Source organism: Pelodiscus sinensis, chromosome 20, assembly GCF_049634645.1.
Source record: "Pelodiscus sinensis isolate JC-2024 chromosome 20, ASM4963464v1, whole genome shotgun sequence".
In the NCBI taxonomy this organism is placed as follows: Eukaryota; Metazoa; Chordata; order Testudines; family Trionychidae; genus Pelodiscus; species Pelodiscus sinensis.
Window position 1 is genome coordinate 6,520,455 of NC_134730.1, and position 249,330 is coordinate 6,769,784.

The 249,330-nt window shown below is 48.5% G+C and overlaps 3 protein-coding genes and 3 long non-coding RNA genes across 6 annotated transcripts; 3 read left to right on the forward strand and 3 right to left on the reverse strand.

Moving 5' to 3' along the window:
• Positions 1 to 50,222: 50,222 nt before the first annotated feature.
• LOC142819167 (uncharacterized) lies at positions 50,223 to 60,506 on the reverse strand. Its single transcript, XR_012896962.1, has 4 exons — positions 60,329 to 60,506; positions 58,783 to 58,925; positions 53,164 to 53,599; positions 50,223 to 51,144 (listed from the first exon to the last, which is right to left on the reverse strand). It is a non-coding gene; the product is annotated as an uncharacterized LOC142819167 (long non-coding RNA).
• A 9,752-nt stretch (positions 60,507 to 70,258) lies between these two features.
• Positions 70,259 to 243,038, forward strand: LOC102444405 (uncharacterized). The gene is made up of 8 exons (XM_075903552.1): positions 70,259 to 70,554; positions 80,765 to 80,904; positions 82,910 to 83,233; positions 85,339 to 85,650; positions 212,769 to 213,080; positions 231,517 to 231,855; positions 241,637 to 241,746; positions 242,812 to 243,038. The coding sequence occupies exons 1-8, from the start codon at positions 70,274 to 70,276 to the stop codon at positions 242,884 to 242,886; spliced, it is 1,893 nt and encodes a 630-aa protein (XP_075759667.1). The 5' UTR covers positions 70,259 to 70,273; the 3' UTR covers positions 242,887 to 243,038.
• LOC112547362 (uncharacterized) lies at positions 95,764 to 100,434 on the reverse strand. The gene is made up of 3 exons (XR_003091107.2): positions 100,325 to 100,434; positions 97,355 to 97,426; positions 95,764 to 95,886 (listed from the first exon to the last, which is right to left on the reverse strand). It is a non-coding gene; the product is annotated as an uncharacterized LOC112547362 (long non-coding RNA).
• On the reverse strand, positions 107,195 to 113,820 carry LOC142819086 (uncharacterized). The gene is made up of 2 exons (XR_012896784.1): positions 113,270 to 113,820; positions 107,195 to 110,617 (listed from the first exon to the last, which is right to left on the reverse strand). It is a non-coding gene; the product is annotated as an uncharacterized LOC142819086 (long non-coding RNA).
• On the forward strand, positions 126,276 to 148,123 carry CD7 (CD7 molecule). The gene is made up of 4 exons (XM_075903551.1): positions 126,276 to 126,397; positions 132,897 to 133,235; positions 143,066 to 143,175; positions 144,707 to 148,123. The coding sequence occupies exons 1-4, from the start codon at positions 126,325 to 126,327 to the stop codon at positions 144,821 to 144,823; spliced, it is 639 nt and encodes a 212-aa protein (XP_075759666.1). The 5' UTR covers positions 126,276 to 126,324; the 3' UTR covers positions 144,824 to 148,123.
• On the forward strand, positions 188,673 to 193,836 carry LOC142819163 (uncharacterized). Its single transcript, XM_075904256.1, has 4 exons — positions 188,673 to 188,753; positions 190,602 to 190,833; positions 191,029 to 191,291; positions 193,768 to 193,836. Exons 1-4 carry the CDS (start codon positions 188,673 to 188,675, stop codon positions 193,834 to 193,836), a joined length of 645 nt encoding a protein of 214 aa, XP_075760371.1.
• Positions 243,039 to 249,330: the final 6,292 nt, after the last annotated feature.

Consider the following 249,330-nt stretch of genomic DNA (forward strand, 5'->3'; position numbering starts at 1 on the left):
AAGAGCTGGCACATTGGTGAAGAATGCATGGTCTGTGGCTTCCAGACCCAAGTCACTTTTAAACATCCCTCATGAAGGGGAGGGAAATGTTTTTATCTTTTACTTCTTTCAGATGGATGCAGGCCTGAAAGGTTTCTCTCTTTATATACATTAGAAATGTAGGTTTTCCCTAATCTGTGTTTCCTGGGTGACTAGGGAGCTTGTGGGATTCAGACACCCACAAGTCAAGCAGCAGTTGGAAAAGGAGGGGCTTTCTCCTCAGAATATTTCAAATTCTTTTGTTTTGTTTTCTTTTGCCTTCAAGACACTTCAATGAAAAGGGGGGAAGCAATTGAATGAAAAGGGGGGAAAAGGGGGGTCTCTAGTCCTTCCTGGAGACCTTCAGCGTGAACAGGGAAAATGAGATTTTGTTCTTCCTGATATTAAAGAAATAGAAAATAACACTTTAAAAATCACCATTCTCCCTACCTACGCCTAGAAGAAGCCCAAAGTGGCGCAACCCCATGATTTCCCTTTGCAAGCCACCTGAGTTAACTTGCATTGTAAACTTGTTGAGGCAAGGACCTTCGCTGCGTTCCAGGTCTGTGCAGCATCTAGCACAATGAGGTCTGGTTCCAAGGCATTGCTACTATGTAAGTAACAAATAATCAGAGCCTTTAACTGGCTGGCAGGAAACAGCTCTGTTATATTGTAAGATTCTATGTGTACCTAATTAGTCTGGCCTGAATAACTGAGAACTGCAGACACTTAAAAGCCACAGCCGGCATAGTATTTTGACGCAATTAAGGGAATTATCAGGATTGTGCTTAACTGGTAACCTGCAAGGAAATGAGGAAGGGCTGGGATTTTGAAAAACTAAATGAGTCGAGCTGTTGATTGTCGACTGTTGAGTCTCAGAGGGCTCGCCCCGTTAGTCTGTATCTGCAAAAACAGCCTGGAGTCTGGTGGCACCTTAGGGTATGTCTACACTACAAAGTTAGTTCGAACTAACGGACGTTAGTTCGAACTAACTTTAATAGGTGCTACACTAGCGCTCCGCTAGTTCGAATTTGAATCGAACTAGCGGAGCGCTTAGTTCGAACTAGGTAAACCTCATTTTACGAGGACTAACGCCTAGTTCGAACTAGCTAGTTCGAACTAAGGGCTGTGTAGCCCTTTAGTTCGAACTAGTGGGAGGCTAGCCCTCCCCAGGTTTCCCTGGTGGCCACTCTGGCCAACACCAGGGAAACTCTATGCCCCCCTCCCGGCCCCGGACCCCTTAAAGGGGCACGGGCTGGCTACGGTGCCCGTGCCAGGTGCAAGCCTGCCAGCACCCAGCTAGCAGACCCTGCACCTGGCACGGCACAGAGCCACCCACCCGATGCCCCCCAGCCCACCCCCTCTTGCCGGGACCAGGCTGGCGGCTCCCGGGAGTTTGCCCTGGACCGCAAGAGGCGGGCACCTTCCTGGGCTAGTGCGGACATCGTGGACCTCGTCCACGATCTCCGCACTAGGCACAGGAAAGTGGCCGTCTAGGGCAGGAGAGCTGCCAGCCTGGCCACCCAGGACCAGGTGTGCATGAAAATCAAGGGGGTCCACTGAGACCCCCGACACTGAGCCCTGAGCTTACAATGGCCGTCCTGGGTCAGACCAAAGGTCCATCTAGCCCAGTAGCCTGTCTGCCAACAGCGGCCAACCCTAGGGACCCTGGAGGGGATGGACCGAAGACAATGACCAAGCCATTTGTCTCGTGCCATCCCTCTCCAGCCTTCCACAAACTTTGGGCAGGGACACCACTCCTACCCTCTGGCTAATAGGACTCCATGGACCCAACCTCCATGACTTGATCTCACTTCCCTTTAAACTCTGTTCTAGTTCTAGCCTTCACAGCCTCCTGCAGCAAGGAGTTCCACAGGTTAACTATTTGCTTTGTCAAGAAGAACAACTTTCTCTTACTAGTTTCAAGCCTGCTACCCATTCCTTTCCTTTGGTGTCCTCTAGTCCTTCTTTATGGGAACTCAGGAAGAACTTTTCTGAATGCACCCTCTCCACCCAACCCCTGCTTTTAGAGACCTCTATCCTGTCCCCCCTCCGTCTCCTCTTTTCTAAGCTGAACAGTCCCAGTCTCTGTAGCCTCTCTTCATCTGGGACCTGTTCCCAACCCCTGATCATGTTAGTTGCCCTCCCCTCTCCCAGCCTTTCTCTTCCCCTCTCCCACCTCCTTTTCCCAGTCTCCCCCAGTTTTTTTTCAATAAAGACAGAGTCAATGTTGGAAGAAACGTTATCTTTATTTTGTACATCAATAAGAAGGGGGGCTAAGGAAGGGTAAGTGGAAGGAGGTGAGGGAGGAATGGGGTACGAGCCCCCGATGGGGAGGACTGGGCTGGCTCTGCGGGCTTCTGGGGGTGGAAGTTCTCCTGCAGCCCCCCAATTACTCCCTCTCCCCAGATGGCAGCCTGCGGCAAGTGCAGCTGGGCTGATGGCCGAGTGGTGTGATGTGCCCAGTGTGGGCACTCAGGGCACTCCAAGCCAGAACTTCTTTGCAAGCGGGGCACCCCTTAGAACTGTGTGTCCGGGATGGGGGTCGGGACCCTTTAAGCGCAGCCCTCGGCTAGCCTGAGACAGCATCTCCATGCTCTAAGTCCTCCTTTTATGCCCTGCCGGCACTGCTTCCGGCCATCCTTAAGCCCTGTACAGAGTCCACTCAATGTGGACTTGCTAGTTCGAACTAGCAAAACGCTAGTTCGAACTAGTTTTTAGTTCTAGACGCGTTAGTTCGAACTAGCTTAGTTCGAATTAACTAATTCGAACTAAGTTAGTTCGAACTAGCGCTGTAGTGTAGACGTACCCTTAGAGAGTAACAGATTCAGACTAATCCATTAGTCTCTACGGTACCACAGGACTCCTCGTTTCTGAGGTGAAAGTAAGTTGCAGCCTGCCCCCTGGTACCTGACAGCTCAGCTACTCTCCAGTGGCACAGCAGGGCTGCTCCACTCTGGAGCCAAGGGATTGAGCTGATTATGGTTAAGGATGGCTAGAGACTGGCTGGCATTGGAAACAGGCCCTGCTCCGTTGCGTCCAGGCTCCCACTACGGCAGCTGCGAGAATGGAGAAAACACGTAATATGTAATCCTGCCTCAGTGTGGCGGGATGGACCAGAACAGCATTTCTCAACCTGTTTGATACCCTGGACTGGCTTGTGGCCTCCCTGAACTGTACGAGGGAGAGCCCAGGGCCTCAGAAATGGCCGGAACATTCCCTGGCTCTGTGCCAGCACCTGGCTGCAGGGTTGCCAGGTGTCCGGTTTTGAACCGGACAGTCCAGTATTTGAGCTTTCTGTTCGGGAAACAAATTGAGAAAATCGAAATGAGAAAATAGAAATGTCCGGTATTTTCTAACTAAGATGTAATGTAGATTGTGATGTAATGTCAAGTGTGTCCGGTATTTTTTTTAAATCATCTGGCAACCCTACTTGGCTGAAGCATCTATTTTGGTTTCCAGGTTCCTGCAAAGGGGAGGGGGGGGGGAGAAGCTTCTTTTTTAAAGCATGTCTCCCAGGTGTTAGGGACGCAGAGAAAACCTCAAAAATGTGACCAGAGTATAACTGAGGGCCTGGCTACACTACAAAATTACCCCGGCATAACCCACGTCGGCACAGCTGCTGGTGTCATTCCGTGGTTAGTGTGTGTGCACACTGCTCCTTGTGCCAGTGGGCACTTCCCCACCAGGAGTGGTTGTATCAATTATCTTGTCGCCATGGGGCACTGAATGAAAGCCAGTTTCAGCTGATGTAAGCAAAGCCAGGTCTGCACTGACACTGCATCCACCTAGACTCTGTGCTGGTCCAGGCAGTGGAGCTATGAAGTCGGGTATCGGGACAGTTAGGACAGAGGGAGTGAAATTGCGGTGTAGGCCCTTTCATTGTCCCCCCTAAGGTGCGCACCTGCACAGCTGCGCACAAAATCGTCTCCTCCCGCCCACTGCCTTTGCAGAGCCACACAGCAGCACTGGCTTCCCTGCTGGGAGGTGAGAGGTGTGGTGAGCTCCTGCTCAGGCAGTATCCACGTAGCTGCTCCAGCGTGCCGTGGCTGGAGCGGGGCCGAGATAATGTACCACGCCTGCTGCTGCGCAGGGAAGACGTAAGGATTAGCTGTGCACAGATGGCTGGACAGTGGCTTCCTGGAGGAGGCTGCAGGGAAAGTGATTGCTGCTCCAACCACTAGGCAGCCCAGCCCCCACACACCTCCAGCACGCCCCAGAGCTCCCCAAGGGGCACTGTGCCCTCACTGCCAGGCCAACGAGGTGAAGAGGGAAGCCCGTCTGGGCACGTGCCCTGCAGCTGGCTGAGATGGAGACAGGCAGAGAAGCGACAAGCCTGGGGCGTCCCAGCCGAGTGGAACCTACTGAACAGGGAGGCGGTGGCGGCCTGCCCCAAGCAGCCACCAGACAAAGCCACCTGCTTCTGGCTGGAGGAGCTCCGGCTCAGTAGCAGCACCTTCATGCTGCCAGGGAATCGTCTCACAACCAAGCCATGGTGCATTGGTCCAGCCACAACAGCAGTGTGAGTAGACATGGTGGGCACAGAGCTTGCCTCTGCCATGTAAACCAGACCCAGTGGGGCGCATTGGGGTTCACGTTGCAGGTGGCAGAGGGGCTCCCCGGTGCTTCTGCAGCAGCAAAATTTTTCTCCCCCCCCCCAAACACTGGGTTGCACTCCTGGGCTATGTCTACACTGGCATGATTTTCCGGAAATGCTTTTAACGGAAAAGTTTTCCATTAAAAGCATTTTCGGAAAAATCGCGTCTAGATTGGCAGGATGCTTTTCCGCAAAAGCACTTTTGTGGAAAAGCGTCCATGGCCAATCTAGACGCCGTCTTCCGCAAAAAAGCCCCGATCGCCATTTTCGCCATCGGGGCTCTTTTGCGGAAAACAGTACTATGCTGTCTACACTGGCCCTTTTGCTCAAAAGTCTTTTGGAAAAATGGGAGCAGCATAGTATTTCCGGAAAAGCACTGATAATTTTACATGAGATCGTCAGTGCTTTTCTGGAAATTCAAGCGGCCAGTGTAGACAGCTGGCAAGTTTTTCCACAAAATCAGATGATTTTGCGGAAAAACTTGCCAGTCTAGACACAGTCCTAGTGTGCTTAACTCGGGAGGTGTTTGGAGTGGGCCAGGGCAGAGAAGGGATGTGATTATAGGGAATGCAGGGAGTAATCAGTGGTGGTCATAAAACCTCTGCCCCCGCTGTTCCAAGCAATGGAGTTGGTTGAAAAGGGTGCAAATTACACTGCCTGGTCCTTCCCACACCTTTGTCTACCCCACTCCGATCTCTGCACGGGGAAGGGGGCCCAGGCCAGGCCAGCGGCAGACAGAATCTGCTTTCAATTGATCAGACCCCAACTTGGAAGATGCGTGTGTGCAGCAGAGCAAGGGTTCCTGCCGAGGAACAAAGCGAGGGTGGTTTAGCTTGTCCCTGGGGCTGTTCCCTATCTCCACTAGCCCAGATCTCTGATGTGTGAATGGCAACCACACAGAGCGGGTGACTCCGTTTTCAAGACTGAAAGAGAATTCACAACCCAGGGAGCGGAAGTTTTCTCAGGTTAACATGCTCTGCTTCGTCTGCACCGTGGTGAAATGCGAACAAGTCCTCCCTGCACAAAACAGTCATTTTGCTTCTTGTGCTTTGAAGCTAGTTCTGGGAAGGCAGAAGCTTGGAAATGTGGCTGATTAGATAGTCAAAGCTTGGTGTCTTGTGGCTTAAAAGGAGCAAATAGAATATGAGCAGGAGATCCGGTGGGATGCAGCGCTGGCAGGGACCTGTTTTCTTCTTATGTATCAGTGACTCAAGTAGGCTAATGTTTTGCAAGGTTTTTTCAGCTCCTTTGCTAGGCTGGGAGACGATTTCTGGATACCAGCACTTCAGCTTTTAATAGGAAAATCTGGTGCCATTTGAAACTGTTGGCTTGATCATGATTAATTCCCTTTGGTATTTATTGTATTAAGGGAAATCATCGGGAACCCATTTAGTATTAATGTACATGTCATAAGCACTTTTAGCCTTCACTAACCAGACCAATATTTTATAATCTTACCAGGAGCATTTAAATCAAATCATTGAAGCAGAATTTCTCACCCTCTAGGTTTTCAGGACTTTTCCCACTTACCTTACCTGTCAGATCTCTCACGGGCACTGCTAACATTAATCCTCCCCTGAGCTCGCCAGTTGTCTAATGGATTGTGCACCTTTTGACAGGGATTCATTTGTTAAGCAAGTGTGATGGGTGCAGTCACAGAAGACCCCTTGTGGCTGCTTCCTAGGGTTCTGACAAAGCCACTGACACTGCCCTCGGGGGCTCCTCACCACCCTGTCCTGTGGGCCAGCTCCTCTGGTTTGCTTCCAGCCAAGGCACAGAGCTGAGATCACTAGTCCCCCGAGGAGCAGTACAGACACTGAAACACTTGAGGTTCTAGGAAAATGCAATTTTGCTCCCAGCTTCCTGGGCTCCCACTCCCCAAATGGGATCGGAACCCCAAATGAATTATTTAGATGAGCCCCCTTTAACAATGAAAGGAAGGTGTACACCCTGATTGCCCCCCCAAGTAACAGTTATTTACACTGGGCTTGATAGTAAACAAATGTGATTTTATTAAGTACAAGCAGTAGGATTTAAGTGGTTATAAGTAAGAACAGGCAGAGCAAAGTAGATTACGAATTTAAAATAACAGAAAACGCCAAGCTAATTCTGAAACTAAAACCTCAGTACAAACTTATTTTAAACTCACCCTCAAACTGTTCTTATTCCAGCCAAGCCTCCAAACAAGGGAAGTTCCTCTTCTTGAGGTCTCTGGTTCACGTTCCTTGGAGTGTCATGCCAGCCAAAGACAAAGAAACTGCTGGTTCCCCATTGTTTTATAGATTCCACCTTTGGGAGGGAATTCTGTGTCTACATTTCACCCTTACATGGAAAATTACCTAATCAGATCCTACCAGTTGGACGGAGGGGGTCCCATGACTTCCTAAGACCAACCACTGCTAAGACTCAAAGGACAAAAGCAGCTGTTTACAGTCGACCAGACCTTGAGGGAGACATTCTTGATGGCTTGCCTTTGCATTTCTAAAACCATAAACCATCCCATACTCTACATATCTAACTTTGCACATAAGAATGATACATACACCAAAATAAGATCTACAGACCCAGTGGATTATGGCATTAAGACTGATAGGTTACATGAGGCGATTTGTCCCAAGCATCTTGGAGTTATGTATATTTGTGTCCATAAGTCCATTTCATAAAGCATGGGGGAGGATGGGTCCATCATAGCAAGGACTTATTGGGTTCCAGCTCCAGTCCGGGTTCCAGCTCTGGCGGAATGCTAGAGGCTCAAGATACAGTAGTAGAGATGATCTTATTTTTGTCTACAAAAGAATGTGTCATTTTCTTTGAAAGCCCGTATAGAAAACAGTGTCTCTCTTTTTATGGGTGGCTGCTTCTGATTAAGTTTGAAAGTACCCATTGTCTTATGCTCACTGGAAGATTTACCCCGTGTTGCCTGGGTCCTTACCCCAAGGTTTTGTTTTTCTCCATTTAAATCATTGCTCAGCAGCTTATGTGAATGGAGTCTGCAAACATAGTTCACAAGACAATTCTGAAGAGACAGAATTTAAATGTGCGTGTTAATGAAGGGAAGTTTATATACCCTGTATCTTGTAAATAATTTGTCACCTCAGCACAGGGTCCAGGCAGATTTTACCATAAGGGACCCTGAGAGATCATCTAGTCCAGCTGGGGAAGATCTGGGAGAGGGCTATAAACAGAGGAAGTTGGCTACTGAAAATTTTGCAATATTAATTTTAATTTTATTTGATTTCATATAAAAAAACATTTAAAGTTGTGCACCTTCTTCATTGTTGGTATTTTTTCTTCCATAACATTTAAAAAAATATATACAAGATATTTGTTACTTTGGGTGCCCTGGGGGCACACATCCGAACAAGCGCACATGGCCTCAATATGGGTGCACAAGACAAAACTCACTCCACTGATGGATGGAAAATCTTTGAGGGAACACTGGAGCCTTCCATAGTTCGGTCCATATCATCTTCCTTGAGTTGACCTGGCTCTCTAAACAAGACCTCATCGGTAAAGGAGTCTGTCAAGTCTGGAACAATAGCTCAGGGTATGTCTACACTACCCTCCTAGTTCGAACTAGGAGGGTAATGTAGGCATACCGCACTTGCAAATGAAGCCCGAACTACCAGTACACCTCGTTCCAATATTCTATTAGTTCTAATATTCTATTAGTGCTAATATTCTATTAGTTTTTTTCATTTTTAGACTTCCACTACACATTGAGCAGGTGTTTACAGGGAATTATCTACAATGATTCCAAGATCTCTTTCTTGAGTGGTAACAGCTAAGGGATGCTAACTAACAAGTAATTTACTAGTTGAGTAGCTAATAACTAGTCAATAGGCACTTCCGCATTCCTCCATGCCCCTCAGCTGGTATCTCATCTGTAAAATGCATGTGATGATATTTCCCACCAGGGCAACCTGAAAATATCCAGGGTATTAATCTACTCAGAGGGGGCGATGCAAACACTCACTCAATTTTCTTACAAGGAAACTGAGTCAGAAATGATAAATGACTTGTTGGGAGAACCCTGCTCTCTAGTGTGTTATCTTGGAGGCAGGAGGGCAGGGGAAGGGCTGGTAAGGCAGGAGAGACACTGAGCAGGCAAGGGAGAGCATGTAAAAGGTTGCCAGAAAGGAGGCATGGGAGTAGGAAGAGAAATATTGGCTTGAGGGGCTTTATTTTGGGGCTTGGAGTCTGGAGGGTATTTTGACCTCAAAAGTTGACGAGAAATTCTTCATAGGTAGAGCCCCACATGGATAAAAAATTTGTATCCTCATGCATCTATATTTGCAAAAAAGAGCTGTAGATATCTGCATCCATATCCACAGATGCAGATACCTTCAGCTATAAAGTGGATATTTGCAAATTTTCAGGGTTCTAGATGCAAAATTTGTATACACATCTGCATCCATATCCTCAAAAATGATCCACAGGTATCTGCATCCATATCTGCAGCTGCAGATACTCATGGATATCAAGCAGATATCTGCGGATTTGCAGGGCTCTGTTGATAGGGCACCAAAGAGGCCTCTGTGACCACAAGGGGGCATACGATTGCATGAATATTATATCTTTATGCGAAATCTCAAACTTACAAAATACCTGAAACTTTCACAGAAGCCTGTTCTATTTGATTAACCACAGTCTATACTTGTTTTTATTTCAACAAAACAAGTTATGTATTATATAAAAAATTAAAAAGTACCTTACATTTATGTTTAAATTAAAAAATATTTTAGATGGGCAAATAACAAATTATTGTATAATGTTAAAACAAGACCTGAAAAATTATAATATACCTAAAACATAATCTATAATAATAAATAATTATGACTTTCCTATCAAAGTACATTTTCTTTGGTGGCCCTGAAAGCTATCAGTTTTTGTTTGTGCAGCCCTCAGTAGGCTTTGAGTTTGACATGCCTGCTTTGCCACATGCTGGGATTTTCCCTGGTAGAAAACATTTGCCAAACATTGTTTCTCTCGGTTTTAAAAGAAAGCCCATTCTGACGTGTAATCTGCACTGGATAAGAAAAGAACCATCAGCAAGTGCTTCAAAGTGATCCCCTTCTGTTTATTTTATCCTTCCCCCCACCACCCTTGTTCCCATGCAGACAGGAAGCAGCACATCAGATAAAACTCAGTGTTAATGATGTTTGCAGGACAGCCATCAAGCTATGTTCAACAAGCAAAGCACAGCGACTGAGTAAAGAACAAAAAACAGGACTATGTAGCACTATAAAGACTAACAAGATGGTTTATTAGGTGATGAGCTTTCGTGGGACAGACCCACTTCCTCAGATCAAATAGTGGAAGAAAATTGTCACAACCATATATACCAAAGGATACAATTAAAAAAAAATGAACACATATGAAAAGGACAAATCAAATTTCAGAACAGAAGGGGGTTGGGGGGGGAGGTAAATGTCTGTGAGGTGACAATTGGGGAAGCTATCTTTGTAATGGGTAACACAGCTACATTTCTATCACTATTCTGAGTAAAGAAAGACTCTCCAGTTGGTGATCCCGAAAATTCTTCCCCCTTTTCCTTTAACCAGCACAAATACATGAGACTTCATTCTTTCTTCCCAGCAAAGAGCCTTAGGAAAAGCAAAAGCTGCATTTGTGCCTAATTCACAGCAAACGGTGATGTCTAGTCTGTGTCTACACAGGGAAGGTTTGGTGGCAAAAGTGCTGTCGACATGCAAAAATCCCCCAAAATGAAAAATGGTCAAACCAGGTTTTCTGTCTCCCGATGTCAAGATTGCTTGGCCACACTGCTAGCATCCTGTCAACAGACAAAGCAAAGCATCCCACAGTGCAGTGTTATGGGAAGGCAGAGCTGCTCTGTGAGCACTCCTTGCAAAGGAATGTCAAAGCCACACAGTCGTCTCTCCAGCTCTCCCCCTGCAGCAATAATCTGCCTGCTACTGTGTTACAGGGCAGAACAGAAATAAGTCTTCCAATAATTTTCTCTTTGTTTGTTCTCCAAATTGAGCAGTTCACTCAGCTGCCAGATACCTTTGAAAGGGGAGGAGACACCTGCCTGCAGGGCGGCAGAGATCACAAAACACTGAGCAGAGCCATCGGGGATACTGGCAGAAGCCAGTTCTCTCAACATAACACACAGCAAGTTCTACACTGGCTCTTTGTCCATAATTAAAGGAGGAGAAAAGAGAAAAGTCTCAAACTGGGTGTTTTGCTTGACAACAGTCATCTTATAGTGTAAATGGTCGCACAGTTTTGTCTCCAAAAGGCAGGTTTTATGGACCCAAAATGAACCTCTCCAGAGTTCCTCTCAGGAGTAACAGCTCCCCCACCCTGAAGTATCTGAATAACTTCTCTGTTACTTTATCAGTGAAAGAAGAGAGGATGGTTCTTTTGGCTGCTATCCTGTACCCCGGGAGGGGGGGGGGGGAGGAAGGGGGAAGGGGAAGGAGAAGGGAAAAGAAGGGGAGAAGGAGGGGAAGGAAAGGAAGGAGGCTAAAGGTGGCTTGAATCCACCTTTGCATTTCTTGCATTCCATGGTTATCTGGGAGAGCAGCATGGCGGTATGAAAAGAGACAGTGTCAGTAGGGCCAACAGACTCTCTGGGCCCATGGGCATGGTGGGGGTGGGTCCCTGCTGCAAGCCCAGAAGGGGTGTGACTTCAGGTGGAGGTGGCAGAGTTGGGCTAGCCCCTCCCAGAGCGTGCCGTGCCTTCTCCCAGTCAGCCCTCAGCACCGCCCAGAGCGAGCCGTGCCTTCTCCCAGTCAGCGCTCAGCACCGCCCAGAGCGTGCCGTGCCTTCTCCCAGTCAGCGCTCAGCACCACCCAGAGCGTGCCGTGCCTTCCCCCAGTCAGCGCTCAGCACCGCCCAGAGCGTGCCGTGCCTTCCCCCAGTCAGACCTCAGCACCGCCCAGAGCGTGCCGTGCCTTCCCCCAGTCAGCGCTCAGCACCGCCCAGAGCGTGCCGTGCCTTCCCCCAGTCAGCCCTCAGCACCGCCCAGAGCGTGCCGTGCCTTCTCCCAGTCAGCCCTCAGCACCGCCCAGAGCGTGCCGTGCCTTCTCCCAGTCAGCCCTCAGCACCGCCCACAGCGTGCCGTGCCTTCTCCCAGTCAGCCCTCAGCACCGCCCAGAGCGAGCCGTGCCTTCTCCCAGTCAGCGCTCAGCACCGCCCAGAGCGTGCCGTGCCTTCTCCCAGTCAGCGCTCAGCACCGCCCAGAGCGTGCCGTGCCTTCTCCCAGTCAGCCCTCAGCACCGCCCAGAGCGTGCCGTGCCTTCTCCCAGTCAGCGCTCAGCACCGCCCAGAGCGTGCCGTGCCTTCTCCCAGTCAGCCCTCAGCACCGCCCAGAGCGTGCCGTGCCTTCTCCCAGTCAGCCCTCAGCACCGCCCAGAGTGTGCCGTGCCTTCTCCCAGTCAGCCCTCAGCACCGCCCAGAGCGTGCCGTGCCTTCCCCCAGTCAGCGCTCAGCACCGCCCAGAGCGTGCCGTGCCTTCTCCCAGTCAGCCCTCAGCACCGCCCAGAGCGTGCCGTGCCTTCTCCCAGTCAGCCCTCAGCACCGCCCAGAGCGTGCCGTGCCTTCTCCCAGTCAGCGCTCAGCACCGCCCAGAGCGTGCCGTGCCTTCTCCCAGTCAGCCCTCAGCACCGCCCAGAGCGAACCGTGCCTTCTCCCAGTCAGCCCTCAGCACCGCCCAGAGCGTGCCGTGCCTTCTCCCAGTCAGCGCTCAGCACCGCCCAGAGCGTGCCGTGCCTTCTACCAGTCAGCCCTCGGCACCGCCCAGAGCGTGCCGTGCCTTCTCCCAGTCAGCCCTCGGCACCGCCCAGAGCGTGCCGTGCCTTCTCCCAGTCAGCCCTCAGCACCGCCCAGAGCGTGCCGTGCCTTCTCCCAGTCAGCCCTCAGCACCGCCCAGAGCGTGCCGTGCCTTCCCCCAGTCAGCCCTCAGCACCGCCCAGAGCGTGCCGTGCCTTTTCCCAGTCAGCCCTCAGCACCGCCCAGAGCGTGCCGTGCCTTCTCCCAGTCAGCCCTCAGCACCGCCCAGAGCGTGCCGTGCCTTCCCCCAGTCAGCCCTCAGCACCGCCCAGAGCGAGCCGTGCCTTCTCCCAGTCAGCCCTCAGCACCGCCCAGAGCGTGCCGTGCCTTCTCCCAGTCAACCCTCAGCACCGCCCAGAGCGTGCCGTGCCTTCTCCCAGTCAGCGCTCAGCACCGCCCAGAGCGTGCCGTGCCTTCTCACAGTCAGCCCTCAGCACCGCCCAGAGCGTGCCGTGCCTTCTCCCAGTCAGCCCTCAGCACCGCCCAGAGCGTGCCGTGCCTTCCCCCAGTCAGCGCTCAGCCCCGCCCAGAGCGTGCCGTGCCTTCTCCCAGTCAGCCCTCAGCACCGCCCAGAGCGTGCCGTGCCTTCTCCCAGTCAGCCCTCAGCACCGCCCAGAGCGAGCCGTGCCTTCTCCCAGTCAGCGCTCAGCACCGCCCATAGCGTGCCGTGCCTTCTCCCAGTCAGCGCTCAGCACCGCCCAGAGCGTGCCGTGCCTTCTCCCAGTCAGCCCTCAGCACCGCCCAAAGCGTGCCGTGCCTTCTCCCAGTCAGCCCTCAGCACCGCCCAGAGCGTGCCGTGCCTTCTCCCAGTCAGCGCTCAGCACCGCCCAGAGCGTGCCGTGCCTTCTCCCAGTCAGCCCTCAGCACCGCCCAGAGCGTGCCGTGCCTTCTCCCAGTCAGCCCTCAGCACCGCCCAGAGCGTGCCGTGCCTTCTCCCAGTCAGCCCTCAGCACCGCCCAGAGCGTGCCGTGCCTTCTCCCAGTCAGCCCTCAGCACCGCCCAGAGCGTGCCGTGCCTTCCCCCAGTCAGCGCTCAGCACCGCCCAGAGCGTGCCGTGCCTTCTCCCAGTCAGCCCTCAGCACCGCCCAGAGCGTGCCGTGCCTTCTCCCAGTCAGCCCTCAGCACCGCCCAGAGCGTGCCGTGCCTTCTCCCAGTCAGCGCTCAGCACCGCCCAGAGCGTGCCGTGCCTTCTCCCAGTCAGCCCTCAGCACCGCCCAGAGCGTGCCGTGCCTTCCCCCAGTCAGGGCTCGGCCCCGCCCAGAGCGTGCCGTGCCTTCTCCCAGTCAGCCCTCAGCACCGCCCAGAGCGTGCCGTGCCTTCTCCCAGTCAGCCCTCAGCACCGCCCAGAGCGTGCCGTGCCTTCTCCCAGTCAGCCCTCAGCACCGCCCAGAGCGTGCCGTGCCTTCCCCCAGTCAGCGCTCAGCCCCGCCCAGAGCGTGTCGTGCCTTCTCCCAGTCAGCCCTCAGCACCGCCCAGAGCGTGCCGTGCCTTCTCCCAGTCAGCCCTCAGCACCGCCCAGAGCGTGCCGTGCCTTCTCCCAGTCAGCCCTCAGCACCGCCCAGAGCGTGCCGTGCCTTCCCCCAGTCAGCCCTCAGCACCGCCCAGAGCGTGCCGTGCCTTCTCCCAGTCAGCCCTCAGCACCGCCCAGAGCGTGCCGTGCCTTCTCACAGTCAGCCCTCAGCACCGCCCAGAGCGTGCCGTGCCTTCCCCCAGTCAGCGCTCAGCACCGCCCAGAGCGTGCCGTGCCTTCTCCCAGTCAGCCCTCAGCACCGCCCAGAGCGTGCCGTGCCTTCTCCCAGTCAGCCCTCAGCACCGCCCAGAGCGTGCCGTGCCTTCTCCCAGTCAGCGCTCAGCACCGCCCAGAGCGTGCCGTGCCTTCTCCCAGTCAGCCCTCAGCACCGCCCAGAGCGTGCCGTGCCTTCTCCCAGTCAGCCCTCAGCACCGCCCAGAGCGAGCCGTGCCTTCTCCCAGTCAGCCCTCAGCACCGCCCAGAGCGTGCCGTGCCTTCTCCCAGTCAGCGCTCAGCACCACCCAGAGCGTGCCGTGCCTTCTCCCAGTCAGCCCTCAGCACCGCCCAGAGCGTACCGTGCCTTCTCCCAGTCAGCCCTCAGCACCGCCCAGAGCATGCCGTGCCTTCTCCCAGTCAGCCCTCAGCACCGCCCAGAGCGTGCCGTGCCTTCCCCCAGTCAGCGCTCAGCCCCGCCCAGAGCGTGCCGTGCCTTCTCCCAGTCAGCCCTCAGCACCGCCCAGAGCGTGCCGTGCCTTCTCCCAGTCAGACCTCAGCACCGCCCAGAGCGAGCCGTGCCTTCTCCCAGTCAGCGCTCAGCACCGCCCATAGCGTGCCGTGCCTTCTCCCAGTCAGCGCTCAGCACCGCCCAGAGCGTGCCGTGCCTTCTCCCAGTCAGCCCTCAGCACCGCCCAGAGCGTGCCGTGCTTTCTCCCAGTCAGCCCTCAGCACCGCCCAGAGCGTGCCGTGCCTTCTCCCAGTCAGCCCTCAGCACAGCCCAGAGCGTGCCGTGCCTTCTCCCAGTCAGCCCTCAGCACCGCCCAGAGCGTGCCGTGCCTTCTCCCAGTCAGCCCTCAGCACCGCCCAGAGCGTGCCGTGCCTTCTCCCAGTCAGCCCTCAGCACCGCCCAGAGCGTGCCGTGCCTTCTCCCAGTCAGCCCTCAGCACCGCCCAGAGCGTGCCGTGCCTTCTCCCAGTCAGCCCTCAGCACCGCCCAGAGCGTGCCGTGCCTTCCCCCAGTCAGCGCTCAGCACCGCCCAGAGCGTGCCGTGCCTTCTCCCAGTCAGCCCTCAGCACCGCCCAGAGCGTGCCGTGCTTTCTCCCAGTCAGCCCTAAGCACCGCCCAGAGCGTGCCGTGCCTTCTCCCAGTCAGCCCTCAGCACCGCCCAGAGCGTGCCGTGCCTTCTCCCAGTCAGCCCTCAGCACCGCCCAGAGCGTGCCGTGCCTTCTCCCAGTCAGCCCTCAGCATCGCCCAGAGCGAGCCGTGCCTTCTCCCAGTCAGCCCTAAGCACCGCCCAGAGCGTGCCGTGCCTTCTCCCAGTCAGCGCTCAGCACCGCCCAGAGCGTGCCGTGCCTTCTCCCAGTCAGCCCTCAGCACCGCCCAGAGCGTGCCGTGCCTTCTCCCAGTCAGCCCTCAGCATCGCCCAGAGCGAGCCGTGCCTTCTCCCAGTCAGCCCTCAGCACCGCCCAGAGCGTGCCGTGCCTTCTCCCAGTCAGCCCTCAGCACCGCCCAGAGCGTGCCGTGCCTTCTCCCAGTCAGCCCTCAGCACCGCCCAGAGCGTACCGTGCCTTCTCCCAGTCAGCCCTCAGCACCGCCCAGAGCGTGCCGTGCCTTCTCCCAGTCAGCCCTCAGCACCGCCCAGAGCGTGCCGTGCCTTCTCCCAGTCAGCCCTCAGCACCGCCCAGAGCGTGCCGTGCCTTCTCCCAGTCAGCCCTCAGCACCGCCCAGAGCGTGCCGTGCCTTCTCCCAGTCAGCCCTCAGCACCGCCCAGAGCGTGCCGTGCCTTCTCCCAGTCAGCCCTCAGCACCGCCCAGAGCGTGCCGTGCCTTCTCCCAGTCAGCCCTCAGCACCGCCCAGAGCGTGCCGTGCCTTCTCCCAGTCAGCCCTCAGCACCGCCCAGAGCGTGCCGTGCCTTCTCCCAGTCAGCCCTCAGCACCGCCCAGAGCGTGCCGTGCCTTCTCCCAGTCAGCCCTCAGCACCGCCCAGAGCGTGCCGTGCCTTCTCCCAGTCAGCCCTCAGCACCGCCCAGAGCGTGCCGTGCCTTCCCCCAGTCAGCCCTCAGCACCGCCCAGAGCGAGCTGTGCCTTCTCCCAGTCAGCCCTCAGCACCGCCCAGAGCGTGCCGTGCCTTCTCCCAGTCAACCCTCAGCACCGCCCAGAGCGTGCCGTGCCTTCTCCCAGTCAGCCCTCAGCACCGCCCAGAGCGTGCCGTGCCTTCTCCCAGTCAACCCTCAGCACCGCCCAGAGCGTGCCGTGCCTTCTCCCAGTCAGCGCTCAGCACCGCCCAGAGCGTGCCGTGCCTTCTCCCAGTCAGCCCTCAGCACCGCCCAGAGCGTGCCGTGCCTTCTAATAGTCAGCCCTCAGCACCGCCCAGAGCGTACCGTGCCTTCCCGCAGTCAGCCCTCAGCACCGCCCAGAGCGTGCCGTGCCTTCTCCCAGTCAGCCCTCAGCACCGCCCAGAGCGTGCCGTGCCTTCCCCCAGTCAGCCCTCAGCACCGCCCAGAGCGTGCCGTGCCTTCTCCCAGTCAGCCCTCAGCACCGCCCAGAGCGTGCCGTGCCTTCTCCCAGTCAGCCCTCAGCACCGCCCAGAGCGAGCCGTGCCTTCTCCCAGTCAGCCCTCAGCACCGCCCAGAGCGTGCCGTGCCTTCCCCCAGTCAGCCCTCAGCACCGCCCAGAGCGTGCCGTGCCTTCTCCCAGTCAGCCCTCAGCACCGCCCAGAGCGTGCCGTGCCTTCTCCCAGTCAGCCCTCAGCACCGCCCAGAGCGTGCCGTGCCTTCCCCCAGTCAGCCCTCAGCACCGCCCAGAGCGAGCCGTGCCTTCTCCCAGTCAGCCCTCAGCACCGCCCAGAGCGTGCCGTGCCTTCTCCCAGTCAGCCCTCAGCACCGCCCAGAGCGTGCCGTGCCTTCTCCCAGTCAGCCCTCAGCACCGCCCAGAGCGAGCCGTGCCTTCTCCCAGTCAGCGCTCAGCACCGCCCATAGCGTGCCGTGCCTTCCCCCAGTCAGCGCTCAGCCCCGCCCAGAGCGTGCCGTGCCTTCTCCCAGTCAGCCCTCAGCACCGCCCAGAGCGTGCCGTGCCTTCTCCCAGTCAGCCCTCAGCGCTGCCTGGAGCTCGCCGCATGGAGCTCTGGCAGCAATTTAAAGGGCCAGAGCTCCAGTCTCTTTTGAATCACCAGGCTTGGGGCCAGCTATTCCCTTTGTCCCCTCCACCCATCAGCAAGGCAAGGTGTGTGGGCAGGGGCTTCCCAAAGAGGCCCATCAGTATGCCTTGCCCTGTCATATGTCACTGTCCAGGTCTCCATAGCAGCTGTCCCTTCAGGCAGGTAAATCCCTTGGAAATAAAAAGGGGAGGTGTCAAAGGGGGCTGCCCCCTGGGCTTCCTGAATACCCTAGCTCCTGGGGAGGGGGTTACCTGGCAAAAGTCAGTTGGAAGAAAACCAATCACCGTCCTCTCCTGTACCTGTTAGCAGGGGATGGTTTGATGGGATAACAGGATCTTGGCAATTAATTGACCTTTCACTATGGCTGTCTAGATTACATCCCTTTTCCGTAAAAGAGATGCAAATTAGACACATTGCAATTGCAAATGAAGCGGGGATTTAAATCTTCCCCACTTCATTTGCATAAACATGGCTGCCGCTTTTTTCCGGCTCGGGGCTTTGCCGGCAAAAAGCGCCAGTCTAGACGGGGGATCTTTCGGAAAATAAAGCCTTTTCCGAAAGATCCCTTATTCCTGATTTTAAGAGGAATAAGGGATCTTTCGGAAAAGGCTTTATTTTCTGAAAGATCCCCATCCAGACTGGCGCTTTTTGCTGTCAAAGCCCCGAGCCAGAAAAAAGCGGCAGCCATGTTTATGCAAATGAAGCGGGAAGGATTTAAATCCCCGCTTCATTTGCAATTGCAATGTGTCTAATTTGCATCTCTTTTACGGAAAAGGGATGCAATCTAGACACAGCCTATCAGTGGTAAATAGGCCAATGGTGGGAAGATAGGAGTTGATATAGAGAACTTTTTTCTGGGTGTCTGGCTCATGAGTCTTGCCCACATGCTCAGGGTTTAGCTGATTACCATATTTGGGGTCGGGAAGGAATTTTCCTCCAGGGTAGATTGGCAGAGGCCCTGGAGGTTTTTCGCCTTCCTCTGTAGCAAAGTCACGGGTCACTAGCGGGAGGATTCTCTGCATCTTGGGGTCTTTGAACCATTGTTTCAAGGACTTCAATATCTAAGATACAGGTGAGAGGATTATTCCAGGAGTGGGTGGGTGAGATTCTGTGGCCTGCACTGTGCAGGGGGTCAGACTAGATGATCAAAATGGTCCCTTCTGACCTTAAAGTCTATGAGTCTATGATTCAGAGACCAGGGATGAAAGGGTTAACCAGCTGCCAATTCAAGGCAACTGGAATTAGCTGGGGAAGCTGCCCAGCTACTTTATATAGCAGGCAGGAAAAGGAAACTGGGCTGGAGGTGGAGGAGGCTGCTGCATTGACTGGCTCAGGAGCACGGCGTGAGAGAACGTTAGCAGGAGCATATGAGAACGCAGACAGCACTGCCCATCCACAGGCTTCCTCAGGTGGCCACTCCAGGCCTCGTGCTTTAATAGGGGCCTGCAGTAGCCACCTCAACTGTCCCGGGGACCCAGGGAATTAAGGGAGCCTGGCTCTGGGCAGCCACAGCAGTGGTCCCCCACTCACTGTGGCGGTGGGGTCTGGAGTAGCCTGGTGGCCTGCTCCACTTTGCTGCGCTGGCCTTTCCCCGCTGGCTGTGCTCTGCTTCCACCACCGCGGAGAAGGGGGGTGCAGCAGGCGGCAGCAGGGTGGTGGAGGAGAGGGGGGAGGAGCAGGCAGAGTGCGAGGAGGAACCCCTGCTACCACCCAGGGCACTGTGGGGGTAGGGTTTTCCCCAGTCCCCGTGCCCCCCAGAGATGGCCCTGAGAGCAGTGGTAACTAGGATCAACTGTAGCTCCATTCTCAGAAGCAATGACGTAGCTGCACACCCCACTCCACTGTCCCCTTCTTGTAGTTCTTTATAGGGGACCAGGGAATATCTCAGAAGGGGACTGGAACCCTCCTCCCCCAACATATGAGCTTTGCCTCTGTAAAAGGTTCTTGCAAACTCAGCCAGAACCCCAGCAAAGCTTGAGAGCTCCCCAGAGACTCCTCGCTGAACTAGATGTTTTGGGGCTGGGGGAGGGAGACCTCAGAAGATTCCCAGGTTAAATAAACAAACAAACAAAACCTCCAAGTTCAAGGGACGGTTGTGTGTATCCATTGCTGGGAGTTTGAGGCCACATGCCTTAATGTGCAAGGCTCCTTATATTTTCACATAAACTTTATTGGCACACTCCCAAGTCTACTCAAAGGTAATCTGGCCCGCAGAATGAAACTCAATTTGTGAGTTATGTTTATGGAAGCAAAGGGATTATGTGGGAACAGAGGAAGGAAGCCAGAATGGAAACGGAGTTAACCTCCTCCTGGTTTGGAACCCTTTCTCTAGAAACAGCATGTCTAATACGCCTCCAGATTGCTAGGGAGCTCGGAGCCTGAGGTAATTTTCTGCATGTACCTTTCAAGGGGCTAGCTTTAGCCGTGTTGCAGCTAGTTGGTGAGGAATAAAAAATGAAACCAATACTAGAAAACCAGTTTCAATGTCAACAGCAGAGATTGCTGTTAGCCCAGAGGAAGATCAAAGCACAGGACTTGTGGTGCCTAAAATTCTCCTTTTCTCTTGAAGCACCTCAGGGACCCACAGACTCAAAGGGCTGCTTCCTCCCACCTGCAGTGACCAGCACTTTGATCAGCGGTCACCGAGTACTCATTCGTGATCAGCTGATCAACGCTGGGGACTTTCCCAGTCAATTGAAATCCACGTTTGGCTGTCTCCTGCCCACCCTGGCCCCGCACTGCCGGCCTGTTCCTGTGTGTGTGGCAGGGGGCGGGGCAGGAGTCTCGGTGCTCTGCTCCTGCCTGAGAGCGCTGTCCCCTATAGCTCCCTTTGGCAGGGAATGGGGAACTCGACGGGATCTGACAAGAGTGGTGCCAGCAAACGGGCAGTGCACAGGCCCCCTGCCCCAGGTCCATAGGGCCCTGTTGACACCTTCCAGGAGTGGTGTGTAGCTCAGCAGCACAGCAAGGCTGAGGCAGGCTCCGTACCAACCCTTGCACTATACTAGAGCCCTGCCTAGATACAAGTGGAGACCCACGGGGAGACATCGGTGTCCCCTGCTCTCCAGGGAAGGAATGTAGCACCACCACAGCCAGGAGCCAGTGCCCCCGGCCGGCAGCTCCACCTGGCCATGTGGCTGACACCAGACAGGAGCCGGGGGCGACGAGTGGGAAACTTACAGCAACTTAGTGACGTGCTGCTGAGCTTGTGGTGGGAAACCAAAATCTTCTTTGGCCACCTCTGCCATGCGGATTCATGCAATGGTGAGATAAGCTGCTACGCTGTAACACCGCCCTTCTTGGTTGACATGATGTTTGGCTAGACGGCTCGCCTTGCCAACAGGCTGATAAACTGTATAGTCCACAGCTTGACAACACTAAATAGCCAGTGTCAGTAGATTTGTGGCTCTGAGTCTCAGCCAGTGACATTCGAGATTAGACTCTCCACCAGGCTCTAGGAAGCTCCCTAGAGTGGTGATTTCACGTTGACCTTACTCAGAATTGGAAATTTCCACTACATGCATCTGACGAAGTGGGTCTTTGCCCATGAAAGCTTATGCTCCAACACTTCGGTTAGTCTACAAGGTGCCAAAGGACTCCTCGCTGCTTCTGCAGATTCAGACTAACACGGGGACCCCTCTCATACTTACTCAGAATGTGCTCCCAGGAGTGTGCACACGCTTCGTCTGGCTTTAGCTATATGATGATTTTACAAGTTACACGTCTCTTGACACATTACTCAAATCCAACCTATCAGCAGGGGCGACTGGTGCCTGCGTGGGGAGGAGATGCTGGGACGCAGGGGGACATGTGGGGACCCCCCATTTAGCAATTAAAACATCGGGGGACACAGCAGACGGTGCACCTCCTGAGTGCTATCATGAGTAGTGCCCATCAGTTTGTCTCAGTTCCTACCCCCGTCATTCTATCCTGCCCTTATCATCTGCCGAGATGCAAGCATTCCAAGTGCTGGTCTAGGCAGGCACTTCCCTATTGAGACATGGAGCAAATGTACCTTGATTTTGACAGTTTTTCTATCTGCTGCCAAAGGCCTTCTTCAGCACATGCCAGGTGTTTGGGGAGACTGAACCTAAATGAACAAGATTAAGGTATTAGCCACTTTAAACGATATCCCCATTACAATCTTTGTGCTTAGTGTTATTGATCTTCAATGCTAGAGAGAGCTAGAATATACACAACACTGCAGACACTCATTTCAGGAGGTTTACCTGGGTGGTCGACAAATACCTTTGATGTCGACACCCGCGTGTCCAGACTATCGCGCTGATCAGCTGTTTGTCGGCTCAGCACGGCAGCCATGTAAATTTAAATGAAGCGGCGATTATATAATCACCGCTTCATTTTACTATGCCGGGTAGCCTAATCTACATGCCTCTGGTGACAGAGGCATGTAGTCTAGACGTACCCTAAGTGATGTTATGTAGCAGGACAAATACATAGATTGGCCTGGGAGCAGGGAAGCATGTGAAGTCTTTACCCCCCACCCTGCCAAGGGTGCACGGTGCCTAGAGAGAACTGCCAGATGTTCAAACCAGCTGTGCACCTCTGGTAGAGGGGAGGAGACTTCGCGTGCTCCCCCTGCCCCCAGGTTAGTCAGAGTCTGGCAGCAGGGAAGCGCATGACATCTTTGCCCCCCATCCTCACCCTGCCAGGGGTGTGCAGCACCTGGGGTATATCTAGACTACAGGCTTTTGTCGACAGAAGTTTTGTGGACAGATACTGGCAACATCCAGTTCTGTCGACAAAGCAAGCTGCTTTGTCGACATGACGGTGTAGACGCAAAGGACAGTGTCAATGCAATAACGCCTTCTGTCGACAGAACTCTGTCAACAAAAGCCTGTAGTCTAGACATACCCCAGGTGCTACACACCCCTGGCAGGGTGAGGATGGGGCCAAAGACGTCATGCGCTCCCCTCATTCCTCGTAGAATGAGGTTTACAGCCATCGACAAAACTGCTGAACTCTGTCGACGTTATGTGTAAGGATCTGGGGATAATGTGTGATCGTTGTGACTTGCACTTTCAATCAGGCCCTTAAACTCAGAAGGAACTCAATGGGAATATAGGCTCTGCCTCATCCCACCCCTCTGCAATGCTTCACCCCTGCTGCTCTGGCTTATAAATAGGCTTGGTCGAATGCACTTATTAATTTGTATAATTGTATGTAATATGTTTTAAGCTTTTTGTCTTTTTATAATTTTCACAGGCATGGGAAATTATGAGAGGAGGCCAGATAATTTTTAATGGCAGTAGAAGTTGAGATTCAAGCTTTAAAGCTGTTAAAATGCAAACAGAGAGACAAGGCTGGGGATGTGATATCTTTTTTGATTTTGGACCAGCTTTGGTTGTTGAGAGATTAGCCCTTTTGAGCTCCACAGACCTGGAGAAGAGCTCTCGGGAGTTCCAAAGACTGTCTCTTTCACCAACCATATTTAGTCCAATAGAAGATATTACTTCACGCACCTTGTGGCTCTCATCCTGGTACCAACATCACTACAACAAAACAGCAAAAACCACTAAATGTCAAAATCACATGTCAAGATACACAAAATAATTATCCTAAAACCAGACGTGATGTGTTGACTTCACTATTCATTCTCTCGTCCATTTGTAACAAGCTCAGTTCTGAAGTTTAAATCACAGAATTTTGACTCTAACAAGTTCTCAAGCAGCATTTTTCTTGCTTTCCCTAGCTGTGAATCATTTAAATATTGCTGATGGCAATATTTCAGGATGTGTGTGTACTGTGCAACCAACAGCTAATTTCTAAGGGTATGTCTACAAAAAATGAGGAGTAACGTTAGTTCGAGCCAAGGGGTTTGGTTCGAACTAACGCGTCCCGGTGCGCACTTCCTGGTTCGAAACAGCTGTTGATCAGAGTAACATGACGGCGAGATCATGCTAATGAAGTGCAGGATATTTAAATATTTAACTATTTTGAATGCCTACATTTGCATCCCTAGTTCGAATTAGGGTGCAAGTGTAGACATACCCTAAGCTATTTGAAAAAAACCAAAAAGGCTGGAGATTTCAGGTGCCTTAGTATCCTCTGGAATCCCCATTTAAGTTGCCTCCCCCGTCCCCACCACAATCTGAAATGGCCCCCTGGTGGCAGGAGCAGCCAGAGGGCTGCAGGGGAACCATGGGAGCAGGCAAGATGCAGCCCCCATCTGACAGTATGGAGCTCGCCTTGAGCTGCAGGCCAAGCACCAGGCATAAAGGGCAAGTGCAGCTCTGCCAGGGCTTCTGCAGAGCAGCTGTACCAGTGGAGAAAGAACCCAGCAAAGGGCGAGTGTTCCCTCAGGCTTTTCAGCGGCTGTTTCATTTCTCAATCTGATGCCATTCACACACAGCAGCTGCCTTCTGTGCCTCGTGTCTAAGGGTCAATATTCCATTTAACATAATCCATTCCCCATGGAGCTCTGAAAGGAAGGGCTTGGCCAAGCAGCATTGATAATAACAATTCCTTTTGTGAGGAGCAGAGACAATAGCAGGCCCTGTGCCCAGAGGAGCAAAGGACTGAGCAGCTTCATAGAATCATAGAATCCTCAGGCTGGAAGAGACCTCAGGAGTCATCGAGTCCAACCCCCTGCCCAAAGCAGGACCAGCCCCAAATCAATCATCCCAGCCAGGGCTTTGTCAAGCCGGGACTTAAACACCTCTAGGGACGGAGATTCCACCCCCTCCCTAGGGAACCCATCCCAGCGCTTCCCCACCCTCCTAGTGAAATAGTTTTTCCTAATATCCCACCTAGACCTCCCCCATGTTCCCCAAGGACATGCCTTGTTCCTTATTCTCCTGAGACTCCAGTTCCACCCCGTCTGTGGAGGACGCTGTGGCTCACAAACTCTCCTGACACAAGCAATGCCACAGTTCACAGCAGCACAGGCTCACAGCACTGCCTGCTGAATCGTAGTATGTTGGAGAAGCACCTTTTGTAGCTGTCGTTTTTCATTAGATCAGTGTTTGGCGGAATGTTTAGTTTATTTGACACTTGGCGACAATGCTTTTATGACTTAATTTAGTACTTTAATAAACATTGAAACAAATTTGGTGTCAATTTTTTGAGTAAATTTAGGAAAACTTTTGAGATTCCTGCTTTATTTCTTAAGTTTTCACTGCTACATACTTAAACTCAAGGGGTGCCAAAATACAAGTTCGTGCAGGGTGCCATTTTCTCTATGGCCCACCCTGCCAAAAGGAATGGCAATCCAACAGAGAGTTGGTGTTGCAGCGATTTTGATTTTTCAAGGACAGGCTATGTTGACGTGTAAGACTGCCATCTAGCATGCAACACAAAAAGAATTAGCATTTAGCATTTCCTTATATCGAGTGTAGCATGGTTTCTTGTAGTGAATGATGCAAGAATCAGGAAGATAAAGTGACTCTTACTAATAATGAGAGATTTCTTATGTTAATGAAAATGTCTTTCGTGTTCATTATATCTATCCAGTGCTTAAGCAAAATGAGATATCTAGCGGCAAGAGAACAAAATTTGGAGCCAGGACTCTCAGGTCCTATTTTTAACTTGGCCATTGACATGATGTAGACCTTTTTATGCCTCAGTTTAACCATTTGTGAAATAGGAGTAACACCGAAAAATGTGATGGCCTTTGCAATTCCTGGCAATGTCTTTGGGGACCTTATTGAATTAAGTGTCTGAATCACGGTGCTCCAGGGAGTGTATGCTGCTCGCAGGGGAGGGTATCACAACTCTGCCAGGACCCCAAAAGAGGGGCGGCAGGGAGGTGGACTGAAGTATCAGACCCCAGGGAGGTTTTCATAGACTGGTTCAGACTGGGGGTGTGTCTAGACTACCTAGTTTTGTCGACAAAAGTGGACTTTTGTCGACAAAACAATACCAGCGTCTACACTACCGTGGAGTTCTGTCGACATAACGTCGACAGAACTCCGCGGTTTTGTCGACGCTGGTATACCTCATTTTACGAGGCATAACACTTTCTGTCGACAGAACTCTGTCGACAGAAGGTGTTATTGCCTGTAACGTTGCGTCCAGACTACGGAGTTCTGTCGACAAAGCGGCTTGCTTTGTCGACAGAACACCATGTGTCTGGACGCAAATTGTCGACGGAAGTTTTGTCGACAGTATCTGTCGACAAAACTTCCGTTGACAAAACGCGGTAGTCTAGACGTACCCTGGGTTTTCCAGAGACCAACGGACAAAGAAAGGAGGGTTGCCAGATAGTTTCACAAAAAATACCGAACATGGCAGGGAAAAAAATGGTTGAACAAAAAAAAAAAAAAGACCCACCAGGCTGGGGAAAAATGTTCCTGCAGAAAATACCAGGATTTTCTGTTTCTGTTTTGTTTTTTTACCAGACAGAAGAAGCAATTGCCGGACTATCCAGGTGAAAACCGCACATCTGGCAACCCTAACCCCATGCAGGAAAGAGGTGTGGGGGTGGGGGAGGCTTCCCTTCCCTCCCCCTCTTGCAAGGGATTCCTTCCTCCCCCACCCACCCCAGCCGTTCCCTCAGGTCCCACATGCCTCCTTTTCTGTTAAGGAGGCATTGCGGCCAGTGTAGGGCTAGCATTGCGGCCAGGACAAGACACTGCTCCTTGCTGCAGCCAGCCTATTGCAGGGAAGGAGTTCCGGGGCTTGCCCAGATGTGGCCACCCCATGTGGGGGGGCGGGGGCTGGGGATGAGCCTCTTCCTTCCCACTCCCACAAGGTATTCCCTCCCCTCCCCCACCACCAACTTCCCTCCAGTGCTGCATGCCTCCTTACTGTTAAGGCTCCAGACTTCCAGAGGCTAGCCAGCCTATTCAGGGAAGGTGGGGAGTGCGGGGAGGGGAGAAGCTGGCCCTGCTGTGGCTTCCCCTCCCTGCCACTCTGGGAATGAATCCCCTCCCTCCCTCTCCTCTCCTCTCATCCCACACACCTGCTCACAGTAAAAGGAGTTTTGCTGGAAGCCTCTGCAGCCGCCTGAGCCTGGGAAGGGGCTGCAGCCTTTTTCACTGCTGCCTCGCTGAAATGCCGCAGGGCTCCAGCACGTGGAACTTCTCCCTCCTGCCAGATGTCCTGTGCACGCCTCTCCCACCTGCAGGAGAGGAACCGGAAGTATCTGGCCGTGCTGCAGGAGAGGCTGGGGGAAGGTTTTTAAGAGGCCCCAGGGACACCCCCTGCTCCTCACCAGATGCGGCAGGGGAAGAATGTTCCCACCAGCCTTCCGTCCGAGAAAAAAAGAAAATACCGGACATTTTGCATCAAGGACAAGTGTAGAGTCCTGCACTTGGGAGGGAAGAATCCCAAGCATTGTTACAGGCTGGGGACCAACCGGATAAGTAGTAGTTCTTCAGAAAAGGACCTGGGGATTACAGTGGATGAGAAGCTGGATATGAGTCAACAGTGTGCCCTTGTAGCCAAGAAGGCTAAAGGCATATTAGGTTGCATTAAGAGGATCATTGCCAGCAGATCCAGAGAAGTTATTATTCCTCTTTACTCGGCTCTGGTGAGGCCACATCTGGAGTATTGTGTCCAGTTCTGGGCCCCCAATTACAGGAAGGATGTGTATGCATTGGAGAGGATCCAGCGGAGGGCGACCAAAATGATTCAGGGGCTGGAGCATATGACCTACAAGGAGAGGCTGAGGGAGTTGGGTCTATTTAGTCTGCAGAAGCGAAGAGTGAGGGGGGATTTGATAGCAGCCTTCAACTTCCTGAAGGGGGAGTTCCAAAGAGGCTGGAGAGAGGCTGTTCTCAGTAGTGGCGGATGGCAGAACAAGGAGCAATGGTCTCTAGTTGTGGTGGGAGAGGTCCAGGTTGGATATTAGGAAAAACTATTTCCCTAGGAGGGTGGTGAAGCACTGGAATGGGTTACCTGGGGAAGTAGTGGAGTCTCCATCCCTAGAGGTGTTTAAGTCTCGGCTTGACAAAGCCCTGGCCGGGTTGATTTAATTGGGATTGGTCCTGCCTTGGGCAGGGGGCTGGACTTGATGGCCTTCTTGAGGTCTCTTCCATCTCTATGGTTCTATGATTCTATGAGATGGTAAGGCAGAAGCACAGGCCTGTAGGCACACGCACTTGCTGAGAATATCACAGTGTAAAGTGGAGAGCAGAGCAGACTAAAACCAGTCACAAGAGAATAGGCAACAGACCCCTGTCCAGACACAGGTGGGGTCTGGAGACTTGAAATTTGACTAGTCACTGCTGGAGTAGACCATGGAGGGTGAGATACAGATTCAATTGCCCTGAAACTGTAACAGTGGGACTGTGGGGTTCAATTAATGTTTGTGGGGTGGAGGGACTGACTGAAGAAAATGGAAAAAGTAGAAGCAAAGTAAACCCCTAGGTTGCATCTAGACTGGCATTAATTTTGCGGAAATACTTTTAATGGAAAAGCTTTTCCATTAAAAGTATTTCCGCAAAAGTGCGTCTAGATTGGCATGAATGTTTTTGCGCAAAAAGTGCTTTTGCGCAAAAGCATCCATGGCCAGTTTAGATGCGATTTTGCGCAAGAAAGCCCCATCACCATTTTAGCCAGTGGGGCTTTTTTGTGCAAAACAATTCTTCCCTGTCTACACTGGCCCTCTTGTGCAAGTATTCTTGTGCATGCGGGCTTTTTCCTGAGTGTGAGCGTGAAAGTATTTGCGCAAGAAGCACCAATTATGTACATTACAAAGTCAGTGTTCTTGCGCAAATTCAAGCGGCCAGTGTAGACAGCTGGCAAGTTTTTGCGCAAAATCTTGCCAGTCTAGACACACCCCTACAGATGCCCTGAATAAAGAAGAAATGGGGCAGAGTTCTTTAACGATGGGAGAGACTGTACTAAGTAATGAAATAGCACTGCACTCACAATGCTCTAGAGGGTGACCCCAAACCCATCATTCGCATGGTCAATGGACAAAAGGTTCAGCGTGTGACTTAAGGGCAAATTATGGATTCTCACTGAGCAAAACTGCACATGGTACATATCACCTCATCCATGTCCAACCTGTAAATATAACGTAGAGCAACTTTTCTTCACCCACCCGCTAAAACCGAGCCAGATTCTAACATGCCAGCAGGCTTAGGGCCCATAATCTAAAGAAGAGCCATTGGCCAGCCATTGTATGATTTCACAGTTATAGAGATAAACAGGAATTTGTATCAGCTGTGAAAAATAAGGAACATAAGGAAGAGATTTTCAAATTGTTCTGTGTTGGCTTTACCCTGCTCCCAAAGTTAGTCAATAACTTCAGTGGAAGCAGAGCTAGCCAGAGCTGATTGCTTTTGAAACTCTACCCCTAATGATGTGCTGGACAATGGCAGGAAGATGTTTTCCTTTCAAGATATCTCTACTTTGCTACCCTGCAAGAGAGCCGCCTACAAAAGACCAGAGTATTTCCTGTGAAACAAAGGAGCGCAGCCTTCTGTAATAAATCCACTACATCCTACAGAGAAAAAGAACCCACTTCCCAGAGGAAGATTTCTTTTATTCTTAAGGTCCCTGTCTTAGCCCTTAGGAGACCTAGCTTAAAATTCCAGCCCTGCCACTGACTTCCCATCTAACCTTGTACTAGTCATCTAATCTCGTATGCCTCAGCTCCCCATCTGTAAAATGGAGGTAATCATTCTTCCTTTCTCACAGGGTGTGTCATGTTTCTTAGACTGAAAGACATCTTAGGGCAGTCTTAGGGCAATGCCAAACACAATGGAGCCCCAGTCTTGGTCGAGATTAACAGGTAGTTGCTCTAATACTAATCACAAAACTGTCACATATTCAGATAAAGTTTCAGACTTTGTAAACAAGAAGGTGAGGATGAGACAGCTGGCTCCTTGCCTGCTGAGACCAAAGTCCCGGTGGTGATGAAGTGGGGCGGGGAAAGGGGGTTAACTGAAGAAAATGGGATGCAAAAGATAGGAGCAAAGTCAACTTCTACAGATGCCCTGGACAAAGAAGAAATAGTGGGGCTGAGTTCTATAATGATGAGAGAGACTGTACTAAGTAATAAAATAGCACTGCACTCCCAACGCTCTGGAGGGTGAACCCCAAAAGCCTTCACTCATATTATCAATGAGTGTAGGCTGAGGTAGGGTAGCTCTGTCCACTGCTACTTGCCACAGGAAGACAGAAAGGGTATGTCCACACTAGCTCGGTATTTCAAGCTAGGTAGGCAAATGAGGACAACCAGAGTTGCAAATGAAGCCTGGGATTTAAATATCCCGGGCTTCATTTGCATCTTCCTGGGCGCTGCCATTTTTAAATCCCCCTTAGTCCGAACTCCGTGCCTGTGGGTACAAGCGGCACAGAGTAGGTAGTTCGAATTAGGATCTCTAATTTGAACTACCGTAACTCCTCATGGAACGAGGTGTAGCTGCGGGCACGGAGTTCAGACTAAGGGGGATTTAAAAATGGCGGCGCCCGGGAACATGCAAATGAAGCCCGGGATATCTAAATTCTGGGCTTCATTTGCAACCCTGGTTGCCCTCATTTGCTCACCTATGTCGAACTACCGAGCTAGTGTGAACATACCCAAAGGGACGGACAGAAAGGGTGTATCTAAACTGGTGCTGCTAGTTATCGCTGGGACAGATGCTTTGTGAGGTACGATGGAATGAAGTGCGGGGCCTATACAAGTTGTTCCAAGTGATCACCAGTGAATCTGGCAATGGCGGAGGGGAGTAGGAAACCAGGGATAAGATGAATAGCGTGGAAGAGAGTAAACCAACCGCAAAGCAGTGTAAATCCGGGAAGCCCTTTGGAAAATGGAGCAGGGCACCTCCGGCTGTAGTTAGGGTGAAGTAAATAAACGAAGGGTTATGCACTAACCCGGTGGTTTTCAAACTTTTTTCTCGCAACCCAGTTGAAGAAAAATGTTGATGCCCATGACCCAGCATAATTATAACTTTCGATTACAGGGCAGGCTCCAGGGGGGGCTGCAGGGATGAGAGGTTGAGAGTGTGGGGGGATGAAGACTTTGTCTGGGGGTGTGGGCTCTGGGTTGAGGCTAGAGATGAGGGGTTTGGGGTATGTGGGGGAAATCTCGTTCCCCTGGGGTACAGAGCCCCCAGAAGGGTCCGAGGCCGGAGCTCAAATCAGTGAGGCAGGAGAGAAATCTAGAAAGGAAAACTTTATTATGCATGCATGCAGGCTGACAGCAGAGCCATCGCAGTCAGCCCTGAGTTACAGGTTTTTGGATCCTTTATACAGAATGCTTAGACAGTTCAGTTGTGGATTGTTTTTCTTTAACATATCAAAGTCTCAGCAGAAGTACTCTGAGACTTCTGTTCACCCCAGGAGTGCTAGAAGTAAGTTTTACAAAACAAAGGCACATGAGAATGTGGAGTGAGTGGTCTTACAAGGCAAACTGTGACAAAGATAAGAGTATACATGATAATTTGTGACAGACTAGGAGTATCCATGAATTTGAGATAGGCTTTTGTAAGGGTCTTTGATTAGAGTTAATTTGATTTCACTCTGATACAGGGAGAGAGGTCTGGAAAAATTAACCCTTACAGCAGTTTTCTTTTAGAGAGTTTTGATTTCTGCACAGTCACCCCTTAGACACAATTGGAGTTATTTGATTTTCCCCACAGGTACAGGCTGGTGGGTGGGGCAGAGGGGCTCAGTATGGGGGCAGGGACTTTGGGCTGGGGTATGAGGATGAGGTACAGGGTTTACAGGCTCTGTCTAGGGGTGCAAGCTATGCGCCGGGGCTGGAGATGAGGTGTTTGTGGTACCGGTGTAGTTTCTGGGCTTGGGGAGGCTCAAGATTGGCACAGGCTTACCTCCAGCAGCTCCCGGTCAGTGGTACAGGGGGATGGTAAGGCAGGTCTCCTGCCTGTCATGGCACCGTGCACCACACTGCACACTGGAAGTGGCCAGCAGCAGGTCCAGCTCCACAGGCTGCCCCCCTTCCCGCCCCAAGCTCTAGCTCCATACACCCATTGGCTAGTTCCCGATTCGTCGACAGGCATTGCCGAACACAAATGGACAGAGCTCGTTTTGGGCCTGGTTTGAAATGGGATCGGCTTCATATTTTGGGTTGTTCTGCTTTTTCATCTTGTGAGAGTTGGCGACTCGCCTCCACCTAGGAGCCTGCAGTGCTGGGACAGGCAGGAAGCTGCCTTAGCACCCTCGCTGGCTTTCCACAACCCAGTAGTGGGTCGCGACCCGTACTTGGAAATTCACTGCACTAATCAACACTTCTAATCTGCAAACAAATCTGGGAAGGTCTCAAAATCACTGTAAGGAACATGAGGAGAAAGCCAGGTCTTAGCAACACAGGCGTGAGCAGGGGTGGTTAAGAACAGACAATCTGGCAGCGCTTTCTGTCAGATGATGCATAGTGCAGGAAGGGAGCAAGATGCCTTTGTGCACACAGCTGCATGTACCAGTGCAGCTAGAGAAAGCTACGGGCTCAGTCCAGTGGTGGCAGGTCAAAGCCTGGATGACCCTTTCTTGTAAAGCTGCAGCTGACTAAATTGAGTGAATGCTTTGCCAGCGTTTCAGAGGGGACAGGAAAGCAAGGCTCCTCGCTAACATGGGGACCTGCTCCTACAAGGAAATGGTTATTTTGACCTAGCCTGAGAGATGGCTAAAGGAGCCAATAGCAGAAGGAGTGTGGAGCGGCCCGGGCAGCAAGGATCTTTGCATTCTACATCCCCCTCTCTCACAAACTTGCTTTGGGCAAGTAACTATCTCTGCAACTCTGACTCTTGCAGATTGCATGTATGTGAGCCAATGGGATTACCCAGAGGGCTAGTTACGCCAGTCTGTAACTTTAAAAACCAGTGGTCCTGTGGCACTTGAGGGTATGTCTACACTACAGCACTAATTCAAAGTAACTTAATTAGAATTAATTTGAACTAAGCTAATTCGAATTAGTGCATCTAGACCTAAAAACTAGTTCGAATTAGCATTTTGCTAATTCGAACTAGCATGTCCACATTGAGTGGACCCTGAACCGAGGTTAAGGCTGGCCGGAAGCAGTGCCTGCAGGGCATCAGGGTAGGACTTAGAGCATGGAGCTGCTGCCTCAGGCTAGCCGAGGGCTGTGCTGAAAGGGTTCCAACCCCCACCCTGCACAGACAGTTCTCAGGGGTGCCCGGCTCGCTTGTCTAACTTGATGAGGGACAGCAAAGCAGTCCTGGCTTGGAGTGCCCTGAGTACCCACACTCGGCACATCAACAAAGCCAGAGACCTGTGAGGACCCCTTGGCAGTAAATCCCGACTGCCCTCCTGAATAACTCCAGGAGCAAGGCCAATCTCCCCAGAAACCCTGTGAGAAGGATGAGAAGTCTCTGTTCTGAGAGCTCTATGGAGATGTGCAGGGAAGGGTCCCGCTCTGTCTCCAGACACAAGAACAAACTCTCCTGGGAGCCCCTCTGAGCGTGCAGAGTGGCCACCGCAGAGCACACCCTAGTGCCTGACAGCATGGGTTAAAATGGGACTCGCCAGGCGTGCCCCCTGCTTCAGCAGGGCCCCGCAGCGAGACGTCCTGAGGGGAGCAGATTGTCCCCAAGTTATAGAAAGGTCCTGGCTGGGCCTATTAGTGAGAGCAGATGCTCCGTTCACCTGCTGACCATCCTCCTCCTCCTCTCCTTCCTCCCCTGCTGCCTGAGGCTGCCACAAGAGTCCCCAGACTGGGGGGAGACACTGGTCGAGGCCCCCCTAGAATCATGCAGCTGCTCCTAGAAGCCACATTTGTGGTGTTGACCCAAACTGTCCATCTGCCTCCGAGTCGTCTGGCCCTCTTGCCTGAGCCCCTTTATTTTCACACGGCACTCCTGGGCGTCCCTGCTGTACCCTGTTTGCACCGGGCCTGTGTGAGTTTGGCATTAATCGCAGCATTTCTTCTGCGGTTTCATAGTTCTGCCTGAACTGGTTTCTCTGCCCACACAGCAACGAGGTCCAGGATCTCATGCGTTCTGCATGCTGGAGCTCAGTTGTCGCCATGGTATTCATGGTCAGCTGTGCTGCTGAGCTCGCCATACTTGCCAAACAAGAAATGAAATTCAGACTTTCCCAGGCTTGTGCATCCCAGCAGAATTGAAAATGCTCCCAGAGGCCAAGAATGTCAACGTTCACAACGCTGAGCCTGCACTACCCTACAGTCGACCATGCAAGATCGAATTTATTGTTACTCTTCCCGACAAGCAGGAGTACCAAAATCGACTTTAACAGCCCTTAAAACCAGTGGATCAGCCTTGCTGGTGTGGACTGATTGTTTAGAAAATCAATCTAATGCAGCTAAGTTCAACCCAGGACAAGGCTTGTGGCAGGAAGCCAGCCCTGGGAGCTGCACCTCACCACGTGGCCTGCCACTGCCATATTACTGTGCACCCGTGGACCAGACTCAAGCCTCCCCAAAGCCCTTTGCCCATCCCAGGCAGCATGCAGAGGGCTCCCAGGAGCCTGCCAGGGGCAGGAAAAGTCATGCACCATCCTGGTCTGGGGTTGAGATCTTGGCCTTCCTGGAAGTATGAAGTGAGGACCCTCCAGTATCTCTGCTCCAGATGCAGGAATGCAGACATATATGGCCAGATGGCTGAAACCCTGGCCATGAGGGGCCACCACCCTGCACTCTGGAGCAAGTGAGGAGGAATGTTAAGGGGCTCTGGCAGGGCTATGCCAGGGCCAGGGAGCGCAGCTCTCATTCTGGGGCAGAACGCCACTTCTGCCCCTATTGTAATGAACTCTACCATACCCTGGGAGGTGGGGAAGCACCTTCCCCACCCCTGGTCATGGACTCGGGGCTAGAGATGCCTGTCGTCACCCACCTGGGGGGGGGGGGCAAGCCCAGGAGGAGGAGGAGAAAGAGGATGACGAGCTGGAGGAGGAGGAAGAAATGGCCAGCACAGAGACCATCACCCTGGAGCTGGTACCCCAGGGCCTGGAGGTCTCCCAGACAAACTCTAAGGCTGGGGAGGGATCATCAGTTGAGTGTTATTCGTTTTTCACACACACAGGGTGGGGGTGGTGGGCACTGAGGAGCTGGGGTGTGATCGTCGCTCGGCCTGGCCCTTGCGCTGCACTCTGTGCACATGGATGCACAAGCAACACCAGTCTGCGCCATGCAGCCCTGGGAGGCAGCCCTGGAGCATCCTGTGGACTCCTGCTCACAGGCTCTGGGGAGGCCAGAGCCACTGCTGGAAGAAGGCGGTGGACAAGGGCACACTCAGGCACGCACACATACTCTGGAGTGCTGCACACGGCACACGGGCATGCCTGCACACTTGAGGCACCACCCACTCCTGGGGACAGAGCTGCCAGGCCCAGGTGTGTGTGTGGCTCTGATGGAAGCCCCGGCTGCTCCAGGTGCCTCTCCTGGCCATGGGATCCCAGTGTGACCCGACACTTCCCTTTCTTGCTTGTCTGTGGGCTGGGGAAGAAAAGGGGGTGGGAAGCGTGGTCCTCTGGGCACTTCTAGGCCCCTGTGAGGCAGGGCTCGCTGCCCAGGTCACACATGGCCTTGCTTCCTGGACATCACCATCCTCTGGCTTGAGGACTGTTGTTCTCAGCTTGCTGATGAGGGCAAGGCCTCAGGGACAGTGTCTCCAGGGATGAGTGACCACCTCTTTCTCTCTGTTTTCTCCAGCCAGATCAGCCATGACTGTGGGGTGATCACCACCAGAGGAGCCAGCTGCCCAATCTCAGGGGAGCTGCAGGTGTCAGAGGTCCACGAGGACCTCATGAGGGAGCATGTGGCTGTCCTCCAGGACATGCATCAGTCACTGGCCCAGAAGCTCCATGACGACGCTCAATGACGGGCCCAAATGTTAACTGAGCTGGTGCAGCTGGGCCGCAACCTCTGTGCTACCATCTGGAAGATGATGGTGTACTGGCACCAGTCCCAGTCCCTGCTCCAGTCCCTGTTTCCAGCCACTGCTCCCCCTGCCATGCCTGACCCCGCTCCAGCCCCCCCTCCTGCCTATCCCCCTGTTCTTCCTGGACCCCCCCACCCACTCTTGAGGTTGCTGAGATCCCCAGATCCAAGGTGGCACTTCTAGCCATATCATGCACCATCCTCAGCTCCAGCTCTGAGCCTCTCCTCCCCCCACATATCCAGGTTCTCAGTCCCCCTCCTCCCCAGTTACTTTTATTGAAAAAAATACAGAAACTTGTTTTTATTGAGTGTACAGGGAAGGGGGGAAGAAAGGGGATGTTTTGGGAAAGGCAGAGAGGGGCAATGCACAGACTCCTAGTGGGAAGGCCCTGGAAAGAATTCCTGGGATCCCTCAAAGAAACTCTCCCTCAGGGCCTCCCAGATACGCATCGCCACCTGATGGGCCTGCTGGATAGCAGCTGTGTGTGGCTGCTGGAAGGCCCGTACCTCCTGGCCGGCCTCTGCGCCCCACCCCGGAAGGAAGGCTTCCCCCTTGCTCTCCATAGTGTTGTGGAGAACACAACAGGCCGAGAATACCTGGGGGATGTTTTGCTCCCCCACATCCAGGTGGGTAAGGAGGCACCTGAACCTCGCCTTCAAGCAGCCAAAGGCACATTCAGCCTGGATGCAGGCACTGCCCAGGCAGGCATTGAAATTGTCCCTGTTCGGGTCCATGTGGCCAGTGTATGGCTTCATCAGCCATGGCATGAAGGGGTAGGCCACATCCCCCATAATGCACAGTGGCATCTCCATGTCCCTGACCCTGAAGTCACACTGGGGGAACTTTCCCAAGGGTCCCCCTTTCCAGTACTCCCTGCCTCCAGGGATGGCAGCCCGAGAGTGCCTTACCTCCATGAGAAGGGCCCGAGTAGTAGATTTTCCCATGCTGAACTGGTTGCTCACAGACCGGTAACCCTTTGGGGTGGTGAGCTTCCAGATGGCGATGGCGACTGGCTTCTCCAGGGTGACGATGGGTCACATCTGGGTGTCCCATCAATGGAGGGCAGGGACGAGCCAGGCACACATCTCCATGAAGGTGGCCTTCCTCATATGGAAGTTATGGAGCCACTGCTGGTTGTCCCACCGCTCCATTAGCAGCCAGTCCCACCAGTCAGAACTGGTGTCCAGCCTCCAAAACCATCTCTCCACTGTGGGATGAGGTTGCAAGGGCCTTGCTCCCACACACAGGTGGAGGGTCTTGATGATGAGCTCTGAGTTGAGCTCCTGCAGGACCATGAAGGCAGCCTGCACAGACTCCTGCAGAAACTGAAGCATATGGGGCCATTGCATGCCCAGAGGCAGCTCTGTCTCCATGGCAAGGAGTGTGCCTAATGGATGGAGAATTGCATGTTTGCACCCTGATGGTGTAATGACAGGATGCCTGAGGCTTGAGAGGGGATGCACTCAGAACCCATAGAGGTCACAGCTGTCACTTGCCCTGGATGTGTGGATACAGCACAAAGAGAATAAAAATATTTGCATGAGAAACTGGCTGGTGTACTCCACAGAAAAAAGAACATTTCAGAGGTAGCTGTGGGGTCCACATTTCCTGCAACTCCTCCTGAAGTGCCTGGAAACTTGAGCTTTAGAAGAAATCATTAAAAGAAAAGAGAAGCCAGGAAAAGCGAAACCAATGTATTTTGCAATAACTTGGTGTGGCACTAGAAATAGCTCATTGCCGATGTGACAGTGTTGAGAGAAGGAAATGGTTATACAGTCTCACGCTGAATTGAAAAGTAAAACTACTGGATTTAGTTAGAGGGGATTCCACTTGATCTGTAAATAACTTTAGTGCCTTTCAACTAAGGTGTGAACTGGTTCAGTCACAGATGACCCTGGGGGACTGTTCCCTGGTGTGCTGATTAAGCCACGGACACTCACCTGCTTGCTCTCTGGGGCTCCCCATCACTCTGTCCTGCTGGGTCAAATTCTCTGGTCTCCCCCAGACAAGGCACAGAATTGGGGTAACTCCCTCTCCTCCCAAGAGCAAAGCAGACACCAAACCACTTCAGCTCTGGGAGAATGCAGTTTTCAGGCACAGAACCCAGGAAACCAAGACCCAGAAGGAATCAGATAAATCTATTTTGCTCTGAGTAAAAGTCTTACACAACGAAAGCTCATGAGAATGTTGACCCTCTTATCAATGAAAGAGAGCTATGCACACTGGTTGTTCCCTCCAGGTAACAATGATTTACACTGGGCTTGATAGCAAACAAAAGTGACTTTGCTGAGTACTGCCAGTAGGTACAAAGTGATAGCAAGTGAAAACGGACAGATCAAAGTAAGCTACAGAATTAAAATGAAAAGAAAACAAGTAGCTGGTTCTAATTCACTAACAAACTTATTACAAGCAGTTCCTTAATCTGAAAAGCTTGTTCTTATTTCAGATCAGTCTTCAAGTCAAAGATGACTGTTTACTCCGATTTAGGTCTCTGTTTCCCTTTTGTTTCTTTTGAATCTTAGGCTATGTGTACACTTGCAAGTTTTGGCAATGAAAGTGTTGTCAACAGGCAAAAGTCACCAAAACTGGAAATTTCCCAAATCAGGTTGACAACTCATGACCCCATCTGCAGCTCTCTTGTTGACACAAAGAGCAAAGCATTGTGGGTAGGCATCCCATAGTTCCTTGCGCCACCTTCACCTGCTAAGCACTGTGGGAACACACAACTTAGCACTCGGCATGTTGAGAATGTGAAAAACGTCCTGTCTCTTCTTCTCAGATGTCTCCGGGTTTCTGGCTTTTGTGTCAACTTGAGCAATCACAACATACAAATATGTATCCCAGCTTTCTGGCCCTTATCATGAGCACTATGCAGAAGACATGACACATGGCAGCATACCTAATTCTGAACCTACTAGCAGAGGATGCGGAGGACTCATCAGATTCAGATTCAGATTTGGATTACTCAGAATCCAATTTGGATTCATCAGAATTCGAGGGCGATGAATTGGTATATCATTTGGCTGTGGGAGACCTGATATACTCATTGGATCGTCGCTTTTGAGCTAGAGAAACCAACTCTGAGTGGAGGGATTGCATTGTCCTGTAGGTGTGTGAAGAAGAGTGGTGCTATAGAAAAGCATAAAGACAAAAGTCCCTCACAGAGCTGGACATTTTCAGTCATGAAAAACAGACGCACGTCACAACATTTGTCACGCAGTAATGTGGACAGTCAGATGTTTTTGTTGTCTAAAGACAGTTTTTCATGACAAAATGTGCCAGTGTAAACAAGGCCTGTGTGTGCCAGGCTACTACCCAGGCCAGCCAAAGACAAAGGGACAGATAGCTTCCCATGGTTTGTATAGATTCTCCCTGGGTGGGAATCTTTTGTTCTCTAACCCCACCTTCCATGGAAAATTACCTGGTCAAACTAGTATCCCCCAATTAGGTAGGGACCCCCTACCAGTCATATGTCTTCCTAGACCAACCACTACTTAATCTTAAAGGAGCAACAAGGCTGTTCTCGAGTCATTACGTTAATCACCCAGTCATTATGGGTATGTCTAAACTACATGGCTTCGTCGACGGAGCCATGTAGATTAGTTTACTCAAAAAAGGGAAATGAAGCGGAGATTTAAATAATCGCCGCTTCATTTAAATCAAAATGGCCGCAGTGCTGTGCCGATCAGCTGTTTGTTCGCACAGCGCGGCAGTCTAGACAGTGATCTGCCAACCCCAGAACCCTTTGTCGGCAGATCCTTTATGCCTAGTGATGTAAATGAAGCGGTGATTATTTAAATCGCCGCTTCATTTCCCTTTGTCGTCCTGCCTATTTACATGGCTCCGTTGACGGAGCCATGTAGTCTAGACACACCGTAAAGCTCCTGCGTGCACCATTTAAAAGTATAGCAAATCTCATGCCTCATATATCTAACTGTACATACAAGAACGACGCATGCACCCAAATAAGATATACAGATCCAGCAGTTTGTGACATTAAAATGGATAGGTCCAAAGCATCTTTGACTGATGCATATTTATATTCATAAGCCAATTTCATAAAATACAGCTGGGGGAACTGTCACAAGGATCTAAGATGCTTAATGGATCCCAGAGAAGTAGGAGAGTATCATTAGTCCCATTTTTCAGATAGGGAAAGAGAGGTACAGCTATTAAATCACTTGCCAAGCTGTTTTCAGCAAAGCAGGAGCAGAACTGGGGAAGGCGCTCAGGAAGAGCAATACCGCAGTGCACAGACAATTCAAGATGTTTTTGGAGAGTGTTGAGAACAATTTCCTGGTGCAAGGGCTGCAGGAACCAACTGGTGTGTGTGTGTGTGTGTGTGTGTGTGTGTGTGTGTGTGTGTGTGTGTGTGTGTGTGTGTGTGTGTGTGTGTGTGTGAGAGAGAGAGAGAGAGAGAGAGAGAGATGCTCGTCTTGACCTGCTCACGAACAGAGAAGAATTGGTAGGGAAAGTAGATGGCAACCTGGGCAGCAGTGATTCTGGCAAAAGGAAGAAAGGAGAGCAGCAGGATAAGCAGACTTTGACTGTTTCAGGGAACAGATGGGCAGGATCCCCTGGGAGCTAATATGAGGGGGAAAGGAGCCCAGGAGAGCTGGCCATATTTTAAAGAAGCCTTATTGAGGGCAGAGGAACAAACTATCCCAGTGTGCAGAAAGAATAGCATATATGACCAGCTTGGCTTACCAGAGGAATCTTCAGTGAGCTTAACCACAAAAGGGAAGATCACAAGAAGTGGAAACTTGGACAGATAACTAGGGAGGAGTATAAATATATTGCTCAAGCATGCAGGGGAGGTATTAGGAAGTCCAAAGCATAATTGGATTTGCCGCTAGCAGGAGATGTGAAGGGTAATAAGAAGGGTATGTTTACAATTAGAAGAAGTTTAGGGAAAGCGTCTTTAAAAAGGGGCCAGAGGGTCTGGGATACTGACTGCCAACCAGACATTGAGCCATTGATCACAGCTCACTGAGCCCAACAATCTAGCCAGCTTTCTATCCACCTGGGACAGGGCGCCTGCCCTGCACTGGCCCTTTGAGACCAGGACTCAGGCCCTGAGCCAGGGCTGGGAACAGAGGGACCAGCTGAAGCTGTTGGGCTAATGAGAGCCCGGCTGTCAGCTATACAGAGAAGCCCGGTTGGCTTGGAAAGCCCAGCTGAAGCCATTAGGGCAAGTGAGAGCCCAGCTGACAGCTATAAATAGAGAAGCACAGTTTGCTTAGGGAGAGAGCCAGTGGAGGAAGTAGGAGCTCCTAGGAGGGAGACAAGCAGCAAAGGCTGGAAGAGGGCCAGCCAAGACTCCCCCGGCTAGGGGCTGGAGAAAAAAGCCTGGTTTGCAGGCGGATCATGAGGCCGACTAGGTAAGCAGGGCAGTTGAGACAACAATGCCAATGATGAGCAACCCATACAGACTGTAACTTGCCCTGAGACGGGCTAGATGAGGACAGTCAGGGGGCACTGAGGCACGGTGGGGGCTTGCACCCTGACACCACCTTACAATCCATTTATCCAAGACAGACTTCCTTAACTTGCTGGCAAGAATACTGTGGGAGACCGTATCAAAAGCTTCACTAAAATCAAGGTATATCACATCCACTGACTTCCCCATGTTCACAGAGCCAGTTACCTGTTATAGAAGGCAACCAGGCTGGTCAGGCATGACTTGACCTTGGTGGATCCATATTGACTATTCCTGATCACTTTCCTCTCTTCCAAATACTTCCAAATGGATTCCTTGAGGATCCTCTCCATGATTTTTCCAGGGACCGAGATGAGCCAGGCCAGTCTGTAGTTCCCTGGATTCTCCTTCCCTTGTTTAAAGATGGACACTACAATCGCCTTTTTCCAATCATCTGGGACATTCCCTGATTGCCATTAGTTTTCACAAATAATGGCTAATGGCTCTGCAATTACATCAGCCCTCAGTAGCCTTGATGTATTAGATGTAGCCCCGTGGATTTGTGTATGTCCAACTTTTCAAAATAGCTCTTAACCTGTTCTTTCTCCATCGAGGACAGCCCACGTCCTTCCCATACCGTGTTGCCTAGTGCAGTAATCTGGGAGTTGATCTTGTCTGTGAAGATGGAGGCAAAAAAAAGTATTGAGTACTTCAGCTTTTCCCTCATCATGTCACTAGGTTACCCCCCTCATCCAATAAGGGCCCCACACTTCCCTGACCACCCTCCTATTGTTAAAATGCCTGTAGAAACCTTTCTTATTACCCTTCCCATCCCTTGCTAAGTGCAATTCCAATAGTGCCTTAGCCTTCCTGTGATACTGTGGTGACTCTTATGCTCCTGTGACCAGGAATGTGATTTGCTTAATATTTTCAACATGCATGATTCCCGTAAACCTTGTTGATACTGAAAAAGGTTGGGATTCCTTTCTTCTATTATCCCACACCTTTATTTTCCTGCAGGGCAAAAGTTTATGTGCTTGTGAATAGTGTCATATTGAAACTGAAAGTCTGAATGAAAGATAATAACAACATGCAGCCTTGTGACCACAATGATTGCAGGACTCGAGAGCCAACACTAATTCCCTCTGTGTGAGAGCTTGTAAAGACGTGTGATCCGGCGCCTCAGGTGATTTAGTAAAAACATAAAATGGACCCAAGTTTTCATACAAAGAGCACAGGCTTCTCAAATAGCTTTGGAAGCTTTTTCTACACTGGGCTTTCTTGGGAACTCTCCCCTGATTACACGATCACTTGTGCAGTGTTAGCAAGGGGGGAAGTGCTAGCATAAGGTATTTTTGCTTCCATGCTGCCTAGATACATTTTAGAACTAGTGCAAGGGTAGAAGATTTCCTGGGCCTAGTTTATGTTTCAGTGCTCGCAGGCTGCTTGTGGAACTAAGAGCCAAACAAATACAACAAGTTAAAATAGTACCTGTGTCTCTGAAGATGAGTCATCTTTTGGGAATGTTGGTTTGCATCAGGTGGGTTTGGCAGCATGTGGCAAAGGCAGACAGCATCAAATGGACGTCAGATTGAAAGCCCTGCCTTTGCATCATCTGCAGGAAGCGCCACCGTTTCTTATAAATGAAACAATAAACAAACACTGAACGCTACTACAGGTGTAAGTGCAACAACAGGATCTTATCAGAAAAGGGAGGTTCCTTATGTACCAAAGGAGAAACTAAAATTAGCCAGAGCAGCATTGCACTTGTCATACAGTGTGACCCTTGGATGGAGTCACACAGCTGTTATACATCCTGATTCCTACCTCACTGACATTCCCCAAGGGAGGCCCTGGTTGGAAATGCTAGGCAGTGTTGTGGCCCTCTAGGAGTTCACCCTGCGAGGTCCCTCTGAGCGAAGAATCAAGAAAGGAAAAGTTTGCTGTTTGGAAGCCAGAACACAGTATGCTGGGGAGAGGGGAGGAAGCCAGACAGGCACATTTCACTGGCTATGAAAACGCTCTTGGTCTCTAGCACTCCTGGCTTCAATCATCATCCTGCCTGTCATCAAGGCTACATCTACACTGCAAAGCAGGGGCAGATGAGCGTTTTGTGGGGCCCCGGGCAGAATAATTCCACGGGGCCCCCCCTTTGCCACGGCGCATGCGCGGGGCTTTCTGAAGCGCAGGGCCTGGGGCGGTCGCCCCGTTCACCCTGCCCTATATCCGCCCCTGCTGCAATGATATGTCGGGATCCTGGAGTATCCCGAAATAGCTATCCCACGTCATCACTGCAAGCCTGTTATTTCAGACTCACTATTCCGACGTCCCTGTAAATCTCATTCTACGAGAAGTAAGGGACGTTTCAGAATAGCACTTTATTTTGAAATTATGGCAAAATAATCTATTTTGAAATAGCAACTTACAAAATTAGCAGACAAAGGGAAAGTAGGACGTGTGAACAAATGTCTACACCATAAGCTCCAACATATGTCTACACCATAAGCTCTATGCAAGGAGCGAGCAAGGAGGACCCCAGTTTCGAATGGAGAAGATAGTGCAATCAACTGGTTACCTGAAGTGTTTGTACACTAATGCGAGAAGCCTGGGCAACAAGCAGGAAGAGCTGGAGGCCCTGGCCCAGGCCAAGAAATATGATTTAATTGGGATAACAGAGACTTGGTGGGATGACTCGCATGACTGGAGCGCTGTCATGGAAGGGTATAGATTGTTCAGGAAGAATAGGCAGGGGAGAAAAGGAGGAGGAGTTGCACTATATGTAAGAGAGCACTATGATTGCTCTGAACTCCAGTATAAAGAGGGAGAAAAACTTGTTGAAAGTCTATGGGTCAGGTTTAAAGGAGCAAACAGCAGTGATGTTGTGGTTGGTGTCTGCTACAGGCCACCGAACCAGGTGGATGAGGTAGATGAGGCTTTCTTCGAACAACTGAGCGAAGCTTCCAGATCGCAGGCCCTGGTTCTCATGGGGGACTTTAATCACCCTGACATCTGTTGGGAAACCAATACAGCAGTACACAGGCAATCCAGGAAGTTTTTGGAGAATGTTGGGGATAACTTCTTGGTACAAGTGCTGAAGGATCCGACCAGGGGCCGTGCGCAGCTTGACCTTCTCCTCACAAACAGGGAGGAACTAATAGGGGACGTAGAGGTGGGTGACAACCTGGGAAGCAGTGATCATGAGTTGGTAGATTTCAGGATCCTGACCAAAGGAAGGAAAGAGAGTAGTAAAATAAACACCTTGGACTTCAAAAAAGCAGATTTTGACTCCCTCAGAGATCTGATGGAAAGAATCCCCTGGGATGTTAACATGAAGGGGAAAGGAGTCCAGGACAGCTGGCAGTATTTTAAAGAAGCCTTATTGAAGGCACAGAAAGAAACCATCCCGACACGTAGCAAGAGAGGCAAACATGGTAGGAGACCGGATTGGCTTACAGGGGAAATCCTTGGTGTACTTAAGCACAAAAAGGAAGCTTACAGAAAGTGGAAACTTGGACAAATGACTAGGGAGGAGCTTAAATGTATAGTTCGAGAATGCCGGGGGGTTATCAGGAAGGCGAAAGCGCAAATGGAGTTGCGACTGGCTAAGGATGTGAAGGATAACAAGAAAGGTTTCTACAGGCATGTCAACAAAAAGAAGGTGATCAGAGAGGGTGTGCAGTCCCTAATGGATGAAGGAGGTAACCTAGTGACAGAGGATGTAGGGAAAGCTGAAGTACTCAATGCTTTCTTTGCCTCTGTATTCACGGACAAGGTCAGCTCCTGGACTTCTGTGCTAAGCGACGCAAGATGGGAAGAAGATGGACAGCCCTTGGTGGGTAAAGAACAGGTTAGGAACTATTTAGAAAAACTAAACGTACACAAATCCATGGGTCCAGACTTAATGCACCCAAGGGTACTGAAGGAGTTGGCAAATGTCATTGAGGAGCCTTTGGCCATTATCTTTGAAAAGTCGTGGAGATCGGGCGAAATCCCGGATGATTGGAAAAGGGCAAATGTAGTGCCCATCTTTAAAAAAGGGAAGAAGGACGATCCAGGGAACTATAGGCCGGTCAGTCTTACCTCGGTTCCTGGAAAAATCATGGAAGGGATCCTAAAGGAATCCATTTTGAGACACTTGAATGAGAGGAAAGTGATCAGGAATAGTCAGCATGGATTCACAAAGGGCAAGTCGTGCTTGACCAATCTGATTGGCTTCTATGATGAGGTAACTGGCTCAGTGGACATGGGAAAGTCAGTGGATGTTGTGTACCTTGACTTTAGCAAGGCTTTTGATACGGTCTCCCACGATATTCTTGCCAGCAAGTTAAGGGAATGCGGATTGGATAAATGGACGGTAAGATGGATAGACAGATGGCTAGAAGGCCGGGCCCAGCGGGTAGTGATCAACGGTTCGATGTCAGGATGGCGGTCGGTTTCTAGTGGAGTGCCCCAAGGTTCTGTTCTAGGACCGGTTTTGTTCAATATCTTTATTAATGACCTGGATGAGGGGATAGATTGCACCCTCAGCAAGTTTGCAGATGACACTAAGCTAGGGGGAGAGGTAGATACGCTTAAGGGCAGAGATAGGGTCCAGAGTGACTTAGACAAATTGGAGGATTGGGCCACTAGAAATCTCATGAGATTCAACAAAGACAAGTGTAGAGTCCTGCACTTGGGACGGAAGAATCCCAAGCATAGTTACAGGCTGGGGACCAACCAGTTAAGTAGTAGTTCTGCAGAAAAGGACCTGGGGGTTACAGTGGATGAGAAGCTAGATATGAGTCAACAGTGTGCCCTTGTAGCCAAGAAGGCTAATGGCATATTAGGATGCATTAAGAGGAGCATTGCCAGCAGATCCAGAGATGTCATTATCCCCCTTTATTCGGCTTTGGTGAGGCCACATCTGGAGTACTGTGTCCAGTTCTGGGCCCCCCACTACAAAAAGGATGCGGACGCATTGGAGAGGGTCCAGCGGAGGGCAACCAAAATGATTAGGGGTCTGGAGCATATGACCTACGAGGAGAGGCTGAGGGACTTGGGTCTGTTTAGTCTGCAGAAGCGAAGAGTGAGGGGGGACTTGATAGCAGCCTTCAACTTCCTGAAGGGAGGTTCCAAAGAGGATGGAGAGAGGCTGTTCTCAGTAGTGACAGATGGCAGAACAAGGAGCAATGGTCTCAAGTTGTGGTGGGAGAGGTCCAGATTGGATATTAGGAAAAACTATTTTACTAGGAGGGTAGTGAAGCATTGGAATGGGTTACCTAGGGAAGTAGTGGAGTCTCCATCCCTAGAGGTGTTTAAGTCTCGGCTTGACAAAGCCCTGGCCGGGTTGATTTAGATGGGATTGGTCCTGCCTAGAGCGGAGGGCTGGACTTGACGACCTTCTGAGGTCTCTTCCAGTTCTGATTCTATAAGGGGATGGTTGGATGAAATAACATGATCTTGGTAACTAATTGACCATTCATTTCCAGTTGGAAATAGGTCAATGGAGGGATGATAGGAGTTGCTATAGGGAACTTTCTGGGTGTCTGGCTGGTGAGTCTTGCCCACATGCTCAGGGTTTAGCTGATCGCCATATTTGGGGTCAGGAAGGAATTTTCCTCCAGGGTAGATTGGCAGAGGCCCTGGAGGTTTTTCGCCTTCCTCTGTAGCATTGGGCACAGATCACAGCTGAAGGACTCTCTGCATGTTGGGGCCTTCAAAGTATTGGAAGGCTTCAATATCTGAGACATAGGTGAGAGGATTATTCTAAGAGGGGTGGGCGAGATTCTGTGGCCTGCACTGTGCAGGGGGTCAGACTAGATGATCATAATGGTCCCTTCTGACCTTAAAGTCTATGAGTCTATATGCACAAAACTCACCTCCATTTTGGTTCTTGCTTTCTGCGACTTCCGATGCTCCCGCAAAACCCAGATTCACCCATTTTTTAAAGTGTTTGACTAGCGGCATAAAAGCATAACATTGGATAAACTCACTCACATCATCCAACCTGAAATTTTCATTACAGCAACTTTGGAGAGGAGTGCTCCTAAACACTTTTGGAGTGGACTGCAAGTTGGAATCAGGGTTAAGTGTGTTCTCGCACAGACTCTATATTAACAACTTTGGAGAGAGGCATGCGAATGGAATTCACAGGCAGTGATAAACTGGGAGGAAATGTGAACACTAAGGTGGAGAAGGTGGAGAGCAGAGTTGAGAGGAACAGAAAAAGAAAGGGAGTTAGTGAGATTAGAAAAAGTGAAAGAATAGCTGAGTCAAAACTCATCTGAAACAGATGAGTTCAAGGAAGAGCTGTTCAGGGAAGAGCAGTGAGCAATGCCAGCTGCAGCATGTCTCTGACCTCTGTGCTTTGAGACACGCACACGATATGATATCTAGGGATCGGGCAGGAGATTACAGTGTAATGTGGCAGAACACTTTTAGCTAACCTCCAGGTTACATACAGACTATATTGTTTTATGGTCGCTTGATTACAAGAAAGAGACTGACTGAGTGAAATAGTGTAGGGAAGAGACGACTGTTGGCAGCGGTGGGGGAGGGGATACATTTACTTGAAATCTCAGGATTTATGTTAAGAAAGAGAAACATTAGGCTGAATGTGGAGAGTGTTTGATGATAATCTTGTGGACCAAGAATCACCACCAAACTCCTTCTGCTGTAGCCTAAATGGCCATGCCTCTTCCAAGGGCAGGTCATGTTTGTCTCTGGGAAAGCTACAATCACTAGTGTTCGGATCTAGCAATTCCGGCCTTCCTCTTATGGCCTTTACTTTAATAATTTAGATGTATTCTTACAGGGGTATGAAAACAAAGAATCAAAATCGCAGTCTGTGTGTGATGCTCCTAGGCCTTGTCTTTAAGCTAAGTCTTTTGGTTGAGCAGCCATAAGCTGGGAAACGCTTCACACATTCCAAACACTGAAATAAGGCAATTTGGGGCTGTTCGAAAGGCCATCCAATCGACCGCCTCTAGAGAAAGGGAAGAGCCTAGAAGTTCAAAGGAAACTTAGGCTCCTAGCTTTCTGTCTGGCAAGGACCCACTTAGTAATAGTTGGGGCTGTGAAATCCACATTTCTTTATTACTTTGTCCTTATATTCCTCATTGCTTTATTGCTTATCTGTATGACTCTGTCTGACTCTTTGATTGTTTCTTTCTCTTGTCTAATTAATTTTGTACATATATATATTTGTAAGCCTCTAAGGGCATGTCTATACTAGGAAATTATTTCAAAATAACTAAATTCAAAATAATAACTCCCAAAATAACAAAATCAAAATAGCATGTCCCCACTACAGGGGAGCCTCGAAATTAGTCTGAATAAGCGTTATTCCCCGAGGAAGCAGGAGTACAGATTTCAAAATAACCAGATTGTTATTTCAAAATAACAGGCTTGGTAGTGTGGATGCTCAGTGTATTATTTTGAAATAACTCCCTAGTGCAGACCAGAGCTCTGGTGCTAAAGGACCACTCGTTGTTTTATTAATTTTTTAAAATTAATTTTGCTGTGTGTAAACCAAATGAAGGTGGTGGCATATAATTGGTTAGATAATCATGTTCCAGTATTTTAGGACTGGTTAGTTACATTTCAGTGAAATGATCAGTAAAGATATACCTGACAATATTGCTATATATATTAGGCACAAACAGGAAGGGGGTGGGAAAAAAACAATGGGAAAAGAAAAGGAAACCGGATTCATGCTTGTTGGAAGCTAGCCCCAGTAAAGATAAAATTATTTGCATTTCTAGACTTCAGATATCACTGTTCTCTGTTCCCATGAGAGAGACCAGAGACCAGTGAAGGGATAAGCCCTCTACCAGCTAGGCTGTATAGGCTGGGGCACACACCAGGGGAAGAATGTTTCTAGCATAACTGTTTCAAAAGAGCCCAACAGTTTTCTACTTTGTTTTTTCATGCTCTGTAAGAGTCTCAAACCTGTGCCCATCCTCTATCTGATATTCTTTTATTGAAATATATGGGTCTGTTTTCTTTCTGAGCACTTAACACTTCAATGAGATGTTTGCTTTCAGCAAGCAGTGGTCACTCCCTAAATCTGCTCCTCTGAATATTCTTGTGTCTAATACTGATGTTTTCTACTTCCAATTAACAGAGATAGAGTCAATCATGTTTTGAGTATAACCATCTGGTGAAATCCATGTCTTTTTATGTGTATTTTTTTATTTTGGAAGAAAGAATTGTAGATGGTAAGATTGTTTTTGGCCAACATTCAAGAAGTCTTGTAGAAGAATTCCAGTTATATGTTGGCTGATGACTGTTTCTCTCTTCTTCCATTTCTAATCTGGGCATTAAAAAATCCCCACACCTCCGTCATGTTTGGTTCCACCTGAACAGAACATTGTTTTCCCCCAGAAGTTATCATACCTCGCTCTTTCCATCTAACTTCACAGAGTCCTAGGGTGTCAATTTTATATCTGTCCATTGCTTTGATTATCCGTGTTAATTTTCCTGCATTATTTAGCGTTTGTACACTCCAGGTAGCTATGAACACACTATTTTGGCTGTCAGAATTTTGATCATCGCGTGGGTGACTTCCTGGTGGATCTGATCATCCATTGTCAAGTGCACATCTGAACACTTTCTATCCTCGTGCTGTGATATTTGGTTTATGCAAATAGTTTCTGTAGCTAGGAAATATTGACAGCGATGGGAGGCTGTCCCATCAGCCAACACTCTTCCCTTTTGATCTGAGTTTGGGGCTTGCCCTGGTGCAGCTGTGTCTATTTTGTATGTCGTTAAGAGCAAATAGGATTGGACATGTCCAATTAAAGGTTATGGTAATGGGTTAGAGCTTTGATAGAATTTGTGTATGAGAGATAACAAATCCCAGGTTTCCTTACCCTGGAAAGGAGGTGTATTGGAGAGAATTGGAAGCACTTCGGACTGTGTATGTATTTCAGATTATGAATATGAAATGATCAATCTCTCAGTAGCGACAGATGACAGACCACGGAGCAATAGTCTCAAGTTGCAGTGGGAGAGGTCTAGGTTGGATATTAGGAAAAACTATCTCCTTAGAAGGGTGGTGAGGCACTGGGATGGGTTCCCTAGGGAGGGGGTGGAATCTCCATCCGTAGAGGTTTTTAAGCCCTTGCTGGATGATTTAGTTGGGACTTGTCCTGCTTTGGGCAGGGGGTTGGACTTGATGGTCTCCTGAGGTCTCTTCCAATCATAAGATTCTATGTGGGCTTTTCACAGTCATCAATGTGTGATGATCTGGAAAGGTGCATGATGGACACATCTTCAGGAACATTGGCCTATACAGAAAGCTGCAAGTGGGGACCTTCTTTCCAGGCCAGTTGTGATCAGACATAGCCTACCCCTTGTAGCCCTGGCTCAGGAAACTAAACCTGCTGTACCTGGACAGCGGAAAGGAATGTTTTAACAACAGACTAAGAAAGTGCTGCATGGTGGTAAATGAACCTTTGGGAGATTGAAGGCAAGATGGAGGTGTCTCTGTGGCTGGTTGGATTTCACTGAGGGCGATATTCACATGGTTATCGTGGTGTGTTTTGTTTTGCATAATCTGTGTGAAAATAAGCGGAATTATTTGCTTAGGGTTGGAGCACTGAGGCATAATACGTGGCTGCAGAATTTGAGCAGCCAGACACTAAAACTACCAGAGGAGCGCAAAGGGATGCTGTCAACATCAGGAGGTTTTGGGGGTGCACTCCAAAAATGAGGGTCATGGAAACAATCTCCGTAAATGTTGCTTACATGTCCCCCTTCTAAGCAACATGTAATCAGGAACTTGACTGGTCTGCACTAAATCAAGGGTGGGGAACCCTTTTTGGATTAGGGGCTACTAACCCACAGAAAAATCAGTTGAGAGCCTCACACAAGTGAGTAGTAAAGAGAAAAAAATCAGAACCCCTCCAGACCAAGACAGAGAAAGATACTAAGACACTCCCCACATTCCCCTCACGCCCTAGAGCCTAGGGGGGCTGAGGCTAGTAGATTTTTTGTGCTCCAGCCCCACAGGAAGATAGCAGAGGAGGGTCTGGAGCACGAGCATGCACTCCCCAATGCTCGAGGGAAGTCCCAAGCCTCGAGGGCCAGATCCAGGCAAGCTGGGGGCCTCATCCAGCCCTCAGGTCTTAGCCTCCCCTCCCCTGCACTAAAAGGAAGCATTGAAACATTCTGAAAGTGTGTCTTTATCCATTAGCTAGCAGAGGCAATGACACCTCTGCCACTCACTTGGTAAAGGAGGTGCTGTCAAAGGGTCACAACTCACTGTTGTGTGTTATCACAGTTGGGACAGGGGGGTGGAAAATGTGGACTCCCAGAGAAGGAAAAGGAATGTGATGGCTTGGGGGGAGGGGTTGGTGCACACAGAATTTTGAAGGTGCTGTGGGAGGGGTGACCCGTGTCAGCTCATGGTGTTGCTTCACCAACCGCTGTAAGATCTCAGTCTGTTCCTCATGACCCGGATTACGCGTCCTGAGGCCTGTCTAGCAAAAGCCTACTTGTCCTTGTGGGCCCTGGGTTCCCTTTCCAAGCGTTGTTCCCAGCAGCTGCTCTTACTCCCGGACTGATTTAGCACCTCGCAAACCAAATCCTCCCTGTTTCTGCGAGGGTGTCGCCGTATCTGTAGGAAGTGCTCCGAAGCACCGTGCATCGCCAAGCTCTGTGAAATTAGGCACAAAGCACAAAAGGAATCTGTTCCCATCGAGTCCTGCATTGTAACATTTCACTTGTGCAGGCTGAACCTCTCTAATCTAGAACGCTCTGGTCTGAAAACATCCGTCGTCCAGATTGATTTCATTATCCAGATGTCCACTTCTCCTGAGCGTGGCCAAGTTTCCCATAAACCCAGCAGTCCCATAAAGTTGGTTTATAGCCAACAGTCTCCACTCTGAGTTCTGTGCTGTTATTTAGCTCTAATTTACCACTAACTGTTCTCTCTAACAGCCTAGTAAGCAGTAGAACTATTGATAATTCTGCTAGACAATATTGACCTCTCACAGTCTGGAAAATTCTCTGGTTCGGAACCGGTCAGGTCCCGAGGGTGCTGGGCTAGAGAGGTTCAGCCTGTATAAACCCCTTTCCCACCACTTTCACTCTCTCTCCCACTGCCCCTTGAAAGGAACGCATCTCCCAAGCACCGTACTGATAAACTGCAGGCAGGTCTAGACAATTCCCTTTGCAGTAACTGTCATGTTATTGGAATTTAAGGGGCACAGCCAGATCACTGCCATGTGAGGTGTCAAATGAAAACTTATGTTTTACTGATTCTATGTATGCTATTCATGTACTTGTGTAATATCTGTATGTGGGGTTATGAATATGGAGTCTGTGCTTATACTGTGAATGCTTTCTGTCTGAGATAGAGCAATGGGCTCTGGACTGCCTGTTGTAAGAAGCAATTGTTCAGTCAATGACTATGCTAATTAGCGAGGCTCCAGGAACAATGGCTCTCAAGGTGCCCAATACACACCTGAGGAATGCATCTGGAAACCTGCAAAGCAACCAATGTTATGGCTGCTGACATGGGACACAGAGACAGGTCACTTGGCCATGTGATCCACTCCAGCTTGAATGGTACCAGGAATGGATATAAAGTGCCATGAGGTGGACTCCATCTTGTCTTCAATTCTGCTACTGATCCCAGATACAGCCTTGCGAGGGACACCATGTATAAAGTTCTACCAGTGCCAAGAGATATGACACATTACTCATTATCCATCTTGACATAGGATGGACACCAGAGACTTTTAAGATATCAGTTTATATCATCTCTGCTGAGAGCCTGCATCGAGCACTTAGTGACTGGTGCATGTAACGTATTCTCCTTAACATCCTTACTCTCAACCTTTTCTTTCTTTTATTAATAAACCTTTAGATTTTAGATTCTAAAGGATTGGCTCAGCATGCTCCTGTGGGTAAGATTCAAAGTGTAAACTGACTGGGAATCTGTTCTTTGGGAGCGGGAGAATCCATTCGGAGTAGGTGAGATTGGGTCTTATAACCCCTCACCCGTGTGTTAGGCCCGGGGCTGATTGTGGCACAGGGAGAGCTGGGATGTCTGAGGGGTTCTGCTCATGAGGCTTCCTGCTGGCCAGACTGGCAGCTGAAGCGCTCGCTGTGACTGATTTGTGGCCTATTTGGGAAAGGTCTCCAGTCAGGGGCTGTGAGCAGCCCTGGTTTTGAGCAATTCGCCCTGAGCGGATGCCCTCAGCGGTGCCCAGACCTGGCCCGGTCCATCACAGGAACATAGTCCTAATTAAGGCTCCACAGGTGGGTAGCACCATGGCAGACATCTATCTCCCTGCTCTGAGTACACAAGGAAACAAGGGCCTGACTTTGCCAGGTTTGTGGCTTTTGCCCTGCTCCGTATGCAGCCCACTTATATCCTCCTTGGGTTCCTGTGCAAGTGATTGGTGAATGGTATGGGTTCGTGTCCTACAGTGGGGGAGGGGACATAGTAACACTACCATGAAATCTGAAGCAGACAATTTACAAACAGCTCTCCAAGAGTTTCGATAGCCGCTCTCTGCGGGATTCCATTGTGATCATGGCGAGAATCAACATGTTCCTCGGCCACATCGATTAGCTACACAGGGATATGTGCAGCTCACAGAAACCCAGCCAGCCTCCCACTTCCCCATGCCCTTGGCCTGGCGCTCCACAAGCCTCATCCACTCACCCTGTGTTTCATCCCCTGCCTCTGGGCCCCTGGCAAGCAGTTGCTCAGACTATGTTCGTCAGCAGTGCAGAACAGTTCCTGGTTGCCAGACACATTTGGCAACAATGAAGAGAGCCCTGGGTCTTCATCTACCTCAACCCCACCTACAATTTCATCCTCTTCCATGCATCGGTTCTGTGCACCCCCAGTATCCACGGGCTCTCAGCAGTAGACGGGGGTCTCCTCCAAGCTCCTTATAGAAATGGCAGGTCTTTGGTGAAACACCAGAGCCTCAATTCACCTTACGAGCCTTATGATAGGTTTTAATCTTCACTCTGCTCTGCAGTGTTTCCCGCTCATACCCCTTTTCACACAAGGCTTGAGAAATGTGCCAGTATGTGTCCCAGGTCCTATGGGTCACTTGCAGCGGGGCCGGAACCGATTCCTCTCATCATACCTGTGGAAGAAAACAAGCCTTCACTCTGCGTTTGTAGCCAGAGGCAGTATTATTTTGTGCAATTGCAAGGGAAGCTGTGACCAGACGGGGGGGAACTCCCCCCTCCCCCACCCCGCCCGCTTCCCTGGGCAGATCTTCGAATACAAGCAGTTATAAAGCAGTATATATACTTTCCCTTTATGTCAACGGCTAACAGTCAACTTGTAGTTCCTCCCAAATGCTACCTTATCTCAAGGTCCTTGCTGGAGTCAACGTTCCATCCTTATCTCCATATGGAGGCAAGAGGCAACGGCAGCGCTTTTTACAGTTCTCGCACTGTTAGGCTACAGACTTAAGCCTAACTCTTGCTCTGCTACTGACAAACCAAAGACGGCTGCACACAAATCTCCTTTTCCCCTTTTCTCTGCCTCCACATACCCTGATCTGATCCAACAGCTCTGCAGCAGTCCAAGTGGGGGAGCGTTCGGTGCAATGGCCAGGCAGGGGCACTTGGGAAGATGCCATGAGACCACTGCATGCTGAACTAGAACACCTAGGGTGGATGTGGGTTCCAGGTGCTATGGTAGCAGGAAAAGGGATTTACATTTTGCCAGGCTTGCAAGGGGGTGGGGCAGATAGCTGGTCACCAGGGCAGCGGCTTTCAAAATGCTGATTAGAAGGACTGACTGGGAATTGTGGACCTCTTCCTGGAGGACAGAATCAGCAATAAAACCCCTCCAGGAGTCTATGCTACATGTTTGTCAACAATACAGCTTTTGTGGGCAAGAGAAGTACAGCATGTTAGTCAAAGAGAGGAAGAAGCTTTGAAATGTTTTGTAGACTAAAGATGATTATCATTAAGTAAATCTTTGATTAAAGTGGCATAAGACTCTCCAGACCTTCTGACTTCCCAGAGGGCAGACAATTGTTTCACCATTGTTTCCTGCATATTGTAATTTGGGGATAGGTTTGTGAATTTGCAAGTGCCAAACCTGGGCAATGGGTAAGCAAAGTAATTTGGAAATGAATTGACATTTGGAATTTGGAAATGAATTTGGTCTTGCCTAGAGCAGGGGGCTGGACTTGATGACCTTCTGAGGTCTCTTCCAGTTCTATGATTCTATGACATTCTTTGGTAATTAAGTAACTTGTCAAAACATCTAATTTTTACATCTAAATGTTTATCTTTCTAAAAAGACTTGTGATAAGACCTTGAATTAATTAAATCCACTTTTATTACAAATAAAGTGCAACATTCCGCGCTGGTTTATTTTGACATTTTAAACTCCTCTAGCCATCTTTATCTGGTTTCCTGATACTTCTTACTACTCTCTGAAATGCTATTTTGACTAAATAAAGCTCAGACATTTAAAATAATTCTTTAGTCTATACAGTCTCTAAAGAATAGGGATCATAGAGCAGTGAGAAACTAGTTGAGGTAATTGGTTAATCAAAACTATTTAACTACAATATGTAACTTTATATCAGCTCTTTCTCAGAATTGCCAGGAACTGATGTTTCAAAGAAGATGAAAGAAAGAGCAGATTGTACAATAACCGACAGATACATGAAGTTTCCTCCTCACCCACTCTTGGACTGCATTGGTGACAACTTTTTATTTCAGAAGGTTGAAAAAGCTACCGGGGGAAGCTGTTCTAGATTTGATTTTAACAAATAAGGAGGAACTGGTTGAGAATTTGAAAGTGGAAGGCAGCTTGGGTGAAAGTGATCATGAAATCATAGAGTTCACAATTCTAAGGAAGGGTAGAAGGGAGAACTGCAAAATAGAGACAATGGATTTCAGGAAGGTGGATTTTGGTAAGCTCAGAGAACTGATAGGTAAGGTCCCATGGGAATCAAGACTGAGGGGGAAAAACAACTGAGGAAAGTTGGAAGTTTTTTAAAGGGATGTTGTTAAGAGCCCAAAAGCAAGCTATTCCGCTGCTTCGGAAAGATAGAAAATATGGCAAAAGACCACCTTGGCTTAACCACGAGATCTTGAATGATCTAAAAAATAAAGAGTCGTATGAAAAATGGAAAGTAGGACAAATTACAAAGGATGAATAAAGGCAAACAACACAGGAATGCAGGGGCAAGATTAGAAAGGCAAAGGCACAAAATGACCTCAAACTAGCTACAGGAATAAAGGGAAACAAGAAGACTTTTTATAAATACATTAGAAGCAAGAGGAAGACAAAGGACAGGGTAGGCCCACTGGTCAGTGAGGAGGGAGAAACAATAACAGGAAACTTGGAAATGGCAGAGATGCTTAATGACGACTTTGTTTCAGTCTTCACTGAGAAGTCTGATCAAGGAATGCCTAACAGTGAATGCTAGTGGGAAGGGGGTAGGTTTAGAAGATAAAATAAAAAAAGAACAAGTTAAAAATCACTTAGAAAAGTTAGATGCCTGCAAGTCACCAGGGCCTGATGAAATGCATCCTAGAATACTCAAGGAGCTGATAGAGGAGGTATCTGAGCCTCTAGCTATCATCTTTGGAAAATCATAGGAGACAGGAGAGATTCCAGAAGACTGGAAAAGGGCAAATATAGTGCCCATCTATAAAAAGGGAAATAAGAACAACCCAAGAAACTACAGATCAGTTAGTTTAACTTCTGTGCCAGGGAAGATAATGGAGCAAGTAATTAAGGAAATCATCTGGAAACACTTGAAAGTTGGTAAGGTGATAGGGAACAGCCAGCATGGATTTGTAAAGAACAAATCATGTCAAACCAATCTGATAGCTTTCTTTAAGAGGATAACGAATCTTATGGATAAGGGTGAAATGGTGGATGTGGTATACCTAGACTTTAGTAAGGCATTTGATATGGTCTCACATGATATTCTTATCAATAAACTAGGCAAATACAACTTAGATGGGGCTACTATAAGTTGGGTGCATAACTGACTGGATAACCGTACACAGAGAGTAGTTATTAATGGTTCACAATCCTGCTGGAAAGATATAACAAGTGGGGTTCCGCAGGGGTCTGTTTTGGGTCCGGCTCCCTTCAATATCTTCATCAACCATTTAGATATTGACATAGAAAGTAGGCTTATTAAGTTTGCAAATGATACCAAGCTGGGAGGGGTTGCGACTGCTCTGGAGGATACGGTCATAATTCAAAATGATCTGGACAAATTGGAGAAATGGTCTGAGGTAAACAGGATGAAGTTTAATAAAGACAAATGCAAAGTGCTCCACTTAGAAAGGAACAATCAGTTTCACACATACAGAATGGGAAGCGACTGTCTAGGAAGGAGTACGGCAGAAAGGGATCTAGGGGTTATAGTGGACCACAAAATAAATATGAGTCAACTGTGTGATGCTGTTGTAAAAAAAGCAAACATGATTCTGAGATGCATTTACAGGTATGTTGTGAGCAAGACACAATAAGTCATTCTTCCACTCTAGTCTGTGCTGGTTAGGCCTCAGTTGGAGTATTGTGTCCAGTTCTGGGCACCGCATTTCAAGAAAGATGTGGAGAAATTGGAGAGGGTCCAGAGAAGAGCAACAAGAATGATTAAAGGTCTAGAGAACATGACCTATGAAGGAAGGCTAAAAGAATTGGGTTTGTTTAGTTTAGAAAAGAGAAGACTGAGGGGGGACATGATAGCCGTTTTCAGATATCTAAAAGGGTGTCATAAGGAGGAGGGAGAAAACTTGTTCATCTTGGCCTCTGGGGATAGGACAAAAAGCAATGGGCTTAAACTGCAGCAAAGGAGGTTTAGGTTGGACATTAGGAAAAAGTTCCTAACTGTCAGGGTGGTCAAACACTGGAATAAATTGCCCAGGGAGGTTGTGCAATCCCCATCTCTGGAGATATTTAAGAGTAGGTTAGATAAATGTCTATCAGGGATGATCTAGACAATGCTTGGTCTTGCCATGAGGGCAGGGGACTGGACTTGATGACCTCTCGAGGTCCCTTCCAGACCTATTATTCTGTGATTCTATGATTCTATGAATTTCCCATAAAATGGAAATTCCAATTGCTGCACAGCTCTAGATTATATAGCTGAACATTGTCTTAGCTAATTTCCTAGCTAATTTATTGTTATTCATATAAATGTCTGTTTGAATCCTACTAAGATCTTGGCCTCAATTATGTCCTTGAGCCAACGAGTTCCACAGGTTAGTAATTTTTTTGTGTGTTAAAAAGTCACACTCTCGATGAGGTGACTATCAAGTACATTCAATGTTATCTTTTTCTTGTAATATGAGAAAGTAAATGGAAGTGTAGGAGAAAGTGTCTAAAGCATGGACAATGCAGGATACCTGTCAAAATACCACAATAAAAAATCCAGAATTTACTGTATCACTGTCCTGAACTACTACATATGCTTCACTTAGTAACTCTGTTTCCCATGTGAATGAGCAATCCACATTTTTCCATCCATGGAAGCCAGTGTACTGATGAATTTTGCTATGAATTTTGCCCCATTTTTTAAAATTATAACTGTGAAAGAAGATTTGAAACTTTCAGTATGCAAAATGGCAACTGAAATTCGTAGCTTCCTAGAGTGCTGCCCAATACAAGTTTAAATCTTAGATTAGTTAGTTCATTTTTTCTAATTTGTTCCTGCGTGCATTACCCCTAGACTCCACTGTTGACTGAAACTTGAAAACACAGAGAGAGTGACTTTGGCCTTTGGAAGCTTTGTATGCATTACTGCCACTTTATGGGTGTTAAAAAAAAATCACGTGTACTGACTTACCAGAAAAGCTTTATCTCCTTTTGTTTATAAATCATAATTCGTTATAAATAGCCAGGCTAATGTGAATGATATATTCAAGAGAGACATACTACCGAGTTTAAAAGGGCAAGAGGATCTTCATATTTTGCAGTTTTAAGGTGTCTTTCTCTCAAAAAGATACCAGGGGGCTTCATGAATTATGTGTACACGTAATATCAATGAAGTGCAGCCACCTTTGAGCTAGAGGGTTGCAGCTAGGTAGCTAATTGACATACAGCACATTGAGCAGTATCAGAAGAAGAGCCAAAGGCACCGGGGCAAACAGCGTGATGGGGCATGTTTAGGACAAAGGACATTGTTATCTGTTTGCAAGTTCTAATTGATGAAAAGCTGAATTGTTATCTGCTTAGGGTCTGTAAATTCCCCTTATGGTTCCCCCTCCCTGAATGAATGCATGATGTGTGTGGGAAACTATTTGAACACGCAGTGGATGATGAACTTTTACTCACCCGAATTTGAGTGCACACGGCCTTCTGCCTAGAGAGCACTTGGCCCCCTGCAGTGCACAGGGAGAGCTGCTGCATGGCTTTTGTGGCAAGCTGCCCATCAGTGGCAGGTCACAGAAAGTCAGTTGGTACAAGATATGGATATGCTGAAAGAAAAACAACGTGAGCTTGTGAAAGAGTGGAATAGACCAGGCGCTGACAGAGAGGACGTTGAGGAAGGCCTATGGACCCAGAAGCTGCACATGGCCTGTGACATCGTCGATCCAACGAAGAGAGAGAGAACCCGAAAGGGGATCACCAAGCAGGACCTCCCAGGATTGCCCTCTGCTCGGATTGCCTGGCCAGCAAACTGGTTCCGGGGTCATCACGGGAAGGTACGGACAGCATGAACTCCTGGTGCTGGTGCTCAGCCTGTATTTTGTCGGCCTGTAAGGGTACGTCTAGACTACATGCCTCTAGCGACAGAGGCATGTAGATGAGGTTACCAGGCATAGGAAAATGAAGCGGCGATTTAAATAATCGCCACTTCATTTAAATTTACATGGCTGCCGCGCTGAGCCGATCAGCTGTTTGTCGGCTCAGCGCGGTAGTCTGGATGCATGGGGGTCGACATCAAAGGCATTTGTCGACCTCCCAGGTATGCCTCATCCCAGGAGGCATCGCTGCTATTTAAATCACCGCTTCATTTTCCTATGCTGGGTAGTCTAATCTACATGCCTCTGCCTCTTAGACGTACCCTAAGTGTGATTGTGGATAGTGAGAGTGAGCCTCCCTTTTCTCCTCCTTCCAGAGGAGGTTAAGGCAGTTAAAGCCATTTGCACTCGTTACCTCGTGGTCCCAATCCTTGTTAGGCCAAGGTTAGTTGCAAATAAACTCAAATCCCCTAGGGTTCCTTATTCCCTCCCCCGCTCACAACAGAGCAGGGAATGTCTGTTCGGATGGGATGGTTATTTGGGTCTCGTCTACTTCCAGGGTCTAAACACACACTCACCCATCACCACCTCCCCAGGCACGTGAAATCTAGTTTACTTCTTTCAAAAGGATGAAGGGCTGAGAGCCCAGAACACAAGCGAGGCAAACGGCATTGAAGTGTGTGCAAAAGGAAGGGCTCTCCTCTTCCTGTACAGCAAGGATGCCCCACCAAAGCACTGGCCCAGAATTTTCCTGGTGGCTCCCTTTCTGCTCTGGAGCACTTTTCTGATGAGTCCTGCTCCCCATAAGCTATCCCACTAATTCTGATGCCTCCTTTGAAGCAAAAGGGATCCTGTGGGCATATGAAGCGGACCAGTGTCTGAATGAAGGCCTGATACAACAAGTTGAGTCGAACGGCCTACTAGATGGTTTAACTATTATGGAAAGTAACTTTTTGTAATGGGCTCCGCCCTTCTTGTGAGCGCCCCTCGGTGGCCAAAGTTGTAGTTGCTCTACCTGGCTGTCTGCGGGAGAGGAAGTATCCGGTATGTGGCCTGTGGCTTCTTCTTACCCCCCGTTGTAGCTGCTGGGGTTTGTGTGTGTGTGTGCCGGGGAGGGGGGGGGGGCGTTGACTTACGGGCTAATCTTCAGCCGCTGGACCTGGTTCTGACCAGGTCTGAAGTCCAGCTCCCACTTGGAGCTGTCTGGAGTGTTGCTGTTCCCCCAGTCAGCCCATGTGAAGGAGGTGTACCTGATGGGAGCCAGGCAGGCTGTTTAAAGCTGATTGGAATCCGGCCACTGCAAGCCTGGAGACCTAATCAAAGATGAGGGGCTCCTAGAAACGACAGCAATCAGGACTGGATTCAGCTTTTATGGGCCCAGCGCCAAACATGGGCCTTGGTGGGGGCAATGGAGCAGGGGGCTTGATCCCCAGAGTGAGGGGCTACCTAGGTGCATAGCATGGCAGCTTGGCAGGGCAGCCAAGCTCCACCCAGCCCAGTGTGAGGGCTCTATTTACAGATCAGCAGTGCCAGACACACACTGTCCCATCTGGCCTTAGGCTGCCAGCCTGCCCCATGCTTTGCCACACATCCCTCTGCCTTACACCGGACTACCCCCCCACGATTCCCTATGGACAGAGCACCCACCCTTGGACTTGCTATGCCCAGAACCCTGCCACAAATGCACAGCACCCTACACACCACCACCCCTGCTCAGTACTCTCCTGCCCACAGCCCCAGCGCAACTGCCCTGTCTCCCACACAGAACCCCCACTCCTCACTGCCCCAAAACACAGCATGCTGCCCACTCACAGCCCAGTACCTATACTAGGCCCTCAAGAGACCCGCTCCCCCACACCCTGCACTCACCAGCCCTCTGGGAAGTGACCATATCTGTCAGGCTGAGCCCCCAGAGCAGCCAGGGTTGGTCCCTGGGTGGAGAATCATGCAGGCCTCTTGAGACAAGGTCAGTTCCCAGACTACTGCAGTAGGCAATGAAGTATGGGAAGGAGGTGGCAGCCCTCAGTGGAAAAAGAACATGTTAAGAACTATTTAGAAAAGCTAGACATACACCAATGCATGGGTCTGGATTTAATGCAGCCGAGGGTACTGAGGGAGTTGGCAGATGTCATTGCAGAGCCTTTGCCCATTATCTTTGAAAACTCGGAGATCAGGGGAGGGCCCGGATGATTGGAAAAAGGCAAATGTAGTGTCCATCTTCAAAAAAGGGAAGAAGGACAATCCAGGGAACTACAGACCAGTCAGTCTTACCTCAGTCCCTGGAATAATCATGGAGGGGATCCTCCAGGAATCCATTTTGAGGCACTTAGAAGCGGGGAAAGTGATCAGGAAGAGTCAACATGGATTCACCAAGGGCAAGTCGTGCCTGACCAATCTGATTAGCTTCTATGATGAGGTAACTGGCTCTGTGGATATGGGAGAGTCAAGCTTCTGCATCTGTCCCAGGCAGCTCAGCTCCATGGATACAGGTGGGGACCCACAGGTGGTGGGACACAGAGAGTGCTCAGAGACTGAGGTGCACTGGGGTCCATCCAGGAAGCAGAGAGAAGCTGGAGGGTGAGGTCAGGAGAGGGAAAGGAGTTCTTAGCTGAGTGCCTGGCAGGCTCAGAGGAGTAAGTGGTGGGCAGAGGGGAGAGCCAATGGGCTAGAGAGGTCTCAGGGTACAGTGCAAGCAAAGCAGGATGGTGCCCCTTGTGAGCATGGGCCCAGCTGTGTGGTGCAAGTAGTGCCATTGTAAACTCAGCACTGACTACAGAATAAGCAAATAATAATTCAACCTCCAACACTGCTGACCCTGTGGCTGCTGAGCCTAAACAAGGCCCTGGTTTTGTCAATGCCACACATAGAACTGTCTTGCCAAGTGCCAAAGCTGGGAGAGAAGATTGGCTCACTAACATGAAGCCTTTACCCTTGGGTTTCTCAAGAAGTTAACACACCGTGTTTAAGGTACAATTGATAATGGGATGTTGTAAACACTGAACCTGATAGCTCTAAAAGTCCCCTGCCAGGATGGTTAAAGAAAACACAGCTGTATTCCGAGAACTAGAAACGACTTTCGGGAATCATTCCAAGCATTAACTTCAGGATTGCTGTCTTGGAAGTGCGTGAGACAGGGAATGGGACATGGACCTTTAAGATAGCTCCTAGAAATCAAATCTGAGTCCCTTTTGGACTGCATAAACTTCCAGTATTCCCAGCCATGCCTTATATGGGGAAAACATATATAGGCAAAACATATATAGGCTTGATTTATAAATAACACAGAAGAAAGGAAAATGAACGGCTTACATACACAATTAAAGGTCATAGTAGAAGCATTGGCTGACAGCAGTGAAGAATAACACTTATTTAATTCTATTCTGCATACTGAAATCTGTTCTCATCCCTCTAGAATCTAAGCACCTTTCAGTCATGCATTACGCAAAGTGGTGTGTCTCAGCCATTCTCCGGAGGAGCGCAGTGTGCTATGGAGTGTCTGCTTTTGGAAGAGTTTTTTAATGGTTTGGTTTTAACGTGGCTTGTCACCAACAAGGAGACAGCATGATGTTCTCACCTGAGTGCACTGCAAGATCATGGACTGATTCAACCACCTGTCAAATAAGACTGTGGCTATGAACTCTTCTGAGAGCTTTCCTCTGCTACCAGCATTGCTCCCTGGAGGACGGGCAGAGTTCAAACTGACAAATCACCACGGTACCAAAGATGACAAGCCATAATCCTCACTAACGCTCTCCATGTATTCACAAGGTCAGTGTGGCATAGAATCATACAATCAAAGAGCTGGAAGAGACCTCAGGAGGTCATCAAGTCCAGCCCCCTGCCCAAGCGGGTCTTTTCCCTGCAGTGAAACTCTGGGGTGGATGGACCACATCTTGGGGTTAGAGTACAGCTCAGCCAACATCCCGTCAGTCCCTGGCCCCTCTGCTAGGTCTGCCAACAATGGGGCCAGTTCCATGACTGTGAGGGCAGGGATCTGGCCTGACACCTCTAAACTGATTCCTGATGGGCAACAGAACTGTTGTCAAAAGTGAGCAGTTTCCAGTTAACACTCTTCTGGCTGGATCTGAACTCAAGATCTAGGATCTGTGTGTCACCAGCTCCCGGCCCATTTCAGAGCTGTATAGATGTTTGTTGCTTTCTCTCTCTCCTCCATACAAGGGAGAGAAACAGAGCCTGGGGGAGTGTCAGGGTGCAAGCCCCCACCGTGCCTCAGTGCTCCCTGACTGTCCTCATCTAGCCCCTCTCAGGGCAAGTTACAGGCTATACAGGTTGCTCATCATTGGCCTTGGGGTTATCTCTACTGCCCCGCTTACCTAGGCTGCATTATAATCCGCATCCGAACCTGGGGCTTTGCCTCCAGCCCCTAGCCAGGGGGAGTCTTGGCTGGCCCTCTCCCAGCCCTAGCTGGCTATCCCCAGCTGGTCTCCCTCCTGGGAGCTCCTGCTTCCTCTGCAGTCAGCCCTTCACTGGCCCCCTTCTAAGGGAACTGTGCTTCTCTATATAGCTGCCAGCTGGGCCCTTACTCGCCCTAACGGCTTCAGCTGGCCTCTTCAAGCAAACTGTGCTTCACTAGATAGCTGCCAGCTGGGCTCTCACTAGCCCTAACAGCTTCAGCTGGCCTCTCTGTTCCCAGCCCCTGCTCAGGGCCTGAATCCTGGTCTTAAAGGTCCAGTGCAGGGCAGGCACCCTGTCACAGGGAGGATGAGAGCTAAAATGCTCAGGGCCAGTTCTTCTGGTGCAGCATGGCTCCATTTTTGCAGACCAGCAGCAGGACTCAATCTGCAGAGCTAGTTTATCCATCTGTAAGGACAGATCTATACAGCCGTGTTATTTTGGAATAACATAGTGCACATCTATATGACAAGCCTTTATTTTGAAATAATGTCGAGCTGGAGGACTCCTTACTCTGCCCCTTATTTCACGAGGAGGAAGGGAAGTCGAAGGAAGAGAGTTCTTCCTTCGACTCCTCGCTGTGCAGACAGAACCAAAAGCCAAATTGAGCTATTTCGACTTCAGCTACACAACTGACGTTGCTGAACTTGCGTCTCTTAATTTGAGTTTTGCCCTGCTGTGTAGACGTGCCCTAAGAGATTCAAGCTGCAGAGAGCGGCAGAGAGATTCTTACCTCCCCCCTCCTGCCAGTGGCACAAGGAACTCAGCCAGCAGAAAGGGGTGTGGCAGGGACGTCTTACACATGGCTATTTGCACTGGCACACATTGGAATAGGCCTGGCATTTCTCTAGCCTAGTGCACAGGTCCGGCTGTGCACTGAGCGGCTTAGGTGCAAGAGTATAAAGATTGTCCTTATGAGCTCTTTGTCTGTGCAGGAGAAGGAATTTTCTTGGAGGCCAGCCCCAGTCTGTGAAAAGAACGTCCCCATTGTGAACCTTACCGCCTTCCACTCCAGGTGCATTTCTTTGATCTTGCTGCTCTAACAGAAACAGATAGCAGCCAGGATAATAAAAGCACACTACCAAAACGAGACACCCTATTGCACATGCTTCTTCCAGTGGGAAGAGCAAGCACGTGGCAGATGTGTGGTCAAGTTACTCAATGCACCCTTGGTAGGTTGCCTAATAGTAAGACATAGAATAGCATGTACCTTCCCTTCCCACGCTGCTTTAATTACCAAAAGCTTTCATTTCTTGCTACATTACCGAAAAAGGAACGAGGGTCACTTAGAATAGAAATGTTTATAAAATGCAGTGTACATGATGCGTGGATGGGTCACGTACCCATCCAGATTGCTCAGTCAGGGCAACGTGCAGAGAATGGAGCACGTGATCCCCCAAGCTGGTGGTTCATTCTAATAATTAGATTTACCAAGTCAGCAACCAAGCAGCTTCTACAATACCTTGGTGGTTACTAAGAAACCCAAAAATACAGTTTACCTTCAGCAATCCAGCCCCATCCAGGCAGTCAAGTCAAATATGAGGATTACTTGAAATCTTGTTCACCATGTGTAAAGTTCTACCAATGCCAAGAGATATGACACCATTACTCACCAGGATATTTCAGACTTTACCCAAATAAACACTTATAGCCAATTCTTATGAACTAATCTAAGATTTAATAAAAAGGTCAACTACAGTCCTCTTGATTTTCAACCACCAATTTCTGCATCCATATGGGATCAATTGCATCCACATGGGATAAGATGCTCACTGAGGATAAGTCTACACTTACTGTGGATCGTACAACAATTGAGCCACCAAGGGTCAATTTAGTGCGTCTGCACAAATGACCCTCCTGTAGATGCCAATATTCTACTGAAATGAGAATCATAAAATAAATAAATAAGGGAAACTCTTTTATTGCACTGTCACTGCCAGACTCAGCATGGTAATAAATCAATTTAAACAATGTTGACTCCTATGGTTATTTACACAGCTGGAGTAGCATAACTCAGGTGTAGAGCTGCTGTAAGAGATCACAAGACATATACAAAGTGTCTGGCCATGAGAGATTGTCTCCCATCCCTTGGGTTCGTCAGGGATAAACTACACAGTTTTTCTCTTCTGCAGATTCAACTACTCAATTTTCCCTCTGAACCCAAGACACAGACTGTTCATTTTCAGAGTGTGTCTAGACTACACCTCTCTATCGACAGAGAGATGTAGATTAGGCACATCCAAATTGCTAATGAAGCTGGGATTTAAATATCCTGTGCTTCATTATCATAAAGATGGATGCTGCTTTTTTTTGACACGGAGCTTTTTTGAACCCCCCCCCCCCCCAGCAGTCTAGACACGGATCTCTCGAAAATAAACCCTTTATCAACAGATCCTGTCAACCTCATTTTTTTAGGAATATGGGATCTGTAGAAAAAAGGTTTAATTGCAACAGATCCGCATCTAGACTTCCATGTTTTTCGAAAAAACTCCATTTAAAAAAAAAGCGGTGGCCATGTTTATGCTAATGAAGCATGGGATATTTAAATCCCTGCTTCATTAGCAATTTTGACGTGGTTGATTTGCATCCCTCTGTTGACAGAGAGATGCAGTCTAGATGTAGCCCCAAAGTCAGTACAGAGACATTTGTGTTTTGACAACATCCAAACTGATAGCCAAGCACAGCCACTTGACTGTAGAGCTGTTCAAACTCCCTAACAATTTTCAGTTGATCTGAAATCTCCTTTGAGCTCTTTCTGAAGCAAGCTCAGTATGTCCATATCCATCTTTGGTCACTAGGTACCAACACACTTCTCTCATCCAAAGATGTTGTCCTAATCCCATTAGAATTGGCATTTCGAGGCGTTTCTCATTTCCTAAGAGATTTCTATGCAGAAGAGCTAGTCAGTGAACAGATTAATCATCTGAGAATTAGAGATGGACAAACAAATCTGGGCTCCTGCTAGATACCAAGCTGGCAGGAATTTCAAGTATTTAGGATTATAACTCAAAATGTTCTGGATAAATTGGAGAAATGCTCTGAAGTAAATAGGATGAAATTCTGTAAGGACAAATGCAAAGTTCTCTACTTAGGAAGGAACAATCATAGAAATGGGGAAATGACTATCTAGGAAAAGGGATTTCTGGGTCATAGTGGACCACAAGCTAAATATGAGTGATACTGTGGCAAAAAAAGCAAACATCATTCTGGGATGAATTAACAGGAGTGTTGTAAAGCAAGACACAAGACATAATTCTTCTGCTCTACTGCACACTGATTAAACCTCAGCTGGAGAACTCTGTGCAGTTCTGGGGTCTTTTCAGGAAAGATGTGGACAAATTGGAAAAAAGTCCAAGTTACATAAATAACTAATGGTCTAGAAAACTGACTTATAAGGGAAGATGGTAAGAATTGGGTTTATTTAGTCTGGAAAAGAGAATACTGAGATCGGACATAAAGCAGCTTTCAAGTATCTAAAAGATTGTTACAAGGAGGAAGGAGGAAAATTATTACCTTAACTTCTGATGATAGGACTAGAAGTAATGGGCTTAAATTGCATCCTGGGTGGTTTAGGTTGGACATTAGGAAATTTCTCTAACTACTGTATAAGGGTGATTAATCACTGGTATAAATTGCTTAGAGAGGTTGTGGAATCTCCATTGCTGGAGATTTTTAAGAGCATGTTAGAGAAAACACCTGTCAGAGATGGTCTAGATGGTGTTTGATCCTGCAATAAGTGCAGGGGACTGGACCTGATGACCTCTCAAGGATCTTTCCTGTTAGATTCTAGGATTCTATAACTAAGGTGTAAGATTGAATCATCAGAAGGATCTAGGCCATTCTGGAAGCCAATTCCTTCTCCTGGCTCTGCAATAGGATGAAGGCTTATGTATTTAAAGCTATAGAAATGCTAACAAAGACACCAATCTATATGCTGTAAGCTCCCTTCACATACCCTGGAAATATATTCTACATGCAGCAGTGTAATTTTAAAACAACCAGCAAGCACCTGTGAGCACTGTAAATAGTGAAATCCCCCGCCTGTGTGATTTGCCATCTTCATGCTCGGGCGGGGGAGGAGGGAAGAGTTTTGTAACATCCACTGACCCTGATCAGATGCAAAGGAAGTGATTAAGGAAGCAGGATTAAATATGGTGTGGGGGGCAAGCCTGGGTCCTGCTCCTGAAACTGGCCCAAGGAACACGGCAGCAGGCAGACTGCTACTGCAAGGGATGGGGAACAGACGCGTGTGGCTTTGACATTCCTCAGCACGGAGAGTGCACAGAGCTACTCGTGGTGCCACTCCTGGCAGCTGAAGAGGCTGTGGGAGAACTATGGGGGAATCCCAAGATATGCAGGGATCAGCTCTGCCTTCTGACAACACTGTGGGATGCATACCCACAATGCACTGCTCACACTGTCAAGGATGGTGCTCCCCAGTGTTGAAAGAGGGAGCAAGTGTGAACACCCTCCAGCAATTTCTGTTTTGTCGACCTATGGGAGTCGACATGAGTTTTGTTGACAAAACTTGGTAGTTTAGACGTACCTTGAAACAGATTAAAGCCTAGAAATGGCTTGCCGGGATTAAGTCTCTTGCTGTGTCCAAGCGTGGCAGTGCAAACAGCTGGAGCATGAGCAGGGCGACGTGTTTTGAGTTTATGCTCTGCAAGAATCCTTCATTGCATTTCCAATCCCTGCATGCAGCTTTGGACAGCTTAGTTGGTTTGGGGCGCAGCAGAGGCCCATAGGAAACTTTTTGCTTCAAACCACATGCTGGCACTTCCTAAAGCACTGCCAGAAACACTGTTGGCTGTACCTGAGCCTACGCTGGTTTGTTGTCAGACCATTATTCCTTGTTCTGCCATCCATCACTACTGAGAACAACCTCTCTTCATCCTCTTTGGAACCCCCCTTCAGGAAGTTGAAGGCTGCTCTCAAATTGCCCCTCACTCTCCTCTTCTGTAGACGAAACAAGCCCAAATCGCAGGTCATTAATAAAGATCTTGAACAAAACTAGCTCCAGAACCAACCCTTGAGGCACTCCTCTTGATACAGATGGCCAACCAGACATCAAGATATTGATCTGTACGTATTGAGCCCGACAATCTAGCCAGCTTTCTATATCCACTGAGACAGATCCATGACTGCTGCACAGTGATGTTCGCAAGACACACTGGGGCTTAGGTGAACCGCTATCTCTTACCTGATGAAAAAAAAAATGGCCCAAAGCTAATTGCAGGGTAATCAGGCAATTAAGGCCTGTGGTGCCAATTTAAAAGAGCTCCCCCAGGCTAGGGAGGGAGGAGGCAGAGTGCAAAGGGCTGGAAGAAGGAAGTGCTGTGTGCAGGAGCTGTGTGGGGGTGCGTGGGGGATGACGAGCAGGTACCAAAGGGAAAGTGCTGGGAGGGACAATGTGGGGAAGTGGCTCAGGGAAAAGCTGTCCGGTTGAGGATGGCAGTAACCCTGCCTGTTGCTGCTGCCATAGGGTCCCTGGGCCAGAACCTGGAGTAATGGGCAGTTCCCCCCAACCTCTCTGCGAGATCTCAACCTCTGCCAGAAGGGCGATCAGGACTCCAGAGGGGATTTTACCCCAAACGTATGAACTCATCTGTGATGAGCACGGCTCAGCCGGCTGTGGCTAGTAAAGAGAACGAGGCCCCAGCGAGTCTCTGAGACTTATTCTATCTGCCAGGAGCATGAGCCCCATGGGAAAAGCCAGAGCTTTGCTACACCACCTTACAGTTCCTTTCTCCAGGTCGTGCTTCTTTACCCAGCTGGCAAGAATACTGTGGGAGACCATATCAAAACCTTTGCTAAAATCAAAGCACCTCCTGTCTACTGCGTTCCCCACACCCACAGAGCCTGTCACCTTGTCATAGAAGGCAATCAGGTTGGTCAGTCATGACTTGCCCTTGATGACTCCATGTTGACTCTTCCTGATCACTTTCCTCTCTTCCAAGGGCTTCGAATTGGATTCCTTGAGGATCCCCTCCATGATATTTCCAGGGACTGAGATGATGCTGACTGGTGTGTAGGTCTCCGAATTCTCATTCTCCCTTTTTTTAAGGATGGGCTCTGTATTTGCCTTTTTCCAATCATCCAGGACCTCCCCCAATTGCCACAAGTTTTCAAAGATAATGGTGAATGGCTCTGCAATGACATTAGCCAACTCCCTCAGCACCGTCAGATGCATTAGATCCAGACTTTTCTAAATAGTTCTTAACCTGTTCTTTCTCCACTGAGGGCTGCCACCTCCTTCCCAAAATAGACAGATGCAAAAAAAGCATTGAGTACTTCATCTTTTCCCACGTCATCTGTCACTAGGTTACAGCCCTTATCCAGTAAGGGACCCACGACATCCCTGATCACCCTCTTATTGCTAACATGCCTGTAGAAACCTTCTTTGTTCCTCTTCACATCCCTTGCTAGCAGCAATTCCAATTGTGCTTATGGCATCATCAGCCAAGTACCCATTTAAGAACCAGCTCTACAAACACAGATAAATGTGTTTAATTAAGAAACTGAATAGTTTCCCTTTTTCTCCTTTTGTGTCCTTCCCACAACTTGACAGCCACTGGAATAGCCTTGCCTTTTCTTGACCTGTACAATGATTCCTCCATCTGTATCCAGCACCAAAGTATAGTAAGAGTTCCTATTTAATTAGATGAATGCTAGCTCAGAATGAAAGTGAAAGCTCTTGGAGTGATTATGGGAAATCCAGCGTTTTCTTTTCATATACTGAGCTTCAAGGATCAAGAATTCATTCCACTCACTTGCCAGTCTTTGAAAACTACCCATGGACCATATCCCCTGCTGAACAAACTGGAGTAGGAAAGCTTATAGCTTACAGGTTAAGTCCTGCAAGATACCCAGCAGCTGGAAGTGACTTTTCTAGGGAAGGACGCAGTCAGAGACCAAAGACGTATTTTGGGTGCTTGTCAACTTTCAGGTACTGTACTAGGCTGTTCTTTTTCACATTCTGAATTAGTGAGAGGCAGCTTGCTTTTTCCATTACAAAACTTGTTGGTTTCCAGTTTAAACATCAGATAGGAATTTGCATTGAAAATACAAGGCATTGTAACAGTTCAGGCTGTTAGAACATATGCTGTATAACGAAGCTGCTTGTTACTTGTGCTCTATGCATGTTGGCTAGGATGTGCAAACAATCCTACATGATTTAAACAGTTCTCAGCAATCTTGAATACTTTCCAAATGTTTTAATCCCACAGAGATTGTTTTTGCCTGCTACTATATGAGACTAAGTCTATGTATTTATTGTAAAATATATTATGTTGTTTTGTACCTTGTCTTAGCTGATTCCACAGTACTTTTACCTCTCTTAGTTAGTTGAGGTTAAACACCTCTTACCTGTGATTTACCTCAACTAACTAGAGGGAGGTAACAATTACAGTCTGCAGTAGGAGCTTACATTACATTGTTCTGCAGCGAAGATGCAACCTATGAGATGTGTGTGCTGTTTTTTTGCACTTGAGTGAGCTTAGGAAAACTTTTGCCTGATTTTCCAATTCTCCCTCTTTTATTCCTGTGCAAAGAGTGTAAAATATGTTACCCTATCAGCATGAACCTGTCTCAAAGACCCTTTACACAGGCCATATTTTGAACCACACAAGGGGCAAAGCAGTGGGCAGTCAGGTTGTGAAAGGCGGGTGCTATTTGGTACTATTTGTTAAATCCTGTTAGCATTTGGGGTGGTGTAACGTCCATTTTCCCAAAGTGAGTATTTTGTAGATATTTTCCAACTGAATGGTTTTATATAACTGTCAGAACTTTACTGCTAAAATGCTTGCAACTCCATTTTAATAAGCAGCAGGCACTGAAAGTTACATTAATAAAATTATTGCTAACCTCCAAGGAGATCTGGTGTGACTACAGCAGGGCTGGAAGCAAACCAATTACAACCTAATTTTGACTTGAACTTTCCTTACAGCTTCATCTCTGTTTGGTTAAAAGCACCCCAAAACTGTGAGCAGTTAACAGTTTCCATGTGGTTTGAGAAAATATACTTTAAAATATTCTGGTGATTTTGCATGTTTTTCCACAGAGTTTAAAATGAGTTCTCCACATAATCCCAGCTCCAGTCCCCACTGAATTGCAGCTATTACGGTTTTGTTTATCTCAGAGCCAGGCTGTTACTGTGGGCGCATGCCTGTAGATGGTAAAGTGTTTCTTTTCAGGCTGTACTATTTACTTGGTAATGTGATTGACAGTGAAAACCGGGGGAGCTAAGTAATGTGTCCTAGTTCAGCTGTAACTCAGCAGGAATGATCTGTAAAGTGAAAACGAATCCAGCTAGGATTGCAAGAATGAACAGAGTAGCAATTCAAAGAAGGCTTTTCTGAGGCTGGCTTTTTGTTGGCTTGATGTCGTTGTTGTCTTCAATAGCTTACATTTTGTTCACTGTTTTCTATTTATTTGTATGCTAATTATTGACTGAGTCCTCCAGCTAACACGGAGCAGACAAAATATGGCCTATGGCCTGGATCCAGATTTCCAAACAGCTGGATCCATTCCACGGATATAGCAGGAGCCTCAGTCAGACCCCTGCCTGCCCTGCCCTCACACGGTGCTCAGAGCAGCCAGCTTCAGTGGCCATGTGTGTCTCTGAAGGCTGTGAGCCTGGAGGAGTGGGGAAGAGGCACTGCCCTACTCCCATCACAATCACACAGCTCCCATTGGCTGGTTTCTAACCAATGGGAGCTGACTGTGTTTGCAGGACAAGCAGTATGCAAAGTACCCTTCCCCCACCCCCAGCACAATCTTGCATCTCCCATTGACCAGTTTCCAGCCAGGAAGCCTACCTGCTGAGGAAACTGTTGGGTTGCTGGCTGGGAGCTGACCAGGTAAGGACCTTCTGGCCAAAGCCTGCCTCTAGTACCCCAGACCCTCCCTCCTACTTCATTCCTGCCCCACATAACCCAAACCCTTTGCACACTTGCTCCCAGATCTTTCACCTCAATTATCTATCCCCAGTGACAATCCAAATCCCTGCATCCCTCCTGCCCCTTGTCACAGCCCCCTACCAGACCCTGCACTCCCTCCTTCATGCCTCCTCCAGGTCAGAATCCTCTCCTGCGGCCATATCCTGCACCCGAATCCCCTGTCCCACGTCACAACCCAAACCCCTGCACTCTCTCCTGTACCCCTGCCTGAGGTCACAACCCCCTTTCAGACTCTGATCCCCCTTCTACATCCCTCCTGCAGATCAGAATCCTCTCCTACACTCAAACCCCCTCCTGGTCACTGCACCTCCTCTGACACCCCGGTCACTTCCTGCAGGTCACAATCCCCTCCTACATCCAAATCCTGTACCCCAAGGTCCCTTCCTCACCCAACCTCCATGCCAGACCCTGCACCTTCCTCCATAATATCATGGAAGAATGGGTATCCTTTGTCGTACCTCGCTGTTTTCGTACCTGGGTACCTTCGGTGGTCTGGACTGTCAGTGTCTGCGTCATCTGGTCAGGGTTGTCCTGGCGCGCTCCTGGCAGGACCTCTACTCCGTCAGTAATGATAAACTTTTGGCTGCATGCGTAACAATCGGTACTCCCTTTATCTACAGTGTTAGACCCCGTGCACTTAGGTCAACACAGGAGATCCCTGAGATGCCCCGGAAACAACAGATGCAGGCAAGGTTTGAAATCAATCGAGCAGGTGTATTGTCAAATGCGAAGCTCTACCAGTTGGTAACAGAGATCGGTACAATGTTACACCATTGGGCACTATGGCCCGCGTTGACAAGGTACCAACACAGGGCAGGCCTATTGCCATATATCAGATATTACCAGCAGTTAGTCAAAGTTAAGCTACTGTGCATTCTGTTAGTTTAGGCAATGACACCTGCCGTTCAGGCGCCTAGTGCGCCCCCCCAAGGTCGGCCGGAGAGCACCCTCTGCGGTGTCCTTTTATAGCCAGGTACAAACAACTTACATCATTGCTTTACGTACCAGGTTACCACCCTCTGTTGCCTAGTTACCACTCCTCACCTTATGGAAGGGGGGCTTACTTACTATCCTTCATGCTGTCAATCTCGACCCGGTCCTGAACCTAGGTCGGTATGTGCATTAGTTTTTAGGGAGTTTTTGTACCAAGACGTTTCTTATTAAGATGTTCCATTACTCCCCTTTGGCTTACAGTCTGTACCCAGTGCCTCCCTGAGTCCTTCCATGCTCAACCTAACTTACACAATCACACAGTTATCAATAGGGTTCTTTCTTGGCTCCTGTGTTACTGAACCAAAGTCTTGCTCACTAGATTGCAGGCCTGCTGCTGTTTCCATGTTGCAGGCCTTAGGCCTACTGACTCCATGTTACTGACCCTCAACTTACTACACCCCTCACCACTTACCAAATTCAACTATCCAGATATATGTTGGGAAAATAACACAGCGGGGCACAGACTATCCAATAAGTTCTTGGACTGCATTGTTCTTGGAAACAACTTTTTATTTCAGAAGGTTGAAAAAGCTACTGGGGGGAAGCTGTTCTAGATTTGATCCTAACGAATAGGGAGGAACTGGTTGAGAATTTGAAAGTGGAAGGCAGCTTGGGTGAAAGTGATAATGAAATCACAGAGTTCACAATTCTAACGAAGGGTAGAAGGGAGAACAGCAAAATAGAGACAATGGATTTCGGAAATACGGATTTTGGTAAGATCAGAGAGCTAATAGGTAAGGTCCCATGGGAATCAAGACTGAGGGGAAAAACAACTGAGAAGAGTTGGCATTTTTTCAAAGGGACATTGTTAAGGGCCCAAAAGCAAGCTGTTCCGCTGCGTCGGAAAGATAGAAAATATGGCAAAAGACCGCCTTGGCTTAACCACGAGATCTTGCATGATCTAAAAATAAAAAAGGAGTCATATAAAAAATGGAAAGTAGGACAAATTACAAAGGATGAATATAGGTAAACAACATGGAAATGCAGGGGAAAGATTAGAAAGGCAAAGGCATAAAATGAGCTCAAACTAGCTTTGGGAATAAAGGGAAACAAGAAGACTTTTTAAAAGCAAGAGGAAGATGAAGGGAGAGGTTGTGACTGCTCTGGAGGATAGGATCATAATTCAAAATTATCTGGACAAATTGGAGAAATGGTCTGAGGTAAGCAGGATGAAGTTTAATAAAGACAAATGTAAAGTGCTCTACTTAGGAAGGAACAATCAGTTTCAGACGTACAGATTGGGAAGCGACTATCTAGGAAGGAGTACGGAAGAAAGAGATCTAGGAATTATAGTGGACCACAAGTTGAATATGAGTCAGCAGTGTGATGCTGTTGCAAAAAAAGCAAATATGATTCTGGGATGCATTAACAGGTGTGTTGTGAGCAAGACATGAGAAGTCATTCTTCCTCTCTACTCTGCGCTGGTTAGGCCTCAGTTGGAGTATTGTATCTTGAAATTTCTTGCATTTCAAGAAAGATGTGGAGAAATTGGAGAGGGTCCAGAGAAGAGTAACAAGAATGATTAAAGGTCTAGAGAACATGACCTATGAAGGAAGGCTGAAAGAATTGGGTTTGTTTAGTTTAGAAAAGAGAAGACTGAGGGGGGACATGATAGCCATTTTCAGGTATCTAAAAGGGTGTCATGAGGAGGAGGGAGAAAACTTGTTCATCTTGGCCTCTGAGGATAGAACAAGAAGCAATGGGCTTAAACTGCAGCAAAGGAGGTTTAGGTTGGACATTAGGAAAAAGTTCCTAACTGTCAGGGTAGTCAAACACTGGAATAAATTGCCAAGGGAGGTTGTGGAATCTCCATCTCTGGAGATATTTAAGAGTAGGTTAGATAAATGTCTATCAGGGATGGTCTAAACAGTATTTGGTCCTGCCATGGGGGTAGGGGACTGGATTCGATGACCTTTCGAGGTACCTTCCAGTCCTAGTATTCTGTGATTCTCTGATTGTATGAAATTCTTGTAGTGGACCCCATCAGAAATTGTTGCCCATCCCTGGGCTAGTAGGTACTTAGGCTGGAGTTTATGGACCTGAATTCTTCAGCGAGTCTGATTTTGCCACTTTCTGATGGGGTTCTGAGATTGGGAACAAATTACTTTTTAAAAGGCTGATAGAAGCCTTCATATTTAACTGGTGTTCTACTAGGTTCTCTTTCAACCCCCAGGAAAGCAGAGCTCTCCAGATCCCATCACTTTTCCATTTGTTGTAGCTGAGACCAGAAGAACATGGGATGAGTACTTGGTGTGCATGTACAATTAGGTTTGGGAAATGCAGGTGCATTAACCTTATGTAGAGGGAGCTGGCTATTACTTTCTAACACACCATCTCCTCTTGCTCAGAAGAACGACCATAGTAGGTCAGACCAATGGTCCATCTAGCCTAGTATCCTGTCTTCAGACAGCGGTCAATGCCAGGTTCTTCAGAGGGAATGAACAAAATATGTAGTCAACAAGTAATCCGTCCCCTGTCACCCATTCTTAGGTTCTGCCAAAAAGAGGGTACAGACACCATCCCTGCCCATCCTGGCTAATAGCCATTGATAGACCTATCTTTCATGAACTTTTCTGTTGTTTGTTTTTTTTTAAATTCTGTTAGTGCCTTGTCCTTCACAATGTCCTCTGGCAGAGTTTCACAAGTTGACTCTGTGTTGTGCGAAGAATACTTTGTTTTGTTTTTTAAACCCGCTGACTATTGATTTCATTGAATGACCTCTAGTTCTTATGTTAAAGGAGTAACTAACTTCCTTATTTACTTTTTCTGCACTAGTTTGATTTCATAGAATTCAGTTCTCCCTTAGACTTCTCTTTTCCAACCTTAAAAGCCCTAATTTTATTAATCACTCCTCAGACAGAAGCTGTTCCATACCCTAATCATTTTGGTTCCCTTTTCTGAACCTTCTCCAATCCTATTAGTTCTTTTCATGCAACCAGATTTGCATGCAGTAACCGAGATGTGAGCATAACCTGGATTTGTAAAGAGGCAATTTGATATTTTCTGTCTGATTACCTCTCCCTTTTGTAGTGATTCCCAACATACGATTAGCTTGTTTGACTTCTGCTTCTTGTTGATTGAACGTCTTGTTCTTCATGCCCCTTTGCACAGATGGACATCAGGGAGTTACTTCAGTGATTAATTTAGTCCTCTTCTTGCCACTCACAATACTGTACTTAGAACTGGTTCTTCTTCCCTTGTTTGTTCAGGCTCCACAATTTAAGATGGGAGGAGGAAGTGTGGTGTAGTCATCAGAGCAGCAATGTAAGATTTGGGACTCCTGAGCTGAAATCCTGGTTCCACTGATGCCAGTGGGAATTTTGCTGTTAACTTCAATAGGGACCAGTATTTCACCTCTGCTTTGTATTTTTGCCGTTGCCACAGAGTCACCTTGAGATCCTGAGCAATACCCATGGCTGCCTTGTACTTCAGTTTATCAGTCTGTAATCAGGGTATTTCATACCCTAGCTCACAACTGGATGTGAGATTTATACGTATAATATTTGGCAAGTCCTTTGGCATCCTTAGTTTTATTATCACTGAGTTAACCCCTGCTTTCCTAAGTGTTCACTCAAGAGAAATCCCCCAGGGTACACTGGGTTCTTTGCTAGTGTAAGGACCTTTTATTGACATTGTATCAATAACCTGTTTTAGTATCTTCTCAGTATTAAAATACTGATCTCTAGATTATTCCCATTGATAGCTACACTGACACAGAGCTGGTCCACTTAATTCTGTCTAAATAAACATAGAGCGTGCGTATACCAAATAAAATGCAAGAAACAAAGCCAAATCAGATGAAAATGAGAGACACAAAAAGGATGCAACTGATCAAAATTCATGAATTCATAACCCTTTCCTGTCTGAGCTCTGAGCTTTCCAATTAGCGCCAGAGCATCTCATTCATGATCTCCCAAATTCCCTTCCTCCTTTGGTTAATTCTGCCCTTTCCCACCCATCATTTCTGATATTTCCTCTAATACTTCTGCAAAAGGCAAGTCACAAGGGGCCAAACTCACCACATTAATTTCAGCAGAGCTTCTCCTGTCTTGAATTTAGCACAGGGACTAAGTAATCTCACCAGAAAATACCTTGTCAGAAAAAACCTGCCCATTTGGCAACATGATAGAAAGGAATTTGAAAGTGATCCCAGTGAGCCATGCAGGAAAGACTGCACAAGGTATAGACCTATCCAGAATTAAAAATAGGAGCAAGAAGTAGCCAAAGGTAAGAACTAGGCAGATCCAAGGCACAGTGCTGAGGAGTAGCAGACAAAGCTCAGCCAAATGAGGGTAGTTACACAGTGACAGAATGAAAACAAAGATAAAGATTACGGAAGAACTGAAGACAAACAACAATAGGCTTGTACATAGGTCACTGAGGAAGACAACTAATCTCAAGGGTCAGAATCTTACCAAATCCTTAGTACATAAAGAACTGCTTGTGTGTGAGTATTTCTGTGGAAGCCAGTAGGTGAAGTTACAATTCCTATGCGTTTGCAGGGGCCCTAGGCTCCCACCTCTTTTCTCCTCTCTTCTAGCCCTAGGGTGGGTTGTCTGACCAATTATTAGTTGATCTTTTCACTGTAAGTCTCCCTATTCGGGGGGTTCTATCAGAGCGGTCATAATGTTCTTGTAACAAAACTTGACATAGAGGTTCAGCATTTTTTTTTCTTTCTTTTAAATCTGGCACATATTCCACTTGGACACCTTTGAACAGCTCATAAATGATGCCTTTTCTTTAGGCCAAACTAAGGGGCCCCTCCATTCATGCAGGCTAATCATTCCAGCAAACCTGTGGATAACAAAAAGACAGCAGGGTAGTGTAGACTTGAAACAAAATGGTGACTACACCCAAATGGTAAGATTTCACACACACAATTGTTGATTTCCTTTGTTTTAATGGCACTGTAAAGTGCGGTTTAAAAATCAGCCATCTTGATTTTTTAAAAATTTGACTCAGTGTAAACCCACATTTGACACAGTAGGTCTATAAATGTTTGTTTACATTCTTTTAAAATGGTATAAGGACATTTCTGTTCCCTGGCTGATGCTTATAAGGACTGTATGAGTAATTCTTTAAGTTCAATGGAGTTAAGCGTTAGGGGAAATGATGAAATGTACTATGTACAAAATACACTGGAAACATATAGTTTTTTTATTTTTTATTTTCAGTGAAGTAAGATTTTTTTTCCAAGTTAACAGCTTCCCTTTAAATAGTTAAATGTATTTATATACAGCATCCTGCATATACTCAAGCACTGTAAAACAGAAAAGAATTTACCTTCAGAGTTGCTTATAGCCTGCAATAGGAGGCCAGCACTCCAAAAACTGGCAAAGATTAGAAGTGTCACACAACATACATTTTGTGCGTTGTCACTTGTTAAGTGATGGTTGTGAGCCCTCTGGTGGTTTAAAGGAAAAGTACAGGAATTTCATCATTTAGCACTGGGGTGGGGAATCTAAGGCCTGGGGGCAAAATGCAGCCCCCAGCTTACCTGTGTCTGGCCCCTGAGGCTCAGGGCTCCCCCACCCCACCATTGGGGAATCCATGCTGGCGCTTCAGACTTCCTCCACCCTAGCCTGTGACCAGCTTCCAGATGGACGGAGCCGGCATCCTTGGGATATAATACGGATTGGGAGGGGCGGGAAATGTAGGGAGGTTGAGGGGCTCCTGCAGTGGCACAGTGGATAAGGTACCTGCCTGTGGAGCCAGAGGTCAAGGGCCCAAGACCCTCCCCCCAGGGAGAGCCATCTCCAGCTTCCCAAGGTACAGAGCTCACATCCTGGTAACAAAGAAAGGATTGGGGGGGGGCCTCCTCCAGTGGCATAGTGGCCAAGGTATCTGCTTCCTAAAAAATAGGTTAAGGTCTGAGACCCTCCTCCCGCCCCCCCCCCCCCCCCCCCAGACAGCCAAGTCTCTGCTGTGCAAGGGGAATGTGAAGAGTGTCTTTCTCCTTCTCAGTGTGTGTGTGTGTGGGGGGGGGGATCAGCAAGAGTTTGGGGGTATTTTTTCTTCTCACTTGCATGTGGCCCCCAACTGATTTTTCTGTGAGTCAGCAGCCCCCAACCCCAAAAAGGTTCCCCACCCCTGATTTAGCATCACCAAATTCAGATGAGGAATAAATGTGTCTTGTCTTTCTTATTTTCTCAGAGCTGGATGGCTCTCAGAATAGCGATGGGGGTCCAGCAGCTTGGTGCATGAATCAGTGGTTCAGATCCCAGCCGTGGGAGCAGTGCAGGGAAATTTAAGAGTCTGAAAATTCCTCAGTGGTTTAATACAGGAATTAAATCCAGACCAGATTCCTACTGGATAGATGTCCACAGAGCAGACACCTGCGCCATGACCCCATCCTTGCGTCCTCTCCAACACAGACACCAAAGTATACCTGGGCCAGGGAGACAGTTACACACTCATCCTTAGAAGGGGTTCATCCATAGCCAGTTGGAAGCTACACTCCTCTTGTTTTAGCAGGAAAGCATGCCGGTTAGGAAACACTTTCTGTTTTAAAAGATTCTTCTCACTGTCTTTTGAGACACTCCCACACCTCCCCTGTTTGCAGCAGCAGGTCTTTGAACTGTGGGCAGGAGAAACTCTCCCAGGCTGGGAAGGGCCTTTCTTCCCCTCCCCAAACCTCCGTCAAATTCCACTTGGGTTTTGCTGAGGCCTAACCTAACTCATTTCCACACTCTGGTTTGCACTTCTTTGTGCCCAAGACCTGAAGCCAGAGTGGGCTGTGGGAAGGGTCACAAGGGCCAGGCTCCCAGAGAGCTGACTCAGGAACAGAACCAAAATGGCCCCCCTGCCAAGGGCCGACTTTCTTCCTTGACAAGATTGAGCTGCCCGGTCACCACCCAAATGCAGGGGCGGATATAGGGCAGGGCGAGCGGGGCGGCTGTCCCGGGCTCCACGCTTCAAGAAGCCCCGCGCATGTGCGGTGGCTCCACGGCACATGCGTGGTGGCAAAGGGGGGCCCTGCAAAATTGGGCTGCCCTGTGCCCCGCAAAATGGTCATCTGCCCCTGCCCAAATGCATTCGCTGCATTGTACTGTGGGTTCTCCGTTCGGCAAAAGGCCTGTGTCCCGAGGGGCTGTTTTGTTACTGGCGAAAAGGAGATAAAACAACAAGAGACAAGGATGGGAATTCTAAATGTTTTGAATTCAGTTTATGCCCAGGAAACTGATGTCACCTCTTCTGCTCTGATAGTGTAACACCAAACGCTGAAAGTCTACGGCACCTTTCATCCCAGGCTCTCGGAACAGATATAAGGGACTTGATGGACTCCCTTCAGAAGACAGCTCTATGCCTCCTGTTCCTGTCCATTTCTTCGGGTGCTTCCGACAGCGGTAAGTCACCTCATTTTACGTGTTTGCTGCAATACTGTGTGTTTTATGCTGCAAGGAGAAAGCTGAACTGTTAAACATTAAAAGCAGCAACTCAATCAGCTGGAGCTAGAGCAGTAGCTCTCAACCCACAGCCCAATCAGCACAATTGTGGCTCATGCAAGACCCTCAGGGCCATATGGGTAGTGGCGGACGAGAAATAGGTTGAGAACAACCACTGAGCTAGACTAGGGAGGAAACTGAAGTAGGCTACGTAGAAAGAGCTGAAGCTAGAGTGGAAAGGAACCAGAAGCTTGGCAAAGAGGCACCACAGTACTGATTGTCTAAAGGAATTCTGCAAAGCACACCTCTCCTGCTCCACTCCTGCGCCAGAAGTATGCTTGGGAATAAGCCAGCGGGAGAGATTTAGAGCAGCCGTTATCAAATGGTCAGGTGACACATTGTCATTTCTCTCCCGTATGCTCTGCTGAGTGAGACACGGCTCAGACTGGCTGCTCACTGCTCCCACTGGCTCAGCTCCACTTTGGCTATATTGGTCGAACCCCTGTCTACAGAGCCACAAGGTTGCAGACCAAGGTTGAGACTAAGCTACTACCAGTGCTGTTCCATCCTCCGAAAATACTCTTTCAATGAAGTAGAGTTAAATGCTGGCCTTCCGTCATCAGTCAGTAATCTAGGGGCACATTCACCCCAGCTGTCATTCCAGCTGACATCAGTGGAATGACACTAGAAATTAGTTTAGCCCAATTTAAAAGTCTTTGTTCGGTTACACATATTTGCTTTTGTAGGGTTGCATGGGTGTCAGGTGGGACTGAATATGACCAAACTAGCCAATTAGCCTGTCATAAGATGGGATTTTCAGGTCTCTCCTCCACCTTAGTCTTCTCTACTGAGCCTCTGGTCGCTTGCTCGCTCCCTCTCTCCTCCTATTGCCTCCCCCTCTCTGTCTCAGCTCTCCTCCGCCTCCTGCCTCTCTCTCCATCTCTTCCTTTCTCTTCTCCTCCTCCTCCTGCCTCTCTCTCCCCTCCGTCTCTCCCCGTCTCCCTTCCTCTTCCCCTTCCTCTCCTGCCATGGAGCTCAGCTGAGTGCTGCCTGCTCAGCCGGGCTGCCCAGAGGAAGGGGGGGGGCGGGGCGGTGATGTACACAACCAGGGGGCGGGACCGTGTACATCACCGCCCCCCCTTTCCCCTCCCGCCGCGGGGGAGCCCAAATGGCCCCTTGCACTGCTGGCTTCCCCGGCAGCCACAGAGTGCCACAGCGGGAGGTTAAGGGGGGCGGTGACGTACATGGCCCAGCCCCCTGGCTGTGTATGTCACCGCCCCGCCCCCTTCCCCTCCCTCCATGGTGGCTCGTCTGAGTGTTGCGCACTCAGCTGGGCCGCCACGGGGGAGGAGAGGTGGGGCAGTGACGTACACGGCCAGGGGGCGGGGCTGTCTATATCACCACCACCCCCCTTCCCCTCTCCTGCGGCAGCCCGGCTGAGGGGCGCAGCACTCAGTGCCACGGCGGGATGGAGAAGGGGAGGCAGCGACGTACATGGCCCCGCCCCTTGGCCATGTACGTCAGAGCCCCGCCCCCCTTCCTACCAGGGCTCAGCTGAGAGGTGCAGCACCAGTGCCGCTCAGCTGGACCCCGGTGGGGGAGCAAGCAGCAGCAAGCGGCCGTTTGGGGTCCGCGCTCCCCATGCATGGGGAACATGGACCACAAACGACCGCTTGCCGCCACTTGCTGCCCTGCCACGGCCCAGCTGAGTAGTGCAGCGCTCGGCTGAGCCACCACAGAGGGAGAGGTAGGGGTGCAAGGCGCTGACATACATGGTCAAGGGGCATGGATGTGTATGTCAGCGTTACAGACTCCCAGACACTGGGCTACTATATATATGATGGTGTCTAACAGATACAAGTTTTCTCCACTTAAATCTACTCTGTATCTTAGCAATCAAACACTTACGGATTGCTGCTTGAGTAATCATTTATTTGTGGGTTTTTTCCCCCTCTGCCTCCCTCAGAATTTGCAAGCTTCAACTGCAGCAGCATCAAGACAGAATATAACAAAACTGCTGTAATTTCATGCAACAGCAGCAAGAAGATTACAAATGTGATAGTTACGCACTGTAAAAGTTGTGCTGAAGAGAACTCATGCTTCAAAACAGTTATTAACACATGGGAAAAAATATATTTGAGTGAAGATGGAAGAATTCAGTTGAAGCTACACAATTATAGTGCAGAAGTGCACATACAGAAAGTAAAAGCCACTGATCAAAGAGATTATAAATGGTATCTTTATGTCAACGGAGGGGAAGATTATAGATGTACAACCCTGGAGATTACAGGTAAATTCAAAGCATAGAAACAATCATGGACACTACATTAAACTACTCCAGAGTTCAGTTACTTTTTTGACCATTTTAATAAATAAGTTCAGTTAGACCCTGAATTAGTTTCCAACGGGCAATTCCCAGCACTAGAGGGTTTTGTGAGGAAATAAAGAGGTTTTCTGAAGAAATAAACCATTTCAGACAAATTCTACATTGGGTTTGGTCCTGCCCCACCCCACTGATTGGAAAGGTTGAAGTACAATAAAAAAAGACGGGTGACTGGTGAGCCGCTGATGAGCAGATGCAAGGTCGGCGTTTATTGTCCGTGCAATCAGCACTTCTTAAGGAGTGGGCTCACCAAGTTTCATGGGTCTAGCTCAAGGGGGCAGATGGAATTTTACCGTGTTCTTCTCCCTGTTCCAGTCATGTGTATTATTTTAGCTTGTTTAGGGCCAGACTGTGGCCCTCAGAGTGTGCCCATCCAGGGTGGGAGAGGTGGCCAAGAACCCAACTTCCCCTCCCATGCATGTGGCCAGGCAGAGGGTGAGCATTGCAGGGAAGCTTGGCTCGGCCCTTCCCCCCACTTATCACCCAATGCAGCCATCTCCTGCATGAAAGGGGAAGTAACCTTTGCCAGGCCTGGCATGAATTCTCTCTTCCTTCCCTGACTCCTTAGGACATGGGGGACCAGACTGTGAGTCACTGAGTAGATCTGCTCCAGCCTCAGTGCAGCTAGTTCTGCTTCCTGCCCGGGGCAAAGCCACTATGTAGCCCCTCTCTAGCAGCACGGGAAGAGCGAGATGCTGCCAGAGGGGGTTGGGATGCTGTGGATTGGCCATTACGGATACTGTTAAATAATGTGTTGGGTTAATACTATTTACCCTGGGTTGTGGGGAGTAACAGCTGGACAGGAGACGATACAATATCTAGAGACTCTCGAAAGTCACCGCTGGTTGGTAGGAGCCGCCACGGCATGTTGGTACAAATGGCAGCAGTTAGAAGGCAGAGTGGAGACTTTTGCTGGGATCTCAAGGATGATGCCAGGAAGAGATTCCTGAAACTAGTTTATTGGGTCCTATAGGAAGCCAGGCTGCTGGAAATGTGGCAGGCCAGTGAGCTTAGGGCCTGAGAGGAAGTCTGGTGTGGGGTTTGTAGTAAGACTTTCTAGGAAGCAAGAAAGAAAGAGTTAAATAATTAATTCTTGGTTTACCTGCAGTTAATACAGTAAGATACATTTAAAAAACAACAAATAGTCTGTTCAGACCATTTGTTGGTTTTCAGGTTTATCCTGTACAGACTAACTCGGCTACCCCCTGAAGCTAATAAAGTAAGAGTTTGTTAAGCAAGACTGGCATGGAGCTAGGGCTGACTGAGCTTTCATACAATGGCCTTCAGAGGGCACCAACTGTATTTATCGGCAAGCCCGTTGCTCCTAAGGGGCAACAGGCCATAACATTTCCCGAGGGCATTGGGAAACCTGGGGCTGTGACAGCCATGGGAGTCAGGCCTGGATCACACACAGGGTGCTGAGATAAGGACTGGGGTCCATTGAATTGCTGGGTGAGAAGAGCCCATAGAGCACACGGCTGCACTGTGTGTGACTCAAGTGATGGTTGCCAGACCATGTGCGTTGCATGTTCGCTCACAACACAGAACATTCAGAGACACTGACGCCCAAACACCTTGCAGAAAGCAGAACTTCCTGCCATCCCCAGAGCCTGTAGTGACTCTTTTCTGGCCACTTTTCCTTTATTCCCAAGCGGTACTTACACATATGGTATAGGGGGCAGTTGTCACCAACCCTCACACCAGATCCTATAGGTCCATCCCCACAGACAATGCAGTCAGCAGGGCTGTGACACAGTTTTAGGGTCAATTCAACCTCGACTGAACTTCCGGGGAGTTCCCCTCATACTCCAAGACCCTCTAGTCACCCGTTGAAATCACTTTTAAAGCAATCTTCAGAGAGTCTGCAATTGACAGAAATCATTCAGCTGTCATGGACCCAACGCTGTAGCTATGATTTCAGTGGTATGAGATCAGGCCTCAAAAAAGCAATGGATTTTGCTAGCACCACAAAACAGATTTACAAGCCACAGTCAACACTGTGTTTCTTTCAGCTCCTGAAACTGAGCCTAACTTCATTTGGAACGGAACCGAGCTTTCCTGCCAGTCGCCTATAGGGCATCAGCAAAGGCAGATCCACTGGTTCAACGGCCACGGGACCAACCTGACGGGCAGAGCAAGCCTAGTAGCCGAGGAAGTAGAAGGTGGCTTAACCAGCCTTACCAGCACACTCCATGAGAGCCCCAACTTAACTGCATCCGGGTATTGCTGCGTGGTGGTGTATGACATGCACACCAAGAGAAACAAAACCAAGTGCCTCAGTGCAGACACAGTCGAGAACTATCTTCGATTTACTTCAAACTCAGGTATAAAGTGCAGAAAAACTGCAGTTCAGCCCCAAATCTTTCATCTATTATTTGGCTCTGGTGAGGCCACATCTGGAGTATTGTGTCCAGTTGTGGGCTGCCCACTACAGAGAGGATGTGGACGCATTGGAGAGGGTCCAGCGGAGGGCAACCAAAATGATTAGGGGGCTCAAGCACATGACCTATGAGGAGAGACTGAGAGATTTGGGTCTGCAGAAGAGAAGAGTGAGGGGGGATTTGAGAGCAGCCTTCAACTTCCTGAAGGGAGGTTCCAAAGAGGATGGAGAGAGGCTGTTCTCAGTAGTGACGGATGGCAGAACAAGGAGCAATGGTCTCAAGTTACAGTGGCGGAGGTCTAGGTTGGATATTAGGAAAAACTATTTCACTAGGAGGGTGGTGAAACACTGGGATTGGTCCCTAGGGAGGAGGTGGAATATCCATCCCTAGAGGTGTTTAAGTCTTGGCTTGACAAAGCTCTGGCTGGGTTGATTTAGTTGGGATTGGTCCTGCCTTGGGCAAGGGGCTGGACTTGATGACCTCCTGAGATCTCTTCCAGCCCTATGATTCTATGATCTCCTGATAATGGATCATTATCAGGTGTCCTGTGCAGAATTCGTGCTCCTCAGCTGGAAAGGAGGTGACAGGAAGTTCTTAGATTACTAGTGCTAATGTTAGTATGAGCACCACCTTCCTGTTCCAGGAAAAGCTGTGGGCATAGATCATCATATGCATCTGGTCATTATTTTATTATAGATATTTTTCATAATGCAAAACAGTGTGGACAGTGCATTTTGTGCAAGAAAGGGCTCAGGTGCCTGACTTCAGGAGAGGGTTCATGGCTGTGAATCCCAAATGGACATTGGTGGCAAAATCACATAAGCCCCGCCCCTCTCTTCAACATTTCCCATTGACAAGCTTAAGCAGCTCCTCACTCAAAATGCTGGCTTTTGCTGATCCCTTTCTTAGGCTCCCAAGTCCCCCGAGTATTACATACAGAGTTGGGTGCCTAACTCAGGGCTGTGGATTGCATGGGATAGCAAGGTGCCTGTATCTCTTTTGGGATCTTTGCCATAGTTGGTTGGTTCTATTGAAAGTCAGCTGAGGCTCCTAAGTCATTTGGACAGTTTTGAACATTTACTCCAAATGAGCTGAAAACATGATGTTCCATATCTGCCAAATGTACCATATGAACCACAAATTATCCCCCTGCGAATTTCCGCTTTCATAGCCATTTTTGAAACTTTAGTAACACGCCCATTTTTTTTTCCAGGTTTGGAAATTCCGAAGACCGGAAAAAGCCATGTTGCCACCATTCTAGTGCTCCTCTTTCTGGTGCTCTGCTGTTTTGCAGTCATGCTGTACTACAAGTACCGCCGGCGAGGTACAGTCCGATAACTCACATTCAGGGCAAGGCCTGTCCCATCTGCACCTGCTGAATTGCCAAAAGTCACTTGCTGTGAGCTAGAACCCCCCCACACAGCTAATCCACACTGCATGGTTGTCAGCTGGAACAAACGTGGGGGCACTGTCCATGGGACCTTTGCAAATGTGTTAACTACCACAAGCTAGTTGGTAACCAATTACATGAAGATTGGTTCAGTGCAGCCCAATTCCTGTGAGTTTTGAGGAGGGAAGAACACTGCTGCAGAAGGGAATGGCTTCCCTGCAGAAGAAAGGCTCTTCAGTCAGGTCAAGTTCACTGCAAGAACATGGCGATTTGTCAGCTTTTCAGCCTGAATAAACAGATTCAAACTCACTGGGCTCAGTCTAGCCCACTGCAACGAGTCATGCGCAGTTGTCTGCCAGCGAGGGATCGGGCTAGCCACCCGAGCTCAGACCTCGGGGCTAAGCGAGCTGGAGAGCTCAAACCACAGTGTCCACACTGAGCAAGTCTGCCTCCCCAGCTTGGGAGGCTCGTGCCCAGCTGCCATGTAGACATATCCCATTTAGGCCGGCACTCTTGCTGCTAGCCCAAATTAAAAGCAGAGCTGCTGCAATTTCACCACTCTTAACATGGGTTAACTCACCCCCGTAGGAGCACAGCTCAATTTGCAGTCATCTGCAGGTGGAATGGAACCTCTGGCTCAGATACTGAATTCCAAAGGCCAACTGGCTATTAGCTAAGGCTGTAGCATGGACTCATTATTCTCTCTGTAAGAGGTCTCGTTCCCACTAGATGGGACAGAACACCACAGCCAGAAGGTGGGTGGGTTACATCTCCTCTTGAGCTTACTGTGTGATTTAGCCTGTTGTGTGCACTTAAGCCCCTCCCAGTTACAAACCAGGTAAAGTTTGTTTCAGCCCATACCCCTTCGGGAGAGCAACCTCGCACATAACTGCGCCCAAGAACGTAAGGTGCGTCCCTGCTCATCCTCCAGTGAAGAAGTTGCAGGCAGTCGAGGGCACCTTTCTTCTGCACTAAAGAATCTTGTGCTTTTCAGCCATTGCCCTTGTAAAGGTCGGGACCAGCTCAGACACCTAGGCTGTGTCTAGACTACATGCCTCTGTCGGCAGAGGCATGTAGATTAGACACATAGGCAAAGGCAAATGAAGCCGCGATTTAAATGATCGCAGCTTCGTTTACATTTACATGGCTGCCGCGCTGAGCCGACAAACAGCTGATCAGCTGTTTGTCCACTCAGCGCGCTAGTCTGAACGCTCTCCTGCCGACATCAAAGCCCTTTGTCGGCAGCCCCGGTAAACCTCATCCCACGAGGAATAACGGGGCTGCCGACAAAGGGCTTTGATGTCGGCAGGGGAGCGTCCAGACTAGCGCGATGAGCGGACAAACAGCTGATCAGCTGTTTGTCGGCTCAGCGCGGCAGCCATGTAAATGTAAATGAAGCCGCGATCATTTAAATTGCGGCTTCATTTGACTTTGCCAAACAAACAAATCTACATGGCTCCGTCGACAGAGCCATGTAGTTTAGACGTACCCCTAGAGTGTCCCACCATGCAAAACAATGAGTCTGGAGAGGTGTAACCCCCAGTCCTGACAGTCCCATCCTGCCCCCAGTGAAGTCCAGACCCACAATTCACAGAAATATTGTTTAAAAGTATCCCCACTGCATGTTTTTGAATCCCACTGAACTCAATGGGACCAGGGCCCCAGAGTAACATGGGCATTTTTGAAAATGCTTCCTTTGGCCACTCGTATCAAGCCAGGCAAAGGGCTAGTCCCTGGCTACATTTCAGATGACATTTAAAGCAAAGGGTGGCAGAGCCAAATGCAGCCCAGGGGAAGAACTTGAAACGCATGTGAGACAGCATTGCACGTGGTACACAACTGATCAGGGAACCATGCACAGGGCTGTGCCACATCACGTGACTGACCACAGTCAACATCAAAACAAAGCCCTTTTCTGTGTCTGCACTCACATGGGATGGTGCCTTTCATTTATTGTTGCCCATGGTCTTGATCAGCACAACTGATATCTGTATTCAACGATGCTGTATAACTCCCCAAATTACGTCATTTGCTGGTTTCATACACTTTCTAATGCCAATCTCTCTCTCCCTTCATTTTCCTAGCAGCCGTCAAAAGGAATCTTGTAGACTTGTTCCGGAGCCTGCCGCTGATTCTGAGACAACGTAAGCCTTTAACTTTTCCCTAGTTTATCTAATGATGGGGCAAGTTCACCCCTTGTCTAATTCAGCTGAAATTAGTGGTGTGGTGCCGGAGTTGGGTTTAGCCCAATATATATGGGGTGTGATTGCTTTGTTACACTTTAGTGCTCTTCAAGATGAAAAGCTGATAAGAGCCCAATGTAGTGCATTGCATGGGCTGGTCACATGAACTTCTCCCAGACAGCTCTTCCAAAACACACCTCAGTTCTGACCTTCAGTGAATATGCTCTGGGAACACACACAGCTGCGAAAATGCATCTCTCTCCTGATCTGAAGCACCCCTTGGCTATGTCTTCACTGGCGAGTTCTTGCACAAGAACGTGTGTTTTTGCGCAAGAACATCCATGGTAGTGTGGACACTCTCTTGTGCAAGAAAGCTCTGATGACCATTTTAACCATAGGCCTTTCTTGTGCAAGAAACTCCTGCCATGTGTCCACAAGAACCCGCCAGTGTACACACAGCCCTGGGGTTCCCTTCAGCTCTGCTGATGAACCGCTGGCCTCCTGTTTTAGTGCTGCCAGTCCTCCCCTAACCGCCACCCAGCTCTACCCAGGCATGTTACTCCTTCTGAAATTCGGCTTCTGTCCCTCCACGCTCATCTGCAACGTCTTCTGCTCTCCCATTGTGCCCTCTCACTGGCCGTTTGAAGTGACAGGCTACAGACAGAGGCCAGGCCTGCGCTGTACAGTGCAACCGGCATAGCTATGTCAGTTGGGAGTGTCAAAAACACCAACACTGCTATTCCAGCAAAACAGCAGCAAAGCTGCAGCTTATTCTGGCAATGGAACACTTTTGCCTCGGAAGATTTTGTTTTTTGGAGAGAGGAGTGAACTGTCCATGGGAATAGGCTGTGGGTTTTTAACCACCACGGTAATTAACCTTTGGAACAATTTAACCAGGGCCATGGTGGATTCTCCATCACTGGCAATTTCTTATTCCCTGTTGGATTGTTTTAAAAGATATGCTCCACTTCAAAAGGCCTGATTCTGGGGAAGTCTAGTGACCTGTGTTAGGCAGCGCGCAGACTAGACGGTCACACTGGTCTCTTTGGGCTTGGAATGTAGGAATCTATGACCCAGAATGGCAAAGAACACTGCTTGCCAAAACACGCTCCAGCTCCACTGAGGAGTTGCCAGGACAGTATATTTGTGTACACTAGCCCCCTGTGGAACCATGGCAACAGACTCCCCCTCGGCCCTACAGGCAGTTCCACTTGGTCAATGTTGTGGTATCTTGGCAGGGCCAAGCAGGGGAAGCTGACACCACCATAGTCTGTGCTTTGCCCACACTCTACCCAGACAGATACACACTAGGCCTAGTTCTGATCTCATTGACCCCCTGCCGGTGGAATGCCACTGATTGTCATGAATTCCTATTTACTCTGGTGGGCGAGCGCTCAGGAGCGGGCTCAGAGGCAGCCAGGTGGCCACTAGCTCGGCTTCAGACATTCATTTTGCTAAGAGGTAATTGTGTCTATTGTGGTCTCACAAGAGTCTCCCCCCACTCCCGATTTTACAGATGACAGAGAAGATGAAAACGGTTTTACAGATGACAAAGCAGTTGAAAATGAACCTAACCTGTCAAAACAACCGGGCGTGTGAAAACAAGACGACTCCTAACAGGAAACAATGATGGTCCAGCTTGCCCAATGCAACTGAATTAAAGCAAAGCAGAAGACACAGAATCAGACAATCAGCTAATAAATGCTACGCAAACAAGCAATATGAAGCAACTGACACTTTAAAGATCTTTATTTGACACGTCTGTTTTGCAGATTAGGGGCTAACTGCTCCTCTCAGTTTCACTGGAGTAATTCAATGGAAAATGTGGCCTGATCATTTGAGCAAAGTCCATTCCTTCCTTGATGCTTTAAGGCCATATTTCCCCCACTTCTGATGGCATCAAATCTTTGTTTCCTATCTTTCGGAATGACTAAGATGGCAGCTAGATGTCTATAACACTGTATCCCTTGATTAACCTGCAGCTATCAGGAGAGCGGTGCAGAGCATGATCACACGTCTGTAGTGAGAATGCTGATCTAATTCACCAACCCCCAGAACAACACGAGGATTGTTAGGGGGCTGAAGACCGGGGAGCCTGGGGACTTGCAGAGTTGTCTGACGAATGGACACACTAAAGAGAAAATGAGTGTGAATGGGGCCCTAACTTCACAAGTAGATTGCAGAAGTTAATTGCACTGATTTTCTTCTACACATGATACCAAATATGTCAAGAAAGTGGGGAATCTTGTTCTGTGGACTGACAGTTACAAGAATCCTGGATTATTTCATCTAAAAAAAGAAGATTTACTGCTTGTTATGGTTTGTTTCAAGGTCAGGTGTTTTAAAAATTTTGCTCCTTGCCTCCCCTAGATAGTGCTTGAAATCGCCCAACATGACTCTCGAGCTGGTGCAGCTCCAATAGGGAAGTAAGGGTGGAATGCTAGGTAAGCCAGGTCCCTGACATCTGTATATATTGCTATTACTCTAGAGACTAGCACTCTCAGGCATGGGCCGGGATCCCAGTGTAAGGTGCAGTACAAAACCAGAAACAAATGCTCTCCCTGTCCTATGCACACCTGGTCTGGCACCTCAGAAAGTACGGTGATTAAATGACAAGCAGCTAATACTGTTGGTATGGCAATGATGTGACATTTTTACAGACTCACTAGTGTGGCCTCAGCCATGCTGATGTCAGTAATGCTGCTGCAGTCGAAATCAGGGCTCTTAATCGGGTGTTTAAAATATGGATTTAGACATCCATTCAGAAAAAACAACTCTGGGTCGTGGATATCCAAATGGCTTGCTACACTGAAAGATGCAGAGATCCCTGCCTTCCTGTCTGGCTGAAAAGCTTTGGGAGATTCCCTGGGGCCTGATCCCCGTCATTTCTCCACATTCTCTGGGGAAAGGACAGGCCTTTTGAAATCCTTGTTTAAATAAACTTAATTGGAAGTTGCATCAGTGGTTGGTGGGAACTGTAGGAGCCACCAGGATTAAACAACTCCTCCCCAAGCAGACATGCAGCTGCGAGGATACTGGGGAATCTTGTCCTAATTAACTGTTGCGTGCTTGGGAGATGCTGGTTTGCCTTCCTCTGAAACAGTCACTAGCCTTGAGGGGCCACTGCAGTGAGCCTATATTCATGTGCCACTCCAGTTTCTCACCAGCAACATGAGAGGGTAGGTTAGAATGTGGAGATGTGAGGATTTGTGAGACGATTCGTCCTTCTATCCCTACGCACCCCTGTTGCTGCCCAATGTATTGTGCGCCAGGCCAGTTGTGTCATTTCCCAGATACAGACTTAGTCCAGCCATTACTCTTTCACCAGGGGCATGTTTATTCTACAAGGGCACATCTACACAACAGGGCTAAAGCCGAAATAAGCTACACAACTTGAGCTATGTCAGTTTAAGTCAAAATAACTTATTTCAGCTTTTGGCGTTGTCTAGCACTTGTCCTCCAACTTCCCTTCCTCCTCGTACAATGAGGGTTACAGGAGTCAGAGTAAGAAGTCCTCCAGGTCGAATTATTTTGACAATATGTTGAATAACAACTTGCAGTGTAGACGCGGACTATGTTATTTCGGAATAACGTCTATTATTCCAAATAACACCTTCCCCTTGTGTGCTGCGAGGATTTCAATGCAGGGTTATAGGAAGAGATTTCCAAACCACTGTCACTCCTTAGCCCAGGCTCATCCTCTGTGCTCCCCTTACTTCCTGCTCCTCCTACTTACAGCCTCCCAATTGCATCCTTCACCCAGTGATTAGCACCTAGACACAGAAAGTATCTGATTGGCGCCAATTAATCCTGCACTCTTCCCAGTGCTCCAGCAAACACAGGGACCTGGGTGCTAATGATAATTCCTTGTCATCCTCCTCTCACTGAGTTTTCACCCATTATTAGGCCCAGAACAGGAAGCAGCAGGTACAAAGTTCCATCCAAGCCTTTGTAAAGAGCTGGCAATTCCATGACCAGGCATCCGCTGGGTCTCAGGAATTTGTTAGCCTGCAGTCTAGACATAGCCTCTGTGTGTAGAGCTGGGCCAGAAACCAGGAGCCCAATAATGAAACAATTGCTGTGTCAAATCAAGGATTGTTTTCTACCAAAACTTTTTTTTGCCAGCAGAATCAGTAGAAACCGGATGAAAATTTGCAAGTGGAATTTCCACTAGTGACAGAAATGTGAACCAAAATTAGCTTTTTTCCACTCAAGTTACCCAGAGAGAGCCTGTGTTCCAGACTTAGTTCTTGCACTGTCTCTGTCTGTGGAGAAGAGCATTTTCTTTCTTCAGAAGCTTCCGAGGGGTAGCCAAATTAGTCTGTAACAGAAAAAACTTAAAAAACACTTTAAGAACTAACAAAATATGTAGATGGTTGACATTTTTATTTCATTACAACACTAATTACTTGTGTTTTAGTTCTGTAAATCATCATTTTGAATGGATTTTGCAGGATCAGTGATAAGAATATTATATATTTTTCCATGAATAGGGTTGCCAGATGTTCAGTTTTGAACCAGACACTCCAGTATTTGAGCTTTCTGTTTGGGAAACAAATTGAGACAATAAATAAAAAAAAAGATTGTGATGTAATGTCAAGTGTGTCCGGTATTTTTGTTGAAACCATCTGGTAACCCTGTCCAGGAAGCTTGGAACACTCATGTGGTTGAAAAGGACACATTGAGTTCGGTTTCAAATATACTCCCCCAACAGTTGTGTATTTACTAAAACCATGACAGTTGCTTTCTGTATTTCCAGTACAGCGGGCAGGGCTCAGATTTCTGCAGGGGTGTTGGCATGTTGCTTTCCAGGGGGGCTCAAGCATCTGCACAACTCTATTTGTTTTTCCTGATGTGTGAGGCTGCTGCACTAAATGAAGCCCTTCTCCTGCACTGTGATCCTTGTAGGCACAAAGCCCAGCGAGTGTCCATGAGCTCCATGTGGACACAAGGCATTTCCCACAGAGCTCACAGGGCGGGATGGCATCTGAGAAATGACCATGTTGCATTTGATGCCCTCTTGGCCAGAGATGACCCACACTCTTGATGGGGGTAGAGTCAGGGCATGCAACTGCTTCATGTGTGGCTTCTGGCCCCTTTCCTGCTCCCTCTGCCCCTTCCACACCTGCTCCAAGCCAGCACTCTCTTGACCCCTCCCCCTGCCCCTTCTCCACTTTTCCTCATTGCTTCCCTGCTGCAGGCCCAGCACGAGCTGGAGAGGGCTCCAGACATCCACAGCTGAGCAGAGAACTGCAGTTGTGTGTGAGGAAAGGACAAGCCTCAGAAGGCTTCCCCACTCCCGCTCTGATGGAGCTTCACTGCTGTCAGTGATGGGCACCTTCCAGCAGGGTTGAATGGGGGCACGCTTCCCCCATATCCCACCCTGGCAGAAATGAGGGGAGCTACATGACCACCCACATGTCTCCTGAGCTCCTTACTATATGGGATACAGGTGAAGGGAAATTAAAACGCCTACATGAACATCAGAGCACCACACATAGGCTAGCAGTATAGTCCACCATATCCATCTATTGCTATGGAAGACACCTAGAACAGGAGACAATGGAATATTTTTAGTTCCTCGGAGCTTGCTATTCAAATCAGAAACGAGCAATAATCAAAGGACATCTGCTATCATGTCTCCCCTTTATGCTGTCCAGCAGCTTCACATTCTCCTGGTGATGATCAAAAGCTTGTAGGACCAAAGCCACAATGTGCAACTTCTGAAGTATTGAAACTTCAGCTAAATTGTGCCCTTTTCACCAGCCCCTTAGGGTACGTCGACACTGCAAGCTTATTTTGAAATAAGCTATTCCGGAAGAAATACTCCAAAAATAGCACGAAATAGCATGTCTACACTCCAGGGAAGCCTCAAAATTAATCCAAGGTGGGCTTCCCTAATGGGGATGTGCTACATTGATATGTAGCCCCAGGAGGCACAGGGGCATAATTACTCTGAATGGCCCCGGGGAAGAGCAATTTTGAAATAGCAGCAGTGGAACATCCACACTCCCGCTATTCTGAAATAGCTATTGAGGTTTTGGAATAAGGTTTACAGAAGCTGGCATAAGCTGTCTGTTATTTTGAACTGATTTCAGAATAATGGAATTGCTGTGTAGATGTCCGTTATTCCAAAATAACGCTGCTGTGTAGACGCCCCCTAAATTACTGTAATCAAAACACAAGCTGCTTTGTTTTGTATGAAATGAATTGGTGTCTTCTGTTAAAATGAGAATTCTTGGCTATAGTGTAATTTTAGAAAGCAATCTACTCAATAATATTAAAGCTTTTAATTAAAAATCAAAGTGCCATTAAATCTAGCCAGTGTGATGTATCTGTGGTTTTAGACTTTGGAGTCTTTCCATCTGTTGACTGAACAGAAGGCTTTAAGCAGACAGAATTTTGAAGTCACCATTTTAATTTCCAGTTGCAAGGAAGACTAAACATGGTTTTAAATGGTTTAACATTACATATAAACAAGATTTCAGAAGTCTTTTGTGGCCGGTACATGGAAAGCTGCCAAACCATCTTCTCACTACAGCCTATAGCTGTGAGTCACTTCACAACGCTACTAGGCTTCAAAGGCAGCTGTGGTCCAAAAAGCATCTGTAAAGTGCAAAGAGCACAAGTCTCTATCTGCAAAATGATCACAAGTACCACCCTATCTAAAAAGTTTGCTCCTCTAAACTATTCTGGATTACTCTCCAAGCTCTATAGAAAGAATGCTGGACTCGCAGGGGCGGCCCTAGTCTAGCTGCCAGCAATGGGTGCCCTAGACGAACCATGCAATCGGCGCCCCCACCTCCAAACCCCTCAATGATATTGCACCACCATTTGGCGCCCCATTTAACTTGGCGCCCTAGGCAACCACCTAGTTCGCCTATATGGACGGGCCGCCCCTGCTGGAGAGGTTTGATGTTGGAATAGAATGTGTCTGAGAGCAGAAATTGTGTTTTGCAATAAAAGACACGTATGTTCAAAAATAGAAACTGGGTTTATTGAACAAAACTGGGCGGTGGGAGGGTTGAACCTCTGAGGAGACTGGGAAAAGGAGGTGGGAGAGAGGAAGAGAGAGGCTGGGAGAGGGGAGGGGGGAACCTGGGAGGAGGGAGCTGGAAGTGAGAAGCAAAGGGAAGAAGGGGGAGGGGAAGCTCAGAGCTCAGGTTTGGGGGTCTTGCTGGACCAACATGACTTTCATGCTAACCTGCTCCTGGGTTCACATGTGGCCTTTGGTGGCCAGGCTGACAGCTATCCTGCCATAGACAGCTGCATTCCTCCATCTAATGCAGAGATCATGGACGTGGGGGCATCCCCCCCAAACCTGAATAAGGTCCATGATCTCCATCCTGGACCAGGAAGGTGCCCGCCTTCTCCAGCCCCTGTCAGGCTCCTGGGAGCTGGCAGACTGCTCCTGGGGAGCGGCGGAGGGCTGGCTGCCAGTGGCTTTCTGGCTCATGTTTTGGGGCCCCTGGGTTTAATGGCTCTGGGGCTTGGGGCGAGGAGAGTAAGTTTTCCTGGCTGTGCCCAGATTGGCCACCAGGGCTCCCTGGGAAGGGCTGGAGGCCTCCTATTTTGAATTAAGTGTCTACACAGCACTTAATTCGAAATAGTTATTTGGAATTTGGCGTTACTCCTCGTAGAATGAGGTTTACCAAATTCGAATTAAGGGCTCCTCTATTTCAAATTAAATTCGAAATAGTGGTTTGCATGTATAGACGCTATTAAAGCTAATTCGAAATAACAGCCATTTAAATTTAAATGAAGCGGTGATTATTTAAATCGCCACATCATTTTCCTATGCCGGGTAGCCTCATCTACATACCTCGGTCACCAGAGGCATGTAGTCTAGATGTACCCTATAAGAACATCAGAATGGCCATACTGGGTCAGATCAATGATCCTCCTAGCCCAGTGTCCTGCCTTCCAACAGTGGCCAATGCCAGGTGCTTCAGAAGGAATAAATAAAAGAGGCAATCATCATGATCCATTTCCTGTCACCAAACAGACGCTAAGGACACCATCCCTGCCCATTCTGACTAGTAGCAATTGATGGACCGATCCTCCTTGAACTTACTTTGTTCTTATTGGAACCCTATTACGGTTTGGGCCTTTCCACCATCTCCTGGCAAAGAGATCCACAAGTTCACTATGAAAAAATAATGTATTTTGTTTGTTTAAAATCAGCTGCCTATATATTTAATTGGTCAACTTCTTGTGTCATAATTTTCTAGACCTCTAACAAATTCCCCCACTCTAGTCATTTCTTTTCCAAATTGAGCCCTGTCTGTACCTTTTCCAATTCCAATATATCTTTTATTAGATGGAGTGACTGAATCTGCATATAGTATTCAAGTTGTTGGCATCCCATGATTTTATATAGAGGCAATATGGTATTTTGTCTTATCTATTCCTTTCCTAATGATTCCCAATATTCTGTTACCGTTTTAGTTTTTAGACTGCAGATGTTTTCAGGGAACTATCCACAATGATTCCAAGAGCTCTTCCTTGAGTGGTAACTGCTATTTTAGACCCCATTATTTTTGTATGTGTAACCCTTCTGCCAAGTAGTGCCAGCAACAGCCAGGGCTGGGTTCAATATCTAGGGGTTCCTTTTCATCAATCTCCCACAGAACTGGCTCAGGTCTCCACCCGGTAGCCTGGGAAATTCACACACCCTGAGTGCCTCTGAGAGGCAATGCTTCCCCACTCACAAGCACAGAGTCTGAGGATAGAAAAGGAACTTTTAATGAAAGAGAGAGAGAAATCACATGGCATTAGCTTGGGAAAATACCACTACCAGAGTTCATAACCAACCCACGAGTAACTGTCCCAGCTCAAATGGATTGAGCAATGTCCTGTGCCTCTCAGGATCACCAGTCCAACAATGTAAGGGTCCCACTCACATGCCTAAACTTTCTCCATATCCCAATTCTAACGCCCGACTTATAGCTCTGTCCAGTCAGTGCAGACCCAGACACATCACCCTGATAACTTCACTCATTGAGCCTGAGGCAATGCCACCTTTGTGCTGCTCCTGTGGTACGCTTGCTCCTGCCAGCCACCCTGCTAGCTACCTGCTGCTGCTCCTACCAGCTGCCCACTGGTTGCTCCCACCAGCCACCCTGCTGGCTGCCTGCTGCTTTTCCTACCGGCTACCCGCCAGTCACAATGGGTCTGGCCCCAGGCCAAACTAGTGACTTCAACTGTTAGGGTATGTCTAGACTACATGGCTCTGTCGACGGAGCCATGTAGCTGAGTTTACTAGACATAGGAAAATGAAGCGGCAATTTACATCAAAATGTCCACCATGCTGTGTCGGATGATCAGCTGATCCAGCACAGTGGGCAGTCTGGATGCTCCACGATTGACAGGGGAAGCCTTTGTCGATCACTCCAGTATGCCTCGTGAAACGAGGTTTACCGGAGCGGTTGACAAAGGCTTCCCTTGTTGACTGCGGAGCGTCCAGACTGCCCGCTATGCTGGATCAGCTGATCATCGGCACAGTGTGGCAGACATTTTGATGTAAATAAAGCAGCAATTATTTAAATCGCCGCTTCATTTTCCTATGTCTAGTAAACTCATTTTCCTATGTCTAGCAAACTCATCTACATGACTCTGTCAGCGGAGCCATGTAATCTAGACATATCCTTAGTGATTGCAGCTCTTAGCCACCACTTAGGCAGGCCAAAAGATTCCAGCTTCCATTGGAATAACAAAGAGACTCCTTATGGAGTCTGTTTCAGATCTATCCTTAGAACGGGGGTTGGGGAAAGGAGACAGGTTGAATCAGTCTTACAGCTTACGCCTGGATGGCATGTAGCTGGTTGATTCAAGCCCTTTCCCCCCAACTCAGTCTACTCAAATCTGGAAGGGGGGGGCTTGTTCATCTGAAACCCTTTACAATGACAGTATCTCTCCTGCAAGCACTGGTGTCATATTTTACAGTTCCTACATTTAGGGGTAGCATGGTTTGTGACCCACAACAGCCAAATTAGTTACAATACACTACATTACATTCTAACAATTGACCATCCATCAGGCCTATAGCACTGGCTAAACTGGATTTACATCATAACACCCTAGATTCCTTCCCCATTCCAGCATGAGCTGTATTTACATATCAACAGTTAATTATCTTGCAGAGCTAAACAACTGAGTGAGCATAATCACACCCAGGGCTGCTTTCTCATTTCAGCTGGCTGCGTTGCAAGCAATGGTTCAGGCCCTGCTTACATTTGTATAGTTGGTATTATATTTTTTCATGTGCATTACTTTGCACTTATCAACACTGAATTTAATCTGCCATTGTGTTGCCCAGTCACCCAGTTTTGTGAGATCCCTTTGTAACTCTTAGAAGTCAGCTTTGGATTAGTCACTGTCCACCTCATTTCAAGAACATTTAGAAGATTACGGGCAGGGGGAAGAGTTTCGGGGTTTTTTTAGTCTCTAAGCTGCTATGGGATCACTTGTTTTTTAAGATTTTTTTAAAGTTTAACAGCAGTCATTCAAATACAAATCCCAGCATCACAACACTCATTCCTATTCTCCTATATTTTAAGTGGAGTACCATGTCATGGCTCCTTCCCCACTCTGGCAAGATAAATGCAGAAGTGGGGGCCAGCAAGTGTACCCCAAAGCCTTATCTACCAGGCTTTGGTATAAAACTTCCCCCAAAATCTTAAAAAACCTAGATCTTGGGAACAAAACCTCCGCTGCCACCACCCAAATGCTGATAAAGAAATCAGGGGGAAGATCATTTGGGAAATCTCACCCCTAAGATAAAAATCAAGGCACACTATTAACCACTGCCAGGTTAATAAAAGAAAAGAAAGAACTTTTATTATTACAACAATATTCCTGTTGCAACCATAATGACTAGATAGGGAGGTAACAAAATATACTCATGGAGAAACTCCATGGGCCTAGAACTTAGTTACAAAGAACAAGCCAAAACATCTTTTAAGCAGTGCCAGATCTCAGATCCCGTACCCAATCCTTAAAACAATAAGACCTAACGAAACTACCTAAACTTTACCCTACTTACAGAAAATGAAGAATGGTGTCTTGGAGAGAGAGAGACATGCTTGTCCCTCTCTGTAGCTGCAGAGCACTCTCCGAGAGACAAAAAAGGAGCAAGAAAAAAAACCAAATTCCTTTGTCCCAGTTGGAAAAGTCCCACCTACATTCCTACTGGTCACTCCACCTGGCTAGGTGTAGTTAACCCCTTAATTCCCAGGCTGCTGGCTAACCCTCATAATCATGACATACCAGACAATATTTTCATGATAATCTAACAATCCTTCAATGACTTGAGTGTCCGGCCTTTTGTTATTCTTAGTCATCCTGCCTCCCTCTTTTTATAACAAACTCCCAGCCCCAAAGAGAAACTGCAAGCAGCTCAAACTCTGTTGCGGTTAAGACCCGCCTCTGGAGTCAGGGCATGGAGCTTTAAGCAGACTTCGAGTATGAAATCCAAAGTATGCCCCTCCCTTCTCCCCATAAATGGCACCCTTGGGCTGCGCACTCCTCTCCCAGCCTTCTCAGCCTGGGGATCGCACAGCTGCTTGTGCATGTGGGTGCACGTGGAACCCCAGCCCAGAGCACACAGCCGCAGTGAGGCTCCAACACACAGAACTGGCACTCTACTCACAGGGTTTCTGGAGAGCTGGGCCTGCCTTACTCCAAACCCTGTGGTGAGACACCTTCCCACCACAAGCCCCCACTAGGGATGGGGTCACGGACACATACACAGCAGTGCCTCATACAGGCATGCCTGCACTCTCAGGGCAGCATGTGCTCCCGGGCAAGCATGGTGAGGCAGAGGACACCAGTCCCCTGCCTGGGGATTCTGCCAGGAGGGCAGCAGAGAGGAAGTAGAGGGGAACCCAACAAGCGCCGTCTCACACTCACACGGATCTCCCCAGATGCCCTCGCCCACTCTCTTCCAGAGCTCAGGAGTACAAGTCCTCTCCCTGTGGGATGCTGCCACTGCCATAACAGGAGGGAAGCTGAGCCACCCCATTACCCCCCTCCCACCTGCAGGCTCCCTGCCTGGCCAGCTCCTTCCCATGCCTGCTTGTCCCCAGCGCGAAGGGACAGTGAGGCTCAGTGAACCAGCCTCGGTGGTCCATTAGGGTCTGCAGCACGAGTGAAAAGTATCCCTTCCAGTTGATATATTTGGAGGGCAGTGGTTGGGGGCCCAAACTGGAATGTATGTGTCATCAATAGTCCCCCACAGCTGGGGAAGCCCAGAATGGTAAAGCCAGCAATGATCCTGTGTTGTCCAGGATGAAGACTCTCTGCAGCAGGGTGGTGTTGATGGCCCACACATCCTGTAGAAGGAGACAAACAGAGAATCACAGGGTTGCCAGGGCCCTCAGGAGGTCCCCGCGCCCAACTCCCTGCCCCACTCACATATCTGGCCCAACCCTAATTAACTCCATCCCTCGGCATGGCTCTGTAAAGGCAAGACTGAAAACCTTCTAGGGAGGGAGCTTCCACCACTCCCCCCCTTCGCCAAGGAACCCCATTCCAGCAGTTCACCACCCTCCTGGGACAATAGCAAGAGAGTCAAACCTGTATGAGCACAGCCCCAACAGTTGATCTCCCCACGCCAATCTGATTCCTGATGTAGCTGTCTGGCACGGTGACTTTCCACAGAATGATAGCGACTCGCTTCTGGAGGGGGATGGTGGATCGCATGTGTGTATCCTGTCACTGGCAGGCAGGAGCGAGCTAGGCACACAGCTCCAGGAAGGTGTCCTTCCATATGCGGAAGATCAGGAGCCACTGCTGGTCGTCCCACTGCTCCATGATGATCTGGCACCATCGGTTGGAGCTGGTGTCCAGTCACCAGAAGAGATGGTGCACGGTGTGCAGGGGATGTTGGGAGGGGTTGTGCTGCATAAGCAGTGTGTGGAGAGAGGAGAGGAGGCGCCCCGCAATGAGCTGCAGGTCCTGTTCCTGCACGGCCGTGAGAACAGCCTGCAGTAACTGCAGCAGGAGGTGTGACATGAGGTCTAGGTGCTGACTGCTTGCAGGCAGGTCCGGCTCCTTGGCTGGAGTGCTGTTGTGTCCACAAGGGCAACCAGAGCACACAGAGAAAATGCTGTCCTTTGAGGAGGTAGCCAAAGGCGAGGAACCTGAGACACGGCTGTCCAGGGGGGTCCCTTTAAGCACGAGCCTCAGATAGCCTCAGGTAGCAGCTCCAGGAAGTGAGTGCTCTCCTGATGCCCTGTCTGAAGTGCTTCCAGGAGGCCTTCAATGCACTTCAGGCGCCAATAAGTGTAGACGCTCTATTTCAAAATAGCTCAGTGCTATTTCAATGGGCGTTTGCAGCGTAGACGCTCTATTTCAAAATAAGCTATTTCAGAATTTTTATTCCGCAGTAGCTTATTCCAAAATAACATTGCAGCATAGACGAACTCTTAGATTTTCTTCTTAAATGAGTTGAGGAGAGCTGTCGGTCTCTCAAGGAGATTATGCTAAAGCCACAACTGCAATTTAGAGAACAATATGGGTTCATATGGAATTTAATAATGACCCCCAAATCAAAAAAGAATGCTTCAAAAAGAAGAAATGTGCACAAACTGCTAAAGAGGAGTACAAAAGAGCAGCACAAGCATGGGGGCGGGGGGAAGGGAGCGAGCAGGGAGAGAAGAAAGCTAAGGCACAAAATGAGTTACATATAGCCAGGGACGTACATAGCAAAGAACCTCTTTTTATTAAATGAAAGAGAAAGACAAAGGAACATGTAAGTCCTGTTCCTGGTGAAGAAGGAGCGTTACTAACTGACGATATCTGGAAGGCTGAGGTAATTTGCTACCTATTCTGTTCAAGTCTTCACTAAAAAAAGTTAAGCGTAACCAGGTACCCAACACAATTCATATTAACAGCAAGGGGGAAGGAACACAAGCCAAACAAGGAAATAGTTAAATATTTTTTAATCTGTGACCTTTGATGCAATCTAATCAGCAGGGCTTGATGAAATTAATCCTAGGAAACTAGCTGAAGAAATCTCAGAACTGTTAGCACTTATTTTGGAGAAATATGGGTAAAGTCCCAGATCACTGGAGAATGGTAAACACAGTACCTATCTTTTCAAAGGGGAACAAAGAGGACCCCAGGAATTCTAAACCATTTACCTAATTTCAATACCTGGAAAGATACTGAATCAAATTATTAAACTGTCAATTTGCAAGACCTAGTCTAGAGGATAGTATGGTATAAAAATAGCCAGCCTGGATTTGTCAGGAACAAAATAGGTCAGGTTTACCCCAATTTCCTTCTTTGATTACTAGCCTTGTGGATAAAGGTGAAGGGGTGGGGAATATGTCTTCATTTTAGTAAGGCTTTTAGCACAGTCCTACATGGCAGTCTTATAAACTAACTAGAGGAATATAGTCTAGATGAAATTACTGTAAAGAGTGGGGAAAACTGGCTATGCTCAGACTGGTTATCAATAGTGTGCTATCAAACTGGTTGAACATATCTAGTGGGGTTTTGCAAGGGCCAAACCTAAGTTATGACTAATGAACTAATTTTAATTACTAACTAATACATATTTTAATTAATGGATAGTGGAGTAGAGAGTGGGTTTGTAAAATATATGGATGACACTAAACGGGGAGTGGTTGCAAGCATTTTGGTGGGCAGGATTAGATTTCAAAATGTCCTTGACAAATTATTGAATTTCATCTTGTTGATTTCAGTCTAATTCTCTAAAGAGAAAAGAAAATTACTGCACTTTGGAAGAAAAAAATTAAATCCACAATTACAAATGAGGGAATAATTGGCTAGGCAGTAGTGATGCTGAAAAGGATCTGGGAATTTCTTATTTCATTTGTGATCCACTGTGTCAACAACATGATTCAGTGTAAAAAAGGCTAATGTCATTTTGGGGGTATTCACAGCAGTGTTGCAAGTGTTCTGCTCTATTGGGTGCTGGTGAGGCCTCAGCTACACAACATACTTTAGGGAATTGTCATTGTTGCTGTTCTCTCTTGACTTTCTCCAGACAGTTTAGAAACCTGAGCTCCAAGGAAAGATTAAAAAATAGGTCTCTTTAGTCTTGAGAAATGAAGACTGAGAGGAGACCTAGTGCTAAGTCTTCCCATATGCTAAAGACTGCTACAGAGAGGGAGTGATCAATTTTGTTTCATGCTCACTGAAGGTGAATTAAGAAGTAATTGTCTCAATCTTCAGCAAAGAAGGGTTAGGTTTGATATTGGGAGAAAATCTTTCTAAGGACAAGCACTGTTAATTCTGGAGCAGGCTTCAAGGGAGGCTATGCAATCCCTGTCACTGGAGACTTGTAACTCCTGTGGGGCTGGAAGTGTTACACCAAGGCGAGACCAAGTAAACCTAGAGATGACCATTCCTAACTTTGCTACGTTTCTAGGCCTTCCACAAAGGGCACCTGGTGAGTTGGTTTTCCACGTGGCTTTTTCTTGTTCTTTGGAGCTGGCTTGCAGAGGCGGTGAATCCATTGGAAATGACACTGAATCCATTTCCCAGACCCATGGAGCATGGCTATGCTCATCTTTGAGGGTGGGGTTATTGAACTACCAGCAGCACATCGCTGTCCAGGTCTAATATTTTCATTCTTCTAAGCACTTTCTTTGGCTCCTGATCGCTGACCCTTGGCCAACATTTAGTGAAAAGAAGGAGCCGGAGAACAGTAGTGTCGAATTCAAGAACTTTGCTTGACACTGAAGGCGGCAGTCTGCAGCCCTTTCTCATACTGCTCTGGGCCTACTCCCCAACTCGAGAGAGGTTTGCACCAGCCTGCTAGCGAGCCGCCTTCATGGGCTGAGCACCCTTAGCTTTGCTTTTCTGAGCTGCCTCCCTCCGCTTACCTTGCCTTGCAGCTCTAGCCGCCACCCGAGTACCTTGACAAACCACAGCGACCAATTCGCTGCCTAGGCTCCCCTGTTTGGGGCACATTGTTTTTCAACAGTGAGAAATGAGGCATTGGCCAGGTCACTTGCCTTGCTGGCGAGTGACATTTAAAGATGTGCGGGGGTTGGGTTTTCATGTGGTTTCTCATTGTACCAAGAGATATGGGTACGCGCTTCACTGCTTCTCAGAGAAGGCCTGGGCTGACTAATCATTTCAGTAACATCTCTGGAGGATTTGCTGCTCTTCGGATTGCTCTTCTTCACTGACAAGCACAGTGCAGGGGCTCCCACTGTGTGTTGGGATTGGGGAGGGTCAGGGACTACATTCCTCATGGACCCTTATATGCTGTGGGAGATGAGTCTGCACCTCCAATTCCCATCTGAGTTTGAGGTGGAAGGAATGAAAGATCAGCAAAAAGGCTGTCCTGAGCAGCCATATTGGCCCTCCAGCTGCATACCTCTCAGACGCTGACAGCAGCTATGTGCTGTAATACCTGGCTATACATGCACTGGCCTAGCTGTCTGGTTGGGGTTATAATTATTGCTGGCCTCCTCTTTGCTCCTTCCAAGGAAGGTGGTGCCCTCAGATCCTAGGGCTGTCTTTGTCCCCCTGTAATAGGGCCAGAGGGGCAAAATAATAAAGTGTGTGTGGGGTGGTTTATCCTTCCCAGCAGCTCTGATTCAATGGGACTCGGGGTTAGCAAGCCCATGGAATCTCGCTGGAATGATGTTTCCCAAGGGATATTCAGCCTTAATCCCAAAGGTTCATATAAACATCCTAACAGAACCGCTGAAGCTTCCAACACAGGACAAAGCACCAGGGTCTTGCTCTGGGTAGCCTGGTGCCCAGAACAGGGGAAGGGAGTTGCTGTCTGAACCCTTGTTAGCGCTCTTGTTATCACAGCTGTGTCTCAGGCTCCTCTCCATTGCCTGCCTCCTCGAGGGACAGCAAAGCCTTTTCACTGCCTGCTCTGGTTCCCTTGCAGACACCCAAGTACTCCTAGCCATGGCGCCGGACCTGCCTCCAAGCAGTCAATGACTCTTAGGCCCCAGGCTGCACCTCCTGCTGCAGTGACTCCAGGCTGCCCTCGTGGTCCTGCAGGAACAGGACCTGCCGCTCATTGCGGGGCACTTAAAACATAAGAACGGCCGTACTGGGTCAGACCAAAGGTCCATCTAGCCCAGTATACTGTCTGCCGACAGTGGCCAGCACCAGGTGCCCCACAGAGGGTGGACCGAAGACAATGATCAAGCGATTTGTCTCCTGCCATCCCTCTCCAGCCTCTGACAAACAGAGGCCAAGGACACCATTTTATCCCCTGGCTAATAGCCTTTTATGGACCTGACCTCCATGAAATTATCTAGTTTCTCTTTAAACTCTATTATAGTCCTAGCCTTCACAGCCTCCTCTGGCAAGGAGTTCCACAGGTTGACTGCACGCTGTGTGAAGAAGAACTTTCTTTTATTAGTTTTAAACCTGCTCCCCATTAATTTCATTTGGTGTCCTCTAGTTCTTCTATTTAGGGAACTAATAAATAACTTTTCTTTATCGGCCCTCTCCACACCACTCATGATTTTATAGACCTCTATCATATCCCCCCCTCAGTCTCCTCTTTTCTAAACTGAAAAGTCCCAGTCGCTTTAACCTCTCCTCATATGGGACCCGTTCCAAACCCCTAATCATTTTAGTTGCCCTTTAGAACACCACTTCCTCTCCTCTCTCCATGCGTTGCTCATGCAGTATGACCCCTCCCAACCTTTCCTGCACACTGTGCACTGTCACTTCTGGTGATGGGATACCAGCTCTGACTGATGGGATCGGATCATCATGGAGCAGTGGGACGACCAGCAGTGGCTCCCGAACTTCCTCATGTGTAAGGCCACCTTCCTGGAGTGGTGTGCCTGGCTCGCCCCTACCCTCAGGTGATGGACACACACGTGTGTTGCATAAATTGCTAGTTTCGTCCCCTGGAGGCTAAGTCAATTTGCCCCAAGAAGAGAGTCACACATTCAGGCTGGGTCCAACTCCATTTTATTGTTTGCAAGCAAGGTCGACTAGGGAGCTATTGCTCAAAGCAGAGTCGACCCTGGGCGTTGGCTAAGCATCCTTTTTTATAACTTTCTTTGACTTCCTTATCTAACTTGGTATGTCTTAGCTTCGTGTTGCAGCGTTTTTGGTTAGCATACTTCAACTTTATTCCACTCAGTAACGACCACCAGTATAGCTTACTTAAGCAATTAACAAAATTCCCTGACTCATGTAGTATGTGCAATCTAGTCTTTAAGAAATGGATCTGAACAGCTAGTTCCTCTTTTTACTACAAATCCCCCCTCAAGATGCTTTCTTTCTCTTATTTCATTTCTATTTCTTCTCATACTAATCTCTGGTAGTGTACAAACATCTCGCGATTTATAGCGGACACCACAATACGTCGTATAAGAGCTGTTATACAAGGTATTAAACAAGGCAATAAGCACAATATTATCATAACAAAACAGAACTAAACAGGAATGTGTACTAACATAGCACAATAAGGTTCGTGTTCATGTTCTCTTTTTACTAATTTTCAGTTTTAGTCCTTTTGTAGTCAGAAATCTTTGGGCTTTGGCGGTGTCCTAGAAGCGGAGTTTTTCCTCTTTTTCTTTGAAACAGTCGTGGTTCAGCATCATGCAGGGGAGAGGTTACTAGCACATCACCCTGTAATATTTTGGTTCTTCTGGTGTCCAACAGGTGGGAAAGCAGGACCAGAAGAGAGAGGCTTATCAGCAGTCGGGGTAGGATCATTTTGAGATGGAAGGATCTTTTTGCAGTGAGAAGCATTGGCCAACAGTCAGTTCTTGGCACTTCACAGCGGTGTTGGTGGTTAGCAAAACTTGGTAAAGGTCTTTCTAGAATGGTCTTTCGCTGATGGACATAAGAGTCTTTATTCTCTAAGCAAAAAGCCAGCTAGCTCTTTTGGAACCAAGGTTATTTCCTAGGAATAAAGCAAACCGTAAAAACAATCCCGCGCGGTTGTTTGATACCGGCCTTATCAAAGTGAGGCCTTTTTGGAATGTGGTTGCCAGGGGAACCAGGGTCACAGTAACTGCTGTAGCATATGCTTCTCAGGCTGACTTAATGATTTGAGTTTGTCAGTCCTCAGCAAGATACCATGGACTGCCTCAGTTTACTCCTATAGTTCTTTTCTCTTGACTTTGGGGTTCTTCTTAATCTACTAGGTTAAATACAACAATTTAAGGGGTTTTAATTTACTCTGGAAGTGCCGGTACAGCACCAGCATTATTATAAATGTTAAAATCAAAACTCCCCACATAATTTGGCAAACACTATTCAAATCCATCCCCAAGATATTTCGTCGCCTTACTGGCGCTGCCCATGATTATAGGTTTGACCTCTACTGCCTGGCTGAGTGCTGCAGAGATAGGTGTTTGGCATGATCCACGGTGTTTCCCTATCTGTGTGTACCTCAGATGGCCAGCCCCGATATATCTTTGGGCATTGGCCTCCAACTCCTTGATCTTTGCCTGCAGGGCCAGTAAACCCTCCTCTTGGTACTTACTTCCGCCGTGCCACTCAGCATCTCATGTGAGGTTACCTCTACTTCCGAAGTGCGATAGAGCTACATTCCATCAACGGTCAGGCCGCCTGGTGAGGGGCTGTTATGCACCCAGACGGATATGTAAAGGGGCAGGATGGAGTGATGTGTCTGGGTAGTCAAACACCAGTAGGTACCGTTCATTTGGACCAGCTCGATGTTTTTGTTTCTCTGAGACAATCACATCAAACCTAGGCAGATTCATCATGATGTTAAATGGGCAGGTACATAACATTTCCTTATCAAAGTGGGTGCAACAATCCTTGGGTATAGGGAGGCTCCCACACCTTCAGAATAAGCAATGCCCTTTATTTTATCTATATGCCCCTGTCCAGGTGGGCCTTTGGCTCCTCATGGATTCTCTACTTCCCTACTTCCATGGGTAGGCACGGGGGAGATGGGGACTCATCACCAGAAGGGCTGAGTGGTAGTGGCTAAGGCTTACCGTATTCTTCAATACTGGCCTTCTAATTTCTTTAATTTAGTTCCATTAATTAACAATCCAATTAGTCTCTGGTCCAAATATCTGGTTATGTCTAGTGAAGTGGACACAGAGCTGGACAGATCTTTCAAACTATTTAGGATCACTTGATTAGCTTGGCTGGTGTCTAGGCCTTTACGGGCACTGGATATTACTGCATCTATCAGCCTGGATTCTCATACAATGTATGGGCTATGACATAAGTGTTGCTGACAGAGTTTCCAGGCTCAAACCAATCTGCGATGGTATCTGCTAAGCCTTGTCATTGCCTAATCAGGCATTTGCCAATTTGATTAGCCAGTCTAGCACACAGCTGGTCTGTACCAGTGTGGAACATCATCAAGGTAAGGATCAGTGACAGTTGTCCTGGTTCTGGGACAGGGGCCTGTTCAGGGCATGATGCACAATTGGGAGACTCTATTTTGTCCTTAAAGTCCTGGTTGATGATATCCAAATGAGGGCAAGTTAGCAATGGCCATTAAAGCAAAAGCTGTCTGGTGGGAAGGGGCTAGTACCTGTCTCCCATTCTTCTGTTCACGTGATGCACTCCTTGCTTCCTTCCAGTTCTTTTTGTTCACCTGTGGAGACATTGTTAACATTCTCCTAGTCTAAACAATTACTACACTATTATCCTTTCACTAAGTTTAGCGTTGCCAATTGATTGGGCCCAATTATTAATTTTGTTTGTTTAAATTCATGCTTCTGCTTTACTCAAATTATTCTTCATTAAAAAAACAATTTTCTATACACAACATTTGCAATACGTATTACAATTAAGACACACAAGACAAACTTGGACAGAACACAAACTTATTATGTCATGACACAGAACCATGTTTTTGTTGTTGTTGTTGTTTGTTGCTTTTCTTCAGCTGGCACCAGCGCTTTCTGATGATCTGAAAGACAAGAAAACATTTCTCCCCCCATCAGGGTGGCCTATTATAACTTAAAATACTGCCTAAGATCTGTTAGGGGAACCGGTTACAGCTAGTTCCTTACTACTTTCAGTGTGAGTGAGCTGCAACTTTCTGAGAACAAGAGCGCTTCATCGGTACTCGTGACCTTCCACTCCCTTGAATTACCTTAGAGTTGCTAGCCCTCCCCAACAGTGGCATGCCTCAGTTTCCATCTTGTACTGCAGACCAGACCTTTTTTTAAAAAAAATGTGAAGCTTCAAATGATTTACTGCTACAGAAACTCTTTCTTAGAACAAGGTGCTTGCTAGTTACTATTCCAGCAAGCAAAAAGGTTTTCTTTTCTGAAAAGAATCACATGCAATGTTACAGGCTTACTTATGGGGGACAGTGCCCCTCCTCCTTCCACAACAGACGGGCAGTTTGCAGACACACACAACCTTGGATCTGAAAGCAAGCCAAAAGTGTTATCAACTCAGCCTTGAACAGAGACACAGTGCAGTTTCAGGGCGTGGATTCTTAAAGCGATGATTTGTTTTCTTAAAGAATAAATTTAACTTTAAGGATTGAATGTATAGATTTCATTCTTTTATACAGTTAACTAGTTAAGTGTCAATCGAATTCCTTATTTTCCTTTTGCAGATTTAACAAAGTGTCTGTAGCCAAATAGCTAAATTTGATTGTTTCTTTGCCTGGATTATCGAAAGAGGCTGCAAGAAACACGGAGTCATTTTTAAAGCAGGTTTCCCTTCACATATTACAACAATCGCTTAATCTTTTCCACTCTCCCACAGAGTTACCTCTCACCTTCGCATACCTTCAAATCACTTGCTTTGTTCTTCCAAAGAAAACGTTTCTCATTCCTAGTAACTTTCCAATGTCTTTCTTACTTTCCTTATTCTTTCTAAATGACTTTTCTCAATGACACAAGTTTATCCAGTATTAATTTGGTAAGGAGTGTGGGCTTTCTAATTAGCCTCCACACCTCCTAATTCTTTTCAGTATGTAAATCCGAATGTGTATTATTGCAGTCAGCTATTACTAATTTAAAACTTCTCAGTATAGGGTTTTCATAACATCCATGCTGCAGCAGTTGATCTATGCTGCTGATTCTGGGGTGGATCACTTGCTCATGCTCTGTAAGGAGATTTATGTTGCAGAATGTGTCTCCTTGTTAGGGCAGATTTAGCTTTTAGTGATTACATCTTCACATTCAATTTCTACCGGTTGAACTTAGGGTGGCTTTTAAGTTACCTTCCCCCACGTCCTCAAGCCAATTATAACGGCGTGTGAGGGAAAGGTTTTAACTGTTTGTTATGTTTGTTTTTTTAATCTGGACGGCCGCCACTCATGTGTTGTGAAACATCCTTGGGTTGCCTGCGATTCCAGCCGGAGAGGCTGTCGTTATCTATTTGCTAAGAAGGGCTTGAGAATTTCCTGAAGTTGCTTGGATTCGATCCTTGCTCAAAGCCCGCACTCCCTTTTCAATCTCATAGCCTAAGACCTTTGGCTGGCATATTTGGGCTTTTTCTTGTGAAACTTTATATCTCTGGGTATGTCTACACTACCCTCCTAATTCGAACTAGGAGGGTAATGTAGGCATACCGCACTTGCAAATGAAGCCCGGGATTTGAATTTCCCGGGCTTCATTTGCATGAAGCCGGCTGGCGCCATTTTTAAATGCCGGCAGTTCGAACCCCGTGCCGCACAGCTACACGCGACACGGAGTAGCTAGTTCGGATTAGGCTTCCTAATCCGAACTAGCTGTACTCCTTGTGGAATGAGGAGTACAGCTAGTTCGGATTAGGAAGCCTAATCCGAACTAGCTACTCCATGCCGCGTGTAGCCACGCGGCAGGGGGTTCGAACTGCCGGCATTTAAAAATGGCGCCGGCCGGCTTCATGCAAATGAAGCCCGGGAAATTCAAATCCCGGGCTTCATTTGCAAGTGCGGTATGCCTACATTACCCTCCTAGTTCGAATTAGGAGGGTAGTGTAGACATACCCTCTTTTTCCCTAGGGCATTTAACAGGGACTCTGTTGCCCTTTTCCAGTTTTCTAAGTCTTTCTGCAATGCGATCCCAAAGATATGGGGGAGCTGATACAAAACCCTGGGGCAACACAGTCCACAACAACTGAGTTTTGTCATGGGTATGTGGGTCAGAGAAGAAAGCATCTTTTAAATCCAACACTGAGAACACCTTTGCATCTGCCGGAACTTGTGTTAAAATTGTGTGTGGATTTGGGACCATAGGGTGATCCACAAGTACCTTCTTATTTACAGCCTTCAGTTCCCGTACTAATCTATACGAGGTGCCATCTGCTTTGCGTACCCCTAAAACCGGGGTGTTAAAGGGGGAAGAGCCCTGTTTCACCGGCAGCTGCACTACAGTCTGATCACTACTGAAGAAAATTTCAGCCTGCAGCTTAGTTAGCATATCTCGCCCCAGCAGGGCAACTGGGCATGCAGATGAAACAACAAAGGCATGCTCCAGCATATTATTTCTAATCTTCGTAAGGAGGGGTTTACATACAGGTAGTTTGCTTCGCTTTCTTCCTTCCCCTCCTCATGTTGCTCCACCACAGGAGTTTTTCTACGCCTGCCTTGAGTCAGATCAACTTCACTACCAGAATCATCCTTAGTTTTTTTGCTATCATAACTCTACAAGCTCCTATACTACACTTCAGCAGCCAGCAGGTCGCCTCTGCGTGTGATTCAACTAACAATCAATACATGGGAACTGATCTCAGTGCCTATCTCGAGTAACAACACTATGCACAGAGGCAACTAGATTTACATTAAAAAACTGTATCTAGCCAGCCTATCCTAAAGGTCGGCCACTCTAGCTGACAGAACTTAATTAAATCATCCTTAAATTTACTGAAATTGCACAACATGCATCCCAATGGGGTTACGGAGTTTTCTACCCGGGAGCCACCCGAATCCATTGTGTCAGCATCTCAGCCCCAAATGCTGAGTGCTAAGTTCAGATCTCTGTGCTGAACGCCCAATGTTCAGACCTCTGCTGAACGTGTTCAGACCTCTGCTGAATGCCCGAGTCCCCTAAGGACAAAAGACACGGGAAATTTGTATACTTACTCCATCCACACACCCCTGGCGCCGTCTCTTCGGACCTCACAGCCTGGTTGACTTGTTTGGTGGAGATTCCTTCATCTTTCCGGATGTCCCAACTCACGCTTTCGGTACCGCGATGGACTCAAACAGTCCGGTGTGCACTTCACGGTCACCTACGACGATCTTGTCGTTCAACTCCGGAGTGATCCAAGGGAAACTCCTGGCTGGCTCGCCAAATTTGTTGCATAAATTGCTAGTTTCGTCCCCTGGAGGCTAAGTCAATTTGCCCCAAGAAGAGAGTCACACATTCAGGCTGGGTCCAACTCCATTTTATTGTTTGCAAGCAAGATTGACTAGGGAGCTATTGCTCAAAGCAGAGTCGACCCTGGGCGTTGGCTAAGCATCCTTTTTTATAACTTTCTTTGACTTCCTTATCTAACTTGGTATGTCTTGATTTGTTAGCTTAGCTTCGTGTTGCAGCGTTATTGGTTAGCATACTTCAACTTTATTCCACTCAGTAACGACCACCAGTATAGCTTACTTAAGCAATTAACAAAATTCCCTGACTCATGTAGTATGTGCAATCTAGTCTTTAAGAAATGGATCTGAACAGCTAGTTCCTCTTTTTACTACACATGTGACCTGCCATCCCCCTGCAGAAGCATGTCACCATCACTCTGTGGAAGCTCACCAAGCTGATCAGCTACCACTCCATTGGGAACCAGTTAGGTGTGGGGAGAATGATTTCAGGGCAGTGCTCATGCAGGTATGACTCATGCTACTGTCTTAAGTGGGTGGTGAACTGCTGGAATGAGCTTCCCTTCAAAAGGGGGTGGAATGGAAGCTCCCTCCTTGGAAGGTTTTTCAGTCTGGCCTTCACAAAGCCGGGCTGGAGGATGGGCAAGTAGGGGTTGGTCCTGGTGTGTGGGAAGTGGGAGCTGGGCTTGGGGACCTCCCGAGGGGCCTGGCAACCCTGTGATTCTCTGTTTGTCTCCTTCTACAAGTGGTGAGAGCCACCCACACCATCCTGCTGCTCAGGGTCATCATCCTCGGTGATGTTGACCCCATCGTTGCCGGCTTTGCCACAATGGGCTTCCCCAACTAAAGTGAGGGAGGGCATTGACGGCACACACATCCCCATCCGGGCCCCCGAACACCAGGCCTCCAAATATATCAACCAGAAGGGGTAATTTTCAATCGTGCTGCAGGCCCTTGTGGACCAGTGAGGCCAGTTCACTGACATCAATGTCAGGTAGTCAGGGAAGGCGTACAATGCCTGCGTCTTCTGCAACTCCAGCCTCTACCAAAAGATGCATGCATGTTTTCCCTGACTGCACCACCAAAGCCAAGGACATGGACCTGCTGATTTGCATCGTGGGGGACACAGCCTACCCTCTGCGCCCCTGGCTTATGAAGTCCAACACAGGATCCATTGACCAAAGCAAGGAATGTTTCAACAGCAAGTTCAGCAGGGCCCGCATTGTGGTGGAGGGCACCTTTAGCCATCTCAGAGAGAGGTTCCACAGTCTCCTCACCTGCCTTGACCTCAGCAAGTGGAATGTCCCCCAAGTGGTGGTGGTCTGCTGTGTCTTCCACAATATTTGTGAAAATAAGGCGAAGACATTTGTGTAAGGGTGGAGCTCACAAAGGCCTTTTAGCAGATGCATGCAGCCGCCATCTGGCAGGCCTAGTAGGACCCTGTGCGCATCCAAGAGTCCCTGACTGAGAGTTTCAGACAAGGACACCTGTGAGGCTCTCCCCCGGGCTGCCTCATAAGGGGCCTCTGCAGGGCCCCAGAGTGCTTTTCTCCCTCACCCCTCCCTTCCCTCCTTCCTCCCCTCCCCCTCCTCTACTGATAAAATAAACAAGACTTTTTGTTTTAGAGTAATTTTTAATTGGGAATGAATATAACTGGGGAAAGAACCTGGGAGAGGGGAGGAGTTTGGAGGTGGAAGGGGAGGTGAGGCTCAGGGATGGAGCTGGGATTGGCGCATGCCTTGGATGTTCCCACCACCTCTTGTGTGGGGCCCTTGGTGGCCATAGAGGGGACTAAGGGGAGAAGCCAGAGGGGCAGGAACAGGAGCAGAAACAGGAGCAGGAGTGGGTGTGTGTGCAGGTGCAGGGTGGGGATGGCGGGGCAGCTGCTGGCCTGCTCAGTCACAGTGACCAGGTAGTTGGCTGTAGCACTGTATGCCGTTCACATGCTCCAGGCCTCCCGGGACAGCTCCTGCCTGGTGGATCCATGCAGCTCCTGTTAGCATGGTACTCCTCCAGGCCCATGTCCAACCTCTGGTCTTGCCACTCCACAGACCACGGTAGGGAACGGAGGCAGGCTATGTGTTCCCGCTCAAGGTCCTCGCGGGGTTGTTGGCGCCAGTGGGTCTTGCTTAGTTAGGAGGTTGGTGCAGGAGATGTGGCTCATACCCCTCTTGCAGATGGTCCAGCTGTGAAGAGAAGAGACAGTCATGCCAGGAGAGACTGTGCACGAAGCCTAGCCCTTGTCTCTGAGCGGATGCCGAAAGGTCTCAGGTCAAATGAAGGCAATTTGCTCTGAGCAAGGCCATCTGAGGCCTAGACAGCGGGCCCTTTCCTGCAGGGGCACAGATGTCCCAGGGGGAGCCTCCCTAACCTTTGCTCTGAGGACAAGCAGGCATGGGAAGGTGACAGCCAGGCTGGGAGCCTGCAAGCAGGGGGGACAATGGAGTGGTTCAACTTCCCTCCACACAGTGCACATGCTGGGTCCAGCAGTGGCAGCATGACACAGGGAGAAGACTTGTATCCCTGTCCCACGGAGGAGCGGGGGAGAAGGTGCTGGGGGAGGTGTGTGTGACCGGCAGATACACTTGCTGAGGAGGGTGCTACTGGGGTCCCCTCCACTTCTTCCCTCTCAGCAGACTCCCCCGGCAGGGAACCGGTGTCCTCCACCTTGCCACACTGGCCTGAGAGCGCATGCTGCCCCAAGAGGGCAGGCATGCCTGTTTGCTATGTGCAGCCCTGCTGTGTGCGTGTCCATGACCCCCTCCTCCTTAGTGGTGAGAAGGTGTCCCACTCTGGGCTGGGAGCAAGGCAGGCCTGTGCAGGAATGCTGTGAGCAGGAGCACAAGGTTCCTGTGTGGCAGCCTCACTGCAGCTGTGTTCTCCGGACTGGCGCTCCATGTGCACCCACGTGCACAGGCTTCTGTGCGATCACCAGGCCAAGAAGGCCAAGTGAGGAGCACGCAGTCCCTGGCCACCCTGCCCCCATGTGTGTCTAGGGAAAGGAATTCAACTCACCTGATGGGTCTTCCCTGGCTTCGCCCAGTCCCTGGGTGATATCGTGGGAGGGGACCCCTGGCTTGCGGGCATGCTGCCTCCTCATCTCCTTCTCCTGCACCTTCTCCTTCTCCTCCTCACCACCCACAGCCACACCCTCTGGGAGGCTAGCGATGGGCATCTCCAGCCCAGAGTTCACAACAAGGTGGGGGTGGAAGGGACTGAACCTCCTCCCAGGATGCGGTGGAGCTGGTCGAAATAGGGGCAGGTCTGGGGTGCTGCCCCTGTACGGGAGCTGTGTTCCCTGGCCTTGGTGTAGGATTGCCTCAGCTCCTTGACCTTTCTGCGCACCTGCTTCTGGCTGCGGCTGCGGCCTTTCTGGCCTAGGCTGTCAGCCATCTAGCCATAAATGTCCACAGTCATAGAATCCCAGGGCTGGCAGAGACCTCAGGAGTCATTGAGTCCAGCCCCCGGCCCAAGGCAGGACCAACCCAACTAAATCAACCCAGCCAGGGCTCTGTCAACCTGAGACTTCAAAACCTCTAGGGATGGAGATTCCACCCCCTCCCTAGAAAACCCATCCCAGTGCTTCACCACCCTCCTAGCGAAATAATTTTTCCTAATATCCAACCTAGACCTCCTGCACCTGCATCAGATGTGGAGATCCTGGAGGTTTGCCTCCTCTCCATGAGATCCAGGATCTCCGTACCCGATCAAGAAGGAATCATCCTCTTTCACCCCAGGGCAGAGGATTGGGAGCTGGCTGCCTGCTCCCTTGCAGCTGTGGAGGGCTTGGTGGGAGCATGGGGGTTGCTCATGGTAGCAGAAAAAGCTGTGAAGGCTGCTGGGTGTGGCGCAGGGCTAGCAGGGCTTTCTTTATACCACAAGTCCTTTCCCTGTGGCTCCAGCTTTAAAGGGTGCAGGGGAACTATGAAATTCTGATGAGTGTGAACAGAGTGGCCACCAGAGCAGCTGTGAAAAGCCCTGGAGGCCACTTATTTTAAAATAAGCACAGCTGAGCTGTCTGCACCCACCCTATTTTGAAATAGGTGCTATTCCTCAGGAAAGGAGGGTTACAGATTTCAGCATAAGAAGCCCCTTACTTCAAAATTATGTTGAAATAATGGGTTTGCTATGCAAATGCTCACCTTGTTAATTCGAAACAGCGCTGCTGTGTAGATGTGCCAGAAGAGTCCCATTGAACTGGAGCTGCTGGGAGGGATAAATCCCCTCCCCCCCACTTCATTACTTTCTCCCTCTGGCCCTGTAACAGAGACAAAAACAGCCATGGAACTCAGGGCACCCCCTTGGCTGGAAGGACAGCAATATTAATAACCCAACCCAGGCGGCTGCTTGTGATCTACTCTGAGTGTGCACAACATGCCTCAGGTGGCACATGACCAGGATCCCTCACCCACCTTGGTGAACTCTTGTGGGCTAGCACCTTTCTCTGCTGCTGTGCTGAAGAGCCAGTGGTGAGCAAGTGGGGGCTGGTCCCTGCCCTAGCTTTGAAGTGTTATCTTTCTACTTGATGCTCTTCACAGCTGCAGCTTATCTGCAGAGCACGTTACTCTTCTGAGGTGGGGTTTGCTAGTTTGCCCCTTTCTGAAATGACTCCGGGTTAACACACAGACAGGCTGTGGTCAGGTTGTTTACTGAGCTGACGGGCCTCGTGTTTGCTGCGCTGCATCATTTCTGCAGCCGCCTCTTCTGAATCGATCATCTTCGTTCACGCCCCGAACACAGTCAGCAGATGTGCTGAACTGCGGCTCCCTTATGGATGCCTCAGCAATGCAGAGCCTGCCAGTGCGGGATTGGCACTGCAATGGCAGATGGATTGTCCTGCCTACAGTCTCCCAGAACTAACAGCGGGGGCCGACCTCTCCCACTTGGAAGCCAAATAATTCTAGGGCAGCCGATGGCCATGGCTCTCCATTGCGGGTTAGACACAGGAATGGCTGGATCAAGACATGTTAAAGACAGCATCTTCCATTTACACACTGCTGGGATGAAGGGCTCTGTGCTCTATGGCTGTGTCTAGACTGGCCAGTTTTTCCGGAAAATCAGCCGCTTTTCCGGAAAAACTTGCCAGCTGTCTACACTGGCTGCTTGAATTTCCGCAAAAGCACTGACTTCCTACTGTAAGAAATCAGTGCTTCTTGTGGAAATACTGTGCTGCTCCCGTTCAGGCAAAAGTCCCTTTTGCGCAAAGCTTTTGTGCAAAAGAGCCAGTGAAGACAGCTCAGATTTGTTTTCCACAAAAAAAGCCCCGATCACAAAAATGGCGATCAAGGCTTTTTTATGGAAAAGCGCGTCTAGATTAGCACAGACGCTTTTCTGCAAAAAGTGCTTTTGCGGAAAAGCGTCCATGCCAATCTAGACGCTCTGTTCCAAAAATGCTTTTAATGGAAAACTTTTCTGTTAAAAGCATTTGCGGAAAATCATGCCAGTCTAGACGTAGCCGCTGTGTGTGTGACCAAACTCTGTGGGGCCATGATGGATGAAGGGCCCTGCTGTGTGTGTGTGTGCACGCACGTGCCCAAGCCCTAATTCCAACTGGGCATCGTTGCTGTACAAGCAGCTATAGCGACATTTATACCACATGCTGCCTGCCCACAGCACTGTGCAATCAAGAGCTAATTAGCTCTCCCCACAGCCCTGGGAGGCAGCTGTCTTGTTATCCCCATTTCACAGAGGCACAGGTAGGGGAAGGGAGAGCAGGACGGGGCAGAGCCAGGATTAGAGCTCACACCCTTTGTGTCTCAGCTTTGTTCCCATTGCTCCAGCCCTTGCTGCTTCACCAGTGGCAAAAATGAAGGTCAGTGCCAGCCCCACAAGAGGGCCAGTCAAGTGCGGGCACGTGGAATGTGGAAAAGGGTGGGAGGAGAGCTGACCTTGTTGGGCTTAAGAGGCCTGTTTTGTTACAGATCAAGAAACACTGCCAGGAAGGAAAGAAAAATCAAACAAATATAATGTGTAAAGACATGTCCTACAGCCGTAGGTGCAGCACCTTGCTGCAATACCTGCCCTTGCTCCACACAGTAGTGATGCTCACACCCCAGCGGAGCAAGTGAGAGGCGCTGTGTTGGGAGGTGGCTTTTGGTGTACTTCTGCAGGGCCAGACTATTGCTAAAGTTTAGGTAGGGGTTGGGTTTTTCCTTGTTGCTTGTGTTGTAAGTTGCCAGTAAAATATTCATAAAAGCAAAGTGGTTGTGTGTGCTCTGTGCCCACATACTGCTGAGGACCCCAATTCACTAGCTTGGAGACTTCCCCAATTTTACAATCATAGAATCATAGAAACAGAGAGCTGGATGAGACCTCAGAAGGTCATCAAGTCCAGCCCCCTGCCCTAAGCATGACCAATCCCAACTAATCAACCCACCCAGGGCTTTGTGAAGCCGTGACTAAAAAATTTCTAGAGATGGAGACTCCACTTATTCTCTAGGTAACCCATTCCAGTACTTCACTACCCTCCTAGTGACATAGTTTTTCCTAATATCCAACCTGGACCTCTCCCACCACAGCTTGAGACCATTGCTCCTTGTACTGCCATCTGTCACTACTGGGAACAGCCTTTCTCCATCTTCTTTGGATCCTCCCTTCAGGAAGTTGAAGGCTGCTATCAAATCCTGACTCACTCTTCGCTTCTGCAGACTAAACAGACCCAACTCCCTCAGCCTCTCCTTGTAGGTCATATGCTCCAGCCCCCTAATCATTTTGGCTGCCCTCCGCTGTACCCTCTCCAATGTGTCCACATCCTTTTAGTAGTGGGGACGCCAGAATTGGACACAATATTCCAGATGTGGCCTCACAAGAGCCGAATAAAGGGGAATGATGACATCTCTGGATCTGCTGGCAATGCTCCTCCTAATGCAACCTAACATGCCATTAGCCTTCTTGGCTACAAGGGCACACTGATGACTCATATCCAGCTTCTCATCCACTGTAACCCCCAGGTCCTTTTCTGCAGAACTACCACTTAGCTGGTTGGTCCCCAGCCTGTAACATTGCTTGGGATTCTTCCGTCCCAAGTACAGGACTCTGCACTTGTCCTTGTTGAACTTCATCAGATTTCTTGTAGCCCAATCCTTCAATTTGTCTAAGTCACTCTGGACCCTATCTCTGCCCTGGAGTGTATCTACCTCTCCCCCTAGCTTAGGGTCATCTGCAAACTTGCTGAGGGTGCAATCCATCCCCTCATCCAGGTAATTAATAAAGATAGAAATGTAGCCGTGTTAGTCTGGTGTAGCTGAAACAAAATACAGGACTATGTAGCACTTTGAAGACTAACAAGATGGTTTATTAGATGATGAGCTTTCGTGGGCCAGACCCACTTCCTCAGAACAAATAGGAGAAGAAAGTAGTCACAACCATATATACCAAAGGATACAATTTAAAAAAATGAACACATATGAAAAGGACAAATCACATTTCAGAACAGAAGGGGGCCGGGGGGTGGGGAGGAAGGTAAATGTCTGTGAACTAATGATATTAGAGGTGGGGAAAGTTAAATGTCTGTGAGGTAATGGTATTAGAGGTGATAATTGGGGAAGCTATCTTTGTAAGGGGTAAGATAGTTAGTGTCTTTGTTGAGACCGACACGTAGAGTGTCGAATTTTAGCATGAATGACATTTCAGAGGATTCCTTCAAGTGCAGATTTAAAAGGCTTTTGAAGTGGGATGCAGGTAATTAAGTCATTGAGACAGTGTCCTTTCTGGTTGAAATGGCAAGAAACTGTTTTTTCTTTGTGATCCTGTCTAATATCTGCTTTGAACATTGGACAAACGTCTCAGACACTTCGCCAAAGGACCAATGCCCACCAATACCATCAACCATGATATCCTTCTGGAGTGCCTGACAGACCTGGGTATCGGAGGCACTGCTTTGCAGTGGTTCCGGTCCTACCTGTCGGGACACTTCAAGAAGGTGGCGCTAGGGGGCTGCTGCTCGACCATGTGGCAACTGTGCTCTAGGGTCCCGCAAGGTTCCCTCTTGTCCTCTATGTTGTTTAACATCTACATGAAACTTATGGGAGAGGCCATAAGGAGATTTGGAAGACGGTGCCTTCAATACGCAGATGACAACCACTGCAACCCTTCCTTTAATGAGAATGACCTGGCTAGGGTGATTCATGCTCTAGTCACATCCCAACTGGACTACTGCAAAGCACTCTATGTGGAGCTGCCTTAGAAGAATCTTTGAAAACTTCAACTGGTTCAGAGTTGTGTTTTTACTAACACTCATTATACAGAGCACATCGTGCCAATGCTCCAGGTGCTCCTTCCACGGGGAATAACAGTTAATCTGAACTAAGGATTTAATTCGGATTAATTTTAAACTGCCGTGTAGAGTCGTGGGCAGTTTGTTCGAACTAAGGGGGATTTAAAAATGGTGGCTGGACGGGAACGTGCAAATAAAGCCAGGGATATTTAAATCCTGGGCTTCATTTGCAACTCCGGTAGCCTGATTTGCCTACCTAGCTTGAATTAATGAGCTAGTGTAGACATACCCCTTGACAGTTAGGAAGTTTTTCCTATGTCTAACCTAAACCTCCCTTGCTGCAGTTTAAGCTCATTGCTTATTGTGCTATCCTCAGAGGCCAAGGAGAACAATTGTGACACCCTATTGGATACCTGAAACCATTATCATATACCCTCTTGGTCTTCTCCTTTCCAAACTAAACAAGTCCAATTCTTTCAGTCTTCCTTCATAGGTTGTGTTCTCTAGACCTTTAATCATTCTTGTTGCTCTTCTCTGGACCTTCTCCAATTTCTCCACATCTTTCTTGAAATGACGTGCCCAGAACTCGACACAATGCATCCGAGGGTACTGAGGGAGTTGGCAAATATCATTGAGTAGCCTTTGGCCATTATCTTTGAAAAGTCGTGGAGATCGGGAGAGATTCCGGATGATTGGAAAAAAGCAAATATAGTGCCCATCTTTAAAAAAAGAAAGAAGGACAATCCAGTCTTACCTCAGTCCCCAGAAAAATCATGGAGGAGATTCTCAAGGAATCCATTTTGAAGCACTTGGAAGAGGGGAAAGTGATCAGGAATAGTTAGCATGGCTCATGAAGGGCAAGTCATGCCTGACCAATCTTACTAGCATCTATGATGAGATAACTGGCTCTGCGGATATGGGAAAGTCAGTGGATGTAATATACCCTGACTTTAGCAAAGCTTTTGATATGGACTCCCACAATATTCTTGCCAGCAAGTTAAGGGATTGGATAAATGGATTGTAAGATGGATAGAAAGCTGTCTAGAAGGTCAGGCCCAGCAGGTAGTGATCAACGGCTGGAGGTCAGGTTGGTGGTCGGTTTCTAGCACAGTGCCCCAAGGATCGGTTCTAGGACCAGTTTTGTTCAACAACTTTATTAATGACATGCATGAGGGGATGGATTGCACCCTCAGCAAGTTTGAAGATGACACTAAGCTGGGGGAGAGGTAGATACACTGGAGGGAAGGGATAGGGTCCAGAGTGACCAAGACAAATTGGAGGATTGGGCCAAAAGAAATCTGATGAGGTTCAACAAGGACAAGTGTAGAGTCCTGCACTTGGGAGGGAAGAATCCCAAGCATAGTTACAGGCTGGGGACCAAATGGCTAAGTAGCAGTTCTGCAGAAAAGGACCTGGGGGTTACAGTGGAAGAGAAACTATGATATGAGTCAACAGTGTGCCCCTGTAGCCAAGAAGGCTAATGGCATATTAGGTTGCATTAGGAAGAGCATTAAGAGGAGCATTGCCAGCAGATCCAGAAAAGTGATTATTTCCCTTTATTCGGCTCTTCTGGGCCCCCAACTACAGGAAAGATGTGGACACATTTGAGAAGGTCCAGCGGAGGGCGACCAAAAGGATTAGGGGGCTGGAGCACATGACCTACGAGGAGAGGTTGAGGGATTTGGGTTTGCTTAGTCTACAGAAGCGAAGAGTGAGGGGGGATTTGAGAGCAGCCTTTAACTTCCTGAAGGGAGGTTCCAAAGAGGCTGGAGAGAGGCTGTTCACAGTAGTGACGGATGTCAGAACAAGGAGCAATGGTCTCAAGTTGTGGTGGGAGAGGTCTAGGTTGGATATTAGGAAAAACTATTTCACTAGGAGGGTAGTAAAGCACTGGAATGGGTTACCTAGGGAAGTGGTGGAATCTCCATCCCTAGTGGTTTTTAAGCCCTGGGTAGGTTGATTTAGTTGGGATTGGTCCTGCCTTGGGCAGGAGTGTGGACTTGACCTTCTGTGGTTTCTTCCAGCCCTATGATTCTGTGATAATACTCCAATTGAGGCCTAAACAGCGCAGAGTAGGGCGGAAGAATGACTTCTTGTGTCTTGCTCAGAACACTCCTGTTAATGCATCCCAGAGTTGTGTTTGCTTTTTTTGCAACAGTGTCACACTGTTGACTCATATTTAGCTTGGGGTCTACTATGACCCCTACATGCCTTTCTGCAGCACTCCTTCCTAGACTGCCGCTTCCCATCCTGTATGTGTGAAACTCATTTTTTCTTCCTAAGTGGAGTACTTTGCATTTATCCTTATTAAACTTCATCTTATTTACCTTAGACCATTTTTTGATTTTGTCCAGATATTTTTGAATTATGACTCTATCTTCCAATGCAGTTGCAACCCCTCCCAGCTTGGTATCATCTGCAGACTTAATAAGCGTACTCTCTATGCCAATATCTAAACTGTTGATGAAGATATTGAACAGAACTGGTCTGAAAACAAGCCCCCGTGGAACCCCACTTGTTATGCCCTTCCAGCAGGATTGTGAACCATTAATAACTACTCTCTGAGAACAGTTATCCAGCCAGTTATGCACCCACCTTATAGCGACCCCATCTAAGTTGTATTTGCCTAATTTATTGAGATCATCCAAGACCATATCAAATGCCTTACTAAAGTCTAATTATACCACATCTACCGCTTCTCTCTTATCCGCAAGACTTGTTATCCTATCAAATAAAGCCATCAGATTGGCTTGATATGATTTGTTCTTTACAGATCCATGCTGGCTGTTACCTATCACTTTATTATCTTCCAGGTGTTTGCAGATTAATTTCTTAATTACTTGCTCCATTATCTTTCCTGGCACAGAAGTTAAACTGACTAGCTGTAGTTTCCTGGGTTGTTCCTATTTCCCTTTTTATAGATGGGCACTATATTTGCCCTTTTCCAGTCTTCTGGAATCTCTCCTGTCTTCCATGATTTTTCAAAGATGATTGCTAAACTTTCAGATACCTCCTCTATCAGCTCCTTGAGTATTCTAGGATGCATTTCATCAGGCCCTGGTGACTTGCAGACATCTAACTTTTCAGTATTTAGTTGCTTGCCTTCATCTGGTATATTTAAGTAGTAATTTTTTTATGCGTGACAGTTTCTCAGTAGCTAGCTCTTACCTGTAATTTATTTAAGTGTTTCTTATTCTTGACATGAGGATATAGAGTCTGCCCTTTTATAAATTCAACCCTAAGACAAGTCTCCATCCACACTCTACATTCTGTTTGGAACTTGTTGACTTTCTCCCAATTCCTTAGTTAAAAAAAAAATCCTCAACAACCTTTTACATTTTATATGCCAGCAATCTGGTTCCATTTTAGTTTGGTGGAGCCCATTGGCTACTTCTTACCTAAAATGTTTCCCGGTCTCTAATAAAGTAAAAATCTTCCTCCTTAATCCATTATCTCGACCATGGACTGAGACCATGGAGTTAAGTCTGTCTATCTGGTTCTGCACATGGAACTGGAAGCACTGCAGAGAATGCTACTATGGAAATCCTGGAATTGAATCTCTCTCCTAGCAGCCTAAATTTGGCACCCAGAATTGCTGTCCACCTTTGCCCTGTGTCACTTTTCTCTCCATCTGCCATGACCGATTCTCCCCAGCACGACCTATTAGCCTAGCCAGATGTCCACTCTTCTCTCCGAGCTGGCAGTTCACTATGTGGTTCACCTGGTAATTACAAAACTAAGTATATATATTTCTAATAATCAAATACTCCATGACTCTTGTGTGTTTCTTGCTAATTACTGGTGTGTCCCAGCCTACCCACTAGAGAGGCAGCCTCAATCCAAGAGGATACCAAGGTCATCTGGAAGCTGCTCTCAACAGTGGAGTTGTTTCTTTTGGCTCCAGCTGAATGCTTTCTTGACCCAAAACTTTCAAACTCCGTAATAGCGCAGGGGCCGTGAGACAGGAGCAGGCTTTGGGCATTGCCTAGCAGCAGCTCTGCCTCAGATGAGTGCAGGTTTTGCTAATGAAAGGCTGATTCAATAGAAATTGGATTTTGTTTCCCTTTTCGTGGTCAGACACTTCCCTTGCCAGACCCCAGCATTCCTGCATGTACAGCAATAGACTCTCACAAATGGGCAGAAGTGAGAATGAACCGTCTGGCCTTGCACATTAGGCAATGGGGGAATAACTTCAACCAGATTCAGCCCTGGCTGATGTCAGTGAAGTCAATGGAGCCTCACCTATTACAGCAAGGTGGAAGATGGCCCTGAAATGGCACAAAGCAGACTCCAAGCACTCCTGCACAGGAGACCCTCTGCTCTGTGTAACTTCAGTGAAAATCAAGAGAGCTCAGTGCTTGGTCAGACTGAACCCTGCAATCACCTATGGCTTGGGGTGTCTTCGCTCATGCAGCATTTTTTCAATACTACTTCATGCAGTGGTGGGTTTCTGATGTTAGTGATGTGGTTAACAGCCACCTCTCACTGGTTCAGCGTCACAGCAGACACACCTCACCAAATTCTGCGTCTACGTTGTCCTTTTTCACTTTACAGTAGGGGGGATTTTACACAGTGGCATAGAAATCTAGCTCCAAAGAGTGCAAAAATGCCCTGGACATCTGGAGTTTCTGCTGCATTTCTGCTTTCCCTGCTTTTCTGGGCTGTCCTAGGCCAGAATGGTATGTAGAGAAGATTCATGCTTTAACTTTGTTTTGTAACATTGCAGCCCCAATGGTTCAGTCTGATAAATCTAAATTTGGTTTGAGGTGTCCTTCTAATCTGGGCAAATGTGCTTGGAGTAGGACATTACAATGTTGCTATTACCTGCAATTGTACTCGCCAGGTATTGATAGATGGTATTATCTGCCTTGATGGGGAGAGGTAGGTTGGTTTAAAAGCAAAGGAAAGTTTTAGAAGGTTTCTGAAAATTTTCTAAGACTGAATTTGTTGTTTCCTAGCCTGTTTCAGCTAAGTGTGCTGACTCTGACTGCTGTGGGTGTCACAGTATTTTCCATTTGAAAGAAAATACACTTTGGATGATACGTTTCAGTCAGCAACTGTAAGGAGAAAAACAAAGATTTCTCGGACTGTCTTTCACTCTTCAGACTATTTGTTACAGTAGGATTTGTACCACTGGAAATGGTTTTTAATACAGATGAGGGAATACAGAGGAATTCAGTTGCTTTTCTTCACCTTCAGTACCTCTGTCTATGCATAAAGAGGAAATACATGATAGGATGGGTGCTGCAAGATGAAGTCTGACTCCAAAGAATGAATTTTCAGATCAATCCAAGCAAGTGGCTATTGTATAAGAAGGTTATAGCACCTCTCACACTGACAATCATTTTGTCTGTCCCAGTTACTTTGCTTGTGTTTGCTTTCCCCCCTTTGAAAAACTTGTGTGTTATGGAAAAAATGAGACCATTGGTCTGCGCTGAGTAAAGTCATCCACAAATGCAGAATATAGATTTCCACTGGTGATGGTCTGATTAGAATTTGGCTCACATTGCATAATGATTTGAGAAATATTCCATGGTTAGTGACATGGACTATGGGTATGTCTACACTACCCCGCTAGTTCGAACTAGCGGGGTAATGTATGCATACCGCACTTGCTAATGAAGCCCGGGATTTGAATTTCCCGGGCTTCATTAGCATAAGCGGGGAGCCGCCATTTTTAAATCCCCGCTGCTTCGAACCCCGTGTAGCGCGGCTACACGGGGCTCGAACTAGGTAGTTCGGACTAGGGTCCTATTCCGAACTACCGGTACTCCTCGTGAAACGAGGTGTACCGGTAGTTCGGAATAGGCACCCTAGTCCGAACTACCTAGTTCGAGCCCCGTGTAGCCGCGCTACACGGGGTTCGAAGCAGCGGGGATTTAAAAATGGCGGCTCCCCGCTTATGCTAATGAAGCCCGGGAAATTCAAATCCCGGGCTTCATTAGCAAGTGCGGTATGCATACATTACCCCGCTAGTTCGAACTAGCGGGGTAGTGTAGACATACCCTATGCTATTGTAACCACACAGCACACTGGAAATATGCTTGAAATAAGAAGTTTGGGCAACTTCAGAGGATTAAAACCCAAACTTGATATTATTTATTTTAAAAACTAATGAGAGACAATTCCTTAATTATAATTAGGATCATTAAGTCTCAGAAGTTCCTGCTTTTGGTAGATATTTACCTCATGCCAATGCATCACTAGATCTGATTTGTTCGTGCTTATATTCCCAAGGCAATTCTGCATGAAAATATTTAAAATTCTATGCAATATATTTTAAAACTCTGCAAAATTCTGCATATTTGTCAAAGTAACACAAAATAATCTGCATGTTTGTCAAAATAATACAATATAATCACACCAGTTTCAATTATTTTGGTAATATATTTAAAAATAGTTGTCATCAAGTAGGTTTGTAACAATACAGACAACAATAATGATCAAGGAAACGTTTTGACAAACAGATTGCTTATGAGGCATATTACGACAGAACCGTGAGTGATCATTCATTTAAAGTACAATACAGAAATGTATTTGCTGCACCCCTCAGAAGCAGTGCGGAGGCTTGGGGGTTTCGGGGGTAATTCTGGGAAGGAACCTGGATGTGAACTGGGAGAGTAGTGGGTATGGGGGGAAAAGTATTGACAGGTTTTTTTTGGGGGGGGGGGTGAGGACCATTTGTTAGGGAGCTTCCCATGCAGACTCTGGCTCTCCCATTCAGTCAGGCATATCTCCCTCTGTCCCTGCGTATCCCTGCACCACCAGGGGTGTACTCGCACCCCTGGTCCACATTTGTCCCTCGACTCCCTCTGCTGTCCCCATGTGCCTCTGTGTCTGTTGTGACATGCAAACACGGCAGTAACAAACTTCAACAGGCCTTTATTTAACAAAGGTGAAACCTCTTTACAAAGCTGCTGCTGCTCCCCTCTGTAGCTCTCACTCAGGCCTGGCCCATCTCCTCCCCCCTCCTTCCTGTTTCCTGTGCTTCCAGATTCCCAACAGCCAGTGCTCCCAATTCTAATAATTACAAGCAGCATCCAAAACACCACAGTGTCCTACCCAGCCATCCTCTTCTCTCCCCTCTGTGGCCCTGCATCCCCTACCTCTGGGTCCTAATTCTCCACTCCCATTCAGCTCCTGCCCCAGTTTGTCCTCCCTCCACTAACTCTTTATGAGCCCAGACTGTGACATCTCCCCAACAGCCCCAGGTCCCCACGCTGCCTGTCTCCCCCTAGGCCCTCCTTCCTGACCTGTCCTGACAGGAGCTGTGAAGAAGGCACTGCAGGCTCTTTCTCTTTCCTAGCTGGTAGGGAGCAACTGCTCTGTTCTATCACCATAATGTCCGCTGGTCGGCATCAGCTTTTGGCAGAAGCTAATTTCTGTGGAAATATTAAAAATATGAGTGGCTCCTTAATTATGCACACACAGAGTGACTTACAATTCCCCCAGTAGCAATGCCTGCAGCATATCTGAAAAGAACCCACAAAAGTGCAGCTCCTTTGAGACCGTAAACTCATATGTAGTCTCACTTTTACCCAACATAGCCTGCGGGGAGCCTGGATAACAGGAGATCACAATTTTGCTGGCTTGTTTGTTAATTTGATTTTCTTTCTTTAATCTTTTTTCTTTTTGGACGAGAAGGGGGTGGGGAATGATGTGCTACAGCTTATTGGTATCTTTATAAAAAATACGCTTTAGCTCAGTCACAAGATATGGTCTTGAAGCAGATACCTTTGAGTGAAAATCTAAGCTGGTGTTATGCAGGATATCCAAATTAGAATATTATAATTTTCCTTCCTGGATTTAAACATCTAGGAATCAATAATAAATGTAGTTTACCAAATAATATCCATGTACTTAGCACTGTCCAGACATAGTGAATCACATAGTGTTTGTTTATAGTCTACACATGATCGATCTGATGCCCCCTTTTAGTACACAGTTCCTGTGATTTTCTTTTGTATCTTTTCTTATTATGGTGTGAAAGTCAATGCCATATGTGATGGTTAGAAGGGGTGCTGGCCAGCACTCAGTGGGTTGTTCCCCACTGTGGCACTCTGAGGCTACGTCTAGACTTCAAGTCTCTTTCGAAAGAGGCTTTTTCAAAAGATGCTTTTGAAAAAGCCTCTTTTGATAAAGCGCATCTAGACTGCAACCAGTACTTTTGAAAAAGCAAGCCGCTTTTTCAAAAGAGAGCACCCAGGCACTCTGGATGCTCTCTTTCAAAAAAGCACATTTTACATTACATAGCGTCTTTTTTCAAAAGAGCACTTTTGAAAAAAGGCGTTATTCTTCTTAAAACGAGGTTTTCCATGGTCGAAAAAACTGCCGTATTCTTTCAATTTACTTTCACAAGAATGCAGCAGCAATCTAGACAAAAGGGACATTTTTTCAAAAAAAGGCCATTTTTTTTCAAAAAAAACCCTGTAGTCTAGACACACCCCGAGTGAAGGACGTGGGGGCCAACAAAAAACCTTAAATGAATTGCCTCTTTAAGGCCCTGCTTACAAAAACTCCCCAAAGTAACAGATTCACTGCCCCTGGAAGATAGGCTGCTACCATCAAGTGAATTAACTAAAATCCTGAAAACCAGGAAGAAACACTTGAACTTCTTCCTAAGGGGTACTCCAAGTTCTTTTGCCATAAGAGAGCTTGAAAAAAGAAGCAAACAAACAAAACACCCACCCAGAAAATAAACTGTCCCTGATAACTGACCTCTCAGCCTAGGCAGGCACACACACAGAGACCTCCTGTAACTTTTCAGGACACAAGAATCAAATCATTACCTTAAAAATGGTGATTTTATTGATAGAAGAAAAAGAGATACTTTTAAAAGCATACTTGGATGCTAGGTGTTATAGAGCAACTAAGAAAAGAATAGATTAAAACACAGAGAAAAAAATGGTATCTCTGGCACATCTTAGGTATAGTGAGTGGAGGGAAGGGAGCAAATGGATTTCAAACAGAGAAGTTTAACCAAACCCAAAAAAAGAAAAATACCCTGATCGCAACTAAACATACATTCCTCTTTCTACTCACGATCGATACTGATCTGTACTTCAAGGCCTATTCCATTTGCATGCCCAATATTTCTTGAAACAAAATACAGGACTATGTAGCACTTTAAAGACTAACAAGATGGTTTATTAGGTGATGAGCTTTCGTGGGCCAGACCCACTTCCTCAGATCAAATAGTGGAAGAAAATAGTCACAACCATATATACCAAAGGATACAATTAAGGTTTTTTTTAATTGTATCCTTTGGTATACATGGTTGTGACTATTTTCTTCCACTATTTGATCTGAGGAAGTGGGTCTGGCCCACGAAAGCTCATCACCTAATAAACCATCTTGTTAGTCTTTAAAGTTCTACATAGTCCTGTATTTTGTTTCAGCTACACCAGACTAACACGGCTACATTTCTATCAATATTTCTTGTTAATTCCATTTGATTTCTCCATCTTGCTTCCCCCAGATCCTAACTTAGAACTTGCACAAAGGAACAGCAGCCAGGTATCTATATTCAGATTAAATTTCAACAGTCTTTCCCATTGGAATTCCTGGCTTTTTGCCCATACCACCTGGCTACCTGAGTTTAACGCTTGAGTCACCGAGTGCTGGCCAGCACTCCTCCTATCCATCACAATGCATATCTAAGCATATAGCCTGAATGCTTGATATTGAAATCTACATGCCAAACAGGGCCAACGCAGCTATCATAGCGCCTCCACTGTAGCTGCTGTAACTTCAGTCCATTGCATGGAGTAGTGGGACCTCTGCACCAAAGAGATTTTAAATCCATGCCCCCTCACCTTGCTCAGTGACAGATCCCAGCAACACAGGAGGGGAAGCAGGTCAGTGAGCAAGTGCCAAAGATGCTGGATGGGAGACAGAAGGAAAATGTAAGGATGGAAACTTGGGAACCTGAGCATGCTGAATGTGTGTGTGTAGGAGAGGGGGAGTATTGTGAGTGGATTGAGCAGCATTTTCGGGGAAAACTCAGGCAACTTGGGGGAAGGAAGGCTCCAAGGTAAGGCTACACATTCATGCATTTGGATTCAGATTCCAAATGACCCAGAGTGAGAAATCCCAGCTAAGGAATGCTTCAAATTCCAAACTAAAGCTTCCCCTCTCAGTCCTTGGCTTATCACTATACAAAATATATCCCAACAGCAGACCCCATCCACCCACACCTCCTCAGGCTACCACAGCCCTCCTCTGGGACCTGTAGATAATCCTTTGCCCTTTTCAGACTACAGCTTCCTCCCTGGGAAGCCCCTCAGCCCAATCAATGCGGTGTGCAGACAACCCTCTTCCTCTCATGTTGTCTCATCCCTAGGCTCTACAGGTTCCAGAGAGCTATTGCTCCTCCTCAGGACTTGCTTGGAGACGCCAAACTATTTCTGCTGTTCCCTATCGCATCTCCCAGTGGCCAGACTACCAAACACTCTCTGTCCCCACCAGGTCTCTTTATAAACTAAGAAAGTGGCTTGGCCTTTTATATCCTGCTTCACTTCCCATCAAGCCTTGCCCTCAGCCTACATATCTAACTGTGCTTGAACTACAGGTCCCAGAATTCCTTTGGCACTGGGTTGGAACCGTGTTCAGGGCGCTGCCTTCCCTTGAATGGCCAGCACACTCTGTTATACAAGGGCTATGTCTACACTCTTGGATGATAAATATGCAAATGAGGCTAAGAATGGAATATCGCTGAGCCTCAGTTGCATACCTAATGAGCTGCCATTTTCCAGAGGAGGCTCTTGCGCCAGAAGGAGCTGTCTACACTGCCCCTTCTTGCGCTAGAAAAACCCTTTTTCTCAATGCCGCTAAGCCGATTATTTTCAGGAATAACGGCATTGTGCAAGAGGGATTTTCTTGTGCAAGATCGGGCAGTGTAGGCAGCTCCTTTTGGCACAACAGCCTCTTCTGCAAAAATGACGGTTCATTAGGTATGCAAATGAGGCTTGGCAATAGTCCATGCTTACCCTCATTTGCATATTTCTCACGCAAGAAGCTGCAAGTGTAGACATAGCCGAAGTGTATGGCTCTGGATTAGAAGAGGTGTCATGTAAGGGGAAGAGCTTGCTAGTGTGAGGCCACCCTCTCTCTGCCTCAAACCATTTCCAGTCAGCCACCCGGTAATGAATGTTTTCCTTTCCTCCTCTCTTCATGCAGATGTTACACAGGAACCAGCTATTCTCATGGTTCATGAAGGAGAATCCGTCAACATCACTTGCTCCATTACCAATAATGGGAAGCTAGCAGGGATGTATTTGAGAAGAGTACTTGTGAAGGCCATGCACGTGGTATACATCAGAAATAACAGTGAAAACCATACCGCAAACTTACGCTACAAAACTCGCATCGAGAGCGCTGTACTTTCAACAGGAGTGAGGATAACGCTGCATGGGCTACAGAAAAATGACACGGATTTGTACGTCTGTCAGGGAAGTGTGCTAGTAAACGGTGATCCCCGCACTGTGTCGGGCCAAGGCACCATGCTGGTGGTGAAAGGTACCTAAAATTCTTCTATTTTAGGGGGGGTTTAGTGCAAAACCAATGAGTATTGTTTTCAGATGAAAGGGCTTGAGGAAGTGGAAGAACATTAACTGAACAGTTATGTTTTTCAGTATATTGGCAGATGGGTTTATGAAGAGAAGTGATGTTGTAAGTTATATGTTTGATTCCAATATGAAAACCATAATTTTCCAATTTGAAGGCAACAAGAAAGAACAAACATCAGAATCCAGAGGGTGTGTCATCTGTAACAGCTGCAGCAAGTCTGAAAGTGAAATGGTTGTTCTTTCTGCATTGGGAAGTTTCCTTAGATAGAATCATAGAACTGGAAGAGACCTCAGAAGGTCATCAAGTCCAGCCCCCTGCTCTAGGCAGGACCAATTCCAACTAAATCAACCCGGCCAGGGCTTTGTCAAGCCGAGACTTAAACACCTCTAGGGATGGAGACTCCACTACTTCCCTAGGTAACCCATTCCAGTGTTTCATTACCCTCCTAGTGAAATAGTTTTTCCTAATATCCAACCTGGACCTCTCCCACCACAACTTGAGACCATTGCTCCTTGTTCTACCATCTGTCACTACTGAGAACAGCCTTTCTCCAGCCTCTTTGGAACCTCCCTTCAGGAAGTTGAAGGCTGCTATCAAATCCCCCCTCACTCTTCGCTTCTGCAAACTAAACAGACCCAAGTCCCTCAGCCTCTCCTCATAAGTCATATGCTCCAGCCCCCTAATCATTTTGGTTGCCCTCCGCTGGACCCTCTCCAATGCGTCCACATCCTTTTTGTAGTGGGGGGCCCAGAACTGAACACAATACTCCAGATGCGGCCTCACCAAAGCCGAATAAAGGGGAATGATGACATCTCTGGATCTGCTGACAATGCTCTTCTTAATGCAACCTAATATGCCATTAGCCTTCTTGGCTACAAGGGCACACTGTTGACTCATATCCAGCTTCTAATCCACTGTAACCCCCAGGTCCTTTTCTATAGAACTACTACTTAACCGGTTGGTCCCCAACTTGTAACTATGCTTGGGATTCTTCCGTCCCAAGTGCAGGACTCTACACTTGTCCTTGTTGAACCTCATCAGATTTCTTGTGGCCCAATCCTCCAATTTGTCTAAGTCATTCTGTACCCTATCTCTGCCCTTAAGCATATCTACCTCTCCCCCCAGCTTAGTGTCATCCGCAAACTTGCTGAGGGTGCAATCCATCCCCTCATCCAGATCATTAATAAAGATATTGAACAAAACCGGTCCTAGAACCGAACCTTGGGGCACTCTGCTAGAAACCGACCGCCATCCTGACATCGAGCCATTGATCACTACCCACTGGGCCCGGCCTTCTAGCCATCTTTCTATCCATCTTACCGTCCATTTATACACGCCACAATCCCTTAACTTGCTGGCAAGAATATTGTGGGAGACCATATCAAAAGCCTTGCTAAAGTCAAGGTATATAACATCCACTGACTTCCCCATGTCCACTGAGCCAGTTACCTCATCATAGAAGCTAATCAGATTGGTCAGGCACGACTTGCCCTTTGTGAATCCATGCTGACTATTCCTGATCAATTTCCTTTTTTTCCAAGTGACTGAAAATGGATTCCTTAAGGATCCCTTCCATGATTTTTCCAGGAAACGAGGTAAGACTGACCGGCCTATAGTTCCCTGGATCATCCTTCTTCCCTTTTTTGAAGATGGGCACTACATTTGCCTTTTTCCAGTCATCCAGGATTTCTCCTGATCTCCACGACTTTTCAAAGATAATAGCCAAAGGCTCCACAATGACATTTGCCAACTCCCTCAGTACCCTCGGTTGCATTAAGTCCGGACCCATGGATTTATGTACGTTTCGCTTTTCTAAATAGTTCCTAACCTGTTCTTTACCCACCACGGGCTGTCCATCTTCATCCCATCTTGCGTCACTTGGCGCAGAAGTCCAGGAGCCGACCTTGTCCGTGAATACAGAGGCAAAGAAAGCATTGAGTACTTCAGCTTTCCCCACATCATCTGTCACTAGGTTACCTCCTTCATCCATTAGGGGCCACACACCCTCTCTGATCACCTTCTTCTTGTTAACATGCCTGTAGAAACCTTTCTTGTTATCCTTCACATCCTAAGCCAGTCGCAATTCCATTTGCACTTTCGCCTTCCTGATAACCCCCTGGCATTCTCGAGCTATACCTTTAAACTCCTCCCTGGTCATTTGTCCAAGTTTCCACTCTTTGTAAGCTTCCTTTTTGTGCTTAAGTTCACCAAGGATTTCCCCTGTAAGCCAGTCCGGACTCCTATCATGTTTGCCTCTCTTGCTACGTGTCGGGATACATTAACAGCAACATACAAAAAACAAAGACTTCATAGTTTTATAGCTCCACAGTGTTATACCTTCATGAAGAGGGGAGGAGAGGAAAACATAATCCACCCCAGCCCCCAGGCTACATCTGTGCTGCATGCTTATTTTGAAATGAGCTATTCCTGAAGAGTTATTCCAAAATAGCTTATTTCAAAATAGCATGTCTACACTGCAGGGAAGCCTCCAAATTAGTCCAAGGCAGGCTTCCCTAATGTGGATGCGCTACCTCAATTTAGAGCCCCAGGAGGTCCTGGGGAGCAATAACTTAGAATGGCCCTGGGGAGGGGCTATTTTGAAATAGCAGCAGTGGAGCTATAACAGGTGTTATTCCTCACAGAATGAGGTTTATTACAGATTTTGGAATAAGCCATCTGTTATTTTAAAATTATTTTGAAATAATGGAATGGCTGTTTAAACGTTCGCATTGTAATTTCGCAATAACACCAGTTACCTCGGAATAACGGTGCAGTGTAGACGAACCCACAGTGAGCACTCTGCCTGAAGCTTGTAGTCCTGGGCTCGCTCTTGAACAGGCACTGAGGGAGCATTAGTTCAGGCCAGCACATTGTATGTGCAGCAAAAGCAGTCGAGGAGAATCACGGCATTTGGCACATTTGTGTTGTGACTGGCTCAGGCTGCACAGTCCTAGCTGGCAGACCCGTCTATTACACGAGAGAGCAATAGCCCAGGGGTAAGTGGCTCTTTCCTCAATTGTCTGCAAGCCAACTTCAGACCTGCTGCACAACTGACCATCTCCTGCTTCCACTCCCCGTGTCTAGCTGTGGGGAAGGGGCCCATAAGGGAGAACTTGGCACAAACGAGCTGTCAGCTGCAGAGTAATCTTAACCATGCTCACATGTCTTCAACCTCAGCAAGAACAAAAGGGCTCCGATACAGTGTCTCCTCAGCCCAGACCCGGCCCTCATAGTGGAGGCCAAAACCCTCTACACAGTCTGGTCCCAGAGGTTGCCACAGACCCTGTAGACCCTGCAACCACACACTCGGTAACATGGAGCTCTGTCTACTCAGGATACCTCAGTCTGTGTCTACACGTCAGGCTTCCTGCCCAAGAACCTTTTTTCAGAAGAGATCTTCCACAAAAACTTCTTGCACAAGAGCATGTCCACAGTGCAAAAGCTCGTCGAAAAAGTGATGTGTTTTCGTGCAAGAGGGCATCCAGACTGCATGGACGCTCTCTCGAAAGGAAACTCTGATTGCTATTTACAGAATGGCCACACATTTTCGATGGCCTCTTTTTGCGCAAAACACCCTGTTCCCCGTCCACATACAGGTTTCTGTGCAATAGCTCGTAGAAAGAATACCTACACCAGAAAAACCCATCTGCTCCTTTGATTTTTTTGCACAGAATGTGTTTGAGGTGTTGATGCTCCATGAGTTTTTGCAAAAAATGGCCATTTTTCCACAAAAACGCTGTAGTGTAGACATAGCCTCAGAAGAGCTTCAGAGGCTCCTCCATTAGGTGAGGTTATATAACACAGCATATCTAAAGCATTAATAAGGAATCTGTCCCTTTTAGGTTTTGTATCAAGGACTCAGATTCCAATACTGTGACTTTGCCTCTTGCACAAAACTCCAATATCACTCATTTGTCAGGTATAATGGTACCGTGTGTCAGTAATGATGCCGCTACTAGAGCCGGACAAATCACAGCAGCAGGTAATTGTGTCACGAGTAAGTATCAGGTCTCAATAACCACCTCCTCCATGTAAGGAGCAGGGGAGTTTGAGCCTATAGAATCATAGAATACTAGGACTGGAAGGGACCTTGAGAGGTCATCGAGTCCAATCCCTTGCCCCCATGGCAGGACCAAATACTGTCTGGACCATCTCTGATAGACATTTATCTAACCTGCTCTTAAATATCTCCAGAGATGGGGATTCCACAACCTCCCTGGGCAATTTATTCCACTGTTTAACTACTCTGACAGTTAGGAACTTTTTCCTAATGTCCAACCTAAACCTCCCTTGCTGCAGTTTAAGCCCATTGCTTCTTGTTCTATTTTCAGAGGCCAAGATTAACAAGTTTTCTCCCTCCTCATGACACCTTTCAGATACCTGAAAATTGCTATCCTGTCCCCCCTCAATCTTCTCTTTTTCAAACTAAACAAACCCAATTCTTTTAGCCTTCCTTCATAGGTTCTCTAGACCTTTAATCATTCTTGTTGGTCTTCTCTGGACCCTCTCCAATTTCTCCACATCTTTCTTGAAATGCGGTGCCCAGAACTGGACACAATACTCCAACTGAGGCCTAACCAGCACAGAGTAGAGCGGAAGAATGACTTCTCGTGTCTTGCTCAAAACACACCTGTTAATGCATCCCAGAATCATGTTTGCTTTTTTTGCAACAGCATCTCACTGCTGACATATTCAGCTTGTGGTCCACTATAACCCCTAGATCCCCTTCTGCCGTACTCCTTCCTAGACAGCCGCTTCCCATTCTGCATGTGTGAAATTGATTGTTCCTTCCTAAGTGGAGCACTTTGCATTTGTCTTTATTAAACTTTGTCCTGTTTACCTCAGACTATTTCTCCAATTTGTCCAGATCATTTTGAATTATGAGTCTATCGTCCAGAGCAGTCGCCACCCCTCCCAGTTGGTATCATCCGCAAAATTAGTAAGCATATTTTCTATGTCAATATCTAAATCGTTGATGAAGATATTGAACAGAGCCGGTCCCAAAACAGACCCCTACGGAACCCCACTTGTTCTGCCCTTCCAGCAGGATTGTGAACCATTAATAGCTACTCTCTGAGTACGGTTATCCAGCCAGTTATGCACCCACCTTATAGTAGCCCCATGTTAGTTGTATTTGCCTAGTTTATTGATAAGAATATCATGCAAGACCGTATCAAATGCCTTACTAAAGTCTAGGTATACCACATCCACCGCTTCTCCTATCGTTATCCTCTCAAAGAAAGCTATCAGATTGGTTTGACATGATTTGTTCTTTACAAATCCATGCTGGCTGGTCCCTATCACCTTGCCACCTTCCAAGTGTTTCCAGATGATTTCCTTAATTACTTGCTCCATTATCTTCCCTGGCACAGAAGTTAAACTAATTCGTCTGTAGTTTCTTAGATTGTTCTTATTTCCCTTTTTATAGATGGGCACTATATTTGCCCTTTTCCAGTCTTCTGGAATCTCTCCTATCTTCCATGATTTTCTAAAGATGATAGCTAAACTCTCATATACCTCCTCTATGAGTTCCTTGAGTATTCTAGGACGCATTTAATCAGGCCCTGGTGACTTGCAGGCATCTAACTTTTCTCGGTGATTTTTAACTTGTTCTTTTTTTATTTTATCTTCTAAACCTCCCCCCTTCCCACTAGCATTCACGATGTTAGACATTCCTTCAGACTTCTCAGGGAAGACCGAAACAAAGAACTCATTAAGCATCTCTGCCATTTCCAAGTTTCCTGTTACTGTTTCTCCCTCCTCACTGACCTTGGTCTTCCTCTTGCTTCTAATGTATTTATAAAAAGTCTTCTTGTTTCCCTTTATTCCCGTAGCTAGTTTGAGCTCATTTTGCGCCCTTGCCTTTCTAATCTTGCCCCTGCATTCCTGTGTTGTTTGCCTATATTCATCCTTTGTAATTTGTCCTACTTTCCATTTTTCATACGACTCTTTTTAGATCATTCAAGATCTCGTGGTTAAGCCAAGGCGGTCTTTTGCCATATTTTCTATCTTTCCAATGCAGCGGAATAGCTTGCTTTTAGGCCCTTAACAATGTCCCTTTGAAAACTGCCAACTCTCCTCAGTTGTTTTTCCCCTCAGTGTTGATTCCCATGGGACCTTACCTATCAGTTCTCTGAGCTTACCAAAATCCACCTTCTCGAAATCCATTGTCTCTATTTTGCTGTTCTCCTTTCTACCCTTCCTTAGAATTGTGAACTCTATGATTTCATGATCACTTTCACCCAAGCTGCCTTCCACTTTCAAATTCTCAACCAGTTCCTCCCTATTGATAGGATAACGAGCCTCGTGGATAAGGGAGAAGCGGTGGATGTCATCTACCTAGACTTTAGTAAGGAATTTGATACGGTCTCGCATGATATTCTTATTGATAAACTAGGCAAATATAACTTAGATAGGGCCACGATAAGGTGGGTGCATAATTGGCTGGATAACCATAGTCAGAGAGTTGTTTTTAACGGTGCTAAATCCTGCTGGAAAGGGATAACAAGTGGAGTTCCGCAAGGGTCTGTTTTGGGACCCGTACTGTTCAATATCATCATCAATGATGTAGATATTGGGATAGAGAGTACGCTTATTAAGTTTGCAGATGATACCAAACTGGGTGGGGTTGCGACTTCTTTGGAGGATAGGGACATAATTCAAAATGACCTTAGCAAGTTAGAGAAATGGTCAGAGGTAAACAGGATGAGGTTTAATAAAGAGAAATGCAAAGTGCTCCACTTAGGAAGGAACAATCAGTTCCATACATACAAGATGGGAAGTGACTGTCTAGGAAGGAGCATGGCGGAAAGGGATCTAGGGGTCATAGTGGACCACAAGTTGAATATGAGTCAACAGTGTGATGCTGTTGCAAAAAAAGCAAATATGATTCTAGGTTGTATCAACAGGTGTGTTGTAAGCAAAACTTGTGAAGTCATTCTGCCGCTCTACTCTGCACTAGTTAGGCCTCAGCTGGAGTACTGTGTCCAGTTCTGGGTGCCACATTTCAAGAAAGATGTGGAGAAATTGGAAAGGGTACAGAGAAGAGCGACAAGAATGATTAAAGGTTTAGAGAACATGACCTATGAATCCAGGCTTCATGAACTGGGCTTGTTTAGTTTGGAAAAAAGAAGATTAAGGGGGGACATGATAGTGGTTTTCAAATATCTAAAAGGGTGTCACAAGGAGGAAGGAGAAAATTTGTTCCTCTTGGTTACTGAGGACAGGACAAGGAGTAATGGGCTTAAAGTGCAGCAGGGGAGGTTTAGATTGGACATTAGGAAAAAATTCCTAACTGTCAGGGTGGTCAAATATTGGAATAAATTGCCAAGGGAGGTGGTGGAATCTCCCTCTCTGGAGATATTTAAGAACAGGTTAGATAGACATCTGTCAGGGATGGTGTAGACGGAGCTTGGTCCTGCCTTGAGGGCGGGGGGCTGGACTCAATGACCTCTCGAGGTCCCTTCCAGTCCTATGATTCTATGATTCTATTTGTTAGGATCAAATCTAGAACAGCTTCCCCTCTAGTAGCTTTTTCAACCTTCTGAAATAAAAAGTTGTCTCCAATGCAGTCCAAGAACTTATTGGATAGTCTGTGCCCCGCTGTGTTAGTTTCCCAACATATATCTGAATAGTTAAAGTTCCCCAACACCACCAAATCTTGGGCTTTGGATGATATTGTTAGTTGTTTTAAAAAAAGCCTCATCTACTTCTTCTACCTGCGTAGGTGGCCTGTAGTAGACTCCTAACATGAAATCACCCTTGTTTTTAACCCCTTTTAGCTTAGCCCAGAAAGTCTCAACACTTCCGTCTCCTATGTCCATCTCTACCTCACTCCAAGTGTGTTCATTTTAAATATATAAGTCAACACCTCCTCCCTTTTTTCCCTGTTTATCCTTCCTGAGCAAACTGTACTGTTCTATACAAACATTCCAATCCTGTGTATTATCCCACCAAGTTTCTGTGATGCCAACAATGTCATAATTGTACTTATTTATTAGCACTTCCAGTTCTTCCTGCTTATTACCCACACTTCTCGCATTTGTGTATAGGCATCTAAGATACTAATTTGACCTTGCCTCCCAGTTTTGCCCTGACCCTTCTTTCTTTCTGCCATTGTAGCCCAAGCTCCCTCCCATCTCCCAGGTCTCCATGTTCTCCACTTACCTGTGGGCTTTGCTCACCTGTCCCCATTGAACCTAGTTTACAGCCCTCCTCACTAGGTTAGCCAGTCTGTGTCCAAATAGGGTCTTCCCCCTCCTTGAGAGTTGAACACCATCCCTGCTTAGCAGTCCTTCCTGGAATAGCATCCCATGGTCGAGGAAGCAAAAGCCCTCCTGGCGACACCATCCTCGCAGCCAGACATTCACTTCAATTGTAGTTTTAAGGGAAAGTGAAGCGCTGTTCTATCAGGTGGGAGAGTCGCCCTCACATGGCTTTATACCAGGGCTCAGCAACCGTTCAGAAGTGGGGTGCCAAGATCTAACGTCTGCACTTCTATTTGCAGATCTGCGTGCCATTGGTACCTTTGAAATAAGAGTCCTACCTACATTTTAGCAGATCCATTAATCCCTCTTGGTAGCCTCAAGTGTACAGGGCATCCCCCTTCATCCCCTCCTCCCCCACAACCCTGTGCCCCCAGCGCACACACTGGCAGGGCGGCAGTGCTGGGACTTGCAGGCCTCTGGGAGCAGTACTGGGGTGAGGAGGGGCGAGGGGGCAAAGTCATTTCCCTGCCCAGCCCAGTCCTTTGCCCAGGGCTTGCCCCTCACCTGCAGGCTGCGGCTCTGGGGCTGGGGCATGCAGAGCCCAGGGCTGCCTAGAGCTGGTTCCAGCCCCTGGCTGGCACAGCAAAACACTAGGTAAGGGGCTCCCCACTTATGGGGAGCAGCTGCAGCTTAGCCCAGGCCCTGGCGCCCCATTAAGGTAGGAGCAGCATGTGACTAGCTGCAGTACCCCGATCTGCACAGCAGCCCCAGCCGAGCCCCTTCCTGGAGCAGGAGGCAGAGCCTGTAGGATTGGAAGGGGGCTTTAACCCCTTCGCTCCCAGGAGCTGCATACCCAAGCCGGGCGGCGGCAGCCCGAGGGACATGGAGCCCAATGTACAGTAATGTCGCTATGTTTTTTTCCTAATATCCCACTTAGATCTCCAGCGCTGCAGCCTGAGACCATTGCCCCTTGTTCTGCCTCTGTCACCACTGAGAACAGCCTCTCTCCATCTTCTTTGGAACCTCCCTTCAGCTAGTTGAAGGCTGCTATTAAATCCCCCCTTAGTCTTCTCTTCTGTAGACTAAATAAGCTCAAATCCCTCAGCCTCTCCTCGTCAGTCATGTGCTGCAGCCCCCTCATCATTTTTGTTGCCCTCTGCTGGACCCTCTCCCTTCCGCCAACATATCTGCCATGCCCCCTAGCTTAGTGTTATCTGTGAACTTGCTGGGGGTGCAATCCATCCCCTCATCCAGGTCTTTAATAAAGACGTTGAACAAAACCAGCCCTAGAACTGATCCTTGGGGCACTGCACTTGAAACCGACCGCCAACCACACATTGAGCCACTGATCACTACCTGTTGGGCCCGACAATCTAGCCAGTTTTCAATCCATCTTACACTTCCCATGATGCAGTGCGGTGTGACACTGGGGATGCACCAATGGAAATGAGGCATGGTGGCTGGTGACACTGATGGGATTCCTGTTTGCTGGCCTGTGGACCCTCTGCTGAGCAACGTAATGTTCTTACATGAGATTGTAATTCTGCCTCTTCTCTGGTTAATTACCCACAGACATGGAGCAGGCAGAGTGCCACGTGGCTTCCTGGGTGCCGTATGCCCTTTCCTTCCTGACTTTGCTCTTGGTTTCTGTGCTGGGATTCCTCATTCTGTCTCACGTCGATGTAAGTATTTCACTCAGCCACAGCCCTGTGTTTTCTGAACTGCAGGCAAAGTTAAAACGTTGCGGATCTTAAATCATGCATGGGACAAACCTCTGTGACCAAGTGAATCTTCGATTTTCCCTTTTTCCCCCTTCCCACTGCTCCAATCCTATTGAGTGCAGATGTCCCTTCATATCATGACTACACTTCAAAGCTGCAGTGATTCCTTCAGCGACGTACAGTCTGTCATGTTTATATTGCTCCAGGTTCCTTTTCAGGCTCCATTACAATATAGCAATACTGATGTCTTAGCGAGATGGAAGCCATGCCCCCAGCTTTGCCAATGAACCTTGATATGGTACCTGCATTCCAGTCCCACCATCCCGCACTTGCCCTTATCGCTGAAGAATGGAATCTCCCCCCGTGCGCTGCTGGGGTGGACAAGAGGGAAGACCCCTTCTTGTGGGGGACATCAGGGCCACCACAAGGTGACAAAAAGCCCAGGGTCAGAGGGTGCCACAGGCATCCGTCCCTGCCCTACCCTCACAGGAAAGCCGCCTGAGATGGCTGGTGCAGAAAAGCCTCCTAGGACAGGGGCTATGCGTGACACACACACTCATCTCCCAGATCCCCCTTGGTTATTTACGAAAGTCCTTGCCGGTCATAGGACAGGACCGAAGGAAAGCCTCGGGCGGGGTCCCCTTTAGTGTGTTTAACCAGCACTGCAGCAGAATGATGCTGGAGAGGGTAGAATCAAGTCTCTTCTAAGGGAGCCGTGTCTCCTCTCACCATAATTACAAGAGCGATGACACAGTTTGTCTGGAACTGTTGGAGCCTTTGATACTTTCAGCCCTCTGTTCTAAAGAGCTGCTGGTGGAACAGCCTGTAAGGATGTGAGGGTATGTCTACACTACCCCGCTAGTTCGAACTAGCGGGGTAATGTATGCATACCGCACTTGCTAATGAAGCCCGGGATTTGAATTTCCCGGGCTTCATTAGCATAAGCGGGGAGCCGCCATTTTTAAATCCCCGCTGCTTCGAACCCCGTGTAGCGCGGCTACACGGGGCTCGAACTAGGTAGTTCGGACTAGGGTCCTATTCCGAACTACCGGTACTCCTCGTGAAACGAGGTGTACCGGTAGTTCGGAATAGGCACCCTAGTCCGAACTACCTAGTTCGAGCCCCGTGTAGCCGCGCTACACGGGGTTCGAAGCAGCGGGGATTTAAAAATGGCGGCTCCCCGCTTATGCTAATGAAGCCCGGGAAATTCAAATCCCGGGCTTCATTAGCAAGTGCGGTATGCATACATTACCCTCCTAGTTCGAACTAGGAGGGTAGTGTAGACATATCCTGAGGGATTAACCCGGCCCTTTCTGCCTGTCATGCTATGTAGCCCCTCTGGGCTCTGAGATGGGCCATTTTTTTTATTTCTGCTTGTAACTCCCTGAACATTGAGCTAAACAGAGCTCCTTGTCAGGGGGTCTAGTCCAGCCTTAGACCTGAATGGCTCCTGCTGGCTCGGAGGGGTTGATTGTTCTTTGTTTTGTTGCAGATCAAGAAACACTGCCAGAAAGGAAAGAAAAATCAAGCAAATATGGTGTATGAAGACATGTCCTTCAGCCGTAGCTTCAGCACCATGGGCACACACTGTACTACTTATAAGTATTAGCAAGCACTTTTCAGCTGAGGCAGTGTGGACATCAGCAGCTCCTTTTCCATGTGCTAACCTTTGTTCCCTGTAGTGAAAAGTAAAACCCTGCCTTCTGCAATATTTCTGCTTAATGTACTCAATTGTGAAGACCACTTTTGGTGTTGGAGGCAGCGATAGAGAGATCCCTGTATGTGCAAGCAAGTGCTAGGTATGACGGTGTTAGCTGCTGAGGTGTAAAGTCCTCTTGCTGCAATACCTGCCCTTGCTCCACACCGTAGTGATTCTCACACTCCAGCGGAGCAAGTAAGAAGTTGTGTTGGGAGCGCAGAGAGGCAATCAGGCTCAGATTCTCAATGGGACTTAGGCACCTCACCGCTGCATCTTTAAGTGACAGTTTAGCTGCCATATTGAGATCCAGTAAACCTCCCCTCAGCTTCCACCTAATCCGGTTTTTTTGCAGTAAAAGGTCCCTGGGCTCCTAAGTTTCTGTGTCTGAGCGAGGGCACGCTTGCCTCCTTCTTGATGTCTAAGCCCCTGAGCAGTCCATGAACTGGGGGAAGATGGGTGCCTCTTCACCTCTGTTGTTTACAAGGCCTGGTCCAATCGGCATGCTCAGCCTGAGTCCACTGAAGTGTGTCCAATTGAAAATGTGGCTGGAGGAACGAGGCGATGGTGGTGCCTACATTCTAAGAACAGTGCTTAGTGGACTCAGCTGGAATGTTAGACCCAAGGTTAAGCCCCCCGCCTTACTCTAGAGGAAAAAAGGAGATGAATGAGAAATCTCTGGTGTGAGTGCTCAACAATGATCCCTTGAAGCTGTGCACTTAGGTGGCTACTCAGGAGAGATTCAAAGGCTGCCCTGATGATTAGCAGAGCACCAGCAGCATCTGTTTCTATTGGTGGTGCACATCAGCACACACCTCTGTGCATATAACAAAATTTATTTCACACATGGATAGAAAAAAATGAGAGGGAATATTGGTGCTCACCCTCCTGGCTTTTGGGATACGCTGAAGTGGGGCTCCCTCCATTTCTCCTGTAAAACCTGTTACACTCTGAACAAATCGTTAGGCCTTGGCAGAGTAAATGACTGTTGTAGACTGCGGCTTAGAACGCTGAGCACCAATGATTCCAAGCCGATGATTCTATCCACAATAGAACAGCTTCAACAGGAGAGAGTGTGCAAGTCCCACACCAGATTATCCCATGGCCCAGTGGCTGGAGCACTCATAGGATCCCAGGGCTGGAAGAGACCTCGGGGGTCATCAAGTCCCATCCCCTGCCCAAAGCAGGACCGACCCAACTAACTCATCCCAGGCATGTGGGCACTCAGGGCACTCCAAGCCAGGACTGCTTTGCAAGCGGGGCACCCCTGAGAACTGTCTGTCCGGGGTGGGGGTCGGGTCCCTTTAAGCACAGCCCTCGGCTAGCCTGAGACAGCAGCTCCACGCTCTAAGTCCTAATCTGATGCCCTGCCGGCACTGCTTCCGGCCATCCTTAACCTCTGTTCAGGGTCCACTCTATGTGGACATGCTAGTTCGAATTAGCAAAACGCTAATTCGAACTAGTTTTTAAGTCTAGCTGCGCTAATTCGAATTAGCTTATTTCTAATTAACTAATTCGAACTAAGTTAGTTCGAGTTAGCGCTGTAGTGTAGACATATCCAGAGATAGTGAAGACAGAAACTGGGTCTCTGCAGGGGTTCTGAGTCTTCCTGTGGAGGACAGAGGCCAGGGCCTGGTTTGTCTCCACAGCCAGGTCCACACCTTCCTCCTCTAGGCCCTACAGAGGCTCCTGTACAGTGCAGGTAGTCCAGCGTGGAGCATGTTGGCACATACCTTCCTCCACCATCTTGTGGGCTCCAATACAACTGACAGCTCCATCCAAGGCATCTTCCATGAGACCTCTCTGAGCTGCCAGAGTTCTGCCAGGACCTCCTCCAGACCTGGAAACTCTTCAGCAACCAGGTCCTTTGTGGCCACCAAGGGAGAGGACCTCCTTGCAACGCGCCTGCTACACAACCTGCCCTTATGTGTGCAGGTGGCAGAGTCACCCTCAGTGTGCCAGAGGTTGGTTCTGGCAGAAACCACGAGTGTTGGAGACCTCCTGGAGTATGACAGAAGGGATCCCTGAGTACTTAGTCAACGAATGGGGTTCTCCACCCTTCACATCCTCCTGTGCATACTCCAGGAGGTGAGGATGCTTTGTCACAGCACCTCTCTCATTTTCTTGCAGCAAGTCCTGCAAGTGGGTATGCCTTGCCCTCCCTCACTGCAAGCCCTTTTTATTGGGCCCCTGTTCCATGAGCTCTCCCCGCCTCCTCCCCTTTGCAGTCCCAACTGGTGGTGTGATGTGCAGCCATTCTGTTTCTGAACCGCGCCCAGAAACCAGCTGTAGACACCCGCGCTCCATTACTTCAGTCCCACCCTGATATCAAATGGCGAGACTGTTGGCCACCTGTGTAGGTGAGGAACCCCAGTGGGCTAGTCCACTCTGATCCCACGGCCTGCTGGGAACACTGTGCCAGGTACACGCCCAGGCTCACAGCTCACGTGAGTCACCCCCATTCCTGACTCCTGCCCCTTTTCCAGTGAGAGGGAGAACCTGGCACACGCTTATCTCAAATGCACCAGGTTGCAGCCCCTATTTTGGCTCCTCTAAGAGCCTTCTTCTAAAGTTCTGGCTGAACTTTTTGCTGCACCTCTTCATGCACACCTCAGCCAGGGCCCCACAAAGACACAGGACCTCCACATCCGCCTCCTCCTGGCTTGGGCTAAGACCACCATTTACAACAGCAGGAGGAGGAGGCCAAGGGGGTGCTCTGTGACTGTGGGTCCCATTTGCCCGGATACGTGAGATCAGGCTGGAGGGCAGGGTTCCTCTGGGTGGTGCCCACTGGCTCCCTAGGCAGCTTTGAGGAGCAGTGGCCGCTGTATGGGATTCTCTGCCCAGTTTCCTCTCTGGCTCCCTCTTTCTGAACCTGTGACCTGCACCCCGAGCCTGTTTTTCATTAGCTGTCCCAAGTAACCATTTGGAACCGGGTTCAGTGGTCTCTCCGCAAGGTCGGGGGAGTGGCTTTTAGATGCTAGGAGGCTTCTGCCCGTCCACCTCCCAGGATTTTCTAATAAGGCCTCACCACACTGCTCCCTCTCAAGTCCTGGCCACAATCTCTGGGGCTGGTTTCTGCTTCCTTCCCCAGGCAGGAGAAAAAGTCCACATTCACATGTGCTCTTCCGGCCCAGTGACAGACTGAGAAGGCATGTACCTGGAGGGTTAAGAACTAGCAGGTGAGATGAGTGTTGGTATCCTTAGCTCTGTGCAAGCATTACGGGGCGGGGGGGGAGGGGAGAGAGGGGGAGGCACAGTCTGTGACCAGGACCAAGGGGGTTTCCAACAAATAGTAACAAAGGGCCTCAATAACTCACTTAGCAGAGAGGGCCTCCTTCTCTGTTACTGAATACTTCTGGGCTACGTCTAGATTGCATCCCTTTTTCGGAAAAGGGATGCAAATTAGACGTATCGCAATTGCTAATGAAGCGGGGATTTAAATCTTCCCCGCTTCATTCGCATAAAAATGGCTGCCGCATTTTTTTGGCACGGAGTTTTGCCGGAAAAAAGTGCCAGTCTAGACGCGGATCTTTTGGGAAAGGCTTTATTTTCCGAAAGATCCGCGTCTAGACTGGCGCTTTTTTCCGGCAAAGCTCCGTGCCGAAAAAAGCGGCAGCCATTTTTATGCTAATGAAGCAGGGGAGATTTAAATCCCCGCTTCATTAGCAATTGCGATACGTCTAATTTGCATCCCTTTTACGAAAAAAGGATGCAATCTAGACGTAGCCTTGGGGAAATAGCTTCTGACTAAGATGTTCCCCCTTCCCCCTCACCCTCCACTGTCAACCTCTTGTGAAAGTATCGCTCCAAGACTGGCCTCTAATGCATCCATCTGTAGTAGGAAGCCCTGGTGGAAGTTGGGGCTAATGAGCACCGGTTCCTGAGACAGGACCCCTTGAAAGTGCTCAACAGGCTTCCTCATACTCGACTGACCGCAGACCTGTCAGGGAGTATCCTTCTTGAGGACCGTTGTGAGGGGGCTGCGATGGTTGCAAACTGGGGCACAAAGTGATGATAATATCCCAGTGGCCCAAGAAATTGTTGTACTTGATGCTTGGTTGTCAGTGCAGGCCCCTCTTGTAGCACCTGGACCTTTCCAAACAGGTGACGGATCTGCCCTGGGCCAAGGATATACCCTAAGTAGGTCATCTCTTGCCATCCAACCCGGCATTTCCTTGTGCTGGCCGTGAGCCCAGCCTACAGGGAGTCCGGAGGATGGCCGCTACCTGGAGTGGGTGCATGTCCATTCTTTGCCGTACACAACGACTTTGTCCAAATAGGCAGAGCCATACTCCACGGGAGTACTCGGGAGGTGGTCCTGAAAGGTCACCGGTGCCCCAAGTAAGCCGAAAGTATCTGCACGTGAGAACAAAATCTCACCTGCAGCCTCAGCTATGTCTACACTGCGGGTTTTGTGTGGAAGAGGGAAAACCCCTTTTTCACAAGATCCTGTAAACCTCGATTTTGGAGGAATAAGGGATCTTGCAAAAAAGGGTTTGTTTTTTTTCTGACAAATGGCCCCGTCTACACGGGGCTTTTTAGCAGCAAAACCTCTTCCACAAAAAACAATTGGAAGAAGATATGCAAATGAGAGCACAATTTGCATATCCTCTTCTGCCAAAAAACAACAACACAGTGTAGACATCGCCTGATCAGGGTACAGGCAAGAGGCATAGATGGTGACAAGCAGCATGAACATGGGCTGTTGCCAGGCCCATTCCCCATTCCCCCTGAGCTGGTCTGTGTGCCAGCTCCTTGTGGCCAGCTCCATGCCACAGCACAACATGCCTCAGGTGGCACATGACCAGGATTCCTCACCCACCTTGGTGAACTCTTGTGGGCTAGCACCTTTCTCTGCTGCTGTGCTGAAGAGCCAGTGGTGAGCAAGTGGGGGCTGGTCCCTGCCCTAGCTTTGAAGTGTTATCTTTCTACTTTGACGCTCTTCACAGCTGCAGCTTATCTGCAGAGCACGTTACTCTTCTGAGGTGGGGTTTGCTAGTTTGCCCCTTTCTGAAATGACTCCGGGCTAACACACAGACAGGCTGTGGTCAGGTTGTTTACTGAGCTGACGGGCCTCGTGTTTGCTGTGCTGCATCATTTCTGCAGCCGCCTCTTCTGAATCGATCATCTTCGTTCACGCCCCGAACACAGTCAGCAGATGTGCTGAACTGCGGCTCCCTTATGGATGCCTCAGCAATGCAGAGCCTGCCAGTGCGGGATTGGCACTGCAATGGCAGATGGATAGTCCTGCCTACAGTCTCCCAGGACTAACAGCGGGGGCCGACCTCTCCCACTTGGAAGCCAAATAATTCTAGGGCAGCCGATGGCCATGGCTCTCCATTGCCGGTTAGACACAGGAAGGGCTGGATCAAAGGGCTCAGGTTTTAAAGACAGCATCTTCCATTTACACACTGCTGGGATGAAGGGCCCTGCTCTGTGTGTATGTGTGTGTGTGTGTGTGTGTGTTCACACATGTGCCCAAGCCCTAATTCCAACTGGGCATGGTTGCTGTACAAGCAGCTACACCGACATTCAGCATTTATCCCACATGCTGCCTGTCCACAGTACTGTACAATCAAGAGCTAATTAGCTCTCCCCACAGCCCTAGGAGGAAGCTATCTCATTATTCCCATTGCACAGAGGCACAGGTAGGGGAAGGGAGAGCAGGATGGGTCAGAACTGGGATTAGAACTCATGCCCTTTGAGTCTCAGTTTTGCTCCCATTGCATCAGTCTTTGCTGCTTCACCACTGGAGAAAACAAAAGTCAGTGCCAGCCCCATAAAAGGGCCAGTCACGTGCGAGGACATGAGATGTGGAAAAGGATGGGAGGAGAGCTGACCTTATTGGGCTTAAGTGGCCTGCAACTTAATGGCTCCTGCTCCTTTTGTGGTATCTTTCCGGCCTGAGTTGTACAGAAAGGGCACTCCAGTAGGTAGGCAGCTCACTGCGGACTTGGCAGCCTTGGGTCCAATTCCCTGCTCTGCCACAGACTTCTTGGATGTCCATGGGCATGTCAGCCCCTTGGCTCCACTGCTCCTGTTTTGATCTGTAAAATGGGGCAGATGGCAGGGGGAAGTTATACCTTAGAAGAGCATGAAGTGTTGGACAGTGCTTTGCGTAAGTAGAGCACCAAAGAGCTGAGGCAGCACAATAAGCCCCAGGTAAACCTACGAGACACAGCAAGGCACCCCCCATACTCCACACACAAGCCGGGCTCTACCCTATTTCGCGGGAACAGGCTCTGCTGCTGCTTCGCAGGCTGGTGAGCCCGGTACTGGATTCCCTGTTAAACAAGTGCAGGCACGTTTGAGTGCAGCACAAGCAACAAAATAACAAGCAGTTGTAGTGAGAGGCCCTGCTCTCGCTTGCTCTTGGAGCCTCCTGGTGGTGTCTCTGTTTCCTTTGCATCTCTGCCACAGACTGCTCAGCAGAGCTCCCTGCTACAGATCAAGTGGAGAAGGCAGCGGATGTTTTAAACAGAGCATGTAGCAGACCACAGGCCACTCCCCAGCTAACCGCGCTTATGGCATTCAGCTCTGTGTTTCCTCTTGCTTGGGCGACGCTGGGGGAGGGGAGGCAGCATGTACACAATGTGTGGCTTCCGTCAGAAAATCTCTCTGTCTCTGGGGAAACTTGACCTTGCCTAGGCCTTTGTCTCGCAAGCGCCAGAGCGCTGGGGGCAGTACCAGGCATGCCTGGGTGCGTGCACGAGGAAGCTGAGCAAGCAAATTGCTGCAGAAGCAGAGGAGTTGCTGGCTTCTGGCCTGGCTCTGGTATCTGGCACAGCAAAACCCAGATTTATTTCTTGAATGATCACAGTGAGTGGGATGGGATTAATGCCCAGCCTTCATGCTGTGAGAGACAGGCCCTGTCCCAAAGCCCTTACAGGCTAAACAGACAAGGCTGGCAAATAGTAAGAGGCTTTTAAGCCAGATCCCCTGCAGCACCTTGCTAAGTCAGGGGGAAGTGTGGGTAGTTTAGGCTTATCAGGTAATCATCTAATCAACTACTCATTGACATCCCTAGTTGTAATCTAGGGCAGCAATGCAGGAGGGGGTGCAGGGATTTGGGTTGTGACCAGAGATAGCAGATTGGGGTGGAAGGTCTGGGGGGGGGGGGGTGACCTCAGGAGGGGTTTGGGAGGGGATGGAGTGTCTGGGAAGATGTATGGGGGCTGGAGCAGGGGTGCAGAAGGTGTAACCCCATGGGTTACATGGGGTACAGGAGTAGGAGGGAGGCAGAGGGCTGAGGTAGGGAAGGCCTGGGGTGCCAGAAGCAGGCTATGGCTGGGAGACCTTACCTGGGTGGTTCTCCAGATCCCAAGTGACCAGCCACAGTGTCAGGTCAATTCATACCTTAGATCTTTACCCAAAAGAGCACACTGTGCCAGTCCTTTAGGATCTAGGATCTGAAGGGTTTTTATTAAAAAGAAAGAACTGGTCAAGAGTGGAATTGTTAAAGAAATTACATTACATAAGCCAATCACAAAATCCTTGGTGCAGGCTTGTAAGAGATGGAACAAACATCTCTGGAGTACATCCTTTGTTAGGAGGGATACAATCCTTCTGGGCCCTTTGGTCATAGAACAGATGCTTCTGAAGTAATGAGCTGGAATGAACACAAAGCTGGAGGAAGCCATAGGGCCCTTTTTATACTCTTGCCCCTGTCTTGCAGCAGAATTCCTCAGATGTGTATTGGCAACACTTAGGCTGTTCTTGGAGGAGGGGCTTGGGAGGGGATGGAGTGTTTTTGCGCAAAATCTTGCCACCTGTCTACACTGGCCGTGGGTATTTGTGCAAGAACACTGACGTTCTACTGTATGAAATCAGTGCTTCTTGCGCGAGTACTCTGATGCTCCCGCTCAGGGATAAGTCCTCTTGAGCAAGTGTTCTTGCGCAAGAGGCCAGTGTAGACAGGTAACATCAATTTCTTGCGCAAGAAAGCCCGGTGGCTAAAATGGCTATCAGAGCTTTCTTGCGCAAGAGAGCATCTACACTGGCATGGATGCTTTTGTGCAAAAGCACATCTTTTGCGCAAAGGCACGTTCCAGTATAGACACTCTCTTACTCAAATACTCGAACGCCAAAACTCTTGTGTTTTGAGTATTTGCGCTAAATCTTGCCAGTCTAGACGCAGCTTTAAGGTCCATTGTTAGAGGAGGACTGCTAATCCCTCAGTAGCCACCCCTCACAATGGGTGGGAGAGGCCTGCTGCTGTCTCTCAGAAGCAAACATTTAAAACACCAGTTCATAGCCAATACAGGCAGTCCCCGGGTTACGTACAAGATAGGGACTGTAGGTTTGTTCTTAAGTTGAATTTGTATGTAAGTCGGAACCGGTACATATTTTGGGGGGAGACGGGGAACTAGAGTTAGTTTAAAAAGACCCTGATTCTCATACAACTTCCTTATTCTAAGAAAAACACATAGGCTGTTTCTACATTGGCCCCTATTCCGTAATAGGGATGCAAATGTAGCACTTTGGAATAGGCAAATCCACGGGGGATTTAAATATCCCCCGCGGCATTTGCATTAACATGGCTGCCGCTTTTTTCCGGCTTGTAGATAAGCCGGAGAAAAGCGCCAGTCCGGACGCGATCCTCCGGAAAATAAGCTCTTTTCCGGAGGATCTCTTATGGCTGCCGCTTTTTTCCGGCTTGTAGATAAGCCGGAGAAAAGCGCCAGTCTGGACGCGATCCTCCGGAAAATAAGCTCTTATAAGAGATCCTCCGGAAAAGAGCTTATTTTCTGGAGGATCGCGTCCGGACTGGCGCTTTTCTCTGGCTTATCTACAAGCCGGAAAAAAGCGGCAGCCATGTTAATGCAAATGCCGCGGGGGATATTTAAATCCCCCGTGGATTTGCCTATTCCAAAGTGCTACATTTGCATCCCTATTACGGAATAGGGGCCAATGTAGACACAGCCATACTGTTTTGATATGAAGGATTTTTTGGTTGATATTTTAATTAAAAATTGATCATAAGTTGCAGTGTTTCATGCAATATCCAAATCTTCCTTTTGGGGTACCTGAAAGATCCCAGATATTCATTTAATAGTCAGAATCTTTGTTTTTTATAACTAAAAAAAGTGTATTCAATGCATGTTACTGTTCCAAATAGAATTTGCTACAGATGGTTCAGTGAAATGTATTAAGTGTAATCAATAGTCATTGGAGAGCACAGTGAAATATTGATACAATCAAAGCTGTTGTTGTATTCTGCTGAGCAGAAAATGGAAATCCCTTTCTGTGAGGTGTGTGTGTGAATTTATCCACAGGATTAATTTTAAAGAAAAATTCTGTGTTGGGAACAGGAGTTTAGCCACAGGTGGGTCCTCATTGTCCACTCACCCACTTTGCAACCAGACCCATCCCCTCGAGGCTTACCCTGCTCCGCTCCAGCCAGGGTGTGGGGTTGGGGCTTATCCCCTCTACTCTTCTGTCCTGCTCCTCCCCATTCTTGCCCACCCACACCACTGGGTAATTTTTCAGCTTCACCTCTGCCAGGCTGGAAGGGACTTGTTAATTTCACGTGATGCTAACAAGATACTTGCAGCTCTAGTGCTGAAGAGGGAAAGAGCTGTTGCTCCCAAGGTGGGGACTGTAACACAATGGATCTCACTGCCTGCTGCTCCTGCTGTTCCCCAGGAAATTAATTTTTCCGCTCTGGAGTGCCCCCTTTTGGCTGGTGTCTTGTTCCCTCCAGCAGACCAGCGTCATCCACGGCGAGAAAAGCCGCTCCGCGTCTCCCTAGTCTGCTGGGGGGGGGGGGGGGGGGCGCTAGCTTCGCGTCTCCCTGATCTGCTGGGGGGAAGCGCCCCCCGTGCTGCTGGAGGCGGCGACAGTGGGGGAGGCACCCCACACTAGCTGTGCCCCCCCTCCCCCGTTTGTAACTAGGGATCCGACGTAAGTCAGATTGATGTAACCCGGGGACTGCCTGTACTCATAACATCGCACACAAAAATCATACAGACACATAAGCAATATGAACAGATGCAGCAAAGCATAAGCTTTCAATGGACACCTCACCTAGCCCACTTTGCCCAGAATTTGGGGCAAACGCACAATAGCAGGTGCATCCATGATCTGCATGTTCATAGTAAAATCCAATAACGTTACACTCCCACCGCAAAACCGATGCAGGAAGGGATGACAGTGACATCACCGAGTGCATTACAGGGCCTTCCCAGGCTTGGCTTTGTGTTAATACAGATTTGAATCCAATCTTAGAAATACCAGTGTGTAAGTGGAAGGGTTTATGGAAACTGTTTGTCAAAAACTGGTTTATCGTGAAAACAACAATATCCATAAACTCTCTTGCAAACTTGGTTGGAACAATAGGGGATTGGATCTGCTTTTGCAGCATGATTTCTATAGGTCTCAGGTGAGCTTGCCAAGAATTACAGAAAATAGTTTATTTATCTATACAAGATCTGGCAGGTGTTTGGAATCTCTAAGGGTATGTCTACACTACCCCGCTAGTTCGAACTAGGAGGGTAATGTAGGCATACCGCACTTGCAAATGAAGCCCGGGATTTGAATTTCCCGGGCTTCATTTGCATAAGCGGGGAGCCGCCATTTTTAAAAACCCGCTGGTTCGAACCCCGTGCAGCGCGGCTACACGGGGCTCGAGCTAGGTAGTTCGGAATAGGAAGCCTAGTCCGAACTACCTAGTTCGAGCCCTGTGTAGCCGCGCTGCACAGGGTTCGAACCAGTGAGGTTTTAAAAATGGCGGCTCCCCGCTTATGCAAATGAAGCCCGGGAAATTCAAATCCCGGGCTTCATTTGCAAGTGCGGTATGCCTACATTACCCTCCTAGTTCGAACTAGCGGGGTAGTGTAGACATACCCTAAGAGAGACAGAGTCCATTTTCACTGGCATATTAGACTTATAGTTCTTTGGCTCTTCCATCACCAACCTCTGCATCCACATGAAATCAGATGTTAAGTCCACTAAGGCCACATCTACACAGCAGGGCTAAAGTCAAATTAAGCTACACAACTTCACCTACATCAATTGTGTAGCTTAATTTGAAATAACTTACTTCGGCTTTTGTTGCTGTCTACATGGCAGGAAGGAAGAACACTCTTCCTTCGACTTCCCTTACTCCTCGTGAAATGAGGGTTACCATGTGTTTTGGATTCAAGAAGCCTTTCACATTATTTGAAAACAAACGCTTATAGTGTAGACGCGCACGATGTTATTTTGGAATAATGCTGTTGTGTAGATGTAACCCAAAAGAATACATAAACAAAAGCCATGAGTGAAGACCCACTCCAAAGGCTTGTCCAGACTGCATTCCTCTCTTGAAAGAGGAACGCAATTGAAGCAGATCAATAATTTAAATGAAGTGCAGATTTACAAACTTCGCACTTCATTTGCATAATTGCATCCAAGCACTTTTTCAAAAAAGGGCTTTTTCAAAACTGCCCACTCACTATCTAGATGGGGTTCTTTTGAGAAAAAAAAATCCTTTTTCGAAAGAACCCATACTGCTGAAAAAATGGGGTGTACAGATTCTTTCGAAAAAGGGGTTTTTCTCCGAAAGAACCCCATCTAGATTGCGGGGGGAGGGGAGAGGGGAGATTCAAAAAACCCTTTTTCAAAAATGCGCTTCGACATGATTATGCAAATGAAGCACGAGTTTTGTAAATCCGCGCTTCATTTGAATTTTCAATCTGCTTCATTTTCATTTCCCTTTTGAGAGAGGAATGCAGTCTAGACATAGCCCAAGTGGGCAATGCCATTTTCCTCTAGGTTCTTAAGCCCAGCAATGTAAATGTCCCCTTCACAGGCCCAGCCCTCCTCTGCACCCCACTCACAGTTGCTGTTCTTGGTTAGAGAAGGAGAATAGGTCAAACCAGCCCATGTAGGGGAAGCTATATAGCCTCCTGACCAGAACATCCTTCCTTTGCCCTCAGGACTCCGAAAGTTTAGCTCCGGCATCAGCAAGATTCTTTCTGCTAATTATGAGCCCTTTTTTTGGAACAATTTAGTGCAGTCCTTCTTTTCTGTGCTCCCACAAAATTACAAACATTGTGACTCAACACCAGCTATGTGTTTATTAAAAACAGGGACAGCTAAAATGTGGTTATCCAATTAAGCTGATTACAAGGAGCAAAATGCCACTCCATCTGCTGAATCTAACAAATCTAAGTAAAACTCCATTCATCTGAAGAAGTGGGTTCTGCACACAAAAGCTCTTGATACCATCTATATGTTTTGTTAGTTTCTAAGGGTATGTCTACACTACCACCCTAGTTCGAACTAGTGTGGTTAATGTAGGCAACCGAAGTTGCAAATGAAGCCCGGGATTTAAATATCCCGGGCTTCATTTGCATCTTGCCGGGCGCCGCCATTTTTAAAGCCCCGGTAATTCGGACTCCGTGCCCGCGACTACACACGGCATGGTGTAGGTAGTTCGGATTAGGCTCTCTAATCCAAACTACCGGTACACCTCGTTCCCATACTGTGTTGCCTAGTGCAGTAATCTGGGAGTTGATCTTGTCTGTGAAGATGGAGGCATTGAGTACTTCAGCTTTTCCCACATCATGTCACTAGGTTACCCCCCTCATCCAGAAAGGGCCCCACACCTCCCTGACCACCCTCCTATTGTTAAAATGCCTGTAGAAACTTTTCTTATTGCCCTTCTCATCCCTTGCTAAGTGCAATTCCAATAGTGCCTTAGCCTTCCTGTGATACTGTGGTGACTCTTATGCTCCTGTGACCAGGAATGTGATTTGCTTAATATTTTCAACATACATCATTCCCGTAAACCTTGGTGATACTGAAAAAGGTTGGGATTCCTTTCTTCTATTATCCCACACCTTTATTTTCCTGCAGAGCAAAAGTTCAATGTGCTATTGAAACTGAAAGTCTGAATGAAAGATAATAAGGACATGCAGCCTTGTGACCACAATGATTGCAGGACTCGAGAGCCAACACTAATTCCCTCTGGGTAAGAGCTTGTAAAGACGTGTGATCCAGCGCCTCAGGTGATTTAGTAAAAACATAAAATGGACCCAAGTTTTCATACAAAGAGCACAGGCTTCTCAAATAGCTTTGGAAGCTTTTTCTACACTGGGCTTTCTTGGGAACTGTCCCCTGACTACACGATCACTTGTGCAGTGTTAGCAAGGGGGGAAGTGCTAGCATAAGGTATTTTTGCTTCCGTGCTGCCTAGATACATTTTAGAACTAGTGCAAGGGTAGAAGATTTCCTGGGCCTAGTTTATGTTTCAGTGCTCGTGGGCTGCTTGTGGAACTAAGAGCCAAACAAATACAACAAGTTAAAATAGTACCTGTGTCTCTGAAGATGAGTCATCTTTTGGGAATTTTGGTTTGCATCAGGTACCCCTTAGAACTCTGTGGGTTTGGCTGCATGTGGCAAAGGCAGACAGCATCAAATAGACGTCAGATCGAAAGTCCTGCTTTCATTTTAACCGTCTCCCCTCTCGTCTGCAGGAAGCGCCACCGTTTCTTATAAATGAAACAATAAACAAACACTGAACGCTACTACAGGTGTAAGTGCAACAACAGGAGCTTATCAGAAAAGGGAGGTTCCTTATGTACCAAAGGAGAAACTAAAATTAGCCAGAGCAGCATTGCACTTGTCATACAGTGTGACCCTTGGATGGAGTCACACAGCTGTTATACATCCTGATTCCTACCTCACTGACATTCCCCAAGGGAGGCCCTGGTTGGAAATGCTAGGCAGTGTTGTGGCCCTCTAGGAGTTCATCCCCAGCAAAGGCTACATAGTCCCAGCTGCGAGGTCCCTCTGAGCGAAGAACCAAGAAAGGAAAAGTTTGCTGTTTGGAAGCCAGAACACAGTATGCTGGGGAGAGGGGAGGAAGCCAGACAGGCACATTTCACTGGCTATGAAAATGCTGCTTGGTGTCTAGCACTCCTGGCTTCAATCCTCATCCTGACTGTCATTAAGGCTACATCTACACTACAATGATATGTCGGGAGCCTGGAGTATCCCGAAATAGCTATCCCACGTCATCACATCAAGCCTATTATTTCAGACTCACTATTCCGACGTCCCTGTAAATCTCATTCTACGAGAAGTAAGGGACGTTTCAGAATAGCACTTTATTTTGAAATTATGGCAAAATAATCTATTTTGAAATAGCAACTTACAAAATTAGCAGACAAAAAGAAAGTAGGACGTGTGAACAGATGTCTACACCTTAAGCTCCTACATATGCACAAAACTCACCTCCATTTCGGTTCTTGCTTTCTGCGGCTTCCGATGCTCCAGATTCACCCATTTTCGAAAGTGTTTGACTTGTGGCATAAAAGCATAACATTGTATAAACTCACTCACATCATCTAACCTGAAATTTTCATTCCAGCACCTTTAGAGAGGAGTGCTCCTAAGCACTTTTGGAGTGGACTGCAAGTTGGAATCGGGGTTAAAAGCGTGTTCTTGCTCAGACTCTATATTAACAATCTAGAGAGGCCCTTAAATAGGATGCAAATGGAATTCATAGGCAGTGATAAACTGGGAGGAATTGTGAACACTAAAGCTGTGTCTAGACTACACATCTCTGTCGACAGAGAGATGTAGATTAGGCACATCGGAATTGTTAATGAAACCGGGATTTAAATATCCCATGCCTCATTAACATGAACATGACCATCGCTTTTTTTCGATATGGAGCTTTTTCGAAAAAAAATCCGGCAGTCTAGGCGCAGATCTGTTGAAAATAAACCCTTTTTTGACAGATCCATTAAACCTCATTTTTTGAGGAATACAGGATCTGTCGAAAAAGGGTTTATTTTCGACAGATCCATGTCTAGACTGACAGTTTTTTTCGAAAAATCTCTGTGTAGAAAAAAAAGTGGCAGCCATGTTTATGCTAATGAGGCACAGGATATTTAAATCCCTGCTTCATTAGCAATTTTGATGTGCTTGATTTGCATCCCTCTGTCGACAGACAGATGCAATCTAGACATAATCTGAGGTGGAGAAGGTGGAGAGCAGAGGTGAGAGGAACATAAAAACTAAGGGTATGTCTACACTGCATCCCTAGTTCGAACTAGGGATGCAAATGGAGACAATCGAACTAGTTAATGAAGCGGGGATTTAAATATCCCGCGCTCCATTAACATGATCTCGCCGGCGCGCTAGTTCGAATCACAGCTGATTCGAACCAGGAAGTGCGCGCCGGGACGCGTTAGTTTGGAAAAAAATGAGGAGTAACATTAGATTCGAACTAGCGCGCCGGCGAGATCATGTTAATGGAGCGCGGGATATTTAAATCCCCGCTTCATTAACTAGTTCAATTGTCTCCATTTGCATCCCTAGTTCGAACTAGGGATGCAGTGTAGACATACCCAAAGGGAGTTAGTAAAATTAGAAAAAGCGAAACACAGTAGCTGAGTCAAAACTCAGCTGAAACAGATGAGTTCAGGGAAGAGCTGTTCTGGGAAGAGCAGTGAGCAATGCCAGCTGCAGCATGTGTCTCACTTCTGTGCTTTGAGACACACATTCGAGATCTAGGGATGGTAGCGTGTCTCAGACAGGAGATTACAGTGTAACATGACAGAACACTTTTGGCTAGCCTCCAGGTTACACCCAGACTATATTGTTTTATGGTTGCTTGATTACAAGAAAGAGACTGACTGAGGGCAGGGGTGGGGGAGGGAACATATTTACTTGAAATCTCAGGATTTAAGGAAGAGAAGCATTAGTCTGAATGTGGGGAATGTGTGATGATAATCCTGTGGACCAAGCGTCACCACCAAACTCCTCCTGCTGTGGCCTAAATGGTCATCCCTCTTCCAAGGGCAGATCATGTTTGTCTATGGGACAGCTGCAGTCGCTAGTGTTAGGATCTAGGAATACTGGCCTTCCTCTTATGGCCTTTATTTTAAGAATTTAGGTGTATTCTTACAGGGGTATGAAAACAAAGAATCAAAATCGCAGTCTGTGTGTGATGCTCGTAGGCCTTGTTCTTAAGCTAAGTCTTTTTGCTGAGCAGACATAAGCTGGGAAACACTTAACACATTCTAAACCAGCTACACTGAAATAAGGGAATCGCGGCTGTTCGAAAGGCCATCCAATCGACCGCCTCTAGAGAAAGGGGAGAGCCTAGAAGTTTAAAGGAAACCTAGGCTCCTAGCTTTCTGTCTGGCAACGACCCACTTAGCAATAGTTGGGGCTGTGAAATCCACATTTCTTTATTACTTTGACCTTATGTTCCCCATTGCTTTATTGCTTATCTGCACGACTCTTTGATCCTTATCTGCTTACTTTTAGCTATCCAATCTTCAGGTGCTTATAGGCACCAGCTCTGCCTATTTGATTTCCCTTTGATATTTTCATTCCCTCTGCTCCTTGTTTCCTGCCCCTCCCCTTTTACCCTATTTATTTTGGATCTGCACATTCTAACTCATAACTCTGGTCATCTGAAGAAATGGGCTGTGCCCACAAAAGCTAAATCTACAAGTTTTATTCGTCTATAAAGTGCTACCAGAGCTTTTGTTGTTGTTTAAGTTTATTCTGTATGACTCTGTCTGGTTCTTTGATTGTTTCTGTCTCTTCTCTAATTAATTTTGTACATATATATATTTGTTAGTCTCTAAGGGTATGTCTACACTGCCACTCTAGTTCAAATTAGGGTGGCTAATGTAGGCAGTCAAACTTGCAAATGAAGCCTGGGATTTAAATATCCTGGCCTTTATTTGCATGTTCCCAGGCACCGCCATTTTTAAATGCCCTGTAGTTCGAACTCCCTGCCTGCGGCTACACACAGCACAGACTAGGTAGTTCGAATTAAAGCTCCTAATTTGAACAACTGTCATTCCTCCTGCAAGGAGCTAGGCTGTATAGGCTGGGGCACACACCAGAGCTGTGTCTAGACTGGCAAGTTTTTCCGCAAAATCATTTGATTTTCCGGAAAAACTTGTCAGCTGTCCACACTGGCCGCTTGAATTTCCGCAAGAACACTGACGATCTCATGTAAGTTTGTCAGTGTTCTTGAGGAAATACTATGCTGCTCCCGTTCGGGCAAAAGCCCTCTTGCGCAAATCATTTGTGCAAGAGGGCCAGTGTAAACAGTACAGAACTGTTTTGCGCAAAAAAGCCCCGATGGCTAAAATGGCGATCGGGGCTTTTTTGTGGAAAAGCACGTCTAGATTGGCCACGGATGCTTTTCCGCAAAAAGTGTTTTTGCGGAGAAGCGTCCTGCCAATCTAGACGCGGTTTTCCGAAAATGCTTTTAACGGAAAACTTTTCCGTTAAAAGCATTTCCAGAAAATCATGGCAGTGTAGACGGAGCCCTGGGGAAGAATGTTTCTAGCATAACTGTTTGAAAAGATCCCAGCAGTTTTCCACTTTGTTTTCTTCACGTTCTGCAAGAGTCTCAAACCTGTTCCCATCCTCTATCTGATATTCTTTTATTGAAAGATATGGGTCTGTTTTCTTTCTTTCTGAGCACTTAACACTTCAATGAGACATTTGCTTTCAGCAAGCAGTGGTCACTCCCTAAATCTGCTCCTCTGAATATTCTTGTGTCTAATCCTGATGTTTTCTACTTCTGATTAACAGAGATAGAGTAAATCATGTTTTGAGTATAACCATCTGGTGAAATCCATGTCTTTTTATACTTATTTTTATGTTGGAAGAAAGAATTGTAGATGGTAAGATTGTTTTTGGCCAACATTCAAGAAGTCTTGTAGAAGAATTCCAGTTATATGTTGGCTGATGACTGTTTCTCTCTTCTTTCATTTCTAATGTGGGCATTAAAATCTCCCATAATCAGGCCAAGATCATGATTTGGTACTTCTTTCAATATCATTCAACTCTATATAGACTCTCTTTTTGTCCTCTTCATCTGGGTCATTTCTGGAGAATATGCCTGGACTTCAGTGGACTTTATGTGCCGAGAGCGGAATCTAGCTGCCAGTACTTTATTTGATACTCACTGATTCATACGTGACTTTTTGCAGCACTATTCATGATGATCCCTACACCTCCGTCATGTTTGGTTCCACCTTGTCAAAATCAGACAGGACTCACAGATTTGTCAGACTGCTCTGTTTATTAGCAAGGCTCTGCTAATTTCATCCAGAAAATGTGAGCCCCATACAAGGTTCAAACCCCTTGATTTATACAGTCAAAAGAAAGCCAAGTTAACAGGATTAAAAAGAGGGGCAAAACTTCACATAATTAGTGTGAGACTAGTCAAGTATCTTCATTTCCACATCAAGCACGCAGCAATCTCCTGTCCATATCTCCTTTGCTTTCTCCCTAACACCTAATGTTCCTTTTCCCATTAACTCTGGCTAGCACTCTGGAATCTGCATACCTATAAACAACATTAACATACTTTTCTTCTTCCTGTTCAGAGACAAACAGTATTCCTTCAACTTATTCAATTATTACAGCATAATTCATCTTTCTCTTAGGCTGTGTCCAGACTCAGGGGTTTTTTCGGGAAAAGTAGCCTTTTCCCGAAAAAACTTCCCCTGCATCCAGACTCAAGCCGCGTTCTTTCGAAATTAATTCGAAAGAACGCGGCTTTTCTTTCAATGGCGGTAAACCTCAATTTACGAGGAAGAACGCCTTCTTTCGAAAGTTCCTCTTTCGAAAGAAGGCGTTCTTCAATGTAAATAGGGCTTCTTCAAAAGAGAGCATCCAGACTCACTAGATGCTTTCTTTCGAAAAAGCAAGCCGCTTTTTCGAAATTTCTCCGTGCAGTCTAGACGCTCTCTTTCGAAAGAGGCTCTTTCGAAAGATGCTTTCGAAAGAGCCTCTTTCGAAAGAAGCCTGCAGTCTAGACATAGCCTTACAGTATAATTCTTTCTACTTTCACAACGTGAACAGAACATTGTTTTCCCCCAGAAGTTATCATACCTCGTTCTTTCCATCTAACTTCACAGAGTCCTAGGGTGTCAATTTTATATCTGTCCATTGCTTTGATTACCCGTGTTAATTTTCCTGCATTATTTAGCATTTGTACACTCCAGGTAGCTATGAACACACTATTTTGGCTGTCAGAATTTTGATCATCGAGTGGGTGACTTCCTGGTAGATCTGATCATCCATTGTCAAGTGCACATCTGAACACTTTCTATTCTCGTGCTGTGATATTTGGTTTATGTGAATAGTTTCTGTAGCTAGGAAATATTGACAGTGATGGGAAACTGTCCCATCAGCCAACACTCTTCCCTTTTAATCTGGACTTGGGATTTCCGCTGGTTCAGTTGTGTCTACTCTGTGTCCTTCAAGAGCAAATAGGATTGGAAATGTCCAATTAAAGCTTATGGTAATGGGTTAGAGCTTTGACAAAATTTCTTTACCCTGGAGAAGAGATGTATTGGAGAGAGTTGGAAGCACTTCAGATTGTGTATGTATTTCAGATTATGAATATGAAATTCCAGGTAAAGTAAAATGATCAATCTCTCAGTAGTGACAGATGACAGAACATGGAGCAATGGTCTCAAGTTGCAGTGGGGGAGGTCTAGGCCGGATATTAGAAAAAACTATTTCAGTAGAAGGGTGGTGAAGCACTGGGATGGGTTTCCTAGGGAGGTGGTGGAATCTCCATCCCTAAAGGTTTAAATCCTGGCTTGACAAAGCTCTGGCTGGGATGATTTAGTTGGGATTGGTCCTGCTTTTGCAGAGGATTGGAGTTGATGGCCTCCTGAGGTCTCTTCCAACCCTAAGATTCTATGTGGGCTTTTCACTGTCATCAGTGTGTGATGATCTGGAAAGGTGCATGATGAACACATCTTCAGGAACGTTGGCCTGTACAGAAAGCTGCAAGTGGGGACCTTCTTTCCAGGCCCAATTTGATCCTAGGGCTGTGTCCAGACTCAGGGGTTTTTTCGAAAAAAGTAGCCTTTTTTCGAAAAAACTTCACCTGCGTCTAGACTGCAGCCGTGTTCTTTCGAAATTAAATCGAAAGAATGCGGCTTTTCTTTCGACGGCGGTAAACCTCATTCCACGAGGAAGAACGCCTTTTTCGACGGAGATCCATCGAAAATAAGTGAGTGTGGACGGGGGGAGGCCTTTTTTTCGAAAATATTGGCCTCCAGGAAGAAGCCCTGGTGGACAATCTGGGGCATGGGTTGCATGTCTGTGGTTCCTGTCTGCAGCCATTTCTTAAAGGGACAGGCACCCTCACAGCCACTTGTTGCAGAGAAGGAGCCAGAGCACACGGCTACTTTGGTGCAGCATGTCCCAGCCCCAAGACCGTCCTGGCCCTTCCACAGAGCCTTCTGGGGACCCAGCCAAGGGCTCCAAACGCCGGGCACCATCCTGGTCTGGGCCAGAGCTCAAGACCCTTCTGGAGCTCTGGGGAGAGGAGGAGGTCTTACAAGCCCTCAAAAGCCGGCGGCGAAATGCCAACATTTATGGCCGCATGGCAGAAGCCCTGGCCCAGAAGGGCCACTACCCCCGCACCCAGGACCAGGTGCGCTCCAAAGTAAAAGAGCTGCGCCAGGGGTACGTCAAGGCCAGGGAAGAGAGCTCCCGTTCTGGGGCAGCCCCCTACTACTGCCCTTATTACACCGAGCTAGACCAGATCCTGGGTGGCAGTGGTGAAGCACGCACACCACGGCGTTTCATCCAGTCAGGATTGGCAGACCCTGTGGTGGACGCTCCCGAGCAGGACCCAGAGCAGTCTGGAGACGGGGACATGGTGCCAGAGGAGGAGGACAGTGAGGAGACGGCGACCCTCACCCTGGAGCCAGTCACCCAGACCCCAGAGGCCTCCCAGGTGTCATCTGGCGCAGGAGAGGAAGCAGCAGGTGAGTGCTGTGAGGTTGTGTAACACCCGGGGAGGGGGGGGGAGGTAGGTGGGTGCACAGTGGGTGATGCACAAGGGAAACCTGTCATGCTCAGGCTGATGCCCAGGTCACACACAGTGTTACCTTCAGAATGTCTGATTCCCCTGTCTCAAGGAGAGGGCATGCCCTTTTGGACAGCTGTTGCACACATGACTGATTGTGATAGAAATGTAGCCGTGTTACTCTGATCTGAGGAAGTGGGTCTGGCCCAGGAAAGCTCATCCCCTAATAAACCATCCTGTTAGTATTTTAAGTGCTACAGAGTCCAGTTTTTTAGGACTGATTGTGTCTTCTTCTTTTCCTCCACAGCCGGACCAGCCGTGCAAGAGGGCCGCAGCACCCCAGCCCCACCTCCATCTCCATCTCGGGGACATGGGAGCCGCAGACACAGGCGTGTCTATGCGGACATCCTCAGGCAGAACGTGGAGGCCGTGCAGGAGCTCAACTCCATCCTGAGAGAGAGGGCGGAGGCAGAGGATCGCTGGCGTGACCAGTTCATGGACGAGCTGGTCCTGCAGCGCACGTCCCTGACTGCCACTCTCAGGGAGGTCTGCGGCTTGCCTGCTCCTGTGCCTGGTCCTCAGGGATGTTGCTCTCCCCCATGTCTAGGCATGTGAGCAAGCACCGGAATCTGCCTTTTAAACGTCCGAATGCACATTCCACCTGGTTGCGAGCCCAGTTAAGGTGAGCATTAAACTGCTCCTTGCTCGCATCCAGGTGGCCGGTGTAGGGCTTCATCAGCCACGGCATCAGGGGATAGGCGGCATCAGCCACTATGCACACCGGCATGTGCACATCCCCAACCGCAAACTCGTGATGCGGGAAAAATGTTCCTGCCTGATGCCTCCGGTAGAGGTACGAGTTCCTGAAGATGCGGGCATCATGTGCCCGCCCTGACCACCCAACACAAATGTCCGAAAACTGGCCACGATGGTCGACCAGGGCCTGGAGGACCATAGAAAAGTAGCCCTTTCTGTTGATGAATTGGGCTGCTCGATGGGGCGGTGCACGGATTGGAATGTGTGTCCCATCGAGCGCTCCTCCACAATTCGGGAAGCCAAGGGCAGCAAAGCCGGCCATGACACTGTCCAGATCTTGTAGACAGATGAGCCTGTTGAGCAGCTCCGAATTGATGGCCCTCACCACCTGCAGAACGAGACAGACAACAAAATGTTAGAAGGGGTGCCTTATCTCTTAGGAGGAGAACCCACCGCCCACCTTCCCTCTCAAACACCCCGGGAATCCCCTCCTCAGAACCCCCCCCCCAACAATTCAGGGTGAGTGGAGGAGCTCCCTCCCACTCCCACTCCACTTGGCCCTTCCTGACAGTCTCCCTTCCCCCCACCCCAAACTGTGACTGTCCCCAGACAATGACTTACCTCCATCAGGATGGATCCAACGGTAGACCTGCCCACTCCAAATTGGTGTCCCACGGAGCGGTAGCTGTCGGGGGTTGCCAGCTTCCAGAGGGCAATGGCGACCCTCTTTTCCAGGGGGATAGCGGGCCGCAGGTGGGTGTCTTGCTGTTGCAGAGCAGGGGCGAGCCAGGTACACAGCTCCTGGAAAGTGGTCTTTCGCATCCGGAAGTTGCGTAGCCACTCTTGGTCATCCCAGATCTCCATCACGAGCCGGTCCCACCAGTCAGAGCTGGTGTCAAGCCTCCAAACACGCCTGTCCACAAAGAAGTTTGGAGGCAAGGGCAGTGGGGCTGCATGACGGACGATCCCTTCGTACCTCTGGTCTGGGTCCAGCTGGGGAAGTAGCCTCATGACTGTGTCATGCAGATGCAGCAACAGTTGCAGTATGATGGTGTGGGGCCATCGCCTGCCCAGGGGCAGCTCTGGCTCCATGCCAAAAAAATGGGTCTCAAACAGAAAAACCTCCACAGAAAAAAGCTGCTGGGGTGTCCCAGGAAGCTGAGCACTCCAAACCAGCACTGCAATGCCTTGCTTACCTCCTAGAGGGACAGCAAAGGCAGCTGCAGGAGCAGAGCAACGGGTGTTCAGGAGTGTCCCTTTCACCATGCGGCGTCTCTGCAAAGGGCAGGCAGCAGCACCCGGAAGGAAATGCTGCCCCCATGCCCTGGCAGAAGCAGTTCCGGGTAGCTTTGAATTTCGAAAGAGCGTCCAGCAGTCAGGACGCTCTTTTTCGAAAAAGCAGATCGATTTTCTGATCCGTGTATTGTAGTCTAGACGCGCTCTTTCGAAAGAGGCTTGCAGTCTAGACATAGCCTAGGAGACATAGCCTACCCCTTGTAGCCCTGGCTCAGGAAACTGAACCTGCTGTACCTGGAAAGCAGTAAGGAAAGTTTTAACAACAGGCTAAGAAAGTGCTGCATGGTGGTCAAATGCACCTTTGGGAGACTGAAGGCAAGATGGAGGTGTCTCTGTGGCTGGTTGGATTTCACTGAGGGCGATATTCACATGGTTATCGTGGTGTGTTTTGTTTTGCATAATCTGTGTGAAAATAAGCGGAATTATTTGCTTAGGGTTGGAGCACTGAGGCATAATACGTGGCTGCAGAGTTTGAGCAGCCAGACACTAAAGCTGTCAGAGGAGCGCAAAGGGATGCTGTCAACATCAGGAGGTTTGGGGAGTGCCCGCCGAAAATGAGGGTCATGGAAATAAATCTTCATAACAGTTGCCTACATGTCGCCCTTCAATGCAACATGTAATCAGGAATATGACAGGTCTGCACTAAATTAAGGGTGGGGGCTACTGACCCACAGAAAAATCGGTTGAGAGCCGCACAGAAGTGAGAAGCAAAGAAAAAAAGATCCAAAACCCTCCAGAAAGAGACAGAGAAAGACACTAAGACACTCCCCCCATTCCCCTCATGCCCTAGAGCCTAGGGGGCTGAGGCTAGTAGATTTTTTGTGCTCCAGCCCCACAGGAAGGTAGAAGAGGAGGGTCTGGAGCACGAGCATGCACTCCCCAATGCTCGAGGGAAGTCCCAAGCCTCGAGGGCCAGATCCAGGCAAGCTGGGGGCCTCATCCAGCCCTCAGGTCTTAGCCTCCCCTCCCCTGCACTAAAAGGAAGCATTGAAACATTCTGAAAGTGTGTCTTTATTCATTAGCTAGCAGAGGCAATGACACCTCTGCCACTCACTTGGTAAAGGAGGTGCTGGCAAAGGGTCACAACTCAAAGTTGTGTGTTATCATCATAGTTGGGAGAGGGGGGTGGAAAATGTGGACTCCCGGAGAAGGAAAAGGAATGTGATGGCACTTCACTTGTGCAGGCTGAACCTCTCTAGTCCAGAACTCTCAGGTCTGAAAACATCCGTGGTCCAGATTGACTTAGTTATCCAGATGTCCACTTCTCCTGAGTGTAGCCAAGTTTCCAGCAGTACCACAAAGTTGGTTTATAGCCACCAATCTTGGCTTTCAGATTTAGGTGCTGTTATTTAGCTCTAATTTATCCCTATCTGTTCTCTCTAACAGCCCAGTAAGCAGTGGAAGTTTTGGTAATGCTTCTAGATAATATTGACCTCCCACAGTCTGAAAACTCTCTGTTTTGGAACCGGTCAGGTCCTGAGGGTGCTGGACTTGAGAGGTTCAGCCTGTATAAACCCCTTTCCCATCATTTTCACTTTCTCTCCCACTGCCTCTTGAAAGGAACGCATCTCACCGTACTGATAAACTGCAGCCAGGTCTAGAAAAGTCCCTTTGCAGTTACATAGTCCTAATTAAGGCTCCACAGGCGGGTAGCACTGTGGCAGACATCTCCAAGAGTACACAAGGAAATGAGGGCATGACTTTTCCAGGCTTGTGGCTTTTGCCCCGCTCCGTATGCAGCCCACCTATGTCATCCTTGGTTCCTCTGCAAGTGATTGGTGAACTTTACAGGTTTGTATCCTACAGTTGGGGAAGGGACATAGTAGCACTGCCATGGAATCTGAAGCAGACAATTTGCAAACAGTTCTTCAAGAGTTTCAATAGCCGTTCTCTGCGAGATTCCATTGCGATCATGGCGAGAATCAACATGCTCCTTGGCCACATCGATTAGCTACACAGGGATACACCCAGCAAGCCTCCCTCTTCCCCATTCCCTTGGCCTGGCATTCCATAAGCCACATCCACTCACCCTGCATCTCAGCCCCTGCTTCCTGGCCCCTGGCAGGCAGTTGCTAAGACTATGTCCATCAGCAGTGCAGAACAGTTCCTGGCTGCCAGACACACTATGCTGCACATTTGTCAACAATACAGATTTTGCGGGCAAGAGAAGTACAGCATCTTAGACAAAGAGAGGAAGAAGCTTTGAAATGTTTTGTAGACTAAAGATGATTATCATTAAGTAAATCTTTGATTAAAGTGGCATAAGACTCTCCAGACCTTCTGACTTCCCAGAGGGCAGACAATTGTTTCACCATTGTTTCCTGCATATTATAATTTGGGGATAGGTTTGTGCATATGCAATTGCCAAACCTAGGCAATATGTAAACAAAGTAATTTGGAAATTAATTGACATTCTTTGTTAATTGAGTAACTTGTCAAAACATCTAAATTTTACATCTAAATGTTTATCTTTCTAAAAAGGCTTGTGATAAGACCTTAAATTAATTAAATCCACTTTTATTACAAATAAAGTGCAACATTCCGCGCTGGTTTATTTTGACATTTTAAACTCTTATCATCTGGCCATCTTTATCTGGTTTCCTGATATTTCTTACTACTCTCTGAAATGCTATTTTGACTAAATAAAGCTCAGACATTTAAAATAATTCTTTAGTCTATACAGTCTCTAAAGAATAGGGATCATAGAGCAGTGAGAAACTAGTTGAGGTAATTGGTTAATCAAAACTATTTAACTACAATATGTAACTTTATATCAGCTCTTTCTCAATTGCCAGGAACTGATGTTTCAAAGAAGATGAAAGAAAGAGCAGATTGTACAATAACCAACAGATACATGAAGTTTCTTACTCACCCGCATCAGTAACTGATAAGGGCTTATAGAAGAACTGCTCCTTTTCACAAGGATATGTTGATTTTGATTAATTTTAGTTTTAATTTAATTTCAACATTTTTGGAACTGAATGTTTTGAGTTTCATTTTGAGATATGGTAGAAAAAACTTAAATATCTAAAAAGTCAAAACCAAAATAAAATGCTTCAATTTATCTGAAACAAATACTTTTAAAACTGTGAGATGCTTTCGAATTTGACATATCATTCTGATTTATCATGAAAACAAATTTGGAAGTAGCAGAATTTCCCATAAAATGGAAATTCCAATTGCTGCACAGCTCTAGATTACATAATTGAACATTGTCCTAGCTAATTTCCTAGATAATTTATTGTTCTTCATATAAATGTTTGAATCCCACTAAGATTTTGGCCTCAATTATGTCCTTGAGTCAATGAGTTCAGCAGGTTAGTAATTCTTTTTGCATTAAAAAGTCACAATCTCAATGAGGTGACTGTCAAGTACATTGAATTCTACCTTTTTCTTGTAATATGAGAAAGTAAGTAGAAGTGTACATGCTGTAGGAGAAAGAAAGAGTCTAAGCACGGGCAAAGCAGGAGACCTGTCAAAATACCACACTAATAAATCCTGAATTTACTATATCATTGTCCTGAACTACTACACACGCATCACTTAGTAACCCTGATTGTTTCCCATGTGAATGAGCAATCCACATTTTTCCATCCGTGGAAGCCAGTGGACTGACATTAGCTATGAATTTTGCCCCATTTTGTTTAATTAAAGCTGTGAAAGAAGATTTGAAATTCTCAGTATGCAAAATGGCAACTGAAATTCGTAGATACTGGAAGTGCTGCCCAATACAAGTTTAAATCTTAGGTTAGCTTGTTTTTTTCTAATTTGTTCCTGCATGCATTGCCCCTAGACTCCACTGTTGACTGAAACTTGTAAACACAGAGAGAGTGACTTTGGCCTTTGGAAGCTTGTTTTCATTACTGCCACTTTATGGGTGTTTAAAAATAATCACATGTTCTGACTTGCTTGAAAACTTTATCTCCTCATTGTTCATAAACCATAATTTGTGCCAGGCTAATGTGAATGATCTAGTCCAAGAGAGACGTACAACCGAGTTTACAAGGGCAAGAGGATCTTCATATTTTGCAGTTTTAAGGTGCCTTTCACTCAGAAAGATACCAGGGGCTTTGTGAATTATGTGTACACATAGTATCAATGAAGTGCAGCCACCTCTGAGCTAGAGGGTAGCAGCTACGTAGCTAATTAACATGCAACACTTAGAGCGGTATCAGAAGAAGAGCCAAAAACACCGGGGCAAGCAGCATGATGGGGCATGTTGAGGACGAAGGACATTATTATCTGTTTACAAATTATAATTGATGTAAAGCAGAATTGTTATCCACTTTGGGTCTGTAAATTCTCTTTATGGTTCCCCCTTCCTGAATGAATGCATGGTGTGTGTGGGAAACTACTCAAACATGCAGTGGGTGATGAACTTATACTTACCTAAACTTGAGTGCACATCCAGAAATATAATCTATGCTATCATGTGCCGAAAGTGTCCGTCTGCTATGTACATTGGACAAACATCTCAGACACTTCGCCAAAGGATTAATGCCCACAAAACAGATATCAGACAAGATCACAAAGAGAAAACAGTTTCTTGTCATTTCAACCAGAAAGGACACAGTCTCAATGACCTGCTAACCTGCATCCTACTTCAGAAGACATTCAAATCTGCACTTGAAAGGGAATCCTCTGAACTGGCATTCATGCTAAAATTCGACACCCTCCGCACTGGACTTAACAAAGACCCCAACTATCTTACACATTAAAAAGATAGCTTCCCCAATTATCACCTCTAATACTATTAACTCACAGACATTTCCCCTTCCCCACCTCTAATATCATTAACTCACTGGCATTCACCTTCCTTCCCCCCCCCCCCCCCCACATCCCCCTTCTCTTCTGTAATGTGATTTGTCCTTTTCATGTGTGTTCTTTTTTTTAAATTGTATCCTTTGGTACATATGGTTGTGACTGTTTTCTTCCATTATTTGATCTGAGGAAGTGGGTCTGGCCCACGAAAGCTCATCATCTAATAAACCATCTTGTTAGTCTTTAAAGTGCTACATTGTCCTGCATTTTGCTTCAGCTACCCCAGACTAACACGGCTACATCTCTACCACTATTCTTGAGTGCACACAGCCCCCTGCAGTGCACAGAGAGAGCTGCTGCATGGCTTTTGTGGCATTAGTGGCAGATGGCGAAAAGTCAGTTGGCACAAGATATGGACCTGCTGAAAGAAAACAATGTGAGCTTGAGAAAGAGTGAGACATGTGGAAAGCCCAGGCGCTGACAGAGAGGACATCGAGGAAGGCCTATGGACCCAGAAGCTGAGCATGGCCTGTGACATCATCAATCCAACGAAGAGAGAGAGAACCCGAAAGGGGATCACCAAGCAGGACCTCCCGGGGGTGCCCTCTGCTTGGATCGCCCGGCCAGCGAATTGGTTCCAGGGTCATCACGGGAAGATACAGACAGCATGAACCTCAGCATGAACTTCTGGTGCCTGGTGCTATAGCCTGTATTCCATTGGCCTAAAAGTGTGAATGCTGATAAAGTAGAGTCCAGATTATCCAACCTTTGGTAATCCGACATTCTGCTTTATCTGACCCTGAAGCTCCCGGGGACGAAGCGACGCCGGCAGGAGCGGCATCAGCAGCTCCAGGAGAGTGACTGGGCAGTGAGTAAGGCCATTCTCCCGGCCAAGGTCCGGGAGCTGCGGGGAGGGAAGGGGCCAGGGCCAGGGCCAGGCAGGGTTGGGGACCAAGCGGTGCTGGCTACAGTAGAGTCCCTATCATCCAATATTTTCGATAATCTGACCACCTGTCGGCCCCGTTTAGGTCGGATAATCGGGACTCTACTGTAGTGAGAATGAGTTTCCCTTTCCCCTCCTTCCAGAGGAGGTTAAGGCAATTAAAGCCATTTGCACTCATTACCTCGTGGTCCCAATCCTGGTTAGGCCAAAGTTAGTTGCAAGTAAACTTGAATCTCCCGAGGTTCTTTATTCCCTCCCTCACTAGCAACAGGGCAGGGAATGTCTGTTCAGATGGGATGGGATGGTTATTTGGGTCTCATCTAGTTCCAGGGTCTAAAGACACACTCACCCATCACCACCTCCCCAGGCACATGAAATGTAATTTACCTCTTTAATGCATCCGAGGGTACTGAGGGAGTTGGCAGAGCCTTTGGCCATTATCTTTGAAAACTCATGGGGTTCGAACTAGGGAGGCTAACGTAGGCATTCAAAGTTGCAAATGAAGCCCGGGATTTAAATATCCTGGGCTTTATTTGCATCTTCCCAACCGGGTGCCATTTTTAAACCCCCTTAGTCCAAACTAACTGCCCACGACTACACTAAGGACTTAGTTTGAGTTAACTGTTACACCTCATCCACAAGGTGTAACAGTTAACTCGAACTAAGGAATTAGTTCAAGTTAACGTTTGACTGCCGCGTGTAGCTGCGGGCAGTTAGTTCAGACTAAGGGGATTTAAAAATGGTGCCCAGACGGGAAGATGCAAATAAAGCCCAGGATATTTAAATCCTGGGCTTCATTTGCAACTTCCAATGCCTTCATTTGCAAGTTCGAACTAGGAGGCTAGTGTAGACATACCCGTGGAAATCAGAGGAGGTCCCAGATGATTGGGAAAAGGCAAATGTAGTGCCCATCTTTAAAAAAGGGAAGAAGGATAATCCAGGGAACTACAGAACAGTCAACCTTACCTCAGTCCCTGGAAAAATCACGGAGGGGATCCTCCAGGAATCCATTTTAAAGCACTTGGAAAAGGAAAATGTGATCAGGAATAGTCAACATGGATTCAGAAAGGGCAAGTCATGCCTGACCAATCTGATTAGCTACTATGATGGGGTAACTGGTTCTGTGGATATGGAAAGGTGGTGGACGTGCTATACCTTGACTTTAGCAAAGCTTTTGATATGATCTTGCACAGAAGGTGGTTGTGCATGAAGCACACATTTGTTCACTGACAACTGGACAGAGACAAGTCAATTATGATAGTGCATAGTTCCTCTATAGCTGCTTGTTTTCTCATCTGCTACAATTGGGAATAGAATGGCTTCATCCACTTTGTAAACCCCCTTTAAATCTCCTCCCATTGCCCTGGGCAGAGAGCTGACCTCCCACAGTTTTTTCCAGACATATCATTCTACGATTCTGTGAATCAGTGAGACCACGGCCTGCCTAGGTCAGGCTCCTCAAGAGCCATTTGCCTGGAGGGGCCCAGCCAAGACTCCCTCCCACCATTTTCCTGTCCCAAATGGCCAAGACTGGCCAAGCTTCTGCATCTGTCCCAGGCAGCTCAGCTCCATGGATACAGGTGGGGACCCACAGGTGGTGGGCCACAGAGAGTGCACAGAGACTGAGGTGCACTGGGGTCCATCCAGGAAGCAGAGAGAAGTTGGAGGGTGAGGTCAGGAGATGGAAAGGAGTTCTTAGTTAAGTAAGGGTATGTCTACACTGCCCTCCTAATTTGAACTAGGAGGGTAATGTAGGCATACCGCACTTGCAAATGAAGCCCGGGATTTGAATTTCCCAGGCTTCATTTGCATGAAGCCGGCTGGCGCCATTTTTAAATGCCGGCAGTTCGAACCCATAATCCGAACTAGCTACTCCGTGCCGCGTGTAGCCGCGCGGCACGGGGTTCGAACTGCCGGCATTTAAAAATGGTGCTGGCCAACGTCATGCAAATGAAGCCCGGGAAATTCAAATCCCGGGCTTCATTTGCAAGTGCGGTATGCCTACATTACCCTCCTAGTTCGAATTAGGAGGGTAGTGTAGACATACCCTCAGTGCCTGGCAGGCTGAGAGGAGTAAGTGGTGGGCAGAGGGGAGAGCCAATGGGCTAGAGAGGTCTCAGGGTAGAGTGCAAGCAAAGCAGGATGGTGCCCCTTGTGAGCATGGGCCCAGCTGTGTGGTGCAAGTAGTGCCATTGTAAACTCAGCACTGACTACAGAATAAGCAAATAATAATAATTCAACCTCCAACACTGCTGACCCTGTGGCTGCTGAGCCTAAACAAGGCCCTGGTTTTGTCAATGCCACACATAGAACTGTCTTGCCAAGTGCCAAAGCTGGGAGAGAAGCCTGGCTCATTAACGTGAAACCTTTACCCTTACGTTTCTCAGGAGGTTAGCTCACAGAAACAGGTGTTTAAGGTACCCTTGATAATAGAATGTTTTAAAAGCTGTAAAAGCTGAACCTGATAGCTCTAAAAATCTCCTGCCAGGATGGTAAAAGAAAACACGGCTGTGTTCGAGAACTAGAAATGACTTCTGGGAACTATTCCAAATGTTAACCTCAGGGTTCCTGTCAAGGAAGAGCGTGAGACAGGGAATGGGACACGGATCTTTAAGATAGCTCCTGGAAATCAAATCTGAGTCCCTTTGGGACTGCATACACTTCCAGTGTTCCCAGCCACGCCTAACATGGGGACAACTTATACAGGCCTGATTTCTAAATAACACAAAAGAAAGGAAAAGGAACGGCTTACATACACAATTAAAGGTCATAGAGGAGGCATTGGCTGAAAACAACTAAGACTAACACGTATTTCATTCTATTCTATGCACTGAAATCTGTTCTCATCCCTTCTATTGTTGAGAGTTGCATTGTGCCCCCAGGAGCAAAGCTATTAATCATGGTGTTCCTCTTGGAGAACTGGGCAGTCTTGTAGCTATCTTGAGCTGAGACTTTAAGTCTGATCGGGTGGAGGACAGGTTTCAGATGCTCATAGTTGCCTGTGCATCTCCTAGCCAGCCAGCGATGGTAGAAAGACCTACCGAGGGATCCAACGAGGGGACAGCATGGTGTTCGCAAGACACCTGAGTGCACTGCAAGATCATGGACTGATTCAACCACCTGTCAAATAAGACTGTGGCTATGAACTCTTCTGAGAGCTTTCCTCTGCTACCAGCATTGCTCCCTGGAGGACAGGCAGAGTTCAAACTGACACATCACCACGGTACCAAAGATGACAAGCCATGATCCTCACTAAAGCTCTCCATGGGTATGTCTACACTACCCTCCTAGTTCGAACTAGGAGGGTAATGTAGGCATACCGCACTTGCAAATGAAGCCCAGGATTTGAATTTCCCGGGCTTCATTTGCATAAGCGGGGAGCCGCCATTTTTAAAACCCCGCTGGTTCGAACCCCGTGCAGTGCGGCTACACGGGGCTCGAACTAGGTAGTTCGGACTAGGCTTCCTATTCCGAACTACCGGTACACCTCGTACACTAGGAAGCCTAGTCCAAACTACCTAGTTCGAGCCCCGTGTAGCCGCGCTGCACGGGGTTCGAACCAGCGGGGTTTTAAAAATGGCGGCTCCCCGCTTATGCAAATGAAGCCCGGGAAATTCAAATCCCGGGCTTCATTTGCAAGTGCGGTATGCCTACATTACCCCGCTAGTTCGAACTAGCGGGGTAGTGTAGACATACCCCATGTATTCACAAGGTCAGTGTGGCATAGAATCATACAATCATAGAGCTGGAAGAGACCTCAGGAGGTCATCAAGTCCAGCCCCCTGCCCAAGCGGGTCTTTTCCCTGCAGTGAAACTCTGGGGTGGATGGACCACATCTTGGGGTTAGAGTACAGCTCAGCCAACATCCCGTCAGTCCCTGGCCACTCTGCTAGGTCTGCCAACAATGGGGCCAGTTCCGTGGCTGTGAGGGCAGGGATCTGGCCTGACACCTCTAAGCTGATTCCTGACGGGCAACAGAACTGTTGTCAAAAGTGAACAGTTTCCAGTTAACACTCTTCTGGCTGGATCTGAACCCAAGATCTAGGATCTGTGTGTCACCAGCCCCCGGCCCATTTCAGAGCTGTATAGATGTCTGTTGCTTTCTCTCTCTCCTCCATACAAGGCAGAGAAACAGAGCCTGGGGGAGGATGAGAGCTAAAATGCTCAGGGCCAGTTCTTCTGGTGCAGCATGGCTCCATTTTTGCAGACCAGCAGCAGGACTCGATCTGCAGAGCTAGTTTATCCATCTGTAAGGACAGATCTATACAGCCGTGTTATTTCAGAATAACATAGTGCACATCTACACTACAAGCCTTTACTTCGAAATAATATCGAGTTGGAGGACTCCTTACTCTGCCCCTTATTTCACGAGGAGGAAGGGAAGTCGAAGGAAGAGAGTTCTTCCTTCGACCCCTTGCTGTTCAGACAGAGCCAAAAGCCAAATTGAGCTATTTCGACTTCAGCTACACAACTGACATTGCTGAACTTGCGTCTCTTAATTTGAGTTCTGCCCTGCTGTGTAGACGTGCCCTAAGAGATTCAAGCTGCAGAGAGCGGCAGAGAGATTCTTACCTCCCCCCTCCTGCCAGTGGCACAAGGAACTCAGCCAGCAGAAAGGGGCGTGGCAGGGACGTCTTACACATGGCTATTTGCACTGGCACACATTTTGGAATAGGCCTGGCATTTCTCTAGCCTAGTGCACAGGTTCGGCTGTGCACTGAGTGGCTTAGGTGCAAGAGTATAAAGATTGTCCTTATGAGCTCTTTGTCTGTGCAGGAGAAGGAATTTTCTTGGAGGCCAGCCCCAGTCTGTGAAAAGAACGTCCCCATTGTGAACCTTACCGCCTTCCACTCCAGGTGCATTTCTTTGATCTTGCTGCTCTAACAGAAACAGATAGCAGCCAGGATAATAAAAGCACACTACCAAAACGAGACACCCTATTGCACATGCTTCTTCCAGTGGGAAGAGCAAGCATGTGACAGATGTGTGGTCAAGTTACTCAATGCACCCTTGGTAGGTTGCCTAATAGTAAGACATAGAATAGCATGTACCTTCCCTTCCCACACTGCTTTCTCACTGCTACCAAAAGCTTTCATTTCTTGCTACATTACCAAAAAAGGAACGAGGGTCACTTGGACAGAAATGTTTATTTATGAAATGCAGTTACGTGATGCCTGCATGGGTCACACTGAGATTGCTCAGTCAGGGCAACCTGCAAAGAATGGAGCACATGATCCCCCAAACTGGTGGTTTATTCTAATAATTAGATTTACCAAGTCAGCAACAAAGCAGCTTCTACAATACCTTGGTGGTTACTAAGAAGCCCAAAAATTTGGCTTTCCTTCAGCAGTCCAGCCCCATCCAGGCAGCCAAGTCAAATATGTGGATTACTTGAATTCTTTTTCACCATGTAAAGTTCTACCAATTCCAAGAGATATGACACATTACCCACCAGGATATTTCAGATGTTACCCAAATAAATTGTCATGGTCATGAGGGAGGGCCAGCAGCCTGGAGACTAAGGGGTTAACTGTACCTAGCCAGGTAGGAATTTCAAACTGGGACAAAGGAATTTTTGGTTTTCCCTCCTTTGTCTCAGAGCCAGTTTTCTCTCCAGATACTGAGGGGGACAGACAAAATGTCTCTCTCCAAGAAAAGACTTTTCACTATCTGTAAGTAGGGTAAAGTTTAGATAAATCCATTAGGTTTTATTGTTTTATGGTTTGGGAATGGGAATCTGATGTCTGTGCATTTAAAAATGAGGTTTCCTCTCTTTTGTAAGTAAGTTTTGTTCCCCATGGGAAAGTTCCCCATGAGTTTATTAATTGGTGCTCTTACATTTAACCAATCCAACTGTATTTGTAACAGGAGTATTGTGATGATAATAAATGTTCTTTCTTTTTTATTAACTTGGTATTAGTTAATTTGTGTGTCCTGGTTTTACTTTAGGCTGAGATTTCCCAGATGATCTCTTCCCTGGTTTTCTTACCATTACTTGGGTGGTGGCAATGAATTTTTATCCTCAAAATCTAAGTTTTTTAAAGATTTTGTGGGGAAGTTTTATACCAAAGCCTGGAAAGATAAGGTTTTGGGGTACTTTTGCAGCCCCCCCCCACTTCTGCATTCATAGTGCCAGAGTGGGGAAGAAGCCTTAACATAAACACAGCCAATTCTTACAAACTAATCTAAGATTTATTTAAAAGGTCAACTACAGTCCTTTTGATTTTCAGCCACCAATTTCTGCATCCATGTGTGATCTGATGCATCCACATGGGATCAGATGCTCACTGAGGGCATGTCTACACTTACTGTGGATTGTACAACAATTGAGCCACTAAGGGTCAATTTAGTGGGCCTACACAAATGACCCCTCTGTTGACTCCCATATTCCACGGGAATGAAAATCATAAAGTAAATCAATGAGGGAAACTCTCTTATTGCAGTGTCCACACCAGACTCAACATGGTAATAAGTCAATTTAAACAACGTTAACTCCAGCTATGGTTATTCACACAGCTGGAGTTGCATAACTAAGGTTGACTTAATCCCATTGTGTAGAGCTGCCATAAGAGATCACAAGACATATCCCAAGTGTCTGGGTATGAGAGATTGTCTCCCACCGCTTGTGTTCTTCAGCGATAAACTACACAGTTTTTCTCTTCTGCAGATTCAACTACTCAGTTTTTCTTCTGAACCCAAGGCACAAACTGTTCATTTACAAGGTCAGTACAGAGATGTTCCTGTTTCAATAACATCCAAACTGGTAGCCAAGCTCAGCCACTTGACTGTAGAGCTGTTCAAACTCCTTAACGATATTCAGTTGATATGAAAGTTCCCTTGAGCTCTTTCTGAAGCAAGCTCAGTATGTCCATATCCATCTTTGATCACTAGCTACCAACACACTTCTCTCATCCAAAGAAATTTCCCTAATCCCATTAGAATTGGCATTTCAAGGCATTTCTCATCTCCTAAGAGATTTGTATGCAGGAGAGCAATTCAGTAAACAGATTAATCATCAGAGAATTAGAGGTGGACAGACAAATCTGGGCTCCTGCAATATAGCAAGATGCAAGGAGTTACGAGTGTTTAGGATTATAATTCAAAAGGATCTGGAGAAATTGTCTGAAGTAAATAGGATGAAATTCTTCAAGGACAAATGCAAAGTACTCTAATTAGGAAGAAACAATCAGTTGCACACATACAAACTGGGAAATTACTATCTATGAAGGACTGCTGCGGAAAGGGATCTTTGGGTTATAGTGGATCACAAGCTAAATATGAGAGACACAGTGGCAAAAAAAGCAAACATCATTCTGGGATGAATTAACAGGAGTGTTGTAAAGCAAGACACAAGACATAAGTCTTCCACTCTACTGCACACTGATTAAACCTCAGCTGGAGAACTGTGCAGTTCTGGGCTCTTTTCAGAAAAGATGTGGACAAATTGGGAAAAAGTCCAAGTTGCATAAAATGATTAATGGTCTAGAAAACTGACTTATAAGGGAAGACTGTAAGAATTGGGTTTATTAGTCTTGAAAGGAGAATACTGAGATTGGACATAAAGCAGCTTTCAAGTATCTAAAAGATTGTTACAAGGAGGAAGGAGGAAAATTATTACCTTAACTTCTGATGATAGGACTAGAAGCAATGGGCTTAATTTGCATCCTGAGTGGTTTAAGTTGGACATTAGGAAAATTTTCTAACTACTGTATAAGGGTGATTAATCTCTGGTATAAATTGTTTAGAGAGGTTGTGGAATCTCCATTGCTGGAGATTTTTAAGAGCATGTTAGAGAAAACACCTGTCAGAGATGGTCTAGATGGTGTTTGGTCCTGCAATAAGTGCAGGGGACTGGACCTGATGACCTCTCAAGGATCTTTCCTGTTAGATTCTAGGATTCTATAACTAAGGTGTAAGATTGAATCATCAGAAGGATCTAGGCCATTATGGAAGCCAATTCCTTCTCCTGGCTCTGCAATAGGATGAAGGCTTATGTATTTAAAGCTATAGAAATGCTAACAAAGACACCAATCTATATGCTGTAAGCTCCCTTCACGTACCCTGGAAATATATTCTACATGCAGCAGTGTAATTTTAAAACAACCAGCAAGCTCCTGTGAGCACTGTAAATAGTGAAATCCCCCGCCTGTGTGATTTGCCATCTCCATACTCGGGGGGGGGGGGGGGGGGGGGAGGAAGAGTTTTGTAACATCCACTGACCCTGATCAGATGCAAAGGAAGTGATTAAGGAAGCAGGATTAACTCCCAGTCCCAAGTTTCATTTTGTGTACTTAGGAGAAACCCTTGACACACACGAGCTGAACAGCAGAATGGGCAGAAAACACAAGTCAAGCTGTAGAAGCACAAGAAGTTGAAGGAAAAGGACCCTACTCCTGGAGGCAAAAATGGCAAACAAGCCATGTTTAAATGAGGTGTGGGGGGCAAGCCTGGGTCCTGGCCCTGAAACTGGCCCAAGGAACATGGCAGCAGGCAGACTGCTACTGCAAGGGATGGGGAACAGATGCATGTGGCTTTGACATTCCTCAGCACAGGGAGTGCACAGAGCTACTCGTGGTGCCGCTCCTGGCAGCTGAAGAGGCTGTGGGAGAACTGAGGGGGAATCCCAAGATGTGCAGGGATCAGCTCTGCCTTCTGACAACACTGTGAGATGCATACCCACAATGCACTGCTCACACTGTCAAGGATGGTGCTCTCTAGTGTTGACAGAGGGAGCAAGTGTGAACACCCTCCAGCAATTTCTCTTTTGTCCACCTATGGGAGTCGACATGAGTTTTGTTGACAAAACTTGGTAATGTAGACGTACCTTGAAACAGATTAAATCACAGAAATGGCTTGCTGGGATTAAGTCTCTCGCTGTGTCCAAGCGTGGCAGTGCAAACAGCTGGATCATGAGCAGGGCGACGTGTTTGGAGTTTATCCTCTGCAAGAATCCAATCTCTGCATGCAGCTTTGGACAGCTTAGTTGGTTTGGGGCACAGCAGAGGCCCATAGGAAACTTTTTGCTTCAAACCACATGCTGGCAGCCTAAAGCACTGCCAGAAACACTGCTGGCTGTACCTGAGCCTACGCTGGTTTGTTGTTTGTCTTTCCAGACACTGATTCATGCCCCTCTCGGTCACTGAGATCTGTAGCAGTTAATAACAGGGATCTCAAAACATGGTGCAAATACTGAGGATGATTCTGCTGGGTCTCTGGGAATGCACCCGAGTAAGGAGCGCTTATTTGAGCTCATTGGCTAATAAAGCCTTCCAGGAGAACCATTTTAGAGATGGGTAAACTGAAGCACTCGAAAGCCACATGATAGAGTGTGAAGCAACAAGGAGTGAAACCCAGGAGTCCTTGCTCAAACCCATGGACCTGCATACCCTCCCTCAAAAGAACATTGCAGCACAACGCTCTACACTGCATTGAGTACTTCAGCTTTTCCCACATCATCTGTCACTAGGTTACTGCCCTTATCCAGTAAGGGCCCCACAATCTCCCTGATCACCCTCTTATTGCTAACATGCCTGTAGAAACCTTCTTTGTTCCTCTTCACATCCCTTGCTAGCAGCAATTCCAATGGTGCTTATGGCATCATCAGCTAAGCACCCATTTAAGAACCAGCTCTACAAACACAGATGAATGTGTTTAATTAAGAAACTGAATAGTTTCCCCTTTCGTGCCACAATTGTGTCCTTCCCACAACTTGACAGCCACTGGAATAGCCTTGCCTTTTCTTGACCTGTGCACTGATTCCTCCATCTGTATCCAGCACCAAAGTATAGTAAGAATTCCTATTTAATTAGGTAAATGCTAGCTCTCAGAATGAAAGTGAAAGTTCTTGGAGTGATTATGGGAAATCCAGTGTTTTCATTTCATACACCAAGTTTCAAGGATCAAGAGTACTTTCACTCACTTGCCAGGCTTTGAAAAATACCCATGGACCATAGCAAAACAAGCTGGAGTGGGAAAGCTTATATCTTACAGGTTAAGACCTGCTCTTCCAAGATTCCCAGCTGTTGGAAGTGACTTTTCCAGGCAAGGACACAGTCAGCAACCAAAGTCGTATTTTGGATGCTTGTCAACTTGAAGGTACTGTACTAAGCTATTCTTTTCTATTCTCTGAATAAGTGACAGCCAGCTTGCTATTTCCATTACAAAACTTGTTGCTTTCCAGTTTAAACATCAGACAGGAATTTGCATTGAAAATCCAAGGCGCTGTAACAATTTAGGCTGTTAGAACATATGCTGTATAAGGAAGCTGCTTGCTACTTGTGCTCTATGCATGTTGGCTAGGATGTGCAAACAATCCTTCATGATTTAAACAGTTCTCTGCAATCTTGAATACTTTCCAAATGTTTTAATCCCACAAAGATTGCTTTTGCCTGCTACTATTTGAGACTAAAGCTATGTATTCATTGTAAAATATGTTACATTCTTTTGTACCTTGTCTTAGCTGATTCCACAGATCTTTTATCTCTTTTAGTTAGTTGAGGCTAAACACCTCTGACCTGTGATTTACCTCAACTAACTAGAGGGAGATAAAAATTACAGTCTGCAGTAGGAGTTTACATTACATATGAGATACTTACCTATGAGATAAGTGTGCCGTTTTTTTGCACTTGAGTGAGCTCAGCAAAACTTTTGCCCGATTTTCCCATTCTCCCTCCTTTATTCCTGTGGAAAGGGTGTAAAAAATGTTATCCTATCAACATGAACCCGTCTCAAAGACCCTTTACACAGGCCATATTTTGAACCACACAAGGGGCAATGCAGTGGGCAGTCAGATTCTGAATGGTGGGTGCTATTTGGTGCTATTTGTTAAAACCTGTTAGTATTTGGGGGGAGTAATGATCCATTTTCCCAAAGTGGGTATTTTGTAGATGTTTTCCAATGGAATGGTTTTATATAATTTGTCAGAACTTTACTGTTAAAATGCTTGCAACACAATTTTGATAAGTAACAGGCACTGAAAGTTACATTACACTGGCTTTATACTGCTAACCTCCAAGGAGATCTGTTGTGACTACAGCAGGGCTGGAAGCAAACCAATTACAACCTAGTTTGCAGGGATGTATTGACTTGAACTTTCCACACAGCTTCATCTCTTTTTAGTTAAAAGCACCCCAAAGCTGCAAGGAGTAAACAGTTTCCACGTGGTTTGATAAAATGTACTTTAAAATATTCTGCTGATTTTGCATGTTTTTCCAGAGTTTAAAATGAGTTCTCCACATAATCCCAGCTCCAGTCCCCACTCAATTGTAGCTATTATAGCTTTGTTTGTCACAGATCCAGGCTCTCCCTGTGGGCGCACGCCTGTAGATGGTAATGTGTTTCTTTTCACGGCTGTAGTATTTACTTGGTAATGTGATTGACAGGGAAAACCAGGGGCTAAGTAACGTGTCCCAATTCAGATGTAACTCAGCAGCAATGATCTGTAAAGTGAAAATGAATCCAGCTAGGATTGCAAGAATGAAGCAGCACTCAGAGTAGGAAATCAAAGAAGGCTTTTCTGAGGATGGCTTTTTGTTGGTTTGATGTCAATGCTGACAATCCCCAGGGACAATGGGAAGAGACCAGCACTCCAGGTCAGCCTGATTGACAGGTTGGGCAGGCCAATGAGGGAATTAGGAGGCCAGGTCCAGTCCTCTGTGTGAGCTGGGTCTCTGAGCCAAAGCGGGAGAGAGCTGAGAAGAGCAGCAAGGTGAGCAAGCTGTGGTGAGGAGCATATCTTCAGTGACAGAGCCAGAAGCCCACACAGCCCACAGAGCACAGACCCTGTGGTGAGAGGCAGACCTGCAGTGACCAGAGCCAAAAGGGTCAGATAAGCAACGCAAGGAGCTGAAGGCTGGCCAAGCAGCATAGTCTGCAGCTGGGACCAGCAAAGGGGTGTGTGACCGCACCGGGGCGGTCTCATCGGGTTATCGGCTCCCTTGCCACCCCACCGAAACAATCGGAACGTTCCCACCACCTCACCCACAGTACAGTTTAAGCCCGGGTTCCACAACTCAGCAGTCTTTACCCTTCACGGTTGATGTTCTCGCTCCTCGTCCTGGGTTGGAGAGGGAAGAGGGGGCCCGGGCCTGCTCTCACTCATGGGCCCCAGTCCAGGGCCCTAAGGACTCGGACCGGTCAAGGTCCAGTCCGACAGATGGGGCATCCGGCCGAAACTCATCAGCCCACCAACCATATCCTGGTTCTGCCCTGGGCTGCTTCCTCTCCCTCTCTCCCCCAGTACCCCAGTGGCCGCTCACCCTCGGGGCCTGCCCAGCCCCCGACGGTTCGACCGCACCACCCCAGTGTGCCTGGAGTGCGGGGCCCGTTCCCTCCTCTGGCACGTGCCCCTGCCAGGCACCTGGGCTCACCTTCTTCCCGTGCTCCCCGGGTGTAGCTCAAACCAAGGGGAGGTGAGGCCCATCCGAGCCCGCGCCAGCTTCACTCCCCCTTTGGCCAGCGTGGTGCGGCGTAATTAACAGGTGTTCCACTAGGTTCTCTGTCAACCCCCAGGAAAGCAGAGCTCTCCAGATCCCATCACCTCTCCATTTGCTGTAGCAGACACCAGAAAGACATGAGATGAGCTCTTGGTGTGAATGTACAATTAGGTTTGGGAAATGCAGATGCATTAACCTTATGTAGAGGGAGCCTTTTAATTGGCTATTACCTTCCTACACACCATCTCCTCCTGCTCATAAGAACAGCCATACTAGATCAGATCAATGGTCCATCTAGCCTAGTATCCTGTCTTCAGACAGTGGTCAATCCCAGGTACCTCAGAGGGAATGAACAGAACACGTAGTCAACAAGTAATCCGTCCCCTGTCACTCATTCCTAGCTTCTGGCAAACAGAGGGTAGGAACACCATCCCTGCCCATCCTGGCTAACTTTTCTGTTTTTTGTTGTTGTTGTTTTAATTCTGTTAATGCCTTTGCCTTCACAACATCCTCTGGCAGAATTCCACTGTGTTGTGTGAAGAATACTTCATTTTGTGTGTTTTAAACCTGCTGCCTATTGATTTCATTGAATGACCTCTAGTTCCTGTGTTAAAGGAGTAACTAACTTCCTTCTTTACTTTCTCTGCACTAGTTATGATTTCACAGAATTCAGTCCTCCCTTAGACTTCTCTTTTCTAAGCTGAAACGTCCTAGTTTTATTAATCTCTCCTCATACAGAAGCTGTTCCATTCCCTAATCATTTTGGTTACCCTTTTCTGAACCTTCTTCAGTCCTATTAGATCTTTTCATGCAACCAGATTTGCATGAAGTAACCAAGATGTGTGCATACCCTGGATTTATACAGAGGCAATTTGATTTTTTCTGTCTTATTGCCTCTACCTTTTGTACTGATTCCCAACATAAAATTAGCTTGTTTGACCGCTGCTTCTCATTGATTCAACGTCTTGTTCTCCATGCCGCTTTGCACAGATGGACATCAGGGAGTTACTTCAGTGATTAATTTAGTCCTCTTCTTGCCACTCACAGTAGTTAGAACTAGTTCTTTTCCCCTTGTTTGTTCAGACTCCACAATTTAAGATGGGAGGAGGAAGTGTGGTGTAGTCATCAGAGCAGCAATGTAAGATTTGGGATTCCTGAGCTGAAATCCTGGTTCCACTGATGCCAGTGGGAATTTTGCTGTTAACTTCAATAGGGACCAGTATTTCACCTCTGCTTTATATTTCTGCCTTTGCCACAGAGTCACTTTGAGATCCTGAGCAATACCCATGGCTGCCTTGTACCTCAGTTTATCAGTCTGTAATCAGGGTATTTCATACCCTAGCTCACAACGGGGCTGTGAGAATTATACGTATAATATTTGGCAAGTCCTTTGGCATCCTTAGTTTTATTATCACTGAATTAACCCCTGCTTTCCTAAGCGTTTAAGAGAAATCCCCCAGGGTTCACTGGGTGCTTTGCCAGTGTAAAGATTTCATATTGTGACCCTTTTATTAACATTGTATCAATAATCTGTTTTAGTGTCTTCCCTGTATTAAAATACTGCTCTCTAGCTTATTCTGATTGATAGCTACACTGACACAGAGCTGGTCCACTTAATTCTGTCTAAATAAACAGAGAGCTTGCACATAGCAAATAAAATGCAAGAAACAAAGCCAAATCAGATGAAAATGAAAGACACAAAAAGGATGCAACTGAACAAAATTCGTGCACTCATAACCTTTTCTTATCTGAGCTCAGAGCTTTCCAATTAGTGCCAAAGCATCTCATTCATGATCTCTCAAATTCCCTTCCTCCTTTGGTTAATTCTGCCCTTTCCTACCCATCATTTCCTCTAGTACTTCTGTAAAAGGCAATTCACAAGGGGTCAAACCCACCACATTAATTTCAGCAAAGTTTCTCCTGGGTTGAATTTAGCACAGGGACTAAGTAATCTCACTAGAAAATGCCTTATTAGAAAAACCTGTCCCTGTTTGGAGACCCAAGAAGATTGTGTGTGGCTTAGTACAAAATATGAGCCATCTCACTTATCTCTCATTACACAGCAAGGTTATAGTTAATTAAGAAACTAGAAACAGACGCTGCAGTCTCAAAAGTCGATGTGATTGCTCTCTATCTCTGTGCTCCTCACCCTCAGTTAATGTCAATGTGTGCCAGCAATGTTCAGCCTTCATCTCACAGAATCAGACCATTAAGCTGCTTCTTAGACAGTGAAAAACAGCCCGAAGCTCAGCTTTGCTCCCAATCTTTGCCAGGGTCAGCCAAGCCTTGAGTCAAGTGCACCTGATATTTGTTGTTCCTGGGCCAGCAAAATATAGGAAGGAGGTGGGCAGTCCTAGTGGAGAACGAACAGGTTAAGAACTGTTTAGAAAAGCTGGACATACACAAATCCATGGGGCTGGATCTATTGCATCTGAGGGTGCTTAGAGAGTTGGCTGATGTGATTGCAGAGCCATTGGCCATTATCTTTGAAAATTCGGGGTGATTTGGGGAGGTCCTGGATGATTGGAATAAGGTAAATGTAGTGCCTGTCTTTAAAAAGGGGACAAAGGAGAATCTAGGGAAGTACAGACCAGTCAGCCTCACCTCAGTCCCTGGAAAAATCATGGAGGGGATCCTCAAGGAATCCATTTTGAAGCACTTGGAAGAGGGTAAAGTGATCAGGAATAGTCAACATGGATTCACCAAGGGCAAGTCGTGCCTAACAGCCTGATTGTCTTCTAAGATGAGGTAACTGGCTCCGTGGTCATGGGGAAGTTGGTGGATATGATATACTTGGAGTTTAGTAAATCTTTTGATACGATCTCCCACAGTATTCTCGTCAGCAGGGTAAATAAGTACGGATTGGATAAATGGACTGTAAGGTGGATAGAAAGCTGGCTAGATTGTTGGGTCCAATGTGTAGTGATCAATGGCTCAATGTCTGTTTGGTGGTCTGTATCAAGTGGAGTGCTCCAAGAATTGCTTCTGGGGCTGGTTTTGTTCAACATCTTTACTAATGACTTGGATGAGGGGATGGATTGCACCCCCAGCAAGTTTGTGGATGACACTAAGCTAGGGGGAGAGGTAAATATGTTGGAAGGAAGAGATAGAGTCCAGAGTGACCTAGACAAATTGGAGGATTGGGCCAAAAGAAATCTGATGAGGGTCAACAAGGAGAAGTGCAGATCTCTGCACTTGGGATGGAAGAATCCAAAGCACTGCTACAGGCCGGGGACTGAATGGCTAAGTAACAGTTCAGCAGAAAAGGACCTGGGGATTACAGTGGACGAGAAGCTGGATAGGAGTCAACAGTGCGCCCTTGTAGCCAAAAGGCAAATGGCATATTGGCTTGCATTAGGAGGAGCATTGCCAGTAGATCCAGAGATGTGATTATTCCCCTTCATTTGGCTCTGGTGAGGCCACATCTGAAGTACTGTGTCCAATTCTGGGCCCCCCACTACAGAAAGGATGTGGACACATTGCAGAGGGTCCAGTGAAGGGAGACTAAGATGATTAGGAGGTTGGAGCATATGACCGATAAGGAGAGGCTGAGGTCTGTTTAATCTGCAGAAGAGAAGAGTGGGGGAAGGAGGGTTGATAGCAGCTTTCAACTTTCTGAAGGGAGGTTCCAAAGAGGTTGGAGAAAGGCTGTTCACAGTAGTGACGGATGGCAGAATGAGGAACAATGGTCTCAAGTTACAGCGGAAGAGGTATTTTACTAGGAGAGTGGTGAAGCACTGGGACAGGTTACCTAGGGAGGGGGTGGAATCTCCATCCTTAGAAGTTTTTAAGTCTTGGCTTGACAAAGCCCTGGCTGGGTTGATTTCGTTGGGATTGGTCCAGCCTTGGGCAGGAGGCTGGACTTGATGACCTCCTGACGTCTCTTCTAGCTCTATGATTCTATGATTTTAAATCAGGTCTAGTCATGAGCTGCAGAAGCTCTTACTGCCTTCAGTGGAAGTTAAGGTCTCTCAGGGTATGTCTACACTACAAAGTTAGTTCGAACTAACAGACGTTAGTTCGAACTAACTTTCATAGGCGCTACACTAGCGCTCCGTTAGTTCGAATTTAATTCGAACTAACGGAGCGCTTAGTTTGAACTAGGTAATCCTCATTCCACGAGGATTAAGCCTAGTTCAAACTTGCTAGTTCGAATTAAGGGCTGTGTAGACCCTTAATTCGAACTAGTGGGAGGTTAGCCCTTCCCAGCTTGCCCTGGTGGCCACTCTGGCCAACACCAAGCAAACTCTACTGCCCCCCTCCCGGCCCCGGAGCCCTTAAAGGGCCACGGGCTGGCTACACAGTTTGTGCCAGTTGCAAGGCTGCCAGCACCCGTGCCAGCACACCCTGCACCTGACACCCATGAGCCAGCCACCCGATGACACCCAGTCCTCCCCCTCTTCCCGGGACCAGCCTGGCGGCTCCCAGGACCCTGCCCGGGGCCGCAAGAGGCGGGCGCCCGCGTGGTCTAGTGCGGAGATTGTGGACCTCATCGAGGTTTGGAGGGAAGCCTTCAATGTCCACGATCTCCGCACTAGCCACAGGAATGCGGCAGTCAATGGCTGCATGGCTGCCAGCCTGGCCGCCAGGGGCCACCAGCGCAGCCGGGAGCAGGTGCGCTGGAAAATAAAGGACCTGCGGCAGTCCTACTCCCGGGCCTGCCTGCCAGGGGCTGACCTGGAGGCGTGCCCCCAGTTTTTGGCTCTGGACTGCCTCCTGGGGGCTCATGGCGTCCCTGCCCCCCGGGACGTGATAGACCCTGGGGCAGAGGGACTGCTCCAAGAGACGGAGGAGGAGGAGGAGGAAGAAGAGGAGGAGGGCTCGGAGAGCCAGGAGCCTGCCAGCAGCCTGCCCAGGACCCGGGACCCCCGAGGTACCCCACAGAGCTGCTCGCCTGTGTCGTCCGAGGCCGGGGAGGCGTCCACATGTGAGTACCATCGTGCTCCCCTTATGTGTACGGGGGGCTGGGGCGAGAGGGAGCCCAGGGACCGTGCGCCTGGGCCTTGCCCACCACGGAGCAGCAGCTGGGGATCCTGCACGGGCCCTGGCCTTGCAGAGGGGGGCTGGGTTTCACACACCTGGGCCCCTGGGGTAATTGACCGCTGTTCTTGTTGCACCACAGCCGCAGCACCTGGGCCTGCAGGGCGCACCACCCCGCCTGCAGCAGCCGCCCGCGCCCGGGCCAGCAGGAGAGCCAGGAACCAGGAGGAGTACCAGCGACGGCACCTCCGGTTCATGGAGCAACAGATCCGCATCCAGGAGCACTGGGTCCAGGAGGACCTTCGGCTGCGCCGGAGGAGCTTGGAGGCACTGGAGGAGCAGGGCCGTGCCCTCAGAGGCCACCTCCAGAGCCTGCTCAACCGCTTCCCAATTCCTCCTGCTCCGGCTCCTGCTCTTGCTCCTGCTCCCCCCGCTCCCGCTCCTCCTGCTCTCCCTGCTCTTGCTCCTGCTTCCTCCACACCCCCTGTCCTTCCTGCCCCACCCTCCACAACCATTCCCCACCAACGCCCCCGGACCCGCAGTGTTGCGAGACAGGAGAGGCAGCCGGACCCCCACCCCTGAGCTTTCCTTTTCCTTCCTCCATTCCCTCCACTTCCAGCTCCCTTGTCCCAGGTTTCCCCCTCCCCTCTCCCACGCTCATTCCTCCCTCCCCCCACCCCAGTTATGTGAAATAAACAGACTTTTTGTTTGAAAAACAGGTGTCTTTATTTTACAGTAGGTAGGGAGGGGAAAGGGGAAGGGGGGTAGGGTGGAAGAAGGCCCCAGTGGGGCATGCAAGGGAGAGGTCAGTCCTCCTCCTCCACCAGGAAGCTCCCCCGCAGGGCTTCCCGGATCTGGACAGCCCCCCGCTGGGCTTCCCGGATGGCGGCGGTGCGGGGCTGACCGTAGTGTCCAGCCATGCGGTCAGTCTCAGCCATCCAGGCTGGCAGGAAAGCCTCCCCGTTTCTCTCACACAAATTGTGGAGCACACAACATGCTGCCACCACGGGAGGGATGTTGTGCTCGGCCAGGTCCAGACGGGTGAGGAGGCATCGAAAGCGGGCTTTCAGTCGCCCGAAGGCCCCCTCCACCACGATGCGGGCCCTGGTCAGCCTGGCATTGAAGGCCTGGCGGGAGGGATTGAGGTGCCCCGTGTAGGGCTTCATGAGCCAGGGCTGCAGTGTGTAGGTGGCATCCCCCACCAGGCACACGGGCATGTCCACATCATGTGGCGGTCGGGGAAAAAGGTCCCGGCCTGCAGCCGCTGGCACACGAAGGAGTTGTGGTACACCCGGGCGTCATGTGCTTTGCCGGACCAGCCCACATTAATGTCCGTGAACTGTCCCCGGTGGTCACACACAGCCTGCAGGATCACGGAGATGTACCCCTTGCGGTTGACGTACCGGGACGCCTGGTGTTCCGGGGCACGGATGGGGATGCGCGTCCCGTCGATGGCCCCCCCCCGCAGTTGGGGAAGCCCAGGGCGCCAAAGCCCCGGATGATGGCGTCCAGGTCGGCGAGGCGGACCATCCTGCGGAGCAGCACCCGGTTGATGGCCTTGACCACCTGCGGAGAGACACAGCACAGCACCAATCAGTGGGGCACCCGGGTGGCTGGGAGTGTTCGTGCCCTGGCAGTGCCCCGCGTCCCACTCCTGGAAGCAACCCCCCTGGCGGCGTGTAGTACAGCCGGGAAAGACCGACCCCTCCGGTGCGGGGCGCTTTCGCCTCCTCCCGCCCCCCCTTTGTCCCTGGGGCGGCCCATCCTCTCCTTGCAGCCCCCCTCCCTCCCCGGCGCAGTGGCCGACGAGTGCCGTACCTGCATGAGCACCGCCCCGACGGTGGATCTCCCCACGCCGAACAGGTTCCCGACGGATCGGTAGCTGTCCGGCGTGGAGAGCTTCCAGAGGGCGATGGCCACCCGCTTCTGGAGGGGGATGGCGGGCCTCATGCGAGTGTCCCTTCTGCGCAGAGCAGGGGCGAGCCACTCGCAGAGCTCCAGGATGGTGTCCCTCCTCATCCTGAAGTTCTGGGTCCACTGTCGGTCTTCCCAGCGCTCCAGGACGATGCGGTCCCACCAGTCGCTGCTGGTGTCCAGACGCCAGACGCAGCGGGGCACGCCGGTGCCGGGGCGCCGCCGCGGCTGCTCCACGGCCCTCAGGGCGGCCAGGTGGAGAGGCAGGGGGCTGACGTGTACCAGGTGGTGCCAGGCAGCCTCGAGCCATTGGTGGCAGGCTTGCAGCAGCAAGTCCAGAAAGTGCACCAGAAGGTGCAGGGCGAGCTCTGGCTCCATGTTGCCACCTGCGGTGGTGTCCCCGAAGGGAAGCACCGACTCAGATGGGCACATGACCAACGCTTTGCTGTCCCTCGGCGAGGTTGGCAAGCAAGCGGAAAAGCTGAGAACCGGCTGTCCAGGGGGGTCCCTTTAAGCTCGAGCCTCAGATAGCCTCAGACAGCACCCACACAAAGCAACTACTGACCTTATGCCCTGCCAGAACCGGTTTCAGCCGCCCTTAAGTGCGCCCCAGCATCCAATCAATGTGGACGCGCTAGTTTGAATTAGCAAAACCCTAATTCGAACTAGTTTTTAGTTCTAGATGCGCTAGTTCGAATTAGCTTAGTTCAAATTAACTAATTCGAACTAAGTTAGTTCGAATTAACGTTGTAGTGTAGACGTACCCTCAGTGCTTTGCAGCAGGTGTCCAGTCCATGACAGGTTGTAAGAGTTTCTAAGTTCTGTACCTGAGAGCAGAACCAACCTGAAGAACACTGGAACATCTGTTAAGGCTAATGGCAAAGTTACACATCACACTTGTCTTCAGTGATGGAGCAGAACTTTCAGTCTAGTGACATGATCTTCTAACAGCTTTTGGCAATTTTAGCCAACTGCTAAGATTTATGTTGTATTGGTATTGAGCAATATGGTACCATATGGAGTGGCTGAAAAATGAGATCATTTCAAGGGATCTGTGCAGATACTGGGGGCTGTGAAGTATCATTCCCCCAATGTGCTGTTCTGAGGATGGGGATGGGGATGGTCCCTTGCATGCAGATGCAACACTTATATTCCCAGTTACCTCCACACCCTTTTTACTGAGCTACGTATTTCAAGGGAAAGAAGATATTGGCATTAGTAAAAAGTTGATCTGGGCTGAATAAACGCCCCACATAAAAATCTGGTAGAGCTATCCAAATATTTCACACTTTTTGTAACACAGTGAGACAACATATATCCAGAACAGGCCACAGTACCTGTACAGGGTGCTTCACAGATCACAGATCAACAATAAGCATGTTAAGGAGTAGTCGACTAATTGACTATCTGATAAGCAAATGCTTATTGGATAGTTGAGTCGACTAGTCACTTCTCCCTTCCTTTTGCTGCCTCTATCAGATAGAGGAAGCAAAGGAGGGGAGTAAGACGGGTAAAGAAAGGGGGAAGAGGGCTAAGGGGGAAGAGGCAGTAAGGGCTTTGAAACAATGCCATGGTGTTTCAAAGGAGCAGCGCTGCATGGAGCCCAGGGTCAGCTAGGGACTCCCTAGCTGAGCCTGGGCTCCATATGGCATTTCTGCAGAACCCGGAGTCAGCTGGGGAGTCCCTAGCCAATCCCAGGTTCATGGAAATGCTGCAAGGAGGCCGGGGTCAGCTGAGGACTCCCCAGCTGATCCTGGGCTCCATGCCCAGCATTTCAAAGCACACAGAACCCAGGATCAGCTGGGGAGTCCTGAGCTGAACCCGGCTCTGCACAGCATTTGAGAATGACAGTACCCCCAGCTCCATGCGGGTGCTGTTGCTTTGAAATGCACAAAAGCCACTACTGGGGACTCTTGTACATTTCAAAGCTAGCACGTCATCTCAGGCTCTTGTGGATTTCAAAGCACGTGGAGCCCAGAATGTGGCAGGTCAGGGCTGAGAACGCTGGCAAAGCTCTGGGCCAATTTAGTGACAGGATATTTAAATGTTGCTGGACAGGATTGAGGTGTGTTAATGGCACCCATGGAAGAACCTTTCCCGGCATCATCTTTGTGCGCTAAGCCGGGCTTTTCCTGAGCACTAAATTCAAGTCCATGATTTTCATTAACATGATCGAAAGGACTTTGAAAGTGATCCCAGTGAGCCATGCAGGAAAGACTGCACAAGGTATAGACCTATCCAGAATTAAAAATAAGAGCAAGAAATAGCCAAAAGTAAGAACGAGGCAGATCCAAGGCACAGTGCTGAGGAGTAAAAGAAAAAGCTCAGCCAAATGAGCGTAGTTACACAGAATGAAAACGAAGATAAAGATTACATAAGAACCCAAAACAAACAACAAGACGCTTGTACATAGGTCACTGAGGAGATAACTAATCTCAAAGATATATAAACAACTGCTTGTGTGTGAGTATTTCTGTGGAAGCCAGTAGCTGAAGTTATGATTCCTACGGGTTTGCAGGAACAAGTGGCCCTAGGCTCCCACCTCTTTTCTCTTCTCTTCTAGCCCTAGGGTGGGTTGTCTGACCAATTATTAGTTGATCTTTTCACTGTAAATCTCCCTATTCGGGGGGTTCTATCAGAGCGGTCATAATGTTCTTGTGACAAAACTTGACATAGAGGTTCCGCATTTTTTTTATTTTATTTTATTTTTTGTAAATCTGGCACATATAAACAGGTTTCCACCCAGACACCTCTGAACAATTCATATACTATGCCTTTTCTTTAGGCCAAACTAAGGGGCCCCTCCATTCATGCAGGCTAATCATTCCAGCAAACCTGTGGATAACAAAAAGACAGCAGGGTAGTGTAGACTTGAACAAAATGGTGACTACACCCAAATGGTAAGATTTCACACACACAATTGTTGATTTCCTTTGATTTAATGGCACTGTAAAGTGAGGTTTAAAAATCAGCCATCTTGATTTTTTAAAAATTTGACTCGGTTTAAACCCACATTTGACACAGTAGGTCTATAAATATGTTGTATCATGCAAGCAAGGTGTGACGTAGTGGGGGTACTTGCTGGGCTGTGGTGACCTCTGCTGTCTGGAGCAAGACGCAGCAGGGAAAACCTTATTATGCAAAGGTGACTCCATACCGGTTGAACCAGCCAACCCCCCATGGGGAGAAACAAAGGGAGGTGGAATACTGCCCTGGCTGGGGGCAGGGCTTGGAGGGGGGAGTGAGTTCCTGGCTGGAAAGCAGGGGAGAAGGAACTGGGGAGGGGGCTGGGATTCCCCTATATCAAGGGGGACACTGAGGCCTCTTAGCCCCCAGTTCCTGTAACTAGATTACATCTGTGCTGTGCTGTATTGTGGAGAAGCAATAAACCACCTGTATTCTACTGGCTGGTGAAGTCTGTTCGTGCCATTCCGGGGCTGCAGGAGACTGGAGACCCCAACACGCCGTTACACTGGTGTCAGGAGCGGGATGCACTGCACCCTGTGGATGGAGCTTCCAGCGGCGAGCGACAAGGCTCAGTAGAAGCAAGAGCCCGATAGCCAGGCATGCTGGAGACAGAGCGAAGCAGTTCCTGGGAAATTCGTGGGGCGCTGCAGCACTAGACTGGTGAATCTGCACCGAGGGGACCAGCAGGCAGATGGCCTACGCCCGACTCTTGAAGGCAGAGCTGGTGGGGCTGTGCAGAGAGAGGGGCTTGCCTGTGCGGAAAGCAGCCAAGGCCCAGCTTATTGACCAGCTGGAAGAGAATGACCAGCCACAGGGCCAGGATCTTGTCCCCAGGGGAAGCAGCCAGACCCCCCCCCCCCCCCCCGAGAGTGTGTCAGGCTCAGAGAGGGGGAGGAGCGCTGGAACCCACCGGAGAGATGAGACAGCGTCTCCCAGGAGGCCTGCAAGCTGTAGCCCATCTAGGGCAGAGGCCAGCCCAGCGGAGCTGCGGCGGCTGGAGATCCAGCTGCGGATAAAGGAATTGGAAGTAGAGGACTGAGAGAGGGACCGCCAGGACCGAGAGAGGCAGTGACAACATGAGCTGGCCATGGCAGAGTGGAGAACCGGCGGGGCACCGGCTGCGCCAAGTGCGGATAGGCCCCAGGGTCCCGGGACTGCCAGACGCTTGGAGAGGCTCGTGGTGGCCCAATTGAAGGACATGGGTGACATAGATGGGTTCCTCAGCTCCTTTGAGAGGGCCTGTGGACTGCAACAGGTTCCCCCAGCTGACTGGCTGCAGGAGCTCGTCCCTGCACTGAGCCAGGAAGCGGCCGGAGTGCTCAGTCAGTTGGAGGACCTGCAGCCAGGGGATTACAACCGAGTCAAGGAGGCCCTGCTGCACAAGTTCGGGCTGACCCCCTAGATGTACAGGAAGAAGTTCCGGGGGGTGCAGAAGGAGCCACGGGAGACCTATGTGGATCTGGCCTCCCGCCTGTCGCAATACGGCCGCAAGTGGGTGTCTGGAGTCGGAGCCCAGACCGCAGAGGAGCTGCTCAAGCTGGTCCTGATGGAGCAGTTCTATGAAGCATGCCCACCCAAACTGAGGCTGTGGCTCAAGGACCGGAGACCAGAGAACCCCCAGGAGGCCGGGAGACTGGCAGATGAGTTCACAGAGAGCCGGTCCGGGTGTGAACGGGAGTCCTGGAGAGAAAGGGAATCGCACAGAGACCGATTCTTGGCTGAGCGACGGAGAGAGGCACCTCCGAGGCGAGCCCCAGGGACCAGGACCAGTCATCGATACCCCAGAAAACCAGCCAGGGCCCGGGCAGAGCCGACCCAAATGGGCCCACAGAACCTAACTTGCCATCGCTGTGGGCAACGAGGCCACAAGAGGGCTCAGTGCACCAGGCGCAAGAACAGGTCCCATGACCTGGGACTTTCCAGGGTTAACTGGCTGGGGCGGGAGGGAGGGCGGGCTGCCCCAGAGGCAGGGGCTGGCCAGCAAACCTCCACTCAGGGGGGGGGAAAGGATGCTCAGTGTACCTCCTCTGGGAGGTCTGACCCTCGGGAGGCAGATTTCCCCGTGTACCGGGTGGGGGCAAGGCGACCCCTGCAGAGGGACTGCCTCATACCCCTGGAGGTGGATGATAGGAAGGTGACGGGTTTCTGGGACACGGGGGCGGAGATGACACTGGCCTGACCCGACATAGTGGCCCCAGACCATATGCTACCCGACACTCAGCTGACACTGAGGGGCATAGACGGCACCCCCTTTAAGGTACCCGTAGCCAGGGTGCATCTGAAATGGGAGGCCAAGGAGGGCCCCAAGGAAGTGGGGGTACACCTGCACTTGCCCACCGAGGTGCTGATGGGGAGTGACCTGGAGGAATGGCCAGACGGACCCCACAGGACGCTGGTCACCACCCGTAGCCAGAGCAAGCGAGGGGCTGGCGGCCCGGAACTCAAGGAGGTTCCCCAACAGGGGGCCCAGGGCCCCGTCCCAGCAGACCTAGAGTTGGACCTAGGCAGTGGGGGGAACCACGGCCCTGTCCCAGCCCCAGCCGCTGAATTCCAGGCTGAGGTGTGGGTGGATCCCTCCCTGCAGGCCCTGAGGGACCGGGCTGACCTGGGTGCAGCTCAACCCCTAGGAGGAGATTGCCAGGAGAAGTTCCGGTGGGAGAGGGGATTTCTGTACTGGGAATGGCTTCCCCCCGGGAAGGTAGGGGAGTGGGGGCTCCAGCGGCAGCTGGTGGTTCCCCAAAGGTATCGCCGCAAGCTGCTGTACCTGGCCCATGACATCCCGTTCTCGGGACACCAGGAGAGCCGGCGCACCCGGCTGAGGCTGCTCCAAAACTTCTACTGGCCGGGAATGTTTGCAGCTGTACAGCGGTACTGCCGGTCCTGCGACGCCTGCCAACGAGTGGGGAAGGCCCAAGAAAAGAGAAAAGCTGCGTTGAGACCCCTGCCCATCATAGAGGAGCCTTTCCAGAAGGTGGCGATGGATATCGTGGGGCCCTTTAACAGAGCGACCCAGACAGGGAAGAAATACATCCTGGTGGTGGTGGACTTTGCCACCCGCTACCCCGAGGCCGTGGCCCTGCCCTCTATCGAGGCAGACACGGTGGCAGATGCCCTGCTGACCATTTTCAGCAGGGTGGGGTTTCCCCAGGAGGTTCTCACGGACCAGGGATCCAACTTCATGTCGGCCCTGCTCCGGTGCTTGTGGGAGAAGAGTGGGGTGCAACACACCTGGGCCTCGGCGTATCACCCCCAGACCAACGGGTTGGTAGAGAGGTTCAATGGGACTCTGAAGAAGATGCCACGGACCTTTATGCCCACCTGCTGTTTGCATACAGGGAAGTGCCCCAGGAGTCCACAGGGTTCTCGCCGTTCGAGCTGTTATATGGGAGGTGAGTGAGAGGCCCCCTGGACTTACTGAAAGACAAGTGGGAGGGAAAGGTCTCCCCGGAGGGTGAGCCGGTCGTGGAATACGTCCTGACGTTCCGGAAAAGACTTGCCGAGCTCATGGGCCTGGCCAGAGAGAACCTAAGCAGGGCCCAGAGGAAGCAGAAGGTCTGGTACGACTGCAATGCACGGGCCCGCTGTCACGTTGCTGGATCTTGAGGGGAGCAGCCAGATCACTGATGCACCCATAGGTGGGGGTGTTGGCCCCAAAAATGGTATAGGAGGGGGCCATGTGAGGTATTGAATAGAAGCTTATTATCTGATAATCCTATGTATGCTGTTCTTGTGTTTGTATAATGTCTGTGTGTGCAATTATGAGCATGTACTTGTATGGACACTGAAGATTTCCCTGCATGTGGTTAAGCATTGGGCAGGGCCGAGCCTGTGGACATGCTAATTACCGAGGCCCTGTGGAACAATGGCTCTCAATGGGCTATGGACACACCCAAAGAATGGGGGCTGTCACCTGAGAGCAGCCAGCAGGAAACACAGAGACTGGCCTCTGACCAGGTGACCTGCTACATACTAGAAGAGGCCAGGAAGGAGGTATAAAGAGGCCATGCGGTCGATGCCATTTTGTTCTCAGCTCAGCACTTCATCCCAGAGGCAGCATTGCAGGGATCGAAGAGCCCGGAAGACCTGTGAACCCATCCTGATCTTAGGATGTGCAATAAGAACTTTTAAACCAGCAGCTGCAACTTCTCTGCTAGAGCCTGCATCGAGACCTGGGAGATTCGGTGCATGTAACGTACTGTACTTTAATAATCTTACTCTCATGCTTTTCTTTCTTATGTTAATAAACCTTTAGTTGTTAGATGCTAAAGGATTGGCCCAGCGTGATTTGTGGGTAAGGTCCAGAGGGTAAATTGACCAGGGATCTGTGGTTGGTTTCTTGGAACCGGACAGAACTTGTTCGGGGTAGGTGGGATTGGGTGTTAGGACCCCCCCACCTGTGTATAGGCCCGGGGCCATCTGGGGCACGGATATTGCTGGGGTGTCGGAAGGGTTTTGCTCGGGAGGCTTCAGGCATGTTGCTGAAGCGCTCTGTGGGACTGATTTGTGGCCTGTGTAGAGAGGTCACCAGTCTGGGGGCTGTAAGGAGCCCCGAATTTGAGCAATTCGCCCTGAGCGGACACCCTCAGCTGTGCCCAGACATGGCCCGGTCCGTCACACCCGCGCCTACGCTACTGGGGATCAGGTGATGGTCCTGATCCCCGTGAGGAAGAACAAGCTGCAAGCCGCCTGGGATGGCCCCTTCAAGGTGGTTAAGCAGCTGAACGAGGTGAACTACGTGGTGGAGCTGACGGGCTGGACGCGCGGCCAGCGGGTATATCATGTTAACATGATGAAGCAGTACTGGGACAGGGAGAACTTGGTGCTGGCCGTGGGTAAGCCCTGGGAGGATCCCCTGGTAGGACTGTTCCCTGGGACCGGAGAGGACTCTTCGCTGGAGTCAATTTCCCTCTTGGACCAGCTCACCCCAGCCCAGCAGGCCGAGATCCGAGAGGTGCTGCGCTCCCACCAGCAGCTGTTCTCTGACAAGCCTGGTCTCACCAACCTGGCTGTCCACCGGGTGCAAACGGGCACTCAACCCCCGGTGCGCTGCTCCCCTTTCAGGGTCACGGGGAAAACAGCCCAGGACCTGGAGAGAGAGGTCCAGGACATGTTGGCCCTGGGGGTGATCCAGCCATCCTCCAGCCCCTGGGCCTCTCCTGTGGTGCAGGTCCCTAAGAAGGACGGGTCGATCCGGTTCTGTGTGGACTACCGGAAGCTCAACGCCGTCACGGTGTCCGACGCCTACCTGATGCCAAGGCCCGACGAGCTCCTGGACAAGCTGGGGGGAGCTCGCTACCTCACCACCCTGGACCTCACCAAGGGCTACTGGCAGGTACCGCTAGACCAGGAGGCCAGACTGAAATTGGCTTTCATTACGCCGCTGGGGCTCTATGAGTTCCTGGTCCTGCCCTTCGGCCTCAAAGGGGCACCAGCCACCTTCCAGCACCTGGTGGACCAGCTGCTGCGGGGAATGGAGAACTGTGCCCTAGCGTACATCGATGACATCTGCATCTTCAGCCAGTCCTGGGAGGACCACGTGGCCCAGGTCAGCCAGGTACTGGATCGGCTGAGGGAGGCCGGGCTGACCGTAAAGGCTGGGAAGTGCAAGGTTGGAATGGCCGAAGTGTCCTACCTGGGCCATAAGGTGGGGAGTGGCTGCTTGAAGCCAGAGCTGGCCAAAGTGGGAACCATCCGACACTGGCCTGTGCCCCAGACCAAGAAGCAGGTCCAGGCTTTCATTGGGATGGCGGGGTACTACCGGAGGTTTTTGCCCAACTTCAGCTCCATCGCTGCCCCGATCACAGAGCTGTGCAGGAAGGGGAGGCCAGACAGTGTGGTCTGGACGGAGCAGTGCCAGAGGGCTCTCTGTGCACTGAAGAAAGCCCTGGCCAAGGCCCCAGTGTTGGTAAACCCGGACTTTGAGAAGCCCTTTATCGTGTTTACGGATGCCTCGGACACTGGGCTGGGGGCGGTGCTGATGCAGGCGGACGAGAAAGGGGAATGTCACCCCATCGTGTACCTGAGCAGGAAACTGCTACCCTGGGAGCAGAGCTACGCGACCGTAGAGAGGGAATGCCTAGCCATGGTGTGGGCCCTGCAAAAACTGCAGCCGTACCTGTTTGGCCGGCGTTTCACGGTGTACACCGACCACTGCCCCCTGACCTGGCTGCACCAGATGAAAGGGACCAACGCCAAGCTGCTGCGGTGGAGCCTGCTCCTGCAGGACTATGACATGGAAGTGATCCACGTCAAGGGGAGCGCCAACATCATCGCCGACGCGCTGTCCCGAACTTCCCTAGATCACGAGCGGAGTGACCCTGCTCAGTTCGCTCTCGGAGGGGGGAGAACTGTGACGTAGTGGGGGTACTTGCTGGGCTGTGGTGACCTCTGCTGTCTGGAGCAAGACGCAGCAGGGAAAACCTTATTATGCAAAGGTGACTCCATACCGGTTGAACCAGCCAACCCCCCATGGGAAGAAACAAAGGGAGGTGGAATGCTGCCCTGGCTGGGGGCAGGGCTTGGAGAGGGGGAGTGAGTTCCTGGCTGGAAAGCAGGAGAGAAGGAACTGTGGAGGGGGCTGGGATTCCCCTATCTCAAGGGGGACACTGAGGCCTCTTAGCCCCCAGTTCCTGTAACTAGATTACATCTGTGCTGTGCTGTATCGTGGAGAAGCAATAAACCACCTGTATTCTACTGGCTGGTGAAGTCTGTTCATGCCATTCCGGGGCTGCAGGAGACTGGGGAACCCCAACGCGCCGTCACACAAGGTACTAACAAACTTCAACTGGATTTTATTTACCAAAAGTGGAGCCTCTTTACAAAGCTGCTGCATCCTTCAGTAGCTCTTAGAAGCATCAGTAGCCACAATTGTGGGCAATGCAGGACTGAATAGTGCAAGTACTGGACTATGTACAATCAAGTCTTTCACAGTTTTCCAAACTAGCTTGTGCATCTGTTGTCCACACCAACGTTGAACTTCTCCGTAGCAATTCTTGAATTGATTCAATGACAGAAGCATAATTGGGAATAAATTTTGCATACCAGGAGGTAAGACCCAAGAAGGAACTTAAGGTTTGCAAATCTGTTGGAGGAGGAGCCTTTGAAATTTCTAGGATATGATCTGGATCAGGTTTTAGTTCAGCCAGTGACATTGTAAGCCCCAGAAAGGAGAGTTCTGTTTGTCTACATTTGCATTTAGACAAGTTGAGCTTGAGGCCTGCTGTACTGATGCAGTTTAGTACAGACTGCAAGTTATTCTCATGCTCCTCAGAAGTCTTTCCAAACACAATAATATCATCCAGATAGCACTGAACTCCATGTTGATTCTTCAGAATCAATGACATCATTTTTGGAAGGCACTTGGGTCAGATGCAAGACCATATGGAACACGTTTAAAATGAAATAGTCCCTCATGTGTAATAAATGCTGTGAGATCTCTGCTGTCTTCATGAAGCATAACCTGGTGGTATGCACTCTGCAAATCAAGAGTAGAAAACATCTTTGCTCCACAGAGTTCTACAAATACTTCTTCTATGTGAGGCAGTGGGTGGCTGTCAATCACAATACCTTTCTTTGGCTCCCTTAAGTCCACACAAAGGCGAATGCCTCCATCCTTCTTCCGTGTCACCACTATAGGTGAAGCCCATTCAGATGAGTCAATCTCTTCAATAATGTCCTTTTGAACAAGTTTTTTAAGTTCTTCTGAAACAGCTTCCCTGACTGAAAATAGTAAGCACCGTAACTTCTGTTGTACAGGCATCACATTATGCCGCATTTTAACTTTGTGCACAAACCCATAAGCACAGCCAAGTTTCTCTTTAACCTGGTCTTGGGTCCCAGCTGAAACTGGTTGGCTGTGTCTAGACAGGCAAGTTTTTCCGCAAAATCATCTGCTGTTGCGGAAAAACTTGCCAGCTGTCTACACTGGCTGCTTGAATTTCCGCAAGAACACTGACGATCTCATGTAAGATCATCAGTGTTCTTGCAGAAATACTGTGCTGCTCCCGTTCAGGCAAAAGCCCTCTTGCGCAAATCATTTGCGCAAGAGGGCCAGTGTAAACAGCACAGTACTGTTTTGCTCAAAAAAGCCCCAATGGCGAAAATGGTGATCAGAGCTTTTTTGCGCAAAAGCGCATCTAGATTGGCACGGACGCTTTTCCGCAAAAAGTGCTTTTGTGGAAAAGCATCTGTGCCAATCTAGATGGTCTTTTCCAAAAATGCTTTTAACGGAAAACTTTTCCGTTAAAAGCATTTCCGGAAAATCATGCCAGTGTAGACGTAGCCATTGTGTGTACTGCAAGAGTGCTTTGCTGAGGAAGGTCAATTTGTCCATTAACTACCTTGAAGTTTCAAATAGCCAATAAATCTCTGCCAAGGATAGGAGTGCCTTTGTGGACAATGCAAAACTCTGCAGTTACACAGCAATCACCAAAAGTCACCGTTGCTGGCAGGCAGCCACGTACTGGTATTTGGTTTTTCAAATACCACACCTAGTAAAGTTTGGGTTCAGTAAGAGGCACATCTTTTTAGTAATGCAAATAGATGGAATCATGTAGTATAGATACTGCTGAGCTGGTGTCCAACATTAGCTGAATAGGATGTAATTTGCCTGAAGATGTGGCAGAAACATTTACAGTGCACCTTATCTGTTTTGGAATATGTGCAGTAGTGATTTTGTTCACACTCAGCACAGTAACATCTGGTATTGTAACTGTATGCACCTGTTGATTGGACTGGCTACTGCGGCACACCTTAGCTAAATGCTCAATCTTTTTGCAGTGATTGCACTGAGCTACTTTTGCAGGACATCTTGTGTAGCTTGTAAGGTGTTGTGGGGATCCACAGCGAAAGTATGCTTTTGCCGTGCTTTGAATTTGCTGATTCTGTGGGTTTTCATTAGCTTTCTCCTTGTAACTGTTTGTCTGCAGTGATAGTGGACTTTTCAGCAAAGGAGTCACAGCCTGAACTGGGCCTCCTGTATCCATGCTCATTATTTTGGCTTCTGCTATAGCTGACTCAATTTGGGTAGCAATTGCTTTTTCCAATGTAAGTTGTGTTCTAGAAGCAAGCGTTCTCTTACATGAAGCATGGTTGTTTTCCCAATGAGCTGGTCTCTAATCATCTCATCTGCCATATTCCTGAAGTCACAAGTTACAATCAGACTCCTCAGAGAAGCAATATACTGCATTATAGTCTCCCCTGGTTTCTGCTCACACTGGCAAAATCTATAGCGATTAACTATTATATTAATTTTTGGCACAAAAAAGTTCTTTAATGCAATGAGTACAGTCTCATATTTATCATCTGCAAGGGGAAAAGTGTAAAATATCCGCTGCCCTTCTGCTCCAAGGCAGTGGATTAGCAGAGCACATTTTGTTACTTCAGAAATCTCTGTAGCACTGATAGCAAGCAGATAAATCTCAAACATACAAATCCTGTCAGTAAAATCAATTGGAGGCTCATCTGGGCTTTGCAGAAAGGGTGCAGGTGGGTTCAGAGGCAGAAGATCCATCCTCATCTCCAAATTGTTGTATCATGCAAGCAAGGTACTAACAAACTTCAACAGGACTTTATTTACCAAAAGTGGAGCCTCTTTACAAAGCTGCTGCATCCCTCAGTAACTCTCACTTAGCCCCTGCCAATCTTCTCCCCACTCTTTCCTGTTTCCTGTGCTTCCAGACTCCCAACAGCTAGTGCTCCCAGTTCTAATAATTACAAGCAGCACCTAAAACACCACAAAATGTTTGTTTACGTTCCTTTAAAATGTTATAGGGACATTTCTGTTCCCTGGCTGATGCTTATAAGGAACTGTATGAGTAATTCTTTAACTAAGTTCAATGGAGTTAAGCGTCTGCTTACTTTTTTACAAGATCATTGCCAAATGACTACTTGGGCTGCCCTGGGCCCGGCAAAATGGTCATCTGCCCCTGCCCAAATGCATTCTCTGCATTGTACAGTGGGTTCTCCATTCAGCAAAAGGCCTGTGTCCCGAGGGGCTGTTTTGTTACTGGCGAAAGGGAGATAAAACAACAAGAGACAGGGATGGGAATTCTAAATGTTGTAAATTCAGTTTATGCCCAGGAAACTGATGTCACCTCTTCTGCTCTGATAGTGTAACACCAAACGCTGAATGTCTACGGCACCTTTCATCCCAGGCTCTCGGAACAGATATAAGGGACTCGATGGACTCCCTTCAGAAGACAGCTCTATGCCTCCTGTTCCTGTCCATTTCTTCGGGTGCTTCCGACAGCCGTAAGTCACCTCATTTTACGTGTTTGCCGCAATACTGTGTTTTTTATGCTGCAAGGAGAAAGCTGAACTGCTAAACATTAAAAGCAGCAACTCAATCAGTTGGAGCTAGAGCAGTAGCTCTCAACCCACAGCCCAATTAGCAGATTTGTAGCTCATGCAAGACCCTCAGGGCCAAACGGGTAGTGACGGACAAGCTATAGGTTGAGAACAACCATTGAGCTAGACTAAGGAGAAACTGAAGTAGGCTACATAGAAAGAACTGAAGCTAGAGTGGAAAGGAACCAGAAGCTTGGCAAAGAGGCTGATTGTCTAAAGCAGTGGTGTCCAACCTTTTTACACCCAAGATCACTTTTTAAATGACAGAACAAGCCACGATCTACCATCCCGCCCCTTCCTTGAAGCCCCACCCCTTCCTTGAAGCCCCGCCCTCTCTATTCTCTTCCTCTCCATCACTTTTTTCCCCAATTCTTCTGTAGGAAGAAGTTTTTCCAACATTTGCCCTGTCTAGACTGGACCAAATGTCAGAAAAACCCTTTCTTTTGGAGGCCCCTTATTCTTCGTGGAAAGAGGAATATAGGGGTGACCGAAAGATCATGTTTGATCTTCCACTAAAAGAAGTGGAAGAACAAATGCATCCCTGCATGCAGAAGAGTTTTTCTGGGATATCTCCGAAATCCTGAAAAACTCCTGCAGTCTAGCCGGACCCTCTCTGGGTTGAGACAGGATGTGTAGGCTATGGGGTGGGAATGAGGGATTTGGGTGTGGGAAGAGGTGAGAGGTGCAAGCTCTGGGAGGAAATCTGGATGCAGGAGGAGATGGATAAGGGGACACTGGCTTGGGGAGGGGGCTCCAGGCCAGGCAGTGTTGGGGTCAGATGTAGGATTAGGGTACTAAGCAAGCTACAGACTTCTGGATGTGAGGGTTCAGGAATTTGGGTTGGAGTATGTGAGGGGCTCAGGGCAGGGGGTTCCAGTGTATGATAGGCTCAGATGTAGGGTCTGGGAGAAAGGGGAGTGCAGGAGTGTTATGATGCTGTGGCCAGATGGGGGCTTGGCCCCAATTGGGGGTTTGTTGGCCAGGCTTCATTTTTAAATAAAATACGATGTCAAACACAAAGACTACGTCTAGACTACATAAGAAAAGGGATGTAAATTAGACGTATCACAATTGCTAATGAAGCTCGGATTTAAATCTCCCATGCTTCATTAGCATAAAAATGGCTGCTGCTTTTTCAAGAGGGATCTTTTGGAAAAGGCTTTATTTTCCGCAAGATCAGCGTCTAGACTGGCGCTTTTCTCCAACAAAGCTCCATGCCGAAAAAAAGCGGCAGCCATTTTTATGCTAATGAAGCGCGGGATATTTAAATCCCCGCTTCATTAGCAATTGCATGCGCAGCCGGGTGCGAGAAGGCCTCTACAGCCAAACTGCCAGGGGCTCTTCCTCCAGGCAGCCCCCTCAGCCCTGAGCCTCCCTGCCCTGTTCCAGGTTGAAATTCCCCCTTCCCACCTGTGAGAGTCACTGAGGGAAGCACTTTATTTTGTTTAAAAACAGTTTATTTTCTCTGAACAAAAGAGTTTTGTATTTTAGTTTTTCAAAAAAGCAACAGTGCAATAAACTGTCCACACTTTTTCATCAACACCGGTCTCTGTTCTCAGTGTGTGAGGAATGAGTAGAATGGGTGAATGTGGGGCCAGAAGGAGCTATGGGGAGGAAGGCAACAGGGGCATGAGGCAATCCCACATTTGGAAGGCCCTGGGGAAAATCATTGGCCTCCATGGGAGAACTGCTCCCTCAGGGCTTCCCGAATGTGAAAGCTCAGCTGGTGGGCTTGCCGGATAGCAGCTGTCTGCGGCTGCTTAACGTGCCTCCCCTCCACATCAGCCCGTGTCCCCCACGCAGGGAGGAAGGCCTCCCCTTTCCTCTCCACCAGGTTATGCAGCACACAGCATGCTGTAGCCACATCAGGAATGTTGTGTTCCCCCATGTCCAGCCGAGTGAGCAGGCATCTAAATCTGCCCTTTAGCCGGCCAAAGGCGCACTCCACCTGGAAGCGAGCCCGATTCAGGCAGGAGTTAAACAGTTCCCTGCTTGCATCCATGTGGCCGGTGTAGGGCTTCATGGGCCAGGGCATAAGGGGGTAGGCCGCAACAGTCATGATGCACGTAGGAATCTGCACATTACCGACTGCATAGTTCCTCTCAGGGAAAAATGCCCCAGCCTGAAGCCTGCGGTACAAGTATGAGTTCCGGAATACACGGGCATTGTGAGCCCAGCCTGACCACCTGACACAAATATCTGTGAACTGTCCCCAGTGGTCGACCAGGGCCTGCAGCACCATGGAAAAGTAGCGCGGGTGGTGCGTGGATGGGGATGTGAGTGCTCCACCGCAGTTCGGAAAACCCAGACCTGCAAATCCGGCCAAGATGGTAGGCAGGTCTCCGAAGCGGACAGTCCTGTGGAGCAGCTCAGAATTGATGGCTGTCACCACCTGCAGAAAGGGACACATACAAACACACATAAGAGGACATGAGAGGAGCGGTGAGAGGTACACCCCTAACCCTCCCCTCCCAGAACCTGAGAGCCCCCCTCAGGCAACCTCCCCCGGTGTCTGCCGCACCACCGCAGGGTGAGGCCAGGCAGGCTTCTACCACTCCCACCCAATCCCCCATTCCTTGTGCCTGGTCCTGACCGTCCCCCTTATCCGCCAACCCCCGACCCCATGGACTGTCCCCCAAGCATGACTTACCTCCATCAAGACTGCCCCAACGGTAGATCTCCCCATGCCGAACTGATGTCCCACAGAGCGGTAGCAGTCGGAGGTGGCCAGCTTCCACAGAGCAATAGCGACGCACTTCTCCAGGGGGATGGCGGCCCGCAAGCGGGTCTCCTGGCATTGCAAGGCAGGGGCGAGCCAGGCAAAGAGCTCCTGGAAGGTGGCCTTCCGCATCCAGAAGTTTCAGACCCACTGGTCATTGTCCCACTGCTGCATAACTAGCCGGTCCCACCAGTCGGAACTGGTGTCCAACTTCCAAACTCACCTCTCCATGAATAAGTTGGGGGGAAAGGGCAGTAGGGCTGTAGCCTGAGCGAGGGGCTCAAGGCTGGGCTCTGAATCCAGCTCTGCTGCAAACATCATGATGCTCTCATGAACATGCAGCAGAACTTCCAGCAGCACGGTGTGGGCAGGGGCAGCTCAGGCTCCACGGCCAAAAAAACAAAAAAACAAACACAAAAGCCAAAAACAAAATCTGAAAATAAACTGCTGTGGTGTCCAAGGAAGCAGCAACCAGAGCAAAAACTGCAGCAACTCTAGGAGGTAGGTAAGCAAGAAGTAGGAGCAGAGCAACGGCTGTCCAGGAGGATCCCTTTAAGCACGCATCTCTGCAGAGAGCATGCAGTGGGGCCTGGGCTTTAAGGCTGCCCCTGTGACCTTCCAGAAGCACTTCCAGGTGCCTTCTTTTGTCAATAGAGCATCCAGCAGTCTGGACGCTCTTTCTCCGACAGAAGCTTTGTCAACAGTATCTGTAAACAAAGCTTCTGTCAACAAAAGCCTGTAGTCTAGACATACCCTTAGTGATTGCTGCTTGAGTAATCATTTATTTGTGTTCTTTTTTTCCCCTCTGCCTCCCTCAGACTTTGCAAGCTATAACTGCAGCAGCATCAAGACAGAATATAACAAAACTGCTGTAATTTCATGCAACAGCAGCAAGAAGATTACAAATGTGGCAGTTAAGCACTGTGAAAGTTGTGCTAAAGAGAACTCGTCCTTCAAAACAGTTATTAATACATGGGAAAAAATTTTTTTGAGTGAAGATGGAAGAATTCAGTTGAAGCTACACAATTATAGTGCAGTATTGCACATACAGAAAGTAAAAGCCACTGATCAAGGAGATTATAAATGGAATCTTTATTCTGACTCTGGGGAAGATCATAGATGTACAGTCCTGGAGATTACAGGTAAATTCAAAGCATAGAAACAATCATGGACACTACATTAAACTACTCCAGATTTCAGTTACTTTTTTGACCATTTTAATAAATAAGTTCAGTTAGACCCTGAATTAGTTTCCAACGGGCAATTCCCAGCACTAGAGGTTTTTGTGAGGAAATTCCCAGCACTAGAGGTTTTGGGTGCTATAGGAAGCCAGGCTGCTGGAAATGTGGCAGGTCAGTGAGCTTAGGGCCTGAGAGGAAGTCTGGTGTGGGGTTTGTAGTAAGACTTTCTAGGAAGCAAGAAAGAAAGAGTTAATTAATTAATTCTTGGTTTACCTGCAGTTAATACTGTAAGATACATTTAAAAAACAACATATAGTCTGTTCAGACCATTTGTTGTTTTTCAGGTTTATCCTGTACAGACTAACTCAGCTACCCCCTGAAGCTAATAAAGTAAGAGTTTAAGCAAGACTGGCATGGAGCTAGGGCTGACTGAGCTTTCATACAATGGCCTTCAGAGGGCACCAATTGTATTTATCGGCAAGCCCGTTGCTCCTAAGGGGCAACAGGCCATAACATTTCCCAAGGGCATTGGGAAACCTGGGGCTGTGACAGCCATGGGAGTCAGGCCTGGATTACACACAGGGTGCTGAGATAAGGACTGGGGTCAATTGAATTGCTGGGTGAGAGGAGCCCGTAGAGCAGCGTTTCCCAAACTATGGTACCGGGCCGCAGAAAAAAAAAAGCTGGGCCTCAGCGTGCCTGGTGGCTACTGGCCCTTAGGCCAATTCGACCCATTCAGTCGAATCGGGCCCCACACCCCTGCACCCGGAAATGCCGGCGAGTTAAGAGCCGGGGCCCTGCTCCAGCACTATGTGGAGCTGGGTCTCTCCCCAGCTCTTCCTGGAGTGGGCCCCGGATCCTCACACTGGTCCCCCCACGCATCCTTCCCCCTGGGTCCCAGACGTCCCTGCCACGCGCGGCTCCTCCTCGCCGCCTGCCGCCCATGCACAGCATTGCATGTGGGCGGGGAGGACGCCCGGGCATGACGTGACGTCACAGCCCGGGGTTTTGAAACCCGCGGGAGGCACGTTGCGGGGCCTGGCTGGCTGCGGGTTCGGCCTCCGGGGCCTGAGTGTGGACTCCGGCCCCGCAATGTGGAAGGAGAAGGTAGGAAACTGGCTCATGCGGCGGCGGAGGCGAGGAGAGGCGGCAGGGGGAGGGGAGGAGAAGGGGCTTGGGAGGGGAAGGCAGCAAGGGACAGGGTGCAGGAGAGAGACAAATGCCAGGGGGCCAAGTGCAGACCATGAGGGAAAGGGCAGGAGGGGAGGTGTCAGTGGGAGGGGGGACAGGGTGATGCTGGGAGAGGAGAGGAGAGGAGAGGAGAGGAGAGGAGAGGAGAGGAGAGGAGGTGGGAAGGGCATTGGGGCTGGAGGGGGAGGTGCTGGGAAAAGGCTTGAAAGAAGGGGTGGGTGTGAGGAAGGCCAGGATGGAGCAAATCGTGTGTGAGGGCCCAGAGGGGCAGAGACTGGTGAGGGGGTGGGTATTAGGGAAAAAGGGGGCAAAGGGAGGCACCAGGAGGGTGCAGGGCTAAGGGAAGGTGCAGGTGCCAGGGGATTCTGGGGTGAGGAGGAGGGGAGAGCTGGCCCCCGGAAGCAGAACTGGACGGGGGAATCAGGGCAGGCTGGGGAGATTGGGGGGCCGGTGGAAGCAGGGCTGCCGGGAGGGGGGGGGTGAGGTTGGGGGCAGGGAGCTGGCCGGGGAAGATGTGGGGTGGGGGGTGGGAGAAGCAGCCGCCGGAAGGAGGGCTGGACGCAGGCAGCAGGGCTGGCCAAAGGAGATTGGAAGGAGAAGCGGGGGAGAACTGGCTGCCCGGGAGGTTGTGGGGGAAGTGGGGCTGGCCAGAGGCGCAGCAAGGGGAGCAGGGGGGGAGGAATGAATCGGCCTGCAGGGAGTGGAACTGACCCGACCCCGTTCCCCCCTCCCCCTCCCACACACAAAGCACGAGTTAGTCCGGCACAGAGATCCTGCTGTCTCCCCCCACTCTCCCTCTCACACACACACTCCTCGAGTAGTTGCGAACTATCTGGCTGGTAGACACACTCATGCAGCCTGAGCACATTTACCAGCCAGGCAGCTCGAAACTACAAACTGATACATCTAGTAATAATACAACTTACCTACTGAGAAAATACCAGACATGCGGAAAACAAATCTGAGCTGTCTACACTGGCCCTTTTGCGCAAAAGCTTTGCGCAAAAGGGACTTTTGCCTGAACGGGAGCAGAATAGTATTTCCACAAGAAGCACTGATTTCTAACAGTAGGAAGCCAGTGCTTTTGCGGAAATTCAAGCGGCCAGTGTAGACAGCTGGCAAGTTTTTCCAGAAAAGCAGCTGATTTTCCGGAAAAACTGGCCAGTCTAGACACAGCCATATGGTATAGGGGGCAGTTGTCACCCACCCTCACACCAGATCCTATAGGTCCATCCCCACAGACAATGCAGTCAGCAGGGCTGTGACACAGTTTTAGGGGCAATTCAACCTCGACTGAACTTCCGGGGAGTTCCCCTCATACTCCAAGGCTGAATTCGACCCATAATTTAGCTGTTTGTTAGGACTCTCTAGTCACCCGTTGAAATCACTGTGTAAAGCACTTTTCAGAGAGTCTGCAATTGACAGAAATCATTCAGCTGTCATGGACCCAACGCTGTAGCTATGATTTCAGTGGTATGAGATCAGGCTCTCAAAAAAGCAATGGATTTTGCTAGCACCACAAAACAGATTTACAAGCCACAGTCAACACTGTGTTTCTTTCAGCTCCTGAAACTGAGCCTAACTTCATTTGGAACGGAACCGAGCTTTCCTGCCAGTCGCCTATAGGGCATCAGCAAAGGCAGATCCACTGGTTCAACGGCCACGGGACCAACCTGACGGGCAGAGCAAGCCTAGTAGCCGAGGAAGTAGAAGGTGGCTTAACCAGCCTTACCAGCACACTCCATGAGAGCCCCAACTTAACTGCATCCGGGTATTGCTGCGTGGTGGTGTATGACATGCACACCAAGAGAAACAAAGCCAAGTGCCTCAGTGCAGACACAGTCGAGGACTATCTTCGATTTACTTCAAATCCAGGTATAAAGTGCAGACAAACTGCATTTCAGCCCCAAATCTTTCATCTATTATTTGGCAGTTCTCAGTAGTGATGGATGAGAGAACAAGGAGCAATGGTCTCAAGTTACAGTGGGGGAGGTCTAGGTTGGAAATTAGGAAAAACTGTTTCACTAGAAGGGTGGGGAAGCACTGGGATGGGTTCCCTAGGGAGGAGGTGGAATTTCCATCCCTAGAAGTTTTTAAGTCTCGGCTTGACAAAGCCCTGGCTGGGATGATTTACTTGGGATTGGTCCTGCCTTGGGCAGGGGGTTGGACTTGATGACCTTCTGAGGTCTCTTCCAGCTCTATGATTCTATGATTCTACGATCTCCTGATAATGGACCATTATGAGGAGTCCTGTGCAGAATTCGTGCTCCCCAGCTGGAGAGGAGGTGACAGGAAGTTCTTAGATTACTAGTGCTAATGTTAGTATGAGCACCACCTTCCTGTTCCAGGAAAAGCTGTGGGCAGGGATCATCATATGCCTCTGGTCATTATTTTATTATAGGTATTTTTTATAATGCAAAACATTGTGGACAGTGCATTTTGTGTAAGAAAGGGCTCAGGTGCCTGACTTCAGGAGAGAGTTCATGGCTGTGAATCCCAAATGGAGACTGGTGCCAAAGTCACATGCCCCGCCCCTCTCTTAGGACCCTCTAGTCACCCGTTGAAATCACTGTGTAAAGCAATCTTCAGAGAGTCTGCAATTGGCAGAAAGCATTCTGCTGTCATGGTCCCAACTCTGTATCTATGGGTATGTCTACACTACAGCGTTATTTCGAAAGATCTTATTTTGAAATAGTTAATTCAAAATAAATTATTTCAAAATAACGCGTCTACACACAAAATGCATTTCAAAATAGCGTTTTGCTATTTCGAAATAGCGTGTCCACACTGAGTGGATGCTGAATCACATTTAAGGCCGGCCGGAAGCAGGTCCGGCAGGGCATCTGGTCAGGAGTTATTTTGTGTGGCTGCTGCCTGAGGCTATCTGAGGCCTATGCTTAAAGGGACTCCCCCCCCCAGACAGCCGTTTCTCAGCTTTCCCTGTTTGCTTGCCTACCTTGATGAGAGGCAGCGAAGCATTTTGTCTCTGTGTGCTCTGGTTGCCCTCACTCGGGACACCACAGCGCTCTGCAAGACGAAGCCAGAGCCTCCCCTTGGCACTCTGGTTCTTCTTGTGGACGTTTTGCTGTGAGCCTGGCTGCCATCTAGGAGGTCCATCATGGGGCTGGCAGTATCCAGAAGGCCCTGAGGGAGATCTTCCACCCTGAGGAGCACTGAGAGACTCCCTGGTCTGCCCCACTCGGGGCTTGTGCCTCATTCCTCCCTCACATCCTTCCACTTACCCCTCCGTAGCCCTCCGTCCTGATGTAAAATAAAATACATGTATTTTCATGAACACAAACTCTCTTTTTTTTAACAAAACAGGTGCAGGGCGGGAATGAAACTCTGGTGAGACTGGGGAAAGGAGACGGGAGAGGAGAGAAAAGAGGGTGGGAGAGGGGAGGAAACCTGGGAGGAGGGAGATGGAAGGGGGAAGCAAGGGGAAGAATGGAGAGGGGAAGCTCAGGGTTGGGAGTCTCGTTGGATCAACTTGATTTTCATGCAAACCTGCTCCTGGGTTCACATGTGGCCTTTGGTGGCCAGGCTGGCAGCTATCCTGCCATAGACAGTCACGTTCCTCCATCTAGTGCGGAGATCATGGACGTTGGGGGTATCCCCCCCAAACCGGAATAAGGTCCATGATCTCCACCCTGGACCAGGAAGGTGCCTGCCTTCTCCGGGCCCTGGCAGGCTCCTGGGAGCTGGCAGACTGCTTCTCAGGAGCAGTGGAGGGCTGGCTGCCAGTGGCTTGCTGGCTCATGTTTTGGGGCCACTGGGTCAGGGGCAGTGACTGCTGGTTCTGGGCTGGCATGTTTGGAGCTGGCACAGGCACTGTGGCCAGAGTCAACCCCTTTAAGGGCTCTGGGGGATGGGGGAAGGAGAGGAGTGTTCTTGGTTGAGGCTGGAGTAGCTACCAGGGCACCCTGGGAAGGCTGGAGGCCCCCTATTTCGAACTAGCTATTTTGAATTTGGCATTATTCCTCATGGAATGAGGTTTAACAAATTTGAAATAAGCGCTCCGCTATTTCAAATTAATTTTGAAATCGTGGTTTGGCTGTGTAGACGCTAGTAAAGTTATTTCGAAATAACAACTGTTATTTAGAAATAACTTTGCTGTGTAGACATGCCCCTATGATTTCAGTGGTATGAGATCAGGCTCTCAAAAAAGCAATGGATTTTGCTAGCACCACAAAACAGATTTACAAGCCACAGTCAACGCTGTGTTTGTTTCAGTTCCTGAAACTGAGCCTAACCTTATTTGGAACATGTGAAGACTGATTCTCCACTCTGGCACGATGAATGCAGAAGTGGGGGACCACAGAAGTACCCCAAAACCTTATCTTTTCAGGCTTTAGTTTAATACTTCACCCCCCAAAATCCTAAAAACCTAGATTTTGGGGATAAAAATCTGATGCTACCATCATGTGCTTTTGAACCCGCAAACAGGGGTGGACACTTGAAACCAACCCCAGAGCATCCCAAACACTTTTCCCCAAAGAGCTAGAAAAAAGAAAGAGAAAATACAAACTGCTGTCGGTGGCTGCTGTCCCTTTGTCAGAGGCCTGCGGATCCCACAGACAAATTTTCCAGGACACAGAAATTAACCAATTCCAGGTTAATAAAAAAAAGAACGTTTATTATCAAAACAATACTGTACTCCTGTTACAAGCATAATGACTAGATGGAAAAGTCACCAATTAATATACTCATAGGGACTCCCATGGTCCAAAATGTAGTTACAAAGGAGAGGAAAACCCAGTTCTAAATATACAGACAACAGATTCCCATTCCCAAACCATAAAACAATAAAATCTAATGGATTTATCTAGACTTTGCCCTACTTACAGAAGGTGAAGAGTCTTTTCTTGGAGAGGGACATGATGTCTGCCCCCCTCCATATCTGGAGAGTCAACTTCCCAGGGACAAAGGAGGGAAAAACCAAAAATTCCTTTGTCCTAATCTGAAATTCCTACCTGCATTTCTATTGGCTGACTGCTACCTGGCTAGTTACAGTTAACCCCTTAGGGTATGTCTACACTACAAAGTTAATTCAAACTAACGGACATTAGTTCGAATTAACTTTGATAGGCGCTACACTAGCGCTCTGTTAGTTCGAACTTAATTCGAACTAGCGGAGCACTTAGTTCGAACTAGGAAAACCTCATTTTACGAGGACTAAGCCTAGTTCGAACATACTAGTTCGAATTAAGGGGTGTGTAGCCCCTTAATTCGAACTAGTGGGAGGCTAGCCCTCCCCAGCTTTCCCTGGTGGCCACTCTGGCCAACACCAGGGAAACTCTATTGCCCCCCTCCCGGCCCCAGACCTCTTAAAGGGGCACGGGCTGGCTACAGTGCCCGTGCCAGGTGCAAGCCTGCCAGCACCCAGCTAGCAGACCCTGCACCTCGCACGGCTCGAGCCAGCCACCCGATGCCCCCCAGCCCTCCCCCTCTTCCCAGGACCCGGCTGGCGGCTCCTGGGAGCTTGCCCGGGACCGCAAGAGGCGGACACCCGCCTGGTCTAGTGCGGAGATCGTAGACCTCGTCCACGACCTCCGCACTAGGCACAGGAAAGTGGCCGTCTAGGGCAGGAGAGCTGCCAGCCTGGCCACCCAGGAGCAGGTGTGCATGAAAATCAAGGTGGTCCACTGAGACCCCTGACCCTGAGCCCTGAGCTTACAATGGCCGTACTGGGTCAGACCAAAGGTCCATCTAGCCCAGTAGCCTGTCTGCCGACAGCGGCCAACCCTAAGGACCCTGGAGGGGATGGACCGAAGACAGTGACCAAGCCATTTGTCTCGTGCCATCCCTCTCCAGCCTTCCACACACTTTGGGCAGGGACACCACTCCTACCCCCTGGCTAATACAACTCCATGGACCCAACCTTCATCACTTTATCTCACTTCTCTTTAAACTCTGTTCTAGTTGTAGCCTTCACAGCCTCCTGCAGCAAGGAGTTCCACAGGTTGACTCTGTTTTGTGAAGAACAACTTTCTGTTACTAGTTTGAAGCCTGCTACCCATTCCTTTCCTTTGGTGTCCTCTAGTCCTTCTATTATGGGAACTAATGAAGAACTTTTCTTTATGCACCCTCTCCACCCCACTCATGCTTTTATAGACCTCTATCCTATCCCCCTCAGTCTCCTCTTTTCTAAGCTGAGAAGTCCCAGTCTCTTTATCCTCTCTTCATATGGGACCTGTTCCAAACCTCTGATCATTTTAGTTGCCCTCCCCTCTCCCACCCTCTCTCTTCCCCTCTCCCACCTCCTTTTCCCAGTCTCCCCGAATTTTGTTCAATAAAGAGAGATTCTATTTTTGACCACACGTTTTCTTTATTTTGTACATCAGGAAGGGGGGCTAGGGAGGGATAAGTGGAAGGAGGGGAGGGAGGAATGGGGTACGAGCCCCCGATGGGGAGGACTGGGCTGGCTCTGTGGGCCTCTGGGGGTGGAAGCTCTCCTGCAGCCCCCCAATTGCCCGCTCTCCCCAGATGGCAGCCTGCGGCAAGTGCAGCCTGTCTGATGGCCGAGTGCTGTGATGTGCCCAGTGTGGGCACTCAGGGCACTCCAAGCCAGGACTGCTTTGCAAGTGGGGCACCCCTGAGAACTGTCTGTCCGGGGTGGGGGTCGGGTCCCTTTAAGCACAGCCCTCTGCTAGCCTGAGACAGCAGCTCCATGCTCTAAGTCCTCATCTGATGCCCTGCCGGCACTGCTTCCGGCCATCCTTAACCCCGGTTCAGGGTCCACTTAATGTGGACATGCTAGTTCTAATTAGCAAAACGCTAATTCGAACTATTTTTTTAGTCTGGATGCGTTAGTTCGAATTAGCTTAGTTCGAATTAACTAATTCGTACTAAGTTAGTTCAAATTATCACTGTAGTGTAGACATACCCTATGTCCCCAGGCTGCTGACTAACTGTCATTCTTATATGAAACCAACAAATGGTCTGGTAGCACTTTATAGACTAACAAAATATGTAGATGGTATCATGAGCTCTCATGGGCACAGCTCACTTCTTCAGGTGACTGGAGTTTTGAGTTTGGGATGTGAACACTTGAAATAAATAGGAGAGGGGAAGGGTGTGGGATTAAGGGAGGGACAGGGGAGACAGAGCATCAGTAAGTATCTGGAGAATGGGTACTTAAACTTAAGCAGATAAAAATCAAAGTCAATAGATTCTTATGTCAGGAAGGATACTACTCAGAGAGCTGTTAGCACCTTCAATGGTTGTTAAATTGGTAATGTCCTAACCAACCTTCATCACAATCAAGTCCATTAGCATGTGAATTGAATTTGCCGATGAACTGTAATTCCAAGGCTTCCCTGTGGATCTGGCTTGTAAAGCTGATTTGTGACAAGACAGCTACTTGGAGATCTGTCATAGTATGATTTGGAAGGTTAAAATGTTCACCGATAGATTTATGTACGTTTTCTTTATGTGTCCATAAAGGACTAATCTTCGATTTATGTGTCCATAAAGGAAACGTACAGAAACCAGTTTCAATTATTTTGGAATAACTATTTAAAAATCGTTGTCAACAAGTAAGTTTGTAGCAAAACAGACAACAAAAAAGATCAAGGAAACATTTTGACAAACAGATTGCTTACTAGGCATATTACTACAAATCCACGAGTGATCATTCATTTAAAGTACAATACAGAAATGTATTTCCTGCACCTCAGAAGCAGCGCGGAGGCTTGAGGGAGTCAGGGGTAATGCTGGGAAAGAACCTGGATGTGAACTTGGAGAGTTGTGGGTATGGGGGGAAAAGTATTGACAGGTTTTTTAGGAGGGGGGGTGAGGACCATTTGTTAGGGAGCTTCCCATGCAGACTCTGGCTCTGCCATTCAGTCAGGCATATCTCCCTCTGTCCTTGTGTATCCCTGCACCACCAGGGGTGCACTTGCATCCCCTGTCCACATTTGTCCCTCGACTCCTTCTTCTGTCTCCATGTGTGTCTCTGCCCCACCCAGCCATCCTCTTCTCTCCCCTCTGTGGCCCTGCATCCCCTTCCTCTGGGCCCTGATTCTCCACTCCCATTCAGCCCCGACCCAGTCTGTCCTCCCGCCATTAGCTCTTTATGAGCCCCAGACTGTGACATCCCCCCAGCAGCCCTAGGTCCCCACACTCCCCCTAGACCCTCCTTCCTGACCTGTCCTGACAGGAGCTGTGAAGAAGGCACTGCAGGCTCTTTCTCTTTCCTAGCTGGTAGGGAGCAGCTACTCTGTTCTATCACCATAACGTCCGCTGGTTGGCAAACAGCAGAACTGCATCAGCTTTTGGCAGAAGCTAATTTCTGTGGAAATATTAAAAATATGAGTGGCTCCTTAATTATGCACACACAGAGTGACTTACAATTCCCCCAGTAGCAATGCCTGCAGCATATCTGAAAAGAACCCACAAAAGTGCAGCTGCTTTTGAACACATATGTATCCTCACTTTTACGCAACAAGGGAGCATGGATAGCAGATCACAATTTTGCTGGCTTGTTTGTTACATGGATTTTCTTTCTTTTTTCTTTTTCTTTTTTTTGGGGGGTGTGTGCGTGTGTGTGTGGAATGTTATGCTACAGCATATTGGAAGACTGGGTATCTTTATAAAAAAGATGCTTTAGCTCAGTCACAAGATATTGTCTTGAAGCAGATAACAATGAGGCTATGTATAAACTACACCGCTCTGTTGGCAGAGGGATGTAAATTAGATGTATCAAAAGTGCAAATGAAGCCGGGATTTAAATATCCCGTGTTTCATTTGCATAATGGCGGCCGCCGCTTTTTTTCAAAACAGGGCTTTTCGAAAAAACCCAGCAGTTTAGACAGGGCATTTTTAAGTTTAGAGGTGCAAACAACAGCAGTGATGTTGTAGCTGGTGTCTGCTACAGGCTGCTGGATGAGGTGGATAAGGTAGATGAGGCTTTCTTTGGACACCTGAGAGAAGCTTCCAGATTACAGGCCCTGGTTCTCATGGGGGACTTTAATCACCCTGACATCTGTTGGGAGACCAATACAGCAGTACACAGATAATCCAGGAAGTTTTTGGAGAATGTTGGGGATAACTTCTTGGTACAAGTGCTGAAGGATCTGACCAGGGGCCGTGCGCAGCTTGACCTACTGCTCACAAACAGGGAGGAACTAGTAGGGGAAGTAGAGGTTGGTGACAGCCTGGGAAGCAGTGATCATGAGATGGTAGATTTCAGGATCCCGACCAAAGGAAGAAAAGAGAGTAGTAAAATATACACCCTGGACTTCAGAAAAGCAGATTTTGATTCCCACAGAAACCCGATGGGCAGAATCCCCTGGGACGCTACCATGCAGGGGAAAGGAGTCCAGGAGAGCTAGCAGTATTTTAAAGAAGCTTTATTGAAGGAACAGGAAGAAACCATCCCAATACACAGCAAGAGAAACAAATATGGTAGGAGACCGGATTGGCTTACACGGGAAATCCTTGGTAAGCTTAAGCACAAAAAGGAAGATTACAAGAAGTGGAAGCTTGGACAGATGACTAGGGAGGGGTATAACTGGATAGCTCGAGAATGCAGGGGAGTTATCAGGAAGGCAAAAACGCAATAGGAATTGCAACTAGCAAGGGATGTGAAAGGTAACAAGAAAGGTTTCTACAGGCATGTTAGCAAGAAGAGGGTGATCAGAGAGGGTGTGGGGCCCTTACTGGATGAGGGAGGTAACTTGGGGTATGTCTACACTACAAAGTTAGTTCGAACTAACTTTCCTAGGCGCTACACTAGCGCTCCGCTAGTTCGAACTTAATTCGAACTAACAGAGCGCTTAGTTCGAACTAGGTAAAGCTCATTTTACGAGGATTAAGCCTAGTTCGAACTAGCTAGTTCGAATTAAGGGCTGTGTAGACCCTTAATTCAAACTAGTGGGAGGCTAAGGCTTCCCAGGTTTCCCTGGTGGCCACTCTGGCCAACACCAGGGAAACTCTATTGCCCCCCTCCCGGCCCCGGAGCCCTTAAAGGGCCACGGGCTGGCTACACAGTTTGTGCCAGTTGCAAGGCTGCAAGCACCCGTGCCAGCAGACCCTGCACCTGCCACAACATGAGCCAGCCATCCGAGGGCTCCCAGCCCTCCACTACACCCCAGGACCAGCCTGGCGGCTCCCAGGAGCCTGCCCGTGGGCGCAAAAGGCGGGCGCCCGCCTGGTCAAGTGCGGAGATCGTGGACCTCATCGAGATTTGGGGGGAAGACTCCAATGTCCACGATCTCCGCACTAGCCACAGGAACGCGGCCGTCTACGGCCGCATGGCTGCCAGCCTGGCCGCCAGGTCCGCTGCAAAATTAAGGACCTGCGGCAGTCCTACTCCCAGGCCTGCCAGCCAGGGGCCGACCCGGAGGCCTGCCCCCACTTCCACGCCCTGGACCGCCTCCTGGGGGCTCATGCCATCCCTGCCCCCCGGGACGTGATTGACCCCGGGGCAGAGGGACCGCTCCTGGAGACGGAGGAGGAGGAAGAGGGCTCTGAGAGCCAGGAGCCTGCCGCCAGCCTGCCCGGGACCCGGGACCCCCGAGGCACGCCACAGAACCGCTCGCCTGTGTCGTCTGAGGCCGGGGAGGCGTCCACCTGTGAGTACCCTCGTGTTCCCCTTATGTGTACGGGGGGCTGGGGTGAGAGGGAGACCATGTGCCTGGGCCTTGCCCACCAAGGAGCAGCAGCTGGGGATCCTGCAGGGCCCTGGCCTTGCAGAGGGGAGCTGGGTTTCACACACCTGGGCCCCTGGGGTAATTGACCGCTGGTCTTGTTGCACCACAGCCGCAGCACCTGGGACTGCAGGGCGCACCACCCCGCCTGCAGCAGCCGCCCGCGCCCAGGCAAGCAGGAGAGCCAGGAACCAGGAGGAGTACCAGAGGCAGCACCTCCGGTTCCTGGATCAACAGTTCCGTCTCCAGGACCACTGGGTCCAGGAGGACCTGAGACTGCGCCGGAGGAGTCTGGAGGCCCTGGAGGAGCAGGGCCATGCCCTGCGAGGCCACCTCCAGAGCCTGCTCGACCGCTTCCCATTTCCTCCTCCTGCTGCTCCCTCTGCTCCCCCTGCTCCTCCTGCTCCCCCTGCTCTTCCTGCTCCCCCTCCTGCTCCCGCTCCTGCTTCCGTTCCTGCTTCCGCTCCTGCTTCCTCCACACCCCCTGTCCCTCCTGCCCCCCCCTCCACAACCAGGGTATGTCTACACTACCCTCCTAGTTCGAACTAGGAGGGTAATGTATGCATACCGCACTTGCTAATGAAGCCCGGGATTTGAATTTCCCGGGCTTCATTAGCATAAGCGGGGAGCCGCCATTTTTAAATCCCCGCTGCTTCGAACCCTGTGCAGCGCGGCTACACGGGGCTCGAACTAGGTAGTTCGGACTAGGGTGCCTATTCCGAACTACCGGTACACCTCGTTTCAAATCCCGGGCTTCATTAGCAAGTGCGGTATGCATACATTACCCCGCTAGTTCGAACTAGCGGGGTAGTGTAGACATACCCCCATTTCCCACCGAAGCCCCCGGACCCGCAGTGTGGTGAGACGGGAGAGGCAGCCGGACTCCCACCCCTGAGCTTTCCTTTCCCTTCCTCCCTTCCCTCCCCTTCCAGCTCCCTCGTCCCAGGTTTCCCCCTCCCCTCTCCAACCCTCATTCCTCCCTTCCCGCACCCAGTTATGTTAAATAAACAGACGTTTTTGTTTCAAAAACAGGTGTCTTTATTTTACAGTAGGTAGGGAGGGGAAAGGGGAAGGGGGGTAGGGTGGAAGAAGGCCCCAGTGGGACATGCAGGGAGAGGTCAGTCCTCCTCCTCCACCAGGAAACTCTCCCGCAGGGCTTCCCGGATCCGGACGGCCCCCCGCTGGGCTTCCCGGATGGCGGCGGTGCGGGGCTGACCGTAGTGTCCAGCCATGCGGTCAGCCTCAGCCATCCAGGCTGGCAGGAAAGCCTCCCCCTTCCACTCACACAAATTGTGGAGCACACAACATGCTGCCACCACGGGAGGGATGTTGTGCTCGGCCAGGTCCAGACGGGTGAGGAGGCATCGAAAGCGGGCTTTCAGTCTCCCGAAGGCCCCCTCCACCACGATGCGGGCCCTGGTCAGCCTGGCATTGAAGGCCTGGTGGGAGGGATTGAGGTGCCCCGTGTAGGGCTTCATGAGCCAGGGCTGCAGTGGGTAGGCGGCATCCCCCACCAGGCACACGGGCATGTCCACGTCCCCGACCCTGATGTGGCGGTCGGGGAAGAAGGTCCCGGCCTGCAGCCGCTGGCACACGGAGGAGTTGTGGTACACCCGGGAGTCGTGTGCTTTGCCGGACCAGCCCACATTAATGTCCGTGAACTGGCCCCGGTGGTCACACACGGCCTGCAGGATCACGGAGAAGTACCCCTTGCGGTTGACGTACCGGGACGCCTGGTGTTCCGGGGCACGGATGGGGATGTGCGTCCCGTTGATGGCCCCTCCGCAGTTGGGGAAGCCCAGGGCGCCGAATCCCCGGATGACGGCGTCCGGGTTGGTGAGGCGGACCACCCTGCGGAGCAGCACCCAGTTGATGGCCTTCACCACCTGCGGAGAGAGACACAGCAAAGCGCCAATCAGTGGGGTGCCCGGGTGGCTGGGAGCGTTCGTGCCCTGGCAGTGCCCCGCGCCCCACTCCCGGTAGCAACCCCCCTGGCGGCGTGTAGTACGGCTGGGACAGACCGACCCCTCCGGTGCGGGGCACTTTCGCCTCCTCCCGCCCCCCCTTTGTCCCTGAGGCGGCCCATCTCCTCCTCGCAGCTCCCCTCCCCCCCCAGCTCGGTGGCCGACGAGTGCCATACCTGCATGAGCACCGCTCCAACGTTTGATCTCCCCATGCCGAACTAGTTCCCGACGGATCGGTAGCTGTCCGGCGTGGAGAGCTTCCAGAGGGCGATGGCCACCCGCTTCTGGAGGGGGATGGCGGGCCTCATGCGAGTGTCCTTTCTGTGCAGGGCAGGGGCAAGCCACTTGCAGAGCTCCAGGAATGTGTCCCTCTTCATCCTGAAGTTCTGGGTCCACTGTCGGTCCTCCCAGCGCTCCAGGACGATGCGGTCCCACCAGTCGGTGCTGGTGTCCAGATGCCAGACGCGGCAGGGCACGCCGGTGCCGGGGCGCTGCCGCGGCTCCTCCACGGCCCCCAGGGCGGCCAGGCGGAGAGGCAGGGGGCTGACGTGCACCAGGTGGTGCCAGGCAGCCTCGAGCCATTGCTGGCAGGCTTGCAGCAGCACGTCCAGAAAGTGCACCAGAAGGTGCAGGGCGAGCCGTGGCTCCATGTTGCCACCTGCGGCGGCCCACCCCCGAAGGGAAGCACTGACACAGACGGGCACAGAGACCAACGCTTTGCTGTCCCTCGGCGAGGTTGGCAAGGAAGCAGGAAAAGCTGAGAACCGGCTGTCCGGGGGGGTCCCTTTTAAGCACGAGCCTCAGATAGCCTCAGACAGAAGCCACACAAAGCAACTACTGACTTGATGCCCTGCCAGAACCAGTTTCAGCTGCCCTTTAATGCCCCCCTGCGTCCAATCAGTGTGGACGTGCTAGTTCGAATTAGCAAAACGCTAATTCGAACTAGTTTTTAGTTCTAGATGCGCTAGTTCGAATTAGCTTAGTTCGAATTAACTAATTCGAACTAAGTTAATTCGAAGTAGCGCTGTAGTGTAGACGTACCCTTAGTGACAGATGATGTGGGTAAAGGTGAAGTACTCACTTTCTTTGCATCTGTCTTCACAAACAAAGGTCAGCTCCCAAACAAATGCGCTAGGTGAAGCAATATGGGAAGGAGGTGGTCAGTCTTTGGTGGGGAAAGAACAAGTTAGGAACTATTTAGAAAAGCTGAAAGTACACAAATCCATGGGTCTGGATTTAATGCATCCGAGGATACTGAGGGAGTTGGCAAATGTCATTGAGGATACATTGGCCATTATCTTTGAAAAGTTGTGGAGATTGGGAGAGATCCTGGATGACTGGAAAAAGGCAAATGTAGGGCCCATCTTTAAAAAAGGGAAGAAGGATGATCCAGGGAATTATAGACCAGTCAGTCTTACCTCATTCCCTGGAAAAATCATGGAGGGGATCCTCAAGGAATAAATTTTGAGGCACTTGGAAGAGGGGAAGGTGATCAGGAACAGTCAGTGTTGATTCACAAAGGCCAAGTCATGCCTGACCAATCTGATTAGCTTCTATGATGAGGCTCTGTGGATATGGGAAAGTCAGTGGATGTGAGATACCTTGACTTTAGCAAAGCTTTTGAGATGGTCTCCCACAATATTCTTGCCAGCAAGTTAAGGGAATATGGATTGGATAAGTGCACTGTAAGCCGAATAGAAATCTGGCTACAAAGTTGGCCCCAGTGGGTAGTAACCAACAGCTCGATGTCAGGTTGGCGGCCAGTTTCTAGTGGAGTGCCCCAAGGATCTGTTCTTGGACTGGTTTTGTTCAACATCCTTATAAATGACCTGGATGAGGGGATGGATTGAACCTTCAGCAAGTTGCAGATGACACTAAGCTAGGGGGAGAGGCAGGAGTGACTTGGACAGAATAGAGGATTGGGCCAAAAGAAATCTGATGAGGTTCAACAAGGACAAACATAGAGTCCTGGACTTGGGACGGACGAATCCCAAGCATTGTTACAGGCTGGGTACCGAATGGCTAAGTAGCAGTTCTTGCAGGAAAGGACCTAGAGATTACAGTGGATGAGAAGCTGGATATGAGTCAACAGTGTGCCATTGTACCCAAGAAGCCTAATGGCATATTAGGTTGCATTAAGAGGAGCATTGCCAGGAAGCAGATCCAGAGATGTCATCATTCCCCTTTATTTGGCTCAGGTGAGGCCACATCTGGAGTAGTGTGTCCAGTTCTGGACCCCCAACTACAGGAAGGATTTGGACCCATCGGAGAGGGTCCAGCAGAGGGCAACCAAAATGATTAGGGGGCTGGAGCACGTCACCTATGAGGAGAGGCTGAGGGATTTGGGTTTGTTTAGCTTGCAGAAGAGAAGAGTGAGGGGGGATTTGATAGCAGCCTTTAACTTCCTGAAAGGAGGGTCCAAAGAGGCTGGAGAAAGGCTGTTCACAGTAGTGACAGATGGTATAACAAGGGGCAATGGTATCAAGTTGCAGTGGGAGAGGTCAAGGTTGGATATTAGGAAAAACTATTTCACTAGGAGGATGGTGAAGCACTGGAATGGGTTACCTAGGGAAGTGGTGGAATCTCAATCCCTAGAGGTTTTTAAGTCTCGGCTTGACAAAGCCCTGGCTGGTTTGATTTATTTGGGATTGGTCCTGCCTTGGGCAGGGGGGAAGGACTTGATGACCTTCTGAGGTCTCTTCCAACTCTATGATTCTTTGATTCTATAACAGTCTCTGATAACTGACCTCTCAGCCTAGGTAGGCACACACACAGACCTCCTGTAATTTTTCAGGACACAAGAATCAAATCATTACCTTAAAAATGGTGATTTTATTGATAGAAGAAAAAGAGATACTTTTAAAGGCATACTTGGATGCTAGGTGTTATACAGCAACTAAGAAAAGAACAGATTAAAACACAGAGAAAAAATGGTATCTCTGGCACATCTTGGCTGTGTCTACATTGGCCCCTATTCCGTAATAGGGATGCAAATGTAGCACTTTGGAATAGGCAAATCTTGAAAGTAGGAATAAGAGATCCTCCGGAAAAGAGCTTATTTTCCGGAGGATCGCATCCAGACTGGCGCTTTTCTCCGGCTTATCTATAAGCTGGAAAAAAGCGGCAGCCATAAAAATGCAAATGCGGCGGGGGGATATTTAAATCCCCCGCGCATTTCCCTATTCCAAAGTTCTAAATTAACATGGCTATTCCGAAGAAGGGGCCAGTGTAGACGTAGCCCACAGGTATAATGAGTGGAGGGAAAGGAGGCACATGCATTTCAAACAGAGAAGTTTAACCAAACCCAAACAAAGAAAAATACCCTGATCTCAACTAAACATACATTCCTCTCTCTACTCACAATCTGTACTGAACCGTACTTCAAGGCCTATTCTGTTCCCAAGGCCAATATTTCTTGTAGGCATGGTAATTCCATTTGATTTCTCCATTTTGCTTCCCCCAGCTCCTAACTTAGAACTCGCACAAAGGAACAGCAGCAAGGTATCAATATTCAAATTAAATTTCAACAGTCTTTCCCATTGGCTTTCCTGGCTTTTTGCCCATACCACCTGGCTACCTGAGTTTAATGCTTGAGTCACCGGGTGCTGGCCAGCACTCCTCCTATCCATCACAACGTACAATCTAAGCATATAGCCTGAGTGCCTGATATTGAAATCTACATGCCAAACAGGGCCAATGCAGCTATCATAGCTCCTCCTCTGTAGCTGCTGTAACTTCAGTCCATTGCAGGGAGTAGTGGGTCCTCTGCACCAAAGTGAATTTAAATCCATGCCCCCCTCATCTTGCTCAGTGGCAGCTTCTAGCAACACAGGAGGGGAAGCAGGTCAGTTAGCCAGGGCCAAAGATGCTGGATGGGAAACAGAAGGACAATGTAAGGATGGAAACCTGGGAACCTGGGCATGCTGAATGTGTGTGTGTAGGAGAGGGGGAGTATTGTGAGTTGATTGAGCAGTGTTGTCAAGGAAAACTCAGGCAGCTTGGAGGAAGGCAGGCTCCAAGGTAAGGCTGCACATTCATGTGTTTGGATTCAGATTCCAAATGACCCGGAGTGAGAAATCCCAGCCAAGGCAAAGGAGATAAGCTTCTGAGATGGTCAGGGGAAGGAAAGTGGCTATTAGAAGGGAGTGATCTTTGTTCACCTCTCATTTTAGATAGGGTTGTCCTGTGGCATTACAAAGCCAATTTTGGCCCACTTAATTAGCCCCATTAATATGGGTCCTAGAATTGACAGATACTTCTGCTGGTCTCTCTCTCTTTCTCTCTCTCTCTCTGGGTATGTCTACACTACCCCGCTAGCCCCGCTAAGGCTAAATCTAAACTATACTCCTCTGTCAGCAGAGGGATATAAATTAGGTGTATCGAAAGTACAAATGAAGCTGGGATTTAAATTTCCGCACTTCATTTGCATAATGGTAGCCTCTGGGTTTTTTTCAATACCTGGTTTTTATAAAAAAAGGCAGTTTAAAGGGGGCATTTTTGACAGAAGGCGTACAGGATCTTTTGAAACGGGGCATTTCTGTCAAAAATGTCCCGTTTACATTGATGGTTTTTTCGAAAAGCCCCATTTCGAAAAAAAGCAGTGGCCACCATTGTGCACGGGATATTTAATTCCTGGCTTCAGTTTCACTTTTGATTCATCTAATTTACCTCCCTCTGGCGACAGAGGGGTGCAGAGGAGTAGCGAAGAGGGGAAGGGGCGCAGTTGCCCCCACGCTCCATGCTAAGGGGGCACTGAGCTCAGGTGGGAATGAAGCGCATGCTGCTCTGGCCCACGTGATGCTTTGAGCAGAGACTCGGGACTCAGAGCTGGCTATGTGCTGCCTTCCTCTACACATTGTGAGTGGAGGCAGCCAAGCTGGGTGGGAGGAGCAGCAGCGACTTTAAAGATAAGATTTCCTATACTTACCCCATCCCTTTCCTCTGGTGCCTGGCTCTGTGGGGGGGAGAAGGGGAGGATTTGATGGGTGGGGGGCACTCCCAGTGCTGGGGGTGCCTGGCCTCTGGGGAGGGGTGAGTGCATTAGGATGGGGAGTACTCGGAAGGAGGGGGCTAGCTCTGGGGCAGGGGTGAGGTGAGTGCATTGGGATGGGGTGTGCTGCGGGAGCCTGGCTATGGGGAAGGAGTGGTTGTGTTGTACTTAAAAGTACCACACGGGATCTTTTCGGGGGAAAAGGCAAAATGCCACATTTATTGGTAACACACAAATAGCAGTCAACACTTATCATATGCATAAGCACACACACGCAGATATACACCATGTCTTGTTCCACCTAACTGCATTGGCCAGGTGAGTTAGGTTGGGGAGAGTTGGAGCCAGATCAATGTTCCCATGTTGACTGCAAGATGCCTTAGATGTGTAGTGTCTTCCCTCTCATGCAGAGTTATCATACATATGTGGTTATTTGTCTATGGCACCTACTTCTGGGTCTTATCTTAATGCTGTCCCATTCACCTTCAAACAGGGAGATCCAAAAGCAGGCACTTGCTGCTGACCCCCAAGGCATCCATAGTCTTCTTTCAATGAGCCCTGTTCACAGGTCCCATTGTTCTTATTGTTCTTGAATCAGGCTTCCACCTTTCTCTAACCATTGCAAGTGCCCAGAGGTGTCTGTCTTTCATGCCTTATCCATTCACACCTCACTCACTCACTCACTCACTCACTCAACAGGACAATCAATTTAGCAAAAGGGGGTACAAAGTTTATGAGATACAAGGTTTCTATGTAAAAAGGCTTAATACAAAGTGTCTGTGTTCTTTAAAAGTATACAAAGTTTCTATAAAAGGACTTAATACAACAAACTAAAGACTTATTACAATGCTAAAAGGACTTGATACAAAGTTAAAATAAAAAAAATTCAGTGAGAAAATGATTAATGCAGAGATGACTGAGATTTACCTACAGTTGCATTGTTATGGAGAGAGCTGGGGTGCCTACTCTGGGGAAGGGGTGGTTGCATTGGAATGAGGAGGTGCCTGGCTGTGGGGCAGGGGTGACTGCATTGGCATTGGGGACACTGAGGGACCTGGCTGAAGGGGAGGGGTGAGTGCATTAGGGTTACTTATAATTTTTTAAAATAAAAGATACTTTATAGCAAAAGGAAAAACTTAAAAAACAATAGTCTGGTAGCACTTTAAAGACTAACAAACATGTAGATCAGGCGTGTCAAACTTGAAGCCCACTGAGGGCCACACAAATGATAACTGATAGCTTTCAGAGACACCAAAGAAAATGTACTGCTATCGGAAAGTCATAATTATTTATTATTATAGATTATGTTTTAGGTATATTTTATAATTTCTCAGGTCTTGTTTTAATATAATAAAATAATGTAATGTGTAAAATTGTTATTTGCTCATATAAAATAATTTTTAATTTAAATATAATTTTTAGGTACTTTTCATTTTTTATATGATACATACGTTGTTTTGTTGAAATAAAAACAAGTATAAACCATGGTTAATCAAATAGAACATTCTTCTGTGAAAATTTAGATACTTTGTAAGTTTGAGATTTTGCATAAACATATAATTATTCATGCAATTGCAAAAAAATTGACATATATTCATTGATATAAAATTAATATACCTTTTGTGATTTTATTTGGATATAAATAAATAAAAAACAAAACATTAACAAAATATCCCCCAGAGCCTGGTACACCCATCACCCCATCCCTCTTCGCTCCCTCAGAGCACCCCCTCTCCCTCCCACTCTAATGCTTTCAGGAAAGTGAGGACAATTCTTGTGTTATGTGTTACTTTTATTTAAAAGTATTTTGGAGTGTTATTTTAACAGGTAAATTCATCTCTTATATTCATAATTAAGATGTAATTTATCGCTGTGAAAAACAACTAGGTTAACTAGTAAGTAACGCGGCAGTTAGGAAGTATTCCAGATTGCTTAAAATAAATGAGAACAGGATATGAACAAACTAAAGAGAAAAAATTATTTAACAGAATATAAACCCCCAAAACTTTATAATTTATATTTGTCTGTAGTTAGTAAAATAAGTAATTCATTTAACAATAAATATCCTAAAAGATGGATCATTTACAGTGGTGTAGAGAGGAGGGCACGGGGCAGAGAGGTGTTGCCCCCAGGTGCCACACTAGTAGGGTGCCAATTTAGTGCCCCTCCACTCCCCATCATCCCTCTGCTTGTCTGCTCCTCCTCTGCCCTCCGCTGCCATCTGGAGTCGCCTCCCTGCCCCCAGCCTGACCCTCCTCCACCTCTTCCGAAGGGTTAGTGTGTGCGGGGCCTGGCCCCAAACTCGAAGGAGTGGGGTGAGATGCAGTACAAGACCCCCCCTCCGCCAGGGTCCGGCTCAGCCATGTGCCAGGTTTGGGGTCCTGCTACACAATGGCGGCAGCAGTGGGGGGCACAAATTTTGCCTTCGCCCCTGGCCGCATAACACCCTCTCTACGCCTCTGGAGGGTTGTAGTTTAGAAGTAGCCTAACTGTGCTTGAACTGCAAGTCCCAGAATTCCCTTGGCATTGGGCTGGAACTGTGTTCAGGGAGCTGCCTTCCACTGTTATACAAAGTGTATTGCTCTGAAGACGTGTCATGTAAGGGCAAGAGCTTGCTAGTGTGAGGCCACCCTCTCTCTGCCTCAAACCGTTTCCAGTCAGCCACCCGGTAATGAATGTTTTCCTTTCCTCCTCTCTTCATGCAGATATTACACAGGAACCAGCTATTCTCATGGTTCATGAAGGAGAATCCATCAACATCACTTGCTCCATTACCAATAATGGGAAGCTAGCAGGGATGTATTTGAGAAGAGTACTTTTGAATGACATGGAAGTGCTATACCTCAGAAATAACAGTGAAAACCATACCGCAAACTTACGCTACAAAACTCGCATCGAGAGCACTGTACTTTCAACAGGAGTGAGGATAACGCTGCATGGGCTGCAGAAAAATGACACGGATTTGTATGTCTGTCAAGGAAGCGTGCTAGTAAACGGTGATCCCCGCACTGTGTCGGGCCAAGGCACCATGCTGGTGGTGAAAGGTACCTAACATTCTTCTATTTTATGGGGTTTTTAGTGCAAAACCAATGAGTATTGTTTCAGATGAAAGGGCTGAGGAAGTGGAAGAACATTAACTGAACGGTTATGTTTTTCAGTATATTAGCAGATGGTTTTATGAAGAGAAGTGATGTTGTAAGTTATATGTTTTATTCCAATATGAAAACCATAATTTTCCAATTTGAAGGCAACAAGAAAGAACAAACATCAGAATCCAGAGTGTGTGTCATCTGTAACAGCTGCAGCAAGACTGAAGTGAAATGGTTGTTCTTTCTGCATTGAGAAGATTCCTTAGATATGTTAACCAGCAACATACAGAAAACAAAAATTTCATAGTTTTATAGCTCCACGTAACACCTATGGGTGCGGCTACACTAGCTCATTAGTTCGAGCTAGGTAGGGTAATAAGGGCAAGCGGAGTTACAAATGAAGCCCGGGATTTAAATATCCCAGGCTTCATTTGCATGTTCCCGGGCACCTCCATTTTTAAATCCCCCTTAGTCTGAACTCCGTGCCCGCGGCAACACACGGCACGGAGTAGGTAGTTCGAACTAAAGATCCTATTTCGAACTACTGTTACTCCTCATTCCACAAAGAGTAACAGTAGTTTGAATTAGGATCTTTAATTTGAACATCCTAGTCAGTGCCTCATGTATCCGTGGTCACGGAGTTCAGACTAAGGGAGATTTAAAAATGGCGGCGCCCGGGAACATGCAAATGAAGCCCGGGATATTTAAATCCCAGGCTTCATTTGTAACTCCGCTTGCCCTCATTACCCTACCTAGCTCGAACTGACGAGCTAGTGTAGACATACCCTACATGAAGAGGGGAGGAGAGGAAAACATGATCCACCCCATCCTTCAGGCTGCACTGCACACTTATTTTGAAATAAGCTATTCCCAAATAACTATTCCAAAATAGCTTATTTCAAAATAGCATGTCTACAATGCAGGGAAGCCTCAAAATTAGTCCAAGGCAGGCTTCCCTAATGTGGATGGCTACCTTGATTTAGAGCCCCAGGAGGGGCTATATCGAAATAGCAGCAGTGGAGCATCTACACACGGTTTACTTGGAAATAGCTATTTTGGAATAGGCATTATTCCTCGTAGAATGAGGTTTACAGATTTCGGAATAAGCCGTCCGTTATTTTAAAATTATTTTGAAATAATGGAATGTCTGTGTAAATGATCGCATTGTAATTTCGCAATAACACCAGTTATCTCAAAATAACGGTGCAATGTACACGAACCCACAGTGAGCACTCTGCCTGAAGCTTGTAGTCCTGGGCTCTTGAGAGAAGGAGGCACTGAGGAAGCGGGAGTTCAGGCCAGCACATTTAGGCAAACAGCACAGGAACGCAGAGGCAAGATTAGAAAGGCAAAGGCACAGAATGAGCTCAAACTAGCTACAGGAATAAAGGGAAACAAGAAGACTTTTTATAAATTCATTAGAAATAAGAGGCAGACCAAGGACAGGGTAGGCCCACTGGTCAGTGAGGAGGGAGAAACAATAACAGGAAACTTGGAAATGGCAGAGATGCTCAATGACTTCTTTGTTTCGGTCTTCACTGAGAAGTCTGAAGGAATGCCTAACATAGTGAATGCTAATGGTAAGGGGGTAGTTTTAGAAGGTAAAATAAAAAAGAACAAATTAAAAATCACCTAGAAAAGTTAGATGCCTGCAAGTCACCAGGGCCTGATGAAATGCATCCTAGAATACTCAAGGAGCTCATAGAGGAGTTATCTGAGCCTCTAGCTATCATCTTTGGAAAATCATGGGAGACAGGAGAGATTCCAGAAGACTGGAAAAGGGCAAATATAGTGACCATCTATAAAAAGGGAAATAAGAACAACACAGGAAACTACAGATGAGTTAGTTTAACTTCTGTGCCAGGGAAGATAATGGAGCAAGTAATTAAGGAAATCGTCTGTAAACACTTGGAAAGTGGCAAGGTGTAAGGAACAGCCAGCATGGATTTGTAAAGAACAAATCATGTCAAAACAATCTGATAGCTTTTTTTAATAGGATAACGAGTCTTGTAGATAAGGGAGAAGTGGTGGATGTACCTACACTTTAGTAAGGCATTTGATACCGTCTTGCATGATATTCTTATCGATAAACTAGGTAAATACAACTTAGATGGGGCTACTATAAGGTGGGTGCATAACTGGCTGGATAACCGTACTCAGAGAGTAGTTATTAATGGTTCACAATCCTGCTGGAAATGCATAACAAGTGGACTTCTGTGGGGTCTGTTTCGGGACCGGCTCTGTTCAATATCTTCATCAACGATTTAGATATTGGTATAGAAAGTACGCTTATTAAGCTTGCAGATGATACCATGCTGGGAGGGGTTGCGACTAATCTGCAGGATAGGGTCATAATTCAAAATGACCTGGACAAATTGGAGAAATGGTCTGAGGTAAACAGGATGAAGTTTAATAAAGACAAATGCAAAGTGCTCCACTTAGGATGGAACAATCAGTTTCATACATACAGAATGGAAAGCGACTGTCTGGGAAGGAGTACGGCAGAAAGGGATCTAAGGGTTATAGTGGACCACAAGCTGAATATGAGTCAGCAGTGTGATGCCATTGCAAAGAAAGCAAAAATGATCCTGGGATGCATTAACAGGTGTGTTGTGAGCAAGACACAAGAAGTCATTCTTCTGCTCTGCTCTGTGCTGGTTAGGCCTCAGTTGAAGTATTGTGTTCAGTTCTGGGCACCGCATTTCAAGAAAGTTGTGAAGAAATTGGAGAGAGTCCAGAGAACAGCAACGAGAATGATTAAAGGTCTAGAAAACATGACCCATGAAGGAAGGCTGAAGGAATTAGGTTTGTTTAGTTTGGAAAAGAGAAGATTGAGGGGGGACAGGATAGCAATTTTCAGGTATCTAAAAGGGTGTCATAAGGAGGAGGATCAAAACTTGTTCATCTTGGCCTCTGAGGATAGAACAAGAAGCAATGGGCTTAAACTGCAGCACGGGAGGTTGAGGTTGGACATTAGGAAAAAGTTCCTAACTGTCAGGGTGGTCAAACACTGGAATAAATTGCCCAGGGAGGTTGTGGAATCCCCATCTCTGGAGATATTTAAGAGCAGGTTAGATAAATGTCTATCAGGGATGGTCTAGACAGTATTTGGTCCTGCCATGGGGGCAGGGGACTGGACTCGATGACCTCTTGAGGTCTCTTCCAGTCCTAGTATTCTATGATTCTATGATTGCATGTGCAGCAAAAGCAGTCGAGGAGAATCACGGCATTTGGCACATTTGTGTTGTGCCCAGCTTAGGCTGCACAGTCCTAGCTGGCAGACCCGGCTATTACACGAGAGAGCAATAGCCCAGGGGTAAGTGGCTCTTTCCTCAATTGTCTGCAAGCCAACTTCAGACCTGCTGCACAACTGACCATCTCCTGCTTCCACTCCCGGGCTGTGTCTACACTGGCACCACTTTCCGGAAAAGGGATGCTAATGAGACACTTCGGAATTGCAAATCCATGGGGGATTTAAATATCCCCCACGGCATTTGCATTTACATGGCTGCCGCTTTTTTCCGGCTCGGGATTGGGAAAGTAGGAATAAGGGATCTTCCAGGAAAGGGCTTATTTTCCGGAGAATCGCGTCTACACTGGCGCTTTTCTCCAGCAAAAACCCCGAGCCGGAAAAAAGCAGCAGCCATGTAAATGCAAATGCCGCGGGGGATATTTAAATCCCCTGCGGATTTGCAATTCCGAAGTGTCTCATTAGCATTCCTTTTCCAGAAAGGGATGCCAATGTAGACATAGCTCCCGGTGTCTAGCTGTGGGGAAGGGGCCCAAAAGGCAGAACTCGGCACTAATGAGCTGGCAGCTACAGTATAATCTTAACTCTACTCACATGCCTTCAAGCCCAGCAAGAACAACAGGGCTCCCACACAGTGTCTCCTCAGCCCAGACCCGGCCTTCAAAGCGGAGGCCAAAGACCCTCTGCATAGTCCAGTCCCAGAGGTTGCGATCATAGACCCTGCAGCCCTTCAAAACTACCACACACTCGATACATGGAGCTCTGTCTAATCAGGATACCTCAGTCTATGTTTACACTACAGGCTTCTTGAGCAAGAACCTTTTTGCAGAAGAGATCTTTTCTAAGCTGAGAAGTCCCAGTCTCTTTAGCCTCTCTTCATATGGGACCTGTTCCAAACCCCTGATCATTGTTGTTGCCCTCCCCTCTCCCACCCTCTCTCTTCCCCTCTCCCACCTCCTTTTCCCAGTCTCCCCCAGTTTTGTTAAATAAAGAGAGTTTCTATTTTTGAACACACGTGTCCTTTAGGGTATGTCTACACTACAGTACTAATTCAAACTAAGCTAATTCGAACTAACGGATCCAGACTAAAAAACTAGTTCGAATTAGCGTTTTGCTAATTCGAACTAGCATGTCCACATTAAGTGGACCCTGAACCGGGGTTAAGGATGGCCGGAAGGAGGGAATCAGATGAGGACTTAGAGAGTGGAGCTGCTGCCTCAGGCTAGCCGAGGGCTGTGCTTAAAGGGAACCAACCCCCACCGCGGACAGACAGTTCTCAGGGGTGCCCCGCTTGCAAAGCAGTCCTGGCTTGGAGTGCCCGGAGTACCCACACTGGGCACATCACAGCACTCGGCCATCAGACCAGCTGCACCTGCCGCAGGCTGCCATCTGGGGAGAGGGGGCAATTGGGGGGCTGCAGGAGAGCTTCCACCCCCAAAAGCCCGCAGAGCCAGCCCAGGCCTCCCTATTGGGGGCTCGTACCCCATTCCTCCCTCACCTCCTTCCACTTACCCTTCCCTAGCCCCCCTTCCTGATGTACAAAATAAAGGACACGTGTGTTCAAAAATAGAATCTCTCTTTATTGAACAAAACTGGGGGAGACTGGGAAAAGGAGGTGGGAGAGGGGAAGAGAGAGGGTGGGAGAGGGGAGGGCAACTACAATGATCAGGGGTTTGGAACAGGTCCCATATGAAGAGAAGCTAAAGAGACTGGGACTTTTCAGCTTAGAAAAGAGGAGATGGAGGGGGGATATGATAGAGAGCTATAAAAGCATGAGTGGTGTGGAGAGGGTGCATAAAGAAAAGTTCTTCATTAGTTCCCATAATAGCAGGCTTCAAACTAATAACAGAAAGTTCTTCTTCACAAAGCAAAGAGTCAACCTGTGGAACTCCTTGCTGCAGGAGGCTGTGAAGGCTACAACTAGAACAGAGTTTAAAGAGAAGTTAGATAAAGTCATGGAGGTTGGGTCCATGGAGTGGTATTAGCCAGGGGGTAGAAATGGTGTCCCTGCCCAAAGTTTGTGGAAGGCTGGAGATGGATGGCACGAGACAAATGGCTTGGTCACTGTCTTCGGTCCATCCCCTCCAGGGTCCCTAGGGTTGGATGCTGTTGGCAGACAGGCTACTGGGCTAGATGGACCTTTGGTCTGAGCCAGTATGGCCACTGTAAGCTCAGGTCTCAGGGTCGGGGGTCTCAGTGGACCACCTTGATTTTCATGCACACCTGCTCCTGGGTGGCCAGGCTGGCAGCTCTCCTGCCCTAGATGGCCACTTTCCTGTGCCTATTGCGGAGATCGTGGACGAGGTCCACGATGTCCGCACTAGACCAGGCGGGCGCCCGCCTCTTGCGGTCCTGGGCAAGCTCCCGGGAGCCGCCAGCCTGGTCCTGGGAAGAGGCGGGGGGTTGGGGGGCATCGGGTGGCTGGCTCGAGCCGTGCCAGGTGCAGGGTCTGCTGGCTGGGTGCTGGCAGGCTTGCACCTGGCACGGGCACTGTAGCCAGCCCGTGCCCCTTTAAGGGCTCCGGGGCCGGGAGGGGGGCAGACGAATTTCCCTGGTGTTGGCCAGGGTGGCCACCAGGGAAAGCTGGGGAGGGCTAGCCTCCCGCTAGTTTGAACTAAGCACTCCGCTAGTTTGAATTAAGTTCGAACTAGTGGAGCACTAGTGTAGCGCCTATCAAAGTTAATTCGAACTAACATCTGTTAGTTCAAATTAACTTTGTAGTGTAGACATACCCTTATTTTGTACATCAGGAAGGGGGGCTAGAGAGGGGTAAGTGGAAGGAGGTGAGGGAGGAATGGGGTACGAGCCCCCGATGGGGAGGACTGGGGTGGCTCTGCGGGCTCCTCGGGGTGGAAGCTCTCCTGCAGCTCCCCGATTGACACCCCCCCCGATGGCAGCCTGCGTCAAGTGCAGCCGGGCTGATGGCCGAGTGCTGTGATGTGCCGAGTGTGGGCACTCAGGGCACTCCAAGCCAGGACTACTTTGCAGGCGGGGCACCCCTGAGAACTGTCTGTCCGGGGTAGGGGTCGGGACCCTTTAAGCACAGCCCTCGGCTAGCCTGAGGCAGCAGCTCCATGCTCTAAGTCCTAATCTGATGCCCTGCCGGCACTGCTTCCGGCCAGCCTTAACCTCGGTTCAGGGTTCACACAGATGCTAATTCGAACTAGTTTTTAGGTCTAGATGCACTAATTCGAATTAGCTTAGTTCGAATTAACTAATTTGAATTAAGTTAGTTCGAATTAGTGCTGTAGTGTAGACGTACCCTATCATTAGTGTGTGTAACATTAGACACATAGAGTAGGGAATAATTTGTGAGTTTCAAATATGTGAAAGAGAGACATGGAGGGTGTTGCCCCCAACTTCTGGATGAGCCCCTGTTAAACAATCTTTTGTCCTTAAGTCTGAGCAGTGGCTGGTAAGGAGTGGCCTCTACTCTTAACAAAAATAATAGGAAAAGAGAGGCCTGGGTCTTTTGGCTGGGCTGAACCTGAAGGAAGGAGCCCAAGACCCCGGGGGGGAGACAGCCCTGTGTTAGAGGGCAGCTGGAAAAGAGGTTTTAGGGGGAGTTTGAAAAGTTTGTACTGAGGTTTCAGTGTCGAATTAGCCAAGCCTTTTTGTTTCTTTTGATTTGTAACCTACTTTGCTCTGCCTGAGCTCACTTATTACCACTTTAATCCTATTGCTCGTACTTAATAAAATCATTTTTACTTTCTATCAAACCCAATGTAAATAATTGTTACCTGGGGGAGGAGGGGGGGGGGGTAGGGGGAGGCAACCAGTGTGCACATTCCCCCTGTCATTGTTAAAGGGGGCTTACCTCATTCTTTGGGTTTAATCCAATCTGGGGAGTGCTAGCTCAGGAGGCCGGGCCCTAAACTGCACTCTCCTTGGACCGGAAGTGGTTCAGTGTCTGTTCTGCTTCTCAGTGTGGGCAGGGACCTCAGCTCAGGGCCTTGGCTGGGGGAGACCAGTGGAGATGGCCCAGCAGGACTGGTCAGTGAGGAGCCCCAGAAAGCAGAAAGGAGAGCGACAGTGGCCACGTGTCAGCACCCTGGGAGCCACCCCAAGGGGTTGTCTGTGACTGCCCCCCATCACAACACTTTTCTGTGCAAGAGCTCTTGCACAAAAAGGAGTTAATCCTCATAGAGAGAGGAATTCCTACACCAGAAAAACCCCTCTGCTCTTTTGATTTTTTTGCACAGAAACGCACTTCAGGTGTGGACGCTCCACAAGTTTTTGAGGTAAAATGGCTGTTTTTCCACAAATACTCGGTAGTGTGGACATAGCCTCAGAAGGGCGTCAGAGGCTTCTCCATTAGGTGAGGTTATATAACACAGCATATCTAAAGCGTTCATAAGGAATCCGTCTCTTTTGGGTTTTGTATCAAGGTCTCAGATTCCAATACTGTGACTTTGCCTCTTGCACAAAACTCCAATATCACCCATTTGTCAGGTATAATGGTACTGTGTGTCAGTAATGATGCTGCTGCTAGCGCCAGAGAAATCACAGCAGCAGGTAATTGTGTCATGAGTAAATATCAGGTCTCAGTAACCATCTCCTCCATGTAAGGAGCAGGGGAGTTTGAGCCTATGACCTTCAACTGTACTTTTAAGGGAAAGTGAAGCGCTGTTCTGTCAGGTGGGAGAGTCGCCCTCACATGGATTTATACCAGGGCTCAGCAACCGTTCAGAAGTGGGGTGCCAAGATCTAACGTCTGCACTTCTATTTGCAGATCTGCGTGCCATTGGTACCTGTGAAATAAGAGTCCTACCTACATTTTAGCAGATCCATTAAACCCTCTCGATAGCCTCAAGTGTACAGGGCATCCCCCTTCATCCCCTCCTCCCCCACATCCCTGTGCCCCCAGTGCACACACTGGCAGGGTGGCAGTGCTGGGACTTGCAGGCCTCTGGGAGCAGTGCTGGGGTGAGGAGGGGCGGGGGGGCAAAGTCATTTCCCTGCCCAGCCCAGTCCTTTGCCCAGGGCTCGCCCCTCACCTGCAGGCTGCGGCTCTGGGGCTGGGGCATGCAGAGCCCAGGGCTGCCTAGAGCTGGTTCCAGCCCCTGGCTGGGCACAGCAAAACACTAGGTAAGGGGCTCCCCACTCATGGGGAGCAGCTGCAGCTTAGCCCAGGCCCTGACACCCCACGAAGGCAGCAGCAACGTCTGACCAGCTGCACCACCCCGATCTGCACAGCAGCATTGGAGCAGCAGGCAGAACATGTAGGATCGGGAGGGGGCGTGAACCCCTTAGCTTCCAGGAGCTACATAACCAAACTGGGTAGCTGCAGCCCCAGGGACATGGAGCCCAGTGCACAGTCATGTTGCCATGTTTTTTTCCTAATATTCAACTTAGACCTCCCATGCCGCAGCGTGAGACCATTGCCCCTCGGTCTGCATCTGTCACCACTGAGAACAGCCTCTCATTCCAGTGCTTCCCCACCCTCCTAGGGAAATAGTTTTTCCTAATATCCAACCTGGACCTCTCCCACCACAACTTGAGACCATTGCTCCTTGTTCTGCCATCTGTCACTACTGAGAACAGCCTCTCTCCATCTTCTTTGGAACATCCCTTCAGCTAGCTGAAGGCTGCTATTAAATCTTCCCTCACTCTTCTCTTCTGTAGACTAAATAAGCTCAAATCCCTCAGCCTCTCCTCATGAGTCATGTGCTGCAGCCCCCTAATCATTTTTGTTGCCCTCTGGTGGACCCTCTCCAATGTGTGCACATCCTTTCTACATTGGGGGGTCCCAAAATTGGACGTAATAATTCAGAAGTGGCCTCACCAGTGCCAGATAAAGGGGAATACTCACTTCTCTAGATCTGCTTGCAAGGCTTCTCCTAATACACTTTAATATGCCATTAGTCTTCGTGGCACACGATTCACTCATATCCAGCTTCTCATCTACTGTAATCCCCAAATCCTTTTGTGCCGAATTCTTGCTTAGCCAGTTGGTCCCAAGCCTGTAACAATGCTTGGAACTCTTCCCACCCAAGGGCAGGACTCTGCACTTCTCCAGGTTGAACCTCATCAGATTTCTTTTGTCCCAATCCTCTAATTTGTCTAGGTCACAATAGGCCCTATCCCTTCCGCCTACATATCTGCCATGCCCCCTAGCTTAGTGTCATCTGTGAACTTGCAGAGGGTGCAATCCATCCCCTCATCCAGGTCATTAATAAAGACGTTGAACAAAACCAGCCCTAGAACTGATCCTTGGGGCACTGCACATGAAACCGACCGCCAACCACACATTGAGCCGTTGATCACTACCTGTTGGGCCCGACAATCTAGCCAGTTTTCTATCCATCTTACACTTCCCATGATGCAGTGCGGTGTGACACTGGGGATGCACCAATGGAAATGAGGCGTGGTGGCTGGTGACACTGATGGGATTCCTGTTTTCTGGCCTGTGGACCCTCTGCTGAGCAACGTAATGTTCTTACATGAGATTGTAATTCTGCCTCTTCTCTGGTTAATTACCCACAGACATGGAGCAGGCAGAGTGCCACGTGGCTTCCTGGGTGCCGTATGCCCTTTCCTTCCTGACTTTGCTCTTGGTTTCTGTGCTGGGATTCCTCATTCTGTCTCACGTCGATGTAAGTATTTCACTCAGCCACAGCCCTGTGTTTTCTGAACTGCAGGCAGGAGTTAAAACGTTGCGGATTTTAAATCATGCATGGGACAAACCTCTGTGACCAAGTGAATCTTCGATTTTCCCTTTGTCCCCCCTTCCCACTGCTCCAATCCTCGAGTGCAGATGTCCCTCGATATCATGACTACACTTCAAAGCTGCAGTGATTCCTTCAGCGACGTACAGTCTGTCATGTTTATATTGCTCCAGGTTCATTTTCAGGCTCCATTACAATATAGCAATACTGATGTCTTAGCGAGATGGAAGCCATGCCCCCAGCTTTGCCAATGAACCTTGATATGGTACCTGCATTCCAGTCCCACCATCCCGCACTTGCCCTTCTCACTGAAGAATGGAATCTCCCCCCGTGCGCTGCTGGGGTGGACAAGAGGGAAGACCCCTTCTTGTGGGGGACATCAGGGCCACCACAAGGTGACAAAAAGCCCAGGGTCAGAGGATGCCACAGGCATCCATCCCTGCCCTACCCTCACAGGAAAGCCGCCTGAGATGGCTGGTGCAGAAAAGCCTCCTAGGACAGGGGCTATGCGTGACACACACACTCATCTCCCAGACCCTCCTTGGTTATTTACAAAAGTCCTTGCCGGTCGTAGGACAGGACTGAAGGAAAGCCTCGGGCGGGGTCCCCTTTAGTGTGTTTAACCGGCACTGCAGCAAAATGATGCTGGAGAGGGTAGAATCAAGTCTCTTCTAAGGGAGCCGTGTCTCCTCTCACCATAATTACAAGAGCGATGACACAGTGTGTCCAGAACTGTTGGAGCCTTAGATACTCTGTTCTAAAGAGCTGCTGGTGGAACAGCTTGTAAGGATGCGAGGGATTAACCCGGCCCTTTCTGCCTGTCATGCTATGTAGCCCCTCTGGGCTCTGAGATGGGCCATTTTTGTTATTTCTGCTTTTAGCTCCCTGCCTACCATGCTAAGCAGAGCTCCTTGTCAGGGGGTCTAGTCCAGCCTTAGACCTGAATGGCTCCTGCTGGCTCGGAGGGGTTGATTGTTCTTTGTTTTGTTGTAGATCAAGAAACACTGCCAGGAAGGAAAGAAAAATCAAGCAAATATGATGTATGAAGACATACCCCTCAGACAATAGTGGAGAATTCTGGGCACACCCTATACTTCTAACAAGTATTAGCAAGGTGTTTTCAGCTGAGGCAGCGTGGACATCAGCAGCTACTTTTCCATGAACTGACATTTGTTCTCTTTAGTGAAAAGTAAAACCCTGCCTTCTGCAATATTTCTGCTTAATGTACTCAATTGTGAAGACCACTTTTGGTGCTGGGGGCAGTGATAGAGAGATCCCTGCATGTGCAAGCACGTGCTAGGTATGACGGTGTTAGCTGCTGAGGTGTAAAGTCCTCTTGCTGCAATACCTGCTCTTGCTCCACACCGTAGTGATGCTCACACTCCAGCGGAGCAAGTGGGGGGAGCGCAGAGAGGCAATCAGGCTCAGATTCTCAATGGGACTTAGGCACCTCACCGCTGCATCTTTAAGTCACAGTTTAGCTGCCACATTGAGATCCAGAAACCCTCCCCTCAGCTTCCACCTAATCCTGTTTTTTGCAGTAAAAGGTCCCTGGGCTCCTAAGTTTCTGTGTCTGAGCGAGGGCACGCTTGCCTCCTTCTTGATGTCTAAGTCCCCGAGCAGTCCATGAACCGGGGGAAGAGGGGTGCCTCTTGTTTACAGGGCCTGGTCCAATAGGTATGCTCAGACCTTGCCCACTGAAGTGTATCCCACTGAAAACATGGCTGAAGGAACGAGGCGATGGTGGTGCCTGCCTTCTAGGCACAGCAGTTAGTGCACTCAGCGGGAACGTGAGACCCAAGGTAAAGCTCCCCTTCACTCAAGGGGAAGAAAGGAGCTGAACGGAGATCTTTGGTGTGAGTGCTCAGAAATGATCCCCAGAAGCTGTGCACTTAGGTGGCTACTCAGGAGAGATTCAAATGCCGCAAAGCTGATTAGCAGAGCACCAGCAGCGTGTGTTTCTACTGGTGGTGCACATCAGCACACACCTCTGTGCATATAACAAAATTTATTTCACACATGGATGGAAAAAATGAGAGGGAACGTTGGTGCTCAACCTGCTGGATTATGGGATACGCTGAAGTGGGGCTCCCTCCATTTCTCCTGTAAAACCTGTTACACTTTGAACAAATCGTTAGGCCTTGGCAGAGTAAATGACTGTTGTAGACTGCGTGTTAGAACGCTGAGCACCAATGATTCCAAGCCGATGATTCTATCCACAATAGAACAGCTTCAACAGGAGAGAGTGTGCAAGTCCCACACCAGATTATCCCATGGCCCAGTGGCTGGAGCACTCATAGGATCCCAGGGCTGGAAGAGACCTCGGGGGTCATCAAGTCCCATCCCCTGCCCAAAGCAGGACCGACCCAACTAACTCATCCCAGCCCGGGGCTTTGTCAAGCCGAGACTTAATAACTTCTAGTGCCAGAGATTCCACCCCCTCCCTAGGAAACCCGTTCCAGCGCTTCCCCACCCTTCTAGTGAAATAGTTTTTCCTCATATCCAGCCTAGACCTCCCCCACGGTAAGTTAAGATGGCTCCTTCTTCTGCCATTCGTCACTGAGAACAGCCTCTCTCCATCCTCTTTGGAACCTCCCTTAAGGAAGTTGAAGGCTGCTATCAAATCCCCCTTCGCTCTTCTTTTTTGCAGACTAAATAAGTCCAAATCACTCAACCTCTCTTCATAGGTCATGTGCTCCAGACCCCTAATCATTTTGGTTGCTCTCTGCTGAACTCTCTCCAATGCGTCCACATCCTTTCTGTAGTGGAGGGCCCAGAACTGGACGCAGAACTCCAGATGTGGCCTCACCAGTGCCGAATAAAGGGGAATAATCACTTCCTGAGAGTTGGGTGACCGCTGTTCAGATCCTCTCTCTGGGCGTATCTAGACTGCACTACACTTTCAAAAGAGGATATGCAAATTACGTGGGAATTTGCATATCTTCTTTCAAGCTCACTTTCGAAAGTGGCACTTTCGAAAGTGAAAGTAATTAAGATGCGGTTTTGTCGGCAAACCCTCCTGAGTGTCGACAAGCCGCATAAACCTCAGTTGTTAAGGAAAAGGGGCTTGTTGACAAAAGGAGGGGGGTCGACAAAACTGTGTCTTAATTACTTTCACTTTCTAAAGTGAGCTCAAAAGAAGATACACAAATTCCCACATAATTTGCACGTCTTCTTTCGAAAGTCTCGAGTATTCGAGATTCGCCCTCTTTCTCTTTCACTCTCGTTTGGGCAGAAGGAGGAACTAAACCTGGGTCTCCCACATCCCATCAAAATGCTGTAAAGTTAGGAGGTAGACACGGCCTCCTCCAGTGACTGTTTGTATGGGCTCTGGCCAGTTCCCAGCTCATTCTCCCAAAACGCAACTTAGGCAGCTAAGCTGCCTGACTCTGGGCAGCTGGTTCCCTTTCATGGGCCTCTGGCAGAGATAGCAGCCTGGACATAGACACTTATCTCTTTGAGCTAGATGGGGCTTCTTGCACATACCTCCCAGTGCTAGCTGGCTTTTTGGGACCTCAGACTAAGGCTCCTTTCTCTCCCCATGCATTGCAGAGAGAGCTTCGGTGCCTACCTCTGGCTGTTTGGATTGCAGAGTTGTTCCTGTGATTTTCTACATGCCTAAAAGTGGGGTCTTGCTCTACTCCACCTTGTAACACCCTCGCCCCTTGATGTTGGCCTGGGACGCCATAGTGATAGGCATCTTTATGAAAACATAGATGGATAAACCGATGGATTCAAGCATTTGCAACAAAGCATGTGCAAATGCTTCTTTGGTCAACTGAGAGAAGTTTCCAGATTGCAGACCCTGGTTCTCATGGGGGACTTTAATCATCCTGACATCTGTTGGGAGACCAATACGGCAGGACACAGATAATCCAGGAAGTTTTTGGAGAATGCTGGGGATAACTTCTTGGTAAACGGGCCATTTTTGTTATCTCCGCTTTTAACTCCCTGCCCACCGCGCTGAGCAGAGCTCCTTGTCAGGGGGTCTAGTCCAGCCCTAGACCTGAATGACTCCTGCTAGGTTCCAAAGAGGCTGAAGAAAGGCTGTTCTCAGTAGTGACAGATGGCAGAACAAGGAGCAATGGTCTCAAGTTGTGGTGGGAGAGGTCCAGGTTGGATATTAGGAAAAACTATTTCCCTAGGAGGGTGGTGAAGCACTGGAATGGATTACCTAGGGGAGTAGTGGAGTCTCCATCCCTAGAGGTGGTTAAGTCTCAGGTGGTCAACTCTCCTCTGCACACCCAGCCCTGGCTGGGTTGATTTAATTGGGATTGGTCCTGCCTTGGGCAGGAGGCTGGACTTGGTGGCCTTCTGAGTTCTCTTCCAGCTCTGTGGTTCTATGGTTCTATGATTCTACATGCAGCTGGGCATCTGAGCTCTGTGTAACCCAATACTAAAACAGAGACACATGTCCTCAGAGAAGCTTGTAAAATCCATTTTTTAAATGATAAAATGCAAATGCCAAAAGCTGGTCTAACTGCTCTGTAGTCATGGATGGTCTCACAGGCTACTTCTACATTACAAGGTTTTTATACAAAACCAGCCATTTTTGCACAAAAACCTGCAGAGCGTTCACACCTCAAATGAGCTTTTGCACAAGTACATCGGCAGCTAAACAGCAAAACAGAGGGCTTTTTCCGGCGTAGGTAAACCTCCTTCTACGAGGCATGACTCCTTTTAATGCTACAGCGAGGCTGTGTCTAGACTGGCAAGTTTTTCCGCAAAATCATTTGATTTTGTGGAAAAACTTGCCAACTGTTTACACTGGCCGCTTGAATTTCCGCAAGAACACTGACGATCTCATGTAAGATCGTCAGTGTTCTTGCAGAAATACTATGCTGCTCCCGTTTAGGCAAAAGTCTTTTTCCGAAAGACTTTTGCGCAAAAGGGCCAGTGTAGACAGCACAGTAGTGTTTTCCGCAAAAAAAGCCCCGATCATGAAAATGGCAATCGGGGCTTTTTTTGCGGAAAACCGCATCTAGGTTGGCCACGAACTCTTTTCCGCAAAAATCTAGATGTGGGTTAGTTGGCTGGGTAAGCCATTGCCAACCGATGCCTTATGCCTCGTGAAACGAGGCTTACAGGATCAGTCAGCAAAGGTTCCCACAGCCGACAGATCTGCGTCTAGATTGCCGCGCTGTGCCAGATCAGCTGATCATCGGCACAGCACGGTGGCCATGTTTATTTTAATGAAGCGGGGGTTATTTAAATAACCGCTTCTTTGCCTATGCCGGGTAAACTAGTTTACATGGCTCTTTCAACGGAACCATGTAGTCTAGACATACCCTAAATGTCCCCTTCACAGGCCCAACTCTCCTCTGCACACCACTCACAGTTGCTGTTCTTGGTCAAAGAAGGAGAACAGATCAAACCAGCCAATGTAGAATATCCTTCCTTTGTCCTTACGGCTCCAAAAGTTTAGCTCCTGCATCAGCAAGATTCTTTCTGCTAATTATGAGCCCTTTTTTTGGAACAATTTAATGCAGTCCTTCTTTTCTGTGCTCCCACAAAATTACAAACATTGTGACTCAACACCAGCTATGTGTTTATTAAATACAGGGACAGCTAAAATGTGGTTATCCAATTAAGCTGATTACAAGGAGCAAAATACCACTCCATCTGCTGAATCTAACAAATCTAAGTTAAACTCCATTCATCTGAAGAAGTGGGTTGTGCCTGCAAAAGCCTGTGATGCCATCTACAAGTTTTGTTAGTCTCTGAGGGTATATCTACACCACAGCGTTATTTTGAAATATCTTATTTTAAAATAGTTAATTCGAAATAAGTTATATCTAAATAACGCGTCTGCACATAAAATACAGTTTGAAATAGTGTTTTGCTATTTTGAAATACAGGCAGTCCCCGACTTACGCGGATCCGACTTACGAACGGGGCTTTCTCGCCCCGGAGCTCACAGGCAGCGGTCAGCCACCTGGAGCACCGGGGCGAGAAAAGCTGCTCCAGGGAGCAAACCCGCAGCAGCGGGGGGGTCCCGCGCTTCTGAGGCTTTGCCAGAGCAAAGGTCGCGGGGGAGGGGAGGTCCCGTGCTTCTGAGGCTTTGCCAGTTCCGACTTACGTACAGATTCAACTTAAGAACAAACCTACAGTCCCTATCTTGTACGTAACCCGGGGACTGCCTGTAGTGCATCTACACTGATTGGACGCTGAATCGCATTTAAGGCCAGCTGAAACTGATTCCAGCAGGACAGTAGTTGCTTTGTGTGGGTGCTGTCTGTGGCTTGTGCTTAAAGGGACCCTTCTGGACAGGCAGTTCTCAGGTTTTCCTGCTTGTTTGCCTACCTCACTGAGGGACAGCAAAGCATTTTTTTTCTCTAATTACTTTGGTTGCCCTGACTCGGGACACCACAGCACTCGGCACCATAGAGCCAGAGCTGCCTCTGGGCACTTTGGTGCTCATTTTGGATGTCTTGTTGCAAGCCTGGCAGCAAATGCTAGAGACTGCCTGGCAGCTTCTGCGGCAGCCCAACCCCCAGGTCCTCTTCCGGACCCCCCTGGGGGGCCAAGGAGGAGAAGCAGCTGGATGCCAGCATGCCCCGCCGCATCTGGCGTCTGGACACCAGCAGCGACTGGTGGGACCACATCGTCCTGGAGCCCAACAGTGGACCCAGAACTTCGGGATGAAGAGGGACACCTTCCTCAAGCTCTGTGAGTGGCTTGCCCCTGCTCTGCAGTGACAGGACACACACATGAGGCCTGCCACTCCCCTCCACAAGCGTGTGGCCATCGTCCTCTGGAGGCTACCGATCCGTGGGAACCAGTTAGGCGTGGGGACATCCACCGTCGGAGCAGTGCTCATGCAGGTATGGCAGTCTCCAGCCACTGTGGCAGGGGGAGGGTGTGAGGAGGGGATGGGCTGCCCTAGGAGGGGGAGGGAGAGGGGGTGCAAGTCCCCTCCACAGGAGGGTTTGGTCTGTCCCAGCCACACTATAGACTACCCGCGGTGGCCAGGATTGCAGGGGGGGGGGTTGCTCCTGGGGAGGGGGCATGGGGCACTGGCAGGGAAAGAACACTCTCAGACACCCTGGCACCTCAGTGACTCTTGGTGGTTTTGTGTGTCCCTCTGCAGGTGGTCAAGGCCATCAACAGAGTACTGCTCTGCAGAGTCATCCGCATCACTGATGTGGACGCGGTCATCGAGGGGTTTGGCACCTGGGCTTCCCCAACTGTGGGGGCGCAATTGATGGGATACACATCCCCATCCATGCCCCGGAACACCAGGCTTCCCTCTACATTAACTGGAAGGAGTGCTTCTCGGTCATCCTGCAGGCCGTGTCTGACCACCAGGGCCGCTTCCTGGAAATCAACGTGGGCTAGTCTGGCAAAGCACAAGACGCATGGGTTTACTGCAACTCCTCCATGTGCCAGAGGCTGCACACCGGGACCTTCTTCCCTGACCGCCACATCAGGGTCGGGGACGTGGACATGCCTGTCTGCCTGGCAGGGGATGCGGCCTACCCATTACAATCCTGGCTCATGAAGTTATACACG

Coding starts and splice junctions, on each gene's coding strand:
- LOC102444405 (XM_075903552.1), top strand. CDS start 70,274: ATGCTAGCTCAGAATGAAAGTGAAAGCTCTTGGAGTGATTATGGGAAA. Junction 70,555..80,764: donor GGGTGCTTGTCAACTTTCAG/GTACTGTACTAG, acceptor CTGCTCTGATAG/TGTAACACCAAACGCTGAAA. Junction 80,905..82,909: donor TTCGGGTGCTTCCGACAGCG/GTAAGTCACCTC, acceptor TGCCTCCCTCAG/AATTTGCAAGCTTCAACTGC.
- CD7 (XM_075903551.1), top strand. CDS start 126,325: ATGCCCTGGACATCTGGAGTTTCTGCTGCATTTCTGCTTTCCCTGCTT. Junction 126,398..132,896: donor GGCTGTCCTAGGCCAGAATG/GTATGTAGAGAA, acceptor CTCTTCATGCAG/ATGTTACACAGGAACCAGCT. Junction 133,236..143,065: donor CACCATGCTGGTGGTGAAAG/GTACCTAAAATT, acceptor AATTACCCACAG/ACATGGAGCAGGCAGAGTGC.
- LOC142819163 (XM_075904256.1), top strand. CDS start 188,673: ATGGGGAAGTTGGTGGATATGATATACTTGGAGTTTAGTAAATCTTTT. Junction 188,754..190,601: donor ACAGTATTCTCGTCAGCAGG/GTAAATAAGTAC, acceptor GCGTGCCCCCAG/TTTTTGGCTCTGGACTGCCT. Junction 191,292..193,767: donor TCCCAATTCCTCCTGCTCCG/GCTCCTGCTCTT, acceptor TGGCAATTTTAG/CCAACTGCTAAGATTTATGT.